General features: G+C 39.3%; 19 protein-coding genes and 4 pseudogenes across 29 annotated transcripts; 6 read left to right on the top strand and 17 right to left on the bottom strand.

Annotated features, from left to right (window-relative positions):
- The first annotated feature begins 22,533 nt into the window (after window positions 1-22,533).
- LOC115755185 (transcription factor RSL2-like) lies at window positions 22,534-24,019 on the top strand. Its single transcript, XM_030694497.1, has 5 exons — window positions 22,534-23,118; window positions 23,247-23,507; window positions 23,602-23,667; window positions 23,777-23,842; window positions 23,927-24,019. The coding sequence occupies exons 1-5, from the start codon at window positions 22,534-22,536 to the stop codon at window positions 24,017-24,019; spliced, it is 1,071 nt and encodes a 356-aa protein (XP_030550357.1).
- A 949-nt stretch (window positions 24,020-24,968) lies between these two features.
- LOC115755181 (vacuolar-sorting receptor 1-like) lies at window positions 24,969-32,860 on the bottom strand. Its single transcript, XM_030694495.2, has 12 exons — window positions 32,178-32,860; window positions 30,289-30,981; window positions 30,111-30,199; window positions 29,921-29,990; window positions 29,758-29,841; window positions 29,600-29,676; window positions 29,441-29,522; window positions 27,613-27,695; window positions 27,434-27,500; window positions 26,694-26,822; window positions 26,456-26,565; window positions 24,969-25,480 (listed from the first exon to the last, which is right to left on the bottom strand). Exons 1-12 carry the CDS (start codon window positions 32,494-32,496, stop codon window positions 25,382-25,384), a joined length of 1,902 nt encoding a protein of 633 aa, XP_030550355.1. The 5' UTR covers window positions 32,497-32,860; the 3' UTR covers window positions 24,969-25,381.
- Window positions 32,861-41,825: 8,965 nt separating this feature from the next.
- On the bottom strand, window positions 41,826-42,864 carry LOC125315224 (antifungal protein ginkbilobin-like protein). Its single transcript, XM_048279664.1, has 2 exons — window positions 42,494-42,864; window positions 41,826-41,889 (listed from the first exon to the last, which is right to left on the bottom strand). Exons 1-2 carry the CDS (start codon window positions 42,862-42,864, stop codon window positions 41,826-41,828), a joined length of 435 nt encoding a protein of 144 aa, XP_048135621.1.
- A 13,161-nt stretch (window positions 42,865-56,025) lies between these two features.
- LOC115755206 lies at window positions 56,026-62,924 on the top strand (annotated as a pseudogene).
- A 1,356-nt stretch (window positions 62,925-64,280) lies between these two features.
- LOC115755182 (putative UPF0481 protein At3g02645) lies at window positions 64,281-66,959 on the top strand. Its single transcript, XM_030694496.2, has 2 exons — window positions 64,281-65,171; window positions 66,044-66,959. Exons 1-2 carry the CDS (start codon window positions 64,340-64,342, stop codon window positions 66,805-66,807), a joined length of 1,596 nt encoding a protein of 531 aa, XP_030550356.1. The 5' UTR covers window positions 64,281-64,339; the 3' UTR covers window positions 66,808-66,959.
- Window positions 66,960-69,121: 2,162 nt separating this feature from the next.
- LOC115755186 (general transcription factor 3C polypeptide 3) lies at window positions 69,122-86,661 on the top strand. 5 transcript variants are annotated; one of them, XM_030694498.1, is made up of 19 exons: window positions 69,122-69,235; window positions 69,525-69,867; window positions 69,975-70,077; window positions 70,647-70,754; window positions 71,403-71,584; window positions 72,326-72,521; window positions 73,708-73,953; window positions 75,322-75,465; window positions 76,805-76,883; window positions 77,397-77,510; window positions 77,597-77,763; window positions 78,078-78,196; window positions 80,065-80,191; window positions 80,274-80,357; window positions 80,550-80,676; window positions 82,583-82,697; window positions 84,547-84,737; window positions 84,847-84,959; window positions 86,112-86,661. In XM_030694498.1, exons 2-19 carry the CDS (start codon window positions 69,530-69,532, stop codon window positions 86,376-86,378), a joined length of 2,820 nt encoding a protein of 939 aa, XP_030550358.1. In that variant the 5' UTR covers window positions 69,122-69,235; window positions 69,525-69,529; the 3' UTR covers window positions 86,379-86,661. The 5 variants fall into 5 exon arrangements, with proteins under 5 accessions (XP_030550358.1, XP_030550359.1, XP_048134805.1 ...); XM_030694499.1 differs by having other exon boundaries at window positions 69,128-69,235; window positions 69,530-69,867; XM_048278847.1 differs by lacking the exon at window positions 69,122-69,235 and having other exon boundaries at window positions 69,248-69,867.
- A 2,931-nt stretch (window positions 86,662-89,592) lies between these two features.
- LOC115755204 lies at window positions 89,593-93,668 on the bottom strand. The gene is made up of 4 exons (XM_030694526.2): window positions 93,514-93,668; window positions 92,271-92,529; window positions 91,244-91,304; window positions 89,593-90,503 (listed from the first exon to the last, which is right to left on the bottom strand). The coding sequence occupies exons 1-4, from the start codon at window positions 93,651-93,653 to the stop codon at window positions 89,914-89,916; spliced, it is 1,050 nt and encodes a 349-aa protein (XP_030550386.1). The 5' UTR covers window positions 93,654-93,668; the 3' UTR covers window positions 89,593-89,913.
- A 1,090-nt stretch (window positions 93,669-94,758) lies between these two features.
- Window positions 94,759-102,616, bottom strand: LOC115755217 (DNA polymerase kappa). Of its 3 annotated transcripts, none has more exons than XM_030694537.2 (14): window positions 102,396-102,616; window positions 101,982-102,154; window positions 101,230-101,419; window positions 100,928-101,051; window positions 100,740-100,840; window positions 100,571-100,657; window positions 99,226-99,321; window positions 98,978-99,098; window positions 98,297-98,425; window positions 97,279-97,370; window positions 96,816-96,927; window positions 96,216-96,544; window positions 95,737-96,068; window positions 94,759-94,980 (listed from the first exon to the last, which is right to left on the bottom strand). In XM_030694537.2, the coding sequence occupies exons 3-14, from the start codon at window positions 101,332-101,334 to the stop codon at window positions 94,866-94,868; spliced, it is 1,743 nt and encodes a 580-aa protein (XP_030550397.1). In that variant the 5' UTR covers window positions 101,335-101,419; window positions 101,982-102,154; window positions 102,396-102,616; the 3' UTR covers window positions 94,759-94,865. The 3 variants fall into 3 exon arrangements, with proteins under 3 accessions (XP_030550397.1, XP_030550395.1, XP_030550396.1); XM_030694535.2 differs by having other exon boundaries at window positions 101,230-101,403; XM_030694536.2 differs by having other exon boundaries at window positions 97,279-97,358; window positions 101,230-101,403.
- Window positions 102,617-103,228: 612 nt separating this feature from the next.
- LOC115755201 (endo-1,4-beta-xylanase 5-like) lies at window positions 103,229-116,643 on the bottom strand. Its single transcript, XM_030694523.2, has 9 exons — window positions 116,578-116,643; window positions 116,244-116,248; window positions 109,901-109,905; window positions 105,801-105,865; window positions 105,424-105,646; window positions 104,994-105,160; window positions 104,740-104,838; window positions 103,873-104,670; window positions 103,229-103,652 (listed from the first exon to the last, which is right to left on the bottom strand). Exons 1-9 carry the CDS (start codon window positions 116,641-116,643, stop codon window positions 103,272-103,274), a joined length of 1,809 nt encoding a protein of 602 aa, XP_030550383.2. The 3' UTR covers window positions 103,229-103,271.
- Window positions 106,987-107,489, bottom strand: LOC115755207. The gene has a single exon (XM_030694528.2). The coding sequence runs from the start codon at window positions 107,455-107,457 to the stop codon at window positions 106,987-106,989; it is 471 nt and encodes a 156-aa protein (XP_030550388.1). The 5' UTR covers window positions 107,458-107,489.
- A 4,635-nt stretch (window positions 116,644-121,278) lies between the features above and the next one.
- On the top strand, window positions 121,279-124,624 carry LOC115755199 (endo-1,4-beta-xylanase 5-like). Of its 2 annotated transcripts, XM_030694521.2 has the most exons (7): window positions 121,279-121,476; window positions 121,646-121,713; window positions 122,036-122,258; window positions 122,468-122,634; window positions 123,001-123,099; window positions 123,170-123,967; window positions 124,188-124,624. In XM_030694521.2, the coding sequence occupies exons 1-7, from the start codon at window positions 121,374-121,376 to the stop codon at window positions 124,530-124,532; spliced, it is 1,803 nt and encodes a 600-aa protein (XP_030550381.1). In that variant the 5' UTR covers window positions 121,279-121,373; the 3' UTR covers window positions 124,533-124,624. The 2 variants fall into 2 exon arrangements, with proteins under 2 accessions (XP_030550381.1, XP_030550382.1); XM_030694522.2 differs by lacking the exon at window positions 121,279-121,476 and having other exon boundaries at window positions 121,500-121,751.
- A 1,374-nt stretch (window positions 124,625-125,998) lies between these two features.
- Window positions 125,999-129,456, top strand: LOC115755200 (annotated as a pseudogene).
- A 409-nt stretch (window positions 129,457-129,865) lies between these two features.
- Window positions 129,866-133,303, bottom strand: LOC115755203 (endo-1,4-beta-xylanase 5-like). The gene is made up of 7 exons (XM_030694525.2): window positions 133,207-133,303; window positions 132,663-132,721; window positions 132,114-132,336; window positions 131,701-131,867; window positions 131,397-131,495; window positions 130,527-131,321; window positions 129,866-130,265 (listed from the first exon to the last, which is right to left on the bottom strand). Exons 1-7 carry the CDS (start codon window positions 133,277-133,279, stop codon window positions 129,921-129,923), a joined length of 1,761 nt encoding a protein of 586 aa, XP_030550385.2. The 5' UTR covers window positions 133,280-133,303; the 3' UTR covers window positions 129,866-129,920.
- Window positions 133,304-133,813: 510 nt separating this feature from the next.
- LOC115755210 (serine carboxypeptidase-like 17) lies at window positions 133,814-172,608 on the bottom strand. The gene is made up of 16 exons (XM_048278869.1): window positions 172,462-172,608; window positions 172,188-172,333; window positions 170,930-171,006; window positions 170,170-170,292; window positions 169,969-170,071; window positions 153,068-153,105; window positions 152,873-152,974; window positions 152,494-152,580; window positions 152,202-152,360; window positions 151,941-152,012; window positions 151,709-151,827; window positions 151,389-151,533; window positions 151,117-151,171; window positions 150,805-150,968; window positions 142,909-142,914; window positions 133,814-133,823 (listed from the first exon to the last, which is right to left on the bottom strand). Exons 1-14 carry the CDS (start codon window positions 172,581-172,583, stop codon window positions 150,913-150,915), a joined length of 1,404 nt encoding a protein of 467 aa, XP_048134826.1. The 5' UTR covers window positions 172,584-172,608; the 3' UTR covers window positions 133,814-133,823; window positions 142,909-142,914; window positions 150,805-150,912.
- Window positions 136,744-138,928, bottom strand: LOC115755219 (cysteine-rich and transmembrane domain-containing protein WIH2-like). Its single transcript, XM_030694538.2, has 3 exons — window positions 138,852-138,928; window positions 138,398-138,584; window positions 136,744-136,947 (listed from the first exon to the last, which is right to left on the bottom strand). The coding sequence occupies exons 1-3, from the start codon at window positions 138,901-138,903 to the stop codon at window positions 136,902-136,904; spliced, it is 285 nt and encodes a 94-aa protein (XP_030550398.1). The 5' UTR covers window positions 138,904-138,928; the 3' UTR covers window positions 136,744-136,901.
- LOC115755205 lies at window positions 144,183-145,115 on the bottom strand. The gene is made up of 3 exons (XM_030694527.2): window positions 144,878-145,115; window positions 144,632-144,678; window positions 144,183-144,440 (listed from the first exon to the last, which is right to left on the bottom strand). The coding sequence occupies exons 1-3, from the start codon at window positions 145,113-145,115 to the stop codon at window positions 144,309-144,311; spliced, it is 417 nt and encodes a 138-aa protein (XP_030550387.2). The 3' UTR covers window positions 144,183-144,308.
- A 3,086-nt stretch (window positions 172,609-175,694) lies between the features above and the next one.
- LOC115755173 (serine carboxypeptidase-like 2) lies at window positions 175,695-181,526 on the bottom strand. 2 transcript variants are annotated; one of them, XM_030694483.2, is made up of 14 exons: window positions 181,364-181,526; window positions 181,090-181,235; window positions 179,227-179,303; window positions 178,963-179,085; window positions 178,760-178,862; window positions 178,571-178,608; window positions 178,378-178,479; window positions 177,987-178,073; window positions 177,683-177,841; window positions 176,664-176,735; window positions 176,431-176,549; window positions 176,162-176,339; window positions 175,998-176,110; window positions 175,695-175,848 (listed from the first exon to the last, which is right to left on the bottom strand). In XM_030694483.2, the coding sequence occupies exons 1-13, from the start codon at window positions 181,483-181,485 to the stop codon at window positions 176,015-176,017; spliced, it is 1,422 nt and encodes a 473-aa protein (XP_030550343.1). In that variant the 5' UTR covers window positions 181,486-181,526; the 3' UTR covers window positions 175,695-175,848; window positions 175,998-176,014. The 2 variants fall into 2 exon arrangements, with proteins under 2 accessions (XP_030550343.1, XP_030550344.1); XM_030694484.2 differs by having other exon boundaries at window positions 175,998-176,052; window positions 176,226-176,339.
- A 10,034-nt stretch (window positions 181,527-191,560) lies between these two features.
- LOC115755176 (serine carboxypeptidase-like 17) lies at window positions 191,561-193,056 on the bottom strand. The gene is made up of 5 exons (XM_030694490.1): window positions 192,515-193,056; window positions 192,271-192,389; window positions 192,073-192,186; window positions 191,866-191,920; window positions 191,561-191,720 (listed from the first exon to the last, which is right to left on the bottom strand). The coding sequence occupies exons 1-5, from the start codon at window positions 192,590-192,592 to the stop codon at window positions 191,637-191,639; spliced, it is 450 nt and encodes a 149-aa protein (XP_030550350.1). The 5' UTR covers window positions 192,593-193,056; the 3' UTR covers window positions 191,561-191,636.
- Window positions 193,057-194,452: 1,396 nt separating this feature from the next.
- Window positions 194,453-235,149, bottom strand: LOC115755177 (annotated as a pseudogene).
- A 3,098-nt stretch (window positions 235,150-238,247) lies between these two features.
- LOC115755178 (putative serine carboxypeptidase-like 52) lies at window positions 238,248-240,480 on the bottom strand. The gene is made up of 7 exons (XM_048279662.1): window positions 240,376-240,480; window positions 239,871-239,942; window positions 239,609-239,727; window positions 239,400-239,513; window positions 239,198-239,250; window positions 238,461-238,563; window positions 238,248-238,396 (listed from the first exon to the last, which is right to left on the bottom strand). Exons 1-6 carry the CDS (start codon window positions 240,478-240,480, stop codon window positions 238,478-238,480), a joined length of 549 nt encoding a protein of 182 aa, XP_048135619.1. The 3' UTR covers window positions 238,248-238,396; window positions 238,461-238,477.
- Window positions 240,481-246,746: 6,266 nt separating this feature from the next.
- On the bottom strand, window positions 246,747-252,090 carry LOC115755172 (annotated as a pseudogene).
- Window positions 252,091-269,122: 17,032 nt separating this feature from the next.
- On the bottom strand, window positions 269,123-275,221 carry LOC115755171 (xylose isomerase-like). Of its 3 annotated transcripts, none has more exons than XM_030694480.2 (21): window positions 275,029-275,221; window positions 274,521-274,604; window positions 274,289-274,396; window positions 273,924-273,998; window positions 273,701-273,830; window positions 273,480-273,571; window positions 273,245-273,295; window positions 272,446-272,522; window positions 272,298-272,352; window positions 272,112-272,213; window positions 271,912-271,963; window positions 271,666-271,711; window positions 271,537-271,592; window positions 271,275-271,326; window positions 271,066-271,145; window positions 270,911-270,981; window positions 270,763-270,803; window positions 270,521-270,620; window positions 270,346-270,417; window positions 270,157-270,234; window positions 269,123-269,348 (listed from the first exon to the last, which is right to left on the bottom strand). In XM_030694480.2, the coding sequence occupies exons 2-21, from the start codon at window positions 274,587-274,589 to the stop codon at window positions 269,313-269,315; spliced, it is 1,443 nt and encodes a 480-aa protein (XP_030550340.1). In that variant the 5' UTR covers window positions 274,590-274,604; window positions 275,029-275,221; the 3' UTR covers window positions 269,123-269,312. The 3 variants fall into 3 exon arrangements, with proteins under 3 accessions (XP_030550340.1, XP_030550341.1, XP_048134822.1); XM_030694481.2 differs by having other exon boundaries at window positions 274,893-275,035; XM_048278865.1 differs by lacking the exon at window positions 275,029-275,221 and adding an exon at window positions 274,875-274,911.
- Window positions 275,222-275,791: 570 nt separating this feature from the next.
- On the bottom strand, window positions 275,792-280,154 carry LOC115755175 (serine carboxypeptidase-like 13). The gene is made up of 14 exons (XM_030694485.2): window positions 279,843-280,154; window positions 279,616-279,752; window positions 278,902-278,978; window positions 278,491-278,613; window positions 278,244-278,346; window positions 278,094-278,131; window positions 277,901-278,002; window positions 277,515-277,607; window positions 277,263-277,415; window positions 276,925-276,996; window positions 276,717-276,835; window positions 276,401-276,514; window positions 276,229-276,283; window positions 275,792-276,114 (listed from the first exon to the last, which is right to left on the bottom strand). Exons 1-14 carry the CDS (start codon window positions 279,965-279,967, stop codon window positions 276,031-276,033), a joined length of 1,395 nt encoding a protein of 464 aa, XP_030550345.1. The 5' UTR covers window positions 279,968-280,154; the 3' UTR covers window positions 275,792-276,030.
- Between the last annotated feature and the right edge of the window lie 6,848 nt (window positions 280,155-287,002).

Here is a 287,002-nt window from a genome sequence, read left to right as displayed (position 1 = left end):
CCGATCGATGACAAACCCGAGCATTTTTGGTTATCGGGTCGTTCGAGTTGACGATGCGCAAGATTTTGATCCCTTACTCCTCGAGGCTACACTGGAAGCTCTAGTTTCCCACCTATGGGCCGCCAAAGGAGATGACGGTGACAAGTGGGGTCATGCTCTCGAAGGCCGTTTCCGGGGAAAAGTACACTAGAAGTGCCATAACTTTTGTACAGCATTTACTTGAGTGCTATAACTTTCAAAATGTTTACTTAAATGCCATAACTTTTAAAAGTCGTTCACTTGAGTGCCATGTTGACGTGGCAGCCGGAAAGTTATTGTAGTCGCCGGAAAAGTTACTATAGCAGGCCGGAAAAGTTACCGTAGACGCCGGAAAGATGACGTGGCATGTCGGAAAGGCGACGCGGCACGCCGAAAAAGTTACTGTAGCATTCAAGTGAACGATTTTACTCCGACGTAGCACTCAAGTGAACAATTTTTGAAAGTTATGTCACTTAAGTGAACGTTTTGAAAGTTATGGCACTCAAGTGAACGTCGTACACAAGTTATGGCACTTCTAGTGTACTTTTCCCCCGTTTTCGCGTTGTACGCGGTGAGCATCACCGGGGCCTCGTCCAGGCTATGGCCGGTGATGATCAGGCTGATCCACTCGTCGCCATAGGACTGCAGGAGCTACGAGATCTCCTCGCACACCATCTCCTGCAGGCTCGGATAATTTGAGGGGCGCGACGTGCACAAGCTTTGGAACCCGCTCTCCACCGTGGGCACGTCCGGGAGAGCGGGGATGTGAGAGAGCCGCCACATCGGAGGCGTGCCCTCCGTAATTCGACGACTTCCGGCGAATGGGCTAGCGATGGTTGTGTTTGAAAAGAGGAGCGAGGTGTAGAATGGATTGACAGAGTGGAGGGATGTCTGAAGGTTCAAGAAAAGAAGAAGACGACGACGGCAACCAGCGGGGAGGAAGAGAAAAAAATAGTAAAAAAAAAAAGAAAAAAATCAGAAAATGTTAGGTCATTTTTTGAAATAAAGAGGGCACTTCAAATTCTTATTTGATAAAATCAAAGCACTTGGAGCCTTTTTTTTAGAATTTTCTCATAAAAATCTGAAGTGGTCACGATAATCTCGAATAAGAGCCTAATCTCATCGATGGACCAAATTTTTTTATCGGTCCAATCTCGCTCGGATTGCGATTGGGGGTCTTGAAAGCGGGGCGGGACAAGATGCCGGGTAATTCCAGGCAAATTTGGGGAGGATGGGATCGTGATCCTAGTTACGTATCTAGAAAGAAATTACAAATATTCAGTGATCGTCAAAACCAACTTTTTATTTTTACTTTAACACTAGAGATCGTCGACACTTAAAAATCAGTCCTTGAATTCTCAATTTTTTTATACAAGGAAAAATTATTCTAATTCAAATGCAAACCAAGATAAATCCCAAACAAAACAAAATAAATTTCAGATAGCAACACGAACCATCATTCCGGATTATGGGCCAAACGCTCAATGAGCACATCCGTAACTTCTTCACACCAAAATTGACGATTGATTATCGAATCTTCAGTAATGAGCACATACCGAGATCTCCACATACTGCTACAGCTTTGCCTTTCTACGGTGCCGGCTATACTTTCACCGAACAGAGTAAAAATATTGAACGAGCACAAATTTGATACATGTGAGAGTGAAACCTTCACGAAACTTTTCTAATCTCCATTGAAACTAGATTTGTTCACCAACGAAATCCGTGGAAAGTGAAACCCCGAAGACATACCGAAGGAGATTTCGAACACAACATCATCCCCGTCAATGAGCTCAAATGCGCAGGCAGACACTTCCTACGCTTGAGTTTCTCTTGCGAATGCAGATCGACCGATAGAGTACAACACATGGGTTTTATGCACACATCTTAAGCTCTTATTAATCACAAAAAATCCAAAACTGGTATATTTATGATAAATTTATCCAAACTAATTTATTGACAACGAAAAATCCCAAACTAATATACCTATGACAAATTTACTGCCCGTTAGTTTTCATTAAATTTTACCGTCAAATTGCTGGGTTAGATGACTAGTTTGGTGAGAGGGAGGGGAGAGGAGGGGAGGGGAGAGGAGGGGAGGGGAGGTTTCTTGTACCATTTTTTTAAGAGTTAATACCATGAAAAACTCCAAACTGATATATCTATGATAAATTTACTCAAACTAATCTATTGCCCATGAAAAATCTCAAACTAGTATACATGTGACAAATTTACTCTCTGATAGTTTCCATCAAATTCTACCATCAAATTGCTGGGTTGGATAACCAGTTTAGTGTTTTTATCCTTTGTTTTTCACCGGCGTACCGGTTTGAGGTACTTCGTGGTATTAACTCAATTTAACAAAAACAAGCGGAAGGTAAACTAATCATAGATGTACCGGTTTGAGATTTTTAGTAGTCAAAAAATTAGTTTGACGTAAATTTTTCCGAGGTATACTTATTTGAAATTTTTTGTGATAAAAAAAAAATAGTTTGGATAAATTTGTCACATCCGTATCACTATAGAGTTTTTCGTGATATTAATTTTTTTTAAAGGGTTTTTTGAGAAATACCGATTTTAGTAATTCTAGTTCAAGAAAATATCATTTAGTATGCCATCGTACCATTTCCATTCACCGGATATATTTCATTTCATTATCTCCCCAATTCAAGATAGGAGTGCTTATGTAAACCTCTAGGATCACAGCCATCACTTTGTGGATAAATCCTTACTCGATGCATCCGCGACGGTTTACACGTATTTATGAAGAAATTACACGAGAAAAGAAAAGTGTGTCTATATACATATACGGTCCGTAGGCGGTAAAGATATGAGACGCGGCTACTTGTGACTTTTTTTTTTTTGGTTATTTTCTATTGACCCATCTTGTATTAGTTATTAATTAACATTTACCATCGCACGTATGTGGGGACCCTAAGCAGACACCAATGAAGGGTAGGTCCAGAAAAGATGCAATTTTCTATTTCCTCCGGTGGTTGGCCCAAAAAGGTTAATTTTTCTCAAGATCCTCCAAAACAAAATTCAGAGTGTCTCCCGCGGGGAGGCCATGAACGTTGTAACCTGCTAAGGGAATAAATTTTTTTTTTTGGTAAGGTAAGTATGTATTGAACTTCCAAAATGCTAGATACAAAGGAAACTGGACACAAAAACCATGAACTCAATATGGCACATAGTGTGACAAGGAGAGTTTAACGGTGAACCGGTCGCAAGATACATCAAAAGAGAAGATAGAAGTAGAGTAGCAAACAGGCAAGCGGAGGGAAACAAAGGCCGAACAAGCGGCCAAACTATTAGTGCTAAAAGTTAACCAAAAGAGAAGGCTGGAAGGAGGAAGAAACCGAAGTGCAACCGCCTCCCGGAAGAGCGAGCGATAGAACAAGAGCATCAGAGAAGGAGAGTCCCCCGAGTGACTTAGGAGCGAACCGCAACAGCAGAGAAATCCACGAAGGTTGCAGCATACGCAAGGAAGGAGCAGCATTGAGGTAGTAGCAGCAAGTCGGCACGAGCAGCATCTAAGGGAATAATTGCTGAATTAAAAACTGAACTTTTAGGGTGCACATGAAATCACTTCGATTTCTCATTTCTCTCGCTACAAGAAGCCCATCCGGCCAAAGAAATGTGTTTGATAAAAACCCGATCGAAGTAGAAATCCGTTTGGTAAAAAAATTGACTTATGGTAGGATTTTTCACTTCTGGCAAGATTTTTTACTTCTGACAAGATTTTCGGCCAATTTTGAGAAGTAAAAAATTTTAACTTCTCGGCTCCAGAATCACTTCTTGGACCATACCCGCCTTCGCCGGCCGCTGCCCACCCACCGCCGGCTGCTGCCCGTCACCGCCGGCCGCCGCCGCCTGCCGCCGCAGCCGCGGCCGCTGTTGCCGCCGCCGCCCGCCACAGCAGCGACCGCCGCCGCCCACCGACCACCACCGCGACCTCCCCCACCGTCACGACCGCCGCCGCCACCGTCGCGACCGCCGCCGCCGGCCGCCCACCACCGCCCAACCGCCGCCCCGCCAGCCACCGACCACTGCCGCCGCCACCGCCAATCGCCGACCATCGCCGCGGCCGCCGACCACCTTCGCCGCCGACCACCGCCGCCACCACCGACCACCGCAGCCATTGACCATCGCCGCCAAAAATTTTGTTAATAATGTTTCAAAAATAGAAATTTTCAACCGTTACCAAACAAATTTTTCTGATCGGAAGTCAATCCGGAGCGTAAGTAGAAAAATCAACTTCTACTTTTAAGGAGAAACAGAGAAATCAATTTCTGATCAGAAGTTGATTTCTTGGACAGAAGTGATTTCATGCGCACCCTTAGATTCCATTCGTGAAATCAAGTTTGAGGACTTTCGGAATGGCCCGATATTCTGCTTATGTACTTGATCGAGATGCTACGATTTGTTTGTTATTGTGCCAAGAGATAGGCGAGTCACCAAAAAATAAAAAAAATGGTGAGGACTCGCGCAATGGGATCTTTAGCCCGGTTTGCGTCGGAATCGACCTCCAAATTGCTTTACCTAGCAGCGACACAAAGAGACCTTTTCAACTCGAGAGAATGGTCCGGTCTCAAATAGCTCCATGAACAGACCTCCGAATTGATTTACCTAGTGGCTCGGGTATGGTCGGAATATTGCAGTTTATTTCTTATATAGCATCTTTTGGCAAAAGAACAATCCCGAGTTATTTCAAGGTAGAGAGTGATCAATTTAGAGTAAAGAAAACTAGCCGACAAGCTAGCAAAGCCACAAGAATGATTTGAAAAGAAAAAAAAGAAGGGGCGGGGTGAAGGACACTACAAGTGACAGTATTTGTGTACGGCGCTTGCTTTGGTGTTAATATTTTTTTTTAATCACTTAACCGTCAATTTTAAAAAAAAAAAATGATTATTTGAGTGCCAACTCCAATTAGTTCAATCGGAAATCTGATGTGGCATCTACATGGCTCACTAGAGGATCCCAATCAACAATAAAAAAAAAAAAGCTAAAAATTAATACAAAATTTCGGGTTTTTTTTCAATTTAATTTTTTTAAATTAAATATTTACGAAAATATTTTTTAAAAATAAATATTTACCGATTTGGGTCTCGCTCGGCGGTGGGTTTGCCGAGCGAGACTCGCTCGGCAACCGGGCCGCCGAGCAAAATCTTGCTCGGCAGCCTGGCCGCCGAGCGGCCGGGAGTGGGCCCAGCCTGCCCGCTCAGCCGGCATGGCTGCCGAGCGGCCGGGCAGGGCCCACGCACCCGCTCGGCAGCCAAACCGCCGAGCGGCGGGCGGGCGGTGGGCCCGCCTGCCCGCTCGGCAGCCCACTGCTGAGCGGCCGCGGCGGGCCCCCGCCCCTGCTGGCTTTTTTTTGTTTTTTGTTTTTCCTTTTTAAGTGTTTTAATTATTTATATTTATAATATTTAGTTTATATCGTATTTTTTTAACATGTTATATTAGTAATAATTAATAGAAAAAATTGTTAAGATCTATAATTCATAAATAATGTTGTAATTATGTAATTAATTGAAAATATTCATAAAAAAAAATTGGTAAGATATATGTTGAAAAAACAAATGCGAAAACGAACACGTAACACAAGGATTTATGTCGTTCGATTAAGGTGATCTACGTCCACGGATGAGGCAAAACGAAATTGCACTATGATCAAGGAGAGTATAGATTACAGAAGTCGATTTTCGACCGAACAAAAGTACACGGCTCACTCGTCTCTCACATAAGGAAAATCTTCAATAGCAAACGAAAAGAAACTCTACCTGCAGTATAAAAAATAGGGCACAAAAAAGAATTTCTCGGGGGCGTTGCCCCCGAACCCGCACGCAAATATGTTCGCACCGCAAAGGAGATTTGTTCGCTTGCTCCGAGTTGAGCCTATCGGCCCAATTCTCCGCATGATGAAGTAAATCTCAATTTTTCCTCCACTTTATGGGCCGCACAAAAATATGTCGAGTCGGGTGATAAACCGGACCGGGTACATAAAATTCAAGACATATTTAACAATATATGAAATTAATTGAAAATATTCATAATATAAAATTGGTAAAATATTCATATAAATAATATTGTAATTATGCAATTCAGTCGGCTAAAAAGATTGAAAGAAGAGGAAAGAGGGAAAAGAGGGTTCATTTGATATCAAGAAGTAGCACCGATGGGAGAAAAATGCAAAATTGACAAGGAAAACAGCCTTTTTCCCACACAAAAAGAAAAGCCAGGCTTTTTCCTAAAAAAACGCCGTTTTTCTTGTAATTATGTAATTAATTTAAAATATTCATAAAATGAAATTGGTAAGATATATGAAAAAAAAAATGAGATTTTCATAATATATTCATATATTGGATAGACATAAATCCAACCGGAAGGTGAAATGGTGATGTGTCAACAACCGGCGGATAGGGTCGACGATATCAGATCGGGCTCAAATTCGGTCGATTGAAGGGAAACGGCGTCTTAATCAATATACATTGCTGTTGGCGGTGATGAACGATGGATTTTTGCGATTGGGGATTGTCTAGATGGGTTTTTCTATTTTTTTAGTATTTTGGGGATTTTTTAATTGCAGCTTTGTAATTTTGGATTTTTAGAAATTATGAAAATCTCAATACTTAATATAAGTATCAATAATTAAAAAAATACGAAATGAAAAAAAGTTGGTAAGATATATAAAAAAAATATGTTGTAATTAATGTTAAAATTTATTAAGATATATAATTAATAAACAATATTGTAATTATGTAATTAATTGAAAGTATTCATAAAATAAAATTGGTAAGATATATGAAAAAAATGAGATTTTCATAATATATAACAATCGTCAGCCGTAATTACATATACTAATGATGTTGTCCTCATCTATGACCTCCCGTTCCGCAAGTAGGTCGTCTCCGTTGTTCGGGAAGTCTAGTATTGTACGGACGTCGAGGACGAGAATCCGGATGACTAGGATGTGTGGATGACGAAGGCATATCTTCTGCAAATATGCCCCGTCCGGATGGTACATATCCTACTGTATGAGGGTATTGAGAAAAAGGAGAGAAATCGGATCCATAAGGCTCGGCAGAAGTAGCTGGAGTCTGCAGCAGTGTATTGTCGGGATATTGAAAATCGGATCCTCCGTGAGATGGGCCTGCAAACCGTGAGAACCCCGGAGTGAAATCTGACCGGCGAAATCCTGGAGTGAACCCCGGAGTGAAATCTGACCGGCCAAACCCCGGAGTGAAATCTGTCGTATGATACTCCAAGGGATAGGGGACGACATGACCACCTGGATGATCTCGAGTAGCCCTCCGCATTGGCTGAACAGTCTCGGGAGGGTCATCATCCTGCGGTCCAACGGGTGCTGCTGTAGTTGCTGGCCGGGGCGGTGGCATCATTGTTAGCCGTCTTTCCTCATTCCGAGCGTATAGCATTGCCCTAGCTATATTCCCCACAGCTGCCCAGGATTGACGAGATGGGTTGACATTATGTATGATATGCAAAATTTGTTCAACGCCATCACCCCGATAATGATATCAAAAGTTATGAAATGATAATAGATCACGTTACTAAAAAATAATTAACGAATCAAATTGAAAGCATTTGCACGAACCGTTACACCCATTGCGGCCCCCGGAATAGAAATCCACCTCCGGGTATGTCTACGGTATCACTCCATATATCCCGAATGATAGTGAAGTGCCTCCGTTGCGGGATCACCATTGACAATGTAATCGACACGACGGTCCCACATATCAATGCACCGTCTGTGTTTACCTACCCAATCCTTGCCAACCGGCCTTAATTCAATATCATGCAACGCGGTATGATCACGCGGACGAGCAGGTATTGGCTGCTGCATACCGAACCGACGAAGTACCCGATCCGGATAATACCACTCAACTATCCAAGAATAGATGAGTGGGACACGAGCCCTCCAACTATCTTGTCCTCGCCGGCAGAATATGGTAGAGCCTCCAGAATGTCATTGGGGTATGGCTCCCAAATAATCCGGTATGGTAATAAAACATATTAAATTAAATCAATAATCAATTTATAAGCTAAAATTATATTAAACTTGTTGGTTGCTATCATTACTTACGTCTTCTGATCCCATTCTATCAAGTTGATAGCGTAAATGTGGCAACGTATGTGTAGGGACCTCCGTTGTCGGTAGGCCTTGACTCCAATGCATAAAAAAAAAATATGAGATTTTCATATATTATACGCACTGGAAAAAATTAATGACTGATGAACTAAAAAAATAATAGATCACTTACCGACTACCGAGAGGTGCATCTTCTAAAGGATCACGATCCGCCAAGGATGGGGCGACACATCTCAAGCGCTCGCATGCCCAAATCTGCAATACATGTAGGGCACCTCCAATTTGATGTTTTGATGGATCGGTTGCACTACATAGCTCCCGATATAACCATGCAAGCGCCGCTGAACCCCAACCTGTACTGCGTAGGGTTGTTGAGGTCCGCCAACAATGGGAAGAAATAGTAAACTAGCTCGTGCCCCCGATTTATCCGAAAAAATGCATCCTCCAATTAAACGGAGAATGAACGCCCTAGCATGTTGTACTATCATAACGTCATCGGCATCCGGAGGGAGATCATCAAAGTGTTCTCTCAGCCAACTTAAGTTTATCTGCGTCCCACGCAAATTAGGCGGGCGAGCACCAAGTAGATCATCACAGAGAGTGCCCCGGTTAAAATCGGTACGGCCAAGAATCGCACGTCCATCTATGGGCAGCCCCGTGATCACCGCTATATCCTCAAGCGTAATCGTACATTCACCTTCCAGCATATGGAAGGTGTGGGTCTCGGGTCTCCACCGCTCGACCAACGCAGTAATCAAATGCCAATCTAACTGAAAATACCCCATCATATAAACTCCATAAAATCCCGAAGCTTGAAGGTACGGGAGTATGCGTTCATCAAGTTCATCTACGTGCAACATGGATCGCCGACATCTAAGGAGTGCATTTTCATCTGCCTGTGAAATGTGATATGAACTGTTAGTAGCAATTTTGATATTGGGGTTACGAATGGCAAATGAACTACTAAATTTCTCAATTACCTAAGCGTTCCATACGGTCTCTGATCTATGTCGGGCCTATCGTGTAAGTAGTGAATCATCCCGAGGTCCCGGCTGAATATGAGTCCTTTGTGCCATATCTACAATTGTCATATTATCTCCATCATTAAATTGACATATCTAATGTACATATGGAACAGAAGCAATGAATAAATATCGTGCAACCGTGATATTATAACATCACAATAAATTAATATATAAAAATCCGAAATTGCGAAATGAAATGCACATGCGTACGCCTAAACAAAACTCGAATGCAACGAAGCAAGATGATCCAGGATATCATAAAAACAAACATCACATAACCGAAAACCAAATTACACAACGAGTTCAACGAAAAGGGATACAACGAAGACGAGGTTCGAAGCTTACAACAAAAAACTACCAAAAGAAATCCCACGAGACGTGTCCAAATACGAACGCAATCCTACGAGGGCATAAAAAGGTAGATAATATAGCTACACAACGAGGTCGGGCCACTATTCTCGGATAAGTCCTCATCGGCTAGCGGGTCGTAATCCGAAAATGCATCTCACTCTTCAGCTTCTTCAGGGTCGGACTCGTGCTCCATCTCGGGCTCGGGCTCGGGCTCTGACTCGGAATCCAGTGGCTCGTTGAACTCGTCCATCAATGCCTCGCTCGGACTCAGGTGGGCTCCTCCGACTCTGCATCGCCATCTACAACCTCTCTTGCTTGGGCCTCCTCTATCGGCTCCGGTCGGACTCCATTGGTTCTTCAGCGTCCTCCTCCTCCATCGATTCGGTGTCCGGGTTCTCGACTTCTCCATTCCAGGGCAAGCACTCGGTAGGGTCCAACTCCATGGGGTCTCCTTGCTCGTCCTCGTCGTAGGGCACGCCGTAAATTTGAAGGGGTCCACCCATTCCTTCTTTTGCTCCCTTAGTCCAGGCCAAAAAGGTAGACTCTTCCCAAGCTCCACCTCCTACGTCTATCCACACGGTGCTAAGGTTCCTATAGTACACCCTACCATCACCTAATACATATTTTGTCACTATGCGATCGATCCGTCTCGGTATCCCAAAAAGCGGCGGCGGCATCTTCGGGGTCGGTGGTCCGAAAAGTGGGTCCCACGAAGGGGTGAGATAAAAATCCCAAGAAGGTGGATCTAAGCCGACCCTAGGGTATAGTACCTCCGAGCTAATCAAACCAAGATATATAACCCAAGACACACAAACAACCCAAATCAATATGAAATCAATTCAAAACCGACGACACACACTCTCTTAATCCCGCAGTCAAACTTCTATACTATGGTACTTTGGACTTCGGGCATTACCGCAATTCGGTCACACGTGGTATCAACATCAAGTAGTCCATTTTCAGGCCCGCGTATCAACGCTTCAGGCTCATAACACATCCTCTCAAACATCTAGCCCGCGTAACCACGCATCAGGCTTAAAATACGCACTTTCATAAGTTCATAATATAAAATGTTAGGATAGTCACGGAGATTCTCAACTCGATGGGCGGGCCCGCGTGTTAACACGACTCGTGTGTACAAGTACTCCTATTATGCCCCGATTTCCCACATATCGAGCAATGGATGCGGGAATTGCTACAACTCGGTGTCCTCCAGTCCATCTCATTACGTATACGTGATGCACGGGGCCTTCCTTTATTCCTAATGCGTCTCGGGTCCGGTACTAATGGTCAAGCGTCGAGGTTCGACCAAGACTCAACATACCCCAACGGATAAAACATATACTGATAGCACTGAAGAGTTTTATCCAGCGTGTAGCACTCATCTACGTATAGCTCGTAATCAATTCCATATGCTTGACATGCTGCAATTACGTGGGAACATGGAATTTTAATCTCTTGAAATTTTCCACATGTGCACGTTCGCAGGTCTAGGCGCACTATCCGTTTATGGCCCCCTGATCCTCTTGATCCGTCACGTCCAGTTTTAACTTCGAAAATCCCTCCATCGTAGTCGAAACATGTAACTTCGTGCCTATTTGCACGTTGACTGTTTTTCCCGAGTGTTTGACCAGCAAAATGTGTAAATACATGTTGTTGGTCCTTCCGCATCTTGTACTTTGTTCTTCTTGTATCAAAATAGTGGACCAACCGATAGAATATCTTCTCCACCATAGCTTTTATTGGCAGACCACGATAACCCTTCAGCATGCCATTGACTGATTCAACTAAATTTGTTGTCATCGCTCCATATCTTCTCCCTTCATCATAAGCCTTCGTCCATTTGTCCCTTGGAATCTGGTCACACCATGCAGCTGTGCGTGCATCCATACCCCTAATTTCGTTCATGATACTCACGAACTTTCGTTGTTGATTCGCGTAAGCTGTATATTACAATAATAATTAGTATTTCCTTCTCAAATATTGTCAATACGTATTTTCATCAAATTTTAAAATTTCAAAATTCACCTGCCGCTTCAATAAGGGCTTTGCCTTCGGCATTTTTGAATTGTCTCTTATAGTTGCTTACAAGATGACGAACGCAATATCTGTGGTAGCCATATGGAGGACGCCACTCTGCTGTCTCCATTGCTCTTTTAATCCCCATATGTCTGTCCGATATTACACAAATATTATCCCTACTAGTAACATATGTCCGCAACAAAGTCATAAACCAACTCCAATTATCAATATCTTCCCGATCGACTACAAAGAAATGCCAACGGGAATATATGGTTGTCGCCATCAAGTGAGGCCGCTACAAGGAGTGTTCCTCGGTATTTCCCGTACAAATGAGTACCATCAACAAATATCACAGGCCGACAACTTGCGAAGCCTTCAATCGTTTGCTTGAAAGTCCAAAACATCCGGTTGAAAACGGTGCAGCTTTGATCTACGTTCATGTGATCATCGATCACAAAATAAGAACCTGGATTCCTTACCATCATTTCGGTCATGAACTTTCTCAACATACCGTACGACTCATCCCATCCTCCAAAAGCTTCGGCAATCGCCATTTGTTTAGCTGCCCAGGTTTTACGATAAGTAGGTTCGAAATGCAGCTTGTCTTGAATCTCCGCCATGAGTGCCTTGATTCTGATATCTGGTTGGGCGGTAACCATTGCTTTTATCCGGCTGCATATGTATCTCCGATCAAGTTGTCGATGATCCCGTGACATTTGAGGATGACTACATGTGTGTGGCCCATTGTACTTAACTATTTTCCAAAATAGGGTACCCGCTTTATTAGACGCGCGGAGCCTCCAATCACATGGTCCATTCAAATTACCGCACCTTATCACATATTGGGACTTATTTGTGACATCGCTGCGAAAGCTTTGATTTCTTATCAGAGAGTACTCTTTCGCAGCCAACCGTAACGCGTCCCGTGATGGAAATAACATGCCAACATCAAATTCTTTTGATGGATCAAATAACATACGTCCCGGCTTGGCTCTTATATCGACTTGCATCATATCAAAGTCGATCTCTGAATATGGCGGCGGATGTACCAACGGCAATATGGGATTACTACAATGGGTGTTGTAGTAAGCCTCCATATTGTCACCTTCGATATCTTCCTCATCATTGTCATCACTGTCTATCCATTCATCATCTTCTTCATCGTTATCATCTCCATCATTATCATCATTATCATCTCCATCATTATCATCATTATGATAAGGGTCCAAGTACTGATTATGCACGCCAACTTCATCTTTATCGATATTACAACCTTCCTCACCTGAATCATTTATCACTTGGTTTTCAGCTATAGTTGCATAAAACCGTAAAAACCCCGTAGCACCGGTCTCAAGTGCAAATTGCTTGATCATCCTAACGGTACCATCATCACGCACCTCCGTGATGTCGTATATGACACAATTCGATGTTAAAATCGGGAATCTATATATCAGCTTATGAATATACTTGGTTGGGTGTTATATTCAACGCGCTCTCTATCGTAGCACGTAACTCATCAAATGTTGATATGTTTGCAAACTCGAACATGATAGATTGTCCGCCTTCGTAATCATGTCCATATTCTGTTTGCACTATTCTACCTCCCCAGTATACAATCGCAACTAATGAAGATGACATTCCGCTAAATAAAAAAATTACAAATTATTTCGCACATACAATTCAGTAAACATTGTCCCGAGCTCATTAACAAATTAATATTATAACAATTAATATATCAAATGAAATGAAATAAATGTATCATATATTCCTAATGATTTGCATGGGGAAATAAAAAAAAAATTCAGAGCCAATTTGTCAAAAAGGGAAAAATCTTCATTTTCAAAAGCACGGACAGTCAAATTACCGAAATAAGGATTTGCCTAGTTAATTGTGGCCGTTTACTATTTTTCAGGATTTCTCGATATTTTACCCTTTTTTTTTTGGAGAAATTTTCCCATAAGAGAAAAATTGTTATTTTATTAAAATCGGCAGCCCAACATCAATAATAGTCCATGGCCGATTGATTTTGCCATTTACTATTTTTCGGGATTTCTCGAAATTTTACCTATTTTTTTGAGACATATTTTCCCAAAATGCCAAAATTGTTATTTTCTTTTAAATCGGGGCCGAATATCAATAATAGTCCATGACCGTAGATTGTGGCCATTTACTCTTTTTCAGGATTTCTCGAAATTTTATTCATTTTTTTGGGAGAGATTTTCCCGAATTGCAAAATTGAGATTTTTTCCTAATTTATTTTTTTAAAAAGTATTTACTAAATTATTTTAAAAAAAATTTGATTGTGGCCATTTACTCTTCCACGGCCGAGCGAGGCCCAAATTTGTAAATATTTTTTTATAAATTAATTTAGTAAATACTTTTTAAAAAAAATTAATTTGGAAAAAAACCTGCAAAATTCTTATTTTTTTTTAAAATCGGGGCCAAATATCCATAATATTCCATGGCCAGTTGATTTTGCCATTTACTATTTTTCGGGATTTCTCGAAATTTTACCTATTTTTTTGGGACATATTTTCCCAAAATGCCAAAATTGTTATTTTCTTTTAAATCGGGAGCCGAATATCAATAATAGTCCATCACCAGTAGATTGTGGCCATTTACTCTTTTTCAGGATTTCTCTAAATTTTATTCATTTTTTTGGGAGAGATTTTCCCAGAATGGCAAAATTGGGGTTTTTTCCTAATTTATTTTTTAAAAAAAGTATATACTAAATTATTTTTAAAAAAATTTGATTGTGGCCATTTACTCTTCCACGGCCGAACGAGGCCCAAATTTGTAAATATTTTTTTTATAAATTGATTTACTAAATACTTTTTTTACAAAAATTAAATTGGAAAGAAACCCGCAAAATTCTTATTTTTTTTTAAAATCGGGGCCAAATATCCATAATATTCCATGGCATTTCATTGTGACCATTGCAGCATTGAATTCTTCAAATTTTCAATGATTTTTTCCTATTGTTTTCTTTTCTATGCTTTTTTATCAATTTTTAATTTTTTTATTTTCTTTTTCCGAATTTTCAAATTATTTTAAAAAATTATTTTTTTGCACTCGGGTCAAATTCGGAATGCAATTCTCGGGTCATCTCGATAACCTAAAAATGAATATGGACATAATTGTGAAAATGAGTCCAAAAAAATTTAACCACATTAGGCGAAACTTTTTATTTTCCCCTGTCTCCAAGTACGGCTCTACCTATTAATTTTTTTTTTAATAGAGCGCTACAAAAAATCATGAAGGAGAACACGATAGCATACTTCGACATAGGGTAAATAAAAAAATTCGCCCTAATCTCGTTGATTTTTTTTAATCGGGTCAAATGCGGTCCATACTTCTCGTATTGGCTATCCGATAACCCTTTTTTTAAGTTATTTTCCTAAAAATTTATTTTAAACTTTTAAAACAAAATTTACATTCACAACAATTTAAAAAAATTTACTAATAACCTATATGTAACATACATGATTCAGATATAAATAACAATCACATAAATAAATCTACACTTACGAAACTGTAAAAAATAATAAAAAGAAATTTACCTCAAATTATCGAGAGAGCGCACGCACCGAATGAGGAGCTCAAACTGTCAAGAAAAAGTACCGAATTAATTTAAATATTAATATAAAAACGTAGTACTAACAACATATAAATAAAAATTCATACTTAACTATAAAGAAATGTGTCTAAGGAAGAGCGTTTGCGGGACGATAAGAGCGTCTAAGAGAGAGACAGGTTTGAAAGAGGGAAGAAATGAGAGAATGTTTTGAGACGGACGAAAAACGTTTGAAAGAGAGGGAGAGCGACAAAGCGTTTCCAAAAAGAGAAGAAATGAGAGAAGGAGAGGAGGAGAGAATTTAAAGAAGTGAAGAGAAGAGCAGCAGAAAAAATCTGGAGTATTTTTGCGTCTTGTAGCGTCTGACGCCGCAAGACGCAAAATGCGGGGGAGAGGAGAGCCCCTACTCTTTCGCGGCACAAACTCACGCGAGGAGACCGCCACACGGAAAACGGGGACAGCGGCACGGAGGAGAGGGGGAGGGGGCAGCACGAAGAGAGGGGAAGGGGGGCGACACGTGGGGGGGGGGGGGCGGGCACCCGCTCGGCAGCAGGGGCTGCCGAGCGGGTGGGGCCCCGCCACCCGCTCGGCAATGGCTGCCGAGCGGGGTGGGCCCCTACCTCCCGCTCGGCAGCCAGTGCCGAGCGGGAGGTAGGGGCCCCCCGCCCGCTCGCCACCTGGCTGGTGGCGAGCCGGCCCGGCGGGGGCCCACCACCGCTCTAGTTCGGCAGCCCACTGCCGAGAGCGATCCTTGCTCGGCCCCAGTTGCCAGGCGGGTCTCGCTCGGCACCCCAACCGCCGAGCGAGACCCAAATCGGTAAATATTTATTTTTAAAAAATATTTTTGTAAATATTTAATTTAAAAAAATTAAATTGGAAAAAAACCCCAAAATTTCACATAATATTAAAAAAAAGTTATAAATAAGCTAAAAACCTAAAAAAATAAGCTAAAAGAAAATACATGTTGCATCGGCTAGGGCACACTCGCCGTTGTGTGAAGCAGTTCTTTTTTTTTTTTTTATATATATAGTTTTTAAGCTTATTTGTTAAAATCAATTTAACTTTTTTTAAAAAAATTAGGTTAATTTGTGAAAAATTTTCTAAAAAAATTACCACATGGACTTATTTTAAAAAAAAATCACTTAATATTAAAAATTAATAAAAAAAAAAGGCCACATGGACTGTTTTACCGGAATCTTTCGCCATTTTCACTTAAGTGATCATTTTTCTCTAATATTAGCACCAAAGTGAGTGCCGTACATAAACATTGTCACATGAGATGTTCCTCTGCCAAAAAAACAATTTGAAAAAATAAAAATTATATTCATAGGTCGATTGGTACCTAATAAATGTGTATGCATAGTTTTATCTTCTTTTTGACCAATATGTTGATGAGAATAATGAAGATTGAAATATATTTTCCTTTTTAGTTTATGTCTTTCTGATTTTGGAAAGACTAAATGTCGCCCCTGCGCAAACTCCCAACATAGGAAGCAGTCCAAACCAAAGATTCAGGCGATTTTCTCTCTTTTCTCGCACGCCTAAAACTAAAAACTTTAGCTTTTTCCCCCCAAAGAAAAATACCAAAATCGAATTCAAACGAAGGTCTCATACATGTTTTGTTTTAATTATTATTAAATTTGCAGAGAGAGATCGCCAGCAATTTTGCGCGTAGGATCATTATTTCTAATGGAAGCAGGAGTAAAATCTTCTCATTCTCAGCCTACATATGTGTTATAATGACTTTTTTCTACCAAACATGGCATGAGGATGGATTCAAGAATCATAACTGTTGTTGACACAAAAAAGAAATGAACAACTCTCAATAGATACCGATGAGTAGCAAACTCGGCCAAGGAGAACAAAGTTTGGTCGAAGTAGAAGCCATCAATGTACAGAACAATCTGCGAGCTCTAAGCTCACCGACGATGCAACGTGTCGATACGACAAGATGAGGAGATTAGTGCAAAAGTTACTGGGGGAATTCTTCATGGCTGAAAATTGTTGATATGGATGTCGGGCATCCTACATGACGCTGTTGACACCGAGAGAGATTATTCTTTTATTTCTCTTTCTCCTTTTTTTTTCCTTCCTTTCCTTCTTCCTTCGTTGATCGCCGACCGTCGACCAACCGGAGGCGAGGGTTGGTGAGCTCGAACTCATCGGCCTCTTGGAAGCTTGCCCCCACCGACCACTTGTGAATTCTTCATGGCTGAAAATTGTTGATATGGATGTCGGGCATCCTACATGACGCTGTTGACACCGAGAGAGATTATTCTTTTATTTCTCTTTCTCCTTTTTTTTTTCTTCCTTTCCTTCTTCCTTCGTCGATCGCTGACCGTCGACCGACCAAAGGCGAGGGTTGGTGAGCTCGAACTCATCGGCCTCTTGGAAGCTTGCCCCTGCCGACCACTTGTGAGGGTGAGCTTCTTTGTCACAAGTCATCTACGACCTCGCCAGAGGCCAATGGCCGACGAGGTCGACCTCACCGACTCTTGTCTCCGGCTGGTCGTCGAGGTCCGGCAACCGGCTGGAGGAAGAAGGAAGGAAAAAAAAAAGAAAGAAAAGAAAAAAATACATAAAAAATTTAATTACTATAAATTATCCAAGTCAGCACCGGCCAAGCCATGTCAGTGTAGGCTGCACCACACCAGCAATTTCCAGTTAAAATTAGTCAGATGAATTGAATTAACACAAATGCAAAAAGTTTAGGACTCAATTGGCTGGAAAAAAAAAAGTTTATGATTGAATTGATACGATTGCAATATGTTTGTAACTTTTTTGGTAATTCTCCTCCCTCAAAGCAATCGTGTATAAAGCGATGGGTGTAAAAAAAATTATACATCCCTATAATATGCTATTATTTTTTCTGGTCGAAAATAATACACGCCTTTCTGTTTCTGTTTCTTTTATTTATTTTTTCTTCATGCTGATTCTAGGCCGGCCTGCACGATCGAGATGTCGAAATGTTCCGACATTAATTTCAATTGAAAGAGCTGGCATTAGTAGTTGACTTAAAGCAAAGGCCTCTTTTGGCCATCAAGAGAAGTCATACAAGCAGCTTTCACTTTCAATATCTTCTGTTGCATTTTCTCTTCCTTTTCCCTTTCTTAAATGCTTAAGGGTCTACGTAGTGTGCTAACTTTTTTTACAAATCTAAGCCTATGATGTTAACTCTGAATGTTTGGGAGAAATACTCTGAAAGTGTCAAACATTTTGTGCGAAATGCAATCAAGCTCTAATCTTTTCAGTGAAATCAATATAGTCCTAAACCTTTGAAAGAAAATGCAATACACAAGTTCTCCGAGGCTAAATAATTTCGGGGAAACTGTTGGGAAAGTGGCAAGGTCCGATAACCTTCGCTTGGATCAAGCTGACAGCCGAAGACGCTCATCTCGCCGCTGACGACGGGCTGCTTTGGCGTGGTGGCTTGCCCATCCTTGCTCAATCTTGTCGACCAAGTTGGGGGCAGCTCCACCTCATTTGTTGAATCTATGTGATCTACTATTTCTATTAAACCCTCAGTTCTATTACAAGGCATCGGGCCCACTCTCCTTAAATTATGCATCTGATTCCTTTTTTTTTTCTAGGGTTTATTTTCTTTTAAATTTTTTAAGGGATTTATAGGATGTGACTGATATGGCACTAAGTCTGCGCCACAGTACCGTGTATCCTAAGAAAATAACTAAAAGAACCACTAGAATTAAAGAAAGGATTAAAAAAAAATCACCCGATTTTTTTGTCCGCTTAAAAGTTATGGAGTTCACGGATGGAGGGAGATCAAATATATATGAAGAGCATATAAACCCCATAGTTAAGCTAATTAAGAATGACACATGGGATTTGATGAATAGTGTGCAAGCTTAAACTAATATGTGTACGAAGAAGCTTTTAAATTTGTAACCCTAAAGTTTTGGAACATGTGATAAGGGAGCAAATAGGGGAGTGAAAGATTTGAATTCGAGATTTCATCCTGTTATATTATGTGAGATTTTGTGAGACTACTATCATATGTTCTAAAAGATTAAGCTGTCGGATGAAAACGTAATTTAATTCTAAATTATTCTGACATGCTTCAATATGCATCTCACATAGTAGGGAAAATTTCAAATAAGAGCTTAAAGGGTACTTTTGGTTCGATTTTAGGGAAAGCCTTTGGGAAAATACAAAGGACTTTAGGTGAACGGGGATTTTCAAAATGCAAAAAATGTTTGATAAAGTGTAACTTAAAAATACATTTTGAAGCAACTTTAATTTAAATGAAATTTGGAAAAAAGCTATACGTATTTTTTTTCTTAAAGAAAATTCCCAAACCTTCCCAATGATACTCGATCGACAGCAAGCTAAACCACCAACCAGCCTCGCTTGAGGTTATGCGACCTCAGATCGGACGTTACCTTAGGTGACCTTAAGAGATGTCGCCGCTTAGGGTTGTGCGACCCCATTCGTTTGGTGACCTCAAACGAGGCTACCAATGGGTTGCCAGCCGCTTGCCAACAGATGAGGCTTCCGCTGGCAACTTTAGGGTTTTCGATGACATTTTCCTAATTATGAAAGTATAAAGAGGGAAAGATTGGAAGGAAAAAAGTCTATTTGTATTTCGAAAATGGTCAAAGCTCAAAGAACTTCCAGACTTCCTTGGGTCAAAGCCCTTTAGAGGCCTTTGGAAAATTGCATTTCCCTACAGCTTTCCAAAAAATTTGCCAATTACCATTTGCATTTGCCGAAGAGACTTTGGAGCTCCAAGGGCTTTGCCAAAGTGTTGCCCACCGCACCTTGGCTCGAAGTAGGGTCCTTTTATGCAAAAGAAAGCCTAGAGTAAAGCTTGTCTCAAATAAGGACCCAAAATAATCAACTTAGTCTCAAATAAGGGTATCTAAGTATCAACTCATAGTCCGGCCTTGCCGGCGAGCATGTGCATCTCACATGCCAAGATTGGGGGCAATATGGTCATTGGAATTATTTTATTCTTTTCCTTTCGTGTTTTTTCCAGTTCTTCTTCTTCATTCTTCGTTTCTGCATCATTTAAAAAGTAATTCATGTTAGAGCTAAGGCTAGGGTATTCTAGATTGGATTTGGGATTTTTGCTTGCCTGATCACTATCTGAGAATCAATTGCTGCAACTACGCGTGCGGTACAAGTAGAAATTTTGAAGTTTAACGACAGGAATAACTTTTACTTGTGGGGTTCTCAAGATGCATGCGCTTTAAAAATCCAAGGTTGGACCAAGCTGATGGCGAGAATAGAATACCCAGAAACGAGATGGCAAAGAAAAGAATTATGGTGAACCTATTAGATGAGGCGGTAATAAGAGTGGCTGAGGAGAAAAATGCATCAGTATTTTGAGCACTTCAAATGATCACTAGGGTCCTAATTTCTTCCAATTATATCAGTGGGCTGCCTCGGAGATGTACGTTTTGTTTATGCTAAGAAATTATTTTGGGACACAAGTTGGTCTACGAGAGCAAAAAATGTTGTCCATGTTACAAGTTAACAAGGATTATGGAACAAAAATAAGCAAGGATTGAATGTTAAATGTTTAAAGATCAGTGGTTTGGTTTGAAAATCGAAACACGAAGCATGAAAAAAGAGATTTACGTGAGATGATGGCTTGGTTATTCTCTTTGTTCTATCTAAATCATCTCCTAGAATGCTCTGTTCTCCAATTGACAAAATCCACATTCCACATAGAAGTGGGATTTCAAGTTAGGAAAAATTTTAAATAAGGAAATGAAGTGCTCTCAATTTCTCAAATAAGGGCTCAAAATGGACTTAGTTTCAAATAAAGGCTTGAAGTACCTCATTATTTCAAAGAAAAGCCTCACCAATAGGCATTTTCATCCTTTGATTTGTTGCAAATTTTTCTTTTTTCCTTTTTCGTTTCCTTTTCTTTTTCTTTTTCCTCTCCCCTCCCTTGACCCTCAGGCAATGGCCATCTTCGCTGGTGCTAGGCGACCCTTGCCTGGGCCGGTGTCGGGCGAAGAAAGCCCTAGCTAGGCGAGGGCAACCCTTGTATATGAGTACCTTGCAAATGGTTCACTCGCTGCTCATTTGTTTCAAAAAAGGTTCCAACACCCTTGATTGAAAACTAGATACCGCATCGCCATCGGGATTGCTAAAGGATTGGAGTACCTCCATGAGAGGTGTCGAGATCGCATCATACACTGCGATGTCAAACCAGAGAATATATTGTTGGATTCAGAACTTGAACGATAGAGTGCAAATTTCGGCCTTGCAAAGATTGTGAGACGGGATGTCGGTTGCGTCATTACCACCGTGAGGGGAACCAGAGGATACCTTACACCACTTGGCTGGGCAGCCCTCACTCGACCTCAACAAGGGCAACCCCGGCCCGATGCCGGCAGGGGCGATTGTTGCTTGAGGGCCGGGGAAGGGAAGAGAAAAAGGAAAACGAAAAAAAAAAAGTAGAAAAAAAAAAAGAAAAAAAATGGCAAAAATTAAAGTACGAAAATGCCTTTCGATCGTGTCCTTCTTTGAAATAATCAAGACATTTTAAGCCCTTATGTGAAACAGAGTTAATTTTGAATCTTTATTTGAGAAATTAAGAGCACTTCAAATCTTTATTTGAAATTTTCTTCAAGTTATGAAAAGAACATTCCCTCCAGTGCCTCATGGATGCAGCTCAAAACCCTAGTTTTTTCATGGTCTAGTTAGAGTTGGAGAACAATGAAGGAGACAAGAATCCATCAAGCTGACAACTTGTCTGGTTCGAGCAGATTAAGACACTTTTTTTTAAGAATGTCAGAACTGAGAAATCGACAAAATCTCCACTATCTCATCCCCACGTCATTCTTCCTATAATTTTCTAAGGACTGGTTACTCAATATCGATCCTGACACAAGAAGACCCCCCACGTCTTTGTGATCATTTGCCAGGTTAGATTCTACCCAACGAATCTCTCTCTCTCTTCAGTTCTGCTTAATCTTGATTTATTGACCAATTCTTGAAACTAACAAATCTAATTAAACTAGATAATTGCAGTTATGTCGTTATCGGTTATCACTGGTTTGCCCATCCAGGACCCTGAAACTCTTAATTCTCCTCCTTAATTCTGGGCCATTTCCAGGGCCTTTTCAGGGCTCTGAGAAGTTGGAACTTGTTTATTTGCAGCCGTTGAACTATTAGACTAAGTCCCCAGCCGAGTTGTATTCTGCTCGGTCGCCTCACGCAACTCGTGTCGATCGGGATCTTGGGCATTACAAAATGTAAGTCGGATCTTGCAAATACCAGACATTCCTCTAAGGCCTAAAGCTGTTGCCTTCAGGTATAAGTATGTATGCTGAAACATGTTCCTGTTCAAGCGTTTCGATAAACTAAGCCCTTCAAGCTTCTTCTTCTCCCTCTCTCCAGTTAATACTAGAGGCCACCAGAATTTCTTTCTTATTTGATAGTTGCAGAGGAAAAGAGAGTTGAGTATGGAGCCCCTAGGGACTGTTTCGGAGGGAGAATGGAGCTCTCTCAGCGGTGTTTACACCTCTGAGGAGGCTGATTTCATGGCCCAATTGCTTAACGATTGGCCTCTCCATGTCGACACCAAGGGCGGCTCCAAGGTCGGTGCACAGCACACACATTGGCTGACTCATGAGTCGAGCATTGATCTTTCAGGGATTGAGGGGAGCTCATTTTGTTCTTCCAATGTCGCTTCTAGCTTGCAATTTTTCCCACAAATGATTAGCTATAACTGCGGCGGCTCTAGCATAGTTTTCCCTCCTTCAGACCATGAGAACTATTACTTGAGTAATCCTAATGAAATTTTGGTGAATAGTACCGAACCGGTGACTCACGGGTCGTTTAGCTTAGGATTGAGTAATGAGTTAAACCAAGAAATGAGTGATTGCAATGTGGAAGATTCAGGAGGAGGAGCTCAGGCAGATAGTTCTCTCAAAACCAGCGTTCAACCAAAAGGAGAATCAGAAACTTCGGAGCGAGAAGTGGCTGAAGAAAAGAAAAATCGCGTCACCATCGAAAATGCTAGGAAAAGATCTCGGACTACCGGCAATGTAAGTTCAGAAAAACAGAAATTGAATTTTGGTTTTCCTATCCAGTTCGCCAACTCTTCAATGCTGAATGTTACATCCTCTTGCAAATAGACAATTTAAAGGTCTGATGATTTCATTGGCTTGTGCAGGTTCAAAAGATGAAGAGGAATGTTAAGTCAAAGAAGACCACGGATCTTGATCTTCCAAGCCAAGATGAGGAAGACGGTAATGCTCAAGGCAACAACCAGAGCTCAAGCACTTGCTGCTCGGAGGAGGAATCCAGCGTTTCTCACGAGCAGAATGCCGCGGGAGCGACCGAGAGCTCCAAGGAGCCGGCTCTGCTCAACCTTAGCAGCAAAACCCGAGCCAGCCGAGGCTCAGCCACTGATCCTCAGAGCCTTTATGCTAGAGTAAGAGCGAAAAGCCGCTTCATTTTTACTGTTCTTTTTAGTCAAAACGTATTCAATTGCTTTGAATGACAGAACTCTTTGTGTTAATCTACAGAAAAGAAGAGAGAGGATTAGCCAACGTCTGAGGATTCTGCAGGAACTCATCCCGAACGGAACCAAGGTAGATAGCTTCATTAATGACCATGCACTCGTCCGTTTTTCGTTAATTAAAATGCGGGCTTGACCAGTGAGAAACTAGTTCTACGAGTGAGTTGTGTTCTGTTTGGTAGGTTGATATCAGCACAATGCTTGAGGAAGCTGTTGACTATGTGAAGTTTCTGCAGCTCCAGATCAAGGTAAGATCTAAGCGACAATCTCTCAAAGTCTAGAACCGAACCACAAAATGAACCTGAACTGAGATTTTTCCTGATCTTGTCTAGCTCTTGAGCTCGGATGAGCTGTGGATGTATGCCCCGATCACTTACAATGGAATGGACATCGGACTCAATCTGAAGCTCAACATTCCGAGGTGATGGTCGCCGAAATAACAAGAAAGTCGATTGGAGAAGGGTGGTTTTGCAATTTCAAATAAAGATGGCCATTTTTCTTTATCGTACATAGACATTTAAATGTTCAATCTCATCTGACATTCCTTGACAGATGAATTCATTGGTCCTCCATTCATTTTAGATCCAAGAAGTGAAGATCTACCTACCTTGTTCATCCTGAATCCAGTGTACCTGGACAAGAGCTTATTTTCCTAATAACATTGTGATAAGAGCAGAAATTGAACTTGCAAAGCGCCATGTATGGTGAGACACAATTCGTGCGCAGATGGGGCAGATTTGTCATGACCCTTGAAAGCCGGTATACTATAAATGACATGATGAATGCGAATTTAAGAACAGTATGAGACCAAAGACAGTAGGATAACTCCATAATGGATGAAAAGGAATGTTTATAGGTCAAACTCATGACATTTGGTTCTAATATCATCTTAGAGTTGAATACTAAACTTCACTTAAAGCTGGTAGATAATAACGTTAATCTTATGAACCATATCCAGGATCTCAGGCTAATGTCATATTGCAAATCCATCTCAAGATCTCAGGTTAACTTGATACATGCACTTCCGTGCTACACCGACCAATTTCACAACTCCTGTTTCGAAAAACATAAGCCAAGTTTGCAGGCGACTTCATTAGACGTTCATGTGCAGACTAATTTTTCATTTATCGCCTATCGCAATCACCGAAAGTTTTCTAACCAGGAAAAATCTCCCACGAACCTATATCACAATTTCTAACCACCATGTTCTCACTAGGAACAATTCATTCAACATTCTTTCCTTGTATCCATTTTAACCAGTGCAAGTTTCTCTACAGCTACACATGATGGAACTAAAATAAGGTCATGTTGAGTACTCCACTCCAAAAGCAAAAATACTAAAAAGCCCTTAATGCAACAAGGAGGAAAAATCCATTTCAGGCAAGAACCAAAACGTTGTCCTAAAACAAAGACGGTATACAAAGCACTTTAAACATAGAATGGGGGAGCTCATTCTCGATGTAAATAAAAAAAAACAATCTAATAAAACTGAGAAAAGAGTCCTAGAAGCTACTGTCTCTAAGTCATATACACCCCATTCCACATGAAACCTTTCCAATCTAGCACAAGATCATGAAGTGGCTCTCTGAAATAATCCAATCGCTAAAAATATGTGACCCGTGACCCATTACTTTGCGCCACATCATAATTTACAGTGACACAATTCACGTTTAAAATATGTGAATGGATAAATTAAGCGCAGTTCACTCAAACCAAATCCTTTCAGTCGCCTAAAACCTTCGAGAGACCAAACCGTGCATAGCCTCTCTCTCTCTCTATCTCTCTCTCTATGCATGATCTTCACTGACATGATTCGGGACTTCAGCTTGGCTATCAAGAGGCATGTACTGTGCCATTATAGCCCTGATCTCTGAATCCATGTATGACTGCAATGAAAACAACAGAAAAAAGGAGTATCAGCACGTTCCTTCAACTAGCACTTATAAAGAGCAGAGGCTGACAATGAATTCCATGTCTACATTATGACAATAGATTATTATGAGAGAACCTAACTATCAAAGTCCGCAATCATACATTAACTTGAGTATACTAAACTGTTGTTATCATGCAACTTTCATATTTTTTCTCATGTTCTTTTTTGTCATGTGCGTCTGCACACACATATTAAGAAATACATGTTTGTACGTATCCTTGCATCTGTTTTAGCGTGTTCTAGTAATTTTGGACAAATGTGGGCTTGTGCAGAACCTGTGCATGTGCACTGGCATGCATGAGCCAGGCGTGCAGGTACATGCATGCACAGATATGTAACTAGTATACTGCAAGGACTGGTATTCTCCCTGTATAAATAGAGCAATTTCTACCAATGGAAATGGTAAAAGTCCGGCTGCAAAATTAAACCCCATTAACATGCAAGATGAGTATGCATTAGCTAATTTCAATTGCAAAACTAGAAGGTCTCTACAGAAAAATATACCACTAAGAAAACTGCTTGATAGATTAGGGAATCAGAACACTCAAAGAAGGCAGCAACACCATTCAGTTCTTAGCTGATCCAATATCTCCCATTGAAGGGAATTAGTCACTAGGTAGTTCATCATAGGCAATCAAAAGCCCATCTTCACCACAAAGTCAAACAACTAGACTATGAAGTCACAAATAACACAACAATATTCCAGTGCTACTTAATTATTTCAAACCTTGAAGACTCCGCTGACAGGAAAGATGAAAAGTCAAACAATGACAGTAATCACATTAATGGGAAAGAGAGAAAGTAAACCTCCATTTTCCTTTTTGTCTTTTGTGGTCTGTCTGTTCTTTTATTTATTTATTTATTTTGTGTGTGTGTGTGTGTTGAGGGGATGAAGAAAGGATACACAATTCAAGAATAAGAAGTATACCCTCAATCTATATTTGTAGACAAGATATGCACCACCAGCAGCCATGGCTAAACCTATCACAATGACCCAAACAGCAGTCCAGGCAGATTTTGTCTCTTTACTGCTCTTACCTGCAAACAACCAATGCGGGCATGTATGCTTAACACACAGCAATATGAATCCACAGAGCATGCACACAAGAACCAAAAAAAAAGGAAAAGCAAACAAAAGGCAGACACATTCGATCAGCTGGGCTTACTTATGCAGGTGTCGTGATCCCTGATGTACAGAAGATCTCCACTACATGTGCAGTCATAACTTCCCCAGGTATTCTTGCAGCTACATTCAGGGCATTGACAGGCTTTCTTCTCTTTGCATTCATCAATATCTGTGAAGAAGAAACATAACAGAAGAGGAAGCCAGTCATAGTTAATTACACAGATTCATGCACGGTAGCCCTTACTCTTGGATTCATCAACTTCTAGGTAAAAGGAAAAGGTATAAAGGACAGAAAACCCATGTAAGAGACATTTATGATAAAAGTCCAAAGTGGCAGAGTACTCACGACCGCCCATTACTAACGCAATTATATGGAGGGAATTTAATTGTCAGCCGAGTGGGCAGTTATCTGATATAAACAAAATGGTAATGTTCCAAGCATCAAGTACGCATTCACCATCACTGCCATTAACTTGAGTAAAAGAGAGAAATATAACCACTGAAATTAGATTGGTACCCGTGCAAGACATTGAGAAATGCACTTTGAAAATAGTTACAAGGAGGTGATACAGAAATTGGCACAGCTGCCATCATTTAACAGGCTTATCTAGAAGGCAAGCATAGTGTTTCCAGAAGGCACCAAAGAAAACTGAGGATGCCCTTACTCATTTTATGGGGTAGTTCAATGGACCGGATTACTTCATTTGAGCAGTCAAAAAATTCCTTATATAAATTCTGGGAATGATAGAGTAAAACATGAGTACATAACATCAGTATTACCTTCACAAGTTTTGACACCGTCCCCTTTAAACCCAGGAGGACACTGGCATTTGCTGTTCCCGAAATCCTATTGTCAGTCAAAAAAGGAATTAAACTTTTATTGCTTTCTTGCTGAAATTAATAAAAGATATCCTGAAAATTTGGAAGAAGGCCCAGGAGAAAGCTTGAAAATCACTCACCAAACAAGCAGAGTAAGAATGCCCATTCTGAGATCCATGCCAACAACCTCCATTGTTTATCTTGCACCTACCAGGTCCACTTGCTGCAAATAAAATATAAGATGCATCAAATGGATATAATGATATTAAAAAATTCACTGAATCAGAAAATTGCAGCCAAAAAGTTAATTATCACGGTAAAACGATGCTGAACAATTTGGCAAAAAGCCATTTTCAGAGCATTTGAATGAAGTTGCTCCATCTCTATATGTCTGAAAAGTGATAAAATATAGCTATTTGCTTAGGGAAGAGTACAGTCCCATTAAGACTGTCCTTGCCATTTGCGTAGTAATATATCCAACCCCTGATTATTCAATTAATCACGGTCTCATCAATTTATTCACAGCACTTGAGAGCACTCATCTTTGTGTTAGTAAAAACTAATGGGCTTTTAATTGTCTCTGGCTGATTCAGATAATTTGGTACATAGAGCAATAATCCCTACGAGGGTGCTGTTACATTCAAGTTCTTGAAATCTTTCAAAACTTGCAGAGCCCTCCTTTTTTCTTTCAAAATCTACACTAGCCCCTTGTACAAAATTTGATTGATCAACAGTTCATTTCCATGTTTGCATAGGTTGCCCACTATGATGAGAAGTCAACAGTAACACAAACAAAGTACTACTTCCACATAAGTAAGTATAGGTTATGCAGGGTTGTTTTCTTATATGAACTAGCACACAATCAGAGGGTTAGTTTACTCCCTCACAAAATTTCCACGCTTCATATTAAAGATCTATGGATCTTAGAAATTCAACATGCACTCAAAAGGTGATTGATCAACCACTCATTTCCATGTTTGTACAGGTTGCCCACAATGATGAGAAGTCAACAGTAACACAAACAAAGTACTACCTCCACATAAGCAAGTATAGGTTATGCAGGGTTGTTTTCTTATATGAACTAGAAAATAATCAGAGGGTTAGTTTACTCCCTCATAAAATTTCCAGGCTTGATATTGAAGATCTATGGATCTTAGAAATTCAACATGCACTCAAAAGGTTTTATTATACCAAGTCAAAAGAAAACCAATCAACAACATAATTATTCAATAAAGACAACAGAGCACCAACCTTGCTATTTGAAAGGAACCAGGTGCAAAACTATCAACGAGAGAACTTAGAAAGCACATTTAGTGTAAAGAGGGAAAGATATTCAAGAATAAAAAGCAACTTAGCACTTGAGACTCCAAGGAGCTAGCACCGCAGATGAATTCTTCAGAATAGTCTTAAGGTGATTATTTTATACATCAGATATTCAACGAAAAACCACCAAGTATTTCTACATGAAAAATCGTTGTGCAATCACATTGGGTGGAATTTATTTTCTCCTTGTGATAGTTCAGAAACCAACTACGATGATTGCATACAAATGCACACGCAGTTCTTATCGTACTCATGCAAACATATGCAAAACTATGAAAATGGAAAGAGAGGTCAAGTAGATATACAGGATTCCTAGTCGTCTCCACATACACTTAATATGAGGTAGAGTCAGTTATGAATACTCTGATACCCATCCTGAAACTCTACTAGGACTGCACAATAACACCCACCATCCATGATACAACCATTTTAGATTAGAAACACATTTCATCAGGACTTCATTACTTAATGCAAGTACATTTAATTTGACAGAATCACATACGGAGTTCGTGAAAGAGAAACTAAAGAAGATCAAGAGCAGGACAAGCTTTTTCTTTATCTCATTCGCCAAACAAAATATTCACAAACTAACACATAGGACATGAACTTTTCAAAAAAGAAAAGAAAATAATGTGCTCTATGTACCTTCACAGGTGGTGTAGCCATCTCCTTTGAATTGCACACCATCAACCAAGGGGCACTCACACACTCTCCCACGAAATGTATCCTGAACAATTATAAGAGCATGGTCAACTGCAATATACACAATCAATGAAATGCATAGGTAGTACATCTTGTACATACCTTGCAGGCAGTGATATTAGCTGTTTTGTCCCACCAGCAGCCACCATGATTATCCAAGCACTCATTTGTCTCCACATCTGCCACAACAGATACCCTACTTAACTACTTAAGATCGTCAAGGAAAATTCAAGAGACAGATGCGTGAAAAGAAAACCTACCACCACTAAGACAGACAGCAGGCTCAGTAGTTTCCTCAAAACCAGCACAGATTGCCTTCAAAACAGCACCTTTCTCCAACTTACCTGGATGATGTTCCAGATAATGTAACTAAACCTTTTTTCTGAGAAGAATTAGGACACATAGGCAAGGAAAAGGATAAACCTCGATATTGTCTACTATTGACAACAAGAGTTGGCAAGATGGTAACATCCCCTCTAGTTCCTTTTCCAACCTACAAATATATGCTCTATGGTCAAACCATTGTACATAATTTGTTTAGAGGATCCTTTCAATGATTTGAAGAAACATGCTGAAGAGTTCCTGTAATTATCAAGAAGCAAGGGACACATACTTGGGCATTTTGCTCTTCCTTCAAAACAGGATTTTCAGAATCAGCATTTGGGTCACCCATGCATTTCTCAATCTTTTTAAGGTCGAGTCCTGTAGAGAGTGAACACTATAGGTTTATTATTGATTGGATAAATAACTAGGTTTGAGACAGAATGTTTGGAATGAATGAATTTCTTTACCAAGAGATCTGATAACGCCATCTGCACATTCCTTGTTGTATTTCTTCTCCTTCATGGGACATCTAATCTGAAAATCAGTGACATAGTCCCACCACACCCATGGCTTTTTAGTTTCATTAGCCACTCGGAACACACATAGTTGCCTTAAGTTTTCAAGCACAACTTCCTTCCCATCATAACCGGAGCTGAAATCCTGCTCTGGATCAGGAGCACAATATCTCCCATGATTTATGCATTGGGATTTACACTGCTTGCTTAAGGTAAATGCTTGAGGGCAATACCAAGTAATATAATGGGGGTTGAACTGAGTGTATCCGCCCTTTTCAAGTATCTGTGCCGCACCCTTAAAATCCTTCACAAACTCCATCAACATGTCACATTTAACTCCACACTCATCATTGCTGTTGGTCCATAACTCATACTCAACACGATCATCAGGGTGGGGAACAGCTTCTCTCCAATCAAGATTCACATTGACCATATCTCCACCACTTATTGCTTTCTTTAATGTTTCACCAAAACTTTTCTCAATAAGTGCAGAAGGTATAGTAATATTTTCAATGTACTTTGCAGTCGAACCATCCTCTTCAGGAGAATCCATCGTAATTAATGCTTCCTCAATGTCATCCGCAACAAGTACTGCAGCAGCACCAGCTTTCTGGGCATTCCAAACCTTTAAAGCAAAGAAACAATCTGGGAAACAGAAAAGACAGCTATCAAGCTCCACAACGGCAGATATCAAGAGAACTTATCTTCACAAGCCATGTAGATTACAAGTTTGTCTGTGTTAAAGATCAAGGAAAACAAGCAACCTCGTTTGCACATAAAACATCAAGATGCAAAAAAACCAAGTCCGACAGTATTCCAACTTCCAGCACAGGATACGGACTTTTCTCAATCTCAGAAAGAAAACACAAAACTCACTGTATTTCAACCGCGATGAGTTCAATATAATCTAGTTAAGCCAAGAACTTGACGTGCCTATCTAATAAGACATATTAGATGCAGTTTGAATCAAAATTACCAAAATGCCCTTCCCTAATAAACAATAAGCATTTATCGAATCTCAAATTCTCTTTCATCGCTCTGAGCTAAAACGAAATAACTACAGCCGAAACGCAATACATTAGACCCCACACAGCCAAGAAAACAAACAAAGTCTCACCATCTACCTAAAAAAATAGTCAACGCACCATAGAACAATCAAGCCCCTCCACCAGAAAACTCGATTTAGGAAAGAACTATTAAGGGAACTTATCTTCCGAAACCAAGTAGATTTACAAGTTCGTCTATGTTATATATCAAGAAAAACAAGCAACCTTCTCGCAACATAAATTGTCAAGATGCTTGCAAACCAAGTCCAACAGTATTCAAACTTCCAACAAAGGATAAGGATTTATGTCAATCTCAGAAAGAAAATGCAAAACTCTCTGTATGTCGACCACAATGAAATCAATAATATAAGGCTAGACGTACCTATCTAATAAGACATAGTAGAAGTATAATGACTCTCTCTTTCATTCACTCTGAGCTAAAAAGAAAAAACAACAGCTGAAATGCACTGCATTAGACCGAAAACAGCCAAGAGAAAAGACAAAGTCTCAACATCTATCTAAGAAAATACTCACACTACCATACAACAATCAAGCCCCTGCCCACAAAAACTTGATTTAGGTAAAGAAAAATAAGACAAGCCTCTCCCCAATGGCAGCGAGCAACAAACCCAATCAGATTAACCCAAATTAACACATGCTCACTCTCCCCAGAGCAACCCAATTAAAACTCAAATCTCACGAATGAACCAACTCGCAGAGCTTGCACTAATCAAGAAACAGCTCAAAATCAAGAAAAGGGCACACCCCAAAACGACCAAGAGACCAAAAGGGTACCTCCGCGATCGACCAAGAGGATCGTGGGAAGCATGCCGGGCTTGGACTTGAACGAAAGGCCGAACTCGCCAAACTCCTTGCAACCCCTCCGGTTCTCCTTCGGGTACGCGACGGCACCGGCCATGCTACCCCCGTACTGGGGGATCCCGAAGTTGCCGATCGCGCTGTCGTACGTGCCCTTGATCTTATCCGGCGACGTCACGGTCAAGCTGTTCTTCTCCACCACAAATCTCGCCGCGGACAGGGGCACCAGCGACAGCAGCAGGAACCCTAGCAAGAACCCGGGCATCGACCTCCTCACTGATCTCGGGAGCTCCATTATTACAGAGGACAAGCAAAAGAAGAGCGAAAAAAGGGGTCAAATGGGCAATCTCTGGGATCAATGGATCGAGGACTGGAAGGGAAGATTTGCCTCCAGTCGAAGGAGCATTGAAGGGGAAGGTTCTTGGTCTGATTCGTTGGTGGGTTTCGTCTCAGTGGGGTAAATGATGGAAAAAGATGTGATTTTTCTCTAAATCTACGGGCAACAAGATCGAGAATGGTCAAGAACGGAGGAGCTAGGACCGGTTACCACCGTGTCGTTGGTTTTTGGTTTCTGGGATATCGAAGGGATTTTGTCGTGCGTGTTGGGTTTTGCTTGTCGTGTGAAGCTGGGTATACATGCGTCGCTTCTTCGAGAGAGAGAGAGATTGAAGTACCCAGTGGCGTTACCGTTTAAACGCAGTTTATAAAATATTTCCTTAAGATAGGTTGTTCTTTTTCTCCATCCTTCGGTTCGTATTTTCATCTTAGCTTTAATTTCGTGGAGGAAAGATCGAAATGGAAGGAGTAAAAGTCCCGTACAATTTAAGCTCGACGATACTAAATTAGTTAAGATTCAGAGCGTTACATAGTGAGGTAATTACACCGTATCCTAAATGAATAAACGTGCCGTAAAAGATAAGTTACTTAAAGACGACATGAGTCGCGAAAATTAAAAATTGATTGTCTCTTTACCGAATAAAAAAAAAGATACCGAGATAGCAGAAGAATCTATTTTATTTTTTTGCCAAGTAAGAAACGTTTTTTTTTTCTTTTATGAACTTTTTTTCACCTCAAAACAAAAGGATTTTGTCGAGAACAAATTTCAGGCACCCTCATGATGATCGAATAAAAAGAAAACGTAAATCTTATCCGTTAATTGTAAGACGTTTCAATTTCCGGGCACTACGATACTTTATACAAGAATCACGAGAAGTTGTAGGAAATTACGGTATTCGGTTATCCGTTCTCCGAGCAAGCATAGCACTTCACGTATTTCAATAATTAATTGGAATTTTAATAAAATAAATTAAAGTAAAATTCTTTATTTGCTTCTTAAAATTTGCTATATATTAATAGGACTAAGAGACCCAACTATCAGCCTAACTTTCCTCACCAAATTAGCGCAGCAATTGAAGGTTGCCCTGTACTGGCCAACGCCCCCATCTGTCAAGTTCGTTACCACATTCCTAGAGACACGTGCGCATCATGCGTTATGCTTTTTTCTCATCCTTTTGATATCCGTGTTATAGAAGTTCCTTCGTCTCATGTCCTTTCCCTCTTTTGTCCAAACGCATTTTTGCCTCCATTGGACCCCAGTTCAATTTCCCTCTTGAAAGATACCTAAGCTACACTAATATGCCAAACCAATATCAAACTACTATGCAACATCCACGTACTCGATTAGCACAGGATGTCGTCATGTTGTACGATACGTTCCGAATACCGTTGAAATGTTCTTTCTAAATAGAATTTCGATGTCTGTCAACTTACATCATAACTCATCTCGAATATAATACTGAAAGTCTCTTCCTACTTTAAGGCTGGTGAGCTCAAATCGGTTAATAAGTAAAGGATGGTGCAGGCCAAGGCCAACAAGCAGGAAAAACATAAAATATTATCAACCAGGTCATAGTTAATAAGTAGTGGTTAGGCAAAATCTAGAGAGAAGTATGTAGCATTGGTGCAAAATCATGGAGTATGAGGTGTTGGTTATTGAACATGCAAAGTTGCTTCTATTTCCAATCACAAGCAAAGTTAATTATGCCAATCATGTCATATTTATCGGGGGTGATCGGCGTGGGAATTGGATCAGAGAGGGTTGATTCTGATATGTGGAATAGTAACCGACCCTGTCCACCACGGTGTCAATCCGATTTTCTAGGTTGTCTCGAAAATCGACATTTTTTTCGATTGTTCTATTTTCTTTTCTCAAAAGTTCCTAAATAAATCAAAAGCTAGTTTAATTTAGGATGCAATTACTAATCAACGGGAAGTTACTAGTAAACAAGAGATTATTCTCACAAATAATATGTACATTTCTTCTTGCTGAATAAAAAAAAAATCATATCAACTCATCTGGTTAGTTCCCATGAATGGGGAACCAGACTGATTCGAGGATGAAGTACCCAAAATTGGTTGACTCGATCCTGTTTCGGATTGGATCACGATTGATGCACACCCTTAATATTTACCGTTCGATCTCCCATTGGCTGTAGTTGTCGGTTGAATTTTAAACTCGACTATTTTCTCTCATTATAAAATTTTCAGGCATGTATGTGCACATGCTTCATCCATAAAGGGCGAATAAATTATTGAGAACCCACACTATTGGAAAGACTTAATGGATAAGATCGAAGTGATTAGCTTCCTTCTCAATGAAATACTTCCGAACTTCCTATAATTTTAATTATTTTTGTCTAACTGATGGTGTGAAAATGGTTTCTTAATCATGGGTACGCATGTAAGCTGCGATTATTAACCTTAAGCAGCGACCTATGATTATCACTTTTAGATATACAAATCACGATTATAAAGTAAATGATTTCATGAACCTGTTTTAGAATACGTTGTTCTTAATGGGGAATATCGACGTTCCAAATACTCAATAGCTTCTCCTCTATAAATCTCTTTAACTACTAGCTTCAATGAGATTACCCCCTCACGTATCTTGTTCTGTAGCGATTCTTTATGTGAGGTGATATAAGCATTAGGATTTATAGGAGGGAATTAAGCTCTACTTATAGAGTTTGTAACCTACCCTCTTATTATGGATAAAGTCTAACTTGGCCTCCACTATCTAGCTCCATATTAGACTAAATAAGAAACTTTATCTCTAAAAAAACCTTATCTCTTAGAGATCTTATCTATTTACTTTATTAAAACAATTAATAATTACAATATTAATTTATTTAGCGCATAATAAAGAAAACTCTTACATTTTTCCACTTGGACTACATTAATTAAAATTGTACTGCATATGTGCATCTTTATATTAGTCTAGAGATAATTCTTAGTAGTCAATTCAATCCCGTAAAATCTCAAACACCGAATCATGGTAGTAATTGCATCACGGACACATAGCCATATATGGTCACAAGTGCTTTTAATTTTACTGATATGGATTCAATATGATAGTGTGGCATACGGATAACACCTCAAATAATAGAGAAACTTTATATGTTATCCTCATTGTCGATCACCATTCTCTTATTTTATGTTTCACGAAACCTGATATGCCACTAGAGAACATTTTTATGTTCTAAAGAATCCACATGTCTTACCTTTATGGTTAACTATACTTTATGTGTGACAAGACCTATGCTTATGGCTAAAAAATTAAATGCCCCCATCACTCAAGATTTACACTATGTCTTGAGATTTTCATCTTATCTATGTCCTCAACATAAACACATTGTGAATACAAAAGAGTCAACATATATCAAAACTATCACTAAACGTGATAGAACATAGATGTAAACTTTATTAGAGCAAAAACGAAAACAGCTCCCACTAAACAACAGTATCCCATGATGCTTCCAAGCCCAGCATATAACATGTCTTAACAGCATCCCATAATGTTTTTAAACTCATGCTTATGACATGTCATTCAAATACACACGGGCAAAAGTCTTTAGTTAGTAGGTATCCTATCATATCATCCGTGAAAATATGCTCTACTTAGTATCACCATTCTCATTTATTATCTTGTAGTAAAACACTTGACCGCCAGATACTTAGATCCCTTGAGATCTCTGTTGTTGCTAATAAATAACATTGTAGAGTTATTGTCACAATACAACCATATGGGTCTTTTCATAAAATAAAATACGATTAACTTCTTAATGAGGTTCAAGAGCCAAATAATCTGAGTAGTAGTTGAAAAGCATGCTATTTACTTCATAGAGGATAACATAGATTTCTATTTCTCACTTTTCAATAATACTGCACCTCCCATTAACATAAAAATACATTTAGTTGTCAGTTTTACGTCATCCTGATAGCTAGCAAAGTCTGACTCGGAATAGACTACTAGCTACAAGCTCCTTCAGTGGATTTCCTAGTGTGCTTCCCGCCTCATTTTTCAGATTTATTTAGAACTGTTGAGTTAGTTAAAACTTCATATGTCTTCACTTGTTTTCATAAGGTAGGGGCACTGGTGCTGAGGCTCATCTACCTGAAAGGTCTGGCCCTTCGACTCAATTAGGACCCGCAAATGTGAGCAAACCACCTCATCCATACATCCAAGATGCCCTCGGTCTATCGTCTATCGTGTGTCCAAGTCGATCAGCTCCACGAATGCCGCAGTCCTACACCCCTCGCACGTCGTGCTGGGACTGTACCACCACTTCCGGCCACAGCTCTACTAGAACAAAAAACCCCAAGCTAGCCAGGGCTCGATGGCACCCGTGCCGCTGAAGCTCCCAGTACTTGATTGAATAGCTGTTTTGCTCAAAGAGCAGGAGGTGAAAATCCGCGCAAGCTACAGGCTGCAACTGGAAGTTGGCACGGACACTCTGAAATGGATCATGACCATCGACAGCTTGTTCTTGCTCGACCTACTTTAGAGTCAAATATACAAGAGAGAGACGACGGACCCAGATAGGTCCGCCAAGATTTGGAGCAAGAAAGACACTACTGGGGACGATGATCGATGGGGGATTGTACTGATGACCCGGGGCTTCATTGTCAAAGACGTGATGCTGGTGGAGAATCAAATACCGATCTTTGTGCTGAAGAAATAATGTTGCTGACCAAATATTCGATGAATGAAGTGACAGAAAATGAAGAAGACGAGTCTATAGATAGGGAGCTCAGGGTGATGTTGATGAGGTTCTGTGAAGCAATATCGCCTCTCGGACTAGAAAGTGTTAGCAATTAAACCAAATTCACGAATGTGTCGATTTAGTGAACGAGATGTTGATAACCATACGGATGACCGTTCGACTCCCCAGATGGATGCATGAATCAAGACCAGTATTCATTGTAATGTTGCTTGTAAGAAGTCTTTACTATGGAGTCATAATTAGGTGAGTGTTTCAAGAGTCGGTTATGTATATAAATCATGACTGTTCATGTTTCTAAGAATCTATTTATGAGTCTTTTAAGGGTCCTTTTGTATCTCAAGAGTCATGTATCAAGCCTATAAATAGGCGTGTCTTGTAATACTATTGATATGAGTGAATCAAGAATGATACAAGTTTACAGAAAAGCTTTCTTCGTCTTCTCCTCCTTCGTGAGTGTTTACTTGAGATGTGAGTGTCTGTTCTTTATCACCTTCGATTTAACCCATCAAATTGGTGTAGGTGGTTGGAATGTTAGGGATTCGAATTCAGGATCGAGAGTCACTTATTCAAATCTAACCAATTACGTGCAAATTATAGTTTAGGTCAAGACCACCTACACAGGTCAAAAGCTTGGACTTTATTGATTCATAGGTTTGCAGGTGTTTTATAACAAAAAGTGAAACAGGATGTTTTAGTTAGCTGACTCTAAATATGATGTACCTGTTTGTTTGGATAGAAATTGAATTCATGAGAAACTAGACAAGTCAAGATCACTTGCATTGGGCATCATAGAGTGAGAAGAACAAAAGATCATGTTGTCCCCCAAGTTATTCCCGCTACAAAACTTCGCAAGAATGCTTCACATGACCATGATAGATTAAGACGAACAACATGTGTGCATAATTCTCACTTTAGGATCATCTTCAACTTAATCTTCGTTGAATTTATACTTCTCATACCTAATTCTACAGTCTTGAAGCTGAAGTTGAGCGCCGATGCTTGAGTGACAAGACTTTTGTATCGGTTGCTTGGCATCACCCAAGCATGCGTTGCAATCCGTTATAGTGAGCAACTCATTGCATGCTCCGTGAGCGTAGCAACTTTCATTCAAGTCATCATCCTTCTCACTATAATAATTGAAGCCGGAGTTCGATGTATGGTCCACTATACCTTGAAGGAGATCATCGATCGCATTATCAAACACCAAGCTTATCTCCGTGGCTCCATTGCAGATTTTGTATACCAATGCTTCATTAGGATTACCTTTTAGGACGTTGCATGAACAAAGGACTGCTATTAGTATTGTTGCAATTTTGTGGAATGAAGCCATGTTTCCCTTACCTCCTTTTCTCGATACTACTACTCATCCTATGTTGCTCCTTATACAAGGGTTACGTTCAAGAAAATTATGCTTCACATAGGTTATTCACTCTTTTACATTGATGCTCCTCTTTGATTCCTTTGGTCGGCAATTTTATTTCTGGGATTTAACGACACTCAAGAATGTAGAACACAGTAAAGTTCCTGTGTTTTAGCCGTAGTTTAAAATCATTGTCTCACAAAATGAGGAAATTGTCACCGTCTTGTTGAACATGAGTATCTTTTATGATGGCCCTCTTATCGCATTTTGTTTGGAGTTGCTGGACTTTTCTTGGTAAGCCTCTCCCAAAGATACACTTGCGTATTCCTCTACTTGATGAGAAGGCTTTTGCACAAGTGACCGAAATTTTTGCTGGTGACAAAGATCGTTTCGCCCTAGTTTGAGGGTTCCATGCATAAGGTGAATTAAACTTTTGAGAGCATACATTACTGGAAGGAATTAAATGTATAGTGTTGGACTGATTAGCCACCTAATCAATAAAATATTTTACAAACTCCTTTTCAATTTGATATTTTTATTTTACCGATAGTGTCAAAATGAGTTTGTTAATAACAGGCATGCATTTCGACCAAAATAATAATAATAATAATAACGAGCACGCATAGGATCCACTAGTCTCGAAATGTGACTTCTTAATTTTGGTAAAATTTATGTTATTTCAACTCTTAAAATGAGGGATTCTATTCGATTTGTAGTTTCTACACATATATGGTCTTTGCCTTGTAAATTTAACAATTTTCAAAAGGAAAAATACGAAGGATAAGTTTATTTCGCGAAACATGAATGATTTAGAAATCATTTCTAAACAATGATCGCTTTTATGACTTACAAAATTGAATGAACGAAAATCTTGAATGAACGAAAAATGTTCATGAAAAGGTTTAGATATAAATTGTTGTTGGTGATGAATATATCTTTCATGGGAAAAGTATATTAAAAGTGCCATAACTTTTGTACGACATTCACTTGAGTGTTATAACTTTCAAAACGTTCACTTAAGTGCCATAACTTTCAAAAATCGTTCACTTGAGTGCCATATTGACGTAGACGCTGGGAAAGCTGATGTGGCATGCCAGAAAGCTGATGTGGCACGCTAGAAAAGTTACCGTAGCACGCTGGAAAACCGACGTGACACTCATGGAAAGTTCTTGTAGCACTCCGGAAAGCTGATGTGGCACGCCGGAAATATTACCGTAGCACTCAAGTGAACGATTTTGCTCCGACGTAGCACTCAAGTGAACAATTTTTGAAAGTTATGACACTAAAGTGAATGTTTTGAAAGTTATGGCACTCAAGTGAACGCCGTACACAAGTTATGACACTTCTAGTGTACTTTTCTCTATCTTTCATTGACTCATTATTTTGAGCGACGCAAGTGAACTATTTGAAGAATTTCAAATTATTAATTTTTCGCAAAATAAACAGAACCCAAATACCATCCACATTTCACTCAATTACCACTTTGCATCCTCTATTTTCACGAACACATCTTTGTATCCTCGCTTTCACGTTGAGTCGCTAGATTTCATCTTACACCGATACTTTATCTGTCAAATCACCATTTTTATCCCCAAGTTGCCGCTACCACTTTTTTTTTTTAATGCCCTACTACTTATCCATGCGCTCCATTCAAGATTTCTGATTTTGGTAGTGCATTCTCACTCCCATTTTGTTCTTCATTCTTAGTTTGAACCCTCTTGTTGGGCATTGGCACGAAAGTAAATTTATCTATCAAAGGCAATGTTCACTTCAGAAAAAAAGTATCAACAAAGTCTTAAATTTATTTGCACTTATACCAATTCAATCATAAATTTTTTAATTTTGCCAATTTAGTTCTAAACTTTTCACCGATTGGCCAATGCAGTACATTCAGCCAATTTTGACCAAAAATTACTGATGTGGACACGAATCATTTACGTGGCACGTTGGCGCCGATGTTGACGGTTTTTTAATGATATGTTGAGATTTTTTTTTGAAATTTTCTATTAATTTCTTTACTTTTTAGTTATTTTTATTTTGCGGGCCGCGAAGGCCCTAGGTGGTCCCCTCAGCAAGGCAATGGTGGCCTTGCTGGCCTCGAGCGAGGTGGCCCTCGCCCAATGGCCATCGTCAGTAGTCAACAACCCTGGTAGGCCAAAATGAAAAGAGAAAAAAAAAAGAATAAAGAAAATATAATACAATTCAATTTTTTTTCTAGCGTAAACAAGTCTCCATATCCATAATATCTCTAGTTCGCAAAATTAAAGTGTTGGGTTTCTAATCAATCCATAATAAGATTAGTGGAGGCTCCTTAAATAAATTCCATGTTTAATTGATTAAATTAAAATCTCAAAGTAGCGATTCGCATGGATTTAGGAGAGTCTGCGCTAAGTGTTTGTTTAATAATTAATTAGTTTTTCCTTGGTGATTCACCTCTCGAAAGGTCGCCACAATTACCTTCTTTGGTGCATTGTCGGAAACTGTGCTTAAACATAAAGGATCTTGTTTTGGCTCATTCTCATGCAGAATATTCTTCCTTGTGTATTTCTAGGATACCATAACCCTTCCTTCCTCTTACTAAATCTTTACTTTCGACTCTCATCTCGTATGAGGATTTTGTGGAAAATCAAGACTACTATGGCACAATGACTGATTTTAGGCATAGTGTTGGTGGATATATATCCATAATATTCTCCAAGTAGAACCAAATGAAAAACCCTTTATCAGCCCAAGCCTAAGATATCATTCTCTGTTCCGTTTGGATTCATTCAACGTGTTTAGTCCAGAGACAATATCTTCTCTTGTCCAAAAACAATTGAATACAAGATCTAACACATTGAGTCAAAAGAAAAGAAAGCATTTTTTCGGCTACAACGATATGCAAATTACATGGTTTTAGCCTATCGTCGGGTTAAAAATTTCCGAAACTGGCCGAGCCAATCGACTTTATTTTTTTAACTGCTCTACGAAGATCAACATCGAGGGCCAAAACTTACATCGAGTTACGATCAACTAACTCCTTCCATAGGAATAAAAAGAAAAACGTAACTTAGAATCAATGAACTTAGTAGATTTTAATTGGAAGGAATTTCCCTTCTTTTACTTTTTAGACTCTCGTTTGCCTTTTCGGATAGATGAAAGAGATTTCATCTTCAGGAAGAGATAGACGCATAGAAGAACACAATACATAGAAAAATGGCATTATCTAATGCACAGCCGCTTTGCACTCTTTTCTACTCTGCGAAAGTTGGAGAGGCTACAAGATCTGTTCACCATGAAAGAACATTGAACAAACTTATTAAACAGAGATACTTAGCTTTTCGACTTTTCATATCTTGTTTGCTTATATGTACTCATTGAATTTTCTCATGTTTCATCCGAAGTGAAATATGACAACTCCCATAGTTGGTGCAATTGTCTGGGATTTCAATGCAAGATTCGGGTGTCACTAATTCAAATCTTATCAATAACGTGCAAACTATAGTTTAGGTCAAGGCCGCTTACATAGGTAGGGTGTTTTATGAAACTCTAGGTAGACGGGCTTGGGCACTTGTGCCCCTACCGTATAACAAAAAGTGAAACAAACCTGTTAAGTAGCGATCTCTAAATATACTGTACTTATTTGTTTGGATAAAAATTGAATTCATGAGAAACCAGACGAGTCAAGACAACTTGCATTTGGCATCATAGAGTGAGAAGAACAAAAGATCATGTTGTAGCTCAAGTTATTCACGATACAAAGCTTCTGAAAAAAGCTTCACATGGCCCTGATAGATAATTGATGTAATTTTGATATACTCAGAAGCATAACATGTATCATTTTATGATCATCTTCAACTTAATCTTCTTTGAATTGATAACCCTCATACCTAATTCTACAGTCTTGAAGCTGAACTTGAGCGCCGACGCTAAAGTGACAATCCTTCTGTATCAGTTCCTTGGCGTCACCTAAGCATTTGTGGCAATCCGGAGGTGTGAGTAACCCATTGCATGCTCCATGACCATAGCAGGAATTAGTCAAGAACTCATCCTTCTCTTTATAATAATTGAAGCCAGAGCCCGGTGTATGGTCCACTAGATCTTGAAGGAGATCATTGACCAAATCATTGTACGACCAGGTTGTCCCCGTGTCTCCATTGCAGATTTTGGATACCACTGTTTCATCTGGATCACCTTTGAGGACGTTGCATGAGCAAAGGACAACTATTATTATAGTTGCAGTCTTGTGGAATGAAGCCATGTGTCTCTTATCTCCTTTTCTTGATACTACTCATCCTATATTGCTCCTTATATAAAGGGCTTTGTCCAAAGAAAGTTACGCATGGTCATAGGTTTTTCCAATCTTTTACATGGATTTTCTTCCTTTAATTCCTTTGCTCGGCAATGTTATTTCTGGAATTTATCAACACTCAAGAATGTAAAAGACGGTAAAGTTCCTACTCTAGCATTAGTTTAAAATCAGTCTCATAAAATGAGGAAGTTGTCACCTTCTTATTGAACACAAGTATCTTTTTTGCCAGCCCTCTTATCACATTTTGTTTGGAGCTGTTGGACTTTTCTTGATCAGCCTCTTTCCGAAGATACACTAGTGTATTCCTATACTTATCGCTTCGCCCTAGTTCGAGTGTTCCATGTACAAGGCTCGACCTCTTTTCCTTGTTCTTTACTTTTTTTTGAAAAATAGATTCATTTTAGAAAGTAATTCCCGAGATGAACAATCTCTTCTCACACTATGTACCCAATAGCCTTCTCGCTGACATCGCTACTGAGGATTGGGTTGAGGAAGAATTGCACGTATACAACTGCTGTTGATTATAAATTTTTTGAACCACATTTTTAACTAATATTGCTCACACAGAATGTAATTAACAACGTAACAATGTATAACTTCAAATATCTGCAGTTCAATTCATTTCCCATGGGCAAGACATGTACATACCGGTCGAACATGAAGTGCTTCTTGTACACCTGGATAATTACCCAGGTAATCGCTAAACTTTGTTGGAAGCATGATAGAGAAGTGACAGGTGATGGCTACGTTTGGTCCGGCTTTAAAAATGGATTTGCGGGAAATGCAACCGCGTTGGGTAAAAAATTCTTTGAAAAATAACTTTGGGTTAAGCAGAGTCCGGCAAAACGTCTGTTGTAAAAGACTTAGGTGGCATTATTTCTTCTTCATAAAAAAAAAAAGTAATAAAAAAAATCAAACCCTTCTCGAGCTTTGGTGAAGAGCTTAGGCTACAAGTGAGCCGGATCTGGAGCCGATAGTAGTCGGTTGAGGTCACACAACCTTGGGCGACCCCCAACAAGAGCCGCTTGAGGTCATGCGACCCTCGACGATGGTTGCTTGGGTCGCACGACCCAAGCAACTGTTGCCTAGCATCACGCGGCCCCAGGAGGCCCTTGTTGGGATTGCACAAACTAAGGCAATGAGGTCTGAGGTCGCAGGACTAGGGGGTCGTCACCTAGGTCACATGACCTAAGGCAACGAGGCTTGAGGTCATGCGACCACGTGGCTGTCCCCCGAGGTCGCGCCACCTTAGGCAACGATTGCTTGGGTTGCATGACCTCACCAACCTCTCAATGGACCTTCGCCAACCAGAGTCTGCCTTTTTCGCCTTCGCTTAAACAGATGAACAATGGACTAGGGTTTTACTTTTTAAAAGGGTAAAAGTGGATTTTTAGTAAGGTTTTGAGTGAAAAATCAGCAACTAAGTAACTTTCATTAATGATGCCTTTAGCATCCCAAAAATAATCAAAGCTTGATGTTGGTCCATACCAGCATTGAGCTTTCAGCATTCTCAAGGTCATCTTTCACCCTCCCCAAAATTCCTTCAAAATGGTTGTCAAACCCTCCGAATTTTTCTCAATAGTCTTTTAAAATACTGAACCAAATGTTTTAGTACAACTTTAAGGTCTCATCAATTACATGAATACTTTACGTCTTCAAATAACACTACAAAAAAACAAGGATTTAGCCATAGATTTTGCCACGAAAAATTGACCAAAATTCGTCGCTAAAGTGATTTGCGACGAAAATTAGCGACGAAAAAATATTCATCGCCAATTCGGTGTCGCAAAATTTAGCGACGAAAAACTAAATTTCGTCGCTAATTAGCGACGAATTTTACGACGACTATTTATCCGTGGCTGATTAGCGATGAATAAGTTTCGTCGCAAATTAGCTACGAATTTTGCGACTAATTGCTCTCCGTGGCAAATTAGCAATGAAACTTATACGTTGCTAATTAGCCACAAAAAAAAATGTCGTCGCTAAATTTAGCGACGAATTTAGTGACGAATTTTCTATTCCTCGCTAAATTTTGCGACGCTAGATTAGCCACGAATTTTTTTTCGTGGCAAAATTCATCGCAAAACCCAATTAGCGACGAATTTTACCGAATTTTTCGTGGAAAAATTTGCTACGAATTTTTATTTGTCGCAAAATTCGTCACAAATTTATTTTATTGCAAAATTCGTCACAAATTTGCTACGAATTTTTATTCGTCACAAATGTTTGTCGCAAAAAGCGTGTTTTTTTTTGTGGTGAATTCCTTTTTGTTCAGTGGCGGAGGGGGTGAGGGAGTCTTGGGTCGCAGCGAGTCGAGGGAGTTCCTGGGCTAAGGTGGATGGCGACGGGGCTGGCGAGCTGGACGGTAGCGGAGGGGGTGGATCTCAGCTGGAGCAGGGGGTGTCGCGGGCAGAGGAGGAGCAGAGCAGGAGGGTAGTTGGGGTGCCGGGACAAAGAGAGGGAGAAAGACTGAGAGATGGAGATGGAGATGGAGGTCGGGGGCTTGGGCTCGGGTTTGGGCTTGAGGCGGACGGCTGGAGGGATGACAATGAGGCCGACAGTTATTGGAGGAGGCGGCAGGTGGTGGCGTCGGTGGTCAGCTAGAAGCTGGTAGAGCAGCAGTGGAACAGAGGAGGAGGGCAAAGCGTTGCGGGTCTAGCGGCTTGTGAGGCTGTCGGGGCGAGCTCGCGGGACGATGGAATGGCACGGCGACGGTGCAACTGGAGGTGGCGGCTGCAGGCTATGGGCGTCGGGGCCTGAGTTGTGGGGAATAGAGAGGCGGTGGGGTGGAGGTCGACGACGGTTACGCAGGGCTGGCGGGCGAGCGGCGACGGTCGCAACGGCAGGGTGACGACAAAGGGGGGTGGTGGTCAGCTGGAGGTTGGTGTCGGCTGGGGGGGCTGCCGAATGAAGAAGAAGAAGAAGAAGAAGATGATGATGATGAACAGGGGGAAGGGGGGTCTGTTCGCACAAAGAGGAGGAAGAGAGAAGGTGAGTGGGGGAAGAGAGAGAAGGATGAAGAGAGAGAAGGTGAGTGGGGTTAGGTGGGGGAAATTGAATGCTGTGGAGAGCGGAATGATAGAAAGGGGGCGGGAGAGTTTATAGAATGGGGTTAGGCGGGAGGAGAGAGTAGGATCGCTAAATTTCAAAAGCTCCCTAAAAGATTTAGCGACGAAATAAAGTTCTTCGTCACTAATTAGCGACGAAACACATAATTTCGTCGCTAATTAGCGATGAAAACATAATTTCGTCGTTAATTTAAAAAAAATTAAATTTGCGATGAAAGATGAAATTCGTCGCAAAATTTGTGACGAATTCTCATTTCGTCACAAATTGCTATTATAAATTAAATAAAAAAGAAAAAAATAATTAGCAACGAAAAAATAATTTCGTCACTAATTTCCAGAATAAATTAAATAAATTTGCGATGAAATGTATTATTTCGTCGCAAATTTAGCGACGAACATTGTTTTTTCGTCGCAAATTAAATAAATTGAACATTTTCTTTTTTTATTTCCTTCATATTAGCAACGAATAATACATTTCGTCGCTAAATTAGCGACGAAAATAATGATTCGTCGCTAAATTAGCGACGAAAATAATGATTCGTCGCTAAATTAGCGACGAAAATAATGATTCGTCACTAATTTTAATATTTTCTTTGTTATTTTTATTTATAGTGCTAATTTTGCAACGAAAACAAAAGTTCGTCGCTAATTAGTGATGAACGTTTATTTTCGTCGCTAATTAGCGACAAACGTCGATTTTCGTCACTAAATTTTAATTAAAGAATTTGTGACGAAAAAATACGTTCGTCGCTAATTGGCAACGAAGCTCATTTTCGTCGCAAAGGAGATAGCGACGAATAATTATTTCATGGCCGTTTTCGTCGCTAATTAGCCACAAAATTTTTTTTGTGGATATTTTCGTCGCTAATTAGCCACGAAAAATATTTCGTGGCTAATTACGTTGCTAATTAGCCACGAAATATTTTTCGTGGCTATTTTCGTCGCTAATTAGCCACGAAAAATTGTTCGTGAGAATTTTCGTCGTAAATTAGCGACGAATTATTTTTCATCGCTATATTCGTCACTAATGAGCAACGAATTTTTTCGTCGCTTATTTCGTCGCAATTAGCGACGAATATTCATTTTGTCACTATTTTCATCGGAAATTAGTGACGAATTTTTTCCGTATCAAATTTTTCGTAGCTAAATCCGTATTTTTTTGTAGTGTAAATGATTCTTTCTTAATATTCGATTCATGGCATTTGCTCCCAATAAATTTTTCAATTTCACCTTCTACAGGGGTGGCAATCCGCACTCAACTGAAGTCCCACTTAGTAATAAAAAGAAAATAAGACTATTAGCAAAGAAGAATGATCAGACCAAGTATGATTTAGTTGGTAATTCTTGATGAAGTAAGGGAACTTACAAGGTAATGTGATTCAAACAATATACGATGATGACTTGACATCATCCTCATCTTCCTCCAGCTTATAATCGGCGGTCTATTCGGGATTTCGGGTTTGGTCCTCGAAGGCCTGTTAGAGCTCTCTTCAATCTGTTCATGGCTAAATCAATCGGTTTCAAGTCAAATAGGTAGAAAAGGGAATCCGTTGCTAAGTTTGCCAGAGAATCCATTTCTTATTCATTTATTAAGACGCTTAAGGGGTCTTGTGAGGTAATGGAAAGAATACAAGTGATATAAAGAAAAATTGTAAAGGGAGGTTTTCAAGTGATATATAATGTTATGTTCATACATATCGTCAAACAAACCATTACTTTGTCTTTCCATATATTTAGGCAAAAGGACATCTCAAATGCCAATATTTATGCACGGCATTCACTTTAGTGCTAATATATTTTTTTTATCACTTAAGTGCCATTTTTTTTTAAAACGACTATTTAAGTACCAACTCCGATGAGATCGCTGGAAATTCTTGCCGATGGCACTAAAGTGATCGATTATTCTCCGATTTGGCACTAAAGTGATCGATTATTCGCCAAACTTGCGCGACGTTGTGTTTGTGCTTCTCCGGGCCTGGGTGACGCTAACAACGTTGAGTCTAGGCTTCGTTGGCTTAGGCAACCTTAGATCCGGCTTCACTAGGCCTAGGTGACTTTGGAACTAGGGTTTCTGACGAGTTCCGATATATTGATCGATGGCTGCCAATTGCTAATGGGAGGTCGACAGTGGGTGGTTGACGGAGGTGGCAACCTAGGTTTAGGGTTTTAAGGCCATGTAGCACCGACACGACACATGACACGACACGCCGACATGTGAGTTTTCAAAAAATAGAAAATTTCGACACGTTACGACACATTATACATAATAAATTATTATTTTTATAATTTTATAAATAAATAAAAAAAACATAGAATGAATTTATACTAAAAGTAATGATCTACTATTTATTAATGTCGCTATTTCGAATTAGAAAATTCGCCACTTCTTTCCTCCCATCAAAATTTGAAAAAGCCAACTAGTCTCTGTAATTTTTTATTTTGCCTTTCAAACTAACGTGACTTTCGGCCAAAAAAAAAATTAACTAGTCTGACATAAAATATGTGAAAACATATGAGAGAGAGAAAGATATGCATTTAATAAGTGATGATGGTCATGTCGCATTGCCACCTACTCGCTGCCATTTCTGTACTTTCCTGTCTACCTTCTATCATGTCATCTCTCTCTTGTTCTTTCTTCTTCCCATAGATACAGAGCTAGGCATGGCTACGGATCGTGAACCAACAGTTCCGATTCATGAACTAGCGGTTCCGGTTCGTGGCCACTATGGAACCAGCGGTTTCGAATCCGGTTCCAGTTCCAGTTCGGAGGTGGGGCCTGGGGGAGGGAGAGAGCCGTTGCTCTCTCCCTATATATATATATATATATATATATATATATATATATATATATATATATATTTGCCGGTTCCGGTTCGGAACAGCCGATAGCGATCAACGGGCCCAAATTGGCCTGTGGCCATGTCTATGCAGAGCACCAGAGTGGGTGTGATTTCTTTTTGCCCCTAAAAAGCTGAAATTTTTCCTAGAATACCTCGGGACACGCGAGTCCCAGCGTGTCCCTTCCATTGACCACATATTGGAAATTCGAACACATTGGAAATTCGAACACAAGTTGACCGCGTGTTCGAACATGTCCAACCGTGTCCAACCGTGTCCAGTGCATGTCGGACACCGACACGCAAAAAACACTTTCGGAGGAGTGTCCGTGCTAAATAGAGAGTCAGAGGTATAGAAATTGTCGACCGAACTACTGAACCAAAAACTGCTCCACCTTCAATAGCATCTCAAGAAATACACATTTGTGCCTTTCCACTTGCCTGACCAGGACAGTAACTAGCACGGCCGGAGAACGCTGGAGCTAAGTTCGCCAGTTTAGGCAGTGTCGAAGGACCCAAGATCCGGACTCACCAGCCTTGCGCGACGTCGTGTTTGGGCTTCTCTAGGCCTGGGCCACGCTGACAACGTCGGATCTAGGCTTCGCTGGCTTAGGCGACCTCAGATCTAGCTTCACTGGGCTTGGGCGACTTCGGACCTAGGGTTTTTGACGAGTTCCGGCGTATTTGTTGATGGCTGCCAGCTGCTGATGGGAGGTTGACGATGGTGGGGGTCGCTGGTGGGTGGTTGACAGAGGTGGCAACCTAGGTTTAGGGGTTTAAGGCTTTGATACCATCAAAGAGAGAATGTCTACTTATTTTATTGTTAAAACTTAATATATATGTACATATTAAACCCTAGATAACCCAAAGACTATTTTACCCTTTTTATATCTCTAACAAGGAAAATTACCAAAAAAATTCTAAACTTATTGCACTTGTACCAATTCAATCATGATCTACGACCTGGAGTCTTTGAGGTTGGGGTGTGCTATTGCAATTCAAATCTTTGGCCTTTTTAGGAGTCAACACCAATCATTTCTCGGTCGATTGGGAATCTAGAATCCCATGTCGCAGGAAATCAACTAATCATCTAGGATTGATTAATCTGTGAAAACCAAATATCTAGCTCTGGAGGTTCAATTATGTGCGAGGGTAGGGTTAGTACACTCAATGTCGCCATTTCCGTACCACATTTCTTGGTTAGGTTCTTTAAAGCAATATCGCATGATTTTCAAGGTTAGATATACATGCGATTTTAGGCATCAAATTATACAAAATATTGAACGTGTTATTTAATCTCTATTGCAATTGACGTTTAAAAATCAAATCTAGTCATATTTGGATAGAGTGCAAAGCATTAAAATTTTACGGTTTTCAATTTAAGTAAAATTTTCAAAGTATGGATGCAGTTCTAAAATGGGGGAGCCGGATTTGGCGAATCAAATTCAAATTTTTATTTCCTGCATTAGATATAATGACTTTCCATTCCGTTCGGCCCATCCCTTTAGTAAGAGAACCTAGGTCGGCCTGCTCTATCGGGTACTTCCATAAGTGCATATGATATTGAAGTTGACCGTGTCATCCGACATTTTCTTGGTAAGTTGATAACATTTGAAAATTGAAATAGTAATTAATTGACCTAGATTTCTGTCGTGTGAAGTATCAATTGGATTGCTAAATTGTGACGTGTGGACAATTTGGAGTAATTATTAATTGATAGGTACATTGCTTATATAGAGTGATGATTAGAAACATATCATTAAAGTAATTATCGGCGGGGACCGATTTGCTCTGAAAAAAAGTATCGAATTATTTTCAAAAGTTAAAATTTACTGAGTTGAGATTTCTCTAGAGTTCGATAGCTTTTGCTAATAATTACATTGTAGGATTGCCAACCCAGTTGATCACACAAGAATTGTCCACCTTGTCCCCAACCAAATCTTCCACCCCTAGAAATACATCCACCCTGAAATTCGTTCTTTCTAAATGAGGAGGTCTGACTGCAAATCGCCGAAGGAAATTGTAGGGCCATTGGTGAGCATTGTGATAAAGGGATGATACTCAAGTGGGAGTCCATTGAGGGCTTAAATCTCCAAGTCCTTATTAGAGATAGATCAATTGATTGCAGTGATAGAATATTTTTCCACACCACTGGAAAGAGTGATTGTATAGAATTGAAGTGATTAGCTACGTACTCAACAAATTATTTACAAACTTATTATAAGTGTAATATTTTTATTTTACGGATAATGACACAAACAGTTCCTAAAATTTGGTCCAATATACAATGTAATCCATAAATTTTAGCGTTGTCCCTAAATTTTTAATTTATTCAATAGGACTCATGCATTTTTTTGTATATATTCAATTTAGTCAATGGACTATATTAAAATGTTTAATAATGTCCTCCAATTAATTCAAGGTCAGGAACAATATTGAAAATTTCATGCAGTCCAGGGACTAAACCGAACATGTACCAGAAGTCTAAGGACAACATTGAACAAATTAAAAATTTAGAGACATTGCTGTACATTGAGGTGGACTTCAAAGACCATATCGCAAATTAGGCCAAAGTTCAAAGATCATTTGTCTAATTTGCCTTCTATTCTAGCAATGTACGACGAGGTTGGAGAAAGTGCATCCTTTATGGATGCATTAGGAGTAGACTGGTTCTGTTTTTCTCTCCCAACTCTTTTTGGGTTTGAGATTTATTGAACATGAAATTTGAGCAGAGATGTTTGGTTCTTTCTGTCTTACTTGCAGCTAATTGAATTGATCAGTGAAACAAATGTTCTTGACCCTGTTTGTGCTTTCATTTCACCAAAACCGAAAGAAGCTTTCAAATTAGCTCTATCAAACAAAGAGAAGCACAGGAGTTCCATTGAAGAGTTCACCAAGGATTATCTTGTGTCACTACTGAGACCTCGCGATCTTTGGTGCAAGGTCTCTCCCTCTCTGACTCTTTTGATGAATGTGACAGTACTTTGATTATCTACTTGTCGATATATGGTGTAATTATCCAGGCGTACAAGAAGCTCTTCATGTTGGACCGGTATGTACATGTCTTGCCAATGAACTTGTCGTTCAAATTTATTCCCCCTTGAGAAAACTAGCAAATAGTTGTATCTTATTGCATCAATTTGTAGGGGACCGTCGGTGAATTCTTCAGGTGTATTATTTGGTTAGCCTACACTGAAGATGGCACCAATCTTCTGGATTATCAGAAGAATCTCACCCGTCTGGGCATGCAAGTTCGAGTTTTCACGTAAAAACTGCTAAAACCAATGACTGCAATAGTCTAGGAACATTTCAGCGACCGTGAAGTTCAACAAAAACACAAAAATCACTTGGTTCGACTAGTCATGAGTAACTCGTACCTCGCAGTGGTGATCATGACATGTTTATACTGCATAACGTTATCGAGGAGTGGGTAAAATGGCTTGATTTGACGGTGGATACAGATTGCAGACCGAGGTTTGTAGATGGCCAAGTTGCCGGGTAAGCTCACAAAGGTTTCAGTTTGGACTTTTCCGTTCTCCGGTTTTTTGTCCTCAGATGATGTAAGAGCTTCCAATTTCACCATGTTTTAATAGGTACACCAGGAAGTATGCGGACGACAGATACCAATTGGCCTACACAACATTAAAGTTGAGAGAATTCAGACTTCAATGTCGCCTCTTCCTTCTGGTCGAGTAGTTTTTGGTGTCATAATACTTTTGTTCCGTGTCTTAACGCCATTGCTACAGGGAGCTGGTCACTCGCCACCAGAACACAAACACAGAGAATGTTACAAGATGTTTCGCAGATGGATTCATTACCATCCTCTGTAGATCGACACGTTTAAGAGTGGGTGCTGGAAATAACATTTTGTTATCTTGTTCATTGCCAAGGTTAATTCCTGTCACGTTATAATTACATGTCATTCCGACTAATCGAAGAGGACCGGCTTTTATTTGCCTATGCAATAAAAGGGTTTTATTTTTTATTTGTGACCATACTTCTATGTCATTGTGATGTTGGAATAGAGATTTCTGTTGGTGCCCAAAAAACAAAACTAACTGTTGAAAACCATCAACATATAGGATCGTACATGTTGTATCATCGCGAACGTAATAAATAGTTTACGGAAGCATACCTCAATCCATAATGCCAAATTGTTCTTCGGAGTTGTGCAGTTGACCTTCCAGATCAGCACGTACGTAATTCTCAGAGAACCCCTTTAAACTTCTCTAAGCACTCTCTCTATTGATGAGATGTAGGAAGAGTAAACGTTACATTTGATCTGGAGACCATAACCACCTTTTATAGATAACTTATCTGTTACCTTTTGGGATTCCTCTTGAAGACAACAGATAAGATAACTTATCTCTTATCCTTCGGTATAAATCCTTTGATATTCCCATTGTAGATAACAGTTATCATCTTTTGGTGTTTCAATGTTATCCCATCATAAAAATTTAAACCACCACTTTAGTCTCTACACATCAAAGGATCACATCCTATCGGATACATTAAAGCCCATAATAACTTTATCCTCAAATATCACTTTTATCAAGGGCTTAACTTTATATGACAGTATGCATCACATAATTATTCACATATTAGCCCAATATTGGATAAATGATCCAACAATTTCTCCATCTAGTTTCTTCAGAAAAAAAAAATGTAAATCCTGCTCAGATTCTTGCCAAGACGAATGTCCGTTGATTCAACACGTATCTCTCGGTTTGATTGGTATAGTTTAAAAGCAGTACTCGATTTCGAGCTGTGTATAATCCATCGGTGAGATGCGATGGGAAGCTAGTAGCGATTACAAGTATGATTAAATAAGATCATGACGCTATGAGTGTATTATTTTGTTCATCTTAATGCTAATCCAAGAACCTATGAAAGCTTCTTTACCAGCAATCAAGCATTGGGTTGCGAAGAAAACATGCAGAAAGGAACAAAATACTGAACACAAGGAAGGCTTTCCAAATCAGGATTCTTTAGCCAAAAAAAAAAAAAAATTAGGATTCTCCACCGTTGATCTGAAAATAATGATTGGTATGGACTTGGGAGAGTCCATGATAAGCCTTCACACTTAGTAATCCATTAGCTTTTCATTTGGTCCTTCGCCTCTAAGATGGTCGCGATAGAAAGCTTTCTAAATCAGGATTCTCTATGGTTTACCTGCAATTTTAAGGCACAGGTTCAACTACAGTCCTTGTTAGGAATCAAGATAGCCCCAAACAAAAAGCAACCATTGTAGGAAAGTTCAAAACCTTGAGGTTTGAATGAACTCCTAAGGCCAACTTGCCCCAATCGAACCCTAATAAAACCAAAGTCTTCTTTGAGTACAATGGCCCTGTTTGGTTCTGCTTTGGGGAAATGCAAAAGCTTTTATCCTAAAAGAGTTTGGTTAGATACAAATACTATTTGGTAAACTCTAATTGAAAAATGCCTTGGAAAGCAACTTTGGAGAAAATGTTGTTTGGTAAACATATATTTCAAATGTTATTTAGCAAGACCAATTTATTTTTTTACTTTTTATTTGTTTAAAATTGAAAAAAATAATAATTATAACTTTTATATTTTTGTATTGAAAGTAATATAAAACGGGGCCATTGTACTCAAAGAAGACTTTGGTTTTATTAGGACAAAAGCTCCTTTCATAGGGTTCACACGATTTAGTTGAATGGAAACACATTAAGAAGTCTTTAGTGGGCAAGTCCTCCCACTTGGTATGAGCTTTAACTTTTAGGTTAATATCACAAAAAACTCTAAATTGGTACTCTTATGACAAATTTATCTCAAAATAATTTCATGACCACCAAAAACTCAAACTAGTACACTTGTGATAATTTGATCCTCTATTAGTTTCCGTTGAATCTTACCGTCATTGACGGGTATATTAGATTGAGGTTTTTACCCTCCGATTGTCACGGGTGTACTAATTTGAGATTTTTGGTGATGTTAACCTAATTTAATGAAAACCAACACGGGGCAAATTTGTCACATGTATACCAATTTAGGATTTTTAGTGGTAAAAAAAATAAATTTGTCACAAGGGTACCGATTTGGGTTACATTGGTTTGTGGTAAATTTATCATAGATATATCAGTTTGGGATATTTCACGGTGCTACCCCTATTTTTTTATTGGAATTCAGTAGAAAATCTTTAAATCTAGCGTTTTGCAAGCGACACTCAGTAATCAAGTTTGATTTATAGCTAAAGGAACAAAACATGGTAACCACTCTCTAATTTTTATAACATGAAATATTCGGCCCTTCGACTCAATTCGGCCCATAAATGTGAGCAAACCCTCCCATCAATACGTGTGGGACAACACTGTGATTCGAATGAGGAATCTTATCGCATCGGATCAAGCTATCGAGTCTTGACCATTCAGCCGACACCTTGATTATTCGAGAGAGTCACTATCCTTCCCAGCAGAACAGCCAAAATATCTACCACTTGCCCCACTTCAACCCTTATACAATTCAAAAGTCACCTTCGTAATCGCCACGAAGCTCAGCCTTTTGTTTTCGTGCGTAATTGCCATGATAGATAAGATGAATGTGTGTACGCGAATAAAAGATATACATGCAATAATCCATGAGCTAAGTTAGCTTTCTAAACCTCGTCAAACCAGCATGTCCTCGTCGACCTCCATCATCAATACCGAAGAGCAATTGATTGCAGTGATAGTATCCGCAATTGACTTATACATTGATTGATCAAGTTTCTTAATGCAATCTGAAAATCAAGTTTTAGTCCAATTTTCTTGGTCTTGCAGCCATCACTAAAGCGTTGTCCTAGAGCGAGCCAAATCTCTCGAGACATCCGAAGGTTGTGAAATTGATGGAAAATTTTTATTGTGAGGGTCGAATTTATCAAAATATGAATGCATTTATCTATCTTGATCCGGATGTAATAGGAGTTATTAACTGCCAAAGTGCCATTTTGATCATTTTGATCATTGATAAGCTTTAACGAGCACGAAAAGGATCCATCCACACAGCTCAACAGGTCGTTACATATTAGAATTGGTTCCAACTCAGATTTCAATTTAAGATAATTGTCTGCATCAAGTTTGATGGAGACGAGACATGTGATGTCGGGAAGAAAAACGGACAGCGACATTGATTGCACGGTTGTAATTTGAGCAGCAGCATAAATCATAACAACAGAGAAGAGGGAAGAAGAAGTGAAAGTAGACATAATGTTGTTGAAAGGTGATGGGAAATTGGGACTAACTGGAAGAGAAAATGATGGAAAAAGAGATGGTGGAGAAGAAGAGAAACTTGGAGATGTATTGGATATAGTTGAGAAAGCAATTGCAGCAAAAGAAGTGTTAATTTGGGGCAAAGAATTTGATGTGTTTTCCTACTTTGATACAATGTTGATGTTTAAAGTAAGAGGGAATAACAACATGAGTGTTTATGGTGGCTTAACTAAATTAGGATTGTATGATATGTATTTATAAGAGTAACTGATTACAGTCGGGGTATAGATATTAACACAATTGTACAATGAACACATAAGACATATGAATCACACATTAATATGCAGTCGGTGCTCAATCATTGGAAAAATCTTACATGTCTAGTCCAACACTATTGCAATTGTGGTGCCTTTGATTATTGAGTTTTTCATTATTCTGTTGGCGAAAAAGGGATTGCGAGCATAAGCACACCAAAAGTGCCAAAGTTTGTGTATAGCGCTCACTTTGGTAGCAAAATTTTTTTGTCAGCTCACTTAAGTACCAAATTGGAGAAAAAAGGGATTACTTAAGTGCTAACAACGAGAGATTCTAGCCAAAAAATATACATGGCATTCATAATGAAAATTTTTTAGTGACATGTCATTTATAATAAAATCAATGCACGTGGTAATTTTTTTAAAAAAATCAGTCTCAAATAAGCTCAAAAAATTTTAAAAAAAGTGACCTTTTTTTTATTTTTTATTTTTATTTTTTTAGCTTATTTGTTAATTTTTAAAAAATTTTAATTTTTAGCTTTTTTTTTATATTATTGACTGGGTTTCTCTAGCGAGCCATGTAGGATTAGGTTATTAATAAATAAATTTTACGTAAGATTTCCGGCAAAGCTTGCCGGAGTTAACACTCAAATAATCTTTTTTTTTTTTTTTGGCACTTAAGTGCTCTAAAAAAATTGGCACTAAGTGAGTGCCGAATATAAACTTTGGCACTTCTAGTATCTTTATGCCGGATTGCATGCTTTGGTTGTCCATTAGCTCCGTGGTGGAGCGGGGATGACAAGGTTGCTGAAAAAGAATAGTGATCGGGGTTCGAATCGAATGTCCTATCATGCCATGAAACTTTTATGGTAAGAGTCTAAGGAGTCGCCGACATTGGTTGCCTCTTTCCACCATTTTATTAATCAACATTGAGAAAGACGAGATAAAAAGATGGAAATCCACGTAAAAGAAGTGTCTAATATAGAAAATAAAATGAGTAGAGACAAGCATGAGAAACACAATAATATATGGCCAATTTTGCGATAAAAATTGGTTCCCAACAATGACCAAGATGGTTTGAATGTTTTGCACCTTGCAATGACACCGCCCGTTCCAAAGGAATATATAATGATAAAATTAACAAGACAGTATAAATCTATTGTACGGATGCCAATTCAATCATAAACCTTTTACTTTGGCCAATTTTATCCTAAACATTTTGATAATTTGTCAATTTAGTCATTCTGACCAATTTAAGTCGGCAATCGTTGATGTCAACACCGGTTGTCATATGGCATGGCTGGTATTGATGTAAACATTTTTTTTCAATTTTTAAATTTTTTTTTGAATTTTCTTGTTAGTTATTGTTTGCAATTTTATTTTTCCTTTCCTTTACCGATCGTTAATCCTGGTGAGGTGGCCCCCTCACCAAAGTTGGGCAAGGCTCGCACTTGCCGGATCCCTTGAGGGTGAGCCTCACCGGCCCTCACCTATGGTCGATCACTACTCATTGTCAAGGCTCGGGGACCGAGAAAGGAAGACGGAAAAAAAAAAAAAAAAACAGAGAGAAAAATATTTGAAAAAATTGTCCATGTCAATACCGACAAGGACAAGTGGAATGGCCGGTGTCCACGTCATTTTGGCCAAAAGAACTAAATTGACAAATTATCAAAAGGTTTAGGGTTAAATTGTTCAAATTATAATATTTAGGACTAAATATGCTTCCATTTAATAAGGTTTAAGAGTTTTTTGGTAAATTTTTTCATTTGTTTAATCACTAGTAGTTTACATAGACATGTGTATGTAAGTACATAATATAGGACATAAGGAATGGTCGTCAGAGGTAGTTAAGTAATCGGGATTTTATTGATGTGGTATTCAAATGATTGATAAAAAAGGTTATGATACCAAAATGAATGCCGCACGAAAATTGAGACACTTATAAGTTCTTTTTCCCTAAAAATATTCTTGATCCAATTAATCCCGAGCACAAGCAGTAATAATTCTTTCGGTTACCTCTCTATTTCCCACTGGCTTTACATGTCGGTCGAACATTGGAAACCTTGCAAGCTTATCTTCGATCGGACTTGTTCATGCGGATTTAATCGATCTGCAAAAATTTATTGTGTTTTGGATGCTCCCAAGGTGAAGAGCACCAAAGGCGAATTAACAATTGAGAGCCCGGAAGAGGAATCTTCTGTTTTTCTTGGTGAACTTGATGATAACAGTACCATCTTTCTTCTTGATAAACTGGAGTTCGGAAGATTGGCCTGGTCTAGTGTTCCGGTGGAAAGAGTCATTGTATAACATTGAAGTGATTAGCTACCTACTCAACAAATTATTTACAGACTTATTATAAGTATAATACTTTAATTTTATGGATGACGAAACAAATAGTTCCTAAACTTTGGCCTCATATGTAATGTAGTTTATAAATTTTAGCGTTGTCCCCGAACTTTTAATTTATTCAATATGACTCTTGATTTTTGGTACATATTCAATTTAGTCCATGAACCATATGAAAATGTTTAATATTATCCTCCAATTAATTTAAGGTCCAGAACATTATTGAAAATTTTCATCTAGTCCAGGCACCAAATTGGACATGTATTAAAAGTCCAAGGATCATATTGAACAAATTAAAATTTGGAAATAGTATTGTACGTTGGGGTAAAATTCAAGAAGCACATTGCATATTAGGCTAAAGTTCATGGACAATTTATCTAATTTGCCTTCTATTTTAGTGATCGGGTTAAAATGATTTTTTTTCCTAATTTTAGTACTTCGTTCAAGATTTCCTTTTTAGGTACGTCATTCTTTCCCTTTTTCGTGTTTCATTCTTAGTTTGAACCCCTGTTTTTCCCTTGATTGGCATGAGAGAGGAAGAGAGTGGCAAGGCAAAAGGCATATGTTGAACTCAGTAAGGCAAGGTATCGAGAAGAAATATTCTGCTTGCGCTAGTGTGTGCCTCAGCTGCTTCATCTCAGCACATAGTGGAGACTCTTCCCGGGTTTCCCGGAAGACTTCCTTTTAAGCTTGAAACCGGCTCAGTTTCGTATTCTGTCATGACATCTGTCTCTTCATGGATCTTTCAATCCCTCGACAATGATTTGAATTAGATTTTCTTCACGACTGCGACGAAAATGAGCTGGTTTACTACGGACCAACCACGACCACAGGGCACAGTGACCCAAGTGGTCCCATTGTCGGAATATGTGAACATGTCTTCGTGTTTAACATTTGGTATGCACGATGGTGCTGAGATTGCAGAACTGTAAACAATGAAGACAGACTAGCTTAAGCGATCTTCGCAGTCAGTCCCTTAAATTTTTTCACGTATCTCAACAGGGTCCTTGATTTTTCTAATTGCATCTATTAAGTCCTTCCGCAGTCCAGACTCCACGCTTTCAGGAAGCTACGCCATTTCAGCACATTCGGCGAATATAAATGCCACAAAGTACGTAATTTCCTTTTCAACAATGACAATTCGATAGATGCGATCGACAGCAATAATGTAGAAGTACTAAAACGCGTAGAAAAACTTCGACGATGTTGGAAACCAGGTAAAGTTTTTGATAGTAAGCGTGCACAAATTGACTATATGACAAGTAAATTGATCCCTTATTGAATCATAACCCATTCTTTCTTCTAGCACACACAGACTCATGTCAGAAATCTTGTGTAATAGTTTTTCCTGCTAGCTAGTGTAATTGTGTTTTGTTAAGGATGATGAAGCCCATCTAGATTCATATTGTGCACAAGCAGATAAATCAACTCATTCTGATGGACTGACCTACTATATATCCTGCACCAAACTTTTCTCTACCCATGATACTTTAGTCATGAGGTTGTCCTAACTTTCCATAGCAGCATTCACACCTACTGTAGAATGACCAACCTTACAAAGAATTTTGCTTAGTAAGGAGTTACCGGGTAATCCCAGTTTGCTTCCGTTCACTCTTGAAATTGGGCAACTGCTAATATGACTGTACTACAAGTAAAATTGGCCTCAGAAGGCAGGGATGGATTTGAATTTTAAAGTGATCTTAAGTTGATATTTTGGTTGATGCAGATATATTAGTGTGGGGGAGGTCGAGTTGTTCTACTACTTCGTGCGGTCCATAAGTAATCCTGGAGCTGACCCTCTTCTGCTTTTCATGAACGGAGGCCCCAGGCATTCGGGTTTGAACGCCTTCTTGTACCAGATCGGTCAGTTCTTCTTCTTCATTATTCCTCCTATATAGTATTGTATCATTATTTCATTATGATGCTGCAAATGTGCTCAAGTAGGTGTTTACATACAGTATCTTGATGTCTGCCATATGCAGGTCCACTGAAATTCAATGTTACCGACTACATTGGGGGTTGCCGACGTTACTCTACGAGTCAAATGCGTGGACAGGTAAACTGTGAAGTAATAAATTTTCCCTCGATTTGGAAATATTTAACCCATTACCGCATCTCTATCGAATTTAAATACTGTCCTCTTATTGAGTTCATACTGACTTTTCCCCCCAAAAATTATCAGACAGCCAACATTATCTCCATAGATGCACCGGTTGGTGCGGGTTTCTCCTATGCAACGACGACGTCAGCGTACAAATCCACAGACGCATTGAATTCTGCACAGATGCAGGCATTCTTAAGAAACGTGAGTAGAATACTTCACAGATCATGGTGGCTGTATCATAATGTATGAAAAAAGTTGGATGTGAAATGAATTCTAATTTATAGATGTGATGCAGTGGTTGGCGGCTCATCCAAGTTTCGAAACCAATCCAGTGTTTGTTGGTAGCGATTCTTACGCTGGTTTATATCCTACCATGGTTGCTACAGCGATTCTACAAGGCAATAAATTCTTCTCTAGCCCTATTGAATGGGATAAACATGGATGTTGTCACCTGTCCACATCTATGGGTGGATTATGAAATATATATTTTTCTCTGTTCTTGTTGCAAACTTGCAGGAATGAAGCTGGACTTAAACCATGTTTCCACCTTAAGGTACGGAAAAAGCTTGCTCCTCATCTTAACTTTTCCTTCTTAAATTTGGGCATACACTGCATCTTATCTTGATGTACTGTCTTCTCTGTTGAATCATTTTCAGGGAATGATACTATCATGTCCCCAAACGTACGCTGCTCTTGAAACGAACTCAAAAGTTCCATTCGCTCATAGGTTGGCCCTCATTTCAGATGCACTTTATGAGGTACTGAACAAAAAATCATGTGAGAACTTCCAGTTGAGCATTTGTGAGTCCTGAGGTATGATCAAATTCATATCTTGATTATCAGGATTTAGAAATACATTGTGGTGGGAATTATGTGGATTCAACGAACGCGAACTGCACAGAGGATCTGGCAGCGTACGACGAGGTTAGAGAATGTGCATCATTTATGGATGCATTAGAAGTAGACTGGTTCTGTTTTTCTCTCCCTAACTCTTTTTGGGTTTGAGATTTATTGAACATGAAATTTGAGCAGAGATGTTTGGTTCTTTCTGTCTTATTTGCAGCTATTTGAATTGATCAGCGAAACAAATGTTCTTGACCCTGTTTGTGCTTTCATTTCACCAAAACCGAAAGAAGCTTTCAAATTAGCACTATCAAGCAAAGAGAAGCACGGAGTTGCATTGAAGAGTTCACCAAGGATTATCTCGTGTCGCTACTGAGACCTCACGATCTTTGGTGCAAGGTCTCTCTCTCTCTGACTCTTTTGATGAATGTGACAGTACTTCAATTATCTATTTGTTGATATATGGGGTAATTATCCAGGCGTACAAGAAGCTCTTCATGTTCGACCGGTATGTCCATGTCTGGCCCATGACCTCATCGTTCAAATTTATTCCCCCTTGAGAAAACTAGCAAATAGGTGTATCTTATTCCATCAATTTGCAGGGGTCCGTCGGTGAATTCTTCAGGTGTAATAATTCATTAGCCTACAATGAAGATGTCACCAATGTTCTCGATTATCATAATAATCTCACCCGTCTGGGCATGCAAGTTCTAGTTTTCAGGTTAAAACTTCTAAAACCAATGACTGCAATAGTCTAGGAACATTTCAACAACTGTGAAATTCAACAAAAATACAGAAATCACTTCGTTTGACTGGTGATGAGTAACTTGTTCTTCACAGTGGTGATCACGACATGCTTATACCACATAACGCTATCGAAGAGTGGATAAAATGGCTTGATTTGGCAGTGGATAGAGATTGGGGACCGTGGTTTGTAGATGACCAAGTTGCGGGGTAAGCTCACAAAGAATTTGGTCTACTGCAAGCTTCCAGTTTTTACTTACTTTTCCATTCTCCCGTTTTCAGTCCTCGGATGATGTAAGAGCTTCCGATTTCACCATGTTTTAATAGGAACACGAGGAAGTATGCAGACTACGGATACCAATTGACCTATGCAACATTAAAGGTAAGAGAACTCAGACTTCGGTGGTGTCATGATACTTGTGTCCGTCTTAACGGCATTGATACAGGGTGCTGGTCACTCGCTACCAGAATACAAACGCAGAGAATGTTACAAGATGTTCCGCAGATGGATTCATTACTACCCTCTGTAGATCCACAAGTTTAAGAGTGGGTAGTGGGAATAACATTTCGTTAGCTTGTTCGTTGCCGTGGTTAATTCCTGTCATGTTTTGATTAATAAAGGAATACAATCTGAACTCTAGTACGTTTTAGTTTGTTCTTACATTTCATTCCAACCAATCCAAGAGGACCGGTTTTTATTTGCCTTATCAATAAAAGGTTTGATTTTTGATCTATGACCATACTTCCATGTCATTGTAATGCTGGTATATAGATTTCTGCATCTAGTAAAAAACTGTAAATCCTACTCAGGTTCTTGCCAAGACGAATGTTCAATGAATCAACATATATCTCTCAGTTTGAATGGTGTTGTTTGCAAGTAATATTGGAGTCGGCTTTATATATAAACCCTCGGTGAGATGTGATGGGAAGCCAGTAGCAATCACTAGTACACTTAGATAAGATCATGAGGGTGTAAGTTCATCAGTTTGTTCATCTTAATGCTAATCCAAGAACATATGAAAGCTTCTTTTTTCAGCAGCCAAGCATCGGGTTGGGAAGAAAAGCTGCAGAAAGAAACAAAATACTGAACACAAGGAAGGCTTTCCAAATCAGGATTCTCTATGGTAGACCCGAAAAATAACGGTTGGTGTAGACTTGGGAGCGTCCGCGCTATGTCTTGAGACTTAGTAATCCATTAGCATTTCTTGCGTCGTTTCACCTCTAGGAAGGTCGCGGCAGAAAGCTTTCCAAATCAGGATTCTCTATGGTTTACGTGCGATTCTGAGGCAGGGTTTCAGCTACAGCCCATGTCAAGAATCAAGATAGCCCGAGACAAAAAGAAGCTGCCGTCGTAGGAAAGTTCAAAACCTTGTGGTTTGAATGAACTCCTAAGTCTTTCTTGCCACACCCCAAACCCTAATAAAACCAAAGTCTTCTTTGAGTGCAATGAATACAAGACAAAAGCTCATTTTGATAGGGTTCATTCACATGATTTAGTTGAATGGAAACAAGACTAAGTAGTCTTCCAAGCGGGCAAATCCTCCCACTTGCTATGCACTTTGTTTTTTTTTTTAATTGAAATTCAGCAGAAATTCCAGCATTTTTCTAATCAAGTTTAATGTATAGCTAAATGAACAAAACATGGTTGGTGGGTAAGGCTCCATTGCAACGTGGCGAGACTAACTTTCGCGTTTATTTTGTGTGGGGGACCGTTGTGATTCGAACAAGGAATCTTATCGCATCGGACCAAGCTCTCGAGTGTTGATCATTCAGCCGACTGCCCTTGATTCTTCAAGATAGTCACTCTCATTCCCAGCAGAACAGCCAAAAAATCTCTGCCACTTGCCCCCACTTCAATCCTAATACAATTCAACGGTCACCTTCGTAATCGCCACGAAGCTCAGCCTTTTGTTTTCTCCCGTCATTGCAATGATAGATAAGATGAATGTGTCCGCGAATAAAAGATACCCATGTAATATTCCATGTACTAAGTTAGCTCTCGAAACCTCGTCGAACAAGCATGTCCTCGTCGTCGACCTCCATCATCAACTCGAGCCTTAGCGAAGAGCAATGGGTGGAACACATCCGAGACGCCCTCGATCATGGGATCGACATCGAGACCCTGGTCTCTGTCCACCGCGTGCCGGAATCGATCAGCTCGGCGAAGCTCGAGGCCTACGTCCCGCACCATGTCGCGCTGGGACCGTACCACCACTTCTGGCCACAGCTCTACCAGACAGAGAACCCCAAGCTGGCCGCAGCCCGACGGGCACGCGCGGTGCTGAAGCTCCCTGCATTTGATTTAATCGCTGGTTTGCTCGAAGAGCAGGAGGGGAAAATCCGCGCGAGCTACCAGATGCACCTGGAAGTCGGCACGGACACTCTGAAGTGGGTCATTACCATCGACAGCTTGTTCTTGCTCGACCTACTGTATGGTTACAAGGACAAGCGAGAGAAAATGGACCGGGATAAGTCGGCCAGTATTCGGAGCAAGGAAGACCCAACTGGGGATGACGATCGAGGGGGGATCGTACCGATGACCCGAGACTCCATTGTCAAAGACGTGATGATGGTGGAGAATCAAATTCCGACCTTTGTGCTGCGGAAAATAATGCTGCAGTCAAAGAATTCGACGAATGAAGTGAGCGAAAATGGAGAAGATGAGTCTATAGATAGGGAGCTCGGGGTGATGTTGATCAGGTTCTGCAAAGCGATATCGCCTCTCGGACTAGAAAGGTGCTCGCCCTCTGAAGCTGTTCGCCATTATAAGCATTTGCTCGATCTCCTTTACAATCTTATCTTGAGGAGAACAGTCCCAGAAGCAGTACAGACGAAGAAGAATGAGCTTGGAGGTTAGTTTTCATTCCCCATGCCATGCAAGAGTTGATGATGTGTCCCTTTTGCTTTTTTGTTAGGATTCGGCATAGAATCGTAACGAAATAGAGCGTAAAAACGATAAATAAGAATTCAGACATAAGATTTATCTTGATTCACCCTTAAATTAGGATTACACCTTATAAAGAATTTCATTATAATTAGCACATTGCACCTTTCTGATCACACCATTACAAGCGAAAAAGAGTATATACATATAGCAGTAATTGTTTATGAACCCAAGTCAAACTACTAATAAAATATAGGCCCAAATTATGAAGACTCTTTGACAACTCTGAGGTGCTGCCCCTAGACCCCCGCTCGATCGCTAGGCAGCAGGATCCGATGTTTCCTATCAATAAGGGGTGTGAACCGTTGAACTTCAAAAGCGTCAAAAAGTTTCAATGACAGTCAATCGTTAGTAACTTTAAACTTAGATCGACAACTTGATCGGTAACTCTCACATAACACTCAATGAAGGAGACCAATGGGCTATTTTATTGTGACTCCTTTGTCGTTGCACTAAATAACTATTACAACACTTGCCTTTATATATGCATAATACATGAATCTTGATTTTACTAATAAATGACTCATTAATTTACCTAGCATTTCAAGGAGATAGAATCTTGGGAATTGACAAAATATCGAGACACAAGCAGTCATATGAATTAGACATTGAAAATATGAATAGTTTTTTTACCAAAAAATGAAAATATGAATAGTCAAGACTAATCAAGAAGGATTTAGAAAGAAGCGAGATAGATGGTGATTTCTTCAAAATAAACAACGTCCCAACACTTTTGTTTTTCCCAAGAAGGGAATAAAAGTAAAAAAAAAATTTCAACAGGTGCAAGATCTGGCCATTTGATCAACAAGGTATCGGTACCAGCACCAAAAGTCACTGAAGCATGGAAAGAGTTATCGAAATTCTCTTTCATGAAGAAGCTGAGGCTGCCGATCGTGCTCATCTACAAGTTAATTCAATCGGTAATGCAACTAATACCCGGATGCTCCGACTGCCTCCGGAACAACCCTTCTCATGAAATCGTTATGATTCCCACGGTGTCGAAGCTCCATGGCGTCGGGATCAAGGTGCGCTCGGCTGAAGGAGGTATCAGAACCATCGAGTTCGATCAGAAAACTGCTACTCTGAAGCTCCCCCGGATCGTTTTGAATCCCACCACTGAGGTCTTGCTGCGAAACCTCGTGGCCTACGAGATGATATCGCAGAGCAGTCCCTTGATTCTGACGCGATACACGGAGTTGATGTACGGCATTATCGGCACCTGCGAGGACGTGAAGCTACTGAGGGGAGCGTCCATCGTCTCGAACCATCTGAACTGCGACGACAAGGTCGTGGAGCTCTTCAACGGAATGATCAAATCCATAGGTTCCAGAAGCAATGCCTCGGAGCTGGACAAGACGATTCAAGACGTCAACAGGTACTACAACAGCACCCGAAAGGTCAAGGCTTATAATCTCATGAGGAAGTACGTCTACTCTTCTTGGAAGTTCCTCACCATGTTCGCCACGGTCGTGCTCATTCTGCTCATGGGTCTGCAGACATTTTGCTCCGTATGCAGTTGTCCTCAGCTATTCAACACAACATGAGCCATTTGTATCGTACGTCACAGAAAATATTGAGAGATTTTGGAAAGGTAGTGCTTTTAATAAACTCGTTTTTCTTCTTTGCCATGTATAACCAAAGATCATTTTAAGTTCAAAAAAACAAATTAATTGATGAACAGAGACTATATGAATATAATTCACATTAAAACACCATAAACAAATTACGTGGTTTGCATATATTAAAATCCACTCTCACGTGCAAACCGAACTTCGAGTGACGGGTGAAATTGAAGGTATGAAAACCGCACATATCGTTTTGTTTAAACCTGTCCAAGTTAGTTATCCGGTCATAACACTTAGGATAGCCGACGACGATTGAACTACCACATCAATAATTTTAGGCAAGATTTGGGTGGGAGGATTTGATTGCCTTTTTACTTCAATTTCTAGAACTATATTGGATAAATTTAAAAATTTAGACTTGAATTTAAATCATACAATGGATGTGGGACTGAAATAACAATTTTTCTCTGTTAAATTTTTTTTCGCATTAATCTTTCATAAAACTAATTAGTGGTAAAGATTCGGCTCTAAGGTTTTGGAAAGATAGTTATTTTGATAAAGTCATTTTTCTTCTTTGCCACAGACACCATAATCCATTTTAAGTCCATTAAAACCCGTGGACAAGTGATCTTGTATATTGCATTATGTGAAATTAACGGACTGAGAAATGCACATGCCAAATAAACTTGGGGTGGAACTAGATTATTATAGCATGGGAAACAAAATAAGCATAAGATTAACATAAATAATGACGTTTTGTCTAAAATTGTCCATGTCAAATCATTTGTCATGACACGTAATATGATTGAGATAACTGGAATGTCATCAATTTCATGTGAAATTTGGGTGGGAGGACTTGATTGCATTTTCACTCAAAGGTCTAGGACTACATATGAGCAATTTAAGGATTGGGGACTCGATAAAAATTTGTACAATAGGTTTAGGATTGAAATTGCAATTTTTTTACTTTTGGAAAATTTTGGTACTAAAGTAAATCTTTCATAAAATTAATTGGTTGTAAACTTTTAAAGTGAAATTAAAAACTTTCCTTAAAAAACCAAAATAAGAAGGAAGTGAGCATAATTTTCTTCACCTCTCATCCTTGGCTTCTGATTTGCTTCTTCTCCGATCTTCCACTATTTTGAGATTAAACGTAAAGGATTGGAGTTTTGTGAAAATTAACCACAATGCTTCTTCTCCGATCTTCCACTATTTTGGGAAGGAGTTTAAGCTCAATTTCTCAGTTGTCGAAAACTAATTATTCAACCATATCATTTGAGACATAAATTTTGCATCACAAAATTTTGAAATAATTAGTACCAAAAACTTATGAAGATCACTTTGTGCTAAAACTTTGTAGAAGCATTCATTCATGTGATTCCATCAATAAAATATGATTAATATCACGAAAAATTTCAAATTGTTATATTTGTCATAAATATACTTCAAATTATTATCTGACAATAAAAAATCTCAAACTGTACATTTAAAATAAATTTACCCAAAATTATTTTTTTGACCACAAAAAATCCTCAAACTTGTATACTTATAACAAATTTACCCTCCGTTAGTTTCAGTTAAATTTTACCATTAAATTGTTAAATTAAATGACATGTAGCGCTTAATGGGTGTACCGATTTGAGATTTTTACCCTATGATGATCACATATATATCAATTTGGGTTTTTTTTTTCGTGATACTAACCCAATTTAAATGAAACTAATGGAGGTTAAATTTATCACATATATACCAATTTGAAATTTTTTATCATTAAAAAAATAGCTTGAGCTAAATTTGTCACATGTGTGCTAGCTTGGAGATTTTGGCCATCATAGAATTAATTTTGGATAAATTTATTGTAGATGTATCGCTTTGGGGTTTATTGTAGTAAAAACATTTTGGGGTAAATTCATAGCTAGTGTATCGATTTAGAAATTTTCGTGGTATTAGCCCATAAAACAATGTCACGCTTAATCTTTGAGAAAAAGGGGCATGGAAATTACATATAGATTTACATGACATTGAAATGTTACCTAAAAGCAAAATTACATGCGTCATGAAATTTAGAAAATAAGATAAAAAGCAAAGAATTAATGAAAAGGAAAATAAAGACAAAAACAAAGGTTGCCATTTCCTGGTTTTTTCCCCTTTTCCCTTGTTCTCTCTCTTCTTCGATTTTCCGCTTCCCTGTTTCCGGCCCTACCGGCTGTAGCTCCGCCTAAACCCCGCTGGCGAACGGCGGCGACGACGGCGGACGACCCAGTGGCGCTCCAGCTGGTCACGAACGACTCAGATTGATCCAAATTTTCTCTCAAGATCTTGACTTTCGCGCGAAACCGACGCTCGTAGCCGCCGTGGGTGTCGAACGAGGGCGAACCCATCCCTCCAAGCTCGGGCGACCTGCAGTGCGAGTCCATCTCCCATCTCTGTGACCATCTGGTAGTGATTATTATGTATTTAGTAGTGAATGCTGGCCACTTACATAAGCAGACTAATCTTCATTGTAAACGGTCGGTGCCACTGGGCTAGAATGTGAACGAATATGATAGTTAAGGAACTTATTTGACAGCTTTCAAAATTGGTGCTGGTATTGAAATTCATAGTAACGATAATTTTTTTTTTTCATGTGTACAATTAGGCCTCGTTTTTGGGATTGTGTGATGTGATTATGTTTCTCTTGGGATTGTTTTATATAGTCTCGATGGAAAGTGAGGGGATTGTGGTAACTTCTATGGAAGACGATGGTGCGCTCCCGGTGGACGTAGAAGGTCATCAGGCCCCAGTAGGAGAACCTGTATTGACAGAAGAAGGAAAACTCGTAGAAGGGGAGGGGTTGCTGGAAGAAGAGGAGGAGGGGGGAGAAGAAGAAGAAGATGATGATGACGTTGGCGAGTATGTTTTCCAATTCGGAAGTGGAATGGACCCCCTAGATTTCACGAAAGACGACGATTCCGGACTCCAACCTTACCAGCAATTCCAGCGCCTTGAGTATGAAGCATTGGCCGAGAAGAAACGAAAAGGCCTGGATAGCTCTCAATTGTATGGAGATTTTCATTTTGTTTGGGCTGGATGTTACTGAGTTTTGTCATGATTTGTGCTTATGTTACTAACTGAATGTTCCCTTTTTTTTTTTTTTTTTTTTGCAGTGAAAGATGCACGAAGAAGGCTCATGTAGAGGAGAATCCCGGAGCGACCTTTGAGGAGATTATGGAAGCAATGAACTACGGTTCTCGTAGAAAATCGAAAAAGGTCGGGTTTGTCTTTGCAATTGCCATTCAATCAGTGAAAATGTAAATCTAAATCATGGAAAAGTGAGTGCACTCTGGAATGGGTAGGAGAATATTCAGTGAATTTTGAGAGTGATGAGATATCAATGCTAGCATCCCATTGGTGCTTAATCTTTGGAGAAGTCCTACATGTTTAGTCTTTTTTCAAGCTACATGTTTAGTCTAACACTGATACAATTGTGGCGCTTCTGATTATTGAGTTTATCATTGTTTTCTCGGCGAAATAGGGATTGTATACTTTGATTTAGTCCGTAATGGAATATATCTTTGTGGAATTGCATCTTGTATCCTATTTTTTTGTGGTAACATGATAGATGGTATGATCATTATTGTATTCAATATTCATATTCTTATGCTGGAATGGTTGCATTCGCCTCCAGTGGCTTCCTCTCATATGGCTGCAACCAAATTCTGTATCTTGCTGAAGCTCTATTAAGAATGTTCAACTACCCAGAGTTGAGGGCTATGCAGGCGATACTACTGTGGAGAACACAATGATTGGTGTATTAATTTGTTTTTATCTTCTTGCAGACTAAGAAGAGGGGTAGGAGAAAAGGGTCAAGAAATAAGCTCAGTCCAGGAATCACACGAATGCTTGGTGATGCAACTCTAAACTATGCCCGTGGTAATTACGATGAGGTAAGTTTTAGTCTTCTAGATAGAATCCTTTTGTTATCTGTTCATAAAAATCTCGTGAAGGTTGGGCTTGTGGTATTTTACTGTTGATTGGAGCAACTATCTTTTGATAGACAATTTGTGGGATTTTCTGTAATAACCTGTTTAGTTAAGGAGATATATCCAACTTTTGATGCCCTGTCTGCACACATGTTGAATTTGTTCAGAAGTTGCTTTAGCTGCCAGGTCTTACAATAATATTGGCAATCTTCCTTTCAATCTTAGTTGACTTCTGTAAGTCTCAAATTACAAAGTACATCCAACTTCTCCAGCTTTACTATAATTTATGTGTTTTATCTTTCTTAAAAGTTTGTGGGGGCGAATTATGTCACGTCTCTGGTGGTTCTCTATAAAGTTGAGTCAATTAGTCTTTTGGTCCATTAACATAGCATACATCATCAGTTAATTTCTTTTTAGATTATGTTCGTATTTTATGTAAGCTACAGTTGTTCACTGCCAGAACTTTTCAACATTCTGTTTTTTCCCTTTTGCATCCACCATGAGGGTGAGGCCATGTTCTATCTTTTGTGGAATGTGCGCAGCATTATGGTTCAGCGGATTGATTTAACTAACATGCTTATCTGGCTTGTTTTTCTTTTATCAAAATTTCAGGCCATATCACTATCAAGTCAAGTAGTCAGGCTAGCACCAAATTTACCTGATCCATATGATACACTAGGAAGGATTTATGATGATCTTGGCATTGACAAAAAAGCAGTGGACTTTTACATGATTGCTGCACATCTTAAGCCAAAAGATTCTTCGATGTGGAAGCGTCTCTTCACCCGGTCCTTGTAAGATTTTGGTCATCACTGTTTTCATTTTAGTGCATAGTAGGGCTTGTACCTGGTCAGTGTCATATTTATATGAGTACATCTGTTCGAAGTTCTTTGCTGATGCGGGGATAGATACTTTTGTTTTTTTGGGTCAAACGGGGATATATACTTAGAATAACTCGTTTTAGACTAATAAGGCCTTATAAGCAAAGCTAATATTTGAGTTTCTCGTCAAAACAAAGATAATATATTGATTTGTAAAATATTATTAACAGTTTGGGGTGACCTTACATGCTCATATTTATAAGCTTTTGAAGATTTTGGGTGTCTAAATAAAAAAGAAAAAGAAAATAAAAAGACACATCTGATGTTAAAAAAAAAATACAATAAATTAAAGTCCAGTAACGACAGAATTAATTATTGGGGTGGCAATCTTTCCAAGCTGGGGGATTCAAAAGATTGATAGGGGAATGCTTTACCTTAATGGTAAGTAATCGGTGGAAGGGGTGGTTAAAGTGAACACAATGGTGTTGGCTTGACTAGCGCTGCAATTGGTGAGAAGTCAACCCGATGAAAATATTGTCGTTCAGAAAGGCTGAATACATTTTGTTTCTTGGCAACAAATTTTGATGTATGTCTTGAAAGTGCTTATGACATGATTTGATTTGATGCCTCATTTACCATTCTGTCATTTAGGGTTTCTGTGATAATTTTTCGCGTTTATTATGGTATTGTGATTTCCTGTCTTCTCTACTACAGAGAACAAGGAAACAATGGTCAGGCAAGGTATTGCCTCTCCAAAGCCATCACAGCAGACCCCCAAGATGTTTCTCTACTGTTTCACCAAGGATCACTTCATTCAAACCTTGGAGATTATCAAAAGGCTGCAGAGTTGTTTGAACAGATACAAAAGATTTGTCCTGAAGATGTTGAAGCACTCCAGAATGGGGCCAAGGTTTCTAACTTGTCTAAGATAAGACATTTCTCATAAGTAAAATTCACGATTCATATGCTTGGAAATAGACTAGTTAATTGAAATGAACCCTTGTCAGTTGTGTTATTAAAATAATAGTTATTTCAGTGTCTATCATTTGGGCTTTGATTTTTTTCGGTTAGTTTGTGGAGTGTTGCTTTCACTTTCTGGTTCTAATTTGATAGTTTATGTACTTAAACAAAGTCAGTCTTCCTGGGTTGTATTTCATGGTGATGGATGGTTTGTGCATTCGTGGGCATATAGGGCATGCATCACTTTTTAATTTAAGGACAATTACTACTTTCTTTGCCAGAGTGAGGATAGGTGGTATGTGTAAGGTGCTTTTCAGAATGTCATGCAGAGGTGCATGAGTTGCACATGAGTTGCGCAGTGTGCAAGTTTGGTGTTTGCAATAGTTGGTCCAGGATCTAAAGTTTCCATGATTTCATTGAGGAGGTTAGTTTGTGGGGGAGAATAAACTCCGAAAAGTTTTTGGTAAAGCCATTTTACAGGGAAACTGTTTCTGGGATATATTTATGGTTTAAAGTAGAGTGGGGATCTAGTTTTCTGTACATTTTGCTTCATATTTGTGCTGATTCTCCTTTACTCACAAACTTAAATATCAGATGTTACAATTGAAGAGGTCTCCTAGCAGTTTTTTCTTGCAATATCTGGATGTATCTTGAAGCTTGGAGTAGCATTTGCAGTAGGTATAGCGACTTGCTAGTGTGTCCTATGTGACAATAGTTTGTTGGTCAATGACTGTCTTGTTCCTTTCCATTGAGAGTCAAATGTCCGTAGAGAGCGTTCTTTTTTCTTTGGACGAATATCTAGACAGTGTTTATGAAAACTCTTGTTTAAGGTTTAAGTTGGTCACTAAATAAGTCTTGACCAATCTTGTTGATTTTTGAGCAATTTTATGGTGGGTAGACAGCCATACATTACAGGATGAAGTAAGCGTCAGCCAGAGATAGTATCACTCCTTGTAGGATTACAATTACGATGAATAATTATTTATCAACTTTTGTTTATTTTATGCCTTCTATAAAATTTGTTATGGAGACAGTGTCCGGCTAATTTTCTGTGAGGTTGTGCTTTTGGGGAACATTTATCTTATGAAGACATATGTTTTATTAGAGATATAACATTTTCTCATTTTACCTTTCAGTTGTATCTTAAATGTGGCCAGCTTGAGCGTGCTATCAGCATTTTGGTTGAATATGTAAACAGTTATTCATCTGAAGCTGATTTGAGCGTGGTTGATCTGCTAGCCACAATATACATGGAAAATAATGCATATGATAAAGCTATTCAGCTTTTTCATTCTCACAGCCAGGAAAAGCCACTCCGTGCAAATTTGGTTGTGAAAGAAGGAATTTGTCATCTTCATCTCGGAAATTCAGAGAAGGCAGAGGTGTGGCTATTGCTTCTTTGTTTGTTTTTGACTAACTTTTTCATCTGCCTTTTGGTAATCCTATTCTGATTAGGGGAGTTGCTTTCTCTACGACAGATGCTCAGTTCTCATTAGTGCCAAAACCATGTTTGCAGATACAGCTGTTTTTTCTTCCTGTGTGATCCTGAGAAATTTGGTTGTTCATGTAATAATTACACGCATGACCTTCATAGAAGGTTTTGCCCATTGTTGCGGCGACATCGCATGTAGAGATAGATTAGTTTGATGACGAATATAGGCTGACAACAACTATGCACTGAGAAAAGCCATTTTCAGATTGTGGGGGGATTACCCTGTGTTGATCAAATGTTATCATTGTGCTCGTATTAATACTATGGCGTCTATGATATTCAAATATTCCAGTTCTCTCAGGATTTTTTTCCATTAGACTGCCTTTTTAACTTGTGCTTCTACCATAAAGTTGAAATCTTGTTGGAACATGTGGAGGCGATTGATTGCAATGTTCAAACATCCTTGGACCTAATGGATTTACATTTGGTCTGATCCAAGCCTGATTAATGGTGCTCAAAGATGATAGAGTGGATGCTGTCATTTTTGTACTTTGGGGAACAAGTTCCAGTGCTTCTTGACCGCATTGATGTTCAAGGTTGCACTTGCTGCGATTTGAAATTTTTTGATCTTATTAGCTTAGTGGGGTGTCATATACGAGTTGATCACATAGGTTTTGGCAAATAGGCTGTAGTAGGTCAAGGCATAGATCTTTCTCCCCTATATCGCAATGCATTAATCGACCAAAGACACATTTTTGTTGCCGTTTTGATGCTAATGGTTTGCTAGTGAGTATTAGTCTAAATCAATACATTGAAAGATCTTCTGAGCATGTTGGTCAGAGTTTTATACTGTATCTCCTTGGTAACGGTTCTGGGTGAGAATGGAAAAGTAGATTCACAGCCCTCTTTGTAGTGTGAAAATTTGCTTTCTATCTGAGCTGTGTGCTTGTTGGTTGCTTCGTAGTACCAGTAGCAATTTAGGGCATACTCCATTTGCGGATTTGTCAGTGATTAATAACTTGTGGACAGGATCAGTGGTATTTCGTGGTGAAGAGTTCTTATATGATCCCTGACTCTTAATCATCAAAAAGAAGAAACAGTTTGTCTCCTCAAGTCTTTCAATTTTGCCCATCTTACCATTTTTTCGTGGCCTTGGTTTTACTTACTTTTCTTCTTTTTTCTTTTAAATTGTTAAATAGTTTCAGCAGGTTGGAGATTAATCCTGCTTCACATCCTATTTTCTTCGTTTGGATTAGACCGGTGGACTTATGAGTATCTTTGTATCACTACTCATTGTTGGTATTTCCATGTTTTGCAGATTCTCTTCAGTTTTTTGCAGAAGGGGAGCTCATGTGACTGTGCAGACCTGATTACTGAAATAGCAGATACCTATATGAGTCTTGAGCATTTTGACTGCGCATTAAAGTTTTATCAGATGCTGGAGGGAAATTTAGAGAATTGCGTAAGGACAACTGGCCTTTTTTTTTTAACTCTCTTTTTGACGAAAGTATCACACGATGTTTTTAGTCCTATGCTTCTTTTTAGTGCAATTTTTAATTTTTCTGTCTCGTGTATATTGTTCTTTTCCCCTCTGTGTAGACTACATCTTTAAGTAACTATGCATATGTGGTTACCTGCCCAATGAACAATGGCTCTGTAGATACTTGGAACCAGAAAAATGTCAGTTCCCACAGTTTGATTACCGTGCCTTGTTTCAAATTTTGTCCGGCAAACTAATTCATAAACCATTATATGTACCATAAAAACCTAACTTAGCAAAAAAGTCCACAAAGAATTGTAAAGGGTGCACTCATGATCTCTCTCACCCCAAGCCCCTAAAGCAGGGGAGAAGGTCACTGCATCCAGCATTTTCGTATAATGGTTAACTTGTAATGCAAGGAAAATTGACAGGAGAATAAGGGAAGAAGCATCAGAAATTCACCAGAGCAACACGTAACTGTTGATGTAGAGAGTGTTTAAGAGAGTCTTTTCAGTTTTTTCATTCATTGCTTTTTGGCATTATAGCAATAAGATTTAGTTGAAAATCTCAGGGAAGTAGTGATTTACATTACGTTTGGTACTGGTATGTTTTATAAGTTATCTTATCTTTGAAGTGACCATGTGTAATGATGTAGAGTAGGTATGGTGGGCAGGATTACCCTCAAAACTATCTTGTACTCACTGCATTTGTTAATTTCGGAGTTAAAGCTTGTGTTCTCTATACCCACTTGGTCCTTCCTATTACGTTGTTTGTGGAGGTTCTTGGTACTCCCTTGGACACCTTAGAAGTGATCTAGACTTTGTTGTGTGTTTTCGATATTGTCATCTCTTTGAAGTGTATAATACTATTTCTTCATGGTTACATGACTGAGTGAACTGCACAAAAGGATGGTGATTAATGATTGTCTTTTGTTGTCTCCATATTATGATATGTTGATAGAATAATTAAAAGTTAAACCATGCCTTCATCTAGCAGCTGAAGCTTTTAGACAATTGACGGTGGTCCTACAAAATCTCAAACATGATATTAGAACAGAAGATCCTGAGTTCCAATCTTTTCTTTCCCCATTTGCCTCCCTAATTAAAGAATTCCACGTTTAGAACTAGGCGAAAAGACCGGACTTAGCGTGAGAGAGAGTGATAGAATAATTAACTAATAAATCGCGCCTTCATATAATAGCTTAAGCTTTTAGAACAGTTGGCAATAGTTTCACAAAATCTCACATGTCTTTAATGCTTATTGATTGCTTATTGCTGTTTGCTTTTTATAGTCGTGATTTTCTCCTCAACCTCTCTCCCAGGGATCTTACCATCTGAAGATTGCCCAGTGTTATCAAGCATTGAAAATGAGAGCACATGCAATTTCATCTTTCTATAGAGGTAAAACATATTTGAATTGGACGCTTTGGACTACAATAAGCATATTGTTGATTTGTAACAGCATAGAAATGGAGGACAAAGAAGTATATACATTTTGGTGGCGCACAATGGAAGTAAAGTTGTTTTGCTTATGAAATAGGTTGTGGGAATATTATTTCTTTTGCAATGTGCAGTTAAACTGGTTTTCATTGAGTGGAAGGGAATTTTTTTACCAGAGATATTAGTTCTCAATAATCCATGATTAGTTACATTTTTTCTAGAGAAATTTTTTGAGGTTTTACAGAGGAGAGAGGACTAAGTTGGATTGGAATTGTGAGTCACATGTTTGTCAATGAAGGTTTTACTGTACATATATGATTAAAAAAGATTTTTTTTTTGAAAAAAAAAAAAAAAGATTTAGTTGATGTGGATTTTGTAATGCAACAGTGCTTAGTTATAACATGCCAGCATCCGCCATGTCTCCATTATTGAAACTAATGTGTTGTTCTGCAACTGATTCATGTGTCAGTTCAGGTTTGCATCTACTTGAGGACAATGTTGGTGCCCGCCTAACATTAGCTTCACTGCTCCTTGAAGATGATAAAGTAGATGAGACCATTTCACTATTATCTCCTCCTGAAAATCCAGGTATCAATCAATTGGTGATTGTTGTGCTCATTGTGGTGGTTTGCTCTTACATTAAATAGTCTTTGGTAATATTTATTCATCTGTAGGCTCTGGGGATGTGGATTCTGATAACCATAGACCATGGTGGGCTAATGGAAAAGTGAGGTTAAAGCTTTGCAGCATATATAGAGCAAAGGGAATGATTAAGGACTTTGTTGATGCAATCTTACCGCTTGTTCGTGAGTCACTTTATATCGAAACTCTTCGGCAGAAGGTAATCTTAGCATATATTGTTGCTGGATAATATCTGTTATTCCATCCTCTCCGTCTTTAAGGATTTGTTAGGGGAGCTTTTCTTCTTGATGTTGAATCCGTAATATTAATAACCACTTTCATAAGAACTATCATCTTTTCTGTATATCTTCTTTACAAATGAAATCTAATATATATTTTGCCTATCTTCACTGACTTGCATTATCCTTTTTTCACATATGTAATTGATGCATGCAAAGCGCTGGTGACCTTTCATGTTAGAGGTGTTGCTTATTGCATTGTCTTTTTCCCTTCAAATAAATGTTGCCAATGAAGGTTAAAACAAAAAAAAGACTCCCGAGAAAGGTTCTCTTTGAAAGAGCCAAAATTCTGGATGATCAGCAGAATGATAATGTATTTTCCGGCTTCCGACCACTTGCTCCCAGCTCAGATCTGTGAGTATAAGACCTATCTCACAAGTATTACTTTAGTAATTATATACAAGTTTCATTTGGACCATCCATCTTGAAAATTGATTTTTTAATATTTCTGATATTGATATCTCTGAGTGCTATATAGCCTTAGACTCTCCAGCTTTTGTCTTAGGGCATATAGTTGTGTTGGCATAGACCTTGCTCCCGGAAGTCTATCATCCTACACATTTAATTTTTTGTTCACGGCACTGGCATGTGACTGTTAAGTCTGGTTAACGGTTTTCATTGTCCTACTCATGGACAGTAGTGGCATGGGAGATGATCAATTGTAAACTAGATAATGAAAGAAAGAAATTTAATGTCAAAATGAAGTTGGGGTTATCCCACATCAGTTGCTGGTGGTCGGTATATATGTGTGAGGGAAAGTCTCATCCTTTGAGTTTGCTTTTGAGATGGAGGGCCCAAGACCCACTCAATACTAGTATTAGAGTCCAGGTTACTAATAAGTCTGGACCTAGCACTCACGCGGGAGAGATACGGGTTGATGCTGCTCCAATCCGGAGACCCAATGTGTGAGAGGGAGATTGTTGGGGTTATCCCACATCAGTTGTGGAAGGGGCTAGTGTTCAGTATATAAGAGTGAGGGAAAATCTAATCTTTTGTGCTATCTTTTAGAATGAGGGAGGCCCAAGATCACCCGACAAATGATGCCCAAAGTACTAGTGATACTTACTGCGTTCTTTATCTGTAATCCGCACTAGATCAGTTCATGAACTTTGGGAATCGCTGACAATTGAAATCAATTGAGGACTGATCTAAGATTGACAAGTGCAGCACTCCAAGGAAAATGGGTAGTCATCCAGAAGAACAATGAAATGCCAAATGGCCCATACTCATGCTGGCTTTTGATCTTGTGTCTGTCTTGGATGCTGGGATTACGGAAATCCTGGGCTAGATATGCTGCACTGTTTCATTATTCTGCTTTGGATTACTTGATTTGCTAGTCTGGGTAATGCCTTCTATTGGAACTCTCAGATACAGAAAAACTGTGAAGTTTATGTGAGGATTTGATTCGGGATATATAGTTTGGAACCCACTGACCTAATGACGGAACCAATTTGATCGCTAACCTGCTTCTTGATCAATAACTTGCCTCCTGAGTTCACTGAAAAGTTGCATGCTTGTTATCTATAGTCCAGCATTTTGTTCAAGCCTGTTGCACTTCGTGTTAAAAATTTGTGGGTTTTGGACAGTTATCCCCTTTCTGGTTGCAACTTTCAGGGGATCCAAACTTTTTACAGAATGGTTTGCCACATTACCATGCTCATTTGGAGTCAAGAATGAATTAAAAAAAATATACTAAATATGGCTACATAATTCGCCATCTGTATGTTGATGGATAGGGCCCATGTAATTTAATACAATTGCTTGATTTGCTCTAATTTGCATAACTCGATCCTTGTAATGGACTATCTCCCATGGCCTAACCACAAAGTTCGGTCACCTACTGGTCCCCACGTGGGGACTGCTCACAAATTGTATCACCCGGTGGTTAATCTTCAAGAGCCACTTGTCAGTATTATGCCGATCCTTTGTGAAGGACCTCTTGGATTTATCTTGGACCTAACAATAATCCTTACGATTTCACTACTATTGACAGATCATCTCTCCCCCTCCCGTCCCACCCCCCCCAAAACCCCTCCCCCAGCCCCTCTCTCTTTCTCTTCCCCCTCTCTTTTTCTGCATGTACTGCTTAACTAGTTCTACTATTGAATCGATTTGCTTGTCACAGTGTGGCAGCTGTCTTTTTCTGTTGTTACTTTCATTACTTGCTTACCATTTGCCAAAATCTCGTGATGCGCCACTTCATGTAAACCACTTTGAATCAGGTCAAAGGCTGCTAGAGCCAGAAGGTTGCTTCAGAAGAGGGCAACACTGAAGGAAGAAAGAAAAGCTGCCGCTGTTGCTTCAGGAGTCGATTGGTGCAGTGATAATTCTGATGATGATCAACTGGTAGCTCGTGTTTGATCAGGTTCTTACATGATGAAAATATGTAGCAGCTTCACTTGCATGAACAATTAATGTGTCATTTTTGCAGGACGATCGCGCGCAAAAAATCGTGAGAGACCCCCCCTTGCAGAATCTTTGGAATGATGAGCAGCATCATCTTCTTATACTAGATGTGACTTTCTTCGTTTTCTAGCTCGTTGCTTATCTTTTATGAAAATTTGACTCCTGAATTGCCTTAAAAAGTTATTTGTGAAAACTAATTATTTCTTTGTTGGGCATATATGGTCATAGAAAATTGCTGTTCAAGCTGCTGTAAATTTCTCTTCTTACACTGTCTGATTTTTCTTAATTCAATATTTGACAGTTGGGTAAGGCCTTGGCATCCTTGAAAAGGTATTGGGAAGCCCTAGAGATTATCGATCTCTTTTTGAGATTGGCCCACAATGTACTTCCTTCGGATAAGGAGGAGGAGCTTCGGTCACTTGGAGCACGTAAATCCTGAACTTAGAACCATGTTTGTTTTCACATGATCACTCTGTTGTAGAGATCACTATTTAGCATTGCCTCATTTTTCCTAGGAAGAGCCTCTGCACAAAACATGCTCATATTCCAACTTGCTCGTACATGTGAGAAGACAAAGTGGCAAGTTTCCTTTTTATTTGAAGCCCAATGTGAGAAAGGAAATAATGGAAATAGCATAAACAAATAATGTATTATAAGGGTTCTGTGTCTGAGTAATATGAACTATATTGCACTGGATGTTGTGACGGAGTAGATTATGTGCAGTAGACATGAAAAGTTAGGAGTGGATGGACTTCAGGCGGTTTTCTATACATACTTCATCTTATGGAAATGGGTAGGTTGGGAGAGATCAAGATTATTGGTGGTGTGAATTGCTTTGGTCATAAAAGGAGACTTGCATGGGGAATGTTAGTAGTCTAATACGTGATACTTGAGGGGTAGACTTCTTTCTTAGTGGGTCATAATATTCTGAAGTGCCAAAATGCAAGATGCTCAGGTAGAAGGCACACCTTTCATACAATGTTATAAATTTTTCTGCCAATTACAATGTAAGATTTATCTGGTTAAAAGGTAGATCATATCTAAGTATATCTATTATTCTATAGCAGAGCATTCTGATGTTGGTTCCGATATATCAAAACATCGGTGTTTATAACACTGAATGTGCTTTCTTAAGCACAGATCACTGATGGATTAGGGTATCATGATCACTAAAGGGTGTTAGAGGTAAAAAGACCGTGAATTGAAGTTCTGAATTATCATAGATTTAAACGAGTTGTGATGTATGTGAAGTATCTAAAGGGTAAAACTATATGGCACCACATTGGCATGTGTTAGTTAAGTAGAATATATCTAAAACATATATGAAGACTTTAAATGATTTCATGAGATATGACCAATGAGGACACTAGCGCTCAATAATGGTGATTGTGTTTATACAAATGGGAAAAAGCTATTGCTACATATTCTTCTCTTCAAATAGTATTGCACTATAAACAAGATGTGTGTGTTTTATTAAATTCAACGTAAGCGAGTTATATGTTGATAAATAGAATCCTACAGTTTATTCAATTTTCCCATATATGTAATGTACAATTTGATATCGTCGCTCTCACCACTTATCAATTTTATGAATGTGTGTTCTTTTTATGTTTAGTAAATCAACAAAAAGGCACAGAATAAGCCTTCCAGAACACTCTTGTGAAACACTTCGTGATCCCTACATTTTGTTCATTTATTGTTCATCAAACAAAGCAACAGCACACAACACATGAAAGCACAGAAGTTACAACTTCAAAATGTAGGGTGGAGTCGGATGGGCTCTTGGGGCTTTATAGATTGACTTTACTGTCTTGAGTCTTTAATTGATCGAAGTGTGGGATTTGAATATTAATCTTTGAAAAATATGTTTAGACATAGGTTGATGTTACTCGGACTTAAGTAAGTGTCCTTGGCTTGTTTCTGACTTGCGAATTTTTCAGTATCACAGGTGCATTGACTCAGCATGTGGATATGTAAAATGTATTATCTGACACATAAGTTTTGTGTGGTATATATGAATTTCTGCTTCTGGGATATTTGGTCATCGTGCTTATATTCTTCAAGGTTTTTGTTGTGAATAATTAGTAGTGGGGGTAGTCTACAACAAGACGAGTGTGGCATGACCAACTCTGAAACAGTGCCGCCACACCCGCATCCTCACCCTTACATCTGTGAATGTTATCGAGACAGGGATAAGTCATTGTTAGGAGAACTGTTAACATTGGACCTGGGTGGCAGCATTGAAAGTCATTTTAGTTGCACAAATATCATGACTGTGCATGACTTTTGTGGTGTTTGGGGAGTTGCTCATGACTATTTTCCTTTTGAATCCAGAAATATCACACAACACCACAGACCCAAAACAGGGGTTTGATTGGGTTAGGCAAGTTGTGCAGCAGCATCCCGACAGTCTGGCTGCCTGGAATTGTTTTTACAAGATAATTTCAAGGTAAATGTTGCTTCTGTCATATCATATTGCTCAATATACGCCTTTATATCTCATTCTCTCTTAATAAGTATCTTTGTGATGTGTTATGTCACATTGAAAACTTTACCCTGTGTGAAGATTTCTGGAGAAGCAGTACAATCACTCTTGTCTGCATCGTAGGTCATTTAATTAGAACATTTGTTGTGGAAAGACAGGAAATTGTCCTAAATGTTATGCTCTTATTGGATTTCTACCTTCTTGTAGCATTGGAGAAGCCTTGAACTTTTCGTACTTCTTTGGTATATCTTATAATGGAAAAAGTTTGATCTGGCATAGTTTTCCTTAATGCCAAATTTTATTGATTGCTTCAAGCATTAGAAGCGATACAGAGGCACCTTGTTGCTTCCTAATGCTTCAGGATCTTCTACATATGTTAAAATTTTACATGAGATTTTCTTTAATATTGTAACTTACTGTGGATTAATAGATTGTTAGCGACCTAATAAGATTTGCATACCAACTTCTGGGCGAACAGTCTCATTAGTTTTCCAAGTGGAAACGACATTTGAGTTATAGGTTAGTGGAAAGCAATTCGTCCTAATTTTCTTTGTGCTTGAGCAAACTTTTCTTACTATGAGCTCCAATCTTTAAAGGTATGGGTTTGCCAGTCCTGTTTGCGCCTAATGAAGCTTTCATGTCATTGCTTAAAAAGCAAAAAATAGATGTTGTGAATGGACCTGTTTTATGCATGCTTCGTTGTCTTCCACAGGCACAAGAAGTATCCACAAATTAAGTTTACTCACTCACCATTGTTGATATCTACAATTAATAAGGAAGCAGTTTTCCCAATTTCTATGTCTTGCGCAGAACTGTTTTTTTTTTTTTTTAAATTGAAGTCCTTGAGGTAAATATTCTTGTCAGAGAAAATTCCCTTAGATTATATTTTATTGGATAAGAGCTTTTACCAAAGAAAGAAAAAGAAGTGGAATGTGGATACATGCACTACTTCACCCCATGATCTCAATTTTGGAACTTGTCTTTAATTTAACTATCCAAATGTGTCTCTGGATATCTACTTTGTGGTAATTTGGACCCCAATGGCTGCTAGGGGGTTTATTTTGGTTCTGTTCTCATTCACAAACTAAGCCAATTTGAAAGATCTAAACAAAAGACATCACAATAATCCAATTTTTTTTGGTCTGAACCATTTAATCAATATTTTTTTTATACGTCTATTTGATTTGAAGAGGCTTACTATATAGGTTATGAGAACTACTGTATCCTTGCTAGTAATCTTTTACCCCCTTCAAAAAGTTTAAAATATTTTTATACTGAAACGTTTTCTTCATTCAAAAGAAAATCTTTTGTCCCCTTAGATTTCTCATGCAAAGAAAAGTAGGAGTCCTTTGTCACATTCCTCGTCTTGCTGCCTCGCTAACCTTTTCCACACCAGCTATTTTTATCTTGCTTCATTTGGTTTCTTGGTGGTTTTCTGTTCCATGAAAATGTTTTCTTTTGTTGCCTACTGATGAGTAAATATGGTATTTCGAAATTCGTGAAGTTTCATACACCCGGAGTATCTCCTCTTGCAGAGGCATCGTTTGCATCGTCAACTCAACCAGTGACTTGACTTCAACCACTTTAGTGTCAATGTCACTGATTTCTTGTACTAGTAGCTAAGAGCTCCTTTGTGATCTCAACATATTACCACACCTTTGCACTATTTGCTTTTAACATATACCATGGGACCATAGATGCATCAAGTCAAAGATGGGCGTTAATCAGTGCTTTTGACAATATTTGTTCTTTTTGGTTTATATTTGGATTAGTGTTCATCAAATTTTTTAACAAAATTGCCACTATCTTGCAGCATGGAGAAAGACTATAAAAAATATTCGAAGTTTTTACGTAACATACGTGTCAAACATACGGATTGTGTACCGCCTATTCTCATTGCTGGGCATCAGTCTACAATTAGTAGCCACCACCAAGATGCAGCAAGGGAATACCTAAAGGCCTATAAACTGCTCCCTGACAGTCCCTTAATCAAGCTCTGTGTTGGTAACTTGTTATTCTGATAGTCTTTCTTTTTATTTTGTAGGTTGTCAATTTTTTTTATCCCTCATTGCTTTTGTCAGTCTTGCAACATTCAATCCTTTTTCTTGTGCAGGAACTTCTCTGATTAACTTGGCGCTTGGTTTCAGACTTCAAAACAAGCATCAGTGTATTACGCAAGGGTTGGCATTTCTATTCAAGAATTTGCAGCAGAGTGAAAATAGCCAGGTTTTCTTTACTATTTCATCTTTAGATTTTTGTTTTTTTTATTTTTCTTTTAATGATCAAGTCCCTTTTTGTTGCTTGGTTCATATAACCTGCATCAAGAGTTTAACAGCAGATTATGTTCAGATTTATATATACATATACATTTTTTTATAGATCAAATGTGAATGAAAATAAAATATGGAGGTCCTTACCAAAAAAATAAAAAATAAAATATGGAGGCGCATTCTGGTTCAGGTCATCGACTCCTTCCAATACGTTAAAACTTTTCGATCAGTTTAACTTGGTAAGAGACAGTAGCTTAACCGTATATCTGATAGGAGTGATTTAAATAGAAAAGAAGGGATGCAGAGAACTGATTAGAAAATTGATTGATTTATAATCGTGTTTGGATCCATAAGATCCTCTTATGTATATATAAACAGATATAAAACAAGGGAAAGGTAAGAAAGAATAAAATGTTTGTTGAACAATTTCTCCTCATCCCTCCAAATCCCTCCATTTTGGGACGGATTTGGAGGGACTTGAGATGTACATAGAGCTGACTTTACGAATCCCTCAAAATCTCTCCTAATCCTTTCTCTCATTCTTTTCCCCTCCATCCAAACCAGATTGTATTTTTAGGATCCTTTCTCTCCCTTCCTAATTCCTCCTACCAAGCTCTCTTTGAGGTACTTTTAAGATTTGTCTCTCCACTGAATATTTCTTGGACGAAAGGATGATGTGTGTCGTTCCAAGTTCCGGTGCTTGTGCTCTTATTTAGCTGAGAATTTGATCGGGCAGTTATCTTGAGCGTGTTTCTGTTAGGTTCAGGAGTTTTTTTTTTTTTTTTTTTGGGTAAAGCTGTTAGGTTCAGGAGTTGATATCACAAGTATAAAAAAATCAGCTTAAATTCTGAAGCAAATACGTAAAGAGGGTTCACAATCAGATGCTGACAAACAGAAGGAAGGACAGTCTTTAAGGCGCACGATGTGGTGGAACCTTTATGAACTTTGCTTCATTACCTGTCTTCTGAGATGACTCGTTTTCTTAAGCTCTCACATGTTTTTGCTAGATAGTCCACTGCAAATTATTTCTCTTTTTATAGACATATTTCTGATTAATCAATTTTTAGTTCAAATGCACTGTTATTATCATCCTTTGCACTTTGTCCAGGAAGCATTGTACAACATTGCTCGGGCATTTCATCACGTCGGGCTAGTAACGCTTGCAGCTTCTTATTATGAGAAGGTGCTCGCCACACAAGAAAAAGACTGTCCTCTCCCGAAACTCCCATACGAGAATCCATTCCACTTGGAAAACGCAAAGCCTGTTCCTTGCGATCTCCGGAGAGAAGCTGCTTACAACTTGCATCTCATCTACAAGCAGAGCGGAGCCTCTGATCTTGCAAGACAGGTCTTGAAAGACTATTGCTCATTTTGACTTACTGTGTACATGTCCTGGATTAGCTGGCTAATCAGGAGATACAGGATGTTAGTATCAGGTTGCTCTTTTGTATAGTCATGCTCTGTAAAGTAGCTTTCGGTAATTACCCAAGAGAGAGAGAGTACAGGATTATAGGGGCCTGTAGCATGTTCGTATCAGGCTGCTGTTACGTATAGTCATGCTTTTTAAAGTAGATTTTTGGTAATTATCTAATGTTTCGGAAATTTCATAAGTTTCTGCACTAGTTATTCGTTGAATGTTCCCGAAATTTCCTGTTTAATTTATTATGTGTCGACGACACTTTCTTATCATATATGATTGAAAAACCGTGATGCGACTTTAGAATTTGATTGTAAGGTAAGTTTACCGTAATTAGTTCATCACCTGACTCAATTTGGCTTTGCCATTTTTTAAAGTTAAAAGCTTGATTTCACGTACACGATATTTATCCAAGACATGATTCCATCAGAAATGGATTTTCCAAGTTTCTACGTTGTTCTCATAATTGATCACGCTGGTTTCACATTTACTTCTAAATCAAGAAAAGTGTCGATTCATCTCCTGAAATCAAGCGGCAAAAAAAGTCAAGGTCTCCACACTGGGTGCGGGAAAATTACCCCATCAGTTATAAACTGATTGTGCGGATGCTAATTATCCAATTTTTGCCAATTGAGATCTTGATTTTTACTTGGAATTCTAACCTAGTTGTTTCGGTTAATTTTTATTAGAAATCGCTGATGCGGCAGTCCAGTTATCCTCTATCGTCCTACATAGCATGCCGTTACATCAGTAGTTTCTGGCAAAAATCGATAGGGAATTGACAAGATTATGACCTGTTGTATTCCAGTTATAATTCGACAAGATTTATAAAACACCATTAAAGTTTCGCTTTCACGAATGGGCGCCCGAACCGTAACGTGCGCAGCCTAAGTGTACCTGCTCTGGTCGGCCACAGATCCGGCGGCTTGGATAAAGAGAAGTCAAATTCAGCGTCGAAACACGCATTCAAATCCGGATGGAAAAGTCAAACTTGGTGACATCTTTGAAAGTCGTCCCCACGTACATAAAACCTTGAAAGCTTGCGACCACAGGAATCATGATTACCAAAAGAGTGCATAACTCGATGACAATTCAATTTTGAAATTTTTAATTTCGTTAATTTAGTTCTAAACATTTTAAAAACTTGTGTCATCCTAGGTGATATGATCAACGCTAATGTGAATTTTTTTTTTTTTTTGCAATTTTTCAAAAAATTTTATAAAAAATGGACAAAAAAACTATGCTCGTTAGCACTTGTTGTGCTAGTGCCCACATTAGTGATTTCCAGTCAAAATTAGACGGAATGACTATATCGGTAAATCATCAAAGGTGTAAGACCAAATTGGCCGAATTAAAAATTTTATAACTAAATTGGCATCCGTATAATAAGTTTTTCATGATTTTTTTTTTCTGTATTTTTCGTCGTGAACAGTCAAAAGAAAAGAAAAAGGAAACTCCTTCTTAGGGGGTGACTTACAGAAAAGCCAACTCATCATTCGGTAGTAATAAGATATAATACAAATGATGCTCCCATGACATGCTGCTCATGTCTATCCACTTTACAGCTAATTAACAAGATTATTCTCCAAGAGACTGCTCAATTGCTGAAAGGGATGATAAGCATAAGGAGACCTTATGACTTTGACCTTATCTCAATCAATCTTTGCCTTTCCTGGATCCACCCATTTGAAATGTCAAGATATGCTCTCTGGTACAATTCAAGTTGTTCTAACCAAAGGTAAAAACCTGACAGGCTTTTCACGTGGTCTAATGTTTCATTTGAACAAGACTTCAAATTTGGCTCCCCATTTTGACAAATTGCTGGCAAAATCCTAAAGAACTAACTTATGGGATAAAGCTGTCATTCAACATTCAATCCCTACTATATAAAATACGTGTCTACCAACACGCTTTCTTGGCCATTCACAAGATCAACACAAGCAACACACCCACTTTCACAAATTCAAGAAAGATCTTTTACAAGAAGAAGAAGAAGAAGAAGAAGAAGAAGATCAGTTATGGAAGGTTTGATCCCATATGTCATACGCTGCATCAGGAAACAGAGGCTCTACAATAGCTATAGGTGCCTGTCTGATGGCTCAACCAGGAGCTACCATCTTCTCGCAGGAGGCGACTCTATCGACAGCCCGACTCACCAGCGAACCCAGTCGGAGTTGCCGCAGCTGCCCGCCGCTGAGTTCATGGATCAGCGAAGCGGGGTAGAGTTGGCCCAGTCTCACAGCATGAATAGAGGTTCCATGGTGGTCTCTACTGCAACAGCTGCTAATGGCTCAAACGTTACCAGTTGGTATTATCCCCAGTTCAACAAGGACGTGAACACCGGTTTCTCAACCCTTCGCCATCGGCAGTGAACAGGGAAGAACCGGGAGAGCTGAGAAATTGAAGAGATTGGGTGATTTCTGTTGTTTCATTCCCCTGTTTTTTTTTTTTTTTTTTTTAGTTAGAGAGGCATGTGGAATAAGGTATGAGTGGCATAAGGACTTGCCATTCGACGATTTATTAAATGCTTTGTCCAGCAACATTTGAAGTTGTCAAAATGTAATTGTAAATGGCAATTTGTTTGTTTTGTATGCAATTTTTCCATGCAAGATCAAGACTTCCCAATCAATAAAAACATGGATCTGTAGAGGGATGCTTGATCTGTATCCAACCAAAAAAGAAAGGAGATGTTGTGCAGCTTGGTGAACCGTGAACCAATTATTGCAGAGAAATGCTTGATCTGTATCCAACCAATTGAAGTGCTCGCGCGCCTCCTGAGTTCAAACTTGCTCATTACTTGCATCATAACATGCACTAGCACTTACAAGCTCTGTCAAAATCAGTAAGTTCTCATGTTTTCTAAGGCATCTGGGTTGCGTAGCAGTCGAGCTTGGCTATAGCACAAATACTTATTCATGACATGGCAGCATAGCGCCACGAGTCCATGGCCAGCAACAGCAGAAACAGGAGCTCAAAATACAAACGTGAACAGGAACTCTAGCAAAAACAGGAAAACAAATATGAGTTTCATCCAAATTTCCCTCCCACAAGCAAGGGAATCTCCAAGACCAAAGAAGAAACTATAAACTTTCCAATAAAATGAGTTTCATCGGCCAGAGATTACTGAGAAAAGCAAATCCGAAGATAAAATATTAAACTTATCAAAATGTGATAGGAATCCCAGTGCTGCAGAGTTTCATCTCTTGCCATAGAAATATAACCAAATTGTGTCTTTTTGGCATCCAAAGAAAACTTGAAACTAAAATTGGTGTTGAAGAGCATTCATAAAATTCTCTCTCAGGTAAGAAAGCAGAAAAGTCGGTCCACCCCAAACAGCATTTCTTTTGCAGCGCTACAATCAAACTTAATGAAGGCATACAGCAGCCAATCAAGACCTAAACGTCATAAACTGAGAGAGATTATGTTGTAAGAAACTGATGGTTCTACCTGAACACCAACAAACAAAAATGCCATACTACACTTGTCCATATGTTTATGAAGCCAAGAGAGCTTCTATCTTGGCCAAGCGATCATCCTCATTCTTTGGGGATGGACTCTTGTTAGCCTCGTTGTATAAATCATGCTTCCACTTCTCTATTCGAGCACCACCAGGGCGGTAAGTTTGTCTACCATTAAAAGATTCTCTTCCTCTATTATACCTGCTGCCACCGCCACCGTATCTCTCTCTTGATATAAACCCACCGCTCCTCTGATCCTCTCTCCTGTAAGGCCGTGCTCTATCACGGAAATAAGTATTTCCAGATCTTTCCGAATTGTGGGGGTAACGTCTTCGTTCCTCATTTCTTTCACCATCTAACGCAGTATGGCTAGGCTTTACAGCCTCATCAGTCACTTTACCGGCATCAGCGTCTGCTGGAAACTTTTGTTCCCTGAATGCAGGTCTCTTACGAGCCACTGACGGAGCTTGGTTAGCCTCCATCTCAAAGTACCCATCGTGGCGCCAAGTGCTGCTGTCGTCTCCTTTACGTGGATTATCCTCTCTTTGCTTCACATCCACTGTTGCTGTCTTGTTGGTTGCCCTTTCAGTACCTTGGTCCTTTGAATCTTTCCACCATCCACGCTCTATTAAGAAAGTTACCACATGAGAGCATAGTCAGCAAAAACAGCCTCAAAATATAATCCACAAGCACAGTCGATCTCAAAAAAACTGACCACGCACAATTTGAGAAAACATCCAGAGAAAGACTCCGCAAAATAGAAACGCACAAATTAAGTACCATACAGATCCACTCTGACTACCCCTTTCTACACCCAACCAACTTCTTCCCTTCCCAAAAGCAAGCAAACCCAAATAAACCAACCCCGCCCCCTCCCCCCCCAAAAAAAAAAAATCCTTGTTAAAGGAAAAAAAAGAAAATAAAAACCAAAACAAGAGAAGGACAAAAGAAATTGCTCTATGCAGCATCAGATGTCAACAGAATTGGTTGACTAAGAGACAAAATACCCTCTCCAGAACAGTTTCAACTTTAAAAAAAGAAGAAGGAAAAACAAACTCCAAAATCTAAACTTCTGAACCGACCAACACCAACCTCCAGACTGGTCCAGAGATCAAGCAACAATGCTACCTTATCCCTAACATCATCTGAGGAAAATCCAGTAACTGATTATCTTGCATGTCTTTTATTATTAGCTGAGGACAGTAACATAATCAAAGAAAATTGAGTTAAACAAGAATATAAGCAAATACAAAACTTTGAAACCAATTCACAGACTAAATCTATTAAAAAAACAAAAATAGGGAGTTCCGTCTTCAGTGAAGATTACTAAACAGAGGAGAGGAGAAAAGAAGCGAGCAGACTTACCTGTAGGGGCTCTTTGACCAAAGCTGCGAGCACCTTGCCCAGCACTACCACGCTCATCGTGCTGTTATAAGACATGCACAGGCAAGCCTAAAATGGTTACACACAGGGAGGCCCTGCAAGGCACAGGCTTTGAACAAAATCCACGGCAACATCACCCTAGACAAAAAGTTTTGGGTACACTGAATAACCAACAACCAAACTCAATAGTCACTGGTAGTTGTAGAGCATCCGTACAACCACGAATGCATGTAGTTTATGATGATGGCAAAGCATCTTGCACCCCCATGTTAGCAAATGTAGAGAGAGAGAGAGAGAGAGAGAGAGAGAGAGAGCGAGAGAGAGAGAGAGAGAGAGAGAGAGAGAGCGAGAGAGCGAGGGAGGGAGGGAGGGACTCCAAATTCAGTTTTCTATGCAACAAATTGCAAAGCTAATCTACTCTGCTTCTATTTTTAGAGTAAAAATGTCTGGAAAGAATTCACTCCACTTTATTTGAAAGGCTCATATACCAAACTAGCAAATATTAACTGTAGAAAAGCATTTAGATATTTAGTTTGCCAATCTTTTAATTGATAATCTTCCATTGCTGCAACTTCAACATTCATCAACAATTTTTGCAACTTCAATTTCCATACTCAAAAAGAATTTGATTATTGCATTGGTATGTTACAAGAAAATCCTTGACAATTGCTTCAGGCATTGCACAGAAAAAACTACAAATTTATGGTTCATATGCCAGAATAAAAAAGCCTTATATAACACATGAACTTTTTACTTTTTCATATGCAGATGTTCCTCTACCTTTGGCTAATGGATATTCAATAAATTACGTAGAACCAAAGAATCTTAAAATTCATTTTCGATAAGACAATCATGAACCAACCAGTTCTCCTTCGACCTGCGGGTATCCTAGACGGTTCCACGTTAACAGTGATCATTTATTCCAACAAGGGTAGTAAAAAGACTGATGTAATTCTGCCCACGGTTCTTCATTATTTGACAGCATTAGATTCAAGTAAACCACAAAAACCTGGAAATAAGATCTTGACCGAGGCACTTCAGTAGGATTAGGAGGGTGCTTCCTTCCATCAGAATTTGTTCCAAAGGCCTTCTTTTCAGAGTCTTTACCCTCAGCTGCAGTCCCAGCTTTAGAGTCAAAACGTGAGGGTGTCTCAAGCAATGATACACCAAGCAGTTGGCGACCATGCTTTCCATCCCGCTCTCCACGATCAGTGTTGCCCGGGACTCTTTCTGCTTCAGGTTTTCCATCCTTTCTAGACCTCTTGGGACTAGGAACCAACAATCATACGTTCGAAATGAAAACAAGAGGCCCCAGTCAAGTTTTAATTAAAAAAAAAAAAAAAAAAACGGTGCAAAAGGAAATAGATGGTCCACCAAGTATAATGCCCCAGTCAGTCTTGCTCAGGGGAAAAAATTGCATTAAGGCATCAAATCACCCCTCAACAAGAATCCAGGGCGCTAAAACAAAAATCAAGGTAATTGCTTGAGGTTGCTGATGATGTTACTGAGTCCAGTTATTTTCGAAGTATTGAGTTCGCCTTTCACAGCTCTCAAGTAAAACCACTTGCCAAACTTCTGATACAGTTGTTTGTGCACCAGTGGATACACATTCTCCCCAGGCAACAAACAAATTAGTTGTCCAAAAAACCAACAAACTATGTACTCTTCTTTTCCAACCCACATCAAGAAACATATGCAACCGTCAAAAGCCCATGAAACTATTCGAGAGGGAAGACACATAATATGAAGAACTCGAGCGAGCCGCTTCATCAGGGACATGACAGAGACCACCTGACACCTCCAGTCACCCGGTTACCTCCTCACACACACCAACCTAGGTTGGAGCTCCTATAATTTCCACCACAACAATATGCGAGGAGTATCATCCGAAGCTGGTCGGGGCCCCCCTTTTTTTTTTTTTTTTTTCTAAAGAGGTGACTGAAACAAGCAGGCAGCTGCACCTTATCGAAGAAGCCGAACCCGAGACCCATGATTATGACCCCATTCCAACTTCAACCCAAGCATAACCATGTCCGAGTGCGTGCACTTGATGCAACAACATAGAGAACTCATCTCAGCTTCGGCAATACTAATCCCATACACACCAAAACACATCATTGTCCGCCAAAAACACAAAAAGCCCTCAACTTTCACACCAAAAAGCAGTCATTCCACCATTCCTCTCCCACATTCGATCACCACCCACAATGTCCCACAAGTGCAAGCGTCGAAGAGAGAGCGAGAGAGGGTACCTGGGCTCTCTGTCGAATCTGGAACGGTGTCGTCTGGACTCGGATTCACGACCCTCCCGTCGAGACATTCTCCTTTTTGCTTTTTTCTGCTGGCTCGCGGTGACCCCAGAGCGGTAGGGGCTTTGAGCTTCCATCCCCATAAGGGGATTATGGAGGAGACGAAAGGGTATTCTTGTAAATAACGGGAAAACGGTGTCTGATTTCAGAATCGAAATGGTAACACAGGAGAGATGTGATTTTGGCCGTCGGATTCTGCTGTTTGTTTTGTTTTGTTTTTTTTCAATGGTAAGTATCATCAATATTGAAATATCTTAAAAATATTAACACATGTCGATTCACAATTAATGAAAGTACTTGTTTTCTAAGGCTCGAATAGACGAAAATAACCTCAAAAGAACTAATTAATTGAAATCACGTATGAAAAATAAATGAAGTTCTTATCTACTAGAAAATTCAAAAATCTCAAGTCGTCATGAAAAATACGGGACTGAATGATGTTATAATTCTTCCCATTATATAATTTTTCTTCCCTTTAATGTGCTCAGGCTAATATCTAGAAAGGATTTTTTTCGTGGTGAGTATGAATTTTGTTGATAATCTTTACCGATTAAATAAAATCATAATCATAAAGAGATTACGGTATTAATCAAAGAATTCTCCTAAAAATACTTAAGCTAAAGAAATGGATATTGCAAGGTGATATTTAAAATCGAACTTTAGAGAGAGATAAAGTTATTTATAACTCTCGTAAAAAAGTAGCAAACGTATAAACTTCTCTTGTTTAAAGACAAAAGAATTTTCGACCAAAAAAAAATTACAAAAGAAGAAGAAGAAACAGCAAATTAAAAAAGTTTGATAGGAGTTATTAGATTCATAGATTTACATTGAAGGTACATTTGTCCTATTTTATCAATCTTACTATCAATGAGCTCGCAATTAAAACTACTTTGGATCGCTCAATTGTCATGCGGTGTTTAAAGCTTAATTTTTTTTTTTGGGTCAAAATGTTTAAAGCTATTTATGGAGTGGAAACAGGAGCTTTTTTAAGATCTGAAGAAATTTTCACAAAAAATATTGAATTAAATCTTATTTACAAGGAAAAAAACATATTGGACTGAATTGTTATTGAAGTAATTATTTGATTTGACAACATCAGTGTATTATTTAATACAAGATGGTTGAGGGGGGAAAGGCCAGTGATCTTGGTACAAGGGAATTCCAAGTTAAAACTTACACACAGCTGTATCCTAGGCGTGTATGGTACATATCTCACTAATCTACAAACAATTGATCTCAGCTTTAGCAAAGAAAACTATACATAGAAGAAAAATCAATTGCAACAAGAATGATCTCTAGGGTTTCTGATTAATCTTCCTGAAGAACACATCTATCGGAAGATGTCCGTCTGAAGGTGACGACTTGCGCTTCTTATGTTTATTTCCGCTGCCAGTCTGCTTCAGTGGCGACCTGAAAAGAGATGAAGTTAACCAGAGACTAAGGTATCTGGTAAACAATGAGTAAGAAAGTTAATAAGTCAACCTTTTGTTAATCATCAAAATTCAGAAGATAGTTCGTGAAATTGCTCAATTTCTCAGACAAGCAGAATGAATGGCCAGGACCCCATGTCAACATCCAATGACTTCATTTTCTTCGCAAAATCTGAAACCAGTTCTATTTCCTCGCTCATTTCATTAGAGGTTTACGGTTCCATACAAAGACGAAAAATATGCAAGGAAAACTCGACAATGCCTTCTCAACCATGTCTGTGACTCTTATCTGGAACATAAGTTGGCTAGGTTTATCAGTTAAATTACTGGTGCAAGCTCTTCTGTGGAAACATTACCACTACGATTCAGGATACCAGGAAATTTCAAATAAGCAGTTAACAGGAAGAATGCGCTGTAAACATTATAGAAAATAATACACCAAAGAGTACTGTCAAGCAAAATCATAATATCACCAAAGAGGACAGAATCCTACATTAAAATTCTTCTACAGCAAACAGGAAGACTTTGGGAAAACGCAGTCATGCAACGAAACTACGAAATCCTAAACAATCCAGCCAGTTTTGCTTGAAGGAAGAATTGTTTGGCTAGTGAAAATATCTTGGATGATAGTTAAAACAGTACCAGCATGCATCAGAAAGAAAGCATAGGCTCTGAAAAATACTTCTTAGAAACTGATCATGCTGCTTGTTGAGTATCTGGCCATATGCCATCATACCTTTCCCTGGCTATGAGTGTTCTTGAATCCATGCCTGATTCCTCTTTCTGAAGTCTCTCTGCAAGATGAAAGTCCGCATGTTCTTGCCTTTCCTCCACGAAAGATGACGGCAATTCAATCCCACAAAGTGAACACTCGTAATCATTCATCCACAGAATCTGCTCTTCTTGTCTGGATGATGTTTCACCTTGGAGCAGATAGTCATTATTATCCTTCTGATTTAGGCAGCTGCTAATCTCAGTCTCGTGAGGTAAAGAAGTATCCGATTCCCTTCCATTAGATTTTTTGAGTTGACTAGATTTTGGGTCACTCTTCTCTATAAGGGCATCTACCTGATAAGGTAGTAAGTATTGAATTAGATGCCAGTAATATACATATCTAGTCTAAAAAAATTCTCATTTGCAACAGAAGCAAATTATTAGGAGCCACTTACTCAAAAATACAAATGGGGCCGATATGAAGTTTAGGCTATTGCATACCTTCTCCACGATAGAGCCATTTATATGTCCATGCATCCCCTCGGTTTTGCCAGCAAATTCAATCAAAGTGCAGCGCTGTTCTGGATCAGATGAGTCATTCCGGTTTAGTGGATCGTCTCTTTCACTGTCAATCATCTCACGAGTCTCCACAGAAATATCGTCTCCGAAATCATTCATGAAGAGATTGTTGCTAGTTTCTGATCCCAATGAGCTCTGTCCCCTAACAAAATTTCCAGAAGCATCTGCCACCATGAAGCTCAGGAGAGTTTTCTGTGTTGGATCAGATGGAGAGCCCATCTTATCATCTTTAAACTGAGACACCCTTAGTCCTGAAAAGGTTGACACCTACTGAATATTACTGGTAACTTCAGCGCTTACAAAGATGAAAATATACAGAGTTCTTACAAAGATGAAAATATACCGAGTTCTGTTTGATTATCAGAAATTATGGTCCTCAATAATTAAATACCGGAATCTATAATTTTCAGTTCGATCGAATAATGCCTTAATCTTATGAAAACAGAGACAGATCCACTAAAACAAACTCATGCTCAGACTTTTGAGTACTTTAAAGGACAACGATCAACATAGTTAACATACCTATCAGTCTTAAAGATATGGGAAGTTCAGCCTTCAGAAGCTTTGATGCATAATTATAGATGTCATCCCTTGAGGATATGTATTTCTGCAGAGTTAAGGCTCTGGTTCGAACCTATAGACATTTTGCAGAGAATAAAGCAGCACAAAGAGAATAAAAGTTAAGCACATTGTGAGCGAAAGAAGGGTTCAATGAGTACGAACATAGACAAAAAATATCACATTCTGAGAAAGTCAACAGCACTGAAATATCATCTATCAGTCATAGTGACTATTCAAGATAGATTTTCTGTCTGGGAAATTCATAGTGTGGTGTTGCAAGTATCCCACGTTACTTGAATAAGGGGTTTACAATGGCTTGTATTCAGAAAAATCTCCCTCCATCTAATAGTTTAAGCTTTTAGGTTGGAGTTCTAACATACATGACCATTGAGAAAAAGAAAAGCCAGTCATGCGCAGAAAGTACCTCAAAAGATGAAGTCTTCAGTTTAAGAGTTAATGTCCGACCATGAAGACCTTCCTTTTGCATATCACTAGAAAGTAGCTCTGCAAGTTCATCTGTAAAAGTGAACCTAATAAGAATTAGCAATTGACAGCACTAATATAATATCCTACTTAACTATTTTAACGCTAGATGTAACAAATCAGATGGCTCCATAAATTTCATTAACAAAAATCCAGAGGCTCAATAGATCGGTTAAGAAAAGAAAATTATCTGGATAAATCTACTTGCTTGCTCCAAGGATTGTCAGAGGATTATCCTTCAGCTCCTCAGAAGGTATTCTTAAGGGGTAGTTAATTTAACAAGCGGTTTGGAGAAGGCCTTGCTCTTTCTGATAGAGGTATGCTCAAATCAATGACAAACACTTATTCAAGTCTAAAAAATTCTGTCTCCAATTCCTATCCCTTAAACCACAAGCAAAAAACTGACATATATTTAACAGATTTTGATAGGAAGATAATGGTGAGTGCAGATAATGTAGCACCAGCTGCTCCAATCCAGGAGGGGTCAAGGGTGGTTGGTTTAGGCATCAGAATCTTCAACCAAGCCCATGTGAGGAGATTGTTGAAAGATGTACAGTTAAAGTATGCCCATGCAGAGCGCCGATCTTAGATTAAGCGTGTTTGAGTGGATTATGAGGCCGTGTTGGCCAAGCTAGAATGAACTTCAAGACGTCATTGAAGGCATGAGCTTTATTTTCCCTTTGCAAGGTAAGTTCAGGAAGAGGAGCAGTAAGGCTCAAACCCAAAGGAGTCGGGCTTTTACTTAATCCGCACAAATCAGTCTATTTTCCATTCTTCTAAATTAGATGAGTGAAAAATGAAGGAAGAGAGTATGAAACAAAAAGGAAGTCGAAAGATAGCTTTAAGATGCTCAGGGTAGCCCATTGGTGAGCACTCTTCATAGAACCATTACTAGCATATTCATTCTCAAATGGAGAAAAGAAAATACAGAAAATAGATAGGTGAAGAAAACACCCAACCTAACTTTTGATACAGCAAAGCCTCACTGTCTGTAGCTGGAAATGTTCGCTCGTTACTGATACTCTTTCGCAGCCTCATTTGTGGAGGATCTGTCTCCCCAAGACCCAGCCCCACAGAGAGAAAAAAGTCTGCAAGACTCGCAAATCGTCGATATCAAAAGGCACATTACAAAATAATCACAGAAATAAGGCATAGCAAATTCATAGAAGGGACACTTAAGTTGAAGAGAAGCAAATCAGAGAGCAACACTCGACGGAAAATACGGAACTAAAGCCATCCTACATCATCAAGAAAAAAAAGAAGGTACTACTGAAAGATGATGGTAATAAATATAAGTGTAGAGGTTTTAGTGTAGAAAGGTGTTATCTAAGTAACAACTGGAATTGACCATTAACAGTGCCAAATTTTAATCATACAGTTCCCCAGCCTAATATCCATAAACCAGAGAGCCGTCTGGCACAAGAAAGACCAACTCCACCACTCCTATAGATTTAACAATTCACACCTGATGCAGTACATAAAACTTGAATATGTCTTACTATCAGAATGCAAACAATCAGAAATCAGCAAAGCTATATGATAAACAAAGATGCAGTAAAACAAAAAGTGTAAATCAGAAAAAAGCATTATTGTATCACAGGTTAGGGAAATAAGAAAAAAGAAAAGCACCAAGATGGTACCAGCTGTGGAGCGGGAAAAAAGAGAACAAAGGTACCCTCCCTTTCGCAGCATCTCCTCACAGGTACTAATACCAAAAACATCTGTTAAGATACGTTCAGTAACCTTTCCAATGCCCCCAATCTGTAAATGGTTAAAAATATCGCATCAAGACTACCACAAACGCAAAGATTGGCACAACGGTGTCTAGCTAAGTTCAGATGTAATAATGGAAATTCCAGTGGCAAACCAGAAAAGAAATAAGGTGCACCTTTCGGATAGGAAGTGAGGAGATAAATGTCATGACAGCCAGCCGGTCATTAGGCAAGACAAACTGTCCATTTGGTTTGTTTATATCAGAGCAAACCTAAGCAGAAATGGTGAAAAAGGTTCCCTTGAATCTTCAATAGCAAGAAAAATGGCCAGAAGGAGAAAGAAAAGGTGAAAACTAAAAATAGATGAGCAAGGATAAGAGATCAGCACATAGTTTGTCAACATAACACCTAAACTTCTATTATCCTTTCCTTCTTTATAATTTTAGACTGCTCAAACTTTGATGCATTGGGAGCCATAACATAATTGGCATAAATATATAGCTTAACAGTCCTTGAAATTGTGGGATCATAATTTCGTAAACTTCATTGTGAATTTAGCAATTAATGAGTAAAACCACTACAACAACAAACTAAGCCAACTCCCAGTAAGTGCGGTCAGCTGTACGAATCACTTATCCCACTGGACTTGATTCTGTATCAACACATCTAAAAGGTCAAAGTGCTCTATATCTTTCTTTTATCATCTCATTCCATGTCTTTTAGGGTCTTCCCCCAACGCTGTTAAGCTAATTCTCTGTCTCAAAAGTGTCCCTTCTTACTGGAGCATCTGATTGCTTAGTTTGTCATTATTTATTTAAGTACCTACAACATTTAACCTAATCAAATCAGTGCATAACTATAAGGCGAGATGATGTATCCCCTATTAAATGATGGCATAAGGGCAAAAAGGGGCAACAGCTACATTATCCTATTTCATTGAATGGAACATATTTCCTGAAAGCTATAGATGTCAAATACCACAATGAAAATAGAAAGACCGCTTAATTCCTCGAGAAATGAAGTCTAGAAGAGTAGTCAACTTCCTGTGGTTTTTCCTTCAAGGTGCTCCTGATTTTTAGAAAGTTGGACACCCATTCTAAAACCAAAGTGGCTATAGTAAATCACTCACTTTCTCCACAAAACCAGAGAGGAGAAGTTCCACACTAATGTAACACACGATCACATCCGGAGGAGCGACTGTCTTTCCTTCTTTCCAGGGAAAAAACACTTCGAAAACTCATAAATATATATTTTGATTGGACCTCCAGCAAACAAAGGTCCAGCCTAATAGGCTAATAATATAGTGACGAAGCTTATATGTTACAACAATTAGTCACATGACATAAATCTTTACCAATATTTTGTAATTTTGTTTGATCAAGTACCTTAATATAACAGGAATAAAATAAATAAATCAAACAATTCTTTCAAACAAGAAACGGTAAAATGTTTATGCTAGGCAACTTAATCATACCTGAGAAGATATTAAAGTTGCAGATACTTCTAGAAAACTTCCCATACCTTAGCAAGCAAGCAGTTTGCAGCAACTCCAGCACTACAAGTAAGGCCAGTCTCCCCAAACACAGCATTTCTAAGTTCTTCAGCAACCTTCAGTATAAAGGTGACAAAATCAGATGACTAAACTAGTAAATGGACAGTCTACAATTCAGTGAATACATGAATGGCCTACTTCTCCACCAGAGACACCTCTTTCCTTGCAGACCTCAGTTATATCAAGGTAAGCTTCATCCAAACTGGAGGCAATAAAGTTGGGATCATACGTCTGGAACACTAGTAGAAGATACATAGGTTCTCGAATTACATACTAAACGATAGACAATCTGCCAATATAAACAGTTATATATGTAAGGGCCTGACCTTTTCGAGTTAGATCACTGTAATAAGTATACTTTTCAAAATCTACTGGAACAAAAATCAACTCCGGACATAGTTTACGTGCAATAAAACCAGGCATTGCTGCACGAACGCCAAATCGCCTTGCCTACAACATTGGGAAGCTTGTATCAATGAATAATAAAGGAAGATATAATTGGACATCGATTCTCTTCAAAATTTATTTCCATCTAAGTATTGAATGTTCAAAATTACAAGAAGATGAGAAGGACCAAACCAATTTAATTGAAGACATCCAACAAACAAATCGGCGAAGTAAACCAAACCTCATAGTTAGCAGTTGAGATCATAGACATGCCGCCAACTGCCATTGGTCTCCCTTTTAAAGAAGAATCGCATAACGTTTCGACAGCTGCATAAAAAGCATCCATATCTACATGCAGCCAAACCTTTGAAAGGTCTCGTGTAGCTTCCAGTTCTAGGATTCTTTTGTCAGCCACCTGAATAATGGTTGGACTGCGGATTAAAACATGAACAAGAGGACACACATTCTTCAAATTTTCTGACACAGCATATTAATGAATGTTACAAACAAAGAACTGATCTGAAAACTTGAGGTTCATTGACTTACAAACTAATTGATGGCCTTGTCCTGCTTGGGCATGAGTCACATTTGATAAAAATGTATTTTCAACGACAATAACTTAGAAAGTGTCATGCTTTTCTTTCAGTGGCTTAGTTTAAGTTATGTAGAGACCCTCACACCAAGAGACCAGTTTGAAGGAAGTAAAAGTAGTAAGTGGCTATTTCGTATGACAGTAAAAAATGGCAGAATTTCAGAATCCCCCATCAATCCTTTCTCGAAAAATGTAACCGTACAGAAGCCACACACAGCGGTTTGAAGTTCCGCAGATTGTTTTTGGGGACTTTAGACTTTGTTTTTCCAGGTGGAATTGTGCAAATCGTCATCTATATAGGAGAGATTGTTGTTGGGTGAATTGTTATAAAGAGTAATATCATCACGGCACACCTCAAAAAACAAATCCACTACTCTGCAAGACTTAAAATTTTGCAATACCGTCTGATATTGAGACAAATGCCCAGCGGTGAGCTTCGCGCTCCGAGCGCGCATCCTCTCTATCTTCTGCCTTATGAATGCCTCCTTGCGCTCCTCGTTCTCGAAATACTTGGACCCTTTGCTCATCTCGTACACAACCCTTTGCACCTTCTCCTTATCCACCCCCTCCATGCCTATAAAAAAAAAAAATCGCAGCATCAAACCGTGTCCAAATTTGCTAAAAGCACCGCTTCGGACGCATCGCGCACAGCAGATATCCGAAAACCGCATCCACTTTCACCGATTCTCTACAGTTGAGTCACGAACGAGTTCCCAAAAAGGAATCACGAGAACCCGTGTTGTCGAATTCAAAAAAAAAAAAAATGCGCGATTTTCACCGAACGGGGACTGAGTTTGAGCGGCGGGCGCACTGACCGGCTTTGGCGTTGGTGAAGACGGTGTGGTAGGACTGCCATGGACGAGCACCGTCGCTCGACGCGCTCTCGCTCTTCTTGTCCGCCATCGGCATCTCTCCGCGACTTCACTCAGCAGAAGCAAAACTGGCCTCCTCCTCCTTCGGAAAACCCTGAGCGACGACGGAGAGAAGGCGTACGAGACAAGCTGCGCAGAAATGGCGCGCCAATTTCGTGCGAGCCGAATCGCGTTAAGTCTTTTTTTTTTTTTTTTTTTTTGTGAGGAAATTCCTATCGAAAATTAAATTAAATTTTTACCTTTACTTAATTTTTTTATTGATTTTAAATGCCAATCAATAGTTTTTTAAGTGGTTAGAGTTTAATAAATATTTAAGAGTAAAAGTACCCAAAAAAAAAAAAGTTTTAACATTTTCTCTGTTTTCGAAATCGAATTTTTACGTGATACCGAGTATTTTCGAAATCTTGCAATCTAAAACGGGCATATTGATCTGGACATCCATTCTCGTGATCAACGGTTAACAATACCTATCTACGCTACCGAGGGCGACAGAGTATCACACGTTATTGTCATCCCAAAGCATAAAGTTTATCGACTGATTAGCTTGTTATATCGATTGGTATCATTAATGGCTGATTGGTATGCACATACGGACGCGATATTCACTGCTGTAGCGCCAAAAAATGACCAAATATTATTAAATTGGTATCGACATGATCTTTTGGGTCATAATTACATGGAATGCATCTCTCATACAAATAATACTTGGCATCTTTGGGGCCTTCGATTTTCATCCTCTTTAATTAATCTTGATTAGCACAGTAAAATAATAATAATAATCTTGATCAGCAAGTATGAATCCACAAATAGACACTATCCTTAGTTCCATAGGAGCTGCCTTGTGGCTTTGACTATTGACTCCACATGAGGAAGGGAAATTATGTTGGAGCCATCTTTGGTCACTTCAAATGTTGAAGTGGAAGAGGAGTTAGTGACCGGATCGGTTATGGTGATCTCGTATTCTCCATGAAGCAATGTAGCACTGAAGAACCCTCCGTCGTCGGCGCAAGCCTCCAGGTCTTCGGATTTCCACTCCTGGATCAGCTTGTCCACAATGTCCCCTGTTGGCGTGTTGTTGAAGTTCATGTCCGCGAGCATGGTGTTATTGAAGCCGGCGTACGCAGGGCCGGCGAACATTATGATCCCTTCCACGCCGGGATGGGAATAAGCCTCCCTGAGCACCTCCTCCAAGTACTGTGCCTGCAATGCCAGGAACCTGTTTAAGTGATGTTTCTGCTCCTCTTGTTGAAAAATTATCGAAATGTGCAGTATGAGATCGATTTTGAATGGGCCAAGGTGAGCGGGCCGGCCGCAGAAAGACAATTGCCCACCCGGCCCTGCCCATTTCGCCTTTTGGGCCTACCGGACCCCGGAGAGCTGCCCAGGGCATGATCACCATTTTCATAAGATACATCGCTACCTGGTTAACTCCTGGATCCACAGACACTTCTGTGAGCCAAATGGGCACACCAGTTGTGGCAAGAATGTCTAGGCTTGATCTCATGTAAGCCAAGTTCGGCTGGCCAGGGCCAAAATGGCCTTGCACTCCTATTCCTGCCGGTATATCTTCGTTCCCCGGGTATGAAAATATCTCCTCTAGCCTCTTCTTGTAGTTCCCCGGGCTCGCCTTCTCGTCCTCGCTGTACTCGATGGTGTTGTACTCGTTCAAGAACATCCTAGGAGTCGGGTCGAGCTTGTATGCCGTTGAGTAATACATCGAGGAAGCGTCTTTCCCGAGGTTGTCCTCGAAGAAGCTGAAGTGCAGGTTCTCATTGACCACATCCCAAGCAATCAGTTCTCCTGCGTATCTAGAGACGACCGAGTTGATCCTCTTCTCTGCTGCTCTTCGCAGATCATCGGGCGAAAGGGTCTTGACCGAATCGGGCTGGTACTTTTGGTTGTCCCAGAACACATTGTGACCACGGATCGAAATGTTGTTGCCTTGCGCGAATCTCACCATCGCGTCGGCTACTGTATAGTTCTCTTGGCCTTGTTCCTCCTCTGTGGTGTACCACTTCATTGCATTGGTGAAAGTGGTGAATCTGAATCGTGATGCAAACCAGTTCTGGTAGTCGGCGCTCTCGAGGATGTGGAAGTTCATGCCGCACCCGAACGGAAAGCCCGGTTTGGTTTGTTTGATGAGAACATTGGCTCCTCCGACTCCAAGTCCTCGTTTGTCGGCATAAGTTATCTGGAACCTCACTCTGCTCTTCCGTACCTGTGAGATCGAAGCTCACATCGGTCCTTTACGTTTTCCAAACTAACTTGGTACAACTTTTCCTGTTACCTTCTCTATGCTTTCTTCTTGGTGATTCCTCCATTGCCCCTTCGAGAACGGCTGCAACGCAACGTTGTCGACCCATATCTCCGTTGAGGTATTCTTGCTCTGCCACAACACAATCAGAATCAACACATGCCTAGAGTAATTACCAATTTTCCAATGATCTGGATGAACAAAAGAAAACACTAGACCAGCATTAACTCAGTTAGAATTCTTGTCTCTCAGAAGTAGATTGTCACCGAAAGTTGAATGCCCGTCACCTCGAAAAGAACATCAGCCGGGCTCGAAGAATTCGCGGCGATGCCTCCTTTTAGCAAAGACCAGCACCCCTGCTCGGCCACCACACTGCCTCCACGGACAAACTCGCCATCTCTAGTTTGAAACACCACCGCTACCGTCTCGCTTCCTTGACTGACTTGTACCCAAGCTGCGAAAAAATTCCCCTCTTCGGCATGAGTATTCTGCTAGTAGAACATGGCTAAAAACAGTAACAAATCATCCTAGCTTCGTCGGCAGTCATGTTTTCGCATTTGTCGATATTGCAATTGGAAACTCTTTGCAAATGAACAAAACTATACAAGTATATCCTGTATACGTGTGAACGGCAAACCCGCATATCACATGGTCGTCGGCTTCACATGAACAACTCTGGCGTAACCACTCTCTAGAAACAGCGGAGTGGGTAATTACCGGAAAATGCATAGAACGTTCCCTCCTCGAGTTGGACTTTCTGAGAGAAACTGTCCGATGGGCGTTTCCTGTTGCGCGCCACCATGAACCTGTTGTTGGTATGCAATACGCGCACTTCGATCGCTCCTTGCCCGAACGCGGTCCATCCGTCAGTGCCATGGACGAACTCTGGGTTTAGTATGACCCCACCTCCATACATAAGACTCCCAGGCTCTGCCAAACACTGCTATAATTCGAGCACGTAAGACGCCGATCACATTATCTCCTTAGTGTAGTTCCTGGAAACTCTCTTTAACTATTTCCTTTCAAGGCAACAAATACTTGTACTGCTTCAACAAATCAGTAGAATTAATTCATTCAACAAAATTCGATCTTGCCTGCGTCGTCGCCGACGGATCGTAATAATCATTGAAGACAGCTTGTGTGATTTGCCCTGAAATGGCTTGAAAGAGAAAGCATTAGCTTAATATTCCACGTTACATCAGTACTGGTAAAACCAATCTCGCAGCCAACTTCATTGAAACAACACATCGGAACAAAGGGATGCTGTGCTAAACTCTAGCAAAAATAATCCTAGCAAAAATAATCAAGTCTGATTCTCAATTTCAGAGAAAACCGAACCGCTCAAACTGGATTGAATTGTTAAATGTAAATTTAAACCTAAAACATTATGTGCCCGCATACCTAACTAAAACATTCTTCGGCTTGTGGTCTCTATAAATGATCCAAAGCATATGCAAACGCAAGTACTCCAAAGCAAGGAGAACTTACGCCACATAAAACCTGTAAAACAGAGGGTTCATGAGTTATGAGCAACTATACTTGGCAAATTATATGATGTTTGTAGAGAGGGAGAAGTAGTAATTCCACAAATTTCATAGGACCGCTCGAGAACCGGATCAGTATGGGCCAATCCAAGACCAACCGGTCCTTCTGGTTGGATTCCCGATTCCTGGTGGGATCAGACCGGATCTGAAACTGATCAGCTCAAATATATTGTTTGGATACTTGGCTCATGTGTGCTATCGTGAGTTGTATCAGCGTATCAAGGCAAGACCACCCCCAGCAGATGTATGGTTCGAGCACCAATTAGATCCACACCCAAGTTAACTATTGATCGAGGATCCATCCCAATTGACATTACATCGTGCGGTTGCTCAGAACGCTCATTTTGGAGAACGAGACACGCGGAACGGATTGCGTCCTTAGAGAAAAATCGTACAACCGCGACGAAAGAATCAATTATTGCACTTCAAAGTCCTAAGCGCGAGCGTCTGCAGATGATTGCAGACGATGGTAATCCACGATGGGTCCAGCGTGAGAGCGATCCATCAGCACTTTAGATGGCTAACACAGCACTCAACACACGTTGGAGCGCAGCAGTACAGCGAGCCATAATTCATCAGTCGATGGTGGGCTTCCCCTCGGATTTCTCTGGAGATATAAAAACAAAACAGAGAGAGTCGAAAAGATTGAGTTGGCCTTCGGCAGGTGCAGAGAGCTAGGAGACAAACGGAGGGAGGCCCAGGAGCGGCGACCAAAAGGAGGCGCAAGGCCTGCCATTCACCAGACGCAGACGGCGGAAAAATAATTCATGAAGAGGAAGACAAACTGCTCTCCATGGCTCCCACCCGTGCGAAGTCGGAAAAACATCGCCATCAGAACCCCGCACTCCAGCCTCACCAGGACCTTAGCCTCTTTCGGGTCTCTCCGCGACCTCAGCAGCGAAAGGCTCGACCTTTCTTTGGCAAACAGCGCCAGGACCCCGAGCGCCAGACCGGACAGCGAGGCGAGGAGGATCGAGACGTGGGTCACGAAACAGAAGCGGGTGAGCTGGGAGAAGAAGCCGGCAAAAGAGGAGACGAGCGACATGGACGAAATCACGAGGAAGGCGAGGCCGAGCGAAGTCGGGGGCGTTCTGAGGAGGATCACCGGGGCGAAAGATGCCGCGGAGAGGATGAAGAGAAGGAAGTTGAAGCAAGAGAGCAGGAGATTCGGGAACGAACAAGAACTTCTCGACTTTGCGGCGGACATTTTCTTTTTTCGAATTTGATGGAGCTGGGATTTTTTTCTTGTTCAAATGGAATGGAGACTTATGAATACATATATACAGCAAGAGGTGAGAATTCGAACGTTAAGGAAAAGGAAAGTTTAAAAGTTCAACGGCTAGGACGGACACAGGTTGGAGAGGGGCCCGCTTTATTAATTTCTCTTTGGTTTGTGCGATAATGCCATGGGTGGGAATTGCTCATTTCGCTCCCTCCCATGCTTTTCAAAAGCCAAAAACACATATCTGTAACCGACTGGTGAAACAAAAAATCCATGACTGAGAAAACATATTCGAAACCCAAAAATTGTATAAAATTTATTACATGTCTACTAGTTTGAAATTTTTTGTGCTCAAAAGATAGTTTAGGGTAAATTTATAATAGATATACCGATTTGGGGTTTTTGTGATAAAAAAGGTAATTTGGATAAATTTGTCACAGGTGTAACATGTTGGGTTTTTTGTGGTCTAAAAAATAGTTTTGGGTAAATTTATCACATGTACATCAGTTTGGAGTTTTTTATTTTATTAACCCGAATACTTTAACATCCTCTTTCACGTGCCAACAAGATTGAGGACGACACAGGAGCCGGACACCCGGAAGAAACCCGGTTCCGATACATGCCAGAATGTCCGATCAAAACCTTGCACAAAGGAGATTACGAGGCTTATCGAAACAATATAGACAAGCAAGCGATGTGCGATACTTCCTTCAAAAGTTTTAATCGAATGTGGGAAGTTGAGTTCCAAATATAAGATGCGATGTAAGCTCAAAGAGCATTAAGAAACGGGGGTAATGCGCACGTATCGTGATCGGTTCACCAAACAAAGTATGCTCAGGGCGACGCGATGAACCGCAAGTCGGCATTGAAATACCTTGTCGACGTCCACGACCCAACAAGAGTCCGACTTATCACTCAGCAAGTCTTATCTCCCAAGGAAATTTAGCCAAAAGAGAAAGGGATTGGTGGAAATTGGAAGCAACCCTTTTCGTCCCTTTTACGGTCGGATTGCTAGTCCTCCTATCTTGAAGGGAATTCTTTCTTGGATGATTATGTTGAGTGCGATTTTCTGACCGTGACACTCTTGTCAATACCTTGCCTATATGGAACATAAACATTCTTTAAAAACACCATTCTCGAGAACTAATTGCACGATGTTGTTAAATTACTGTCTCGAGTTCTTATTATGGAATTTGTTTGGATGATTTTGATTTGTTCAAAATCTGGCATGCCCCTATCCGAATCAGATTTGTTTCTTTTCTTGGGCGGTGAGGTGATTCTTAAGTTTGACCTTGAAAAGTTATGCACCACAAAGACAAAATAAGGAGTCGGATATATGTTTATTTCTAGGAAAATTCCAAATAAGAGCATGAACTGTCTTCATTTTTTTCAAATAAGGGCCGATTGATTTTCTCCGGAAATTGCTTAAGCGACATTGTGTCTTATTGGACAGCCGGCGCTGGCTAGATCGCCACGTCGGTGATTTTGGCAAAAATTGATCGGAAGAACTACATTAGAATTTCGAGCAAAACTTTAGGACAGAATTGACGAAATTGGAGAGTTATGACTGAATTGGCATTGGTACAGAAGATTTAGAACTAAAGTGGGTAATTTTTCCTAGATACACATAAGCATATTAATGATTGAAATGGACTAACCACGACAATTAGGAGGGAGTGAACTGGTCCCCGAGTGAAATATTAAAATACTATCGGAATAAGCGTTGGATGCTGTGCTTGAATGCTATAGAATTTGCGTGCTTGTGCAAAACTATCTTCTTCTATTTATTGAAAATGAAGAGATTAAGGATCCGTTTGCTTCGCGAAAAATAAATAATTTGAAAATCATTATTTCAAAGATAATTATCTATATCGCTTAAAAAATAAATGAACGAAAATTATTCTATTATTCTCGAGAATGTGTTACACATAGATTGTTAACAAGATCGAAGACAATTTCGATTGACTAACTATTTCCATCGATACAAGATATCATGTTTGGGAAAAATATCTTTCAAATCATTCATGTTTTTGCGAAACAAACGGAGAGAAGTAAGTAATCCGAGGAAGTTTGATCTCTCCATTTGGCCTACTCCACTCCCCCAACTCTAATAAAATCAACTGGCCGGGATCCGCCATCAAGTGCTTGGCATGTTGCGATGGAAGATGCTTTCTTGTAATTGTAACATTTTCTTCTACACCGCCTCTCCTTCAACAGAGAACATGGCCAGCGGGGGTCGTCGAGCAGGACATTCTCTAGATAGGTAGGCATGAAACCGAGTCAATTCGCCAACTTGCTTATAGCTCATGCCCAACACTTGATAGATTCGAGACCGGCTCCACTGATTCCAAGTCGAGCTCAAGCTACTTGAATATCTTGTCAGAACGAGCTCGAGCTCGTCGACACTCGGATCAACGGGCTCACAAACCTGATCTAGTTTCTATTATTCTTTCAGAAACGTTGTATAATTCCAAGAGGTGACACACATGCCCTTTCCATTACATGTAGTATCACATATATGCAAATGCCGGGAAAACTTTCCGCGCATATTAAAACTGACCTCGACCTCGAGCTCAAGTTCATACACAACTCCATTATAATCGAGTCGAGGCCAAGTATATGTGTATGTGTTAATGTCCGAGCCGAGCTAGAACCCTAAGTTTCATACGCGATCATGCTTGAGTTTGAGTTTCAAGTACAGAGTATGCAAGTCACGCCGAGCCCGAGCATGGCGCGTATCAACTCGATCACATCTCTACCATCAGGCATTACTAGACAGTTTCAGTAAAAAGAAGCTGTGCGCCGACACTTCTTCTATGCAGCCAAAAAATGGCCAATTGGCAAATCATAAAAAAAAAATTAGTGTTCAACCGGCAAAATTAAAAAGTGTAAAACTGAATTGACATCCGTACATTATGTATATGAATTTTTTGGTAATTTTCTCAAAATATACATTCCTAGATTGTACATTTCGTTCTAGACGACCGCATCTAGAGAAATGTGGTAGAGGTGGAGTGACTTTTTTTTTTTTTTGGTTGAAAAAAGATCTTCATTTCATATCAAAGAAACATACAACATTTCAAAATAAAAAATGAAAATCCCACAAAGCAAGTAAATATGAAAAGTGAATCAACTTGGTACAGATCGCAGAAACTCGCTCATTCCTAAAGGACGGATTTGTCATAGCATCCAAGCATGACCGACGGTTGATCACAGAATCTCGCATCATATCAATGATGAGCACGCACCGAGAAATCTCTCTCCAGTAGCTACGGCTTTGCCAAAAGGCAGTGCGACCCTAGATTCAGTGTCTCAGCACCATCACCATACAGAGACAATAACAATAAAATAGGTTGGAAAAGTATATAAATCGCTTTGTAAATCCCAAATGTATAGCTAAATGGGGATAGAAGAGTACTCAAATCTAGTTTTAACTCTAGATCAGGACGAAATAACTGCAAAAAGGTACCCATTAATCACAAAATCACTTTTAAATAATATGATTGACAGAAAAAAAGTTTCAAAAACTTTCGGAGCGCTCGACAATCTGGAGCAAACACCCGGGCCTGAAGCGAGCGAGTAGATACGGAGAGAGCAGATCCTTTCGAGACACTCGCTCTTCAATCTTCAGAGCTTACTTTCATATATAGTATTGATTGCTCGTTCACAAAATTAAGGGAAAAGTACACTAGAAGTGCCATAACTTTTGTACGGCGTTCACTTGACCGCCATAACTTTCAAAACGTTCACTTAAGTGCCATAACTTTTAAAAATCGTTCACTTGAGTGCCATGTTGACGTGGCAGCCGGAAAAGCCGACGTGGCAATCGGAAAAGTTACTGTAGACGCCGGAAAAGTTATCGTAGACGCCGGAAAGATGACGTGGCACGTCGGAAAGCTGACGTGGCACGCCGGAAAAGTTAATGTAACACTCAAGTGAACGATTTTGCTCCGACGTAGCACTCAAGTGGACGATTTTTGAAAGTTATGGCACTTAAGTGAACGTTTTGAAAGTTATGGCACTCAAGTGAACGCCGTACACAAGTTATGGCACTTCTAGTGTACTTTTCCTCAAAATTAACGAAGAGCAAGATGAGGAGAACCAAAGGAACATGGAGGAGAGGGGGAGGGAGGGGCCGAGAGATGCCCCTCGGCAACGAGGCTGCGGGAGAAAAAAAACCTTGAGGGAGAAGGCGGCGGCTTGGAGGAAAACTTTGGGGTGGTTGGTGGAGTGAGTTTGATGCTTGACATTGTTTAATATAATGGTCGTATGAAGAGGACGTTTACTTTAATAGCACGTGCATGGCGCTGGAACGTTGCTTTAATTTTGGTGCATTTCTCCATCAATTTTGGGTTTTCCTTTAAGAATCCCTCATTAAGATTGTCCGAGGAGTACTCTGCAGAAGAAAGAGACACGGAGAGGGAATCGTGGGATTGTCGAACCGGCTTGAGACAGACCCCAGAGGCATATTCACTTGGATCCGCTAATTTTGGATTTCGGTTTTGCATTTTGTTGGAAAAAACCTTGGAAAATTGTTCAAAAAGTCCTAAATTTATTACACTTTTGCCAGTTCAATTCTAAACCTTTTCAATTTTCTAATTTAGTCGAAGCATTTTGACAATTTGTCAGAGTGAAATTGTTGACCTGGATGCTTGCCCTTTTTCGTGGCACAGCCAATGCGAATATGAAAAAAAATTTTAAAAAAATGGAATTATTTTACTGATTTTTGTGTTCTTTCTTTTCTCTTTCTTTATTGTTGAGGGCCGGTAGGGCACCGACCGAGGCTAGGCAACCCCCGTCGGCTACCGGGCGAGGGCTTATTGCTCTGACACGTGTGCAGCAAGGATCGTGACCCTCGCAGTCGGTGAGGGATTGTAGGCCCTCGCCCAATAGCTGGTGGCAATTAGTTCGCCACTTGCCAGCCCTTAACGATAAAGAAAAGAAACAAAACGAAATGAAACGAAAAATTAATAAAATATTCAAAATTTTTCACTTTAGCATTGGACATGTCACATAGATCGGCTGGCATCCACTTTAGCAATTTTGGGACAAAATTAACCGGATGGACTACTTAGGCAAATTGTTAAAATGTTTAGGACTAAATTGAAAAAATTGAAAGGTTTAAGATTGAATTAGCACTAGGTTTAGGACTTCCAAACTCCTATGCCCATTTTTGAGTCCCCTACACCCGGGCTCTGGCACTAGTGACCAAGGCCTAGCCTCAATGGACTCGGGCGTGGGAGCTAATGTCCCGGGCTTAGCCAAGATTAACTATGTGACACTCGATACGGGGCTCGGCCTTGGCCGACCCAAGCTTGGGTGTAGGGTTCTTGCGCCTAGGTCCTACCGAGGCCCGAGTGCTAGGGACCTAGGCCCGGCCTCTATAGACCGGGATCAAGGCACTAGAGAACCATGCACGAGCATCGAGTTCTCGGGCTTGATTTTAGTGTATCTAAGACTAGTGCTTGTGGTCATGCCCGGGAGTCGTGGATTCGAGCTTCAAACCTCGGTGATGGTGCCAAGTACCTTGGCTATCCATGAACAAGTCACTAGCACCCCAATAGTGTATGTCTATTTAGAAGTGATTTTCCTTACCAATTGATGGAAAAAAAACTGAAATTTTATTTTGAGGTCTTAACCATACGCCGAAAATTATTGTCATTTTCTTGAAAATTGACTTCCTGAAAAAATATTTTTCAGAAATGTCACATTTTTCATGAAACAAGCGAAGTGATTGGATTCATGTAATGGAACCCCCTCAACATATATTTAACCATTTACCATAAAAAAAAATGCATAATTCTGTTGGAGAATTATGAATACGAAAATATGAAAAGTTAGGTGTTTTACTAAAATGCGAATAAACATTAAATATTTGCTTGGATTAGAGGTTGGGTAAAGTGCCTCGTGACAAATAACTACGTAAAGTTCACACGTGAGCATCCCTCGTGACTTGCTTATTGCTAGAATTATATCGGGAGATTGTATATGTAAATAAGTTGGTTGAAGATAGACCCATGGTTAAAGTACACTATAAGTATCAAAATTTGTGTACGGCGCTCACTTTAGTGCTAAAAACTTTTAAAACGATCACTTAAGTGCCAACTTTTTTTAAAAATGATCATTTTAGTGCCAACTCTAATTGAGTCGACGTGGTTCGTCAGAAATCTGATGTGGCCTATATTTTATTAATATTTGAGCTGACGTGACTTGCCGGAGTTAGCACTAAAGTAAGTGTTTTTCAAAAAAATTTGGCACTTAAATGATCGTTTTTAAAAAAAGTAGGCACTTAAGTGATTGTTTTGAAAGTTTTGACACCGATGTGATCGTTTTTCAAAAAAGTTGGCACTTAATTGATCGTTTTGAAAGTTTTGGCACTAAAGTAAACGCCGAATACGAGTTTTAGTACTTGTAGTGTACTTAAGCCATAAACCCATTAATAGGGTCCATTATAAATTGTCCAGCACAAATTTACTTATTTAATCCATTTTGACCAATTTATTTGCACTGTAAATTTCGCGATCTATACCTGACCCGATTCAGAATTTTTTTTTTTTAAACATTTTTTCTCAATTATTTTCTTTGAATTGTGGATGGTTTCATGGACCAGCTCATCGGATTAGTGAGGGAGCTCGAGGGTTGGGCTATGGATGAGGGCGTAAAGGTGGTGGAGAAAGTTCGGCCCGAGCTATCCACAAATCATGAAACAAATTCGGAATTTGGTTTTGGGATAAATATAAATGTGTTCTCCAGACGCTACGCACCTCTCTTAATCACTGTGTCGGTGATGAACCCTCTCTCCGCCCTCCGCGTGTTCATGCGCGGCGACCTAGACAAGATCCTCCGCATTGGCGACCGAGTACCGGTTCGGCTCCGACCACTCCTTCCCCTGCGCCGCTGAGACCGCCTACCGCTCATAGCAGGGCAACCTCTACACTCTCGAGACCCTCCTCCGCTACATCGCCCACTACCACCTCTAGCGGTCCTCCCGCCTCTACCGCCGCACTCGCAAGAGCATTCCCCGTGACTCGCTGCAGCAACGTAGCTCCGTTTACCGTGGCGTCACCAGGTTCGATATACTTCCCGGCTCTTCATATCAAAATGAAAGATTTTCATTTTTTCAGTGTTTTCTTTTGGGATGATCTCTTCATCTTTAGTTAGATGTATGTGCTTTCAATCCCTTGCTTTTTTTTTCCTTCGTAATTTTCTTCTTTGATTTTGCTGAATAAGTTATCTTTTCAAACGAGTTATCGTTGAATGTCTATGGCTATTGATCTGGCGACGACTGTGGCGACGGAATCTCGCCGAAATGCAGTGTAACTAGGTAAGTTCGTTACCTAATATAAGAAGCTCCGGCTTCTTGTTTTCTGATTTATCAATTTCACCATCTTGGTTTTTGATACCTCATTATTTAGAATATGTTATAACATGCAGAAGTTATATAAATAAAAGGAATAACCCCCCTCCCTCTCTAATTTATTTCATTTTCTCGAGTGTTAAGAAAATTCGAATTAAATTAAATTCGTGAGCATAGGAAACTTTCTTGTCGTAATTTAATTATATGGAATGTGATTTTCCATGGTCTTACGACGATGAAGAAGCCTCGGCACATGCGTATGAGTTAGCTGCATCGAAGTACTAGGGACCAGAAAACGTTCTTAATTTTCATGGCTCTCTCTATCTTCGATGTTAAATGGGTCATAAATAAGTTTTTAGAGAACCCATTCATGACCCACTCTTGGTTGGCTTTCAATATTGTAAACCCATTTTCACCCCGGCTCTTCAAATGTCTAGTAGTCCATTTTCAATCGAGCCCCAAATATATAAATCAAAACATAGGTCCATGACGCATTTTGGCAACTCTAGTTGAGAACATGATGAATGGACTTTTTATAATTTTGCATTGAGGAGATATCTTGGGAGAAATTAATGGGACAAGACCTAAATGGGGTCAACTGTGAAGTTTGACAACAACATAAAACTTAAACTACGAGAGTGGTTCCATGCCTTCCTATTGCGACGGTGCCATGCCCTTTAATATCTAGTTTATTACGTGTGCTATATCTACTTTCCAAGAGTATTCCATTCCGTCAACTATGAGAGTATATGCATTTTTTTTATGAAAGAAAATACTGATTATATGATGTTAGCAATATTAGGATATTTATATGATTTTGCACATCTGTAAGGATTATGCATATACCTTCTTTCATGTTGCATACCCTTAATTAATTATTTTTGATTTATGTGTATCTTACTACCTTAGATTGTTACGTAATAAAGCCTATAAATAGGCTTCTTATACTCTTTTCTAGACATGGCCACAGGCCGTGAACCACCGGTTCCGGTTCATGAACCGGTGGTTCCGGTTCGTGGCCATGCTTGAATAGGAACCGGCCCTTGAAGGGGCGGTCCCCGTTCTAGGCCGGTTCAAGGGCCGGTTCGAGTTCGGCCCAATTTTGGGCCGTTGGGGGGGAAAGAGCCGTTTCTCCTTTTGTTTTTTTTTTTGGCGATTCGGAACCGGTTCAGAACATCCGGTTCCGGGCTTTTGCCTAATTTTTTAAACCGTAACTTGTCCATGAGGAGTTGGGTTGGTTTCGATTCGGAATTGGCGGTCCCAATCAACGGGCCTGTTCCGGTTATTCTCCGGGCCGGTTCCGGGCCCAAACCGTCCCGTGGCCATGTCTACTCTTTTCTACTAGTATCAAATTATACAGAAATTCTCCATTTTCCTATTCCGCATTATTCTTATCTTGGTATGAGAGCTAAACCCTAACTAGAAATGTGTGGTTCAGAGACGAATCAAGGGAAAGTCGGTGGGCCAGTAACGACCCGATTAGACGAGGGCAGCGAGTGGTCGCCGGGGCTAGAGGGCCTGGACAAGGAGCAGCTCCTAGAAAGCTCCTAGGATGGTGAAGAGGGTAGGGATGAACCGAACCCCATAACGTCTGGGTGTGATGAGGTGAAGTGCTATATTTGTGTGGCATTTGGTCCTTTAACTTGCGACGAGTCCTTTTCTGGGTGGAAGCCCAAAGACCAAAATTGTGTGGGCTTCGGCCCAAAGTAGACGATATCATTGATAAGTAGAACCTAAGTGTGACATACATTGAGATACAAAATATGAAACTTTTGTAATGTAAGGTTCGCGAACATGGGATTGTTGTCCCGCATCGTAGATTTCCCTCCCTTTAGCATAGTTTATAACCCCCTGTCTTGCAATCTCGAAACAAGTCACCATTTAGGCTCATTTTGGTTTACAAAAAATGCATGATTTGAAAAAAATATTTTTCAAAATAAAATGGCTCATATCACTTGAAATATTAGACAATAAATAAAAACTCTTTGTCGGCAATAATTGATGTCTAGACATTTTCGTGAACGATAAAGAAATAATCTGTTTATTCATTTTTTAAGCGATACAAATAATTATCTTTTCGAAATGGTCTATTAAATTATTTATTCTTTGCAAAACAAACAAAGCCTTGCAGTATATATTTTAAACCTCGGGCTGCGTTTGGTCATTAGGATGAAAATCGGGGTAGGATATGTTTTATCCTATCCTGTGTATTGGTAGATGTCGAGGATATGATAAAGGGGGATATAGCTCGAATAAAAATATCTTGGGAGACGGAGTGGGATAGACATGGATAGGATTTTTCAAGATAGCGAATAGGTGTAAAACCATTTTTTTCAACAATCACCAGCTCTCCTCTACGCTAGGCTGCCACGACAGGTCATCTCTTTGGCGGGGGGTTGCCTCTCTAGTGGTAGCAACGGTCAAGTGTGGCCGCCTCTCCCGGTGCGCCAGTCTGGGTCTTGAGTAGTAAAATCAAGTATCTCCATAACCTTGTTCTTTAATCATTTGTTTGACATGGTATAATATCATACCATTCATTATTTAATCTCTTGACCCTTTCCAACATTCGAAAGGGGTCTCGATATATTATGAAGAACTTGAGGTTGATCATCAACTTTAAAGGCATCTTTATTGGATGACCTACATGAGTGCATCTTGAACTTATAAAAAGAGGCTGAACAATTCAATTGTTCAGCAAGTTTTTACTAAATCGACAAGACAACGAGCAAGGCCAGGTGGTCATTCTCAAAGAATTCGACTCAAAGTCAAGATCCCTAGTTACGCTAGGTCTGCTCGATCGATGTCGTGCATGAATTTAGATGGCACAAACCTATGCTCAACAATAACTCGTCTATCAGAACTCATCGGTGAATAATTTCTAAAGCATTATGATGTTTCAGCAAAACAAAATCGATCTCGATTGCGTCTTCCCTTTACTTATCCGACTTTGTATCCACAGTTCCCCAAACAATATATAGAACATGACAAAATTCTTAAATTTTTTTATCATATTCTATCCAATTCTGTCATAACTAGAAATTTGAATACTATATAATCGGAGTAGAAGGGCTATTCCACAGAATGGCGTAACTATATTTTTGTTTTGTTTCCTAGAGTTATAACGGTAAACAAAGTTAAAATTAATAATAAAAAAATACCCATTCCGCCCTTTGATGGATATAATCAAACCCGAGTATCTTCTACCATTAAATACAAATGAAAAATCTTATGTTGATATTTTCATCCATTTCATTGATGGGTATGGAAACCTAATAGTTTCTTCCATTACCCATTTTACCATCAACTGTGCCTAGACAAAATTATTTAAAAAATTGTCCAAAAAATCATAAACCTATTATGCGGTTGTTAGTTTAGTTTTCAACATTTTAATTTGGCCAATTTGGTTCTAAATCTTTTGACGATTTGCCAATGTAGTTGGTCAAATAAATCAACGACATGGCCGTCCAATCAACTTCGTTGTCCTTCATGGCACTGCTGGCACTATTGTTGATAATTTTTGAATTATTTTGGGAATTTCTCAATTTTTTTTCTTTTTTTTAATCTTTTTGTCATATTTCCCTCTAATCCGGTCCCCAGGATCTTGGTGATGGACGTGACACCTTTGCCAGATCTAGGTGAGACAAGGGTGTTATGGCCTCACCCATATCCAACGAGGAGACACGACGCAATGTGAGAGGCATAGTGAGGGCAAGGTGACGTCGGGCAAGGCAAGGGAAAAGGGTGAGGCAACAACGAGGAGATGTTGCCGATCAGGGCGAGGCCTAGACGGATCGGCCCTCGCCTGTGGCTAACAATTTCCGCCGAACTCAAATATGGCTGGCGAGTGAAATATGAAAAGAAAATAAAAGGGAAAAAGACAAGGATTCTAAAATTTTTAAAAGTTTGTAAAAACTATCAATGTCAGCACCACCTATACCACGGAAAACAGCCGGCGCCCACTCAACTATTTCCAGCCAAAAGTTGGCCGAAGAATTACATCTTCAAAATATTATGATGGATGATCCATGAGGACTAGAACGCATTGCATACTACAGAAGGCTTGAGTCTACTTTCCAATAGCTCAGAAAACATGCCAAGCATGAGTAATGTCACAATTTTCTTGAGAATTGAGAAGTGAAGCGAAGGAGTATTTTTCACACTTTGCCAGTGAAGCGAAAAATCGGAAACCGCTTGCCATGCAAAATGGCACGTAGTATTATTGCGTGTGTGCCTACGCCTTTATAACTTGCGCATTTCGATCTATTTTTTCAGACATCTTATAATTGAACCATGTAGATAATTAGTTTACCTCAATTATGCTCTAATTGATCCATGTAAATATATGATTTCCTTAAAAAAAAAAACACATTGTTTTTGAATAATTGGACTTTATTGGTAATTTCTGGTTAGCTATTGAGAAGTTAGAAGAAAATTATGAACATTTATTTAGATAAGATTGTGATCTTATCGAAAGTACAATATAAAGTGAAAATTGCATATGCGAATGAAGGACTATGTGATTTTTCGTGCCGAAATTTGCATATTATGAAAGTTTTAGGTGTTTTGGTACAATTAAAAGTTAACTTCAGTACTTTCCATTTCATTCAACCATCTCTCTCTCTCCTACTTCTAATAGCGGAATAAGTACATCGTGAGTGCCATAACTTGTATACAGCGTTTACTCGAATGTCATAACTTTCAAAATGTTCACTTGAGTACCATAATTTTCAAAAATTGTTCACTTGAGTGCTACGTTAACTTTTCCGGCGTCTATGTCAGCTTTTCGGCATCCACGTCGGCGATGGCACTCAAGTGAATGATTTTTGAAAGTTATGGCACTTAAGTAAACATTTTGAAAGTTATGGCATGAAAGTCAACGCCGTATAAAAGTTATGGCATTCAAGGCAACGCCGTACAAAAGTTATGGCACCGATAGTGTACTTATCTCCCTAATAGCTCATGTAATCAACTTCGGTGCTTTCCATTTTATGGGAAGCGTCTCCTCAAAATTAACCATCATGACTCGAAGTTTTTTTTTTTTTGGGTCCAATCATGACTCGAAGTTAAGGCTGAGCAAAATGGATCGATTGAAGTAGGGACCACCCGGATTTGACCAAATTGGCCGATTTGATTCGATTCATACGGAATCTGGTCTCGTTCCTAGTTTCATAAAATTGAAATCAATTACGATCGGTCCATTTCCCTATTCCAAGGGGGAATTGGACCTCCTAGATCAGACCAACTAATATTTTTTTGGAAGAAAAAATCATAAATGTAAACCCAAACTTAAGATGCTTAAGATGTTTAGTATGACTTTCAAGTTTAGCGACAAAGCAATGCAATTAACAAAAGCTGATTCGGTAAATATATCGTTAATGAGAAAAATTTAACGACATATTACAAAAAAAAAAAAAGTGCAATCGGTTTAATGATTGGATTACCTAGGAACCGAACCGGACCTATGGTCCCAAGACCTTTCAGTTTAGTTCTCAATCCTTGAAACTAGGAACCCGTCCTCTTGGTCCGGTTTCCGGTTCTACGGTGGGATAGGACCGGATCCAGGACCAATCACCCTTATTCGAAATCTTTTCATCAAAACAGACCCACTCCGAGAAATTTTCTTCCCAAACTCGACTCCCCACTAGTTTCCAATAGATCCAAGCGTCGCAAGAACAAATCCAAAATTGCCAACATAGAATGCACGTACCAAAGCATTTTACAAGCAAACCTAAGATCATGGCAACAACTACTGCAACACCTCGACACAAGAGCATCCGTCACGCATCCTCATCATGCACGCCATTCCTGTGTCCGAAAAGCAATAAAAATCTCCAACGTTTTGCAATGCCACTGTTAAAGATTCCCATTTGTCTCTTCTTGTGTATCTACAAGAACCGTGTACATCACCGCAAGAAATTGAAAAAACCCTCCAAGACACAAGAATCAAGGAAATGGTCCTTGTTATTACACATGGTCCATCGACAGTTGTCGCTTCATCAGGTTCATCCAAAACAGGATTCCTTCAAGACAGCAGGACAGGCAATCCAGACAGTAAAAGGGACGAAAGCGCTTGCTGCATTCCAATTCCCCATCATTTCTTTTAAGCTAGATTCCTTGGAAGAACACAACAACTGAAAAATACTAAGACCGACTCAAGAAATCGTCAATCGAAACGATGTTTGATTTGGGCCGAGTCCACTGGAATCTTGAATATGACCCGCTTGTTCAAATATCCGCGTATGCTCTATAGCATCGTTTAGCGCTCGAGTTTAGTAGCATTGCTCGCTTCTCGATGCTCTCTACCTCCAAATCACATGCTCACTATTGAGTCATAGAACACTAATTTGGACACCGTTGTCACCTACCCATTATGGGCTCCAGACCAGTTATGGGCCAGTCTTTTGTTGGGTTATGTATATAGGGGTTGAGATAAGAGTCACGGGAACATGCAAAAACCGAGATTGATCAGGTTGCTGCACGGTTTCACATCCACAGGGAGTCATTTTGTCTTTTGGCTTGAGTGATTGGTGCTTACACGCCTTCTATGGCTGCTTGTCTTGCAGGACTGGGAGGGACCATAAGCTCTTCTGTATGCACAATGTCATTGTTTCTTTGGCTCACATTTGTGTTCTGCTGCTCAGGATCAGGTACTAGTTCCTCTCACAGTTTATTGCAAAATCATATCCCTCCCACTCGAGGAACATTTTGATACAGTTTAGGATTCGATTTTGACGGTTGGATTGGTTTTAGCTGTTCTTCCAAATGTTTTCTGTAGTGATAAGGTGAATGATTAAGCAAAATGGCTTCTATGTTAAGCCATTTCAGGGCTGATCACACAGGCTGTCTCAAGTGATGTTCAATACGATGCAACAGCAACCCCCCAGGCAAGATCAAAGTCCTGGACACTACTTGCAACTTTTGAGTTATGTTAACATATGAATGCCGATTCAATTTTCATGCCCCTCACTAAGTCGAATGAATTATCTGAACCCAAGATTGCTGCCCCAAAAGAGAAATATGATCGGACGGATCGTTCTGTACACATAATGATCATTTCCTGGAGTACCCATTTTTTTGTTCCTGAAAGTCAATAGCTAAAAGCTTTCAGGAAACAACTTTTGTGCCAAAACTGAGCGAAAATTTTGGTTCATTCCTGGAGTACACATAATTGACTGTAACTCTGATCTCTATGTATTCGATAAGCAGTGTTTGGCAGAGCCTGGGTGTACTATGTATCAAGGCGGGATCATAGTTAACCCGGAGTTTAGTCATGGCACCGCCGGATGGACCGTGTTTGGGAAAGGAGCGATTGAAGAACGCACATCGCGTACCAAGAACAGGTTCATGGTGGCGCACCACAGGAAATGTCCCTTGGACAGTTTCTCTCAGAAAGTTCGACTTGAGAAGGGCAAGTTCTATGCATTCTCAGGTAATTTTCCGATCCACTTTTTCTACAGACATCACTACAAACTCCAAGTACGTGTGCACGTCTTCACAAGTATGCCGGATTTTGCTAATGTGAAGCCAACCAGCATGTGATATTGGGGTTCGCATAAACAGTACACTTGAATGGTTTCTTGTATCTGTGGATGAAGTTTAGGATGACTTATTAGTCGTGTGGATGAGGGATTTTCGCAGCTTGGATACAAGTCAATGAAGGAAGCGAGACAGTATCAGTGGTATTTAGAACTGGACATGGCATGTTCGTCCCTGGAGGCAGCATCGTGGCAGAGCAAGGCTGCTGGTCTCTGCTAAAAGGAGGCATTGCTGCGAATTCCTCAAGCACGGTCGATGTTCTCTTCGAGGTGAAGTGTTGGCCATTGAACTTTTTTAGGCCAATCTATTTCCTAAAGAACACAATTCAACTAGTTAATGCCTTCTTAAGTGATTATTGAAAGATCAGCACAGTTTGGGAAAATGAACTAAATTCAAGACAAGATAAGAGACTAGATGCATGACTGTAACCGGTACACCCCATGTGTACAGTTAACTTCTCGATTGATCGGTACTTTTCAAAATATACCCTTCGATCGGGGGTAACCGGATAGTGCGTTTGCCGTATTTGTCCCAAATTTGGTCGAGATTAAACCTTTGCAGGAATAATTTCACCAAAAAGTCGAAAGCTACGTTAGGTGGAGTGCTAATGTTACTTTGATTCCTGATTGTGGCAGAGCAAGAATACCTCGAAGGAAATATGGGTCGACAATGTTGCATTGCAGCCATTCTCGAAGAAACAATGGAGGTTTCACCAGGATGAAAGCATGGAGAAGGTAAAACCGGAAGTTGTTCCAAGTTAGTTCAAAAAACATCATGAACCATTTTGAATTTTCGATCTCGCAGGTACGAAAGAGCAGAGTGAGGTTCCAGATAACTTATGCTAATAAAAGAGGACTCGCGGTCAGAGGAGCCAAATTCTTTGTCAAACAAACCAAGCCGGGCTTCCCATTCGGGTGCGGTATGAACTTCCACATCCTCGAGAGCACCGACTATCAATACTGGTTCGCTTCGAGGTTCAGGTTCACCACTTTCACCAATGCAATGAAGTGGTACAGCACAGAGGAGAAACAAGGCCGAGAGAACTACACAATAGCCGATGCAATGGTGAAGTTCGCACAAGATAACTGCATTTCGATCCGAGGCCATAATATTTTCTGGGACGATCCCAAGTACCAACCCGACTGGGTCAAGACCCTTTCGCCCAAGGACTTGCGAAAAGCAGCGGAGAAGAGGATCAATTCGGTCGTCTCCAGATACGCAGGAGAACTGATTGCTTGGGACGTGGTCAATGAGAACATGCACTTCAGCTTCTTCGAGGACAACCTGGGGAAAAATGCTTCCTCGATATACTACTCGACGGCATACAAACTCGACCCGACCGCGAGAATGTTCTTGAATGAGTACAACACCATCGAGTACTGTGGGGACGAGAAGGTGAGCCCTGGGAACTACAAGAAGAGGCTCCGGGAGATATTTTCGTACCCCGGAAACGAAGATATACCAGCAGGAATAGGAGTACAAGGCCACTTTGGCCCTGGCCAGCCAAATTTGGCTTACATGAGATCAAGTCTGGAGATTCTGGCCACAACTGGCGTGCCCATTTGGCTCACAGAAGTGTCTGTGGAACCAGGAGATAACCAGGTATTCAATTATGTACGGCCAGGCAACCCGGTAGGCCAGGTCAGGCAGGGTTGGGCCGAGAGGAAAAATTGGGCAGGCTTGGGCAAGCAATTCTCTTCTTGTAACCGGCCCCGGCCGGCCCAACTTCGCCCGCCAACCCTGTCAATGTTAAATTAAATATCTGATTCTCCTTAATAATGGGTATCTAGGAAGGAATTTCAATTTTTTTCTGGTGTTGCAGGCTCAGTACTTGGAGGAGATCCTAAGGGAGGCTCATTGCCATCCTGCTGTGGAAGGGATCATAATGTTTGCAGGCCCCGCGTATGCCGGCTTCAATACCACGGCTCTAGCGGACATGAACTTCAACAACACGCCGGCCGGGGACGTCGTGGACAACCTGATCAAGGAATGGAGAACCCGCGATTTCGAAGGCTGCACCGACGGTGGGGGGTTCTTCAGCACTTCCCTATTCCATGGTGACTATGAGATTACCATAACTAACCCAGCTACAAATTCCACTTCCACTTCAACATTTGAAGTGACCAAAGATAGCTCAGGGAGAACTTTCCATTTTCAGATTGAATAAACAGGCAGCAGGAAGCCCCTATAGATATCTGAGGATAGTGTTTGATGGTTGACTGATAACTGTTGATTAAGATTAAATTAAGGAGGGCAAATTTAAAAAAAAAAAGGGGTCCAATAAAAAATGTCAATTAATTATTTTTATGGATAATAAGTTGCATGTAATTATGACCTAGAAGATCATGCTCATTGATGGCATACAAGTGATTTTTGCACCTTTTTGAGAATGTGAAAGTTGATTTTTTTTCCTTTTCTATTCTTTTTTTTTTTAAATCTCCCCCCACCCTTGGTCGCCGGGATGGTCGCGACGCCACAGCGCTAGGCGAGGCGAGGGTGTTAACTGTTAAGGCCTCACCTAGATCCATCAAAGGCAACCCAATGCAACACGAGAAGCAAACTAAGGGCGAGATTATGCGACCCGACGCAACGCGAGGTGAGGCAAAGGAGAGGGTGAGGCAACAGCAAGGAGATGTCGCCAGATTTGAGTGAGGCCTAGAAGGGTTGGCCCAATTAAATCGCCCAATTAAAAAGTTTGGGACTAAATTGGCTATCGTTAGGTTTTTTCAAACAATTATCTCCAAAATTGCAATTACTATAACTGTCGAAATATATTACACATCACTTGACTATAGAAAATTTATATGCTATTTACACATATATGGTCTCCCTCTCGCATGGGAGCTAAACTTTAACTTTGCTCCCCTTAATCCAAGTATCCTTATGTATCAATATGTCTTCAACTTTATCTCTAGTCTCTTTCTCCAAACTATATCCCAAAGGCTGTCATCGAGACCGCATCGCTACTCCGCAACGCCCACCTTCGTCTCATCATGTCTCTAAACCAAACCATAAGGCTGTAAGTCACTGAGACTGTTCCTTCGAGATATGCACAAGGCGGCCAACATATAATGCCACACTTTTAAGGATTCCCCATTTGTCCCTTCTTGTGTCTCCACAGAAATTGAAAAATCCCTTCAAGACCAGGAGCCCCTCAAGGACAATCACAATGTCCATGACAAAAATCAAGAAAAATGGTCCTTGTTACTACACATGGTCAATCTACGGTTGTCGCTTCGTCTGGTTCGATACAAAATAGGATTCCTTCGAGACTGCAGAACAGGCAATCCAAACAGTAAAAGGGACGAAAGGGCTTGCTTTTTTTACTCCAATTCCCCACAATTTCTTTATGCTAAATCCCTTGGAAGATAATTTTCGTTAACTACCGCTAGATAGGGTCGTATAGTAGCGTCCCGCGCCTAAGGTGAGTCATCGAAGCTCCCGTTCTTGCGTTGTTGGCCTGACAGCATCTGGTGACAGACTTGTCTGCAACGTACCCCTAGTTACCAGATATTATGCGGACACTAATGAAATATATTGAGACCAGTTAACAAAATTGTTAACTGAAGTGACGTTTTGATTTGGCCCGAATCTACTTGAAACTTGAATATCACCCACTTGTTCAAATGTCCGTATACGCTCTATCGCATCGCTAAGCAGTCAAGTTTAATAGCATTACTCGCTTCTCGATGCTCTCTACCTCCAAATCACATGCTTACTATTGAGTGATAGAACACCAATTTGGACGCCATTGTCGCCTACCCATCATGGTCTCCAGACCAGTCATCGGCCAGTCTTTTTGTTGGGTTATTATATATATAGGGGTTGAGTCTCGGGACATGCAGAAAACCGAGATTGATCAGGTTGGTGCACGCTTTCACAGTCACTGGTTGCTGCTTGTGTTGCAGGGCTGAGAAAGACGATAAGCTCCTCCGTATGCACCATGTCATTACTTCTTTGGTTCACATTTGTGTTCTTCTGCTCAGGATCAGGTACTAGGTTTCGTCTTTGACTGTTTGATTGGTTTTAGCTGTTCTTTAGTCATGTTGGTGATGCCATGAATGATTAAGCTAGATGCTTTCCACGTCAAGCCATTTCAGGGCAGATCATACAGGCTGTCTTCAGTGGTGTTCAATATGATGCATGAGCAACTACCCAGGCAAGATCAAAGTCCCGTACACTACTTGCAACTTTTGAGTTATGTTCACGTGTGAATGCCGATTCGATCTTCATGGTCATCACTAAGTCCAACGAATTATTCTGAATCCAAGATGATCGAACGCATCATTCTGTGCACATAATGATCTTTTCTTGCAGTACCCATTTTTTGGTTCCTGAAAGTCAATAGCTAAAAGCTCGCAGGAAACAACTCGTGCCGAAACTAAGCGAAAATTTTGGTTTATTCCCAAATTGTGATTTCGGAAATGGTGAGAATTGACTGTAACTCCGATTTCCATGGATTCGATAAGCAGTGTTCGGCAGAGCCTGGGGGTACTATGTATGGAGGTGGGATCATAGTTAACCCGGAGTTTAGTCATGGCACCACCGGATGGGCCGTGTTTGGAAAAGGAGCAATTGAAGAACGCGTATCGCATACCAAGAACAGGTTCATGGTGGCGCACGACAGGAAACGTCCCTTGGACAGTTTCTCTCAGAAAGTTTGACTCGAGAAGGGCAAGTTCTATACGTTCTCAGGTAATCATCCCATCAATTTTTTCTACATAGATTGCTACAAACTCCAAGTACACATACCCTTCTTCATGCGTATGCCGTAGTTTGTTCATGTGAAGCCAACAGGCATGTGATATGCGCGTTCACATAAACAGGACCCTTGAATGGTTTTCTTTTATGTGCAAAGAATTTCAGGTCTCCAATATCAAGGAATGCATACCGGTATGCGTGGATGAAGTTTAAGATGATTTATTACTCATGTTGATGAGGGAATTTCGCAGCTTGGATACAAGTCAATGAAGGAAGCGAGACAGTATCAGTTGAATTTGGAACTGGAGATGGCGAGTTCGTTCCTGGAGGAAGCATCGTGGCAGAGCAAGGCTGCTGGTCTTTGCTAAAAGGAGGCATCGCCGCGAATTTTTCATGCACGGTCGATGTTCTTTTCGAGGTGAAGTGATGGAAATTGAACTTTTTTAGGCCAATCGATTTCTGCAAGAGCACAATTCAACTAGTTTATGCCTTCTTAGGTGATTACTGAAAGATCAGCACATTGGAAAAATGAACTAGAATTCATGACAAGATCAGACACTTGACGTATGATTGTTATCATTATACTAACTTCTCGAGTGATCAGTACTTCTCGAACTATACCCTTCGATCGGGGCTAACCGGATAGTGCGCTTGCTGTATTCTTCCTGAATTTGGAAGCAATATTAGGTGAAGTGCTGATGTTATTCTGATCCCTGATTGTGGCAGAGCAAGAATACCTCAAAGGAAATATGGGTCGACAATGTTGCGTTGCAGCCATTCTCGAAGAAGCAATGGAGGATTCACCAGGATGAAAGCATGGAGAAGGTAAATCCAAAAGTTGTGCCAAGTTAGTCAGAAAAACATATAGGAACTTTGCAAATTTCGATCTTGCAGGCACGGAAGAGCAGAGTAAAGTTCCAGATAACTTTAACGGACAAAAGTGGAGTCGCAGTCAGAGGAGCCAAATTCCTTGTCAAACAAACCAAACCAGGCTTCCCGTTCGGGTGCGGTATGAACTTCCACATCCTCGAGAGCACCAACTATCAAAACTGGTTCGCTTCGAGGTTCCGGTTCACTGCTTTCACCAACGCAATGAAGTGGTACAGCACAGAGACGAATCAAGGCCAAGAGAACTATACAATAGCCGACGCAATGGTGAAGTTTGCACAAGATAACGACATTTCGATCCGAGGCCATAATGTTTTCTGGGACGATCCCAAGTACCAGCCCTACTGGGTCAATACCCTTTCGCCTGAGGACTTGCAAAAAGCTGCAGAGAAGAGGATCAATTCGGTCGTCTCCAGATACGCCGGACAACTGATTGCTTGGGACGTGGTCAATGAGAACCTGCACTTCAGCTTCTTCGAGGACAACCTTGGGGAAAACGCTTCCTCAATTTATTACTCGACGGCATACAAACTCGACCCGACCGCGAGAATGTTCTTGAATGAGTTCAACACAATCGAGTACTGTGGGGACGAGAAGGTGAGCCCAGGGAACTACAAGAAGAGGCTCCAGGAGATATTTTCGTACCCCGGAAACGAAGGTATCCCAGCAGGAATAGGAGTACAGGGCAACGTTGGCCCTGGCCAGCCAAATTTGGCTTACGTGAGATCAAGTCTGGAGATTCTTGCCACAACCGGTGTGCCCATATGGCTCACAGAAGTGTCTGTGGCACGAGGAGCTAACCAGGTATTCAATTAGGCATGGCCAGGCAACCCGGTGGCCCGGGTCAGGCACGGTTGGGCTGAGAGGTAAAATTGGGCAGGCTTGGGCAAGCAATTCTCTTCTTGTTACCGGCCCCGGCCGGCCCAACGTCCTCCGTCAACCCTGTCAACGTTAAATAATATATCTGATTCTTCTTAATAATGGGCATCTAGGCAAAAAATTCAATTTTTTTCTGGTGTTGCAGGCTCAGTACTTGGAGGAGATCCTACGGGAGGCTTACTCCCATCCTGCAGTGGAAGGGATCATAATGTTTGTGGGCCCTGCGTACGCCGGCTTCAACGCCACGACCCTCGCTGACATGAACTTCAACAACACGCCGGCCGGGGACATTGTGGACAACCTGATCAAGGAATGGAGAACCCATGACTTCGAAGCCTGCACCGACGATGGAGGGTTCTTCAGCACTTCTCTATTCCATGGAGACTATGAGATTACGATAACTGACCCAGCTACAAATTCCTCTTCCACTTCAAGATTCGAAGTGACCAAAGACAGCTCGGGGAGAACTTTCTATTTTCAGATTGAATGAACAGTCAGCTGGAAGCTCCTACGGACATCTGAGGATAGTGTTTGATGGTTGACTGATAACTGATGATTAAGAATAATTAAGGAGGGGAAATGAAAAAAATGGTCCAATAAAAAATGTCGATTAATTATTTGTATGGATAATGAATTGCATGTAATTATGACCTAGAAGATCATTCTTGTTGATGGCATACAAGTGATTTTTGCGCCTTCGAGAGAATGTGAAAATTTCCCTTAAAGCACGTAAATAATGCCGGGTCATCTCGGGCGATGCGGTGGTCATGGTGGTGACGGTGATGGTTGTGTAGCCGATGTTTTTTTTTTTTTTTCTCCGTCCATCAAAAGGCAAAGATGGCGGTTGCTCTGTTTGATAATGCGGCGTACATGTTTTGCATAAGGTAAAATATAAGATCAAACTAGAAAAATTATAACTAGTTAGAAAAAAATCAAGCTTAAAGTTAGCCTAGAAGGTCCAGCTACGGTACGGGAGGACACAACCCTTGGTGCCCTTCAATCGTATTCTACTAAAAAAATGGTAAAATCAGTCAATGATCATAATAACACTATCCTTAGTGCTCACTAGGAGCGTGTAGCAGACTATTTATTCCATCTGAAGATGGAAAATCCTCTCTGAGCTATCTCTGGTCACCTCAAATCTTGAAGTGGAAGAGGAGTTTGTGATCGGATCAATTACTGTGATCTCATATTCTCCGTGGAGTAGCGAAGTGCCGAAGAAGCCTCCGTCGTCTGTGCGAGCTTCCAAGTCCTCGGATTTCCATTCCTTGATCAGCTTGTCCACGACGTCCCCGGCCGGGGTGTTGCTGAAGTTCATGTCCGTGAGAGCGGTGGCGTAAAAGCCTGCGGGCGCAGGGCCGGCAAAGATTATGATCCCTTCCACGGCAGGATGTGCATATGCCTCCCTAAGTACCTCCTCCAAGTACTGAGCCTGTGATGTCAAGAAAAGATTTGTGCATTAGAGCGTGTCAAATTGTGAGTCTTTTAGTACTTCACTTCTATTTTGTCACTGATCACAACTCGAGATCCGCTCAGGACAGCGGATTATAGGATCCTGGAAGGGTCAGGACTAGGATCAGGCCTAAAAGCCAGCCGCAAGAAGAGAATCGCTACCCTAAGCCTGCCCATTTCGCTCTTCGGGTCGAGCGGGCCGCCAGCCCTGATCACCTCTGTCCTAGGATAAGTTCAATACCTGGTTGAGTCCTGGTTCCACAGAGACTTCTGTCAGCCAAATGGGCGCTCCAGCGGTTGCAAGAATGTCCAGGCTTGATCTCATATATGCCAAATTTGGCTGGCCGGGGCCGAAATGGCCTTGCACTCCTATTCCTGGTGGTATATCTTCGTTTCCAGGATAGGAAAGTATCTCCTCGAGCCTCTTCTTGAAGTTCCCAGGGCTAACCTTAACGTCTCCACCGAACTCAATGGTATTGAACTCGTTCAAGAACATTCTCGCGCTCGGATCGAGCTTATATGCCTTCGAAAAGTAAATCGAGGACGCATTTTTCCCGAGATTGTCTTCAAGGAAGCTGAAGTGCAGGTTCTCATTGACCACATCCCAGGCAATCACTTCTCCGGCATATCTTGATACGACGGAATTGATCCTCCTCTCTGCTGCTTCCTGCAGTTCCTCGGGCGAAAGGGTCTTGACCCAGTCAGACTGGTACTTCAGGTCGTCCCAGAAAACGTTGTGGCCTCGAATCGAGATTCTGTTGTCCTGCGCGAACTTCACCATCGTGTCAGCTATCGTGTAGTTCTCCTGGCCTTGCTTCTTCTCCGTGCTGTACCACTTCATTTCGTTGGTGAAAGCGGTGAATCTGAATCTCGATGCGAACCAGTTTTGATAATCAGTGCTTTTGAGAATGTGGGAGTTCATGCCGCACCCGAACGCGAATCCTGGTTTGGTTTGTCTGATGAGGACTGTGGCTCCGCCGACTCCGGCTTTTGAATATGGATAAGTAACATGCAACCTCACTTTGCTCTTCCGGACCTGCAAGTATGGAAATTCGCGGCGGTTGGTTATAGCAGAAGATCCAACTCAACTCGATATAACTCTCCCTCTTACCTTCTCCATATTTTGGTCTTGGTGAAACCGCCATTGCTTCTTCGAGAATGGCTGCAGAGCGACATTGTCGACCCAAATTTCCTTTGAGGTATTCTTGCTCTGCCACAAACAGAATCGGCTTCAATCGGTAAAATGGTACTTGAGCGCAACAATCATACATTAAGCGTCTGATTTCGTATCTTGAATATATAGTTCGTTTTTCGAATGTGCTGATCTTCTAATCTATCACCTCGGAAATCACCAACTAGCAATAACATGTTCTCCATTCAGAAATAGATTGACCAAAAATTCGAATGCCTTTCACCTCGAATAGGACGTCGACGAGTCCTGAAGAGTTTGCAGCGATGCCGCCTTTCAGCAAAGACCAGCAGCCGTGCTCCGCCACGACGCTGCCTCCGGGAACAAACACGCCGTCTCCAGTTCCAAATACCGCCGATACCGTCTCGCTTCCTTCACTTACTTGTACCCAAGCTGCGAAAGTACCTCTTTCAACATAAGTAAGAATCATCTTCATCTCCATCCAGATTCATGTTTTTCCACATCCCTTGTCATTTGAGGATGCAGATTCTTTGCCAATGAATACAACTATTCAAGTACATATCTGATATCACATGCTTGTGTGCTTCGGATGAACAACTCCGACAAGCACGTATAGGCGCATGCGTGTACTGGGAGCATACGACAATCTTCGTAGATATACTGGAGGGAGTAATTTACCTGAAAACATGTAGAACTTGCCCTTCTCGAGTAGAACTTTCTGGGAGAAACTGTCCAACGGATGTTTCCTATCGCTCGCCACCATGAACCCGTTGTTGGTGCGGGATACGCGTTCTTCAATCTGTCCTTGCCCGAACACAGTCCATCCGTATGTGCCATAGCTGAACTCCGGGTTAACTATGATCCCGCCGCCATACATGGTAATCCCCGGCTCTGCCAAACACTGCTTATCGAATACGTACACATTAGAAGCTTCAGTTAATTCTCTCATTATAATTGAATTCACACGACTTCCAACTCAGCAACATTTAATTTGCTCAGTCCAGGATTGCAAGTTGTTTCCTGCAAGCTTTAGCTACGTTACTATCAGGAGAACAAAAATTTGAACTACTCGAAAAATCTGATGCACGGAATAATTGATCGTCCGAGACCAATCTCCAGGTCTTTGTTCTTGAATGCAAATTAGCAATGATCGCAGAAATCGATTAGGCAATTCACATGCCGACATACTCAAAGGTCGCAGAAGAGTGTGTAGGAATTTCATCTTGCCTGTGTCGGTGCCGAAGCATCATAATAAACATCGTTGAAGACAGCCTGCGTGACTTGTCCTGAAATGGCTTAAGACAGAAAACCATTACCTTAATTGCTCAAAGACTACAGCATCAGAAGAGGCGAAACAATCAGACAGTCAACTTTATCCAGACCATCAAGGAACGCAAAGGGTAAATGACACAAATAGCCCATGGACTTTAGCCTAATTTGTAATATGATCCCTTAACTTTAAATTTGTTCAATGTAGTCCCTGGACTTTTGGTACATGTTCAGTTAGGTCCATGGAAGGTATGAAAATTTCTAATGTTGTCCTAGAACGTGAATTAATGGAAGACAACATGAAACTTTTTCATACATTCTAGGGACTAAATTGAACATGTACCAAAAGCTAGGGACCACATTGAACAAATTAAAAGTATAGTGACTATTTATTATTCCGAAAAAAAAAAAGAATCAAATAGTACCAAAGGGTGTTTTGTGGTCTTGGAGGGGAATGTGATTTAGCAAACAGAAGAGGGAAATAGACGAGAGAAACCAGAACCTGATCCTGAGCAGAAGAGCACAAATATGAGACAAAGAAGCAGTGGCATGGTGAATCCTGAGAAACCCTTCATAACTCCTAGTCCTGCACCAGGAGCAGCCATTAGTACTTTGGATTTTGCTGATTGTGATACTTACTTGCGTGGACTGTATAAAAGGAAAGCAGACCGACAAGTAAAAGAAAGGTGCCAAGAGGAGTGTGAAAATATTAGAAATCAATCCTCAATCATGTCAAAAACCATCATGGTTCGTTTGCAATGGTGTCCAAAATTAGCCTTACAAGGTTAAGAACAAGCCCCATTAAACTAATTGCACCCAAAGCCATACAAATTGTACAACTATACATTGAAATATTCAAGAAAGACTCAAACTCCACGATCAAACTTCTCAAAATCTTCTAAACTATAAGTGGTTTTACCTAATTGTGAATTATCAACTTAGATTGTAACGGATTAGACATGTAAAAAAAATTCCAAGTGAATGAACAGTTTTGCACCAAACAATACATTGTACATTCCGCATGCTTCCAACGGTCGAGCCAGATCAAATTGATGTAAAACAAAGAAAAAGAAACCATTTCCCCCCCAAACGAACGCACCCTAGGATTCAAAATCAAATCTTCCGAACCAAAATAATTAATCGGCGCCCATCAAATCGCAATCACTCCATAAAAACGTAATTCGACGCTTACCGCAATCAACTTTGCCAATGGGGAAGAACAAATCCACCATGCAAACAGCATCTGCTGAACCTCAAATCACGTCTCTTCGCAAAGTCTTCCCAAGCTGCTAAAACCCAAAGAAGAACCATCTGTTTAATATATAGTAAGCCGGAGTTAAGAAAATGTTCGCTCCAAAAGACTATCTTACGTTGAATTTAAATTTTAGGAAGAGGATAAAGAGAGAGTAATATAGGGTTATATCCTTTGTCGATTTTAAACTTTGGACAATTGGATAATTTCAAGAAACTACCTTCGAATATACTCCTAACGATATGGCTTATTTCGAAATTAGTTTGGTGAATGTTTTCTTCAACGACATAATTTTTATTTGATTGGTCCAAATTTTTCATTGAGTAAAATCTCTTAAAATGAGAAAGGAATGAAATAAAATTAAAAATAAAAATAAAAATTTAATTCCATTAACAATCCCGAAATGGCATCCCATGACACGTTTACCACAAATTAATTTTCTTCGCAGAAAAAATCCTAATTGTTACCCATGGCACTTGTTGCCTATCAATCTAGTACCCGTAATCCAAATCTACCAGCCGTTCAAGATCAAAGGGGTCAACACACGTAAATTTTCTACATTGGATTGTCATTTTCTGTTGGATGTATTGTTAATATAGTCCAAATAATATGTTCACATGCAAGCCCAATAGATGAAAGCATGGCTATTTGGGTCCATATGGGCTGGAGCTCAATAGCTTGCATATTAACTCTAGGATTTTCCTAAGCTGAAGGTAACACTACTGAGCATTCCAAACTTGATGTCTCTTTGGTATAATACTTCAAGCAACCATAAAATACTCTCTACTCTCTCTAACCCATAACCTTTAACAATCTTGAAGTATTAGATTCGTGTGTCGGATTTGAGCGAGCAAGGTGTCTATTTGAAGATCTCATCAAGATGAGCTCTTAGGTGTATTTTTTTATTCGATTCGACGGTGGGATTGGCCGGGATCCGAGTTTGAAGATTCGAGTGGCTGAAATTTTTGATTGAAAAACCAAGAAATTATAGCCAATTTCGGAGGGTGAAACCACTTGGGTTTTATTCTACTCATTGATACAAACGTTTTGAGTGCTCACTCACGTCAAACGGAGATCGAACGGCGGAGATACAGCCGTAGGAAGTTTCACTGTCGCAAGCAATTTTCCGGCTATTTTTCCGGCCAGTTTCCAGCGAGTTTCCGACGACAAGAGCAGTCCATCTTAAGGTTTTTTTAGGGCTCCAAATTCATTTATGACATAAAAAATCAGTTCATAGCCAATGTGTCGGGGGTACCGGTTTGAGATTTTTAATTATTAACCCAGAATTCTCGAAGAGTTTTAATTTTTGCAATACAACTTTTGTGTTTTCTATCTACAATTCAAAAGTTTGAGTTGAAAACTGAAAAGTATTCATAGAGAAAAAGTATCTTCAAGTACATCTTTGAATGATATATCTCGCTTATAATGTTCTAGGATCCCCTAAATTTTTGGCCAAAAGAATAAAACTGAATGATAAGGACACAACATGGAGACGAAAGCAACATTTTCACGCAAAAGCTAACTTCTTCTTTTTTCCAATTTTTTTTTCTTCCTTTTTTTTGGGTAATTTTTCTTGGATTATTTTTTTCGCACGACAAGTTCAGTTCACACTGATGTGAAACGTAGAAGGAAGACGTCCACGGAATCACCTTTCTTAAATTCCATCTCGAAAGTTCCTGTCGGGCATAATTAGGTGACTCTCCCTACAATTTTCTTGAAAATTAATCAAGATTTAAGGTTAGCTTATTTCGGGTAAAAGAGGAACTTACAAAAACAAGCAAAAAAAAAAAAAACTTTTACCATCCATGAAATTATTTAAACGTAAATTGTTATCCATAGTAAAAAAAATATGTTCGATTGGTAGAATATTCATGCCATAGAGGCGATTAATTTTAGAAAGAAATTTCTCAACCATTCAATTTTTTTGAATGGTCGAGTTTATATCAAGCGATGCGGGCAATTAAAATTCTTCGGAATTATTCATTTTTCACGAAAACAAATAAATCCCGAAGAAAGTTAATTTTATGAACAAATGCAAAAAAGAAATTTCGGTATACCAAAAATGTAAGGTTGAAATCATAGTCAAGTTTATCACGTAAACCCTAATTATAACTAGCTTATATACAAAAATTAATGTATCGAATTGACACGACACTAATTAAAAAACAAAATGGAACCAACCAAAGCCCAAAAAAGGAAAAAACAAGGACATGACGACATGATTTGACTTTTCCTATGATTGTATATGTTCTTCTACACAAACACCATCCAAAAGCGAAGCGAATATTCCTTTCTTCAATCTTCTAATACCAACGCAAGAACAGCACCCAAAAGCAAAGAGAACGATTCCTTCCTTCCTCTAACCATACCCAATAATTTTACCTGGATTAATTGAAACATACTCCAATGAAAATCTCATATTTAATCGTTGTTAAGACAATACGTACGCCGGTGGGTGGTACAACGAAATTGAATTTGGTGGCTCCGGCACCGCACCATCTTATCGAAACCCCGTATTAGAGAAGAGAGAGAGAGAGAGAGGGGTGCGACTGAAAACCGGGTCTATCCAAGAACCATGCAAGGAAGGTTCTTGGGTAGGAACAATCGGATCAAGGCTGATCCCCAAACAAACCTGGTCTCGGTGTGAACCATCCTAGACTCAGACGCATAAGGCAAGTTCGGTTCGGTTCGGTTCCGTTCCCGAATTGAACCGTCCCGATTGAAATATAGATCAATTCATGTGGGACTTTAAGGTGCAATACTATAGAAGAAAACACACCGACCACGTAGATGAAAAATACACTTACAATTGACGAGAAAAGTTTCATATTATTCAAGAAGTCAATATGAGCAACGACATAGACACGGGAAAATATAGCAAGAAGAGCAAATAACAAAAGAGGGCCTTGACATGAAAATCACTTCCAGTCTTGTGTCTATCATCCTCAGAAGCAAGCGTCCAGAAGACAGCAACAGCACAGAGCAGCCAAACTGCATTCATTCCCAAATTAATAAAACCAGATCAGCATAATTTCCAGTATTTACCACCTAAATTTTCCGAAAATATTAGACGGAAAAAAAAGGGCACTTAGAAGATAATAAAGGGGTTAGGCGACTCTTAAGCATAGCGGCTCGACCGAGAAAAAAGAAGAAGATCAAAACATGAAAACACACTAGTTGTCTAATTATATACACGGTCAATCGTCGCGTAAACATCGCATTCTATCGCCTATCGCGTCGCCTGATCAGAGCCCTTTTACCCCCAGCAAACTGCAGAAATGGATTCTCGAGCAACTCTAGGAATGCCGATTTCGAATCATGCCGATCGCCATCGCTTCGCCAAAAGAACACAATAGACAAGTTTTGCAAATTCAAACTCATATGTTCTTGAATAAAGTAACATCTGACTGGGGGGAGATTTGGAGCTGCTGCGAAATGTCTATCTGGGTTCTTGCACGCTCCAACGTGCATTGAAAGTTTGCATCTTTCATCCCCAGTAAAGCACTTGCAATCCCCCAATGGATCATTGACCGGGCAATGGAACTGGCCAACCAACACCAACACTAATCAAGCAAGCCTAGAAGTCAAATGTTTCTAGATGACCCGTTCTCGGCGTCGATGTCGACGGCCCGTTCTCGAAACCTTAGCACCTCCACAGCTCCAGCACCTCGTGAACATTTCGGTCCCCCCCCCCTTCCTACCCACATGTGGACACGCCCAGAATTGATTCTTCCTGGGTCGATGCCCGCTCGATTCCAAAGTATTAATCGCACATAACACGGTGAAATAATTTCTATCCCCATTGGATTTGAGGGTTTTTCAATATGCGAGACACTCGTTAAAAAAATCCTTACTTTACGTGATCATGAAGAACTTGTCGATTGTTTTGTGAAGCAATATAATAAATCAGTGCCCCACCAAATTGTACTAAGCAATCTTCAACTAGCCTAGAACAAAATACTCAGCAGACCCAAATTGACCAGATCAGTCTTCAATCCATAGCCAACCAAGTTGGGACATTTTCCCCATCTAAACCCCAGAATTGACTTGATTTTTCATGGGCCAAGACAAAAAAAAAAAAAAATCAATTATCATCCCGTGAACCCGACCCGCCAATTCTGTCCCCCACTGTGAGTGGCCAAGAGTTCCGGCGACTCTACAGGCGCACGTCAACAACCGCTCGCCCTTTTGCCGAAAGCCCCCTGAAAAACCGGGGTCAAAACAGACCAGGTTCTCTCAACCGTCGGATCGTCCGCGATCCACCGTCCCGGATTGACGCCCGGCGAACCGGACTAGACCCGATCCGTTCGGATCAAACCGTGCAACTAGATGCGTGAAATGGAAACTGAAGAGAGAGCATGTTTGGCTACACGGATACGACCGATCCACGCGCGAGTGCGCTCGGAACCCGTCGAGAACAAGGGGGCGTTAGGAGACGTACCAGCCTTCCATGAAACCGCTGCTCTGGTGCTGCTGCTGGGGCGGCGGCTGGGCGTACTGCGGCGCGTACTGCGGCGCGTACTGCTGCTGAGGATACCCGGGCTGGGGAGGGTACCCGGCGGGATAGCCCTGCTGGGGGTATCCGGCGGGCGGGTACGCGTCCTTGGGATATCCTTCCGGTGGATAACCTAATCCACGCAACCAAACAAAGTCAGATTCCTCGCGGATAAAACCGAAACCCACCAGATCCGTCGCCGTCGCCCGGAGACGCCGTTTGACGCGGATCCGAGGAAGGCCGCCAACCAATCGGGAGGGATAAAAACCGGAACTTTCACGCAGGAAACAACGACCCATCAACCGGGCCGAGAAGAGACTCGGGGAAATCAGAAGCGAACAAGACAAAAGGGGAGAAAGAACAAAAGCGGGTCGATGGCCGGTCGAGAATTGAGGCTGACCTTGCGGCGGAGGGACACCAACGGGATGTTGCTGCTGGTTGTAGTAGCTCATTCTCGTTCTCCTTGATCGGTCTCCGGCGAGCAAAAACCAGAACTTAGAGAGAGAGAGAGAGAGAGAGAAAGAGAGAGAGAGAGAGAGTGTGCGCGTGTGTGTGAACGTGCGAGTGAGAGAGGAAGAGAGGCGGGATGAGCAGGGAGGCTGATTTATTTATTCTTTATATTTTCGTTTTGGGATTTTTTTTTATTTTCTTTTTTAATAAAGATTTTTCCGGCCAATTTAGGCCCCGAAAGATAGCTGACGTGCGGGATGCGGACGATTTTACAAGGCAGGTTTAATGATTTGGTTATCATGCTGGTTAGGTCTTGAAAGAGTGTCGGAGCAGAAACTGAATTTGTCGGAGGCTCAAAATACAAGTATACAGACAGATCCTGTGTTTTTCTGGCAACCAAATAATTAAGGACCTGTTTGATTGATTCAGAATTTGGCCAAAAAATTTTGAAAAAAATGTAAATACTTTTAGGTTAAAAGCCTTTTCCAAAATGCAAATAATGTTTGATAAAATAGATTTTAAAAATACACTAGAGATGTAATTGAATCTCTTCAAAGTAAGCGAAAAAATAAACCAAACACCATTTGCATTTGGCCAATGGACTTTACAACTTAAATGCTCATTTCCAATCTTGAACCAAATAGGGCCTAAACTTGCCTTTTGTACTGAGAACCTTGGGCAAGATTGGAAAAAAAAAACCAGATCGCCCTTCTTTGGAAACCCAATCTACAAATCTCCTAAAGCCTCTTACCCCATTTCACCTTCTTAATACCATGGTGACGACTTGGATTGGGAAAATACCCAAAAAAAGTCCTAAACATATTGTATTTGTGCTAATTTAGTCCTAAGTCTTTTTAATTTGACCAATTTAGTCCAAAGTCTCTTAACAAATTGCCAATGTAAAATCTATACGGCCAATTTTGGGGGTAAATCGCTAGCATGACGTCAACTATCCTGCGTGGAACTGCAGCACTTGGCATGTATACTTTTGTGCAAATTTTAAATTTTTTTGAATTCTTTTTTTTCTTTTTTCTTTATTGCGGCAAGCGAGGGAGGCCCTTGTCAGATTGCCTGAGGTCGACCCTCATTAAGCCCTCATCGGCCATAGCCTGTGGCCAATCTGCAGCCACCGATGAAAAGGAAAGAAAAAACTGAAAAAGGAAAAAAAATACAACAAAGTACGAAAAAGCAAATTGAATTGTCCATGTTAGCGTCGGTCACATCACATAGGATAGCCGACATTGATTGGGCCCCCATATCAACGTTTTCAAATCAAAATTAGCTGAAAGAAATACGTCAACAAATCGTCAAAAGATTTAAGACCGAATTGATATAATTGGATTTTGAAAAAAAAATGATACGATTAGATGATTTAGAATTGAATTGATACGGCGATGTAATTTTATAATATTTAAATAAAAAAAGATTCACGACTTTGACTCTAGGTCGTGATGGATTGCCTCAACCCCGAGGTGATCCATGGCCTCCACGACTCTAATTTTTAATCACATAACTGTGGTACGGGCAATTTAATAAAAGAAAGTGGCGTTTTGGTAACTAATCACAAGATTATTTGGTGCGAGATAAAATCTATTGAAGTAAGAAACCGAAAAGAAAAAAATCAGAATAATTACCGCGCAAAATCTTCTACAAATCATCATAAAGATAACACGTTAAGTAGGTTATCCACAAGTTGATTATTCGGAGATTTTTTCTGATTTATTTTTTTATTCAATTTTCATTTAGATCAAATTATTATTTTCCATCTTTAACTTCCGCTATAATTATAGATTATGACATGTCTATTGATTTGATACTGTACAATTTATCAACAAAAAGCACACTAGTCGACTCAATTCTTTATTTTCTTTAAACCTAATCGCGCGTAAAACTGAGGAGGCAAGCATGTACCTTAATCTCGGGATTTTCTTTTGACTTGTCCCTTTATTTTCTTCGTTACGAAGATATTCTCTTTATTTTTCTAATTACTCTAGTGCTTTCTGGATTGATTTTGAGGTAGTTTGAATACTTCAACTCCCCAAGCGACTCTAGAAGTGCATGGGATCTGAGAGATTTTATTTGACCAATTTAGTCCAAAGTCTCTTAACAAATTGCTAATGAAAAATCCATACGGTCAATTTTGGCGGCAAATCGCTAGCATGATGTCAACTATCCTATGTGGAACTACAGCACTGGTATGTATAATTTTGTGCAAATTTTAAATTTTTTTGAATTCTTTTTTTTTCTTTTTTCTTTATTGTGGCAAGTGAGGGAGGCCCTTGTCGGATCGGCTGAGGTCGACCCTCACTAAGCCCCCATTGGCCATAGCTTGTGGTCGATCTACAGCCATCGATGAAAAGAAAAGAAAAAACTGAAAAAGGAAAAAAAATACGACAAAGTACGAAAATGTAAATTAAATTGTCCATGTCGGCGCCGGTCACGTCACATAGGATAGCCGACTCTGATTGGGCTGCCATATTAGCGTTTTCAAATCAAAATTGGTCGAAAGAACTACGTCGACAAATCGTCAAAAGATTTAAGATTGAATTGATGCAATTGGATTTTGAAAAAAAAATGATACGATTAGATGATTTTAGAACTGAATTGATACGGGTGATGTAATTTTATAATATTTAAAAAAAAAAAAAAAAGATTCACAACTTTGACTCTAGGTCGTGATGGATTGCCTCAACCCCGAGGTGACCCATGGCCTCCACGACTCTAATTTTTAATCACATAACTGTGGTACGGGCAATTTAATAAAAGAAAGTGGCGTTTTGGTAACTAATCACAAGATTATTTGGTGCGAGATAAAATCTATTGAAGTAAGAAACCGAAAAGAAAAAAATCAGAATAATTACCGCGCAAAATCTTCTACAAATCATCATAAAGATAACACGTTAAGTAGGTTATCCACAAGTTGATTATTCGGAGATTTTTTCTGATTTATTTTTTTATTCAATTTTCATTTAGATCAAATTATTATTTTCCATCTTTAACTTCCACTATAATTATAGATTATGACATGTCTATTGATTTGATACTGTACAATTTATCAACAAAAAGCACGCTAGTTGACTCAATTCTTTATTTTCTTTAAACCTAATCGCACATAAAACTGAGAAGGCAAGCATGTACCTTAATCTCGGGATTTTCTTTTGACTTGTCCCTTTATTTTCTTCATATTAGAAGATATTCTCTTTATTTTTCTAATCAGTCTAGTGCTTTCTGGATTGATTTTGAGGTAGTTTGAATACTTCAACTCCCCAAGCGACTCTAGAAGTGCATGGGATCCGAGAGAAAAAGCCACAAAAACCTCAAATTATGCTCGCTGTGACACATTTGTACTAAACCACAAATTTGTACCTATGTGGTACATTTACCTTTTGTCAAAGTTCTGTCAATGAGAATCGTTAAAAATCTGCCTACATGTACATCGGAAACAAACCGTGTTGACATGACGCCCGTGTGATTTAAGCGGAATAAAAACACGTTGTTCGGATTGAAAAATCATTTGAAGGAACCTTGACCAACGATAAATGTGTCACATAAGAATAAGTTTGAGATTTTTTGTGCATAATAAGAAATTTAGGATAAATATGTCACAATGAGCATAGTCCGAGGTTTTTGATGTCACCAAAAAAAAATATGTTCGGGGTAAATGCGTCACATTGAGTATTGTTTGGGATTTTTTTTGTGGTTTTTTTCCTATTTTTAAAGTGAAGATTTTTAGCAATAGGAGTATTTTTTTTTTCGTCATTTTCTATGAAAATTAGGACCTTAAATGAACTTTTTTTTTTTTTTTTGTGGTCGTTCTAGCTACCATTGTACAGCGAAAATATCATGATCCATTAGAACTTTCTTATCATATCAAGTTCTTAAGTCTTCGTCAAGACAGCAGACAGCTTAACCAATCTCTTGAACTTGGGAAGCGACTTTGTGGAGGTCGCAATCAGAAATTAGGGCGGCAAAAAATTACCGACGCAATAAGACCAGAAGTCATTGACGAATAACTAAACTTTATTGCTGAACAATTATCTAAAGATAGCAACTCTTTTAGTTTCTTATTTTCATTCATTATTGCTCTTCGACAAAATTAATGGATTTTAACATAGCATATCCACTTTTTATGCTAAGAATCTATTTGTTTCTCGAAAAATGAATGACTTGGAAAACGTTTCCGTAAAAATGATCTTCCTACTTTCTTAAAAAAATGAATCAACAAAAAAGAAAATACCATCCACAAAATTTTTTGGACATAGTTTTGTCGATACGAATATATTTTTTTGGGTAGCCAATCATTTCAAGCGATATAAGCCATCACTTTCAGGAAAATATTTTTCAAATAATTTATTTTTCACGAAACAAACGAAGCGTAAGGATAACGATATTTTTACTTGTGTTTGGAAATATATTCATTGAATTCAAAAGAAATATCTAGTCCATAATTATTAATTGAAGCTATGATATACTCGACATTGATAAATAATGCCAACATTAGGAGATAATAAGGTTAAGTACAATTTTAGTCCTTAAGATTAAGTTTTTCATGATGTCATCCTCTAACTTTTATTTTTATTCAATCAAGTTCTCTATTTCCTTTTTTTTCTTGTGTGTCGTTAGGTCCTCAAAGTTGTACTTTCGTGCAATTGAGTCTTGCTATTTTCCCGAGTTGTGCTATCAAATCGATCATCAACAATTCTTAGTATAAGGAACTGAGGGCCAAACTGAGTTCCCTTTTTTAATTTTTTTATTAAATTTCATTTTTTCAATTAATTTCTGAATTTTTTTTCCCAATAAGCTATTAAATACACAAAAATAAATAATTTTTTTTTTCATATGTTTGCCCATTTGAGTTTTATCATGGGCCCAATCCATACAATTTTCCATCGGCCTTAGTACCGTTGCCCGTTTATGTGCGCGCTGATGTATTAGTTGAAGGCAACACAAGTAGAAAAATAACAACATGGAATGGTAATTCACTTAACAAACATACCGACTTTATTCTCTATTTGTTTTTGGGATAACCGAGCGATGTCGTTGCACGTGAATTAAGGTTATCCTAATTATTCTCTCGGTTAAAAATATGTTTTAACCTGTCAGTGTGCTTCACATATATAGAACTACATAAATGAGATTACGAGATAACATAATCCCAGATTGGACCTGCCGAGCCGCGGGCCAAGTGACGAAGGAAGGCACGGCTCATTTGCCTCCCACAAGCCCGGCAATATACTCTAGTAGTTATCTCTATTTTGTGATATATAGACACGCAAACAAGTTGGGTGACCATATTTAACATCTAATTAAGAAGTCTTTTTGCCAATTAAAGTTATAATTATGAGAAATTTGCAAAATAAAAAAAAAAAGTGTTTGTACTGAAAACATCCAGCCTCTGATCTGATGATCATTTGTTTCTTTGAAGCCAATCAAGAATGCCCTTCTCTGATTCCGTCAGCTGGTCCTTCTTATTCCTCAATGACCCTTCCTCAAATTGAAAGTAGTCCATGTAGTTCCTCTTGTAGTAGCTCTCCAGCCTCTAGAATAAAAAAAACACAGAAGCAAAAAGGGCAAGGAAGGTCTTTTTGCTGTAATTATGATTATTTTACCCCATAAGATTATAACCATTTATTCCAAGTCAAAAAAAAATTCCAGGTAGAAAATAAATATCTCGGAAATAAAATCGTCAAAAAAAAAAAAAACTGAAAAAGAACGAGAAAATTTTCTTACCTCTTTGTCATTTTTCGCTTTGTTTTCCTCTGATTTCTTCAAATACCCTAAAACGAGTTAAAATAGCATATAATTAGCGATGAATGTGGAAAAAAAAAAATTAAAATGGTCTTTTCGGAATCACCATTTAACAAATATTACAAACGAACCATTAAGGAAAAAAAAAAAATCTTCATCGACGGTCGATGAATGTGCTGAGTACTTTTGCTTATTGAGAAGGCGAAGAGAATGGCATGGAGAGAGTACTCTTGAGAAGCTCGGTCTGCGAACCACCGGCAGCTTGGGAGAGGGCGGCGGCGGCCGTGGACAGCAGGAGGAGAGACCGCCTGGTTCCAATGCCTGATTGTCGGGAGAGCGCGGGAGCAGCTCTTGATTTGCGCTGCCGCCAGCCTTCGCCCCTCGGAACCGCCTGGACGTTGGAGGAGGCGAATTTGTTCACCGTCGCGGTCAGTGCCATCAACACATTCTGAGCGATGGAAGCCATGAAATGTCTCACCGCTCGTCCACACAAGGCCTTGTGCTTGTGGATAACGTCCGAATGGAGGCTTCTTGTACGAAGCACAAGATGACAAAGACGTCATCATCCCCCTTCCCCTAGTCTAATTGCATTTACTAGCGGCGTATCACGGGAGAATTACCAAAAAATACTAAACTTATGATAATTATATCAATTTAATCTTAATTTTTTTCAATTAAGTCAGAAACCTTTCGTATTTGTATTAATTCAGTCCAATCGACCAATCTTAACAGGAAATCGCTGATGTAGATGCCGAACGTCCTACAGGGTGTAGCCGGCACTCACTGAACAATTTTTAACATATTTCGAATGATTTATTTATTTATTTTATTTTTGTTTTCTTTGTCTTTTTTTTCTTCCCTTCTTCCTTTGGTCCGTTATCGTGAAAAAAAGAGAGAAAGAAAACAAAAATAAAAAAGAATAGAAAATAAATAAATAAATAAATAAGTAATACGAAAAGTAGAGAAATATAGTGAATGAATGAGAACAAATGAAATAAGACTTTAAGGCGTGATAACACACTCTTTAAGGAATTATTTTTCCCACAACATTGCTAATGATTATTGACAAAAATTCTCGGTGATACAACAGAGTCTCAATCAAGAATATTAGGGTGCGCATGACAACACTTCTGCTTCTGAAATAACTTCGGAAGTTGATTTTTCAACTTCTACTTCAGAAGCAAAAGTTAATTTTTTTATTTCTGCTTCATAAGTTGATTTCTGATCAAAGAAAGGTGTTTGATAACATGACCAAATTTCTACGAAAAATTATTAATCCTAACCTAAAATGCATTTTATTAAAAAAAAAAAGTTAAATGCAAATACCGACGGGTTTTCATGCAAGTCGGAAGACTAATCCTACCAATCACATTCAATAAAATAAATGTACAATCAAGTGGACAAATAAATCATATCAATACAAATCAAGGCTTCCCTAATATAGCCCTAAAGGCTTAGAGAATGTGTGATTAGAGTTCATGGGTGATTTGGGAGAAATTTGAGACAATTTGCCAAGAAGGGTAAAATCGTCAATTTGGAAAGATCGGGGGTAAAAAAATTCAAAATAGGTCTTGGCCAGTTGATTGTGGCCATTTCCTATTTTTTGGGATTTTTTTGAATTTTCAAAATTTTCAAAATTTTTAATGATTTTTAATATTTTTATGAATTTTTTTATTTTATTATGATTTTTTTAAGAGCTCACGAATTTTTTCTGAATTTTTTATGAATTTTTTTATACTTTTTAATGATTTTTTTTTCAAATTTTCCTTTTTTTTTATATTTATTTAAATTTTTTATTATTAAAATATTTGCATTATTAAAATATTTTTCGAATCGGGTCAACTCGGCCCACACCTCTCGAGAGTGAGTACACAATGATCGAAGAGAGAGAGAGAGAGAGAGAGAGAGTGAGAGCCCCCGTAAACAGAAGAAAATATGAAAAGGAATGAGTGAAAAGGAAAAAAATAGCTTATGATGGTGAAAAGTAAGTTTTTTTTACTTCTTCAAAGTGCTGCAAAAATCACTTCTCAGTAAAACGTTGTTTCAAAAGTAGAAATTTAAAATTGTGAACCAAACGGATTTCTGTTTCAAAAGTTGCGTTACCAAACGGATTTCTACTCCAGAAACACTTCGGAAGCAGAAATTCTACTTCAGAAGTGTTATCATGCGTACCCTTAGCTAATATTTTTTTAAGAACTCTGAAAGAGAAGCAATTAGAAAAGAATGCTGTATCTCTTTGAAAAGAAACGAAAATATGATTAATTAGAATTTACATTAATGCTGGTATCAAATGAAGTACTCATTTATTTGAAACCAAGATATTTGAATTTATTTAACATCTTTCCAATGTTATCACTTTGACTCAAAGAGTAAACTCTACAATGCTTTTTAACTTTAATTCCCAAGATACTATCTTCTTCACTCAAATTTTTCATTTTAAATCTGAAAATCAAATACTTCTTAATCTCAATGATTCCAGTCATATTGGTTTCAAAAATAAGCATATCATTAACGTATAAGTATCATAAAAAATAACCATCTCCACTTTCGATGGGAACATCAACAACTAGGAGCATTTTGATGGCCTGAGACATATGGGACATCATTGTAAAAAAGTTATGTCAATTCGAAGAAAAGTGCAAGTATTCCTGTCGCGACCTAAAAATCGAGTTTTCCAATTTTAGGTTAATAGATTGCCAAATTAATTAATTAGATTAATTAATTTAGCTCGAACTCTTCCAAGTTCTACTAAATCATGACTTATGGTTCAAATGATTATCTTTTAAAAGATTTTTTTAAATTTTTCGGAGCCACCACTAATCATTTCTTGGTAGGTTGTTAGAGACCTAAATAAAATAGTGGGAGAAAACTATTTTATTTTTGCAAACCAGAGATCTTAAGTTCGGGACTTGGTTACATTAATTTTTCAATTAATGCCCTTATGGTATCAATTTCATGAAAAAAGTTTGATTTGACAATTTTGATGAATTATGACTTGCAGTTCAAAGGTGCAATTTTTGGGTTTTCTTTTTATTTTTTCTTTTTTTTTTATTTTTGATGTATTTTCGAAATTAAAAATTAAAGGAAAATGAGAGTGAATTGGTTCAAGATCATCTTAAAGTTTTTCGGATTTAACTTGCATTAATTCCCAAATTTTTTAAGAAAATATCTTAACCCTATGTCCGCATCTTTTAATATCTATCCTAATGGATTCCCAAGATTTTGTTCATTGAATGTAATCCATGAGATAAGATTTCGAGAAAATCCTATCTTTCTAAAAAAGTGATAAGACGTGGTTTTTAAGAAACCATATCTTGCTACATCTTTCTTTTATTTTCTGAGATTTTGTGACATGAAAATTAAACATGAGACATGCACAATTTGTTTCTTTTATTGAATTTTTCTGATTTTTTTTTTGTGATTTTAAGTTTTTATGAATGAATTTAAATTAAAGTTGCAAATCTTTTAATGAAAAAGATAATCACCGCTATTTCTTTCGAATTAAGTTTCGATCTAAAGCCCGATAGATCGACCCTAAAATTCGAAATACCCGCTAGGAAAATAATTCCATTTAAAGCCCGATAGATAGACTTATTTTCATATACACGGTTGCGGATTAGGAAATTTTCCTAATCGATTACATAGTGAAATATTTTGGATATCTTAGAGTATCTTCAGAAAATGTTCAAGTTATCACAAGATTATCACAGAATTCCAAAAAATATTTACAATGAATCATAATCTTTCAAAAAAATTCAATATCCAAATTTAAACGTGCAATCTTTCCAATTAGACAATTTTCGGGCATCTTAATCTTGCGATATAATTTCTTGAAATATGCAAAGTGAATATTCAATCCGCATAGAATAAGCAATCAAATATTCAAATATGCTGAAGTTAGGAAAAATACCTAGATTGCAAGATATGGTTTCCTCTTTTGGACTTGCACGGAAACGTGACAAAGCCTTGAACTTTTGGATCAGCGGCAAAGGGAACACGAGCTGGGACCTCCGGCGCTGATCCGGGATTTGATCACGTGGCTATTCCTAATCTCTAATTCAAATTCTGAAGCGGAACTTGGTCACAAAGCAACTTTAATCGGACGGATCGGCTGCGGTATTCTCGCATGGGCTTGGGACTCTTCAATTCGGTGAGATACTTTGTTAGTGCTGAACGAATTTTACATAATCTGCAAAAGAAAAAGAACGCTGCAAAAATCGTTTGTAGACAATTTCATTGGGCTGGCTTCGGTGGAACTTGTCAGGAGCTCATGTGCATGCTTTGACTTTGCGTTCTAGTGGATTCTTTCTTTTGTCTTCACTTGATTTGTTCTTCACAGCAGCCGCCACTTCGATCGTCCACCTCTCCTCCTCCTCGTGGCCTTTTGTGAATGTATGATCAATTGCTGGATGTTACGCCAAGAGAACTCCTCAAAGACAAAGCTTTGACACCAGCTGGTATTAGAATCGTCCGAGTAGATGTGGCGAAATCTAGTGCCACGTTGATCCAACTAGCTGGTCAGACTAGACGGAGCAGCTGGAAGCACGAAGAAACTTGACACGGAGGAGGGTTTCAACCCTTGAAGGGAAACCTTTGAACTCCTCAAGTTTTCTCTTACTTTTCTCTTGGTATCTCACGTGAAGGCTCAAGTGCGTTTGAGCAGAAATTTTTGCCCTCAAAATTCTGAACGTCGAACAACCCCTCTGAATGTGTCAACCCCCTTCTTTTATAGGCATGAGAAGATTGGGCTCCAAGACAAAAATTGAATCTCCACGCATGATTCCCTTCTCTCCTTGACTGTGCAGTATAATCCCTCTTTTGAAATATAGTCTTGCCTCTTTAAAACAAAAGGAATATACTATTTAAAACAAAAATTTTACAGATTATATTCTCATTTAGCCCCCCAAATTTGATGCAGTCAATCCGCATACATATGCAAATGCAATGCATGAAATAAAAACTGAATTAATTATTCTTAGCATGAACTAAAGTTTAATTCCTATTTTTATGCAAAATAAATGGCTAAAAGGAAAAATCAAAATTTATGTGTCAACAGTTCCAACGAAAAGATGCAAGGGATCGCGGAACAAGGACGACACAAAAGGTATGGGGCATCACCAGAAGAATTTCATGAGAGGCTTGAGATATCACGAAGCATGATCGAAATGTTACGAAATTGGATCAAGGGAAAGTGTTGGAACTAGTGATCCAATTCCTAGAGAGATGGACATTTGCTAGTGAAGTCTAGAAATATCTAGCATGGACCATATATTTGTGGAATAGACATTTTTAGAAAAGTCTAGATGTACCTAGTGTAATTGACTATGGCGGTGGAGTCTCCTATAAATAGGCTCAATGCTCATTCATGGGGGTGAGTGAAGAGTTTAGAATAAACTCCATATACTTGTGCTCCTCCACCAACATCACCAACTCCTCCATCAACTATATCTGTACTACCATTTCCATAAACTAGAGAAACTATCCTTGTCCCATGAACCTTACCTATATTCCTCAACGTATCCTACCCTTATCCATTTCTCTACATCAACTAGACACATACACTTGCGCAAATTCAAACCACAAACTATCATCCATAACAAAATCATTCTCTGGTATAATATCAAATTTTTTAACATGTTATCAGAGCTGTGAATTTCCACATTTAAAGTGCCAAATTTCTTTGGGATATCAACGGCCATAATGGGGCGACCGAGCTCGACGGTAGATGGTGAATGGTGGATGTGAGAAATGGGTGGCGGCTGTGGTGGCGATTGCTGGAGGAGAGAGTGAGCAGTGGGCGGTGGGGTTAGGGTTTACCATAATTGGATGGATTTCAATGATGGGGTTTGCAAAATTTGAAGGAAAATGACAATTTCGTTGATAGAACCCAATGTAACATGCAAATTGAAATGGAGTGGGTGATCTGAGAATGGTAATTGTTGGTTTTCAAACTTGAGAATGCAAATTGATATAGGGATGAAGAGCGGAGATTATTTTTGAAAATGTCTCCAAAACTTACTTATATGTTATTAGCAGTGGCACTATTGAGTTTTAGAATGATATTACACAAAACAAGCAAATTAACTAATCTAATGGCACCTATGCATTTAATTGATGACATATAGTCAACCATGCATACAAGTCATTTGATAAACACCGCTTCCACAAAAATTTATTACATCAACTATGTTTACTTTTTAAAATTTGAGAATTAAAAGGGAGCTACAACTGCAAATTAAATGTAATAATAATCGAACCACCTATTAATCATCGGAAAACATTCCTTGGGCTTGAATTCTGGAGCCGTGTGTCCCGCTCCCTGCACGAAGCAGTTCATATGACACCTTCAACTTACGACTCACACATTATAAGGAGCCAATTTTGAATGAAATTTGAACATGGGAATGGGGAAAAGTTAAGAAAAACGAGTTTTTAAAGAAGAAATTCTTCTATATGAATCTCCTTGCCTTGACGGTTGCATATGTGAAAAGGGTTACTCCGTAAGAATATAGCGTAGTATACCTACAAGAAAAAATAAAAAGAAAACTTAAGTAAGCACAAACAACTGAGATACCAAATAAGAGACATAATAACAATTAAAAAGTATTAATTGTCCAGACATTGTAAAGGAGAGACTTTCCCTTTAACCAATTATGAAAAATAAAGGAGCCACATTCGATCAAATCGACTTTAAGCAGAGGCGGTGTCGGGACAATTTGTCAAAAAAACTGAATTGTACAATAGTTATAAGGTTGTTATCGAAACCAAACCCGGCAACTTGTTCATCGACGAACCACGCTTCCCAATCTCGAGAAATTGTCTGATTCAGTCTTTCAATCCAGGCCAGCGTTCCCACATACGGGACGATCATGTCATGATCTCCACTACATGTTAAGAAAGTACACTAAGTGAAGTAAGTAATTCGTTTGATTGGTTACGGCATAAAAACCAAGAAAAGTAATTAAGTAAACAATCGTTAGGCAGGTCACCACTATAAATAAAAAAAAAAAAAAAGAGTTGTATAGACCATATTGCGAAAAAAAAAAATGCTCAAATTACCTATAAATAAGTGCTCTATATCCCCTTTTTATGAGCTCTTTGTGTATGTCAATGACTTCTGTGACAGTGTATGCGTAAGATAAACTCCTGTTGCACCGCACCCACTTCTCAAATGTCCCCTGGCTTATCATTGAAGACAGCACAAGACATAGGAAAAACAAAAATACATAACCAAGAAAGCAAAAAGAATAAAAAGTGATTTCCATGCAGTTAATATGACGTATCGACATACCTCTCGGACATGAAGAACATCTTGAACCGCTCTCTCGCTAGCCCAAATATAGCAGCACAAATAATTATAATCCTACATTGAAAAAAATGATTACAGAATTATACTGTGAGCTTCGCAATTTGGTAATGGTTCTTCACTGAAAAAAAAATTAAAAAAAGTAAAAAAGTAAAAAGTAAAATTTAATTCAGAAATTGATTCGTTCCTTTTACTGAAAAAAAAAAAATGCGGCCCAAAGTGAAAAAGAAAAAGTCTAATACTTACCCGGCACCAAGCCCGGGGAGCTTCCATGGTCGGCAGAAGGAGAAGTGAACGGTCTTGATTAATCAAGCTGGGGTCCCACGTATCAACCACCGTCGATTTTGGAGCCTGAGGCATGCAGTTCGGTTCCAGTATGTTTGCAGTATATATGTTCTCCAGGCACTAAAGTTAGCAAAAGTCAAGGTTCAATACATGAAATTTCCAAAATAAGAAAAAAAGAAGATAAAAAAGGGGAAAATACAAAAGAAATTTAATTAGAGAGGAGAAAAGAAAACAGATTGAATGTCTCACCAACCTCGGTCACAACTTTAAGGTCATCGACACAACCAACATTGCTTTCATTAATGTTTATGTAATCGCGGTTACAATTAATGCCAGCGGACTGAAATGCGCCAGAAAGGTAGACATTAATTAGTGGAAGGAATGTTAAATGAAAATAAGATATTAGTGGAGAAATTATCCATGCGGGAAAGAAATTATTAGAACTCACATTTTTACCTTTTGCTTTCTCGCTTTTGCACGATATTGATCTTTGGGACTTAAAAGAATTTTCTGAATTCGTACCGCATCTTAAAAAGAACGATATGCAGTCTATATCCAATCCATTCGCATACATCGGAATCGATCCTTTCACACGTTGTGAGGTGCCGGAGGCACGACGGGAAGTCAATTACCTCATATAGCTCATCAGATATAAGACCCTTCAAATGAGCAAACGCGACTCTTGAATTGATGTCGCTATCGTCATTCGTGAAAGGGTTTCCGAACAAGTAGCCCTGGGTTGAATTCGACCGACGGGTTCCTTCATTTCGAAAAGGAAATGCAAATTCAAGGAATAGTATGCTAACGTGATGATAGCGAAAAGTTACCTCAAGATTCATTTTAGGCTTCAAACCGGCTTCATTTCCTGGTAGAAATCAAGAAAAGATAAAGAATCGTCATTTATTATGGAAACCTAATGCAGTGTCGACACTCGATTGACTATGTTGCATGCTTCTTTGGCTTTCCTTTCCCATCTTAAAATGCATAACTTGAGAAAGAAAGCATTAATAAGTTATTCTATTACTTTAATTACTGAAAATCATCTGGGGATGTAGTATGTTCCAAGGTTGCGGCGAAAAAAAAAAAAACTATTCTACGAGACTCTAAAGATGGGCACATTTGGTTCAGCTTTTCCAAGAAGCTTTGGGCCTTTAAAGCCCCTTGGAGAAACACTGGGATGTTTAGCAAGCATTTTCAAGTGGCATTGAGCCAAATGCCAGCCCTAAGAGTACTAAAGGCCCTATTAAAGAAAATTAATTAGTTGTTTATTTTTCCCTCAAAACTATACTGAAATTGTTTGCCCCTCACCCTAGATTGCTGCTATTCATCTTCTTCTTCAGGGTGGGTCGATGAGGGCCGGTGAAGGCCACATGGGGTTGTACGACCCCCAGCAGCGATCACCTGGGTGGCCCGACCACAGCGACGAGGCCTAAGTTTTTCTGCGGGTGGTTTTATTTTTTCTCTTAAGTGATCGAAGTTATAAAAACTTAGCACTAAAGTGATCAATTTGAAAGTTTTGACACTAAAGTGAGCGTCGTACACAACTTATGGTACTTGTGGTATACTTCAGCCCAATCCAAGGTCTCAAATAAAGAATAATCTTCACCTATTTCGCTCTTTCTCGGAAAGTCATTCTCTAAGAATGTGACATCTTGTGCTTTAAATTCAGTCATACTTATGCTTTCTTGCTCGCTATGAACATATACCCTTTTGAGTGTTCCGAGTATCTTATGAAGATACTCTTTTTGCCTCTTTGACCAAAATTTTCTTATCTATGAGATGACTCATGGGTATAGGCAAGACAACTCTAAGGTCTAAGAAAACTTAAATCTGATTTTCGATATGTCCATAACTCATATGGGGTGGAAGAAATTGACTTTGAAGGCACACGATTAAGTACATAAACTGCAATCAACAAAGCATCATCCTTAAAGATGATAGGGAAATTAGCCTGTATTATCATATACCTAATCATTTTCATTAGGATTTTGTTTCTTCTCTCTGCAATACCATTTTGTTGCGAAGTATATGGGATAGACAATTGTTTTTCTATTCCCTTTTCACCACACAAATTTCTGAACTCACCATGTAAGTAGTCTTAACCTCAATCGAATCTCAATACTTTTATTTTCTCATCTAATTGATTTTCCACCAAAGTTAGAAATTCTTAAAGCAACTTAATGCTTCAGATTTATGAGAAATCAAATAAACATATCCGAATATAGTGTAATCATATATAAAAGTGATGAAATAAATATCTCCATGTCTTCCTCTTGCATTCATTAGACCACGGATGTCCGTATGGATTAATTACAATAGAAATTCAGATCTTGTTCTTTTTTCAAATGGTTTTCATGCTGTTTTTCCCGCCAGGCAATGCTCACAAATAGACAAATCTACTTTTTCAATATTGCTCATTAACCCCCTTTGGCTAATCTATTAATACATTGCTAGCAAATATGACCAAGTTTAGCTTGCCACACATTCACATCATTATCACTAGAGTTGAAAGATATAAATAGGGAATAACAAACATTTACATTATTATTTTCAACATTCAGTACTATAAAACCATTCACAAAATAACCTAAACCATAGAAAGTTGTACCTAACAACAAATCCACATCATTGTCATGAAAATTCATACAAAATAAAGTTTGACTAAAACCAATACAGAAACAAGATTCCAACGAATTTCTGGAGCATACAATACATCGTGTAGGAATAAGGTGCGACCATTGCGCATGATTAGTTGGTAGGTGTCAATTTCTTTAGCTTCCACTCTGGAGTTGTTCCTCACATAAATCCACCTCGCTCCATGTGAAAGTGGGTTGCTTAGAAGCTCAGGATGTAGCTTAAGCCACTAAATCACAGTTCAAGCAGCAAACCCAAAAGATTAACTTTTAATTATTTGAGTAGGAGAATCCAGCAAATTATTCTAATTATTTTGTCATTTTACCATCCTCAGAAATTCATATGTTTCTGCAACCGAAATGTTGTCGATTATGTTGTAGCTTTCGCAACTATTTGGGTAGGAGAATCCAGTTCCAACCGACTCATCTAGAAAAATAATCCTTGAGTAGAGTTGATCATGAGTAATGGCTTGATAGACCTTTTTTGGATCGGAAAATTACCAAAAAAGTCCTAAACATATTGCAATTATGCCAATTATGTCCTAAGACTTTTGCATTCATATTAATTTACTCCGTTTAGCCAATTTTGACTGAAAATTGTTGACATGGAAGCTAGCCGTCTTATGTGACGCGGTCGGAGAGCAAATTTTGACTGGATCACTAATATGGACATCGACCATTTTACATTGCATTGCCATCGCTAACTTGAATAAATTTTAGTAGTATTTTAATAATATTTTGGATTATTTTATAATTTTTTTAACCTTTTTCCTTTGGATTTAGGGCCAATGAGGGCATCAGCACCAAATCAAGCCAGGTGAGGGCACTTTGACCCTTGTTGGCACTGGAGGATGGTGCCACGGCTCTCGTTGGATCTAGGCAATGGCTACGATAGCCTCGCCTGATTTGGGTGAGTGAGGGTGGCGACGCCCTCGCCCAATGTTGGCGAGGATCGGTCGCCGACCCTAAGTTTGGAAGGAAAAAAAAAAGCAAAGAAAAGAAAAATAAAAAATTATAAAATTTTCAAAATTTGTTAAAAGTTGTCCACGTTAGCGATTTTCAGCCAAAACTAGCTAGATAGATGTAAAAGGTTTAGGACTAAATGTGCAAAAAAAAAAAGTTTATGACTGAATTTGTACAATTGTAAAAAGTTTGTGACTTTTTTTTGGTAATTTTCTCGGTACAGATAAGTCAAATTTGCAACAAGACCAGAAAAAAATAATTTAGAAAAATGATTTTTGGGTTTGGTACTCGTCCTGCCCCGCTCATTGATTATGTCTATACAGCGATCGTCGAATCAAATCAACTCTTGTTACCTTTGTCCATGAATATTCGTGCAATTGAACGTAAATGGACCTACCTTCAATGTAATGAAAATGTCATGTTTCACGAATTAGATTACATAAATTTTAAACTGCAATGACATAAACATTAGGAAAAATTACACGATCTTTGCTTAATTCATTCATAGCACAACTCACGATCAATTTGTAGTTATCGTCAAACAATTTTTTAATTCTATTTCTAGCACCATGGTTCTACCCGTGAAAAGAAAGTAGTAAATTGTGTGCACGAGCATGATCGGCTAAATCCTAGACAAATATCATATTGGTTACTACGTTGAGACTCCCTACTTCCATCTTTTTGAACTATCAGCTCTATTTATAATGTTAGGGGATTTTCCTAGGCTGCTGTACTACATCTGCTCTATAACACTTATATTTTAAACTCACAAAAAAAGCAAAGGTTTTGAAAGGGAACATACCGATCTCATACAAGACCGTGGAGAGAGCAGAGCAACCCGGGCCGCCAGTGAGCCACAGCACCAAAGGGTCATCTTTTGGGCTCCCCTCTGACTCGGCGAATTAATAAAACAGCTGAACAACTTCCAACTCCCCCACACCGATGTACCTAAAACGAAAAGGAAAAGAATCAGGTAACAACATGCGAAGATCCAAGCACACATGATCTGCACATCCTGGTCGAAACACAGACCCGGTTTCGAGATAAAAAGGGAGGTCACCAGGCAATCCGGGAAGAGACTTGACCTCCGTTTGGGCGAGTCCAGATTGGAAGAGAAGACACAGAGCAAGAAGATGAAGCGCCCACACCTTCATACATTTTGGAGAATGGAGGGAGATTTCCTTAGGTGATAATGGAGCTGTGTTTCGTTCAAGCTCCTTTCTGGGACTCTTGCAAAGATTGTGCTCATCGTTCATGTCCATAACATACAAAGAACACTCCGGTCTGTGCCATGCCTACGGTGATTAATATCTAATTGGGGTTAGATCGCATAAAATATGGAGGGGCATTTTATTTTATTTTTTTCGAAATAAAAATCCTAGTGGGATCTAATTGCGTGTTTTCCATTTTGTAACTGGGTTTTGCGGAAAACCCCTTTAACCCACGGACTTTCTCTTAAAGCTGAACCAAACGGTATACTGAGCCCACGCAACAACGCCTCGTAGAATACGAAGTCATCGGGGTGGCTCGGTTCATGTACCGCCTAATGGATGCATGTCATATCGAGATGAAGTTTGTCCATTTAAAATGGCGTCTCGCGTGATTCGATGACAATCGAGATTTGTGCAATGATTTTGGTCACCCGAGGAGGGTCATGAGCTAGGAAGCGCCCGTTGCATCGGCGCCTTCAATTTCTTTCCTTACCATTAAGTCTGAGAATTGTAGGATCGATCATAGAATTAGCTGCAAAAACGTGGAGGGGTCCATTGCCCCTTCCCACCGTTGAAGGGGAGGTACAGCAAGCGGGGTGTGAATAAGGGAAAATTAGGATTAAAGCTTTGACATTAATTCCATAGAAGAAGATGTTAAGTAGCATCAAAGCAAGATCAGATATTATTTATTTGGACTTCCAAAATTTCAATCGCACGAGACGCACTAATGCATTGAAAATTGTAAAGTATACTCGTCAAGTGCCCTCTAACCAGTCATTGGTAAAATTCATGTAGTAAAAGCACTTTAAAGTGTTATAAGATTAAGGCTCCATTTATTTCACGAAAAATAATTAATGTAAAAACTATTTTTCTAAATATAGTTGCATGTATTGCTTGAAATAATTAATCAACAAAAAATATGATCATTATTGACAGCAATTTACATCTAAACATTTTCATAGACAACGAAAATATTTTTCATTCATTCATTTTTGGAAGTGATATAAGAGATTATATTTTCAAAAATATTTTTCAAATCACTCATTTTTTGCAAAACAAACTGAGCCTAAATATCAAATGAACTCAATCTAATACGGAATTTGTAGAGATGAGAGTGGATATCTATTTTAGCATCATTGCCGAATAGTAAAGCCGGAAAATAAACAAGTATCCTATAAAGAGCGGCGCTATTTCCACCCCATATATGACTAAATCCATCCCATTTTTACTAGAAAGACAAAACTACCCTAGATCCTTTAATTGCATTATGTAGTGGTGGGCTCCATCCCTTTCTTTCTTTCTTTATATCTATTTCTAATTGGGATCTAGTTGCCATATTGAAATGCAACATTTGACATGTCTTAATTTTTTATATTGTTGGCATCCCATGTATATTAAAGGCATTATGTTTCTCACACCAATATATATATAGGCACTCTACGTTTTATTTTTCTTTTTGGATTTTACCTCTATAGAAATAAGTCTTGTCAAAAAGAGGAATTTCCAAGAAAATCTACATCAACTCTCTTAATTTTCTACATCAAATAATTTATCCTTTTTCATTACTATTTCTCGAATATTTTTATGCAGAGCATATAGGACGTTATGAGAGTATCATGGAATACAATTTAAAAAAATTCGATTTTAAAAATCCATGCATAATGAAGCATTGTAAAAATTTATTGGATGATATTAATTTTTGTCTATCCAAAATGACGAGATTTCACTCGCATTTAAAAAAGAATTCTTATTTTACAGACATTTTGAATTAATTAAATTTTGTCTTCTAAAATTTTACATTGGAGAATTAACAAAAAGGTTTGTATTTTTGTTTCATCCTATCATCCCATTATATATGTATGTGTATAAAAGACAACTTATAAGAAAATACTTAATGGTAATATGCACAACAAAAGCGAAAGTTGATAAAAAATTGATTGTGTCATAAAAAGGTAAAAAAAAATTTAGATGGTACAAGACAGTTAATCTATTAATTTGCTCAATAGCATAGAAAAAATTAGATGTTTTAAAAATTCTTCTTTTCGATGAAATTAATTAATACGAGAATAAACTCTTAACATTAAAAAGAAAACATAATGCCCACAATAGACAAAACCTGAATATCTAAAAATTCTTAATCATGACAACTAAATCATACATAGAAAATGGAAAAACTAAAAAAAAAAAGGGTAAACAAATTTAGGACTACAACATTAAAATACGATTGAATGATTAAGGGTGATTTTTTTTTTTTGGTGAAAATTGGGTGGATTTAGTCATATATGGAGTGAAAATAGCGCCGCCCTTCTATAAATTCATCATAAAGTATTTTGTCATATAGTTTATTTCTTGTACTTATATTCAAAATACTATTGAATAAGATACATGAAAAATAAGAAACTTTGGCTTCGCCGATGGAAAAGTTCATGTCCCCCAGAATTTAAGTCATCACTAAGATGCTATTATAAAAATTTATTACATCGGCGATGTTTATTACATAAATCCGCAGATTAAATGTAATAATAATCGAACCACCTGTTAATCATCTCGAAACATTCCTTGGGCTTGTATTCTGGGGCTGTGTGTCCCCCTCCCTGTACAAAAGTAGTTCATATTACACAGTCAACCTACGGCTCACAGATTCCAAGGAGCCAAATTGAATGAAATTAAAATATTGAAATTGAAAAAAAAGTCAAGAAAAGAAAAAAGAGATTGTAAATAAGAGACAAATGGATAAGAATCTGCTTGCCTTGATGGTTACATATGTTAAAAGGGATGGTAAATAAGAATATAGCGTAGTATACCTACAGGAAAGAAAGAGACCAAAGTAAGCACAAACAACTGAGATACCAAATAAAAGATTTAACATAAATGAAAAGAATTAATTATTAGGCACTATAGCTCCCGTTTGTTTCATGAAAATAAATGATTTGAAAAATATTTTTCTGTAGCTTATAACACTTGAAACATCTAGTCAATGAAAAATGTTCTTATTATTGACGACAATTTATGTGTAGACATTTTAGCGTACGATGAAAATATTCTACGTCTATTCATTTTTATAAGTGATACGGATGATCATTATTAGGAAAATATTTTTCAAATCATTCATTTTTCGCGAAATAAACGCATCATATATTTACTTTCTTTATTGCCCTTAGAAAACTCAGATGGAGATACTTATATTTTCACAGTTTATCGAAAATACAGGAGCCTCATTCGATAAAATCGACATAACTAGATGGGCGCCGAGATAATTTGTTAGAAATTTGAACTGCAAAGCAGTTAGGAGGTTGTGATAAGAAAACGAACCCGGCAACTTGCCCATCGATGAACCACGCTTCCCAATCTCGAGAAATAGTCATATTTAGTGTTCCAATCCAGGCCAACGTTCCCACATACGGGATGACCATGTAATGATCGCCACTAATTCGGTTATGGCACAAAAAAGAATACACAAAATTAATTAAGTAATTAACCTTTACACACATCACATTATCAGAAAATCAGTTGAATAAATCGTGCTGCCAAAATATGCTTAAATACCTATAAATAAGCACCCGAACTCCCCTTTTTATGAGCTCTTTGTGTATGTCAACGACTTCTTTGACAGTGTATGTGTATGACAAACTCTCGTTGCACCTTACCCACATCTCAATTGTCCCCTGGCTTATCATTAAAAACATAAAAAAAAAACAACATAGACTAAAATAGATAATAAAAAAAGATTAAAAATTAATTTTACCAATTTACGTACCTCTCGGATATGAAGAGCATCTTGAACTGCTCTACCGCTAGCCCAAATATAGGAGTACAGATAGTTATAATTCTACATTGAAAAAACACGATTATGAAATTGAACATTGAACTTTTTCATTACTAATTTCCAACATAATAACTTTAATTTGATAGTAACAACCGAATTTTAATGTTAATGAATACCAATTAAAGCATAACATAGTTGTGGAGCACATATTTTCTGTGATGTTACTACTCATCGATGACGTGAGCACTACTTATTGTTTTCCCGTCTCTCTTGGACGTAAATTCTTTACGTGTATCTGTTTGCTTGACGGGAGAATGGGTGATGACAATCTGAGAATCTTAAATTGACCAATGAAGAGGATGATCCAACAAAGTTATAAGTAATCAACTCATGTTTGTTTTCACTAAGCAAAAAGCGATTTTTTGAGCTCCTATCAAAATAAAAAATATCAATCGAATTCTTAAAGAATATGACAGAACCATTTGCAAATTTACTTGTCAACATTTTTATGTTATGAAAGTTTTAGGGAAAATTACAAAAAGAATCCTAAACCTATCGTACTATTGTCAATTCAGTCATAAACATTTTAATTTGATCAATTTTTTCCTAAACCTTTTAACCATTGGTCAATGTTGTCCTCCCGGCCAATTTTGGCTAGAATTCGTTGGCGTGAATGTTGGCCATGTTACGTGGCAAGGCCAACGCTGACGTAGAGAATACTAGTAATTTGAAAAAAAATCTAAATTCTTTTATATCAATACTAATTTTTTTCATAACTTTTTTAGTTTCCTTCTTTTTTTTTTTTGCCAGCTGATAGACGAGGACCTAGAAGCCCTCGCTGGTTGCTGGAGATGGTCGCAGCCTTACCCCAATCCCTCGTCGGTCGCTAGTGAACAAAAAATGGGTTCATGACCCATTTTGTAATTCAGTTTTAGGCGGCCAATTGGTTATGGGTAACTAGTTCGTTTCTAAAACAAGTAGGTTAAAAAAAATTAAAGGCCAAGAAATCAGGTCACCATGGGTTTTCTTATAACTCATTTTTGAACCCATTTAATCCAGCAGAATAGGTCTCTCTCCGTCTTTCTCTTTCATCTCTCACAATGGTCTCGCTCTCTCCGGAGACTAAGATCTTCACTTCTGGACCCAAGGACGGTGGCGCCATGGTCGTGGGGGGGTCGTCCTATTCGTGAGGTAATGTTACTGGAGGAACGGGATGGGGTGAATGCTGTTGACGGAGATGGCAAGGCAGGCAATGAGAATGGAGTATGAGCAGGTTGAGTGGGAGGTGCTAAATTAGAATGTGAACAGAATTATGTTTTGGAAATTTTTTAAATAAGGTTTTGAAGTGTCCTTATTTTCTTAAATAAGGGCTTCAAGTGGACATTATTTCAAATAAGAGTCTGAAATAGACAAATTAATCTAAAAAAGGGGGTCTAACTTTTAAATTTAAAAGTTTAAAAAAAACCTAAAAGTTAAAAAAATGTAAAAGAAACGCATCCCTCCTAGTTGTGGCCGTTGCTACTAGCGGTGAGACGACAACTACGGCTGTTGAGGTTGTTGGCACCTCCGTGGGGTCGTCGGACCCCGTCGACCGCAGGCAAGGGCTAAAACCGGGAGAGGGTTGAGATGGGAAAGGGTCGCCAATCATCGCCCGCTACGGTGGCGATGGGGTGGCGGCCATAGGCGGGAAGGCCCGGGTGGTAGCAGTGATGGTTGGGAGGGCCTCCCGCCTGTATCCCCCCCCCCTCCCCCTCTTTTTGTTTTAACTTGTGGGGCAGCGGCAATGACAGGAGGGCTGCCCTCTCGCATGTATTTTCTTTTTTTAAGAAAAAAACTTTTAATGTTTTTTTTAATTCTGATATTATTTAATGAAAAATTAGTTTAAATTGTCATTTTGATGAAAAATACCCTTAATTGGCCAGAATATTTAGCTGGCCGGCCAGCTAGGTCATGCCCCGATTTGAAACAACCATGGCTGTTTCAAGTCCTTATTTGAAACTGTCATACCACTTGAGGCTCTTATTTGAAATAATGATCACTTCAATCCCTTATCTGAGAAAATTGAGGGTGCTTCAAGCACTTATTTGAAATTTTCCCTTAATTTTTTTATGAGGAGATGGGAGTGGAGATCCTACACAATGGAGGATTTGCAAGCTAACCAGAGAGGCTCTCTTTGCTTAGCTAACATTATTTACTAAAGAAGGTGACCAAATTCACATTTTTAATTTGGTGAAATGAAATGAATTTTCTGATTGCAGTTTTGTGTTTGTTGTTAGGTCTGATCCATTTCGTTGGGTAATCTTGAAAATTTTGACAAAGTGAATAGTTCAAAGATTTTTGTTTATGTTGATTTTTGGAAACAAACTTTGGTAAAGTGTGAAGTAGCTAGCAACTCGGGTTATGAGCAAGCTAGCGATAGCCGTGGTGGTGAAGCTATAGGTTGGCTGCTCTGCTGGTGCATGACTTTGCCGAGGCTGTGGCCCGGTGCTCACTTAGGTGCATCACTCCGGCGTCTCTTGCTTCTTCTTGCCTCATCTTGCAGGTGTCCACAATTTTCCTTGCATCTCCATCTCATTCAAATCATCTTTTAACTTGAGAGGGTTACGTTAGGGGTGAGCGGTTCTTAATCTTGTCTGGGCTCTCTCAAGAACCGAGAACTAGACCGCACTGGTTCGATTCCTTGGATCCGATAAAAAGCATATTAAAGGACATCTTGAATAGAGAAAGCAACGTCAAAAGCATATTTCCCCCTATTCAGTTAGATACAACAAGATTGCAATTACTTTGAGACATCAATTCAAGCTATATCTTTCCAACCCAAAAACTCCATAATTTTCATTTTGTTCCTTTGACTCGCAAACTTTAGTAGGTTGGACGATGGAGTCTAAGGGAAGGTTTGTTACTTTACTGATTGATTGATTGATGATTTTGTTGCTCAGTTGTGTTGTGCTTGTCAATCCCTGTTGAGTTGAGTGTCATCTCTCTCGTGTTCTTTCTCCTTGACAATGGTACATACACTATAGCGTCAAAAACTTGTGAAGGTTTTAGTATGATTTCACAGGTAAGTGTTCTAGCTAGGGGTGTGCATGGTCCGGGCCGGTCCGGTCTTGGTATATAACCGAGGACCGGACCAGTAGTCCCGGTCCCCAAATTTTCAGGACCAAGGACTGGACCGGGACTGGCGGTCCGATCCAGTCTTAGTCCCGGCCCAATGGGACCGCTAATACCATATGTTTATAGAAATTTAACCCTTGAAATACAACATGCTTCAATTGCATGTTAATTTGCAATTTATATCCCCGATTGAATAAAAAAACATGTTGGTCCGGTTTGCTCACCTTCATGATGAAGGCGTGTCTTGAGAAAATGGTAGGTTTAACAATGACATTGTTCTAACCGCTGACACGATAGAGATATATAAAGGACATAATCGAAAAAACCTCGCTGGCGAAGACATAATAATAGTGATGTTGTTCACTAAATGGATTTCATATCCAAGCAGTGTGCAGAAGCAAAATATAGGACTACTCATTGAAATGAACAAATGAAACGTATAAACAGTAAGAATTTGCTACTACTATATTAAATCAACCGATTGAATCATTTATTTCGGGAAAGAACACGCAAGTGTACACTTACCACACAATGCACTAGAAAAGACCATAATAAATAGGATAGACTGTATTTATAACATTGAGAGGCTGTTCGAGTTTTAAAGAGAAATTGATATAGACCATTCTTGTAAAGTGGTTTCACTAGCATTCAACTCGGACATGCTTTCATGGTTCCAACTCAATTGCCACTCAATTCTTTCATGATTCCTATCATTGTTGACAAGCAAAGGACATGTCATATATGCGAAACGTTCTGGAGATACCTTGTCAAGAATGTACAGCCTAATAATGGAAATGGCTCGAGAAATGGATATTGTAAATAAATGAAAGCTTCATTTTTTTAATTGTATATATCTATATATATAAATAATTATATATATTATGGGCGGTGCTGTCTAAGCGGTTCGGGCTTGTCCCATCCACATGAAATCGAGGACCGGACCGCCCGGTCATCGGTCCCATTTATTGGGACCAGGGACCAAACCGCCCCCTAAAGGACTGGACCAACCCGCCCGATCCGGTCCGGTCCCGGGTTGGTGCAATTCAATTTGCTCACCCCTAGTTCTAGCATGAAAAACTAAGCCTGAGAGACACATAAGCTTCAAATGAATCAGATTGGAATACGCACCATTCCTTCCCTAAAGCAAATAAGAAGGCCAGGAAGAAATTTTGGGAAAGAAAGAAGGGAACATTAGATTAGATTTAAGGTTACGTTCAAAAAAATTTAAAAAAATTTAAAATTGACCGGTGCTATTACCTTTGAAACCGGGAATCGGACCGTCCGACCACCGGTTCTATTTTTTAGTGTTGACACCTAAATTTTGATTTTGAGTAAATCATTCATTTAAGTATAAAATGAGAATTATCATAGTTCTCGCAAAAATTAATTTCTCATGCACTGCATATTTACTTTTTGTCAGTCATGCATATCATTGCATTCGAGCCGGAGGTACAACAATTGAGCTCAATTTGACAGAGGACTGGACTAGGCTTAGTTTGGATTTTTTGGCAATCAAGAAGGGGTGTGTGTCGAAAATTAACAAGGCTATTGGAATAATTTTGAGCTTAAATCAGCCCATTTACTGTTTAATTTGGAAAAATCCTTTTAATTAAAAAAAATGTCCATTAATTGAAAAAAAAGGGGCTTCATGGATGAATATTTTGTCTCTGGATCAAATTGCGATTATCACAGGTTGAGGGACAATTTTGCAAATAATGAAAATAAAACGTAAACCCTAGCTCACCATTATAAATACACACGTAGGGTTTACATTCGGGGGCGAATTGATTGAATACACGGCATAATCGAGAGAGGCCGAGTTCTTCAACTCCTCTTGGAGGTTCTGAAGCAGACGGCCACAAGAGGTGAAGAGAGAGAGTTTGTCTTCATCCCAAAGAAGAATGCACGTGATCAGGAGGAGAAAAAATCCAAGAAAAGGTACTATCTCTCTCTTGATCTCTGACTAACTTTCTCTCTCTAGTTGTCTTCGTAGACATCGCCCACTCGAAGAAGAAAGGAAGGTCTGCACACAAAAGGAGTCAAAAGGTTTTTCCTTTCAACGCCACCACATCCCTAAACTATGTCGCCGAATTGTCCCTGAACTAAGTGCTCCAAGTCCGCGATCCCACGAGAAACTGTGAACCTCAACGTTGCTATTTTGGTGCCAGCGGATTCGCTCTCACCTCGAAAACGTGATGGCTCTTCTCGGCCGAAGTCGTCCCCCGAGCATGACAAACAGGCAAAGCTTCGACTTGCTCTTGTTGAGCAGGCTGGCAATACGAACATGATCAAACCCAAGCGGCGCACTCTTATTTCCTTGAAGTCCACGGTCAATAGAATTGAGAGACTTCTGGTTAATTAAGTTGAAATCGTGGATTTGTCTTCTGTTGCTTTTATTTGCCCAGATTTGATATTGACTTTGTGGTCTTCTTATTCCATGCAAACAAAGTAATAGCTTTTGACAAGATACACAGTGATGTACGATGATTGCAGATGTTTGTCAAGGTTTAAAGCGTGAATTGTCCACACGTGAAGCTTTCATCATCCGCGAGCCATATCATGAGCTGCAATTGTCATTTTTGCCATTCTCGTAGCTAATGATGAATCCCCAACGTAGGCAGTTGCAGCATCCTCGGGCCGTCGAGCAATCACCATTGCCTTGTTGAGTCTCGATCTGAAATGCCAATTGACTCGAGGAGTCGTTGCTGGTCAAATTCTTGTTCGGTCCTAGTGGGTTCCCGATTTTCTTTTGGTGAATTTCAGGCATGTGCAGTTATACACGTTGCTAGATCCATGGTGACGATGACAATGGCGCCCTCCAAGTGAACGTTCAACAAATTAGGCTCACTATTGATCACAGATTTTCTTTTTACTTTACTTGGATTTATTCCTGCAGGTTCTCTAAGATCAGTGAGTGAACTCCAAAGACGTCTAGCTCTTCTTTTGCTCATCATGGGTGTCCTTCGTCATGAACAATAGCCCCACCAAGAGTTGCCATCCACAATCCACGAGCCCATTGTCACCTGTCATCGTTTTGAACTTGGCAACATGATCTTGGGATTAGGTAACGATCTTGATTTCAAATATTCTGAGAATTGCTTGCTTAATTTGAATGTCGAGTGAATATTGGGTGAATATGAATTGATCTTCTAATATCTAGGTGATAATTGCTTAACTTGAATTTTGAGCAAATCTTCTGGATATTATGCCTATCTCTAGAATATTTGACATCTTTTGTTGCTATATTTAAAATTTCTGAATCCTAAGCATATCGGATATGATCTGTATCTCGGTTGGGAATTCTGAATATATCTTTAAAATTCGAGGAATTATCTAAAAGATTTCAGATCTCGAGAGATAACTTTTTTTGAATAAAAAGATATCAATCCTTTGTGGATAGGAGCTTATCTACTTGAAAATTCCGGAATCCCCTAAGGATTTTTGAAAATTTAATAAATATTTGAGCATTTTTAAACGAAATTGCCTATAATATATGCTCCCTTGTGCTCGACCCTTGAGAATATTAAATTGCAAGCCTTAACCATGATCTTATGGGGTGGGACGGCAATTTAGTATAAGATTTCGTATTTTGCCATTTGGCGAGAAAGGTACGTTGATATCTCATACCACTATCCGCATACTAGCTCGAATCCCCGAGAATGTAACGAATAAAATCTTGCTCTAGCCCGGATCTTTGGGAATGAGAAGATTTATCAAACAATCAGATTTAAAGGTATATTATGGGCATTTTTGTTTAATTTTGTTCAAATTCATCTGTTTCAATTCAAAAATTCAAAAAAATAAAAAAAATGGAAAATCCAAAAGATAAAAAAATGAAAAAATCCGAAAATAAAAAAAATGGAAATCAAAATCACAAATCATCAATCGGGAAAAGACATTTTCATGAAATTTGGTACCGAAAGGGTGTTAATTAAAAATTAACATAATCAAGTCCCCGAACCCTAAATCTCTAGTTGGCGAAAAATAAAGTATTCTCCCGTACTTTATTTAGGTATCTAATCTACCTACCAAAAAAGATTAGTGGTGGCTCCTAAATTAAAAATTAAACCTAAGTTGCGAATTGGTAGGGCTTGTGAGAGTCCGTATTAGGTTAGTTAATTCATCTAATTAACCTAATAATCCATTAACCTAAATTAATTTTTAGGTCGCGACATTTAGGACCAGGAATCGGACCACCACCTCCACCACCACCCTTTGGAACCAGGAACCATACCATGTCCGATCTAGTCCGGGCAATTCCTAATTCGATCGGTCCGATTTGCTCACCCCTAGTTTATGTAGGGAGGCTTGAGTTGGGTTGGGCATAGGCTGCCTAAACTGTTTAGCAAAAAGATGGGCCAATGTGAAGTAAGCAAGTGGATTTGGGTTGACCCATTTATGAGTCACCCATTTGCTACATTCTTGTTGCGGCCCTCGTCTAGGGCCTGGGCGAGGGCTACAACCCTTGCTGGCCACATCGAAAGTGAAATAAAAAGTATAAAAAATAGTAAAGATTATTCATATTAGCGCTAGCCATGTTACTAAGATGGTTGATGTCTACGTCAACGATTTTCTTGTTAAAATTGATCAAAAGAACTACATTGATAAAATGTGAAAGATTTTATGATTAAATTGATACAAATTAACAGATTTACGATCAAATTAGGATCCGTACGGTAAATTTATGACTTCTTTTGATAAGTTTTTCGAGATTTACGGATACTTCGAGAGTATAAAACGTCAAAGTGGGCTGATAGAAAGGTGATAGTCAATTCAGAAGTTGATGGGTATTTTATACTGAAAAAAAAAAATGGCCAAAATGTAAAAAGACAAAAGGAGAAGTCAGACACTTACCCGGCACCAAACGCGAGGAGATTCCACCGTGGGAAGATGGGGAATCGAACGGTCTTCATTTATTAAGCTGGGGTCCCACGCCTGACGCACCGTCGATTTCGGAGTCATAGAAGCACATGTAGGTTCCAGGATGTTGGTTATATAAATGTTCTCGAGGCACTAAAGTAGCAAAAATCAAGGCTTAATACATGAAATTTCGAATAAGAAAAAAGAATTTCGATGAAAAAAGAGAAAAAAAAATAAGAGAGGACAAAATAAAACAGAATAAACGACCACTAACCTTGTTGACAACTTTAAGATCATCGACGCAATCGGCATTGCTTTCGTCAACGTTTACGTAGTCACCATTACAATTAATGTAAGCGGACTGAAAATGCACCAAAAAAACAGGTCAATATTATTTCGTTGGTCGGATATTTCATAAAAAATAAGTGGCTGATGGAGAAAATAATCAACATGGAAAGAAAAAATAATCCCGAAATACATAACGATGCCCGTTCGACGTCCAAGGGTGGGTTAATTTCTTGAAAAATGAATGATTTAAAAAATATTTTCTTAAAAATCATCGGCTGTGCTGTTTACGAGAATGAATGATATTAAAATATCTTCATCGTTTGCAAAAATGCTTGGATAAAATTTGTGCCGATAGAGAAATTTCTTTATATTTATTAATTATTTCAAGCGACGCATGCCATCTTTTCCAGAAAAAAATGTTTTCCAGATTATTCGTTTTTCGTAAAATGGGCGGAGCGTAATGCAATGGGTGCACATCTATCTCGTATAGCTCATCGGATATGAGAGCCTTCAGTTGAGCAAACGTGACTCTCGAATTAACATCGCTGTCTGGATTCGTCATGGGGTTTCCGAGCAAGTAGCCCCGAATCAAATTCGGCCGATTAAGCCCCATTATATAAAAATGGAAATTCAAATTAAGGAGCAACCCATTAATATGATGTACCTGAAGATTCGATTTTGGCCTCAATCCGGCTTCGTTTCCTGGTAGAATCCCATAATGGATCAAAGATTAAAATCAGTTTTTTTGGACTAAAAGGAAAACTCTTTCCACAGTCATTTTAAACATACAGAAGCTTAGGCTCCGTTTATTTCTCAAAAAATAAATGACTGAAAAATATATTTTTTTAAATGATGAGCAAATAGAATGGAAAAAAGTGAATAAATAACCATACCTTTGGCAACTTGCAGAGTGACCATTGGAACAATGACGCCCGAATAAGAATCCCCAGCGATGTAGAGTGGGTTGCTCAGAAACTCAGGATGGAGCTTAAGCCACTAGATCAAAGCTCAAACGACAAAGACAAAATATTAAGAATAGATCATTAGTTTTAATAGGCTCTCTTTTGTACGAAGATTCTTTTTTTTCAGTTTACCTTCCTCAGAAATTCATAAGAATCAGAGGCCGAAACGCTATCGTTTAGATTGTAGCTTTCCCAACTGTTTGCATAGGAGAATCCAGTTCCAACGGGCTGATCTAGGAATATAATATTTGCCACCTGTGTGAACATAAACTTATCATGAGCCCAATGACTTGCTAGTTGGGGTGTGCATCAGTCCCGGTCCAACCCGTGAATTGAACTAGGCTGATCCGAACTAGCTGATTCTAGGTGGTTCTCGGGGGGACTAGTCTGGGTCCCAGTAAGACATAAGGAATTGGACTGATCGGACCACAAACTAACCAAGATTTCTTAATTTTTTTAATCTTTTGTTTTGAAACAAATTCTAATTAGTAAATTATTTTCTGCCTTCAATGTTGGGAAACTCCCACTCGTAGGGAGTAGAAGAAAAAAAAAATTTTCACCGATTCCGAAGCCGGCCCTGGAACCGGATGGGACTGGTTAGTCTGCTTCCAGGATTGGGTGGACCATTTCCCAATTCCACAAACTAGGAATCGATCATACCTAGCTCGGTTTCAGGTTCCAAGGTGGGAACCGAGCCGCCCTCGAACTGATCACTTTTACTTATTAGCCCTCATTTGTATCGGCAGCATTAGCCAATTTACGGGACCAGAAGATATCATTTCCTTTCTATTATTAGCGGTTCATTGATTCGAAATACTCAACGATTGCCCAATCAAATAATGAGGGTCATGTAGCAAACCTGTGGGAAGGGAGAAAAATCAATTCTTGTTACCTTTGTCCATGAATATTGATTCAATTTTAGAATTGGTCTGTCTCTAGTAGATTTCTCGTAATCAAACGTAAATGGACCTGCATTCAAAGTAATGAATATCCCACGTTTCACGTATTAGAATTGCACAAATTTCAAGATCTAATGTGGATTTTCAGGAATCAAAAACTAGTTAATTGAAAAAGCAATTCGAATTATTTGATATTTTTATTAGGACTTTAATTTTAATGAATTTTTTTCTTTTTCATCAATTCATAAAAGAATGAATTGAGGAATACCTACGAATGTAACAACTACAGGAAAAGACCTCATGATAGTCAATATGGGACCTCACCACCCATTAATGCATGGTGTTCTTCGGCTCTATACAATTCTTTTAACAATGATTAGGCATCCTAATCGGCTTACCGCACAATGTGATTGTGATAATTGACATAAAGTACTTCTTCGCGTACATGTCGCATTTTTGTGACTAGGGGCTTGTTTGATAGTTCCATTGAATGTTGAAAATTAAAACTTGAGCACTTAATGAGATTAAGATTGTTTGAAAAATTTAAAGAGAATTGATGTAATGATTCAATTAAGTAGAAAAACCTCTTATTCTAGTCAGCAAGAGAGTGATTACTCAATTCATTCGGCAGAAAGATAATTGACTGACATTCAAATCTTCCCATATATATTGATAAAATACGCCAATATTGGATAGATGAACTCAATTGACAAAACGTGAAAATACTTAGGATCAATTAACAAAATTAAAAAGTTTCGGACTGAATTGATAAAATTGCAATAGATTTAGGGTTAATTAGATAATTTTCCCATCAAGATCGAGATCGAGAGTGAGAGAGCGAGAGCGCTATCCTCATTTTGGTAAGGATCTGCCAAGGAAGATTGAAAGAAAGCAATGGAAGGAGAGATCCATACTTTGAAAGCAAAACCCAACATGAGATCTTGCACTGAAGCCACGAGGCATCGAACCCTTATCTTGTTAATGAGCTCACAAGATAAGAGTCCACCTATTTGGTTCAAGGGAGCGATATAGGACACGATTGACGAGACTTTCGGTTCAGTAGATAAAGGTAGGATGGTAAAATTTCGAAAAACCAGAGAATCTTTCTGTCTATTTGTATTCCTAGTCAGAACTATCAAAACTAGAACTTTAACCACTCCAATCTGCGGTCCCATCAGATGTGACGGGCTAGGCTCGATTTCGATTCGCCCCATGTTGGGTGAGAGCGAAGGTTTTGAAAGGGGTACTTACCGATCTCGTACAACAGTCCAGAGAGGGCGGAGCAACCGGGGCCGCCGGTGAGCCACAGCACCAAAGGGTCATCTTTCGGACTCCTCTCTGACTTGACGAAGTAATAAAACAGCTGAACATCTTCCAACTCCCCTACTCCGATGTACCTAAGACGAAAAGGAAAAGAATCAGCAACAACACGCCAAGATTCGAACGCACATGATCTACACATCCTGATCGAAACACTGGCCCAGTGTGTCGACTGACCTCATAGAAGGCGAGAGGTTTGACTGACCCGGATTCGAGATAAAACGGGAGGTCGCCGGGCAATCCGGGAAGAGACTTGACCACTGTTTGGGAGAGTCCAGATTGGAAGAGAAGATACAGAGCAAGGAGATGAAGCGTCCACAGCTTCATACTTTTTGGAGAATGAAGGAACTGTGTTTCATTCACCCTCCTTTCCGTGACTCTTGCAAAGATTATGCTCATCATTCATGTCCATAATATATGATGAGACTCTGGTTTGTGCCATGCGAATGGTGATTATTATCTATTTGGTGTTAGATCGAATAAAATATAGGGGAAATGTTGATTAGTACCTAATGTATAAGATATTCAAATATTAAGTCACGCTTCCATCTAATTATTTATACCTTTAGAGTGGTTTGTTGTGGTGTCCCGTTGCATTGTTTTTGTTAGATGAAATATAGACGAAGCATAAGGCAGGACCAAGGTGGATCACATTGCATTGTTCTTGTTATGTGATTGCTCGGTCTAATGGCCGACGCAACAATTTCTCGTGCAACAAAGCATCGTGCCGTTGGCTCGGCTCGTGTACCGCTTAATAGACTCATGTCATGTCGAGACGAGTTTTGTCCATTTAAAATAGGCAGTTCACGTCATATTACAACGACCAAGATTGGTGCAATAATTTTGGTCACTCGTGAGGTGTCAATGAGTTAGAAAGTGCAAGTTGTTTCGATGCCTTCAACTGTTTTTCCTAGTGTAAGTTTTTGAAATGGAGGTTCGACTGTATAATTGGGCTGCAAAGCGTGGAGGGGTTTCATCGTCCCTTCTCACATTTGAAGGGGAGGTACACCAAACACAAGTGCGAATGAGGGAAACCTAGGCTTGGAGATTCGACATTAACTCCAGAATAAGAAATTAAGTAGCAAACAAAGCGACACAAGATATTAGGTGGACAATAACTTTTGGTACAATGCTGGTGTTTTGAAAAAGTTGTAAGGTTTATTTGATTAATTACTTATCAAATGCCCTCTAACCATTCATTAACAAGATTTATGCAATAAATACACAAAAGGGGTGAACCGAAAGTTTCCGACATCCTTCGACTTTTTCTTTTGCTTGCTACTTTGATTTTTGTCTTTTAAGTTTGAATCAAGCAAGTACCACCTCATGGTAAAGAGTCTAAGTTGAGATATAGCACAAGTGGGATGCGTTTCGTACGTTTAATATAGCTTCTGAAAGTCAATCATTTCACACACCATGCTATAAATAAAAAAAAATACAGGAAATTACCCAATCAATCATAAACCAATTATTTGGATGCTAATTCGGTCCTAAATTTTCCAACAACGATTTCCATTCGAAAGACTATGTTGAAATTTCACGCAAATATTTCCATTCGTACGTTTAATATAGCTTCTGAAAGTCAATCATTTCACACACCATGCTATAAAAAAAAAATACAGGAAATTACCCAATCAATCATAAACCAATTATTTGGATACTAATTCGGTCCTAAATTTTCCAACAACGATTTCCATTCGAAAGACTATGTTGAAATTTCACACAAATATTTAGAATCGAATTGGCTAAATTAAAAAGTTCAGGATTAAATTTACATCCTTACAATGGGGTTAACACTGATTGAATATATATATATATACACACACACCATAGTGGGGTTTCCAAGCAAGTAACCCTGGATCGAATTCGACCGATAAATATCAGCATTTTGGACGGAAAATGCATATAAGAAACATAGTATTTAGTAAGTTGATGATATTTAACCGAAGATTCATTAGTGATTTAAAGATCGCTTCATTTTCCGGAAAAAAATTATAATACTGGACAAGCATCATAGATTGTTGTTTTCGAGGAAAATAATTTATGGGACTGTTGTTTGTTAGGGAGAAGGTTAGGTAAAGGAAAGAACAATGTTTTCTCTTGGAAATGATAATTAATTGGACGGAAGCCGAGTGTTTGGGTCAAGCCTAACGTGCTAATTTGTTCCCTAGCTTAAAAAAAACATAAGAGTTTATGGAACCACCACGCGATTGTTCAGTTTTTTTGTACTTGTTTTTATGTGAACTTTCCAACTTAAGATATTTTTAATTTGAGTTGAAGAAAACTAATGATTTGTTTAATTCTATGGTCCCAAAAAAAAAAAAAAAACATTAAGACAACTATGATAACATGTGGAGATGATATGAGGGGTTGATGCGGAGGATCGTATGCAACTTTCATCGGAGATACGTTGCCAAAGTTATCACTCAAGTGATCGTTTTTTCAAATGTTAAGGCACTTAAATGATCGATAGAAAAGTTATGATACTAAAATGAGCGTCATATAAAAGTTTTGACACTACTAATGCTCTTTTTAGGTCTTACATTGCAGAATCAAATGCGTTTTGTTGCAGTATTGCCAATTACGCCCTCAAGCCTCATGGGACTTATTGTGCTTAGAGGCCTATTTATTGTGGCGGGAGGATGAGGAATTATCGTGGTCTTATAAGATATGTCAGGTTGTTCAAGAGGTGTCGTGGTCTTATAAGATATGTTAGGTTGTTCAAGAGGTACATGGTTCCAGTGGATCCACTTCATAGCTAGAATAAGCTCATATCATATAGAATCAGAAAAAAAGTTGCATTGTAGGACCTAATTCACTCCAACGGGTTTCAAAACCTACCCTAGAACAGTTAGAGTTGGTCTGTTCTTGACTAGAACATTGAATGACAGAATGTGGCGAGGGAGAAGATGGCACGGCGAGGTGGTGGCTTGGCTCAGGGTGGTGGGCGGCGTTGGTGGTGTCGGAAGGAGAAGTGCTGAGCAATGGGTGGGAAGGGATTAGGGTTTAGGACAAGAAGGTAGATTTTAAATGATGGGAGCGCCAAAATTGAAAGTAAATTGTAGAACCTAATGGTGGGAAAAGTACCAAAAATGTTCTAAACCTGTTACATTTTAAACATTTTAATTGAATTAATTTAGTTCTAAACCTTTTATATTTGCGCCAATTAAGTCTATATGGCCAATTTTAGCCATAAAGCGCGTGTTTTCCATAAAGCGCTCATTGATTGGGAGATTGTGTTGTCAGAAATAACTGACTGTAGTGTCAAACTATAAGGCTAGTAGCTTCCTCAATAAAATTGCATAAACGAGAAAATCACATAAGGACGCTTATACCGAATGTTGTCGTTCCAAAAAATAAAATTGGACAAGTCGCCCTTATTTAATGGCACCTATGCATTTATATGATGATAAATAGTTACCATGCACACGCTGCTTCCGCAAAAGTTTATTACATCGATAATGTTTGTTATATAATTTGCTAATTAAAAGGGAGCGACAACTGCAAATTAAATGTAATAATAATCGAACCACCTGTTAATCATCGCAAAACATTCCTTGGGCTTGTATTCTGGAGCTGTGTGTCCCCCTCCCTGCAAAAAGGAGTTCATATTACACTTCCAACTTACGACTCGCAAATTCGAAGGAGCCAATTTCATTGAAATTACGATATGAAGATGCGAAAAAGCTACGGAAAAAGGGCTCTGTACAGAAGAATTATAGGATATGAAAATCTCCTTACCTTGACGGTTGCGAATGTTAAAAGGGATGGAAAGTAAGCATATAGCGTAGCGTACCTACAAGAGAGAAAACAGAGGAAAGTAAGCACAAACAATTGAGATACCCAATGAACGATATAAGAAAAATAAGGGTTAAATGCGGTGAAAGTCCTAAAACTTGTCACGAAAGTTTTAGGACTCGATTGCACTTTCGTTGCACGATAGTTAGGAGGCTATTATCGAAACCAAACCCGGCAACTTGTCCGTCGACAAACCACGCGTGCCAATCTTGAGAGATCGTCAGATTCAATGTATTAATCCAAGCTTGAGTTCCGATGTACGGGATGACCATGTCATGATCACCGCTGCATGTTAAGGAAGTACATTAATTGAAATAAGTAGCTTGACTATGAGCCATAACGCCATAAATCATATTGCAAAGGGGTGCTTAATTACCTATAAATAAGAGCCCGAAATCCCCTTTTCATGAGCTCTTTGTGTATGTCAATGACGTCTGTGACAGTGTATGTGTAAGATAAAGTCTTATTGCACCTTACCCACTTCTCAATTGTCCCCTGGCTTACCATTCAAAACATCAAAACACATAGACAAAAAATAGATAAAAAGAAAAGGAGAAGAAAAAAGATTAAAAAGCGATTTTATTTAATTTACATTGCCAATTGACATACCTCGCGAATATGAAGAGCACCTTGAACCGCTCTATCGCTAGCCCAGATATAGGAGTAGAGATAGTTATAACTCTACATTACAAAACAAAGATCACAAAATTGAGCCGTGAACTTTGCAATTTGACAACGATTCTTCTTTTTTTAAGTTGAAAATGACTAATTCCACACAAATTTCCCATCAAATTATTTTTTTTTTTGCTCAAAAATTTCCGGTCAGATTGCTTGAGGGTGTAATTAGCCACCTAATAATTAAGAAAATGAATCGCCATCTATTTGATTAGAGAGCTTAAGGGAATCATCCTTAAGCCGATTGCATCGGTCATAAAGTTTCAAACACGGATGGATCAGGAATATTGCTCAAAACATCATTTGCAACTACTCACCAAAAAAATCAATTTTTTCTTTAGGATCAAGAAACTAGGTACGTCATCATATTTCTAGATTTTCCAATTCTAATACTTGACCTTGTTCTTTCATTTGATATAGCAATCATTAAACTTCGATAAAAATGAATGCTAATTAGAGCGTAACAAGGTTGTATTGTACATAGTACTATGATTTGACTACTAATCAATGATGCGAACATTACTTCTTCTTTTTTCCCTTTTCTCTTGCACGTAAATGTTAATGGGTATTTGATATTCTTGATTGGAGAATGGATGATGAAGTAGAGAATCAAATTAATCCGAAAATTATAAATCAACCAATGAAGATGATGATCCACCAAAGATCTGATTACATCTATTTTCATGAAACAATAAAAGACATCTTCCTTCCTCGTAAGAAAAAGATTTTTTTTTTCAAAATTTTGATATAATGTGAATGTCTGACGCAAATTTACATGTTAGCATTTATATATTATGGAAGTTTCAGGTGTTACGAATATAAAAGAGTAGAAGTGCATAATTGGCTAAATTTAAGCTAATTAAAAGGTAAAAAGTATAATTTAATTAAGAAGTTGATTGGCATTTTTTACTTGAAAAAATCTGGCTGAAAAAAAAAACAAAACTGATACTTACCCGGCACCAAACCCGGGGAGATCTCAGCATGGGCAAAGGGAGAAGTGAACGGTCGTGATTTATTAAGCTGGGGTCCCACGTATAGCCCACCGTCGATTTGGGAGTGTCTAGCAGGCAGTTCGGTTCCAGTATGTTTGCTGTATATAAATTCCCCAGGCACTGCACTTAGTAAAAATCAAGGTTCAATAGATTAAATTTGCAATAAGAGAAAATAAAATTGATAAAAAATTTTAAAAAGGAAAAAATAAATAAATAAAGAGTAAAAAAAAAGAAGAAAACAGAATGAATGCCATTGCCAACCAACCTCGCTCACAGTTTTAAGATCATCGACGCAATCAGCATTACTTTCGTTCACGTTTATGTAATCGCCATCACAATCAGCCTTAGCCGACTGAAATACATAGAAAAAAAAAAGGAGATTAATTTTTCCTGATCAAACATTAAATGAAAGTTTGTGAATAAATGGAATGAATCAATGTGGGGAAAATCCTAGAACACATATTTTCAACCTTTTTGTTTCTCGCTTTATATAATATCAGTCTCGATAAATTAAGAATTTTCTAAATTTGTACCACATTCTAAAAATACATTTAGTATGCAATTCAATCAATCTTTTCACACACTATGCAATTCAAAAAAGACATGGACATCTTTTTTTCACATGATATACTCTTGAGTTGAGTGGAAGCTTTTACCTTGTATAGCTCCTCAGATATAAGACCCTTCAGATGAGCAAATGGGACTCTTGAGTTGAGGTCACTATTCTCATTTGTGACAGGGTTTCCGAGCAAGTAGCCCTGATTCGAACTCGAGCGATAAGTCTTATTATTTCGAAAAGCAAACTCGAAATAATGAATACTGTATCGACGCGATGATTTAAATAGTTACCTCAAGGTTCATTTTAGGCTCCAAACTGGCTTCATTTCCTGTTAGAAATCGTCTTTTAGGACATGTCTGAATTGGTTGTTTTAAATTTTGGGAGTACAAACATTGACTTTTTTACTCAGAATTTATTGGAATATAAACAATTGAGGCGTGGAATTGCATTTATAAAAAAAAATGAACAAATAATCATACCTTTATCAACTTCTAGAGTGACGATTGGAACAATGATGCCCGAGTAGGAATCCCCAGCAATGTAGAGTGGGTTGCTCAGAAACTCCGGATGGAGCTTAAGCCACTAAATCACAGCTCAAGCAACAAAGCCAAATGATTAAAAGGAGATTACAACTTTTAATTATGCAGAGGCTGTCCTTTACATCAATTTTTTTTGTTTTTACCTTCCTCAGAAATTCATAAGATTCGGCTGCCGAAATGTTGTCGTTTATGTCGTAGCTCTCCCAGCTATTTGCGTAGGAGAATCCAGTTCCGACAGGCTGATCTAGGAATATAATATTCGCCACCTGGGTGAATATTAATTTGCCAATCCTTCAGCATAACCGATCATGAATGGCTTGCTATATACAAGACTAGAAAATTCAACTAATTTATGATTTATTATGAGTGATTCTGGAGAAGGATTGTTCATCTTGGTACTTTGTTACCTTGGTCCATGAATAATCATTCAATTTTAGGGTTGGTCTGTATCTAGTAGAATTCTCGTAATTGAACGTAAATGGACCTGCATTACATTTGATGAACATACGTATTAGAATACAGAAAATTTCAAAATGTAAGGACGGGTGCATTTTCTGTTTACGATGATGCACCATCTTTATCATGCCGTAATCACCTTATTGCACAATTACGTAGAGTACTTCTTGCATACCCCTTACATTGTTCTGGCTAAGGGCCTAAAAATACAGGTGCCATGTGCACTTTTTGAACCAAGAAGAAGTGTCACTCTCTTTTAGGTTCTTTTTGTTTGGCAGAAATTGTATTCCAATATACTATTTTTCAAGAAAAAAACAACATTTTTCGATTTTTGGTTGAGATCTGAAAATGCACTAGAAAATATCTTTACCGTTTGAGTAGAAATTGTTGATGCAAACGCCAACTGTCCTATATGGTACGGTCAGCGTTAACGTGGACAATTCTTACAAATTTAAAATAAAAACTTCTAATTTTTTAATAATTTCTTGTTATATTTCTTTTTGTTTATCCTTCTTCCTCCACAAGGGCTGGCCCGCGGTGGCTACAAAATGAGCTCGAGCTTGCCAACCTGCGTCTGTGGCCGATCGCCAACCATCACCGTGGTCAACGAGTGGCTTAGGAAGAAGGAAAAAAGAAAAAGAAAAAAAGGAAAAAAAATTTGAAAATGAAAGCAATGTGAAAGGGGAAAGAAAAGATGGGCTCTTTCATTGAAAAGTCAATCCCTCTCTATAACCGACACTAGTTTTAGGCGGCGTGTAGGGTAGAAAGAGCGGGAACATTATTATTATTATTATTTTTTGGTAAGGAGCGGGAACATTATTTCCTCTTTTCATAAAAATGGAAATCATGTTCCTAATATTCGAAGATTTTTTTTCCATTGGTGAAGAATTCTTTCCTCGACTAATTTAAAATCTTTGAACCAAATACTGGAAAATTCGTAAATATTTTCCTGGAAGTTATTTTCCGTGAAACAAATAGAGGCTTAAGTAGTATTTGTTTGCCTCATAAAGTAGTTGGTTTCTAATGCTCTATTGTCACCTACAACCGCATTCGGCATGAAGCCTCGAAATCAACCTTGCCTGAGCATGGAGATAAAATGGTATTCGTCAATTAAGATAGCCGGACGGTGGCCATGAAAGTCCAAATCGTCGCTAATGAATCTCCGGCATATTTTCATATGCTTAGTTTGTTCCACGAAAAATGAGTATTTTGGAAAATATTTTCCACAAAACGATCTCATCTATTGGTTGAAATTATTAATCAATAACAAATTTTATTGAAAAGTTTAAGACTAAATTTCCATAGTTGAAAGACCTTAGATTGAATTGACCGCCGTACAAAAGGTTTAGGACTTTTTGGATGATAACCTGTAAATACTGATTGAGTTCAACTACCTCCAAGCCTTAAAAGAAGAACCGGACATGAGATCATGGAGTGAAGCAAAAAGCCGTCGAACCCTTATCTTTTAAATGAGTTTACAAGATAAGAGGGTGCCAATTTGGATCGAATGAGCGATATAAGACGTGGTTGATGGCTGAAGAATTCCCTAAAACCATGTGAGCTAGGCTTTTGACGAGGCTTTTCAGTTCAGCAGACAAAAGTACGACGCGAGTGAGTCGTGGAAGGTCTAAGTTAGATGGGAAATTGAAGAAGAAAAACCAGAAAATGTTTCTGTCTCTACTTATTCCCAGTGAGAACTATCAAGACGAGAACTTAACTACTCGAATCTGCGATCCCACTAGATGTGATGGGCTCAGCTCGATTTCGATTCGCCCCTTGTTTGGCTGAAGCGAAGGTTTCGAAAGGGAACTTACCAATCTCGTACAACAGTCCAGAGAGCGCGGAGCAACCAGGGCCACCGGTGAGCCACAGCACCAAAGGGTCGTCCTTTGGACTCCTCTCCGACTCCACGAAGTAGTAAAACAGCTGAACATCTTCCAACTCCCCCACTCCGATGTATCTAAGATGAAAAGGAAAAGAATCAGCAACGACACGCGAAGATTCAAATGCACATGATCTTCACATCCTGGTCGAAACAACAGCCCGGTGTGTCCACTGATATCATAGATTGAGAGAGGTTTCACTGACCCGGTTTCGAGATAAAAAGGGAGGTCATCGGGCAATCCGGGAAGAGACCTGACCACTGTTTGGGAGAGTCCAGATTGGAAGAGAAGACACAGGGCAAGAAGATGAAGTGCTCCCAGCTTCATACTTTTTTGGAGAATGGAGGGAGATTTACTTAGGTGATGATGGAGCTCTGTTTCACTGACGCTCCTTTTATAGGCCCAATACTCAAAAAAATCTCCAACTAAAGTATTTCTAACAATTCTACCCAAATTTTTTTTTTTGTCTTATAAAAAACCTTCGACTTGTACATTTGTCCCAATTTTACCCAAAACTTTTGCTTTTGTCCCAATTATACCGGCCTAGTACCACAAAAATCCTCAATTTTAGCATATATATCCCAATTATATCCAAAAATCTTTTTTTGTCTCATAAAAAACCTCAAACTGCTACTTTTGTTCTAATTCTACCATCGTTAGCTTTCCGTCCATAATCACCATTAGTTAATCCTATGTGGCATTTCTCGTTATTAATGAATTACACCTCAGTAAAACCGACATGAAAACACTCATGAACTTCTTTTACGTAGCTTGCTTCTCCTATATATTGCCGATATCTATAGAGTCACTCAAGATGGCACGTTTCGTATTCTTCTTAGCACTCAGCAGCCCAAAAAATGGCCAGACATGGAGATATTTAGACCGACGATCTAAAGCCTCGTCGTCCCCGAAACCTACTATTTCTAAATTTCAAAGATTTATTGGTAAGTTCGATGAGAAAACTCAAGCCACGTAGAATTAACTAATGGTTATTATGGACGGAAGACCGACAATGGTAAAATTGGGATAAAAGTAAAAGTTGAGGTTTTTCATGAGTCAATATTTTTTTTTTATATAATTGGGACATATGCTAAAGTTGAGGGTTTATTTTTTGATATTAGACTGGTAGAATTAGGACAAAAGTAAAAGTTGAGAGTTTTTTATGAGACAAAAAAAAATTAAAATATAATTGTCACAAATGCTAAAGTTGGATGTTCTTTTGGGTATTATGCCCTATATATAAGGACTCCTTTTAATTATATATTAATATTTTTTTCTCTCTCTTTTTTTTTCTATTTTTATTGTGGTTGGGATGAGTCGTGGAGCTTATTGGCTATTGGGCTAGGGCTGCGAAGCCCTTGCTAGCCGCGGGCAAAGGCAGCCTCGCTCGCGGCTATCAAGGCCATGGCCGCCTTCACCCGCAATAGCAACTTGCGAGGCGTGAACGGGGGCCGAGAAGCCCTTGTCGACCATAGTAAGAGTAGGAAGAAAAAAAAATGAAAAAAAATGAAAAACAAAGGAAAAATAAATGAAAAACTAAATGAAATTGAAATATTATTAAAAATTATTCACGTCAACGTCGATCGGCAAAGTGGAATGAAGTGGCATGATTGCAAAAGGGTTAGGTCTAAATTGGCAAAAAAAAAGGGAGTTTAGGATTTAATTAGCATAATTACAATAAGTTTAACACTTTTTTGAGTTAGAGATACAACTGTAGAATTGGCTGCAAAACGTGAAGGGATTTCATCGCCCCTTCTCACCTTTGAAGGGAAGGTACACCAAACCAATTGTGAATAAGGTGTGTATAGAGAAGTTGTAAAATATATTTGCTTGCTCCTATGATTTTTTTTTTTTTAGTATCTTAATGATATTTAACCGAACATTCATTATTGATTTAAAGCCCGCTTCATCTTCCGGAACAAATTATAATGCCGGACAAGAATCGTAGATCCTTTTTTTGAGGAATATAATTTAGGGTGAAGGAAAGAAGAATGTTTTCTCTTGGAAATGGTTATTAATTGGACGGAAGACGATTGTTTGGGTCAAGCCTAACGATTGCTCAGTTTTTTTTTTAATTGTTTTTATGTGAACTCTATAACCTAACATATTTTTAAGTTGAGTTGAAGAAAAATAATGATTTGTTTAATTCTATTGTCCAAAAAAAGACTAAGACATTGATGATAAGAAGTGGAGATGATACAAGGGGTTGATACGGAGGATCCTTATGCGGAGGTCAGCAAGGCGAGCCTCGACCTTGTCCGAGGCCGAGTGTCGCCGGATCGGGCGAGGTGAGGTTTGGCATCTCTCGAGCACCTTGGCCTCACCGGCGGCAGGCCGAAAAAGGAGGGAAAAGAAAAAAATTAACAAAAAACAAAAATGAATGAGAAAAATAATTAAGAATTCAAATTTTTCTACAAATAGAAAAATAAAATGAAGAATAGAAAATTAGTAAAAGAGTACGCGGAGGAAATTGATTTTTCTTACCGAACAGCGGAAACATTTTCCATTTCATTTTCGAGTTTGAGCCGAACACCGGAAAATAGTGTTATTTCCCTGGAAAATAACTTTCTGAAAAATATTTTCCAAAAAATTTCAGGAAAATATTTTCCAGAAACACTTCATTCTCGCAAAACGAATGGAGCCTAAAAAGGGGTAAAAAAAGAAAAAAAGGGAGCTAGTGTTTCAAAATATTCCTCGAGATAGTGTCTGGTGATGAACCACACTTCCCTAATTCGAGAAACTGTCAAATTCAATATTTTGGTCCAGGCCAGCTTTCCCACGTACGGGATGGCCCTGTCATGATCACCACCGACTAGATTGATTGGTTATGGTACAAAAAGAAAGTAATTAAGTAAATAAGCTCTAGACACATTACATTATAAACAAATTAGTTGCATAAATCACATTGCAAATTAATGCTTAAATACCTATAAATAAGAAACAGAGCTCCCCTTTTTATGAGCTCTTTGTGTATGTCAATGACTTCTTCGATAGTGTACGAGTATGATGAACTCTCGTTGCACCTTACCCACATCTCAATTATCCCCTGGCTCATCATTAAAAACATAAAAGAAAAAAGCATAGAGAAAAATAGGTAATAAAAAAGATTAAAAGGTGATATTATGTAGTTAATTTTATCAAAATTACGTACCTATAGCTAGCCCATACGTAGGATAACAAATAGTTTTAACTTCATATGGAAAGACAGGATTATAAAATTGAACTTTAAACTATGTCGTTTCTATTTCCTAACGTCATACCTTAATTTGAGGAACCCGCTAGTAGCTTTAATCAATGACATGGCACTGCTTATTGTTTTTCCCGTCTCTCTTGGACGCTAATGTTTGCGTGTATTTGTTGTCTTAACTGGACTATTGGTGATAATGATTTAAAAATCTTAAGTGACCAATGAAGATAATGATCCAGCAAATATCTGATCAATTAAGTCATATTTGTTTTCACTGAGCCAAAAAAAAAAAAAAAAGAATGGTTTGGACAGCGTACGTTTCTCTAAAAACTGTCTCTTCTATGGCTTGCAAAAATGAAAAAACGGAGTCTTACAACCTTTTTTTAATTAGTTACTTCAAGTGAAAGAAGCAATTATTTTCAGAAAAATATTTTCTAAATTATTGCGAAACAAATGGAGTCTTACAACCGTTTGAAAGAGTCGGGATTGGAAGAGAAGACACAAAGTATAAAACTGAAGCACCCACAGCTTTATACTTTCGAGAATTGAGGGGGATTTCTTAGGGAATAATGGAGCTGTACTTCATTCACCCTCCTTTTGCGACTCTTGGAAAGATCGTTCTCATCATGCATGTGAATGAATAGCGACTGAGAGCCCTAGAGCTTTCTCGACCTCCAACATTTTTCTTGTGCCGTCTATGTATAATCTCTTTCTTTTGTAACGAAAAGTTGCAATAGAGAAATAAAATATGCTAATTGTAGTGTCCAGTCTTAATTTATTTCTTTGTGTTTCACGCCTAATCCCAACAAGATGCGACTCATGTAAAGGAACCAACCTTCTTTTCCCCGCAGTCTCATGGACTCTTCCAAGATCTTCCAGACGTACACATTGGTGGGGCTCTCCTAACTTTCGTCGGGCAAACGTTCATTCTCAGGTCCCTTTTTCTGTGTCATCTAATCTCGTATGCTTTTTCATTGTGTTGGTAATGGCGGGCTAATTCTAGAAAGGTCTGGCTTGTGCCGGCACCTTCAGTCTTTTTCCTAGTACAAATTTGTGAATGAGGGGATAGGTCATAAGGTTAGCTGCAAAACGTTGAAGGAGAGGCACACCAAACCATGTTCGACCAAGGGGAAAATTAGGATTGAAGCTTTGTCATTAACTTCAGAGAAAGAACTTATGTAGCAAACAAAGCAACACCAGATATTAGGTAGGTATTTCGACTTGTGAGCTAAACAGGACAACGACAAAATTCCAATAATGTTCATTAATTTTTGGTACAATGCTGTATAGTAGACTAAAATTAGATGGAATTAACATAAGTAACGTGCTCCCAAAGCTTTGCTCTGGTCCCTGCTATCGCCGGCCTAATATGGGTCGTCTTGAATCCTATGGAATGCCCGAGGAGCTCAATCTGATACATATTTTTAATTTGAGTTGAAGAAAACTATTGATTTGTTTAATTCTATTGTCCCAAAAGCACTAAGTCAATGTTAGGGCACGTGAACTTTTTGTGGGGTTGTTGCCGGGGTTATCACTCAAGCGAATGTCTTTTAGATGTTAGGACACGTGATCGGTAGAAAAGAGTTATAATATTAAAGTGAACTCCATATAAAAGTTACTGTTCTTTTTCCAATATTATTTTGCATAGTCAAATGTGTTTTGTTGTAGTATTGCGAATTAAGTACCTATTGGACGTGGAGAGCCTCTTGAACAGTGAACTTTGCAATTTATAACAAATCTAAGCGGTTAAAATTCCGTCCTAATTTTACGGCACCTATGCATTTAAACGATGATAAATAGTTACCATGCATACACCGCTTCCCTTCCGAAAAATTTATTACATCGACGATGTTTATTAAAAGAATTTGTGAATTAATGGGAGCTACAACTGCAAATTAAACGTAATTATAATCGAATCACCTATTAATCATCTTCAAACATTCCTTGAGCTTGTATTTCGGAGCTGTGTCCCACTCCATGCACAAAGGAGTTTATATAACACTCTCAACCTACGACTCACACATTCCAAGGAGCCAATTTTTGTGACCACAATATGGCAATGGGAAAAAGCTAAGCCTCCGTTCGTTTCACGATAAATAATTTTCAGAAAAATATATTTTTTGATTTTCTGACATTTGGTTCAAGGAAAATAAATTAGTTAAGAAAAATATTTTCCACTCATGAAAAAAAAAACACATTCATAAGTGGAGAAAATTATTTCCTCTTTTTGAGAAGAGAAGAGCATGTGCGGACTGATAGCAGCATGGAGTTTTGCTCGAAGCTGTTAAATGAATTTTGCATGAAGAAAGGTATACTGAGACACCTCACTAGTGCTAATGAACTATAACATGTTGCAGAGTTGATGAGCAAAATGTTCCTAGAAAATGGCCCTTAAAATGCTCTTTAGTGTTAGTATGGCTAAGAGATTTCTAGCGGATGCCCTTAGTATGATGAGCTACCCGGTGAATATATATGCCCATCGATTTCGATTGAATGTCGAACTCTCCGAAGAAGTGTGTTCAGATAACGTTGCTGATTATTCTGTTCATAGAATATTTGGTTGTTCGTGTTATGTTTGAGTTAGTGATGATAAGCTCCATCAAAGTGCAAGAAAATACATGTTCCTAGGCTATGCACAAGGTGAGCAAGGTTATCGTTTGTGGTGCCCAGAATTAAATTCACCCGTTATCAATAGAGAAGTTACATTTAACGAGTCTCTAATGCTTCTAACTTGGAGTGATTATAGTAGTGTTCATATGGATCTAAATGGTGTTCAACTTGATATGGAGTTGCAACAAAAAACTCCTAAGGTATCAAGTGCATGCGAGGTAATCAACACAAATGGTGCTTGTAGCGAGGTGGAGCCTGTAGAGCCAACTGTTACTATAATGGCTGATATTGACAAGGTATGTATTTAATCTCCTGAAAGATATAGATGCAATAATGATTTTTCTGTATCTATGATTATGAAGCTTGTGTCGGAAAGTCCTTGTTGAGCAATTAAAGGTGCATGTGTAGTTACTGTTCTGATGAGATTCTCGGCTATAGCGAAGTTCAAGTGGGGCTTGGACTAAGAAGGCGTCTATGACAGTTGAGCCCACTAGGGCTTTGGAAGACTAGGAGGTGAAGTTCGAATTATGAACGAAGCGATTGTGACTTGCCTCAAACACCGAGCAAAGGTGAAAATTGTTGAAAATATGTCTCGAGTTTGAGCCCGTGAATTGGATTCGAAATGAGATAGTAGTTTTGGATCGTCTCAACTTGAAAAGCAAGAAAGGAAAATAGAAAGAAACGATATACTGATTAAAGTCGCCAAGGAGAACAAAAGGGAATTTTGGACTTTCTGGAGGTTGACAGAATTTGGTCTCTGCACTTGCAATATACCTTTTTGGGCAATTGGGTTACTCTATTTTGGGTGACAATATATTATAATATACTCTTTAGACTCCGTATATGTCGCGAGAAATGAGAGATTTTCGAAAAATATTTTTTGGAAAGTTATTTTTTAGGAAAATGATAATGTTTTTCAGTAGTTGGGAAAATTATGAAAAAGACAGAAAATGTTTTTCACGTTTGGCATGGAAAATCAGATTTGATTTTCTTCCATGGCCTCCTTTTAATAGTATTTGGTTTTTCTATTTTTTTATTTTCATTTTTTTAATTTTTCTTAAAAAAATTCAAAATTTTAGTCATTTATCTTTATCTTTTATCTTTTTTTTTTATTTTTTTTTTCCTTTTTTTCGGTCGATCGCCAGCTGCAGGCGAACAAGAGTATCGGCCGGTCCCCGCGATCTCGTGCTCGCCAGATGCAGTTAAAGAGTAACCGTCGTCTCATGACAGAATTTTGCACAAATCTGATAAAAGAATCCGACTCTCCCTTCATTGAAGATGGACGCTGCAACAATCTGACTCAGTCAATAACGAGAACTCACGGTCAATCTCCCCATCTTCTTCGGTCCTCCCAAAAAATAAGAAAAGAAGAAGAAAAAGAAGCAAGAACACCCACCTCACCAACGCATTCGCTGATGAGCTGTGTTCTCCATCTCTGCACTTTTCATCAGCTCCTCTCGGGCTCGTTCAATACGGCCCCTAGTTCTTTTCCATGTATATACATGAACTTCGAATGCAGACAAGCTCACGTCACAAGCATCACCATGATCTCTCACCAAGTTTTAAGAGTGGGGGAAGAAAAGAGAGAGTGTGAATCATTCATTCAAGAGATTGCTCGTTGAATAATGTCTACTTCATCGGTTGTTCTCGTCCTCCTTTTGCTGGCTTCGGCAGGCTTTGCCCTGGCGGAGGCGGCACGAGGTGGGGCCATGCTATTGAGCGTGCCGAGCACAATGAACCCCCTGTTCCTGGACTCGCGAGAGCACGCGACGATGAGGCGCCCGTTCCGGCACTCGTTCGCCCCGAGCCAGTTCGTGAACTACATGCTCTAGGGCGAGCCTAAGATTGCCGGGATTGGCTGATCCTCGTGCTCTCCTATCAGCTCATGGCCGATTGTAGGGCGGTCGGCCATCTGCGTCACGCTGAGATCTGCGGCAGGAGGAGGAAACAGGAGAAAAGGAAAAAATATATATATAAAAATATAAAACAAAATATAAATTTTTCAATTTTTTTAAAAATAAATAAATAATGAAAAGAAAGTAAAAAGATAATTACAAAAGAGGAAGGAAAGATGAGGAAAATATTTTTCTCTTCTCAGAAAGTGGAAAATATTTTCCTCACTTTTGAGGGGGTATTTTTCTTAGGTGGAAAATATTTTCCTAGACTAGTTTATTTTTCGCGAACCAAACGCTGAAAAGTCCAGAAAACATTTTTCAGGAAGTTGTTTTTCGCGAAACAAATGAAACATTATTCGTGGGTGTTTGTCTATTGATGTGAGCAGCATGTTCTTATACCGTATGTATATTTATCTAGAAAAAGAAGTCTTGAAGTACCGTTTCTTTTGCGAGTGTTTGTTGTGAGTCTTTCTTCGTGTAATTACATCAATAATTTTAGTGTCGAAGCCAAATGTAATCTTGTGTTTAATCTTATATAATTCCTTTGTGAGATTGAAAGATTATTTCATGAGGAATTATAGGGCTAAACATTGCATGCGTTATTGAATGTAATTGGGTGTTAAAAAACATTGAGAGTATTTGAGTGACTCGAATGTGATTTATAATCTTCGTGTATTGCTTAATCTATAGTGAAATTCGTTATTGCTCTCCCCATGGACGTAGGTTTGTACGATCAAATCACATATATCCGATGTCCGATTTATTTTCTTGTTTTGTCTATTTTATTATTCGATCGTTTGTTTCGCACAACAATTATGTCATATTTGTTTTCACTAAGCAAAAGCTTCACTTGTTTCTTGAAAATGAATGATTTGAAAAATATTTATCTAAAAACAATCGCTTCTATGGCTTACGAAAATGAATAAATGGAAAATATTTTTATTTTCCTCAAAAATGTTAAGACATAAATAATTTTCGGGTGACTTTTGTCGGTATATTATGCATGTCCATGATATATAATGGAGACTCTGCTTATGCGTCTGATGATTAGTACCTAATCGGAGTAGCTCTAATCAAGTGCAGAGAAAAAAATCATGCAGGCTCAGCTTGCGAAAGACGTGGTAGACGGGAAAAAATGAAAAACCAAAAAAGTCCTAAACATGTTATCTTTCTGCGAATTCAATCCTAAACTTTTCAATTGTGTCAATTAGTCCTAAACATTTTGACGATTTGTTAATGAGGTTCTTTCGATCAATTTTGATAAAAACACGCTGACATGACGACCGCCTCAGCGCCGGTAGTCCTACGTGGCGTGGATATGCTGATGTGGATAATTTTCTTTTATTTTCTTAATTTTTTTTCCTTTTTATTTTTTCTTTTCTTTTTGCCCATGATCAGTCTCAGGCAATGGTTGGTGAGGGTGTCCTCCCCCTCTTTGGCGAGGGCCGCCCTCACTTGGGCCAGGTCACCCTTGCTCACTTCTGGCTAGGCCTTCCTTGCTGGCCAAAGGTGACGGCCTAGACGAGGCGGCCATGGGTTACCGCTTATCGGACTCATGTCATGTGGAGACGAGATTTTGTGAATTTAAAGTGGAGTTTCATGTCATTCGGTAGCGACCCAGATTTGTCCAAGAATTTTGGCCACTCGTGAAGTGCAAATGTGCAATGAGCCAGAAAGGGCAGGCTTGTGTCCGCGCCTTCCATTCTTTGCCTAGTAGGGCCCATTTCGTTCGATTTTGAGAAAATGCCTTTGGGAAAATGCAAAGGTCTTTGGACTAAAAAGTTTCCGAAATGTAACAGTATCTGGTAAAGTGTATTATAAAAACACATAGGAATACAACTTTAGTTAAAATGGTATTTGGAAAAATCACCGCTTTGCAAAGCCCTTTTGCTTTTATTTTTAAAAAAAATGCAAAATTGGCCAAGGATTGGCGACCGACAGGTGATCAGCAAGACTCCAGCGAGGTCAAATCTGCTGCCACCGGCTGGCCTCGCGTAAGGTCGAGCCACTTGGTGGCTGCATTCTAGCCGCTCGTCGGTGGGTCGCCGGCAGCCTGCCGGTGGCTAAGGCTTTCGTTGGAAATGTTAGGATTTTAAGGACATTTATGTAATTATGAAAGTATAGCGAAGATAAAATACGAACAAAAAGAAGTCTATTTGCATTCCGAAAATACAGTATTCCCAAGTATTTCCGGATCCGCTTTGGGCTAAAGGCCTTTAGAGGTCTTGAAAATGCAATTGCATTTCCACTAAGCTATTCAAAATAATTACCAAATACCATTTGTATTTTGTCAAGGGGCTTTGGGGCCCCAAATCCCCTTACAAATGCCGAATCAAATGGGGCCTAAATTTTGTGGATGAGAGGATAGAACATGCTATTAGCTGCAAAACGTTGAAGGGAAGGTACACCAAACCATGTATGGTGCGTGTCTCGATCTGTCGTTCAAAGATTGATGATGCACATAGGAAAGCGATGCTTCCAAGTACGTAATACCGATCGGGTACACGAGGAGTGTCCTTGCGGCTCTTGTCGAATGTGCTCTGCTTGGACCGCTTCGACTTTTAGGGCATTGATTTATACATAATATGAGACGGGAAGTTGTATTGAAAGAACATTCATTTCAGCATTGGAAAACGAACGATTATATCCATATAGCTCATCTTAAAGGGTAACACAGAATAAAATTTGCATAAATATACATGCAAATCCGTCTCGACCAGAGGTCATAATCTAATGTCACCTTATTATAAGAATCCTCAAAATTAGAGTGGGCTTACGACTCTTGATTAGAGGTAGTAATAAGCAAACCACCTATCAATCATGGCCAAACATTCTTTAGGCTTGTACTCGGGAGCCGTGTGCCCTCCTCCCTGCGCAAAACGAGTTGACAGTTTGGTGCTGCTTTCGCAAAATAATAATTAGCCACTTAGAAATTCAGAAACTATATCCCTAAATAATCGTGAGGGAAAGAAACCAAATAATCCCAGAAAGAAATGATTGGATAAAGGTCCTCGCCTTGACGGTTGCATATGTAAGATAGGCTTGTCCGTAAGAGTATAGCGTAGTGTATCTAAAAAAAAAAGACCAATGTAAACACGAAAATGAGATATTATGATTGACCATTTTCATCGACTTATAAAACATAATTCGAGCATCGGGTAGAATCTCATCCAAAAAAAAAAAAGAAGGTCGAGACTAAAACGGAATGTTATCGAAACCAACCCGGCAATTTGTCCATCGACGAACCACGCTTCCCAATCTTGAGAGATCGTTAAATTCAGTGTGTAGATCCAGGCGAGTGTTCCCACGTACGGAATGGCCATGTCATGGTCGCCGCTGCACGTTGCGAAAGATCTAGTAAATTGGGCAATAGCAAAAAAAAAAACATAATAAAAGTAAGTAATTAGTTAATTTAATTACCTATAAATAAGTGCTCGATATACCCTTTTTAAGAGCTCTTTGTGATAGTCAATCACTTCTCTGACAGAGTATTTGTAAGATAAACTCTCGTTGCACCTTGCCCACTTCCTAATTGTTCCCTGGCATATCATTTTTTACCCCCAAACAAAATGAGAATAAAAAGATAATTAACAATTTAAATAGAGAAAATTATATTACTTTGCAGAGTTAAATGTGTTTCTTTGCAGCATTGCCCATTACATACCGGTCGGACGTGAAGAGCCTCTTGAACGGTTCTATCGTCAGCCCAACTATAGGAGAGTATGTAGTTATAAACCTTCATGGGAAAAGAAAAACATATAGTAAATTTTGAAAGGCGAATCTAGTATATATACTATACTGAATCTCGTTGAAAAGAAAGTAAGTACTAATAGGTTTGTCGCCTAGACAGGGGCCACCGGTCATTGGATCCCAGATTTCGGGACTAGCAGTTATTTTTTATTCAATTGCCCTATGTTTAAACTCGTTTCATGAACTTTTGATATTTAAATGTCATTATTACTAAGAGCGGGATATTATTTAAATTAGATGACATCACAGAAAATGAACCGCGATGTAGTAATATCACGACAAAATAAAAAATTTACACTAATGTCAATGGGATGTAAATTAATTTATACACGAGATTTGAATGTCAATGTCTCAATTACCAGGCGCATTAGTCTAAGTTTCTTTTTTTTATTTTGCTTTAGTTAGATCATGATATAAGTGTTATTACTATTCACATGCAAAAAGAAGAGGAAAAAACAAAACCTGCTTGTATGGGCTTTTTTTCAAATTGCGCAAAATTTGTTTTTACCAAATTAGGTACAAAAAAAAATATTTACCGATTTGGGGTCCGCTCGGCAACCCAACCGCCGAGCAGGCCCCCCGCTCCGCCCCCCACTGGCCCGTGAGCCAACCCCAAACCTGCCCCTGCCTTTTGTTCCGCTTGGCCTTTTTTGAAAAAAAAATCATAATTTTTTTTTACGTTTTTTATAATAATTATTTTATTTATAATTTTTAAGCTTATTTTATTAATGTAATTAATTAAGAATATTCATAAAATGAAAGTGCTGAGATATATGAAGAACATGTAATTTTTATAATAGATAACAATCGTTAATCGCAATTACATCTACTAACGATGTCGTCTTCCTACATGACCTCATACTCCGTAATCGGGTTCTCTTCGGTGCTCGGCAAGTCTAATATTGTACCGACGAGGACGAGGCCGAGGAGAAGGATCCGGCCGAGGAGGATGTGTAGATGATGAAGGCATATCTTGTGAAAATATGCCCTGCCCTGACGATACATATCCTATCGAAGAGAAGCCTGGATAAAAAGGAGGGAAATCGGATCCATACGAAGCGGGAGAAGGAGCTAGAGTCTACAGGTCGGGAAATGCAAAAGTAGATCCCACGGGATATGGGGCGGCAAAATGGGCAAATCCCGCATCGAAACCCGTCTGTCCTAATCCCGGAGCGAAACCCGGAGCGAAATCCGTCGTATGATACTCAAAGGTGTAAGGGACGGCATCGCCAACTACATGAGCTCGAGAAGTCTTTCAAGTCGATCGAACAGGCTTAGGTGGATCGTCATCATGAGGGTCAACGGATGCCGCTGTAATTGCTGGTTGGGTGGTGGCATCATTGCTAGTCGTCTCTCCTCATTATGGGCGTATAGTATTGCCCTAGCTATCCTCTCTACATTTGTCCAAGTCCGACGAAATGAACGTGAATTTGCTATATGTAAGATTTGTTCCACGCCATCACCCCGGTAATGATATCACAAGTAACAAATGTTATCAAATGACAATAACTTATATTACTAAAATATAATTAATGAATTAAATTGAAAGTATTTGCACAAACCATTGAATCTATTGCAGCTCCCGTAATAGAAATCCACTTCCTTGTATGTCTACGGAACCACTCCATATATTCCGAATGAAAGTGAAGTTCCTCCGTTGCGGGATCAGCATGGACTATATATTCGGTACGTCTGTCCCACATAGCGATCCATCGTCCGTGTTTAACTACCCAATCCTTCCCGGGTGGCCTATTGTCAATATCATGCAAAGCTTTGTGATCGCCGGGAGGAGTAGGTATTGGCCGCTGCATATCAAACCTGGGAAGTACTTGGTCCGGGTAATGCTACTTGACTATCTAGAAACAGATGAGTGGGACACGAGCCCTCCAAATATCTTGTTCCTACATGCAGTAATACGGTAGAGTCTCCAGAATGTCGCCGCCGTAAGACTTCCAAGTAATCTGTTATAGTAATAAAACATATCAAATTAAACGAAAAATTAATTTAAAAGCTAATATTATATTAAACTCATTCGTTGCTATCATTACTTACATCTTTGGATACCAATCTATCAAGTTGGTAGCGCAGATATACCAACGTATGCGTGGAGACCTCCGTTGTGTTTCAACCTTGACTCCAACCGTATAAACAAAAAACATTCAATTTTCATATATTATACATATTGGAAAGAATTAATGACGTACGAATTGAAAATGCAATAGATTATTTACTGACTACCGAAAGTGCATGTACTAAAGGAATATCAACTATTAGGGATGGAGAGATACATCTCAAGCGCTCCCACGCCCAAATCTGCAAGATATGTAAGGCACCGTCCATTTGCTTCGCTTCCGGGTCGGTTGCACGACATAACTCCCGAAACAACCATGCAAGTGCTGCTGAACCCCAACTATACTACGTAGGGACGTTGAGATTCGCTAGTAATGGAAGAAACAGCAAACTAACTCGGGCACCTGATTTGTCCTCGAAAATAGATCCTTCTAACAGACGGAGAATGAAAGCCCGTGCATGCTGCACTATGGTGACGTTATCGTCTTCTGCCGGAAGATCTTCAAAGCGTTGTCTCAACCAGCTCAAATTTATTTGTGTGCCACGCAACCGGGCTGGGTGAGCACTAAGTAAATCATTATATACAGTGGCCCAATTCATAATACCGGGGCTCGTGAATGCACGTCTATCTATAGGAAGTCTTGTAAGCACTGCAATATCTCGTAGTGTGATAGTGCATTCACCTTCGGGCATATGGAAGGTGTGGGTCTCGGGCCTCCATTGCTCGACCAATGCATTAATTAAATGCCAATCAAGCTGCACAAATCCCATCAAATAAACGCCATAAAATCCCAAAGCTTGCAGATACGGGACTATGCACGGATCAAGTTTACCTATATGTAGCATCGCTCTCCGACATCTAAGGGCTTCTATCGGATTTATCCGTGAAATGTAACATGAATAGTTGGTTGCAATTTTCATAATGCTATTATAAAGGACAGATCAACTGAAAATTCTTCAATTACCTTAGTATCCCATATAGCCTGAGATCTATGTCGGGCTTGTCCATAAGTAGTGAACTATCCTTTATACCCGGCTGAATGTAAGCACTCCGTGCCATATCTACACATTTGTGATATTATAACATTACAACAAATTCCCATATGTATGGATAATATGGAACAGATGAACTAAATAAATATCGTGCAATTTTGATATTATAACATTACAAAAAATTCATTTATGTAACGTAAAAACTCAGGAAAAATGAACTTCATAAATATCAATCCAATAATAATATTATGACATTACAAAAAATTCATGAAACTAATTTACATAATTAACACAAGTATGATCTACTCTCGGGCCGATCTGTGTGCACAAGTTTTCCTATTGTGCCCTGATTTTTCACAGTATATACAATGATTTCACGAAGTGCTATTGCTCGGGCTTCTCCAGTTCATCTTATTTCGGATCCGTGATGTACGGGGCCTTCCTTTCTTCCGAATACGACTCGGGTCTGGCACTAATAGCAGCTCGTCGGGTTCAAGCCGATAATCAAGATGCCCCAACGGATTAAACATATACCGATAGCACTGAAGGGTTTTATCTAATGTGTATCATTCATCTACATACGGTTCGTAATCAATGTCATACGCTTGACATGCTGTAATTATATGTGAATATGGAATTTTCAACCCTTGAAATTTTTCACATGTGCACGATCGCAAGTCTATGCACATTATGTGTTTGTGGCCCCCTGAATCCCTAGATCCGTCACGTGCATTTTTCACTTCGAAAACCCCGCTATCAAAATTGAAACATGTGATTGCATGCCTATTTGCTTTTTAACCGTTGTGCTCAAGTGTGACACCCGAAAATTGCGTATATTTCCACCGATTTTCTTTCTACACCCCGTACATTGTTCTTCTCGTATCAAAATAGTGCACCGACCGATAGAATATCTTGTCGACCATGGCTACTATTGGCATACCACGAAAACCCTTCAGCATCTAGTTGATCGATTCAACTAAATTTGTCGTCATCGATCTATATCTGCTCCCTTCATCATAAGCTTTTATCCATTTTTCTCTTGGAATCTGATCGCACCATGCGGCTGTGGCTGGATCAAACCCCCCAATTTGGTTCATGATTTGGTCGAACTTCTGCTATTGGTTCGCGTAAACCGTATATTACAACATTAATTAGTACTTCTTACTCAAATTTTTGCACACGTATTTTCCTAAAATTTACAAATTCGAGAATTTACCCGCCATCCGAACAAGTCTTTTGCCTTTGGCATTTTTGAATTGTTTATTGTAGCCGCCGGCAACGTGTCGAATGCAATATCTATGGTGGCCATGTGAAGGACGCCACCGTACTATCTCCATTGCTCATTGAATCCCGATATGTCTATCCGATAGTACACAAATATCATCTCTTTTAGTGACATATCTCCGCAATAGATTCATAAACCAAGTCCAATTGTCAACATTTTGCCGATAGACTACAGCAAATGCCAACGGGATATTATAATTATTGCTATCAAGTGAGGCCACATAAAAGAGGGTTCATCGGTATTTTCCATACAAAAATGTACCATCAACAAATATCACAGGACGACAACTCGCAAAGCCTTCAATAGTCCGCTTGAAAGTCCAAAACATCCGATTGAAAACCATGCAGCCTTGATCTAAGTTGATATGATCATCAATTACAAAATGTGAACCTGGATTCCGGCTCTCCATTTTGATCATCCACGTCCTCAACCTACCGTATGACTCATCCCAATTTCCAAATTGTCTAGCAATTGCCATTTGTTTGGCCTTCCAGGTTTTACGGTAAGTAGGTTCAAAGTGTAGCTTGTTTTGAATATTCGCCATCGGTGGCTTGATATCTGGTTGGGCGGCGACCATTGCTTATATCTAGCTGCAGAGGTACTTTTGGTCAATGTACCGATGATCCCGTGACATTTGCGGAAAACTGCATGTATGTGGCCCATTATGCTTACTTATTTTTCAAAACATGCCACCCGATTTAGCAATCGCGCGGAGCCTCCAACCACATGGTCCATTTAGATTGCCACACTTTATCATATATTCTGCTTTCTTTGTCAAATAACTGCGAAAATTTTGATTTCTCCTAAGGGAGTACTCTTTTGCAGCCAACTGCACCGCGTCCCGTGATGAAAATAATATGCCAACATCAAATTCTTTTGATGGATCAAATAACATACGGCCCGACTTGGCTCTTGTATCGTCTTACATCATGTTAAAGTCGATATTTGAATAAGGCGGTGGATGTACCAACGGCAAAATGGGATTACTACACTGGGTATTGTAGTAAGCCTCCATATTGTCACATCCGACATCTTCTTCATCATTGTCATCGGTATCCATCCAAGGATCATCTTCTTCATCACCACCACCACCACCATCATCATCATCATCATTATCAGCATTATCATTATTACCATCATTATCATCATTATCATCAGATCGCACGTGCTGATTATACGGACTATCGTCGGCTTCACCAATATTCGAACCTTTCTCCGTGAAATCATCTCTCATTTGATGCTCAGCTACGGTTGCATAACACCGTAAAAATCCCATAGCACCAGCCTGAAGTGCAAATTGCTGGATCATCGTAATCGTAGCATCATCATGCACCTCCGTAATGTCATATGTAACACAATTGCGTCTCACAACCGGATATCTATACACCACTGTTTGAATATATTGGTTTCATGTTATATTCAACGCGCTCTCGATCGAAACACGTAACTCATCAAATGTCCATATGTTTGCAATCCCGAACATGGTAGATTTTCCGTCTTCATAATCAATTCCATATTCGGTTCGTACTATTGTACCTCCCCAGTGTACAATTGTAAAAGATGTAGACGACATTTTGCTAAATAAATAAATTATAAATTATATCTAAACTACAATTTGGTAAATATCATCCCATATACGTTATCAAAATAACATTATCACTATCAATATATTAAATGAAATAAATGTCCTAGTATAGCCCTAAGAGCTTAAACGATTATTTGCCAAAAGGGCAAAATCATCATTTTTTAAAAGTCATAGGCCAAAATATCTTGAATCGTCCATGGCCAGTTGATTGTGGCCATTTCCTAATTTTTGAAATTTTTTAGAATTTTTTTGGGAGACAATTTGTTGAAAGGGCAAAATTGTCATTTTTTAAAAGTCGTCGACCAAAATACCTTGAATCGTCCATGGCCAGTTGATTGTGGCTATTTCCTTATTTTTGAGATTTTTTACAATTTTTTTGGGAGACAATCGTTGGCCAAAATACCCCGAATCGTCCATGGCCAGTTCATGTTGGCCATTTTCTAATTTTTCGGATTTTTTATAATTTTTTTGGGAGACAATTTGCAAGAAGGGAAAAATCGTCATTTTTTTAAGTCACCGACCAAAATAGCCAAAATATTCTATGGCCAGTTGATTGTGGCTATTTCCTTTTCTTTTTTTTTTGAATTTTTTAAATATTTTTCCTTCATTTTTTTGAAAGTTTGTATGATTTTTCTATATTTTTAATTAGTTTTGCATTTTCTAATTTTCTATTATTCAAAATTTGAAATTATTAGAAACATATTTTTCGGACCGGGTCAAACCCCGCCGTCGCTTCTCGGGCCATCTGATCAACTTTTTTTTATTTTCCAAAAAATTCATTTTACACTCATAAATTTCTTTTTCATTTTTTCAAAATCGTCAAAATGAATATGGACATAGTGGCAAAAACGAGTCCCAAAAAATTATTTTTATGATATTATGGTAATTTTTTTATTTACCTAAATTCGTAAACATTGTAACTATTCAGGGTACAAATAATAATCAAATAAATAAAATAATACTTACGAAACCGCAAAAAATGACTATAACAAGGTTTATCTCAAATTATTGAGGGTAATAACATGCCGAATGTAGAGCTCAAACTATCAAGAGGAAGCACCAAGTAAGAAGGTCAGCTTTACTTTTGTCTTAACTTCTGCAAAAATAAAAAAAGTCCCAATTTAATTTAAACATGACGAAATATTAGCAGTAAAATAAAAACACTAACATCAATAAAGGCACCATAGGAGAGGGGGATCCGAGAAAATCTTCGTGAGTTGTTGTGAGGGAGAGAGCAAGAGGAGAGGGGGCTCTGAGAGTGTGAAAAGATGAAGAGTTTCTATGGAGGAGGGAAAAGCAACGTGAATAGAGGAAGAGCTTCAGTAGAGGAGGGAAGAGAAGTGTGAAAAGAGGAAGAGCTTCTGTGGAGGATGGATGAGCTTCACGGGAAGAGGGATGAGCTTCAGCGGAGAGGAGAGATTTTACAAAAATGAGCTTCTACGGAGAGGAGCGCCTTCAGCTTTGCTTTAAGCAGAGCCGAAGGCTTTATAGTGCTAGTGAAAGGTGCTACAACTTACAGCACCTTTCACGTCGCCGATGCCAGCACCTGATTAAAGGCGCTTACGCTGGTAGGGGCCCCCGCTTGCTCGCCAGTTTAACCGCCGAACGGGTAGGGTCGTACCCCCGCTTGGCACTTATAGTGCGGAGCAGGTGGGGCCCCAACACAAAGCAGAGCAAGCACAACTACTTGCTCGGCACCGATAGTGCTGAGTGAGTAAGCCGCTCGGCATTCTCGGTGCCGAGTAAGTACCCGCTCGGCACTTAGATTGCCAAGCGGACCCTAAATTGGTAAATATGTTTTTTTTTAAAACCTAATTTAGTAAATTTTTTTTTTTGCGCAATTTGAAAAAAAGCACGAACTATGTAGGGTAAGTACAAGCGGGGCTTTTTTTTTCAAATTGCGCAAAAAAAAATATTTACCAAATTAGATTTTAAAAAACTTATTTACCAATTTAGGATCCGCTTGGCAGTCTTACTGCCGAGCGGGTACTTACTTGGCACCGAGAATGCCGAACGGCTTACTTGTTCGGCACTATCAATGCCGAGCAAGTGGTTGTGCTCGCTCTGCTTGGTGTTGGGGCCCCACCCGCTCGACACTGTAAGTGCCGAGCGGGCAAGGGCCCCCACTAGAGCCAGCCCCTTTAATTAGGCGCTAGCGCCGGCACTGGCGTCGTGAAAGGTGCTGCAGGCTGCAGCACCTTTCATGAGCACTACAAAGCCTTCCGCTCCGTTTGAAGCAAAGCCGAAGGCTCTCCTCTCCGCAGAAACTCATCCTCTCCATAGAAGCTCATTTTTGTAAAATCTCTCCTCTCCGCAGAAGCTCATCCCTCCTCCACAGAAGCTCTTCCTCTTTTCACACTGCTCTTCTCTTCTCTCGCGAAGCTCTTCCGCTGTTCGCACTACTCTTCTCCCCTCCACAGAAGCTCTTCATCTTTTCGCACTCTCAGAGCCCCCTCTCCTCTTGCACTCTCCCTCACACAACTTACGAAGATTTTCTCGGATCCCTCTCTCCTCAGATGCCTTTATTGATGTTAGTGTTTTTATTTTACTGCTAATATTTCGTCTTGTTTAAATTAAATTGGGACTTTTTTATTTTTGTAGAAGTTGAGACAAAAACAAAACCGGCCTTCTTACATGGTGCTTCCTTTTGATGGTTTGAGCTCCACATTCGGCGCATGATTACCCTTAATAATTTGAGGTAAACCTCGTTATAGTTATTTTTTGCAGTTTTGTAATTATTGTTTCATTTATCTGATTATTATTTGTATCCTGAATAGTTATAATGTTTACGAATTTAGGTAAATAAAAAAAATTACCATAATCTCGTAAAAATTATTTTTGGGACTCATTTTTGCAACTATGTCCATACTCGTTTGACGATTTTCAAAAAATAAAAAAGAAGTTTAGGAGTGCAAAATAAATTTTTGGGAAAATAAAAAAAAGTTGATCAAATGGCCCGAGAAGCGAGGGCGGGGTTTGACCCTGTCCAAAAAATATGTTTTAAATAATTTCAAAATTCGAATAATAGAAAATTAGAAAATACAAAATTGATTAAAATTATTAAAAAAAAATCATACAAACTTTCAAAAAAAAATGAAGGAAAAATATTAAAAAATTAAAAAAAAAAGAAGAAGAAGAAATAGTCACAATCAACTGGCCATAGACTATTTTGGCTATTTTGGTCGGCGACTTAAAAAAATGATGATTTTTCCCTACTTACAAATTGTCTCCCAAAAAAATTATAAAAAATCTCAAGAATTAGGAAATGGCCACAATGAACTGGTCACGGACGATTCAGGGTATTTTGGCCAACGACTTTTAAAAAATGACGATTTTGCCGTTCTGACAAATTGTCTCCCAAAAAAATTATAAAAAGTTCTAAAAATTAAGAAATTGCCACAATCAACTCGGCCATAGACGATTCGGGTATTTTGGCCGACGATTGTCTCTCAAAAAAATTGTAAAAAATCTCAAAAATTAGGACATGGCCACAATCAACGGGCCATGGACGATTCAGGGTATTTTGGCCGACGACTTTTAAAAAATGACGATTTTGCCCTTATAGCAAATTGTCTCTAAAAAAATTGTAAAAAATCCCAAAAATTAGGAAATAGCCACAATCAACTGGCCATGGACGATTCAAGGTATTTTGGCCTACGACTTTTAAAAAATGACAATTTTTCCCTTTTGGCAAATAGTCGTCTAAGCCCTTAGGGCTATACTAGGACATTTATTTCATTTGATATATTAATAGTGATAATGTTAATTTGATAACGTATACGGGACAATATTTATCAAATTGAAGTTTAAAAATAATTTATAATTTATTTATTTAGCAGAATGTCGTCTACATCTTTTGCGATTGTGCACTGGGAAGGTACAATAGTACGAACCGAATATGAAATTGACTATGAATGCGGACAATCTACCATGTTCGGGATTGCAAACATATCGACATTTGATGAGTTACGTGTTTCGATCGAGGGCGCGTTGAATATAACGGGAAACTAATATATTCAAACAGTGGTGTATAGATATCCGATTGTGACACGCAATTGTGTTACATATGACATTACGGAGGTGCATGATTATGCTACGATTACGATGATCCAGCAATTTGCAATTTAGACCGGTGCTACGGGGTTTTTACAATTTTATGCAATTGTAGCAGAACACCAAATGAGAGATGATTTCACGGAGAAAGGTTCGAATGTTGGTGAAGATGATGATAGTTTGCATAATCGGTATGTGCGATTCGATAATAATGATAATAATGATCGTAATGATGATAATGCTGCTACCGATGATGATGATGGTGATTAAGAAGATGAACCTTGGATGACACCGATGACAATGATGATGAAGATGTCGGATGTGACAATATGGAGGCTTACTACAAAACCCAGGTCAGTAATCCCATTTTGCCGTTGGTACATCCACCGCCTTATTCGGATATCGACTTTGACATGATGCAAGACGATACAAGAGCCAAGTCAGGCCGTATGTTATTTGATCCATCAAAAGAATTTGATGTTGGCATGTTGTTTCCATCATGGAACGCTGTGCGCTTGGCTGGAAAAGAGTATTCCCTTAGGATAAATCAAAATTTTCACGCTTATTTGACAAAGAAAGCAGAATATGTGATAAAGTGTGGCAATCCAAATGGACCATGTGATTGGAGGCTCCGCGCGATTGCTAAATCGGGTGGCATGTTTTGAAAAATAAGTAAGTATAATGGGCCACATACATGCAGTTCTCCGCAAATGTCACGGGATCATCGGCACCTTGACCAAAAGTACCTCTCGCAATCGATAGAAGCAATGGTCGCCGCCTAACTAGATATCAAAATCAAGCTACTAATGATGGAGATTCAAGACAAGCTGCACTTCAAACCTACTTATCGTAAAACCCGGAAGGCCAAACAAATGGCGATTGCCAAACAATTTGGAAATTGGGATGAGTCATACGGTAGGTTGAGGACATGGACGATCGAAATGGAGAGCCAGAATCCAGGTTCGCATTTTGTGATCGATGATCATATCAACTTAGATTAGGGCTGCACGGTTTTCAACCGGATGTTTTGGACTTTCAAGAAGACCATTGAAGGCTTCACAAGTTGTCATCCTTTGATATTTGTTGATGGTACATTTTTGTACTGAAAATACCAAGGAACCCTCCTTTGTGCGGCCTCACTTGATGGCAATAATCATAATATCCCGTTGACATTTGCTGTAGTCCATCGGGAAAATGTTGACAATTGGACTTGGTTTATGAATCAGTTGCGGAGATATGTCACTAGAAGAGATGATATTTATGTAATATTAGATAGACATATCGGGATTCAACGAGTAATGGAAACAAGACGATGACGTTCTCTACATGGCCACCATAGATATTGCATTTTGCACGTTGCCAGCAACTACAATAAACAATTCAAAAATGCCGAAGGCAAAAGACTTGTTCATATGGCGGGTAAATTCTCAAATTTGTAAATTTCAGGAAAATACGTGTGCAAAAATTTGAGTAAGAAGTACTAATTAATGTTGTAATATACAGCTTACGCGAACCAACGGCGGAAGTTCGACCAAATCATGAGCCAAATTAGGGTGTTTGATCCAGCCACATGTGCATGGTGCGATCAGATTCCAAGACAAAAATTGACAAAGGCTTATGATGAAGGGATGAGATATGGATCGATGACGATAAATTTAGTTGAATCGGTCAACGGGATGCTGAAGGGTTTTCGTGGTTTGCCAATAACAGCCATGGTTGACAAGATATTCTATCGGTTGGTGCACTATTTTGATACGAGAAGAACGATATACGTGGTGCAGAAAGAGAATCGGTGGAAATATACGCAATTTACGAGTGCCACGCTCGAGCACAACAATCAAAAAGAAAATAGGCATGCAATCATATGTTTCGACTCTGATAGCGGAGCTTTCGAAGTGAAAACCGTACGTGACGCATCCCGGGGTTTAGGGGGCCACAAACACGTAGTGTGCCTAGACTTGCGAACGTGCACTTGTGGGAAATTTCAATGGCTGAAAATCCCATGTTCACATGTAATTGCAGCATGTCAAGCGTATGGCATTGATTACGAACCGTATGTAGATGAATGGTATATGTTAGATAAAACCCTTCACCGCTATTAGTATATGTTTAATCCATTGGGGCATCTTGATCACCAGCTTGAACCCGACGAGCTGCTATTAATGCCAAACCCGAGTCGTATTATGAAGAAAGGAAGGCCCCGTACATCACGGATCCGGAATGAGATGAATTGGAGAAGCCTGAGCAGTGGCACTTCGCAAAATCATTGCACACTATGGAAAATCGGGGCACAACAGGAAAACTTGTGCACATAGATCGGCCCGAGAGTAGATCATACTTGTGTTAATTGTGTAAATTAGTTTCATGAATTTATTGTAATGTTATAATATTATTATTGGATTGATATTTATGAAGTTCATTTTTCCCCGGTTTTTGCATTACATTTATGAATTTTTTGTAATATTATAATATCACAATTGCACGATATTTATCCAGTTCATCTACTCCATGTTATCCATACATATGGAAATTTGTTGTAATGTTATAATATCACAATTGTGTAGATATGGCACATAGTGCTTCCATTCAGCCGGGCCCAAAGGATGGTTCACTACTTACTGGGCAAGCCCGATATAGATCTCAAGCTATATGGAACACTAAGGTAATCGAAGAATTTTCAGTTGATCTGTCCTTTATAACAACATCATCAAAATTGCAACTAACTATTCATGCTACATTTCACAGATGAATCCAACATAAGCCCTTAGATGTCAGAGAGCGATGCTATACATAGGTGAATTTGATCCGCGCATAGTCCCGTATCTGCAAGCTTCAAGATTTTATGGCATTTATTTTATGGGATTTGTGCAGCTTGATTGGCATTTAATTACTGCATTGGTCGAGCAGTGGAGGCCCGAGACCTACACATTCTATATGCCAGAAGGTGAATGCACTATCACGCTGCAGGATATTACAATGCTTGCGGGGCTTCTTATAGATGGACGTGCAATTACTAGCTCCAAGATTGTGAATTGGGCCACCGTCTGTGATGATTTACTTGGTACTCACCCAGCCTAGTTGCGTGGCACACGTATAAATTTGAGCTGGTTGAGACAATGCTTTGAAGATCATCCGGCAGAAGCCGATGACATCACCATAGTTCAGCATGCACGGGCTTTCATTCTCCATCTGCTAGGAGGATCTATTTTCACGAATAAATTAGGTGCCCGAGTTAGTTTGTTGTTTCTTCAATTATTGACGAACCTCAACGTCCTTACGCAGTATAGTTGGAGTTTAGCAGCACTTGCATGGTTGTATCGGAAGTTATGCCGTGCAATCGACCCAGAAGCGAAGCAAATGGGCGGTGCCTTATATATACCGTAGATTTGGGAGTGGGAGCGCTTCAGATGTATCTCCCATTCCCGATCGTTGATATTCCTTCGGTACATGCACCTTTCGGTAGTCGGTATGTGATATATTGCATTTTCAATTCATGCGTCGTTAATTCTTTTCGGTGCGTATAATATATGAAAATTGAATGTTTTTTGTTTATGCAGTTGGAGCCAAGGTCGAAACACAACAGAGGTCCCCACTCATATGTTAGTACATCTACTCTACCAATTTGATAGATTGACATCCGAAGATGTAAGTAATGATAACAACGAATGAGTTTAATATAATGTTAGCTTTTACATTAATTCTTCATTTAATTTGATATGTTTTATTACGATAACAAATTAATTGGGAGCCTTACGATGGCGACATTCCGGAGACTCTACCGTATTACTGTCTGCAGGGACAAGATATTTGGAGGGCTCATGTACCACTCATCCGTTTCTGGATAGTTGAGTGGCATTATCCGCACCAAGTATTTCGTCAGTTTGGTATGCAGCAGCCAATACCTACTCCTCCTGGCGATTACAAAGCCTTACATAATATTGACAATATGCCACCCGGAAAAGATTGAGCAGCTAAGCACGGACGATGGATCGCTAAGTGAGACAGATGTACCGAATATATAGTCCATGATGATCCTATAACGGAGGAACTTCACTTTCATTCAGAATATATGGAGTGGTTCCGTAGACATACACGGATGTGGATTTCTATTACGGGAGCTGCAATAGGTTCAACGGTTCGTGCGGATACTTTTAATTTAATTCATTAATTATATTTTAGTACCATAAGTTATTGGCATTTGATAACATTTGTTACTTGTGATATCATTACCAGGATGATGGCGTGGAAAAATCTTACATATAACAAATTCACATCCATCTCGTCGGGCTCGGAAAGATGTGGAGAGGATAGCTAGGGCAATGCTATACGCGCAAAATGAGGAGAGACGGCTAACAATGATGCCACCATCTCAACCAGCAACTATAGCAGCACCCGTTGACCCTCACAATAACGATCCACCCGAGCCTGTTCAGCAGATTCGGAGGGCTCTTCGAGCTCATGTAGTTGGCGATGCCGTTATCCAGAGAAACCAATTTTTTTGAGAAAGACCAATAAAAATTCCAAACATCCTTTGACTATTTCTTTCGCTCTCTACTTTGATTTGACGTGGCGACTAAAAATCAATCATTTGACAAAACATGTGAAAAAAAAAATCAAATACCATATAAACATGTTAGAAATTGTTACCTCATACAGCTCTTCGGATATAAGAGACTTCAAATAAGCGAATCGGACTCTTGAATTCAAGTCACCTTGTAAATCCGTTACCGGGTTTCCGATCAAGTACCCCTAAATCAAATTCGGCTATTAAATTTCGGCATTTTTGGTGGAAAATGCATATAAGAAGCATGGTATTAATATGGTTGATAATGTTTACCTGAAGATTCATTATTGGTTTAAGGCCCGCTTCATTTCCTGGAACAAAATATATTATTTGACTAAACTCATGTGGATTGTTGTTTTACGGGAAACAAAATTTGTAAGATTAGGTAAAGGAAAGAAGGATATTTGCTCTTGCGATAATTAATTGGATGGCAGCCCATTTTTCAGGTCAAGCCTAACTTGTTAATTAATTCATCAACATTAAATAAATAGAAGGAAGTGTTATGCGCTTGCTTAGTTGTTTTGTACCTATTTTTATGCGATCTTTATAAACTAACCTATCTTTATTCTGGATTGAGCAAACCTAACTTTTATTAAATTCAAATGTCCAATAAAATACTAAGACAATTTGTTAATTAAATTAGTAGTATGGAAAAATAAGATTAACTGCTTAATATTAAGAAAAAATATTCTCAAATTGATCCTTTGGTACCCCCAATTCAATGTCGTAGACTGCAGCTTAGTTTTGGGAAAATATACAACAAGTGCTATAACTTTTTTTCTACAATCATATGAATGTGATAACTTATCTATTGTGCTCACTTGAATGTTACGAATTATTTTTTTTTATCACTTCAGTGTGATAACTTTATAAAAACATTCACCACAAAATACGATGTCAAGCATAATTTTGGGCACTTGGGTGAATAGTAAAAGTTATGGCACTGAAGTGAATATTTTTTTAAAAGTCATAGCATTCAAATAGTTGAAAAAAAATTATAGCGTTCAAGTGATTATCATATCAAAGTTATGGCACTTTTGACCTCCTAGGTCGATGTACACAGGATGATAATTCTCAACACAAACTTGCTATAAAAAAAAATTTCGAAACCGTGTTGATAGGACACTGTTTAATTGGAAACTGACAAGAAAGGACACACTTTCTTCCATTTTTAATAATAACATCACGTAATCACGTCGTAACATTTTTGTAATGAACTGAATTGTCGAGGCACAAACACAAATTGTCAATCGTATGTCGAGGGTATTGAAAAAAAGAAAAAAAAAATTCAGTGGATGGTATTTAATTTAAAATTAATTGAAGAAAAAGCATACCTTCAGCAACTTTCAAAGTGACCATTGGATTGATAAAGCCGCCATAGGAATCGCCACCAATGTAGAGTTGGGTTGCTCAGAAACTCAGGGTGCAAAGTGAGCCACTGAATCACAGCCCAAGCAACAGAGTAAAATCAGATATATTCTGATGGCTTGGGCCTAATATAGTCACAGTGCAATGTAAGTATCTCGAATAGAGAAAATTTCTCAAAATTTTTTTTACTTGGAATGTTTTTTTTACTTACCTTCCTAAGAAATTCGTAAGTATCGGTGGCCGAAATATTGTCATTCACATTGTAGCTTTCCCAATTATTCACATATGAAAACCCGGTCCCGACGGGCTCGTCGACGAATATAATGTTTGCGACCTGTTGATCAACCGATCAAATGATCGGGGTTGATGCAGCCAAAGTCCCAGCCTGGGAGGGAAGAAGAAACTTCCTGTTACCTCTGTCCATGAATATTCATGCACTTTCAGAGTTGGTCTGCTTGGAGTTGAGTTCTTGTAGTTGAACGTGAATGGACCTGAATGCAAGTAGAAAACAAGTTAGCATCTTCCAAACTTAGCTATTTCAACATTCTAAAGTTAGATTTCCTTATCCATCTTGACACAAAATCACTTCGTTACATATAATTTTCACACAAAATAGTCTCTTGCACGCAGCGCCGATTTAAATAAGGTCCTTGTTAGCATAATGGTCCTTGAATGACTGTAAGAGTAATATTATATTGTGGGCCATAACTTTTTGAATGAGTGAGCCCCACAATAATTTTTAGTTATTTATTATTTATTTTTTTGGAGCCCAGTAGATAAAATATTATTACATAATCATTTCTCTTTAATAAATAAAAGTAGGTAGTTTCTAAAACAAAACTGATTAAGTTTTGATTAATTTTTGCTCTTACATTGACCGTTAAGTACTTAACCCACAAACGAAAACCTTATATGAAAACCTAGATAGATTGTTAGAGTTGAAATGTCCATCCGACAAGCAGGCTGTCACATAAGATTTCCGAGGGAAGATTGTTCGAAGAACTTCGAAGGTGAGCGAAGCTAATGCAACTGGGGACAGTAATTGAAAGTTCAATAACCAAATGGATGTCAGAATAAAGTTACTACAGCGGCAATGTTACTCTTGCGAGGTTCGGTTTGTTTCGCAGAAAATGAACATTAGAGGATGGACATGTTTGGCGCATATTTTAGACTTACCAATCTCGTACAAGATTGTGGAGAGAGTGGAGCAACCGGGGCCGCCGGTGATCCAAAGCACCAGAGGATCATCTTCTGGGCTCCTCTCCGACTTGATAAAGTAGTAGAACATCTGCACATCTTCCAACTCTCCAACCCCAACATACCTAATCCCCACCAAGAACAAACCAACAGTCAAGAACAATGAAATCTCAGTAAGAAGAGAGAGAGAGAGAGAGAGAGAGAGAGAGAGAGAGAGAGTTGATGTTTCGCCGCACCCAGTTTCAAGATAGAAAGGAAGTTCACCGGGGAATCCTGGTAGAGCCTTGATCACTGTCTGTGAGAATGCAGAGCGAGAGAGAAGACTTAGAGCGAGACCAAGAAACACCAACCACTTCATGTTTTGCTCAGAATTTAGGAAGATCTCTCTGTCGGTTCTAAATGCTCAATCGCAATGCCCACGTTTCCTCATTGCGGTATTATGATGCTTGGCTCGGCCTTAAATCCCCATGTTCGCATCATAGCGTCTCCCATGTAGGGTAGGAAGGAGTTTTATCATGCGAAAACGGCAATTAGTTCGAATTATTACAGTCAAAAGGTTTGAACATACCGAGTTATAGTAAAGAAAAAATTGCGACGAGCATTAGAAAACACCATCTTCTTTTGTAGGGAGGATAGTTCAAAATGTGACATGAAAACTGTTAGAATATGTCGCGAGTTTGAGCCCCATTAAATAAATACGGTCCAAATTAAATTGAGCAAGTGTGGCCGAATTAATAAAGTCCAAGCTTTGCCTTTGATTTTGTTAGGTGCAAGAGAGAAGCCGAAGAAGATAAAAGGAATGCGGGCGTTGTTTGTCTCCTTCTATTTGCACATTAATTAAAGGAGCCCCCAAGCAAAGATGCGGCAAGGGACCATTTGAACCTCTCTACCTTTCTATTAGATGCCGGACATTTCTTGTTGTAACTACATTTGCAGTAATTTAGCCAGTTAAATTCTCATGATATAAAAAACTACGTAATTTTGTAAGTGAGATTTCACTGGAAATTATGAGGGGTCAAGCACTGAGTGAGTTACTGGGTCTGATCAAGGGCTGAAAAGCACCAACAGAGTGTTCGAGTACCTCCAGCCATCGAATTCCGTGCTGCTCTTCTACGTGAAAGTAGGCATCGACATTCGCACCGAATCAAATAAATCTAGTGCCAGATTCCATTTTCTTTCTTTTATCAACTATCCGATTAGGTTCTCCTATATTTTCACTTCATGAACATGACCCGAGCACGGAAGGATTCGTTCGGAAAAATCTTAACACGACACGACTTTACTCCGGATCGACTCGTTTCTCTACCCATTTTCAACGAGGAACGCTTTCTCGATCGGATCGGGAAGGTTTGGTAACGGCAAGGCATGAGGAGAGTAGTGGACAGGAACCAGCGATTGGTACACAACTGAGCTACGACAGAGTGCTGTGATTGGTACGACATTGGAGTAATGAGACAAGACAGTACATTATCGTGATCGACCCTTCTCACCGTTGAAAGTAAGATGTAAACTATACCAACCAAAGTGAACGATAAGGAACACGCTAGAAGCCCTAATGTCCTCTTGTTTCGCGAAGCCTCAGAGGTGCAATGTGAGCCACCGAATTAAAGGTCGAGCAACAAAATATCGGGTAAATCTAAAGGATGCGTTTGTTTGACACACAAAAAAGTAACATTTTGAAAAATATATATTTTAAAAAATGATTGTTTATATCATACAAAAAAATTAGTGAATTAAAATATTTTTCAATATCAACAAGAGTTTATGCCTCGACATTTTTATCCGTTGTACATTAATTCCAATGAGTTGGGCTAAACTATTAAATTGGGGGTCCTTATGTATCACCCATCGTCAATTTCAGAGTTGTATACACACAATTGGATTCCAGTAAAGGTGGCAAAATGAGTCTAGAATCCATATATTAACCCATATTTGATTGTGTGGGTTATAAATGAATTGCCTTAAGTGTTAAAAACATATTTAATATGACTATAAATTAGTTACCTAACAACTTAATGGCTCTTAAATGCTTTATTACTAACCCATTGCAAAGACCGTATAAAAATAAAAATAAAAAAACTTTTCACTCGTTTTCTAGTACTAAATAAAGCACCCAATGCATCATGTGGAATTGGAAATATTAGGACAGTTTTTATAATTCCATAATTGTTATTCTTGAATTTCTATTTTTATGATTTTATTTTATTTTTTTCATTTGTTTGCTTCTTTCTTTTATTTTATTTTTCTACGAAGTCTTGTGAGGGTCTTAAAGCACTCGTAGGTCGCGAGAGAGGGGCCCTCACCCGGATCTGACGATGGCTGCGAAGGCCTCCGCCCTTGCTCAGAAAGCCACGAGGCTAGGGGAGCGATCGACGAGCTAAGAAGCACCAACACCGATACGGGACACGCGGCACAACACAACACGACATGTTATTTTAAAAAAAAATAAAAATTTTTGACATGTTGAATACTCTCGTAATTTGATCTCAACCAGCTTACAAAATAAATAAATAATAAAAAAAATCTTGTAATCTGCGGTCTGCTCGCTTCCCCTCCTCTCTCACGTCTCCTCCCCTTCTCTCTTTACTTTTTAAAAAATCTCTGACGCACGCCTCACCTCTCTCCTCCTCTCCTGTCTCTCTCTCTCTCTCTTCGCTGTCTCCCCCTCTTCTCTCTCTTTACTTTCCGAAAACATCACCGAAAACATCTCACGCTTTTCATCTCTCTGTCTCTCTCCTCTCTGCGTGAAAAAATCTCACTCCCTTTCCCCTCTGTCACTCCTCTCTGTCTTGCTAAACCAACCACGACGTCGACCGCTATGATTTTTGCTGCTCGTCCCTCCTCCGGCGCTCTCTCCCTCTGTCCTCCGACTCGTTCGCTCTCTCTGCGCCGACGCGCACGAAGGCCGTTCCCTGCTCAACCACCGGCTGCGCCTCGCGGGCTTCGTCCCTCATCTCTCTCATCGCCGGAGACGCTCTTCCTCCCCCTCCCCCACCGTTCTCTGCCCTTCGGATCTGCTTTTCCCCGCCCTCACTCCTCACCGACTCGCGTTGCGTCGGACCTTCGACACGCGTTGACCGCGTGTCGAACGCGCGTCGGACATCGACACCGACACGCTTATTATAAGAATCCTCAAAATTCGAGCGGGCTTACGACTCTTGATTAGAGGTAGTAATAAGCAAACCACCTAATCAATCATGGCGAAACATTCTTTAGGCTTGTACTCGGGAGCCGTGTGTCCTCCTCCCCGCGCAAAACGAGTTGACAGTTTAGTATCGCTTTCGCAAAATAATAAGGGAAAAGTTCAAAAAAGGGCCTAAAGTGGCTTCATTATCTCAAAAAAGGGCCCATAGTGAATCTTGTTTCAAAGAAGGGCCTGAAGTGTCCAACCTTGTTTCAATGAAGGGCTCGAAGTGCCCAACCTTGTTTCAATGAAGGACCTGAGGTCGCCGGCCGGCCATCGGGAACTATTTCCGGCAATTGAACAAGGTTATTTTTGTCCAAAAAAATTAAAATAAAAAAAGACCCAAAACTCTATAATTAAAAATCGCAGGCGGAAAAGGGAAGGTTTCTGGCGTTCTCTTCTTCTCCTCCGACCCACGCTCATCAACGTCCGTGGAGCCGGGGGCGTGCAACCAGGCGGTGGCATGCGAAGAGGCGGCGACGACGCTAGAGGCTTGGGACTGGGAGGCAGCGGCGACCTCCAAAGGTGAGGATTTAGAAAATTCCTCCCTCTAGGGGTCACAAAGAACCTTCGTCCCCAATTCAAAAATCGATTCGATTATGTCGGGCGTTTTACCTCCGGGACTAGACCGACGTCCGGTGGTGCTGTCGATGTGCAACCACTAGCACAACGATTGTCTGTCTCAGCTCATCTACACCAGTAATAGCTGCCTTAGTTGCTGTTCCTTTAAAATTTTTATTTTTTGGTCAAAAATGCTCCTTTAAGATCACTTGTGATATTTGTATATCTATCACCAGCTACTTCTTCCATCCGATTCATGTTAGAGCTTGACTTAATCTTTGGTGGGAGCATTAACTATTGCATCATAAGCTCCTATGATAGCATGTCCACTGTGTTGAGCTTGACTTAATTTTCTAATCTTGCTGCTTTTTTTATTTATACACAAAGGGCATCCGCAACAAGAAACTTCTGTCTGCCCCTTTTTGTGCTTTGTTTCTTTGGAAACTAGGCTTTGCTCTGCCTGCATGATTTAACTCGCAGAATTTCGATGAGTGAGTTAAAATATATTGATATTGGCTGCTTTGAATATCCTGCTTTGGCTTTGTTTTATGCAGTTGCTAGTTAGTTTATCGACCGGTAGAGATATTGCAAAATTACGATGCATCTACACATTTTGACAACACGGCGACTAATGAGCTTGCGATGTACAACAGAAAATGTGGAAATGTAACTCGATTTTATGCTTTTCTCACTTGTAGGAAAAAGCTATAAGAATGAAGAAACGGTAATACAAGATTCTCCCTATTAGATGTTTGGTATATGTTCTCTAATTTTGTAATCATCCAGCTAAACATTTGTTTCAGCCTAATATTGATATTCTTCTCTGGGCTCTCTTTTCATCTCCTTCATTCGCTATTCTATTTTACTGTTGTGTATAAAGGTTGGAGTCTCCCATCATTAAGCTCTTGGGGTATAATCACCATTATCTCCGTTAGAATCTTATTGACAGGTATGTTATGGATTTTTATTTTGCTTGTTCTATTTAGTTATGGGTTAGGCCTTGCCAATAGTTTACTTAAAAAACTCAGATGCAGTAATCTTTTTAGGAGAAATCCATATGTGCTTTCCTTTGTCATAAAAATTTTCGTGCTCGTACTTTGTCTTGTTTTGACTAATGATTTATTTTGCAGTTCAATCGTAGGCAAAGAGGAGGATGTAAGGACCTCAACATGAAAGAGTTGAAGACAAGCAACTTTTTTGAGATACTCAAGACCAACAACATAAACTCTTTTTATTTTACTGTTAGTTGATATATATGGGTATGGTTTGGAAGCATCTTAAAGTATGAATAGGCCTAAAGTGTTGAGAAGATTTCTTGTGTTGGGAGGTTTCTCTTTTTCATCATACAATGTGGATCATTTCAAATTTATCTAATGCTCTTTAGTATGTTGAGAATGCTCTCTCGGAAGAATGCTCAACATTGCAGAATGCTTGCTTTCTGTCATTGGCAATAGATCCACCACCATCATCATCAAGCAGTCATCATCTATGATCATCAACAACTCAACTTTAAATAATTGAATTTACTGAAACATAACATTTGCATTACAAAAAGATATAACGCCATACAAGTTCACAACTTCAATATGTGGGCACTGCGCAACACTCAATATAAAGCTCCAAAAGACACCTACAAAGAACAATAATCACGGCCCTCCAACATCTTTCTAAGGGTCGTACATTATCAAAACTTCTAATAAAATCTTCTTTCTTTTTGCCACATCCATCGGGGTATGTGAAATGCAATTGTTGAGCAATAGTTGGCCATTGAGCCGTGCTATAAGCGTCGGGGAGGCAAACATGACTCGGCATTCCCTCGATGCCACCATCGCGAGGTTTTGAAGGTTCGATTGCTGGCATCCGAGTAATCATAAGAAGATTGGATAAAAAACTTCAGATGGAATTATAAGTTAAAGCTATAAAAGAAAAAAAGGCGGATCATTAGCGAAAAAAAGGCAGATCACGAGCGTAATGTACCAATCAGCCAAGACGCACTATGAATTGAGCGAGGGGTGGTTCTTGTTTAGAAATCCTCATACATATAGCGATTTCTCTCCGCCAATAGGCGTCTGCCCAAAAAAAAAAAATAGAAGATCCGAAGCTATCGATCCTCCTAGCATGTCGCACAACATCTCCACCTTCGAATCAACCATGGTTGGCTTGGAGGTCGAAGCTTTCTTCCCACCAGAATCGCAGATGCGAGGATATCTTTTCCAAAGTCTCAGATTCCATCAACAAGTTAGTAAACAAGGGAGAAAGCAATCCGAGAAGCACTTTAGATTCTATTTATTCCTCGGTGGAAACCGCTATCAAAGGAGCTAATGGTGCAATAGTTATTGCTCCCACCAAATTGTTCTCTAAAGTGAATCGATGGAAGAAGCAGCAGGTGATGGATACACAATATCACAAGTGATCTTAAAGGAGCATTTTTTACCCAAAAAAAAAATTCTTAAAGGAGCAGCAACTACGGCAGCCATTCCCGGTGTTGATGTGCTGAGAGAGACAATCATTGTGCCGGCAATCGCACATTGCCAGCGCCACCGGACCTCGGCCGAGCCTCGGAGGTAAAACGCCGCACACAATCGAATCGATTTTTGAATTGGGGACGAAGGTTCTGTGTAAACCCTAGGAGGAGGAATTTTCTAATTTCTTTCAAAATCCTCACCTTTGGAGGTCGCCGCCGCCGCCCGGCCGCAAGCCTCCAAGACTGCCGCCGCCTCTTCGCATGCCGCCGCTTGGTAGCACGCCCCCAGCTCCCTGGCCGTTGATGAGCGTGGGTCAGAGAAGAGAAGAAGAGAATGCCAGAAACCTTCCCTTGTTCCACCTGCGATTTTTAATTTTAGATTTTTCGGTCTTTTTTTATTTTAATTTTTTTGGACAAAAATAACCTTGTTCAATCGCCGGAAATAGTTGCTGATAGCCAGACGATGACCTCGGGCCCTTCATTGAAATAAGATCGGGCACTTTAGGCCCTTTTTTGAAACAAGATCCACCATGGGCCCTTTTTTGAGAAAATGAAGCCACTTTGGGCCCTTTTTTGAATTTTTCCCAAATAATAATTAGCCACTTAGAAATTCAGAAACTATATCCCTAAATAATTGTGAGAGAACGAAACGAAATAATCCCAGAAAGAAATGATGGGATAAAGGTCCTCGCCTCGACGGCTGCATACGTGAGATAGGCTTCTCCGTAAGAGTAGAACGTAGTGTATCTAAGAAAAAGGTCAATGTAAACACGAAAATGAGATATTAAGATTGACCATTTTCATCGACTTATAAAACATAATTCGGGCATCGGGTAGAATCTCATCCAAAACAAAAAAAAAAAAAAAAAGAATGCCGAGACCAAAAGGGAATGTTATCGAAACCGACCCGGCAACTTGTCCATCGACGAACCACGCTTCCCAATCTTGAGATATCGTTAAATTCAGCGTGTAGATCCAGGCGAGTGTTCCCACATACGGAATGGTCATGTCATGGTCGCCGCTGCACGTCGAGAAAGTTTAAGTAAATTAGGTAATAGCCAAAAAACATAATAAAAGTAAGTAATTGGTTAATTTAATTACCTATAAATAAGTGCTCGATATCCCCTTTTTAAGAGCTCTTTGTGATCGTCAATCACTTCTCTGACAGAGTATTTGTAAGATAAACTCTCGTTGCACCTTGCCCACTTCCTAATTGTTCCCTGGCATATCATTTTTTACCCCCAAACAAAATGAGAATAAAAAGATAATTAACAATTTAAATAGAGAAAACTATATTACTTTGCAGAGTTAAATGTGTTTCTTTGCAGCATTGCCCATTACATACCGGTCGGACGTGAAGAGCCTCTTGAACGGTTCTATCGTTAGCCCAACTATAGGAGAGTATGTAGTTATAAACCTTCATGGGAAAAGAAAAATATATAGTAAATTTTGAAAGGCAAATCTAGTATATATCTACTATACTGAATCTTGTTGAAAAGAAAGTAAGTACTAATAGGTTTGTCGCCTAGACAGGGGCCACCGGTCATTGGATCCCAAATTTCGGGACTAGCAGTTATTTTTTATTCAATTGCCCTATGTTTAAACTCGTTTCATGAACTTTTGATATTTAAATGTCATTATTACTAAGAGCGGGATATTATTTAAATTAGATGACATGACAGAAAATGAACCGAGATGTAGTAATATCACGACAAAATAAAAAATTTACACTAATGTCAATGGGATGTAAATTAATTTATACACGAGATTTGAATGTCAATGTCTCAATTACTAGGCGCATTAGTCTAAGTTTCTTTTTTTTTTTTTTTGCTTTAGTTAGATCATGATATAAGTGTTATTACTATTCACATGCAAAAAGAAGAGGAAAAAACAAAACCTGCTTGTATGGGCTTTTTTTCAAATTGCGCAAATTTTTTTTACCAAATTAGGTACAAAAAAAAAATATTTACCGATTTGGGGTCCGCTCGGCAACCCAACCGCCGAGGGGGCCCCCCGCTCCGCCCCCAACCGGCTCGTGAGCCAACCCAAACATACGCCTGCCTTTTGTTCCTCTCGGCCTTTTTTGAAAAAAAAAATCATAATTTTTTTTACGTTTTTAATAATTATTATTTTATTTATAATTTTTTAAGCTTATTTTATTAATGTAATTAATTAAGAATATTCATAAAATGAAAGTGCTGAGATATATGAAGAACATGTAATTTTTATAATAGATAACAATCGTTAATCGCAATTACATCTACTAACAATGTCGTCTTTCTACATGACCTCATACTCCGTAATCGAGTTCTCTTCTGTGCTCGGCAGGTCTAATATTGTACCAACGAGGACGAGGCTAAAGAGGAGGATCCGGCTAAGGAGGATGTGTAGATGATGAAGGCATATCTTGTGAAAATATGCCCTGCCCAGACAATACATATCCTACCGAAGAAAAACTTGGATAAAAAGGAGGGAAATCGGATCCATACGAAGCGGGAGAAGGAGCTAGAGTCTACAGGTTAGGAAATGCAAAAGTAGATTCCTCGGGAAATGGGGCAGCAAAATGGGCAAATCCTGCAACGAAACTTGTCCGGCCTAATCCTAGAGCGAAACCCGGAGTGAAATCCGTCGTATGATACTCGAAAGTGTAAGGGACGGCATCGCCAACTACATGAGCTCGAGGAGTCCTCCGAGTCGACCGAACAAGCTTAGGTGGATCATCATCATGAGGGTCAACAAGCTTAGGTGGATCATCATCATGAGGGTCAACGGATGCTACCGTAGTTGTTGGTTGAGGTGGTGGCATCATTGTTAGTTGCCCCTCCTCATTATAGGCGTATAGTATTGCCCTAGCTATCCTCTCCACATCTGCCCAAGTCCGACGAGATAGATGTGAATTTGTTATATGTAAGATTTGTTCCACGCCATCACCTTGGTAATGATATCACAAGTAACAAATGTTATCAAATGACAATAACTTATGTTACTAAAATATAATTAATAAATTAAATTGAAAGTATTTGCACGAACCGTTGAACCCATTGTAGTTCCCGTAATAGAAATCTACTTCCTTGTATGTCTACGGAACCACTCCATATATTCTGAATGAAAGTGAAGTTCCTCCGTTGCGGGATCAGCATGGACTATATATTCGATACGTCCGTCCCACATAGTGATCCATCGTTCGTGTCTAGCTACCCAATCCTTCCGGGGTGGCCTATTGTCAATATCATGCAAGGCTTTGTGATCGCCGGGAGGAGTAGGTATTGGCTGCTGCATATCAAATTGGCGAAGTACTCGGTCTAGATAATGCTACTCGACTATCTAGAAACAGATGAGTGGGACACAAACCCTCCAAATATCTTGTCCTTACATGCAGTAATACGGTAGAGTCTCCAGAATGTCGCCGCCGTAAGACTTCCAAGTAATCTGTTATCGTAATAAAACATATCAAATTAAACGAAAAATTAATTTAAAAGATAATATTATATTAAACTCATTCGTTGCTATCATTACTTACATATTTGGATGCCAATCTATCAAGTTGGTAGCGCAGATATACCAACGTATGCGTGGAGACCTCCGTTGTGTTTCAACCTTGACTCCAACCGTATAAACAAAAAACATTCAATTTTCATATATTATACATACTGGAAAGAATTAATGACGCACGAATTGAAAATACAATAGATCATATACCGACTACTAAAAGGTGCATGTACTAAAGGAATATCAACTGTCGGGGATGGGGAGATACATCAGAAGCGCTCCCACACCCAAATCTGCAGTATATGTAAGGCACCGTCCATTTGCTTCGCTTCCGGGTCGGTTGCACGACATAACTCCCGAAACAACCATGCAAGTGCTGCTAAACCCCAACTATACTACGTAGGGACGTTGAGGTTCGCCAAGAATGGAAGAAACAGCAAACTAACTCGGGCACCTGATTTGATCGCGAAAATAGATCCTCCTAGCAGACGGAGAATGAAAGTTCGTGCATGCTGCACTATGATGAAGTCATCGGCTTCGGCCGTAAGATCTTCAAAGCATTGTCTCAACCAGCTCAAACTTATTTGTGTGCCACGTAATCAGGCTGGGTGAGCACCAAGTAAATCATTATATACAGTGGCCCAATTCACAATATCGGGGTTAGTAATCGCACCTCTATCTATAGGAAGTCCTATAAGCACCGCAATATCCTACAGTGTGATAGTGCATTATTCACCTTCCGGCATATGGAAGGTGTGGGTCTCGGGCCTCCACCGCTCGACCAATGCATTAATTAAATGCCAATCAAGCTGCACAAATCCATCAAATAAACGCCATAAAATCCCAAAGCTTGCAGATACGGGACTATGCATAGATCAAGTTCACCTATATGTAGCATCGCTCTCCGACATCTAAGGGCTTTTGTCGGATTTATCCGTGAAATGTAACATGAATAGTTTGTTGCAATTTTCATAATGCTATTACAAAGGACAGATCAACTGAAAATTCTTCAATATACTTAGTATCCCATATAGCATGAGATCTATGTTGGGTTTGTCCATAAGTAGTGAACTATCCTCTAGGCCCGGTTGAATGTAAGCACTCCGTGCCATATCTACACAATTGTGATATTATAACATTACAACAAATTCCTATATGTATGGATAATATGGAACAGATAAACCGAATAAATATTGTGCAAGTTTGATATTAGAACATTACAAAAAATTCATATATGTAATGTAAAAACTCAAGAAAAATGAATTTCATAAATATCAATCCAATAATAATAATATGATATTACAAAAAATTCATGAAACTAATTTACATAATTAACACAAGTATGATCTACTCTCAAGCCGATCCGTGTGCACAAGTTTTCCTATTGTGCCCCGATTTTCCACAAGATGTGCAATAATTTCACGAATTGCTACTGCTCGGGCTTCTCTAGTTCATCTCATTCCGGATCCGTGATGCACAGAGCCTTCCTTTCTTCCAAATACGACTCGGGTCCGGCACTCATGGCAGCCCGCCAGGTTCAAGCCGGTAATAATGATGCCCCAACGGATTAAACATATACCGATAGCACTTAAGGGTTTTATCTAATGTATATCATTCATCTACGTACGGTTCGTAAACAATGTCATACGCTTAATATGCTGCAATTATGTGTGAACATGGAATTTTCAACCCTTGAAATTTTTCACAAGTGCACATTCGCAAGTCTAGGCGCATTACGTGTTTGTGGCCCCTTGAACCCCCGGATCCGTCACGTGCATTTTTCACTTCGAAAACCCCGCTATCAGAATCGAAACATGTGATTGCATGCCTATTTGCTTTTTGACCGTTGTGCTCAAGCACCTCACCCGAAAATTGTGTATATTTCCACCGATTTTCTTTCTGCACCATGTATATTGTTCTTCTCATATCAAAATAGTGCACCGAATGATAGAATATCTTGTCGATCATGGCTGCTATTGGCGGACCACGAAAACCCTTTAGCATCCCGTTGATCGATTCAACTAAATTTGTCGTCATCGATCTATATCTGCTCCCTTCATCATAAGCCTTTATCCATTTTTCTCTTGGAATCTAATCGCACCATGCGGCCGTGGCCGGATCAAACCCCCTAATTTGGCTCATGATTTGGTCGACCTTCCGCCGTTGGTTCGCGTAAACTGTATATTACAACATTAATTAATACTTCTTACTCAAATTTTTGCACACGTATTTTCCTAAAATTTACAAATTTGAGAATTTATCCGCTATCCGAACAAGACTTTTGCCTTCGACATTTTTGAATTGTTTATTGTAGCTGCTGGCAACGTGTCGAATGTAATATCTATGGTGGCCATGTAAAAGACGCCACCGTCATGTCTCCATTGCTCATTGAATCCCGATATGTCTATCCGATAGTACACAAATATCATATCTTTTAGTGACATATCTCTGCAACATATTCATAAACCAACTCCAATTGTCAACATTTTCCCGATGGACTACAGCAAATGCCAACGGGATATTATGATTATTGCCATCAAGTGAGGCCACATAAAAGAGGGTTCCTCGGTATTTTCCGCACAAAAATGTACCATCAACAAATATCACAGGACGACAACTCGCAAAGCCTTCAATAGTCTACTTGAAAGTCCAAAACATCCGGTTGAAAACCGTGCGGCCTTAATCTAGGTTGATATGATCATCAATCACAAAATGTGAACCTGGATTCCGGCTCTCCATTTCGATCATCCACATTCTCAACCTACCGTATGACTCATCCCAATTTCCAAATTGTCCGACAATCGCCATTTGTTTGGCCTTCCAAGTTTTACAGTAAGTAGGTTTGAAGTACAGCTTGTCTTGAATCTCCGCCATCGGTAGCTTGATTTTGATATCCGGTTGGGCGGCGACTATTGCATCTATCTAGCTGCAGAGGTACTTTTGGTCAAGGTGTCAATGATCCCGTGACATTTGCGGAGAACCGCATGTATGTGGCCCATTATGCTTACTTATTTTCAGAAACATGCCACCCGATTTAGCAATCGCGCGGAGCCTCCAACCACATGGTCCATTTGGATTGCCACACTTTATCACATATTCTGCTTTCTTTGTCAAATAACTACGAAAATTTTGATTTCTCCTAGGGAGTACTCTTTTGCAGCCAATCGCACCGCGTCCCATGATGGAAACAACATGCCAACATCAAATTCTTTTGATGGATCAACTAACATAAGGTCCGGCTTGGCTCTTGTATCGTCTTGCATCATGTCAAAGTCGATATCTGAATAAGGCGGTGGATGTACCAACGGCAAAATGGGATTACTGCACCGGGTATTGTAGTAAGCCTCCATATTATCACATCCGACATCTTCTTCATCATTGTCATCGGTATCTATCCAAGGATCATCTTCTTCATCACCACCACCACCACCACCACCACCATCATCATCATCATCATCATCATCATTACCATCATTATCATCATTATCATCGGATCGCACGCATCGATTATGCGGACTATCATCGCCTTCACCAACATTCGAACCTTTCTCCGTGAAAGCATCTCTCATTTGGTGCTCTGCTACGCTTGCATAACACTATAAAAATCCCGTAGCACCAGCCTGAAGTGCAAATTGCTGGATCATCGTAATCGTAGCATCATCATGCACCTCCGTAAAGTCATATGTAACACAATTGCGTCTCACAATTGGATATCTATACATCACTATTTGAATATATTGGTTTCATGTTATATTCAACGCACTCTCGATCGAAACATGTAACTCATCAAATGTCCATATGTTTGCAATCCCGAACATGGTAGATTTACCGTCTTCGTAATCAATTTCATATTCAGTTCGTACTATTGTACCTCCCCAGTGCACAATTGTAAAAGATGTAGACGACATTCTACTAAATAAATAAATTATAAATTATTTCTAAACTACAATTTGGTAAATATCGTCCCATATACGTTATCAAAATAACATTATCACTATCTACGTATCAAATGAAATAAATGTCTTAGTATAGCCGTAAGAGCTTAAACGATTATTTGCCAGAAGGGCAAAATCATCATTTTTTAAAAGTCATAAGCCAAAATATCCTGAATCGTCCATGGCCAGTTGATTGTGGCCATTTCCTAATTTTTAAAATTTTTTACAATTTTTTTGGGAGACAATTTGTTGAAAGGGCAAAATCGTCATTTTTTAAAAATCGTCGGCCAAAATACCTTGAATCGTCCATGGCCAAATGATTGTGGTTATTTCCTTGTTTTTGAGATTTTTTACAATTTTTTTGGGAGACAATTGTTGGCCAAAATACCTCAAATCGTCCATGGCCGGTTCATGGTGGCCATTTTCTAATTTTTCAGATTTTTTATAATTTTTTTGGGAAACAATTTGTAAGAATGGCAAAATCATCATTTTTTTTAAGTCGCCGACCAAAATAGCCAAAATATTCTATGGCTAGTTGATTGTGGCTATTTCCTATTTTTTTTTAATTTTTTTAATATTTTTCCTTCATTTTTTTGAAAGTTTGTATGATTTTTCTATATTTTTAATCAGTTTTGTATTTTCTAATTTTCTATTATTCAAAATTTGAAATTATTGAAAGCATATCTTTCGGACCGAGTCAAACCCCGCCGTCGCTTCTCGGGCCATCTGATCAACTTTTTTTTATTTTCCAAAAAATTCATTTTACACTCATAAATTTCTTTTTCATTTTTTGAAAATCGTCAAAATGAATATGGACATAGTGGCAAAAATGAGTCCCAAAAAATTATTTTTATGAGATTATGGTAATTTTTTTATTTACCTAAATTCGTAAACATTGTAACTATTCAGGGTACAAATAATAATCAAATAAATAAAATAATACTTACGAAACTGCAAAAAATAACTATAACGAGGTTTATCTCAAATTATTGAGGGTAATAACACGCCGAATGTAGAGCTCAAACTATTAAGAGGAAGCACCAAGTAAGAAGGCCAGCTTTGCTTTTGTCTCAACTTCTGTAAAAATAAAAAAGTCCCAATTTAATTTAAACATAACGAAATATTAGCAAGAAAATAAAAACACTAACATCAATAAAGGCAACAGAGGAGAGGGAGATTTGAGAAAATCTTCGTGAGTTGTTGTGAGGGAGAGTGCAAGAGGAGAGGGGGCTCTAAGAGTGTGAAAAGATGAAGAGTTTCTATGGAGGAGGGAAGAGCAAGGTGAATAGAGGAAGAGCTTCTGTAGAGGAGGGAAGAGCAGTGTGAAAAGAGGAAGAGCTTCTATGGAGGATGGATGAGCTTCAGCGGAGGAGGGATGAGCTTCTGCAGAGAGGAGAGATTTTACAAAAATGAGCTTCTGCGAAGAGGAGAGCCTTCAGCTTTGCTTTAAGCAGAGCCGAAGGCTCTATAGTGTTAGTGAAAGGTGCTGCAGCTTATAGCACCTTTCACGTCACCAAGGCTAGCTCCCGATTAAAGGCGCTTGCGCTGGTAGGGGCCCCCGCTTGCTCGCCAGTTTAACCGCCGAACGGGTAGGGTTGTACCCCCGCTCGGCACTTATAGTGCTGAGTAGGTGGGGCCCCAACACAAAGCGTAGCGAGCACAACTACTTGCTCGGCACCGATAGTGCCGAGTGAGTAAGCCGCTCGGCATTCTCAGGTCCGAGTAAGTACCCGATCGGCACTTAGGATGCCGAGCAAACCCTAAATTGGTAAATATGTTTTTTTTTAAACCTAACTTAGTAAAAAAAATGTTTTTGCGTAATTTGAAAAAAAGCCCGAACCGTGTAGGGTAAGTGCAAGCAGAGCTTTTTTTCAAATTGCGCAAAAAAAAAAAATTACCAAATTAGATTTAAAAAAAACTTATTTACCAATTTAGAATCCGCTTGGCAATCTTATCGCCGAGCGGGTACTTACTCGGCATTGAGAATGCCGAACGGCTTACTCGTTCGGCACTATCAGTGCCAGATCACGCCCACTTGCTCGCTCCGCTTGGTGTTGGGGCCCCACTCGCTCGGCACTGTAAGTGCCGAGCGGGCAGGGGCCCCTACTAGATCCAGCGCCTTTAATTAGGCGTTGGCATTGGCACCGGCGACGTGAAAGGTGCTGCAGTCTGCAAGATCGGCACCGGGCGACGTGAAAGGTGCTGCAGCCTGCAGCACCTTTTACGAGCACTACGCAGGCTTCTGCCCTGTTTGAAGCAAAGCTAAAGGCTCTCCTCTCCGCAGAAGCTCATCCTCTCCATAAAAGCTCATTTTTGTAAAATCTCTCCTCTCCGCGTAAGCTCATCCCTCCTCCACGTAAGCTCTTCCTCTTTTCACACTGCTCTTCCCTTATCTCGCGAAGCTCTTCCTCTGTTCGCACTACTCTTCCCCCCTCCACAGAAGCTCTTCATATTTTCGCACTCTCAGAGCCCCCTCTCCTCTTGTACTCTCCCTCACACAGCTCACGAAGATTTTCTCAGATCCCCCTCTCCTCAAGTGCCTTTACTAATGTTAGTGTTTTTATTTTACTGCTAATATTTCGTCATGTTTAAATTAAATTGGGATTTTTTTATTTTTGTAGAAGTTGAGACAAAAGCAAAGCTGGCCTTCTTACTTGGTGTTTCCTTTTGATGGTTTGAGCTCTACATTCGATGCGTGATTACCCTCAATAATTTGAGGTAAACCTCATTATAGTTATTTTTTTCAGTTTTATAAGTATTGTTTCATTTATCTGATTATTATTTGTATCCCGAATAGTTATAATGTTTATGAATTTAGGCAAATAAAAAAAATTACCATAATCTCGTAAAAATTATTTTTTGGGACTCATTTTTGCAACTATGTCCATATTCATTTGACGATTTTCAAAAAATAAAAAAGAAGTTTAGGAGTGCAAAATGAATTTTTGGGAAAATAAAAAAAAAGTTCATCAAATAGCCCGAGAAGCGAGGGCAGGGTTTGACCATGTCCGAAAAATATGTTTTAAATAATTTCAAAATTCGAATAATAGAAAATTAGAAAATACAAAATTGATTAAAAATATAAAAAAAAATCATACAAACTTTCAAAAAAATGGAGGAAAAATATTAAAAAATTAAAAAAAAAAAAAAAAAGAAATAGCCACAATCTCTAGCCATAGACTATTTTGGCTATTTTGGTCGGTGACTTAAAAAAATGATGATTTTGCCCTTCTTACAAATTGTCTCCCAAAAAAATTATAAAAAATCTCAAGAATTAGGAAATGGCCACAATGAACTGGCCACGGACGATTCAGGGTATTTTGGCCGACGACTTTTAAAAAATGACGATTTTGCCGTTCTGACAAATTGTCTCCCAAAAAAATTATAAAAAGTTCTAAAAATTAGGAAATGGTCACAATCAACTGACCAAAGACGATTCGGGGTATTTTGGCCGACGATTGTCTCCCAAAAAAATTGTAAAAATCTCAAAAATTAGGAAATGGCCACAATCAATGGGCCATGGACGATTCAGGGTATTTTGGCCGACGACTTTTAAAAAATGACGATTTTGCCCTCATAGCAAATTATCTCTCAAAAAATTGTAAAAAATCCCAAAAATTAGGAAATAACCACAATCAACTGGCCATGGACGATTCAAGGTATTTTGGCCTACGACTTTTAAAAAATGAAAATTTTTCCATTTTAGCAAATAGTCGTATAAGCCCTTAGGGCTATACTAGGACATTTATTTCATTTGATATATTAATAGTGATAATGTTATTTTGATAACGTATACGGGACAATATTTATCAAATTGTAGTTTAAAAATAATTTATAATTTATTTATTTAGCAGAATGTCGTCTACATCTTTTGCGATTGTGCACTGGGGAGATACAATAGTACGAACTGAATATGAAATTGATTACGAAGGCGGACAATCTACCATGTTCGAGATTGCAAACATATCGACATTTGATGAGTTACGTGTTTCGATCGAGAGCGCGTTGAATATAACAGGAAACTAATATATTCAAACAATGGTGTATAGATATCCTGTTGTGACACGCAATTGTGTTACATATGACATTACGGAGGTGCATGATTATGTTACAATTACGATAATCCAGCAATTTGCAATTCAGCCTGATGCTACGGAGTTTTTACGCTTTTATGCAACAGAAGCAGAACACCAAATGAGAGATGATTTCGCGGAGAAATGTTCGAATATTGGTGAAGATGATGATAGTTTGCATAATCGGTATGTGTAGTTCGACGATAATGATGATAATGATCATAATGACGATAATATCGCTGCCGATGATGATGGTGGTGATTAAGAAGATGAACCTTGGATGGACACCGATGACAATGATATTGAAGATGTCGGATGTGACAATATGGAGGTTTACTACAATACCCAGTGCAAGAATCTCATTTTGCCGTTGGTACATCCACCGCCTTATTCAGTTATCGACTTTGATATGATGCAAGACGATACAAGAGCCAAGTCAGGCTGTATGTTATTTGATCTATCAAAAGAATTTGATGTTGGCATGTTGTTTCCATCACGGGACGCCGTGCAGTTGGCTGGAAAAGAGTACACCCTTAGGAGAAATCAAAATTTTCACGCTTATTTGACAAAGAAAGTAGAATATGTGATAAAGTGTGGCAATCCAAATGGACCATGTGGTTGGAGGCTCCGTGATTGCTAAATCGGGTGGCCTGTTTTGAAAAATAAGTAAGTATAATGGACCACATACATGCAGTTCTCCGTAAATGTCACGGGATCATCGACACCTTGACCAAAAGTATCTATGCAGCCAGATAGAAGCAATGGTCGCCGCCCAACTAGATATCAAAATCAAGCTACTAATGACGGAGATTCAAGACAAGCCGCACTTCGAACCTACTTATCGTAAAACCTGGAAGGCCAAACAAATGGCGATCGCGAAACAATTTGGAAATTGGGATGAGTCATACGATAGGTTGAGGACGTGGACGATCGAAATGGAGAGCCGGAATCCAGGTTCGCATTTTGTGATCGACGATCATATCAATCTAGATTAGGGCTGCACGATTTTCAACCGGATGTTTTGGACTTTCAAGAAGACCATTGAAGGCTTCGCAAGTTGTCATCCTATGATATTTGTTGATGATACATTTTTGTACGGAAAATACCAAAGAGCCCTCCTTTGTGCGACCTCACTTGATGGCAATAATCATAATATCCCGTTGACATTTGCTGTAGCCATCGGGAAAATGTTGACAATTGGACTTGGTTTATGAATCTGCATTGGAGATATGTCACTAGGAGAGATGATATTTGTGTAATATCATATAGACATATCGGGATTCAACGAGCAATGGAGACAAGACGCTGGCGTTCTCCACATGGCCACCATAGATATTACATTTGGCACGTTGCCAGCAACTACAATAAACAATTCAAAAATGCCGAAGGCAAAAGACTTGTTCGGATGGCGGTAAAATTCTCAAATTTGTAAATTTCAGGAAAATACGTGTGCAAAAATTTGAGTAAGAAGTACTAATTAATATTGTAATATACAGCTTACGCGAACCAACGGCGGAAGTTCGACCAAATCATGAACCAAATTAGAGGGTTTGATCCAGCCACAGGTGCATGGTGCGATCAGATTCCAAGAGAAAAATTGACAAAGGCTTATGATGAAGGAATGAGATATGGAACGATGACGATAAATTTAGTTGAATTGGTCAACGGGATGCTAAAGGGTTTTCATGGTTTGCCAATAGCAGCCATGGTCGACAAGATATTCTATCGCTTGGTGCACTATTTTGATACGAGAAGAACGATATACGTGGTGCAAAAAGAGAATCAGTGGAAATATACGCAATTTACGGGTGCCACTCTCAAGCATAACAGTAAAAAAGAAAATAGGTATGCAATCACATGTTTCGACTCTGATAGCGGAGCTTTCGAAGTGAAAACCGCACGGGACAGATCCAAGGGTTCAGGGGGCCATAAACATGTAATGCGCCTAGACTTGCGAACGTGCACTTGTGGGAAATTTCAATGGTTGAAAATCCCATGTTCACATGTAACTGCAGTATGTCAAGCGTATGACATTGATTACAAACCATATGTAGATTAATGGTATATGTTAGATAAAACCCTTTAGTGCTATTAGTATATGTTTAATCCATTGGGGCATCTTGATTACTAGCTTGAACCCGACGAGCTGCCATTAATGTCAAACTCGAGTCATATTCTCAAGAAAGGAAGGCCCCGTGTATCACGAATCCGAAATGAGATGAATTGGAGAAGCCTGAGCAGTGGCACTTCGCAAAATCATTGCACACTATGGAAAATCAAGGCACCACAGGAAAACTTGTGCACATAGATCGGCCCGAGAGTAGATCATACTTGTGTTAATTGTGTAAATTAGTTTCATGAATTTTTTGTAATGTTATAATATTATTATTGGATTGATATTTATGAAGTTCATTTTTCCCCGGTTTTTGCATTACATATATGAATTTTTTGTAATGTTATAATATCACAATTGCACGATATTTATTCAGTTCATCCGTTTCATGTTATCCATACATATAGAAATTTGTCGTGATGTTATAATATCACAATTGTGTAGATATGACACATAGTACTTACATTCAGTCGGGCCCGGAGGATGGTTCACTACTTATCGGGCAAGCCCGATATAGATCTCAAGCTATATGGGACACTAAGGTAACTCAAGAATTTTCAGTTGATCTGTCCTTTATAACAACATTATCAAAATTGCAACTAACTATTCATGTTACATTTCACGGATAAATCCGACATAAGCCCTTAGATATCGTAGAGCAATGCTATACATAGGTGAACTTGATTCGCGCATAGTCCCGTATCCGCAAGCTTCGTGATTTTATGGCGTTTATTTAATGGGATTTGTGTAGCTTGATTGGCATTTAATTACTGCATTGGTCGAGCGGTGGAGGTCCGAGACCTACACATTATATATGCCGGAAGGTGAATGCACTATCACGCCGCAGGATATTGCAGTGCTTACGGGGCTTCTTATAGATGGACATGCAGTTACTAGCCCCAGTATTGTGAATTGGGCCACTGTCTATGATGATTTACTTGGTGCTCACCCAGCCTAGTTGCGTGGCACACAGATAAATTTGAGCTGGTTGAGACAACGCTTTGAAGATCTTCCGGCAGAAGTCGATGACATCACCATAATCCAGCATGCACGGGCTTTCATTCTCCGTTTGCTAGGAGGATATATTTTCACGGATAAATTAGGTGCCCAAGTTAGTTTGTTGTTTCTTCAATTACCGACGAACCTCAACGTCCCTACGCAGTATAGTTGGGATTCAGCAGCACTTGCATGGTTGTATCGGAAATTATGCCGTGCAATCGACCCGGAAGCGAAGCAAATGGGCGATACCTTACATATACTGCAAATTTGGGAGTGAGAGTGCTTCGGATGTATCTCCCATTCCCGACGATTGATATTCTTTTAGTACATGCACCTTTCGGTAGTCGGTATGTGATCTATTGCATTTTTAATTCATGCGTCATTAATTCTTTTCAGTGCGTATAATATATAAAAATTGAATGTTTTTTGTTTATGCAGTTGGAGTCAAGGTCGAAACACAATGAAGGTCCCTACGCATATGTTAGTACATATGCGCTACCAACTTGATAGATTGACATCCGAAGATGTAAATAATGATAACAACGAATGAGTTTAATATAATGTTAGCTTTTAAATTAATTCTTCATTTAATTTGATATGTTTTATTACGATAACATATTACTTGGGAGCCTTACGATGGCGTCATTCCGGAGACTCTACCGTATTACTGCCTCATAGGACAAGATATTTAGAGGGCTCGTGTACCACTCATCCGTTTCTGGATAGTTGAGTGGCATTATCCAGACTAAGTATTTCGTCGGTTTGGTATGCAGCAACCAATATCTACTCCTCCTAGCGATCACAAAGCCTTGCATGATATTGACAATATGCCACCCGGAAAGGATTGGGCAGCTAAGCACCGACGATGGATCGCTAAGTGAGACAGATGTACCGAATATATAGTCTATGCTGATCCTATAACGGAGGAACTTCACTTTCATTCAGAATATATGGAGTGGTTCCGTAGACATACACGGAAGTGGATTTCTATTATGGGAGCTGCAATAGGTTCAATGGTTCGTGCAGATACTTTTAATTTAATTCATTAATTATATTTTAGTAACATAAGTTATTGGCATTTGATAACATTTGTTACTTATGATATCATTACTAGGATGATGGCATGGAAAAAATCTTACATATAACAAATTCATGTCCATCTCATCGGGCTCGGATAGATGTGGAGAGAATAACTAGGGCAATGTTATACGCGCAAAATGAGGAGAAGCGGCTAACAATGATACCACCACTCCAACTAGCAACTACAGCAGCACCCATTGACCCTCACGATAACGATCCACTTGAGCCTCTTTAGCGGACCCGGAGGGTTCTTGAGCTCATGTAGTTGGCAATGCCGTTATCCAGAGAAACCAATTTTTTTGAGAAAAACCAATAAAAATTCCAAACATCCTTTGACCATTTCTTTCGCTCTCTACTTTGATTTGACGTGGCGACTAAAAATCAATCATTTGACAAAACATGTGAAAAAAAAAAATCAAATACCATATAAACATGTCGGAAATTGTTACCTCATACAGCTCTTCGGATATAAGAGACTTCAAATAAGCGAATCGGACTCTTGAATTCAAGTCACTTTGTAAATCAGTTACCGGGTTTCTGATCAAGTACCCCTAAATCGAATTCGGCTATTAAATTTCGGCATTTTTGGTGGAAAATGCATATAAGAAGCATGGTATTAGTATGGTTGATAATGTTTACCTGAAGATTCATTATTGGTTTAAGGCCCGCTTCATTTCCTGGAACAAAATATATTATTCGACTAAACTCATGTGGATTGTTGTTTTACGGGAAACAAAATTTGTAAGATTAGGTAAAGGAAAGAAGGATATTTGCTCTTGCGATAATTAATTGGATGGCAGCCCATTTTTCAGGTCAAGCCTAACTTGTTAATTAATTCATCAAACATTAAATAAATAGAAGGAAGTGTTATGCGCTTGCTTAGTTGTTTTGTACCTATTTTTATGCGATCTTTATAAACTAACCTATCTTTATTCTGGATTGAGCAAACCTAACTTTTATTAAATTCAAATGTCCAATAAAATACTAAGACAATTTGTTAATTAAATTGGTAGTATGGAAAAATAAGATTAACTGCTTAATATTAAGAAAAAATATTCTCAAACTGATCCTTTGGTACCCCCAATTCAATGTCGTAGACTGCAGCTTAGTTTTGGGAAAATATACAACAAGTGCTATAACTTTTTTTCTACAATCATATGAATGTGATAACTTATCTATTGTGCTCACTTGAATGCTACGAATTATTTTTTTTTTATCACTTCAATGTGATAACTTTATAAAAACATTCACCACAAAATACGATGTCAAGCATAATTTTGGGCACTTGGATGAACAGTAAAAGTTATGGCACTGAAGTGAATATTTTTTTAAAAGTCATAGCATTCAAATAGTTGAAAAAAAATTATAGCGTTCAAGTGATTATCATATCAAAGTTATGGCACTTTTGACCTCCTAGGTCGATGTACACCCGATGATAATTCTCAACACAAACTTGCTATAAAAAAAAATTTCGAAACCGTATTGATAGGACACTGTTTAATTGGAAACTGACAAGAAAGGACACAGTTTCTTCCATTTTTAATAATAACATCACATAATCACGTCGTAACATTTTTGTAATGAACTGAATTGTCGAGGCACAAACACTAATTGTCAATCGTATGTCGAGGGTATTGAAAGAAAGAAAAAAAAAAAATTCAGTGTATGGTATTTTATTTAAAATTAATTGAAGAAAAAGCATACCTTCAGCAACTTTCAAAGTGACCATTGGATTGATAAAGCCGCCATAGGAATCGCCACCAATGTAGAGTGGGTTGCTCAGAAACTCAGGGTGCAAAGTGAGCCACTGAATCACAGCCCAAGCAACAGAGTATAATCAGATATATTCTGATGGCTTGGGCCTAATATAGTCACAGTGCAATATAAGTATCTCGAATAGAGAAAATTTCTCAATTTTTTTTTCTACTTGGAATGTTTTTTTTGCTTACCTTCCTAAGAAATTCGTAAGTATCGGTGGCCGAAATATTGTCATTCACATTGTAGCTTTCCCAATTATTCACGTATGAAAACCTGGTCCCGACGGGCTCGTCGACGAATATAATGTTTGCGACCTGTTGATCAACCGATCAAATGATCGGGGTTGATGCAGCCAAAGTCCCAGCCTGGGAGGGAAGAAGAAACTTCCTGTTACCTTTGTCCATGAATATTCATGCACTTTCAGAGTTGGTCTGCTTGGAGTTGAGTTCTTGTAGTTGAACGTGAATGGACCTGAATGCAAGTAGAAAACAAGTTAGCATCTTCCAAACTTAGCTATTTCAACATTCTAAAGTTATATTTCCTTATCCATCTTGACACAAAATCACTTCGTTACATATAATTTTCACACAAAATAGTCTCTTGCACGCAGCACCGATTTAAATAAGGTCCTTGTTAGCATAATGGTCCTTGAATGACTGTAAGAGTAATATTATATTGTGGGCCATAACTTTTTGAATGAGTGAGCACCACAATAATTTTTAGTTATTTATTATTTATTTTTTTGGAGCCCAGTAGATTAAATATTATTACATAATCATTTTTCTTTAATAAATAAAAGTAGGTAGTTTCTAAAACAAAACTGATTAAGTTTTGATTAATTTTTGCTCTTACATTGACCGTTAAGTACTTAACCCACGAACGAAAACCTTATATGAAAACCTAGATAGATTGTCAGAGTTGAAATGTCCATCCGACAAGCAGGCTGTCACATAAGATTTCCGAGGGAAGATTGTTAGAAGAACTTCGAAGGTGAGCGAAGCTAATGCAACTGGGGACAGTAATTGAAAGTTCAATAACCAAATGGATGTCAGAATAAAGTTACTACAGCGGCAATGTTACTCTAACGAGGTTCGGTTTGTTTCGCAGAAAATGAACAGAGGATGGATATGTTTGCCGCATGTTTTAGACTTACCGATCTAGTACAAGATTGTGGAGAGAGTGGAGCAACCGGGGCCTCCGGTGATCCAAAGCACCAGAGGATCATCTTATGGGCTCCTCTCCGACTTGATGTAGTAGAACATCTGCACATCTTCCAACTCTCCCACCCCAACATACCTAATCCCCACCAAGAACAAACCAACAGTCATGAACAATGAAATCTCAGTAAGAAGAGAGAGAGAGAGAGAGAGAGAGAGAGAGAGAGTTGATGTTTCGCCGCACCCAGTTTCAAGATAGAAAGGAAGTTCACTGGGGAATCCTGGTAGAGTCTTCATCACAGTCTGTGAGAGTGCAGAGCGAGAGAGAAGACTTAGAGCGAGACCAAGAAACACCAACCACTCCATGTTTTGCTCAGAATTTAGGAAGATCTCTCTGTCGGTTCTAAATGCTCAATCGCAACGCCCACGTTTTACTCATCGCGGTATTATGATGCTTGGCTCGGTCTTAAATCCCCGTGTTTGCATCACAGCGTCTCCCATGCGGGGTAGGAAGGAGTCTCATCATGCGAAAACGGCAATTAGCGCGAATTAATACAGTCAAAAGGTTTGAACATACCGTGCTATAGTAAAGAAAAAATTACAACGAGCGTTAGAAAACACCATCTCCTTTTGTAGGGAGGACTGTCCAAAATATGACATGAAAACTGTTAGAATATGTCGCGAGTTTCAGCCCGTTAAATAAATACGGTCCAAATTAATTTGAGCAAGTGTGGCCGAATTAATAAGTCCAAGCTTTGCCTTTGATTTTGTTAGGTGCAAGAGAGAAGCCGAAGAAGATAAAAGGAATGCGGCCGTTGTTTGTCTCCTTCTATTTGCACATTATTAAAGAAGCCCCCAAGCTAAGATAAGGCAAGGGACCATTTGAACCTCTCTACCTTCCTATTAGATGCCGGACATTTCTTGTTGTAACTACACCTGTAGTAATTTAGCCAGTTAAATTCTTGTGATATAAAATTTACTTAATTCCGTAAGTGAGATTTCACTGGAAATTGTGAGTGGCCAAACACCGAGTGAGTTACCGGATGTGATTAGGGGCTGGAAAGCATCGAGAGAGTGTTCGAGTAACTTCAGCGATCGAATTCCATGCTCTTTTCCGTGAAAGTAAGTATCGACATTTGCACCGAATCAAATAAATCTAGTGCCGGATTCCATTTTCTTCCTTTTATCTACTATCCAATTCGGTTCTCCTGTATTTTTAGTACAGAAACATGATCCGAGTGCGGAAGGATTCGTTCGGAAAAATCTTAACACGACACGACTTAACTCCGGATCGACTCGTTTCTCTACCCATTTTCAACGAGGAACGCTTTCTCGATCGGATCGGGAAGGTTTGGTAACGGCAAGGCATGAGGAGAATAGTGGACAGGAACCAGCGATTGGTACACAACCGAGCTACGACGGAGTGCGGTGATTGGTACGACATTGGAGTAATGAGACAAGACAGTACATTGTCGTGATCGACGCTTCTCACCGTTGAAAGTAAGATGCATACTACACCGACCAAAGTGAACGAAGAGGAACAGGCTGGAAGCCCTAATGTCCTCTTGTTTCGCGAAGCCTCGGAGGTGCAATGTGAGCCACCGAATTAAAGGTCGAGAAACAAAATATCGGGTAAATCTAAAGGATGCGTTTGTTTGACACACAAAAAAGTAACATTTCGAAATATATACACACAAAAAAGTAACATTTTGAAATATATATATATATATATATATATATTAAAAAAATGATTGTTTATATCATATGAAAAAAATTAGTGAATTAAAATCTTTTTCAATATCAACAAGAGTTTATGCCTCGACATTTTTATCCGTCGTATATTAATTCCAATGAGTTGGGCTAAACTATTAAATTGGGGGTCCTTATGTATCACCCATCGTCAATTTCGAAGTTGCATACACGCAATTGGATTTCAGTAAAGGTGGCAAAATGAGTCTAGAATCCATATATTAACCCATATTTGATTGTGTGGGTTATAAATGAATTGCCTTAAGTGTTAAAAACATATTTAATATGACTATAAATTAGTTACCTAATAGCTTAATGGCTCTAAGATGCTTTATTACTAACTCATTGCAAAGACCGTATAAAAATAAAAAAAACTTTTCACTCGTTTTCTAGTACTAAATAAAGCACCCAATGCATTGTGAGGAACTGGAAATGTTAGGACAGTTTTTATAATTACATAATTGTTATTCTTGAATTTCTATTTTTATGATTTTATTTTATTTTATTTTTCATTTTTTTCATTTTTTCTTTTATTTTATTTTTCTACGAAGCTTGGTGAGGGCGTTGAACCACTCGTAGGTCACGGGGAGAGGGGCCCTCACCCGGATATGGCGATGGCTGCGAAGACCTCAGCCCTTGCTCAAAAAGCCACGAGGCTAGGGGAGCGATCGGCGAGCTAAGTAGCACCGACATCGATACGGGACACGCGACACGACACGACATGTCATTTCTAAAAAAATAGATATTTTTGACACGTTGGGGATACGTTGTGTATTAAATATATCTTTATATATGCATGATATATTATTATTTCTATAATTTTTTATAAAATGAAAATTTTAAATAAATTGTTCTTATAATAAAAAGAAAGCTCTTACCATGAATACTCTCGTAATTTGATCTCAACCAGCCTAGAAAATAAATAAATAAACAATAAAAAAAATCCTGTAATCTACAGTCTGCACGCTTTCCCTCCTCTCTCACGTCTCCTCCCCTCCTTTCTTTACTTTTTAAAAAATCTCTGACACTCGCCTCACCTCTCTCTCTCTCTCTCTCTCTCTCTCTCTCTCTTCTCTGTCTCCCCCTCTTCTCTCTCTTTACTTTTCGAAAACATCATCAATCGGCGAGGGCTGCTAGCCTTTAGAAGAGAAAAAAAGAGAAGAAAAAAAAATCAGATTTCTCTTTTTAAATTTTTAAAAGTTGTCCACATCAAAGCATCCATAGTCTTATATGTACGACAGGATAATTTATTTTTTACTTCTAATTTGATAAAAAAAAAAAATCTATTCAAGTAACATATTCTTATGAAGAGCTTAAAGCAAGTTAAATATTTTGATGTATATACGGATGTGTTTGACTAATATGGGTAGAGTCGGGGTTGGATTGCTCAAGTTGTATTACATAAAAATGGATCAATACTAGTTAAAATAGTCGATTTAGATTGGATCATATTAGGCCCGATACAACCTTGACCGCATTTACTCATTTGACGGGCCTAGGTTCCAATATGACTTGAAATGGGAAAAAGAAGAAAAAGCAAAAATATATGGGAGAAAAGAAAACAGAATGAATGCTCACAAACATCGGTCACAACTTCAAGGTGATCGTCGCAATCGATATTAGCTTCGTCGATGTTTATGTTATCGCCCAAATAAGCGACTAACAGGAAAAGAATTGATGCCGAAAAGAATTCCCAAAACACGTATTCTTACATTAGTGATACACATTATGCGTGAGTAATACGGATCATCTCAACAATCGTTAATCGCGCATTAATCGGGGGCTCCCGTCAAACATATCCCGTATGGAGCACTTCAACTTTCAAAGCATTAATCGCGTATAATACGAGAGATCGTCGCGACCTATTTTCAAAATTAGGTATCAACAGAAATGTCAGTTTGTTACTCATCGAGTGCCAGCCTACCCCTCATTCACAAAGTTTATGCAATAAAAGCACATTAAGGGGGTCGCAAACTCCCCGAGGAGCTCGACGGAACTCGGGATTTGCAGAGATGAGAGAGGATTTTTATTCGAACATCGATGCTGAATAGGAACACCATAACACAGTTTCGAATCACCAAATGTTCATGCAAATTAAGGACCTTGTCGCTTTGGCAATTGAAATATTCATCTCCAGCAGATGCTATTACACTGATGATGTTATTAATTCCTTAAATTAGAGGGGCCTCACGACTCTTGGTTAGAGGTAAAAATAAGCAAACCACCTATCAACCATGGCGAAGCATTCTTTAGGCTTGTACGATGGAGCTGTGTGTCCTCCTGCCTGCGCAAAACGAGTTGACACTTGACAGTTTTAGTGCTGCTTTCACAAATAATAGGTAGCGACTTGGCTCGAATAATAACCATTCTATTTTCGGGAGCTATTTTTGGTCAGTAATAGAAAAATATACTTCTATTCTCTAGATGAGTTTCTGAACAGAGAAACTCGTCCGATAACGACACAAAATGTATGTTCCCGAAAAAAGAAATTCGGTTGATAACATAATACAATTTTTATAGTTGCCGGCTGCCAAGCATCGGCTAGCAAAAGGCGACCTGCCGGCCCTTGGACGACTGGCGGCAGGCGGCCATCGACAAGGACATAAGAGAGAGGGAGTGAGCGATGAGAAAAAAAAAACCTTATTTTTGTTTCTGAAATATACTAGTAGATAATTTCAACTTCTCATTCAGTTGCAAATCTATTTTGGAGTTAAAAATTTATTCCGAAAACAGAAAAGTAAAATTGTTTTACCAAGATTTATGTTCCAAACCTGCTTTTGGGTACCAAAAAAAAAAATTAGAGAAATAAAATGGTTATCATTCACGCCTTTAGAAATCTAAGAAACTATGCTTCCAAATAATTATAAGGGAAAAAATTACAATATCTTGAAAAAAAGTTGTTGGATAATTGTCCTTAACTTGACGGTTGCATATGTAAGATAGGCTTCTCCGTAAGAATACAACGTGGTGTATCTAAGAAAAAGATCAATGGAAGCACGAACACGAGCTATGAAGATAGATCGTTTTGCATTAACGTATAAAATAGATAGAGGGTCGGCTAAAATTTTCTATCCGAAATGAAAATTGCAAAGGCTAGAAAAGGGTTATTATCGAAAGCTAACCCGGCAACTTGTCCATCGATGACCCACGCTTCCCAATCGTGAGATATCGTCAGATTTAGCGTGTCGATCCAGGCGAGCGTTCCCACATAGGGGATGACCATGTCGTGATCGCCGCTGCACAGCAGAGAAAGTTAGGAATCGAAGTGGCGAGTGAATTTGGTAATAGCAAATGAAGAAAAGAACAAGGAAGTAATGGATTGATCGATTACCTATAAATAAGCGCTCGATATCCCCTCTTCAAGAGCTCTTCGTGATAGTCAACGACATCCGTGACCGTGTATGTGTAAGACAAGCTCTCATTGCACCTCGCCCACGTTCTAATTGTTCCCTGGCTCATCATGGATCACCCCGAACAAAAACCGAAGATAAACAGATCAAAATCACGGCTTAATCAGAAGGAGATTATGTTAATTTGTTGGCGTCAAATGCGTTCCGTAAATGCCTTTCGCCGCGGTATTGCCAATTGCGTACCGGCCGAATGTGGAGAGCCTCTTGAACAGTTCTATCGTTAGCCCAAGTGTAGGAGTATAGATGGTCATAGAACTGCACGGGGCAAAACGTACGTTAGTATTTAATAACGTGCCACGCAAAGTTACAATTGTTAGCGATTTAATGACAATTCGCTTTGCAAATTCCTAACGCCACACAAAACTCGGTCGCTCTAGTCACATTGCTTGAGGCATACGGTAGGAGTGAGCGATTTTAGATTTCGTACAGGTCCCATGCAACCTTGTATAAGCGAATGCAATACATCGATTAATTTGAATCTCGAAAAGAAAATAGATGCTAACTGCGATATGCTGAAAGCCGTAGTGAATTCTTGACAATAAAGATCACAATTACTAGGTGCGTTAGTCTGAATTTTCTTCTTCTTCTTCTTTTTATTTCGTTTAGTCATATGATGATATGAATTAAAATAATTTACAGGGAAAATGAGAGGGAAAAGAAATACAAAGCAAAACATTCTTTCACTTACCCGGCACCAGGGACCAGGAATTTCCAACGGGGGAAGAAGAAATGTAGGGTCTCGATTGACTAAGCTCGGGTCCCACGCATCGCCCACCGTTGATTTCGGAGCCATTTGGAAGCAAGTGGTTTCTAATATGTTTGCTGTTTGTAATTTCTCCAGGCACTAAAGCAAATGGGATAACGGTACAAATAATCTTTGGATTTTGGCTAAATGTGTGTTTCTTAAATTTTTAATATGTTCAATCTGATCCATGAATTTTAGCCCAAATATATAATGTTGTCCTTGAAATTTTAATTTGTGCATTATGATCCCTAGACTTTTGGTACATGTTCAATTTGATCCGTAAACTATATGAAATGCTCAATATCGTCCTTCCATCAATTTAAGATTAGGAACAACATTGAATATTTTCATATAGTCTAGGAACTAGATTGGACATGTACCAAAAATTTAGGGACCATATTGAACATATTAAAAGTTCAAGGATGACATTTGGTATTGGGCTAAAGTTAATGGATCGCATTGAACAAATTAAAAGTTTAAATACCACGTGCCATATTGTGCCAAAGTTCAAAGATCATTTGTGTCGTTTTCTCAATGTTAATCTACACAAATAGGAAGATTCAAATAAACAAACTTTTCAACAAGAAAAAGAGATGGTAGGACCAAAAAAAAAACAAGAAAAAGAGATGATCCAAAAATGCAAGAAGACAAATCTAAATAAGAAAAAGAAACAACGAAGGCCCGCTAACCTTATTCACGACTTGGAGGTCATCGATCTAAGCAGCATTGCTTTCATTCACGTTTATAAAATCGCCGTTACAATCTGTTTCAGCTGACTGAAATCCAAAAAAATTTAAATATTAATCGTGTTGTGAACGATACGAAAAAAAGCAAAGTTACCATAGATGTTGTGAAAATCGTTACCTTATATAGCTCATCGGATATAAGAGCCTTCAAATGAGCAAACTTAACTCTCGAATTCAAGTCACTCGTTGTATTCGTCACGGGGTTTCCGAGCAAGTACCCCTGAATAGAATTCGACGGAAAAATTAATTTATCAAATTCAATCCATAGTTTTTGTTTAATTTTTTTCCTATCTTTTTTTTTTTTTTTCATTTTTTTATTAGGATTGGCATGAGGCCACTGGCCACCAGCTATGGGGCAAGGCTTGCAAGCCCTCACTCAAATTTGTGGGAGGGTCGAGAGGCCTCGCCAACAGTGGCAATGGTCGCGGCCCTCACCCAGCTACGAGGGAGGGCTCGCAACCATCGGCCGGTGGTCAACGAGGGCTGAGAGTCCTCACTAGCCACCAGCCGCGACCCTTGCCAGCGGCCGGCGAGGGCTCATAGGCCCTCCCCCATAGGTCAATGAGGGCCGAGAGTCCTCACTAGCGGCCGGCAAGGGCTCATAGGCCCTTACTAGTGGTCAGTGGAAGTCGTCGGCCCTAACAAAAATATTTATAAATTATTGGTATTATTCACGTCGGTACTAACTGGCCAAATAGACTGAAATGTCACAAATATATCACTAACATAATCAAATTTGAAAAATGCACCATTCTAGATAAACTGTTTTGTTCTGTTTCTAGAAAGTGATTTTTTTTTCCAGCAGAAGAAGTCATATTTTTTACATTAGAGTATAGTTTTTGTTTAACTATAAAAGAAGTTTTGTTAACTTATTTAAAATAAATAAATAAATAAACAAACTCATTTTTAAAGCATGGAATCTGAGCATAAATTCTCGTAATTTAGGCTTAACAATCTCGCACAGGATGGCAGAGAGATCGGAGCAACCAGGGCCTCCGGTGAGCCACAGCACCAAAGGATCATCCTTTGGGCTCCTCTCCGATTTGATGAAGTAGGAGAACAGCTGAACATCTTCCAACTCCCCCACTCCGACGTATCTGGAAAAGGAAGAAGGGAAAGAATCAGTAGCAACATGCTAAGATTCAAACAAGTGCACAGAGAGAGAGAGAGAGAGAGAGAGAGACGATGAACGCAAAATCTACTAACAGGCACCGCCAGTCGGTAGAAACACCGGCCCGGCATGTCGACCAATCTCATGACTGCATTTATAGAAAAAGAGAGAGGTCTCACTGACCCGGTTTCGAGATAAAAAGGGAGTCACCGGGCAGTCCGGGAAGAGACTTGACCACCGTTTGGGAGAGCCCAGACTGGAAGAGAAGACACAGAGCAAGAAGATGAAGCGCCCATAGCTCCATACTTTTTGGGGAAATGGAGGGAGGTTTACTCAAGTGATAACAGAGCTGTGTTTCGTTCACAACTCCTCCTTTGCTCCTCTTGGCAAGACTAATGTCTCGTCGTGCATGCGCCCGATCAGTAGTGGGGACTCTGGTGCGTGCCGTGTTGATGGTGATTGCTACCTAATCGGGGCAGGAATGTCACGCAGGCTCAGCGTTCGGATGATGCGGGTAGATGGAGCCAAGCTGAATCCAAAACTCGAGCTTTGCCGCTGGAGTAATGGGTTTCTAGTCCGGTCCAATCCCATCCTAGAAACCGGATCGTATAGTCTGGGGACCGAACCACAATTCAGTCGCGTTCCTAGGTGGTCCAATCATTGGAATGGTCGTGGTTTTTTTTTTTTTTTCATCGTTAAATTTTTCTAGTTAACAACGTATTTATTATACCGCATTGTCACTAAACCTGAAAATCATATTAAGCATCCTATGTATCTTAGGTTTAGGAGCAGGATCACGTTTAGGATTTTTTTTTAAAAGAAAAATTATTTGGTCAGGTTCCCCCTTCCGAAACCGGGAACCGAACTAACCGTAACCGGTTTCAATTTTATGAAACTAGGAACCGGACCCAACAGGACGGCTCTGTCCCGTTCGAGCGGTTCCTAATTCAATCGGTCCATTATGCTTAGCCTAGTTTTCCGTGGGATCCGGCGTGGATCCCATGGCGATTTTCTCGTTATGCGATTGGCTAAGTCTAGTGGGGGCTTTTTTCCAAACCAAGATTAAAAAAAAAATAATAATTACCAAATCAAGTGTAAAAAAAATTTATTTACCAAATTAGGTGCCGCTCGGCGATCTTAGTGCTAAACGGTCGAGCCAAAAAAGAAAAAAAATTTCCCGCTCGGCGGTCTAATTGCCGAGCGGGTGGGCACATATTTTTTTTTTAAATTTTTTATGCTTGCTCGGCGGTCATATCGCCACGCAAGCACTCAACCTTTTTTTTAAATTTTTTTATTGTTTTCTTTTTAATTTTTTTTCTTATTTTCTTTTAATTATTTTTTTATTATTCAATTTGTTCTCTGGAATTGACCAAATATTAACGAAATTCCTATATGATACAATGGTCTGCATTAATGAAGGAGCAAATGAACGATCGAGGCCACGGAGCAAATGCTCGTTCATTTGCTTGCTCGGTCCGTGGGGTTGAGTCTCGGTCATTCGTTTGCTCCGCGGCCTCAATTATTCATTCGCTTGCTCGCTCGTTCGTTCGCTCACTCCGCAAGGTTGAGGCTCGCTCGCTCGCTCTTTTGCTCGCTCATTCGTTTGCTCCGGGTCCTCGATCGTTCACTTGCTCATCCTCAATTTTCAATTCGTGGCAAACTCTCCCCATCAAAGACCTTTTGGATTCAGTTGGAAGGAGAGATCCCACAAGAAATCCATCTGTAGCTCATCCTCATCGTCCAACATGGTCGCATCGGTTCCTTCGCCCAAACTCATTCCTACAAATAATTCCAATTTACGGAAAGATGCGTTCATGAGTGAGTCCACTCCATTGAGCACTAGGCACGGCTAGGAAACCACGACACGCAACGTAAACATGAGCGTTAAATTCATAAACATGGTGCATACACTCTATTCCGATAGTCCCTTTCCTCACCCTATAATGAGACTAGGATGGCTTGGTTTACTCTGACACGGAATGTAAACATGAGTGAGCGAACGAATGATCGAGGCCGCAGAGCGAACGAACGAGCAAGCGAACGAACGATCTAGGTCGCGGAACAAACGAGCAAGCCTCGACCCCGCAGACCGAGCGAGCGAACGAATGAGCGGCCTCGATTGTTCACTCGCTCGCTCATTAACACGTAACATTGTATTATATAGGAATTTCATTAATATTTTGTCCATTCCAGAGAACAAATTAAATAATAAAAAAATGATTAAAAGATAATAAGAAAAAGAAATTTAAAAAATGATTAAAAAAGAAAACAAAAAAAAATTTTAAAAGTTGAGTCTTGCTTGGCAGTCATACTGCCGAGCAAGCATAAAAAATTTTAAAAAAAATATGTCCGCACCCACTCGGCAATCAGACTGCCGAGCTGGAAATTTTTTTGCTTTTTTGGCCTGCTCAGCAGTCACACTGTCGAGCGGCACCTGATTTGGTAAATAAAATTTTTTTACACTTGATTTGATAATTATTATTTTTTTTTATCTTAGTTTGGAAAAAAGCCCGTCTAGCGGACTGATCCACTGAAAGGTCGGCTCGGCTCGTGTGCCGCTTGATGGACTCTCCCGGCATGTCGGGGACCGAGATTTGTTCGTTTGTCATCCGATCACGACCCCAGATTTGTTCGTTTGGGATGCAGAGGGCGTTCAACGCCCTTTCTCACCGTTGACGGGGAGGTACGCCATACCAGGTGTTGAATGAGGGTTAGAATTTTTTCAGCTTTGACATATAAACTCCAGACAAAGAGATAAAAGTGGCATAAAGAGGTACAACAAAGACAACCGCGCGCTTCCAAGGGCTTTTTTCAAAAATATGGTAAAAAAATTTTTTTTTACCAATTTAAGTGTTTTTGTAAAAATTTTACAGATTTATTACAGGCACACATGTCCTGTCGTGCTACTGAGGACCGTAAAATGTGACTGTGCATGATAGGCCACGGGACAGGGAACGGTATCACCAGTTGGATGAGCTCGAGTGGTTCTCTAGGTCGACTGACCATAAAATATGGCTGTGTTTTATTTTATCTATACCTATTAATTGTTCACATACTAAACAAATTAATTACATAAATATTAAATTATTTATTAATTATATTTCTTAATAAATTTTAAATTAATTATTAATAATTACGTTATAAAAAGAAGGTTTAAAAAGAAAAAAAATGTTATATTTATGAAGCTATATAAATATATACATTATAAATAAACGTTATTATAAACAAATAAAATGTGCGGCTACAAAAAGAAAAAGAAAGTAAAAAAAATTATGGCGTGTCCGCCTCTTCTGTAAAATTTTTACAAAAAAACTTAAATTGGTAATTTTTTTTACCTTATTTTTTTAAAAAGCCTCGCTTCCAATGATCTTCAATTAATTTTTCGGTACAGTGCTGCATATCAATCTAGAATTAGACCAGGAAAATCTCAGAAACATCAACTAGGTGCTCCCGAAGCAATCGATCCCTCCTACCGGCGGCCTGAAATGTACTGTAGCTGAATCGCCGGGCGAATGTTTCGAAGCCGTGTTCAATGATTGACGAGGTGCGAGGGACGCGATGCTCGCGAGAGACCGAATCAGAAAATTAAGAAAGTTGTAGTCTCTCTCCCTCTCTCGGCTTCATTCTCTCGCCAGCGCATGTTTAGACTTACTGATCTCGTACAAGGTTGCGGAGAGAGTGGACCGACCGGGGCATCCGGTGATCTAAGTAGCACTAGAGGATCATCTTTTAGACGCCTCTCGGACTTCACGAAGTTATAGAACATCTGAACATCTTCCCGGGAGAGTCTCGATCACCATCCGGGAGAGTCCAGAGCGAGAGAAAAGACAGAGCAAGACCGGGAAAAACCAACCACTTCCATGATTTTGAGAAATTAGGGAGATATCTCTGTAGGTTCTAATGTTCATTGTGCATGCCCACGATTCATAACAAACACGGTTTCATCATCGACGCGGTAAAACACTTGGATCGGACTCACATCCCATGTTCCAGACGATTACGTGACCAACGCGGCACTCATTGCCAGGGTCCGAGTTCCGTCTTCCTCAAGCGAAGGATTGGTTCTTTCAGGACCCATGTGAGTTACGAGAGTATGCAGCGATGAGGTGCGGGATTTACTAGAAGAGGCCAACATGAAGATCGAACTAAAAGAGGTCAATATCAGCAAGCACACTTGTTTCTCAGATATGATCGAGGAGGATATGATCAAGGCCTCCTCCTCTCTAGCAGTTCCTCACGGTTAGGTTTTTGGATGAGCTTTTTGATGGACTCAATGCATAAACTAAACCACCTTTGAACTCCATCACCATGCCCTAAAAATTCATAAACCCAGAAGCAAAAAGAGACATAGCTACCTCCTGAGGATCAGAAGAGGGTTAGAGAAAAACCACAGGCAAGTGCAAAATTAAGTATAGCCGCGATGATAATGCTCCAAGAACACTATGGTTGATTTTGATGAGTTTAAGGTTACGAAAGTGTGCTGTCATAACTAGCCACATATCCAAGTGAACCATACAACTTTTCACAGGAAAAAAAAAAAAAAAACTTGCTTTATCTACAATGCAGACTGGAAAATCATCTCCGTGAGTTCCTGAGAAAATTAAAAATAGGTACATCATCAGGTCAAGCCACACCAACATCTGGAAAAAGGATAATGATGTGTCTAGTCATCAACTTATCAGATAGTGATGCGGGTTTATTCTGAGGCTACAGTAAGGGGACACACGAGGTTTCAACTACTAGGTGTGGAAAGCACCAGACAAAATCAAGAGTAGATCAGCACAAAATCGTAGCCGAGAAATGGGAAAGCATACTAACAAGAGGCAAGAGGAAATAACTTAGCATCAAAGAGGCAGTACTAGAGAAGTTCATATTTGTGATTGATAAAGAACAACGTAGCTTCAAATCTTTTGACGTTTCCAGACACTACTTATAAAAATTGGACGATTATATCTCCTATATCTCTTCTAGTGAGACACACACACAAAGAAAACACATTACTTGAAAGCACTTTTGGTCCATTGCCATAGCTAATTTGTTAATTCCTTTGCTACGTGAAACATGTGATATTGTTTGGTCAGGACTAAATCTTCATTTAGACTTGTTTGCTAAAGGACAACATGTCGCATTGTTTGGTTAAATGTTGAGCACGCATAGGACCTACAACTTAAGATCAAGCAACCGCTAGTGGCAACAAGTTCAAAAGGTTGCCTAGTATTTATAGCACAAGGAAGCTTAAAAACATAAGCCAAGCACAGAATCTCAGAACAGAATCTTAAAAGTGAAGGATGTAAGGCCCTCATTAAGTATTTAGTAAGAAGCCTTCTGTGTTACCTGCTTGGCCGAAGGAACCTTCGGCTCACCCCATTCCATGGCCTTCTTTTCAAGCGTTTCAAAATCCGCCTTACCAGCCTGACAAAGAAAGTTTAGGATCAATCATAGAAAGAGAACAAAAGATGGCGACGAATCAATGCATATTTGAAAGGGAATAGTAAGAGGAGACGCTTGCTATGAGAAAGTACCTCAATTTGAGCCCCAAATTCAGAATCAAAGCTCTCATATCGCTTCCTAACCAGGTCGTTCAGAGAACCATCCGATGTTTGAAAAGTGAACATAATAATTCAAGTTGATTGAGAGGGAGCATCTAAACTGTCGGACTAGAACATCAATGAGTTGAACAGAAGTAATTAGTTCACCTCAATCAACCTGGCAACATTTCGGAGCCCACGAGCCAAGGTGTCCATTCCACCAATATGAGCAATGAACAAGTCTTCAACGTCCGTGCTCTCTCTTCGCCTACAATAACATGCAAACAACAGTTATTCTACAGCGCAGGACATATGAAAATGAAGCACCGAAAACAATATTAGGCAGAATCCATATTATGCCTCCTAGCCTCTATAATCAGTACTAATCATCAAAAAGAGAAAACAGAAAAGCATGCTTACAGTTTGGCATCAAAATTGAAGCCCCCTGGTGCCAATCCTCCCAATAAAAAATGAGGATGAGGAGCACAATTATAAAGTTGCATATACATAAGCTTGTCCCAACATGACTTTTAACTATGCAAAAGAAAAATTAATTGTTCACATACATTTCTAACCACACTGAGCATGACCATTGTCGCCTCTCCAATATCAGTGAGGAACTGATCAGTGTCCCATCCTGTCAATGATCGCATTTATGTGAGTACTAATACTGTTCAGACATTTTAATTGAACATATTCCGGGTTCCGATATAGGCAAGTACCGATCTGTGGATCGCCAGTGTTGGCATCTATGTTTCCGAGTAGATCATGAAGTCTAGCGGTTTCTAGCTCGTGATGACAACTGCAAAATGGAGAAAAAAAAAAACGTAAAGTTGCACCGAAGCAATGTGATCTTCAGGTACACAATCCAAATTCAAGAATTTAGTTGCAACAAATTAGCATTCAGTTTTAGCACCAAATAGCATGAAGTACCTGTGCCCGGATTAAGTTGCATGGTTACACTCGACATTAATTTTGAATTCTCCTGCAAGAGAAGGGACAGAGCAACATCAAGACACGGTTTTTAAATAGGCAGAGTACATCGATGAAGAAGATCTCAAAGTTCACAAACTATCTCGGAATTGCAGGTGTACCAACAGCGGACACCATACATGATAAGGTAAAGGAAAAGAACAAGACAGTAAATCATTAATTCGACATTCCTGCATGGACTGGCAAGTCATTTGATCCTCACCAAAAAGGCCATACTTCTGCAAAAATTGGCAGTTGTAGCAACATCCCAGTCATACCTGTAACACAATTCCCATAAGTAAAGGCGATTGATGGAAGCTGCTTTACCAATTCAAAGCACAAATATCGTACTGATGCTTCGTTGGTTCTTGAGGCTTAGGTTCAATCAATAGAGTCCCTGGTAAGACACATGAAGAAAGGAAAATCAAACAAAGTTGACATTGCAGGCAAAACAATCACTTAGGGAAAGAATTTCAGAGGCAGGGCTAACTGATGCTAAATATAAAACAGTCTGAATAAGAATCCAAATAAACCCTAATCTAATAAATAAGTAATTCTATTAGAACTGCTCCATTTAAATGTCAAGAAAGACAGTACCGTTGAATCCAATTTTCTTCTTATAGACAACAGCTGCTTCAAGGAACCTTGCCTGTCAGTTATATAAACAGGTATTTTAAGGGTAGGATGGTCAGCTGAGTAGAAGGATAATATAAAAAACTAGATGATTTAGGCCATGCAGCCGGTTTTCAAGCAAGCTTAAGAGGCAGAAGTTTAAGAGTAACATAAGGGCATGCTTTCAAACACACCAAGTGATCCAGCTCTCGTCCCATGTCTGTGTTCAGTAAAGTCTGATATCCTTCACGACCACCCCAGAAGACATAGTTTTCTCCTCCTAAATAATGAGTGACCAGTCCATGTAAAGCCATAAGATGTACTATTAACCAGAAGCCACAACAGACAAAAGATGCAACAGCTACCAAAAAATGTTTACCTCCATGGCTTTCTTGACTTGAGCAGCCGCATATGCATATACCCCAACTTCAGGGTTGTCGAGAAACACATGGAATATATAGTTATATACACACTAAGTTAATAATACCACCTTTGTATGGATAAGCATGCACATTCATATAGATTACCTGGTGGCAGCTCCATGCATGTATCGGGGATGCACGAACAATTGAGCTGTACCCCACAAAGGGCGGATTTCGGTTCCCTGCATGCATAACAGAACTCAACTGAGAGGCCAGAGTATTCATGGACCGAAAGGGAACTTAATTCACTCGTGTCGTGGGAGACATTTAAACTATTTAAATTTAATGCATGCCTGTTCAAGCCACCAGAAAAAGCGAGAGAAGCTAATGTGGTATAGCATATTGACTAACAAGGGCTGACGCTTAATGAGATAACATGGGCATCCAACAAAATTAATGGCAAACTATTGCTAGATCTCATCTTAGTCGAGATCATAAAATACAGTGTAGAGCAGAAATAGAAAGAACTTCTTTAAAATGATTGAAATGACTAACCGTGAAACTATACAAATTGAGAGACTTCTCTCTGAAAATCTATTGCATGCAACAAATTAAGCTCAGAATATCGAGAAAATGGGAACATGAATTAGAAACCTGCTTTCATGTCCCGACATCAAGTTTGATCATATTTTACAAAATAGAGGCAAAAGAACGTCACAGGTTAGGCATATGCTTTATGAATGATGATACCCTCAGCAATAATATGGAATCATCATCCATCCAAACACTCCATCAATCAATACTGAACCAAAGCTTCTAATAGAGAAAATTCTGAGTAGGATTTTCATGTGTTCAAGCAATACTTCACAAATTGAGTAAATAAGACATCATAGGGGAATCACATCCTAAAAGTATGCTACAGCTGTAACAAAAACAATCATTGTCATATTTGTCCAGGAGGCTACCTGCAGCTCCTTAGCAAGGGCCACTACTTCATCCAAGTTTGCATTAGATTCCTGCGACAGTAACGACAAAGAGACAACTTAAGCTTGACTTGCTGTATTAAGAATTTTCATGGGCAGCTGTATCCACATAAGTAAAGAACAGGTGATTCAAACTTTCTTCTAAGATCATAAGCAGTGACAAATATTATGTTCCAACATTGTCCTGTGCAGCCTCTATATATGAACTTGTAATTCACCTCCAATGTCTTGCCATCAGGAGCTATATCCCTGTCATGGAAGCACCATCTATCAACTCCAAGTTTCTTTAAGAACTCAAAGTTCGCCCTCACTGTTTTGTTCACCAAATGCAGGATGAAATAAAAAGGTGTCAGCACTGATTCCGATATACGGTCCAAACTGAAGTACTTTTGGAACTGAAACACAGTTACTGAGCAATTCCTAGACAAACAAGCCTTACTTCTCCTTTTGGCCATAGCCAAAGAATTTGTGCCATCCTCCCAGGGCCAAAACTTCGTGGCACCACCAAATGGGTCACCTCCTGTTCCCCTGAACGTGTGCCAAAAGGCGACACTGAATCTTAGCCAATCCTGCAAGCATCGGCTAGTCATCAAAATTCCTAACCTGCCCAACTGATCTGCAAAAAGAAAAAAAAAAATCACCAAGGAAAAGAAAAAGAACCCACCTTCATTTTCTTGCCTAGTATCTCCTCTTCGGCATTATACCACTTATATGCCAGTGGGTTCTTGCTTGAAGGACCCTAAATGGGAAGCAGGTCATATAAATTGAGTGCAAAAATCTTAACCAGCAGGCACTTCAGACAGTAAATAACAAAGTTCAAAATTAGACTTTGAATTCTCAAGCAAAATTGCTGAATGTTCTTTCATTAGATAAGACAGCATAATCGTCTTTACTACTTTAATCCGCATGTAGTAGCTAAAAAAAACACGATCTCCTGCGAACTTTTGCGAGCCCCAACACGAAGTTGGAGAAGTAAAATTGCAATGAAATCGAAGCCAAGCAGACCCTTTCTCCGAAAAGCCTCACCTCATACTTGATGTTAGGGATGCCCGGGAAAAATTCTCCTTTCCAATCATCAGCATTACCACATTCACCACCAAGGTCAGTGGCGGGCATGTCGGCGGAGCGCCAACCTGTTTGCATAATCCACCCCGAATCGCAAACATAAAATCAGACATCACTTCATTTTCAAATGGGTCGAATTTAAAATATCAAGAAAACACAAGACTAAGGGAAAAAGGAGGGAACTTTGCTTCACCACTCCAGCTACAGTCAGACTAGCACAGACGAGAAGAAACAAAATCTTTCCCTGCTCCATTATTTTCATGCGCGCGACCTATCTCTGTAACACATACAGAGGTACCAATTATTAATTGCATTCACAATCAATCCAAATAGAAACAAGAGACAGAAAGCTGATGAGTCATTATTATTTACACTAAGTTGGCATTCCCAAATTTAAATTGAGGGGTACAATGCGGATAAGAACTTGAGGGGATATAAGGAAAAAAAAAACATAGGATTAGGCAGATATTATCAAATTTGGAAGATTTCGATCCACTATACTGATTAGGATTATTCATTTCTTAAACAAAACGTGCCTTTTTGAGTTACGTTTGGTCGGTGGAAGTCTAATGACTGCGTTTGATAATCCGGATTTCTAGCTAGGATAAAACTGAATAAGATATGATAAGATATCCAAGAATTTTGTCATATTTTATTTATTGTTTGGTGAATTGTGAACTAAAAGTCGGATAAACAGAGTCAAGACGCGGTTGAGATCTACTCTATTTTGCTGAAATATCATGATGCTTCGGAAATTATTTCAATGATAAGTTCTAATAAGCAAGTTATTGTTGAGCGGAGGTTTGTGCCATCCGAATTTGGACACAATATCGATGGAGCAAACTTCGTAGAATTAGGGTCTTGATTTGAAATCGAATCCTTTGAGAATAATCCATTGGCCTTACTCGTTCTCTTGTCAAGTGCTTAACAAGCCTCAAATAATCTATTATTGGGCCTCTTTTCACATGTTGAAGATGCACTAATGCATGTTGGAAAGGTTCAAGTGGTCTAAGAACGAGGAACATGATCTTATATCTCGCTGAATGATCAATTAAAGAACAAGAAGTCCCAGCATGGCGCCGCCGAAAAAGTAGCCACACTTGACAATCACCGCCACCAGAGAGGTCGGCCTCCGCTAGAGAAGTAGCCTAGTCCGATGGAGAGGCAGCCCAACGAGGAGAAGTGGCAATGGTTGTGGGAAAAATCTGATTCTCTTCGTGTTTGTTCTTTTGAGAAATCTTATCTTGATCTATCCCACCTCCTTCCTAGGATATTTTTATTCAGGCTATATCCCATTTATCTTATCCTGGATAACTACCAAACATAGGATAGGATAACCTGGCTTATATCCCGACGATCAAACACAGCCAATGTGGATAAAAACTTCATGCGGGGTATGATTGTAGAGTAGTACTTACATGTAAGGAAAAAACATGAAATTAGGAAGATATTATCAAATTTAGAAGATTTCGATCCACTATCCTAATTAGGACTCTTCAAAATGCCTTTTGAGCTCGTTTGGTCAGTGGAAGTTCAATGTGGATAAGAACTCCACAAGGGTCCATTTGTAGAGCAGTACTTACATATAAGGAAAAATACATAGGATTAGGTATATATTATCTAATTTAGAAGATTTTGATCCCCTATCCTAATTAGGATTATCCATTTGTTAAAAATATATACCTTTTAAGCTTTGTTTGGTCAGTGGAAGTCCATTGTGGATAAGAACTCCATGAGGGGTGTGATTATAAAGCAGGACTTACATATAAGGAAAAAAAAAGTAGGATTACGAAGACATTATGAAATTTAGAAGACTTCGATCCACTATCCTATTAGGATTATCCATTTGTCAAAGAAAGTATGCCTTTTGAACTTCGTTTGGTCATTGGAAGTCCAATGTGGATAAGAACTCCACGAGGGTGTGATTGTAGAGCAGGACTTACATAAAAGAAAAAAAAAACATAGGATTTGGAAGATGTTATCAAATTTAGAAGATTTCGATCCACTATCTTGATTAGGATTATCCATTTGTTAAAAAAATATGCCTTGTGAGCTTCGTTTGGTCAGTGGAAGTCCAATGAGGTTAAGAACTCCACGACGCGTATGATCGTACAGCAGGACTCACACATGGCAAAAATGATAGGATTAGGAAGATATTGTCAAATTTAGAAGATTTCGATCCACTTTCTTGATTAGGATTATCCATTTGTTAAGAAAAATATGCCTATTTCGCCGGATAGATCCGCTACCAAAGATCTTTCACCGAAAAGAATAGAGCTTTCGGGATTATTGTTTAACGGGTTCTTGTGATGATTTCGGATAGGAAGTAAAGTTAATGGCAAAAGATAAATAGGATGATAAAAGGAAAGCGCAACAAAGGGTAAATACAAGTAAGATAAATTGCAGAGCAAAAGATAAATGTTTTTCATTGATGACTAACTGGTCTTCAACAAAGAGTCGTCTTCGATCATTTATAGCCGAATACAAGATATAACCGTCACTTGCGGTTACTTTCGTGCACCTTATCTCTAAATTCTCATATTGGCTTTTATAACTGCTCTCCTTATCCTCTAAACGGTTCAAAGCATTTACTTAACTGTTCCACATAATCATCGATATGATATACCAATTCCATGGTGTCCCCAGCATTTACGTTTAATTGAGAGTCGATTTTCCGTACTCTCGGCTACCAACATATCTTCTTGTGGGCCTCGCAACTTCCCTATGGGCTCTATTACCATTTAAGGCCCAAGCCGATTTTTAGTGTCAACATATGCCCCTTTCAAAAGAATCAATATAATTAATCCTTTTGAACCTTTATAACGAATCGGCTCATTTGAAACCTGTACGACCTCTATTACCTCCTATTCGCAATGGACTTTTTGTCTTCTTATCTGACATGTGCCTCGTTCACCTTGATTCCATCATTACAAACTCCCGATGATTCGATGCACTCCTTGGGATCTCCTTTTAAACTCCTAATCGTCTTCCAAGATACGATTTTTATTCTGATCTGCAATCCCTCTGTACTCTGACTTTGAAACCCTAACCTTATGACCATGGCAGCAAAAGATCAACCAATTCCTCCGCTCGACGACTATATATCCCGATACGAGGCTTTGATCAATGATGAGGGTAAAGACGTCGTAATTGGCTCTCTGCTCACCTTTTATAAATCTGGTCCGCGGAGTGCCATGTTAGGTCCTTGTCTCACTAAACCTCACATTCCTCTATTCGTTCGAGGTTGCTTTCCTTGATGCAAGAATGAGAAGTTACCTTGTTAACAAGATACGCTCAATGAACCAGGGTGGTCTTCGTCGCCATGCTTCAGGTCTTTTCCTTCATTTGATCCTAATTTCTTCCAATGGTACAGTACAATTAGGACATAGAAAGTGTCTATTTGGCATGATGCTGGAATTGAAAAGGTACTTGAGTTCTGCTGGGTTGATTGGAGGCTTCACCATTGCCTATTAGGGGCTTTTCCTAGCTTTTCGTCACCATCCACAAATTGTTTCTTCTTCCACTCGAGTCCCATATGTCACTCTCCTTGATGTGTTCGCTATCACCGGACTTAGCCCTTCCGATGAAGACCCCCCCGTCAAAGCAACCTTTCTGAATGCCCTTTCGTATCCCCCTTCAAGGATTCCTCCCATGGAACTTTTATCACTCAGCATAGTAAGGAATCAGGCGAAGTTTCTCCTGAGAACATAAGGCATTCCTCTTGGTTTGTCTTGCCAAGTTCGTCCTTCTTCATCCAACTCTGCAAATATGCAAAGATCTTGCACATTTGGCTTATCATCTAACTCGGGGAAGGGATTTTGCCCTGGGAAAATTGGCCATAGCCGCACTCCGCAGAGGTCTCAACTTCGCCACTTTGTCTATGTGTGTGGATACTATCGACAATTTCTATGGTCCTTTATGTATTCTTTAAGCCTGGATAAAGGTTTACTTTCCATTTCTATTCACTAAAGATAGAGTCCCCTTTCCCGTTGGGGACAAGGCCGACTCTTTCTATGCCGATTCTCGATGGGGTCAAGCTCTTCATGTTCAAACTCAAATCTACTCCTCGTGAGACTTCGAGTTTCAAGTATTTCTTCGGCATTCTCTACAATCATCTGATCTCTACCCTCTCCGAAGTTCGGAATTTGCCAACTTATTTATCTTTTGAGAAGCCATTGAGAGGTTTTGGCTTTCTGTCTTGACACCTGTTGATCTCCCCATCAGACTTTCTATTAAAGGCAGCGAGCTCGAGCTAGGTTTAGAGATTTACTCTCCCCAGTATTGCGCTCGGCAATTTGGGCTCGTCGAGGGTTTCCATTTACCTGTGTTGTTTTAAATGGAATATCCCTTCAATGCGAAGAACAAATACACCGTCACAGAGAAATTCGATCCATTAATGTTGCTATCTGATCTAGACAAGGATTCTCCGCAACCACCCCTTGATCTTCATTTGTTCCTTCACCTGGGGTCGTGGGCCAAGCATCAAGCTATCAAGTTCCAAGAGGACTTCTCCTTCATCTTGAACAAGATTCCAATCGAGAGCCCTTTTTCTCCCAGGGCCAAGAATTCTGATTTAGCCTTTCCAGCTAAATCCCGCCGGGCAACGAAAAGGAAAACACCACCAGGTTTTCTGTCTTGGTGTTATGTTCTTCCTTGACCTTTAACAGATCTGTTCACATTTAATTGCAGAAATAGCCCATGCCAACACCACTCCGGCAGAAAATGAAGGCTCTAGCCGAGGAAGCTAAAAGATGCATATCTTAGCCCAATGGAAAAGCAGACCGAACCTGTTGAAGAAACATCTCATGAAATATTTTGATGATTTCCAAACTATACTTTGGTATTTATTTTACCTTTAATACGCAGATATTTTATCCATGGCTAAGATTCATGTTATGACCATCGGGTAAAAATCGGGTGAAGTCTTAGGCGCTTTTATGAAAACATCCACACCCCAAAGATTTGGTCACTAGTAATTTCTTACTAGAGCTTGAAAGATCCGGTCCGTGAAGTTGTTTAAAGTCCAAACAAGTGGATATTTGTGAAAGGAAGGCTAAAGTAGCCATTACTTGATGGGAAGGCACGAAGGGAAAAAATCTAATCTCTATCGGGAATAGTTTCTTGGTCCTCTCAGAGTCTAGCAAAAATTGTCAGCGTGGAATAGAAGCTATGCACCTATTTTTGGAAAGTCCGGTCTATCACTCGAAAACAGCTATATGGGTAACTCTCGTTCGAAGACAACACATCCTATCAACTTTCAAAGGCTTTTTTGCTTCTCCAAAGACACTCCAACAGTCATGTTGTTGAAGTCTATAAGAAGAGAATATCATGAAGGCTGAGGAGTAATCATTCATTTAAGAAATCCAAAAATAAGTCTAACTGTTCGTTCTTGTTGGTTAGCTTAAGCCATTGGAAGATGTTATGATCATTTATAGCCCTATAATCATATAAAATCAAGTATACATCTCTAAGTAGTGAGGTTGGATCAAGATAGTGTGAACTCTCCTTTGAAAGAACGGGTCACTTACTGTTTGTAACTTGTGAGGCGGTTTACTAGTACATTTCAGCCCGAGTTGTGCCCGTTAGTCGTGTAAAATCAACGTAGGCATGGTATATAAGCCAAACTACCATATGTCCGGCATGCTTGTCTTTTACTCAATCTTTGATCAGCATTGCATATACATAGATATCATCTTGATAAACATTTGCTCATACGATCTCTTTCAAATCACCTTCGGTTTTTTTGCACAAATTGAAAAAGTTTCGAATCAACATATCTATCCCCTCTAAGTTACATTGTTAGCCCCGACAATAGGTATCAGAACTCAGTTACTTGTTATTTGAAGTGTATTTTTCTTAAGAGCACAAAGATCCTTATTATGGCCGACTTTGGTGGTTTTCCGAGCAATGAATCCGCAACACCTAACAAGCCTCCATACTTCGATAGGAGCAACTAAGACTATTGGAAAAATAGCATGTTCGCTTATTATGATGCCGATGATCAAGACATGTGGGACGTATTTCAAAGCGGCGTAGAAGTTCCAGCAGTTACTACGGCGGTTGCAAACCAAAATGTTGTTGGACAACCAGCCGCTGAAAGTGTTGATCCCATTGCTGTCGCAGCTACTCATTTTGAAAAGACTCGGAAAAGAGCTACTCTCAACTCTAAAGCTAAACATTTTCTCTACTATACTTTCTCTCCATCTAGGTATATCAAATATCTTATTATGTTTCAAGAAAACAAATATGAGATTGCCTCCAAGTGGTCTACGAAGGCACCGATCAAGTGAAAGAAACCAAGATGAACATCGTACTTGGCAATTACGAAATGTTCAAGATGAAAGTCCGATGAAACAATAAGAGAGATGTACACGAGATTTACAAAGATTGTGAATGGCTAAGCAAATCAAGGAAAATCTTCACATATGCTTAAAAAGGTGAGCAAGCCACTCGGAGCACTTCCAAAGGAATGGATCACCACAAAGACCTCAGTCCGAGAGTCTATGAGGATCCAAGCTATCTCCCCCGATAAACTCACAGCAACATTGACGTCTTACGAAGCTGAGAACTTGAATGAACAAAACATCTCCAAAGGTAAGAAAATTATTGCCTTTAATGCTAACGATGAACATGCAGGAGGTGAAACATATGGTGAAGAAGATGATAACGGTGAAATGACCCTTTTTACTAGAAGGTTCAAAACCCTTATGAAGAAAGGAAGAAACTTCAAAGGAAGGAAGAATCCAAGATTCTCAAAAGAAAAGAGACCTCTCAAAGGAAAAGAAGAAAGCAAAGGTAAGGATATTGTTTGCTATGAGTGCACGAAACCAGGACACTTAAAACCCGACTGTCCACTCTTAAAGAAAAAGAGAGAAAGATTCGAAAAGAAGAAAATAACCCTCAAAGCTGAAACATGGAGTAACACGGAGTGCGAATCAAGTGATGATGACGAAGTAAATCTCTGTCTCATGGCAAATTCTGAAAAAGAATAAGAAGATGACATAAATGATTATGAACTATCATGTGAAGAAATGTAAGGGTTTTCTAAGAAAATGTTTGCTGAACACAAAAATGCCCAAAAAGAATTTCTGATTTGAAAAAGAAAGATTCAAAACTCAATGACCAAAACCTTCTCAAAAAGATAAGCTTGAGAAACTACAAAAATATTTGGTCACCACTCAAGATGACGAGTTGTTTCTCGGAAAGAAAGCAAGTCTCTTAAGAAAGATATTTCAAAAATTAGCACAAACTTCTCTTTTAGTTCAAAAACCTTGCAACACATTCTTTCTATTCAGGTTCCTCATAACGATAAGTCTAAACTTGGACGTGAAAGGAAACATGAAGAGAAAAATGCTTTTTCAAATGCCAAAACTAGATTGATACAAAAACCTCCTCTTCAGTCTTACAAAGATCATTTCACACAACAGTTCACTAGATCTACTGACAAGCAATACAATTGTTCAACTTGCAATGAACCTAGTCATAACAAGGAAAGATGCCCAGTAGAGCAAATGAAGCCCAAAAAGAAGTTAAGGAGATTTGACATCATAACAAAGACTAACACGAAAAGACCCAAATTTGTGTGTGCACCAAAGAAAGCTTGAAAATCCTCTTGATTGTAGATAATACTAAAGAAGAACAAATGGTACCTAGATAGTGGATGCTCACGGCACATGACGGGTAAAAAAAAACATGTTCATAAGTCTAAAACAGGTGGATGGTGGAAATGTCACCTTGTGAGGAAAATGAAAAGGAAAGATCATTGGAATAGGAAACTTCAGGTTGGGAAATCTAGTCTTTGAAAATGTTTCACTAGTCCAAGGATTGGGATACAACCTTCTCGGTATAAGTCAATCTTGCGACAAAGGCTACAAGATCAACTTCGAATAGAACATATGCATTGTAATCAACCGAGACCTGACCCAATCTTTCACATGTAAAGACATGGTAACATATATCCGTTGAATGTTGAACTTGATGAAATACAGTGCTTAGTCTCTATCAAAGAAGAATGCAATCTATGGCACAAGAAATTAGACCATATCAACATGAAGCATATTTCCATGTTTGCATCAAAAGATTTGTTGTGCAATCTACTAAACATCAACTACGGTAAAAGTAACTCTTGTGACATATGTTCTTTGGGAAAAAAAAAGTCAGATTTACCTTCAAGTCAATAAAAAATATTGCCATTGATAAACCTTTACAAATGTTGCATATGGAATTGTTTGGACCAATTAGAACAACAAGTCTAGGTGGTAGAAAATAATATCTAGTGGTTGTTGATTATTATTCATGTTTCTTATGGGTAATGTTTCTAACAAATAAGCACGATGCTTTTCACTCTTCCGAGAAACATGCTAGAAAATTACATAACGAGAAAGGATATATGATCACAACAATCATAATCGACAATGGAGGAGAATTTCAAAATTAATACTTTGCATATCTTTGTGATGAGAACGGACTAGAGTACAACTTCTCTACTCTTTACATTCCTCAACAGAATGGAGTAGCAAAAAGGAAAAATCGATCTTTGCAAGAGATGGCCGGATGATCGAAAGTGGAGTTCCTACATATTTTTTAGCAAAGGTTGTTGCTACTGCTTGTTACATCATGAATAGGGTTCTCCTAAGGCCAATGATGGATAAGACAGCTTACGAGATCTTTAAAGAAAGGAAGCCTATCCTGTCCTATTTCCACATCTTAGGATGCAAATGCTACATACTCAAAAATGCAAATGACAATGTTGGAAAAGTTTGATACAAGATCAAGTAAATATATCTTTCTTGGCTATTCCCCTAGTAGCAAAGTTTATCGTGCGTTCAATAAAGATTTGAAGATTGCTGAAGAATCCATCAACGTCAAATTCAAAGATGAGCAGTCATATGTGCATACATTTTGTTCATGCAAAACATCAGCTAATTGACATCTTCACAAATCCTCTTGATAAGCTCGTATTTGAATTTATCAAAGGAGAATTAGGAATTTCAAATACTCCTGAATGATCAAAGATCCGTAAGATGACAAACGATCAGGTTACCAGATCTCTGCACTACTCAAAATATCAGGTACAATCTTATCCTTGGCTGCCATTTGATCTTTGCGTTTAATTGATTTAGTTTTATTGATTGTTTTCAAATTGTTATAGTTATTTCCGTTAGAGATCATGTGTGCTTGTGTGTGCCTATTTATACGGATCACGTTGCCCTTCCGGTTACATTATGTAACCGCTCCTTCTACTCTCTCTTTTTAAAACAACTCAAAACATGTTCTTTCTTCATCTCTTTTTCAAACATTCTTCCATGGCACCCAAAACTCGCTATGCTCGTGCCAAGGCCAAGGGACCCAAGGTTGCTTCTGGTCCCTTAAACATCGATCTCACCAGCATCCTCGAAGAATCGAGTCAAAATCTTCAGACTGCTGAAGAGCATGGTGGCTCTGTCTCTGCTAGCACGGTGTCTGAAACTGCTCACTTGTCTCCAAGTGCAAGCACGCCTCGGTCCTTTGTAGGGAAAAAGGCAGTACCTCTGATTACCTCCTTTCAGTTTTCTGTGTCTTTTAAGGAACATGATGTTCTAGAAATGATGCTCCAAGCAGGGGAAAAATTTAATGCCTGGTATGGAAATCTAATGGAACATCCTCAAGGGAAGAGAGATCCTATGAAAGTAAGTCAGACACCAACTCCACTCGCTCTTCCTGCTCTTGAAACCATCGCTGCTGCATCATTTGCTGATGCACCAGCTGCTCCAGTAGAAAGATCTCCTCGCATGTCCACGACTGAGAAGAAAGCTGATCTCCCAAAAGGAAACCGAATAAGTTAGTCCTCTCAGGGAAACACTGGTGACGTCTCTTCTCCTCCTGCTCCAGGATAGACTGCTTTGGTCCAAGAATCTCAGCAATCCCAGGAGTAACCTAAAGGAACGACTGAGCACAGCGAAGGACTCGCTGAAACTGACGAGGGATCAAGCGACAAATGTCGTGAGAACGACGATGATGGGGTATTTCAAAACTTTAAACTTATTGTCGGATTTGAACTTGACCCTTCGTTTGAAAAACCTCTACTTTTAAGTCAAGAACATGAAATCGCTTTTTTGCCTTTTTCTTGTCGCAGTTTGGTTCATCCTCGTGTTGCGGATTTCCCGTACTAAGATTCTCATGGGATTTTCCTCTCTGAAACTCTTGAAAAACACAAGCTTTTGACAATGTGCACGTTGGAGGATAATGCTTTTCCGTTTCTTAAGGCCCTGTTCTACCCAAACCTCTGCTTTCCAAATCCTGACTCTTTTGTGTTCACTTTTGAGAAGAAAAATTGTACTGTGACAGCAGAAGAATTAGCTGAAACCCTCCACACTGATTTTGGCGCCTAAAAAAAATTCGAAATCTCATCTGATGAGGTTTACAATGTGATTTTGGAAACTCCAAACTATACCCGGGCTTTTCGAAAGATCGTCCCAACAAATATTTTTCCCCTTAAAGTGAATTTTCTCCAAAAGATTATCACACTCATCATCCGTCCAAGTCCTCCTCGTATGATGTCTCCAGGTTTGCAGCGAAGCTGATGCGGCCTGTTCATACTGGTTTTCCTCTTCCAATCCGGCACCTGATTATTCTGCACATGTATTGGATGGCAAAGAGAAAAACAGGAGATCTGCCGTATGGGTCTCTCATCACACGAATCTTCAAGCACATTGATTTCTCTCACATCACAAAGGGACACTTCCCTCTGATAGCAATCGGCAAGAAAACCTTGAAAAGATTATGCTGAGCATCTCTCCTGATGGCTGACTGAATGCTAAAGATGAAGTGGTCTCCATTGGCAAGGAGACGATGAGCGAGCAACGGCACTGCTCAAGGAAAGGTTTGCTGAACAGGCCGCACCTCCAAGAAGACAGAAAAGCAAGACTCCGGCACCCAAGAAAGCATCGCTTCCCCCTCGACCTTTAAGAACTTTATCTTCGGTGGACCTCTCTGCTTCTTCTTCAGATGTCCTGTTTGAAATCTAGCTAGATGTTTAGGATCTAAAGCTATCCATAGCCAACATTTCTAAATATCTACTCAAGCTTGAAAGAACCATCATCAATATGAACTGCTACAACCCTCTCCAATCTGCTCCTGAGCCTACCTAATCTTCTCCTCCCACATAGAAACGCAGGCGCACAAGCCCCAAAAGATTGCGCTTCTTGTTTGCTCTTATGACTGCATGTTTCTATTTTCATATGCTTTTTTATGTACGCCCTATGTTGCGGACGGATGAAACTTGATGTTATTCATGTCATGTTCTTCTTCGTATGCTTGTGACTTCTATTGATGACAAAAAGGGGAGAATTTTTATAGGGATAACGCGAAGATGTGCTAAATGAGCAGAATCTAAGGAAAGCATAGAAACAGGGAAGCCTGAGCAAGAGAACAAAAAATACTCTTTACCTGATGGTCATCATTATGAACTATGACTCTGGAACTTGATCTAAATTCTTTTCAAATTCAAAAGATCAACTAGTCAGTTCTCCTCCAGATACATTGATTAAATTCTTCGGAGAATCACATAACTGCGATTATGGCTTATTACTAAAAAATCCTCTATGCATATCTTTACTTTATTGTACTCGTAAACTCTATCTCACTTCACATCTGCGAGGTAGTTTTGTCATCATCAAAAGAGGAAAATTGTTGGAGAAACATCTCATGAAATATCTTAATAGTTTTCAAACTATCGTTTGGTATTCATTTTATTGATGTGCAGATGTTTTATCCATGGCCAAGATTCATGTGATGACCATCAAGTAATGATCGTGTGACGTTTGAACCATTTTTATGAAAACATCCGCTAAGGACCACAAAGATCTGGTCTTTGGTAATTTCTTATGAGCACCATTTATACAATTAATTCAACATTTTACTTCTACAAGTGAAGGAATTGAAACTCAAGCTTTAAACAAAAAAAGTTATCTTCAAATTTATCACAAAACCACAAACGAGGAATTTAAATATTTTACAAGAACATTCACTTGCAGAAATTAATTGCCTTATCGAAGATAAAGAAAATCAGCTCCAATATCTAAAAGAAGATATAGAATTCAAAAGAATATAACAAAGTCTTCTTGAACCTAAAACTAAGAATAAGATCATTTCTCTTCAAAAACATATAGAGCAAACTGTATGTTCTACCTTACCAAATGCGTTTTGGGAAAGAAGGAAACATAATGTCAGCTTACCATATGAACCAAATTTTTTCAGAAAAACAAATCCTTACCAAAAACTATACAGACACAAATGAATCAAGAAGTTTTGAAATTTTTTCAAAAAAAAATTCAAGATCTTTTAGATAAGAAACTTATTAGAAAAAGTCAGTCACCATGGAGTTGTTCTGCTTTTTATGTGAATAAAAATAGAGAACTAGAGAGAGGAGTACCTAGGTTAGTTATTAATTACAAGCCATTAACTAAAGCCTTGAAGTGGATAAGGTACCCAATTCCTAGTCCATAGTTCCAAAATTTGACATGAAATTGGGATTTTGGCGAACACAAGTAGCAGAGGAAGATAAATATAAAACAGCATTTACAGTCAATATGAATGGAATGTTACGCCTTTTGGACTTAAAAATTGTGACGCCCGGGAAATTCCGACTTTGTAAATTTGCCCGAATTCAATAAAAAGGGAGAGATTGAATTTTAGTCGGTGCAAATTTTTGGATCGCAAGGACGTAAGCGACAAATTTGGACGAGTCCCGAAATGTCGTTCGGTTTCGATTGGGTCTCGAAACCGTGGTCGCCGCGACTTAGGATTTTTAATCCTCGCGCCTAGACCTTTTCCCGGACCGAACCTAGCCGTGAAAATCCAAATTTCCGCCCCAATCGGTTGAGCCAAAAATCCGATCAGTCCCGATTTGTCAAATTACAGAACCGCCCTTAGATATTATTCATGTAAGCCAAAAATAATTAATTTTGGAATGACCCGTGGGACCCACTACCAGTCAAACCAGCCCTAGTCAAAAGCCACGTGACCTTTTCTCTCTCTCTCTCTCTCTCTCTTCTCACGACAGACTCTGCCTCCCCCTCCCTTTTCTTCGTTTTTCTTCTTCTTTCTTCTTGGGTCTTCACTTTTGTGCGACCACAGCCACCGCCATCACTTCTAGCCATCAACCACCATTTGATCTGTCGCCCAAGACCATCACCACCACCGTCGTCGTCGCCGCAACAGCCCAGAAAAGCCACGAGATAGCCTGATAGCCGGAGTCCCCTGTTTTTGTGTCTACTGCGGTTCTGTTCGGATTTCTGCTGCTGCAGCGGTTCGCGATCAACAACACCACTTTAGCCACTACCTCAGGCCTCCTCCGACTTCTAGCCGCCACCCCACTTCCCTCCGGCCGCCACAGACCCGCCGGAAAACCCACAACACCCTCAAAACCGGCCCTGCTCTGTTTCGGGTCTCTGTTACACCCGATTCTGTGCTCAGCCGCCAACCGCCGCAACAAAGCCTTTCTCCGCCCACCTTCGGCCACTGCACACTCCCCAAAACCCCCTCAAATCGTCGCCATCAGCCCCACCAAGCCCCGTCGCCTCCGGAGCCCCAGAACAGCCCCCGACCCCCTGCCCTGTTTCAGTCGCCCTTGCCCTGTTTCGCCACTGCAGCTTCTGTTAGCTGCTGCCGGTGCCACCTCCGGCCACCACAAGCCACCGCCGACCACCTCCAGCTACCTCACGGTCCCCTCAAGCTTCCTGTCACCCTCCACCGCCTCAACGCCTGCTGGAAAAGTCGCCACAGCCGTGAACAGCCACCCCCTCAGCCTGCTCTGTTCTGCTGTGCCCTGTTTTCTGGGCTGGGCCGGGTCTGTTGGGCCTGTTTGTTGGGCCTGCGAGTTGGGCCTTGGCCCAATCTGCTGTGGGCTGTTAAATTGGGCCTTATATTAGGCCCGTGGACCATTTTAGCCGGAAGTTGGAAGCCCAAAGTTGATCGGGCCGCGAGTCGCCATTAATCGTCGCCGTGGGCCGGGCCGAGTTCGCGTTGCCGCCGCTCGAGTTGAGTCCGCCCGAGCTATTAATTTGGTGAGTTAGCCCCTAACTCTTGGTTAGGACGCTAATTGCGTTCGGATTAGATTAATTAGATTATTAGGTATTTAGGTAGCTCGATTAGGGCCGGTATAGGTTAGAAACTTGGTTTAGGTTCAATGGCCCTAATTGGTTAAGTTAGTCTAATTAGTTAGGATTTTATGCCTAATTATGTTTGATTGATTGATTGATTTGACTGATTGAATTGTTTGATCGCGAGCGAGCGATAGGTCAGAGACGAGTGCGCAATTGGAAATCGAAATTGGAATTAATAATTGACCGGCTGCAATTGGCTAATTGACTTATGAGTTGTTGGCTGAGAACGCCGGAATTGAGTGCCGATTGCCTTTGGGGGTCCGATTAGAGGTTAATCGCCCCAAATTGTTTGATGCGTCGATCAATTTAAATTGCGCATTCATGTAACCACGTATGAGATAAAATTGCATGTTTTTGCACGAAAACGGCCTTTGGCCAAGTATTTGAACATGCGAGTATGAGCATTCGACCTAAATCCAAGAAATGAACTGGCCGGTTGTCGAAGTGCCTGAGTGGTCACATAATGGGATAATTCCGACGATCATTGTCTTCTGGTCGTTCGGTCCTGGCAATCATTGTCTTCAGGTTGCTGGATGCGCGTCGATCATTGTCTTCCTGTCGTACGTTTGCCGGTCGCGACTTGTGATGGGCCGAAACCTTTTTAGGATTCCTGTTAGCTCCGTGCCGTGTCGACAATCATTGTCTTACGGTTGGTCGAGCGGAGTCACATGGACTATCAGACGCCGTCGCCGGAAGTAAGGGACGATGCCCGGTCCCGCCAGGAGAGCACCAACCGACTAGTGTGCTAGACCTACCAGTCGGATCTGTTAATAAATGGACTACGTGTGGTGTCCTGTGCATGCAAGTGCTGTGATGCTTTGCGGTGGTGAATTGATTTGGTTGGTTGATTGTTGAGTCGAGTCCGCATTGCATTACGTGTGGCCTGGAGGGTAAGTTTGCCTGTGATTGAAATATCAGTTCTTTGCCGATGTGATTGCTTTTTAGGGTGTACGAGCGAATCAACGTCCTAACCGGGCTTAGGCGTTGGCTCACCGAGATTAATTTCTCACCCCGTCGTGGTTAACAATTTTCAGGCGGTGATGGAGGCCGTGGACGCCGATCTTGGAGGAGTGTGGTAGGATTTTTGGGAGTAGACGAGGGATTAACCTTACCCGACCCCGTGTCTTTTGAGGTCCTAGTGAGCCGCCCCGAAGTATGGGGTTGTACATATTTTTCCGTAGCTCGGTAGGGTTAAGATTCGTCTACTTTGGCTTTTGAATGAAGTTATGTTTTGATGAATTGACCGCGTTGATTTTCCTGCTATACTATCCCCGCCGATCTTGTTGTCCGGGAGAATTGCACGTTCCGCATGCGCCGTAATTTCGTAGGTCGATAGCTACCCGGGACGCTATCCTTCATGACCCGTGGCGAGTAAGGTAGGGATGTCGCGAGCTCGAGAGTCGGGGCGTGACAAAAATGCTCCTTCTAAATTCCAAAGAATAATGGATGATATGAACGATATTTTTACCCATATTAATATATATGTATATAACTTTCATATCGAAATATCTCCAATTAATTTATAAAAAAAAAATGCGCTTTACCTTCCTAAGGAATTCGTAAGAATCAGCAGCCGAAATATTGTCATTCACATCGTAGGTTTCCCAATTATTGACATAAGAGAATCCGGTGCCAACAGGCTGGTCTAGGAATATGGTATTTGCAACCTGCAACTTAGCCAATTAAATGATGGGGCTGATTTCCTCTCCGACTTGATGAAGCAGTAGAACCTCTGAACATCTTCCGACTCTCCCATTCTGACATTTCTGGAAAGGAAGAAGGGAAAGATTCCGTAGCAACAGGCAAAGATTCAAACAAGTGTAGAGAGAGAGAGAGGATAATAGCGTAATCTATTAACGGGCATCGCCAGTCCAAATAGACTGATCTTAGGACTGCATTTGTAGAAAGAGAGAGAGGTCTCACGGTCCAGGCAGTTCCAATTCGGTCGATCTATTATGCTCATGCCGTGGGATCCAGTGGTTTTCTCATTACACGATTGGCTAAATCTAGCAGACTGATACATGGGAAGGTCGGCTCCGCTCAGGTACCGCTTAATGGACTCTCGCGGCACGTCAGGACCGAGATTTGTTCGTTTACAATGGCATTTCGCGTCATCTGATCTCGACCAGAGATTTGTTCGTTTTGCATGGAGGGGGTTCAGAGCCCATTCTCGCCGTTGGTGGGGAGGTACGCTAAACCAGGTGTCGAATGAGGGGTTAGGATTGGAAGCTTTGACATTAAACTCCGTACAAAGAGATAAAGTGGCATAAAAAGCAACAAGAAGACATAGAGGTACGTTCATTGGAACTTCGGAACTACCCAGCACAACCACCCGCTTCCAATGATCTTCATTAATTTTTTGGTACAATGCTGCATATCAATCTAGAATTAGGCATGAAAATCTCAGAAACATTAACTAGGTGCTCTCGAAGCATTCTCTCCCTGCTAATGTGCCGTTGCTGAATCGTACAGCACGCGCTTTGATCTGTCGTTCCACGATTTTTTTTTTTTTTTTTTTGGTGGAACATTCAACGATTGATGAGGTGCAAGGGAAGCGATGCTCCCGAAAGACCGAATCAGAAAATTAAGAAAGTTGTAGTCTCTCTGTCGGCTTCATTCTCTTGCCAGCATATGTTTAGCCTTACCGATCTCGTACGAGATTGCGGGGAGAGTGGCGTGACTGGGGCTGCCGGTGATCCAAAAAGCACTAGAGAATCATCTTTTAGCCGCATTTTGGACTTCATGAAGTCATTGAACATCTGAACATCTTCCTATAAACTTATGAGAGAGAGGGGGCCAACACCTACGCTCTAGAAACTTCTGAGCAGAAGTGGATTTTTTTATACTTCGTTACGCAGCACTCATTGCCACGGTCCCAATTCCGTCATCCTCGAGCGAAGGATTGTTTCTTTCAGGACCCATGTGAGTGACAAGAGCGTGCAGTGATCAGGTGCAGGATTTACAGAACGAGGCCAACATCAAGATCGAACTAAAAGAGGTTAATATCAGCAAGTACACTTTTTTCACAGTTAGATTCTTGGATGAGCTTGTTGATGGATTCAATGCATAAAATAAGCCACATTTGAACTTCACTACTATGCCCTAAAAATTCATAAAACCAGAAGCAAAAAGATATAGCTACCCCCTGAGGATCAGAAAGAGGGTTAAGAGAAAAACCACATGCAAGTGCAGAATTAAGAAAACGCAGCGATGATGATGCTCCAAGAACATAAGGGTTGATTTTGATTGCCAAAACCATCCGAGTTTAAGGTTACGAAGTGTGCTGTCAAAGCTAGCATTATATCTAAGTGAACCATACAACTTTTCACAGTAAACATAAAAAACCCCTCGCTTTATCTACAATGCAGACTGGAATATCATCTCCGCGAGTTCCTGAAAAAATCGCAAACAGGTACATAATCAGGTCAAGCCACACCAACATCAGGAAAAAGGATGATGCTTGCCAGGGGAGGAAAAACTCCAGAGATCGAGAATGTGTCAATATACTATGATCTAGAAGTAGATGTGGCTAGTCATCTACTTATCAGATGGTGATGTGGGTTCATTCTGAGGTTAAAGCAAGGGGACATATGAGGTTCCGAGTACTAGGTGTGGAAAGCACCAAACAAAATCAAGAGTAGCTCAGTGCAAAATCGTAGTCGACAAATGGAAAGCATCCTAGAAAGAGGCAAGAGGAAATAACTTAGCATCAAAGAGACAGTACTAGAGAGGTTCATACTTGTGATTGATAACGAACATTGTAGCTTGAGATCTTTTAATGTCCCAGACACTACTCAACAAAATTGGACAATTATATCTGCTACATCTCTTCTAGTAACACACAAAACAAAACGCATTACTTGAAAGAACTTTGGTCCATTGCCATAGCTAGCTAGTTAATTCTTTGCTACACGAAACATGTGGCACTATTTGGTTAGGACTAAATCTTCATTTAGACTTGTTTACTAAAGGACAACATGTCACATTATTTGATTAAGTGTTTAGCACACTTAGGACCTACGACGTAGGATCAAGCAACTGCTAGCCACGTCATGTGGCAACACGTTCAAAAGGTTCCCTAGTATTTATAGCATAAGGAAGCCTAAAAACATAAGTGAAGCACAGAATCTCAGAACAGAATTTTAAAAGTGAAGGATGTAATGCCCTCCTTAAGTACTTAGTAAGAAGCCTTCTGTAGTACCTGCTTGGCTGAAGGAACCTTGGGCTCACCCCATGCCATAGCCTTCTTTTCAAGCGATTCAAAATCCACCTTACCAGCCTGATGAAGAAAGTTCAGGATCAATCATAAAAAAATGAAAAAAAGATGGTGAAGAATCGAGGCATATTTGAAAGGGAATTGTTAGACGGGATGCTTGCTATGAGAAAGTACCTCAATTTGAGCCCCGAATTCGGTATCAAAGCTCTCATATCGCTTCTTGACCAGGTCATTCAGAGAACCATCCTATGTTTGAAAAGTGAACATAATAAGTCATGTTGATTGAGAGGGGTGTACCTAAGCTGTCGGACTAGAACATCAATGAGTTGAATGGAAGTAATTAGTTCACCTCAATCAGCTTGGCGACATTTCGGAGCCCACGGGCCAAGGTGTCCATTCCGCCAATATGAGCAATGAACAAGTCTTCAACGTCCGTGCTCTCTCTTCGTCTACAATATCAAACAACATTTATACTACAGCAAAGGACATATGAAGATGAAGCACTGAAACCAATATTAGGCAGAATCCATCTCATGCCTCCTACCCTCTATAATCAGTATTAACAAAAAAATAATAAAGAAGGACGCTTACAGTTTAGCATCAAAATTGAAGCCCCCTGGTGCCAGTCCTCCCTAGAAAAAGTGAGGATGAGGAACATAATTATGAAGTATTGCATATACATAAGCTGATCCCAACATGACTTTTAACTGTGCAAAAGCAAAATTGAGTTTTGACATACATTTCTAACCACACTGATCATGACCATTGTCGCCTCTCCAATATCAGTGAGGAACTGATCAGTGTCCCATCCTGTCAATAATTGCATTATGTTAGTACTAATACTGTTCAGATGTTTTAATTGTACATATTCCACGTTTTGATATAGGAAAGTACCGATCTGTGGATCGCCAGTGTTGGCATCTATGTTTCCAAGTAGACCATGAAGTCTAGCGGTTTCTAGCTCGTGATGACAACTACAAAAATGGAAAAAACAAATGTTAAGTTGCACCGTAGCAATGGGATCTTCAGGTACGCAATCCAAATTCAAGAATTTAGTCACAACAAATTAGCATTCAGTTTTAGCACCAAATTGCATGAAGTACCTATGCCCGGATAAAGTTGCATGGTTACACTCGACATTAATTTTGAATTCTCCTGCAAGAGAATGGACAGAGCAACATCAAGACACGGTTTTTAAATAGGCAGAGTACATCAATGAAGAAGATCTCAAAGTTTACAAACTATCTCGGAATTGCAGGTATATCAACACAGGACATCGTACATGACAAGGTAAAGGAAAAGAACAAGGCGGTTAATCATTAATACAACATTCCTGGATGGACTGGCAAGTCATTCGATACTCACCAAAAAGGCCATACTTCTGCAGAAAATTGGCAGTTGTAGCAACATCCCAGTCATACCTGTAACAAGATTCCCATAAGTAAAGGTGAATGATGGAAGCTGTTTTACCAATTCAAAGCACAAATATCTTACTGATGCTTCGTTGGTTCTTGAGGCTTAGGTTCAATCAATAAAGTCCCTGGCAAGACACATGAAGAAAGGACAATCAGACAAAACTGATATTGCAGGCAAAACAATCACTTAGTGAAAGAATTTCAGAGGCAGAGCTAACTGATGCTAAATATAAAACAGTCTGAACAAGAATCCAAATAAACCCTAATCTAACATATAACTAATTCTATTAGAACTACTCCATTTAAATGTCAAGGAGGACGGTACCATTGAATCCAATCTTCTTCTTATAAGCAACAGCTGCTTCAAGGAACCTTGCCTGTCATTTATGAGAAAAGGTATTAGGATGGTCAGCCCAGTAGAAGGAAATTATAAAAAACTAGATGATTCAGGCCATGCAGCGGGTTTTCAAGCAAGCTTCAAGGCAAAAGTTTAAGAGCAACGTAAGGGCATGCTTTCAAACACACCAAGTGATCCAGCTCTCGTCCCATGTCCGTGTTCAGTAAAGTCTGATATCCTTCACGACCACCCCAGAAGACATAGTTTTCTCCTCCTAAATAGTGAGTGACCTGTCCAGGTAAAGCCATAAGATATAGTATTAACCAGAAGCCACGACAGATAAAAGATGCAACAACTACCAAAAAAATGTTTACCTCCATGGCTTTCTTGACTTGAGCAGCCGCATATGCATATACTGCAACCTCAGGGCTGTCAAGAAACACATGGAATATATAGTAATATACACATTAAGTTTATAATACCGTCTTTGTATGGATAAGCATGCACATTCATATATATTACCTGGTGGCAGCTCCATGCATGTATCGGGGATGCACGAACAATTGAGCTGTACCCCACAAAGGGCGGATTTCAGTTCCCTGCATGCATAATAACAGAACTCAATTGAGAAGCCAGAGTATTCGTGGACCTAAAGGGAACTTAATTCACTCGTGTCGTTGGCGACATTTAAACTATTTAAATTTAATGCATGCCTGTTCAAGCCACCAAAAGAAGGGAGAAGCTAGTGTAGTATAGCATATTGCCTAACAAGGGCTGACGCTTAATGAGATAACATGGGCATCCAATAAAATTCATGGCAAACTATTGCTAGATCTCATCTTCGCCGAAATCATAAAAGACAGTGTAGAGCAGAAATAGAAAGAACTTTAAAATGATTGAAATGCCTAACCGTGAAACTATACAAATTGAGAGACTTCTCCATGAAAATCTATTGCATGCAACAAATTAAGCTCAGAATATTGAGAAAATGGAAAAATGAATTAGAAACCACGCTTTCATGTCCCGACATCAAGTTTGATCATATTTTACAAAATAGAGGCAAAAGATCATCACAGGTTAGGCATATGCTTTATGAATGATGATCCTCTCAGCAATAATATGGAATCATCATCCATCCAAACACTCCATCAATCAAAACCGAGCCAAAGCTTCTAGGATAGAAAATTCTGAGTAGGATTTTCAAGTGTTCAAGCAATACTTCATAAATTGAGTAAAGAAGGCCTCATTGGCGAATCACATCCTAAAAGTATGCTACAGCTGTAACAAAAACAATCATTATCATATTTGTCCAGGAGTCTACCTGCAGTTCCTTAGCAAGGGCCACTACTTCATCCAAGTTTGCATTAGATTCCTGTGACAGTGACGACAAAGAGCAAACTTAAGCTTGACTGCTGGATTAAGAATTTTCATGGGCAGCTGTATCCGCACAAGTAAAGAACAGGTGTTTCAAACTTTTTTCTAAGATCATAAGCAGTGACAAATATTATCTTCTAACATTGTCCTGTGCAGCCTCTATATATGAACTTGTAATTCACCTCCAATGTCTTGCCATCAGGAGCTATATCCCTGTCATGGAAGCACCATCGATCAACTCCAAGTTTCTTTAAGAACTCAAAGTTCGCCCTCACTGTTTTGTTCATCAAATGCAGAATGAAATAAAAAGGCGTCAGCACTGATTCCGATATACGGTCCAAACTGAAGTACTTTTGGAAATGAAACACAGTTACTGAGCAATTCCTAGATAAACAAGCCTTACTTCTCCTTTTGGCCATAGCCAAAGAATTCGTGCCATCCTCCCAGGGCCAAAACTTTGTGGCACCACCAAATGGGTCACCTCCAGTTCCCCTGAACGTGTGCCAAAAGGCAACGCTGAATCTTAGCCAATCCTGCAAGCATCAGCCAGCCATCAAAATTCATAACCTGCCCAACTGATCTGCATAAAGAAAAAAAAATTACCAAGGAAAAGAAAAAGAACCCACCTTCATTTTCTTGCCTAGTATCTCCTCTTGGGCATTATACCACTTATATGCCAGTGGATTCTTGCTTGAAGGACCCTAAATGGGAAGCAGGTCATATAAATTGAGTGCAAAAATCTTAACCAGCAGGCACTTCAGACAGTAAATAACAAAGTTCAAAATTAGACTTTGAATTCTCAAGCAAAATTGCTGAATGTTCTTTCATTATGTAAGACAACATAACCGTCTTTACTACTTTAATCTGCATGTAGTAGCTAAAAAAAAAAACACGATCTCCTGCGAACTTTTGCGAGCACTAACATGAAGTTGGAGAAGTAAAATTGCAATGAAATCGAAGCTAAGCAGACCCTTTCTCCGAGAAGCCTCACCTCATACTTAATGTTAGGGATGCCCGGGAAAAATTCTCCTTTCCAATCATCAGCATCACCACACTCACCACCAACGTCAGTGGCAGGGCATGTCGGCGGAGCACCAACCTGTTTGCATAATCCACCGCGAACAGCAAACATTTAGTCGGACATCACTTCAGTTTCAAACGGGTCAAATTTAATATATCAAAGAACACAAGACTACGGCAAAAAAAGGGGAACTTTGCTTTACCGCTCCAGCTATAGTCAGACTAGAACAGATAAGAAGAAACAAAATCTTGCCCAGCTCCATTCTTTTCATGCCCGCGATCTATCTCTGTAACACAAACAGCAGTACCAATCGCACTCACAATCAATCCAAAGCGAAACAAACAAACCAAGAAAAGAAAAAAATCGAAATCACCCATCGGCCGAAATTCCAAAAAACAGCAAGAAGCAATTGTGTTTTACTGCATCAGTAACACATACAAGCAGCAGCAATTCCACTGATCACTCGAGAAACTCAGCATCTAAAACTTCATGCATGCAAATTGCACAGGAAAGGAAAATAACAGAGAAGTAGAAAAATCAAGCCAAGAACGTTTACAGGAAACTAAAGCTTCACCCAAAACAGCCGCGGCTTGCGAAACTACAGAATCAATCAATGCCTCTCGGAAAAAAAAAAAAGAGCGCTGCTTATGCGGCAGTGGAAAAGATGACGTATTTATACGAAAACAGCATAAACCCAGGAAAATTCGTACCAGAAAAATCGAATTGGATCGAGGGATTTTCGAAAAGTTGGAGATTGATGCGTGGACCTTATCAGAAAGTTAGTTTCAGACCAAATCTGTCGCGCTTTTTTCTAGGTGATGACGACGACGATGTTTCATGGACAGATAACATCGGATCCAATGACTTATCATCGAAAACCGCGAATATAATGGATTTTATAAATAAATAAATAAAAAATAGACATATATAGGAATTTTCAAATGTGGATAAGAACTCCAGGGGGGATGCGATTGTAAAGCAAGAAACATAGGATTAAGCATATTTATGAATTTTATCGAATTTGGAAGATCGGACTATCCCGATTTGGATTATTTATCTGTTAACAATTCGATGTGTCCATCACCGAAAAAAATTTTATATTATTCGGGTGGAATAATCTTATCCTACCAATACGGCCCCGAATAACTTATTCAATATCTAATCGAGACATATTTAGATTTATGCTGTACAAGTTTTAAGGATAGGACCCATCTTTTTACTGAATATACCCTTAAGTTATGGCCGCATCTCACTTGTTCACAGATTTTATATGCCATTTATATCGGATTAAATCTTTTCGCCTTTCGAGTTTGAAAATTCCCACAGCACCATATTCACACCCATTGACAATCAGAATCATTCATCAAGTCTCACCGCCAGGCCTTCACCCGTTGGTTTTGGAACGTTCAGTACGAAGGGGTCGCTCTATGATCAGCTCCGAAAGGAAGAAGAAATGACAAATCAATCATGATCTGCAGAAGGCTCATGCACATTCATCTCTGTGTAAATGATTCAACAAAAGATATTCGGCGTGAGCGATCCGTCAATCCATCTACGACCATCGGCATCAACACCGTGGTTCCGAATCCCCAATTCAAAACTTTCGTTATTTGACTGATTACACTGGTTTATGGATACAAAATTTACGCGGGCAAGAAGAAAGAATCTGAAGCTGGAAATCGAGCTAGGTCCTCAAATTTTCTGGTGGCGACTTAGATCGGATAGTAGTGGATGAACCTTCGGAACATCTCATAACACTCTCGTCGCTTGTACTCTTGAGGCGAATGACCAGCCCCCTGCAGTACATGCACAAAAAACGCGCGCACATGCGCAGACGATTGATTTAGCTTCTGAGAAGAAAGCAAGTGATTCGCGAAAACAAAAGATTAAGAGGAAAGTATCGATCTTGCCTTGATACTAGCATAGGTCAATCTGTAACCGTTTTCCGAATACTTGATGGTATAACTGCGAATATCAATAATTCAGAAAGGATTAAGGGCTTAATAATCACAAAAACGAAAAAGAAAGAATTGAACCAGAAAGGATTAAGGAGATTGAGAACGTCAGCTCCAGAATACTGACCCGGCGACCTGGCCATCGACAATCCACGGTCGCCAATTATTCACAATCGTCAGATCAAGCACCTTGACCCACTGTTGGGTCCCCGTGCTCGGAATGGTAAGGTCGTGATCACCACTGCAAGAACAAGAAAGTTTCACAGGTAGCTCAGAAAGAGAGCTAAACCACTTCAATTAAGAGCGAGAGAGTAATAATCCAGCAGAAAAGCACAGGATTTTTCTCAACTTGACTGTGAGAGTTCGACTAACCCCTCAATCAGTGCCAATTTGGATTGAGGAACTACGAAGTGGAACATGGAGCAAAGTGTGTTTGAATTTACTTGTATACGAGAACTTGCAATCCTTTGGAGCTGAGGTTCTTGTGAACGTCAAGGACACTGTCCACATCCATTGTGTACTGCAGTGACTTGTTGCATCTTACCCAGTTGTCAACTGTTCCCTGGTAATAGAAATCGAGGCAATGAAATTAAGCAAGAACTTTGAGACTTATTAGCTTCTTCGAGAATGACGCGAGCGCTGGGAGCATACCAGCCGCACGCCGAGAGCTTCCTGAACGCCTTGATCATTCGCCCACCAGTAGGACATGGCATAGTTGAAGTTCTGCAAATCAAGTCAATGCATGATTAGTACCCTTTATACACCATCAAGCCAATCAAGAGCAATGCCAGACATCGATATTATACTAAAATTTCTCAACAAATTGGAGATTTGTATGTGGGACTTGAAGCAACATGGTTGGTCGTGATTAAATGAATGATGGTGGCATACTAGGTCGCTCGATCTAGAAGTCTTTAAGTGTAATTTCCTTCCAGATTTAGTACTTACTGTGGAGACAAAACAAGTCTGCAGAGAGGGAAGAGACTCACGTGGCACCAAAATTCAGGGATCTTGGGAGGAGAGAGAATGAAGTTATCGGGGCTCTCTTCAAGAGATCTATAACTGAGCTCTCCACCGGATTGAGGGGATGCCCAGGTGCATTTAGGCTCCAAAATGTCGTTTTTGTTTATGTCTTTGATAAGCTGCACAGAAAATTCAAATTCAATAGCAAAAATCTCCACAATGATGTAATGTCATGTAAAGAGTGTAACATGCATAAGAACAAGGTCTAAGTCGCTTACCCGAGAATAAAATTCATATGCCTCATAGCATTCAGGGGAGGATGTGCTTACATCAATGTCAGTGTAACTAGCGTTGCAACTCTCCTTCATAGTCTGCAGAAGGAACATTCCATGATCAGCATCAAATTCAGCAATCCCAGGAAAGCAACCTTGCTCGAGAGTGCGAGAAAAGCGACTAAAGCTGAAACTTCATGATGGACTCGTATAATTTTGACATAAAAGATTTTCTATTAGGTAAAACATGTAACCCTGGCAGCATGCTCGTGGATTCAAATTAGAACATTCAGTGGAAGAAGCGTTGGCCAACTGTAATTTATTTCTTGCTTGAAATAAGATTTTCCCAACGATTCAATACATCAAGTCGGCTAATTCACAAAGCAAAATACCTCATAGAGCTCATCATTTATGAGGCCAATGCGATGGGAAAATATAACTTTCGAGTTGTCGTTAATGTCTGCATCAATGCGTGGGCATCCAAGAATGTAACCCTGCAACAGTGCAAAAAACACACATTGGGGATTGCAATTATTAAGCAAGTCTGAATACTTACTTGAAACCAAGCTTAGATTTCCCTTGTACCTTGAGATTCAAGCGTGGGACAACACCGGCTTCATTGCCTGAAAAGTGCAATCAGCAAATTTTGAGCATTTCAAGCCATTTTCAGAATGTTCAACAACAGAAAGCGGAAACGAAAAATGTAACTCGGTATCGAATCTCAAGGCTACTTACCATCCACAATATGTTTGACTACCAGACTGCCAGAAATGCCCGAATAAGAATCAACACCAACAAATAATTGGTTTTTCAAATACTGAGGGTGCTGACTCAACCACTGCATTTCAAACAAAGAACAAAATCTCATCAAATAAGCAGATCAACCTTCCAATTGATGCTTCTTAAGAAAAAACAATTTACTCAATAGCGTTCTCAGAAGTGAAGACCAAAATATAACATCACTTTGATTAATTTTACTCACTTTTCTCAAGAACTTATAGGTTTGCCAGCCGGCTTGCGTGTCTGAGGTGTACCAACCAGAGGCAGTTGTGGAATAAGAGAATCCAGTGCCGACCGGTGCATCAACGAACAAAATGCTCGATGTCTGAAATTTATCACACTCATTACGCAAAAGCACCAGAAGGACAAAGGAAAAAAACAACAAAAAAGAGAGATAAAAAAACATGTAATTTTGGGGCTATAAGTACATAAAAGATCACAGAATTAGGCGGTCAATTGGCATGCTTAAAAATGAAAGGAGGACAAAGAATTTACACATTTAATAGATGCATCAAATTTCAGGTGAAAACAAAGCTTATCAAGAATAAGAAAAACAACTTACATGTTTAATTGGAAAAGAAAGATACAAAGAAATTAATCTGAAACAGAATACCTTTGTCCAAGTGTATGGATAGTACTCTAGCTGTGGCACGCCTCCTTCATACTCGGTGATGTTGAATTGTAACGGACCTAAAAGAAACTTATAAGTCAGTGCAATAATATTCCAATGAAAACCAAGCCAGATCAATTTTCAATCACCGAGGGAAGATGAAAAACATAAAATGTCCCAGAATTTGCAAGAATAATATGCATCAATTTAACCAAGATGGGTTGGGTTGGGTAATATGCATCAATTTAACAAAGCTTATCAGTTGTACCACCAAATCTCAAACGGTATCAAAATAGGAGACCTGAGTTCGAATCTTTCCAGACTCCTATTCGCCTCTCCAATTACATACTTTCAATCTTAGTAGTTAGGCAAAAAGAACAAACTAAGTGTGACGGGCAGTGATAAAATAATTAAATATTAAATCGCCCCTTCGTTTAAGGGCTTAACAGTTGGCAATGGTCCCACCAAATATCCTATTTTACTTTCCACCATGAACACAACTGCCTACCATAAAACCCAAGAACTCAATTTTATGGGCAGGTAGAATACAGAATTTCCAATCCTAGCAGGAGAAGGCCATCACAATTGAATCTCGGAATAGAGGATACAGTCATGCCGACTGGGTAAATGAGTCCATAACGACTGGGGCGGACTCTCATTCAAAAACGCCCTCTGGCACAACAGAATCATGAAATGACAATTGAGAAAAAGGCTAACCATTTTCAAAAATGAGGCCATTGAATGCAGAGCAACCAGGGCCTCCACTGTACCAGAGCAACAGAGGGTCTTCTTTAGGGTTCCCCTCCGTCTCAATGAAGTAGTAGAACATCTCCACGTCCTCAACAGAGACGTACCTAAACAATCAAGACAAAACACCCACATCACAATCTTCTCCATTCACCCCTGAAGGAAAGCGAAAAAGGAACGAGAAAGATAACACCTACCCTGTTTCGAGCTTAAAGGGGAGTTCACCATCGTAACCGGGCAAAGTCTTGACGATTGTGCCTCCCAATGCTGCGGTGGCCGAGAAGGCCACAAGAAGCAGCAAATGCAAGAAAATCTTAGTCATTTTCTTGGCGCCGCTTCACACACCTGCTGCTACAGCAGCAGCTTCTATGCAGTTTCTTCCCCTCCCCCCCTTCTCCTTTCCCTTTTTCTGGGGCCTCTCAAATCTTTGCGCAAGCTCTCTATGGTGCTTGTGTGCGCAGGAAAAGATGGAATCGTAGTGGGGTGGCGAGCTTGTCGTGAAAGACGTCATTTTTATTGAAATCTGAGGGGAGGGAATTCGGATGGCGGGATGGAAATTTTGGTAGGGACCAGAGAGTGAAGGGGGAAGAGGACTTTGAACTTTGGTTGAGCAGTGTGTCGAATCTGAGATGAAGATTTAGAAAGGAGGGTGTGAAATACAGTTGGTCAAAATGGAGTTCTGGAGGCCGGGATCATGGCAGAATCACCTGCGGATGTGGGGGTCCCTCGGACTAATTTTGACCGGGATTAATATCGCAAAAAATCTTAAATTATAATATTTATAATAAATTTATTTTAAATTATTTTTTAGTTATAAAAAATTCTAAATAGATATATTATGATAAATTTACATCAAATTATTTTTTGAATCACCAAAAATCTCAAATTGATACACTGTGATAAATTTACCCCATATTAATTATTTTAACAACTAAAAATCCTAAACCGATACATATGTGATAAATTTGATATTCATTAATTTCTTTTAAATTGGATTAATATCACAAAAAATTTCTAATTGATACAATAGAGGGTAAAAATCTCAAACATGTACATCCAACAATTGCCACGTGTCATTTAACTCAACAATTTAAAGATAAAATTTAATGAAAAGTACCCTTAATGAGATTGTGGTCTTCAATCACCAATTCTTGTGATGGGATATGGAAAAATACAAGATGATGGTTTCGTGGTTGAGCTAAGTTCGATGATACAGGTTGTTACCATTTGTTCATGTGGGTTAATTTCAGGATGTCAGATTGAGCAAAGTTCATGATAGTCGACATCCTTGAAAGAATCAAGCATTTTGCTAATCAAACTAGTCGAGGCGCGACGAGATAGATGTGAGCTCGCTTCTAGCTGAAATCTAGAATCAAAAGGCAAAAGGAGGCGTTTGAAGGAGGAGATTGCACACAAGTGAAAAATGATAAGGTGCATCAATTGGTCTGTGTTTCATGCATGTGTTCTTTCATTTTGCTGGTTCTGTGCAATGTTAGACTTGGTGGGAAGTCTTTTGAAGTCTGCCATAGTTCTCTAGTTGGGTTGTGGTGATCTGTGGAGTAGGATTGACATATTGGTCGAATTGAAAGGTATAATTGACTTAGTGATACTTTGATGTGACCGTTTGAGATCAAATCAATGAAGCTACAGTGTTTTAATTGTGAACATATAATGGCCAGTTCTTTATGCATGCAGTTTTCCATTTCAGCATCAATGGGAAATCAACAATCAACTACGGATAAGTTTACCTTTCATCTAATTCTATTAAAAGCTTAATTTTCTGGCAATTAAAGCTTAACTCATAATCACGAGTCTTATTTTATAGATAGCTGAAATATCTAAATATGATCACTATATCATGTTACATTACTATATTTTTAGTAAAAGTTAATTAAATATGACACTTTATTATTTATGTAATAAAAAAAAGTGGTATTTAGTATATTCTGAATCTTAACTACAAATGACAAATCTAGATAAGCAATAATACCATTTAACAGTGATATGGCTTTTAGAATTCTGATTAAAGACATAGCAAACTACGCATATTACTGTAAAATATATATTATGCTTATCTGTAAATCATAATTATTTCTAGTTCACAATATTGGCCTTTTTCTATTATTTCTAACTTAATACCAATGTGATTCTTGTAAACCATAAAAACAAATAGTCCAAGATTAGCTATTCTATCATGCCAACCAAACTACGGAGTAACTATTCCGTTCCCCACACTTGGTCTATCATATTCCTGTCAAATAGTTATGGAAAATTGTCCAATTAGGCCTAAACTTAATCTGCAAATGGTAGTTTTTTTTTTTTTTTGGTAAGGTAAGAATGTATTGAACTTTCCAAAAGGACTAGGTACAAGAAGAGAACCGGACACACAAAAACCATGAACCATAAATGGCGCCGTCGGTGCCAGAGATGGTTCAACGGTGATCCGGTTGCAAGATACATGCGAATGTATTGGACGCAATACCCGTCGGCAAGCGGACCGCAAGGGAGAGGGCAGCGGAATACAAGATTACAAAAAGGCGACACAAATAAAGAGAAAAGAACAGCAACAAAAGGCGTGGAAATACCGAAAGCGAGGAAAAACCAAACGCCCCAATACACCCGAACTAGCAAGATCCTGGAACCGAGGATGAGTAGCTCCAAAACCAAACTCCAAAAACTTGCTATAGCCGCAGCAAGACAAAAGTGGACCAGCTGCACCGAGGCATTCAGCACCAGGGGTACGTGGAGGAAGGGCTGTGAGTTGACACGGCATAAAGGCGGTGATCCACAGCACCCATAAGCTTCATTTGGAACAAACCTCCGAGAAGACCAGCCCTAGCGGGAGGGATATGCGCATTCTGCACCGTATACCCACGGATATATGAGTCGGTGGGAAGAAAAAGCAACAAACGAGCTGGAGAATGCAGCCTAGCCTTGGTCCATGGAGGTGTAAATGCAAGCTCGGCTTTACTGCGAAAATGGTGGGAGAAAGGGTCCAATTCCTCTCGTATGCTTCTATTTCGAGGGTCATCACAGATGGGGGCCATAGACACAGCTTTGTCCTTCACCATTTTAGTGAGATGCAACATCATGGCCGGTATAAAGAGGCCTTTGTTTCGGAAAATAATGTTATTTCTCTCAGCCTAAATGATATGGCATAATGCTCCAAAGGAGAATCTAGCAATGCGGTGCCAAAAGGATCGGGTACCTGTCTGCTGTTTGATCCACCGTATATGGCCCATCCACGATCGATTGCACCAGGTGAGGTTGCATTTAAGTGCCCACTCCTCTGCAAGGCCGCGAGTGATGGGACACCGAAAGTACAAGTGGTTGACTGAGTCCGGTGTGTTCCGGCAAAAAGCACATACCCCATCATCAATCCCGCGATCTTGGAGTAGTAGTACCTGCGTGGGAAGTCGGTTGTGGCAAGCAAGCCACATAAGGAATGCATGCCGCGGCACCAATGTTTTGTCCCATATCGGCGAGTGCCGGTGGGCACGTTGCCCTTGAATTCGGACGAAGTCCCAAGCCAAAGAGACTCGTAAAGTTCCCGAGGTGTGAGGTATCCACGAAAATTTATCTTCCTTATGATCTACAAGAGTAGGTGATGGGCCCAACCACCGTAGTAAGCCATCAAGTGTGGTGGATGGAGTCCAATCCAAATGGTAGAACTCCCGAACCGTGACCTCACGAGGAATTCTCGAACGATAAATGTCACCGACCGTAAACTGTTTGAAGAGGGGGCCCCTGTAGTGCCAATGATCAAACCAGAAAGATGTGGAGTGGCCATTGCCTATTTTCCATTTGAATTGCAAGTAGAAGTCGTACCGGAGATCTAGGATTTTCTTCCATGCCCAAGAACAGATGGTGGGTCTGCTGCAAGTCCAAAAGTTGGAGTTTTTCAAGAACGTAGAATGTATCCACTTGCACCATAACGATTCTTTGTCGGTAAAAAGAATCCGGATATGCTTTAGAGTAAGTGATGTATTGCAATCCAATAGCCTTCGAATACCGAGGCCCCCCTCATCCTTGGGGAAGCAAATGTTCTTCCAAGACACCTTAGCACCCCCCACCCCCAAGTCCGGGCCTTTCCATAAGAATTGCCTCAAGATAGTCTCAATGTTACCGAGGGTTGATTTTGGGAGGGTAAACACCGAGGCCCAATACACGTGGATAGAATGCAGCACCGATTTTACCAATTGCAGCCGCCCAGCATAAGACAAATACCTTTGGGTCCAAGCCCATACTCTGCGCGTCACAGCATTGACTAGTGCATGGCAATCAGTTTTAGAGATCCTTGATGCAATAACTGGAACTCCTAAGTACCGAAATGGTAGCTTGCCTTCTTGAAAGTGGAGGCAATCCCGAATCTATTCCCGAAGGGTGTTGCTGCCTCCAGAAAGGTAGATTTCACTCTTGGAGTGATTCGGTTGCGAGCCGGACCAGCTGGAAAAGAGCTCAAGTCCATCTTTTAGAAGTTTGATGGTGCCGAGATTACCTTCGGCAAACAGAAGGACATCGTCGGCAAAGAAAAGGTGTGTCACCCTAGAAGATTTGCACCGCCAATAATATTTGAAGTCCGGTAAGGTAGTCTTGGCGTGGATGATGCCGGAAAAAACTTCCATGATCAATGTGAATAAATATGGAGATAAAGGATCACCTTGTCGGATACCACGCTTGCTTGGGAAAAATCCATGTAGCTCTCCATTGATGGCAACCGAAAACTTAGGTGTGGTGACGCATGCCATGATGAGCTTGATTATATAATCCGGGAACCGGAAAGCTTGAAGGACCAATTCAAGAAAGCCCCAATCCACCGTGTCGTACGCTGCGCAAAGTTCCAATGTAGTCATTCCGGCCAATTTTGGCAGGAAATTGCCAACCTAACAATTTGCCACGTAAGATGGCTGATGAAAATTAGATCGCCACATTAGCAATATTCGGCAAAAATTGACCGGAACAGCTACATTGGAACTTCACGCAAAAGTTTAGGGCTAAATTAACATCTATGCAATGAGTTTAGGATTCATTGAATAATTTTTCTGAAATAGTGATCAAGTTCCTTCTTTATTTATTTAGTGAATCAAACGTTGCGTTGTTACACAAAACAATTTCACAAAAACCAGCATTGTTTAATTTGTTGCGTGGTTTTGCTTCAATTTAGGCTTACACTTGTTCTAAGACTCAATCAAATTAGTGTCATGCTAATCAAACTATTCTAGAGAAAATTTCACTCCATTGAGCTTAGAGATTTGCCATCATGAAACTTTAGAACTTTGAAATATTTAACCTATGTGATGTCACCTTGCAGGGAAAATTATCAAAACAATCATAAACCTATTGCAATTATGTTAGAGAGTCACGGTCTTCATTAGCCTGGGCAAGGGCACTACGGCCTTTGTTGGCACTAGGCATGGCGTCCCGACCCAAGGGTTGGGGAAAAACAAAACCAAAGAAAAAAAATCATATTTTTTTTTAAAAAATTATTATAATATTATTTTAAAAAGGTCCACGTCACCGCGGGCTAGCCAAATGGACTGAATCGGCACAAATACAAAAGGTTCAAGACTTAATTGGCAAAAAAATAAAAAAAAATTGAGGACTGAATTGACACAATTACAATAGGTTAAAGATTTTTTTGGTAATTATCCCTGCCTTGGAGATAACAGGCAAGTGATCATAACAATTCTTGTAGTAAATTTCTGTGGGCCAGAAACGATTTTCAAATTCTTATCAAATCAAGGGAAATTTCACTGCTCTAGACAAAAATTTCACTCCATTGGCGATTGAGGCTTGAGATAGAGGGGGACAACAGACTTGTGAATTCGGTTGGGCCAACTAGATTTCCAATTTGTCAATAACCAGCCGGTCTTTATAGTTAGGTTAGAGCTTCTTCTTCCTTCTTTCTAGAGCTTCTTCTTCCTTCTTTCCTCGTCAATATTTCATTATTTTCAACCAACATCCATGCTTAATTCTTACATTTGTTAAGGAATATATATATAGTTTTGTATTGTCATGTTCAGCACGTGGGGAGCGTGGTCTCGATTTAGGAACAATGATACATCTAGCTTGTGGACTATTTTTTCTTTTCTAAATTAGATATTTAGGATTTTTCTTCGAAAGTTTATATTTCATCAATATCTCAAGATCACAGGATGACGAGTCGAAACAAGGCAAATCTCAAACACTAAAGTAGAACAATAAAGCACAAACTGTTGTAATAAGCACATTATCATTCTAGAAGAGCGGATTTATCTTAACATCAATAAAACGAACAGCGGTGGAGCACCTAATATCGCATCATTATGAGTGATGAACACACATAGTAGTCTCTTTCTCTAATAGATACAGCTTGTGGTGATGCACACCTAGCGTCCTCAACATCATAACTCTACGAAAACACAAAAAACAGAGACACTAAAAATAGGCTAAATAGGCTCTCAAATCTAGATCAAGAGAAGTTGGAGGTGTACATAAATTGTTGGGATAAACTTGAGTACATGATAAAGTTAGAGAAGTAGAAACAGATCTTTGATACTTTGATGCGTTATAACGATCACTATTCTTAAGGTATTATTTGCCCCCACTATTGTTGCTACCGGGCTTAGAATAAATATACCTCTAGGATATATACACCAAAGCCACAGAGAAAATGAGCGTAGCAATTACTCAATCTCTTTATTAAAATTTCACAATTTTACGTGAATGTATTGTCATAGTTGTGTGTATGAAAAGAGAAGATGAAGAAGAGAGTTATATATCTATGAAGTTGTCAACAATTGTGATCATACTCAACAACGTACGATTTGGTCTCCATTCAAAGATACCGAATCAATACAACTCTTGAGAATAGTTACTTTATCCCCAACGATTACCACTCTTCACATTTAAAATAATTTCCTTTCACATAACGAAGAGTCATCTCTTTTCATTCAAAAGTCACATCTTCTCTTAATCAAGAGTCACATTTTTATGATGACAAAATATTTCAACATAAATGCCTTTAAGGAACTCACGGATCTAAATCTAGACCAGGAGAGAATAGCTCCCAGATCTAAATCTAGCAATTAAAGCTTCCAAAATTTGGAGAAGTCATGTAACCGCTTTTAAAGCTCAGAAATCCTAATCAATCCTAACGGACTTCTTGGATCGGGGGATCTAAAGTAGCGGGTTGATTCCTAACTATGGGAGTGAAAAATATAAAATACTCTCAGATCATATGCGGAGTGAAAATCTCGTTTCGAGTTGAGATGAAGGAGCCTCTCTCGACTTAAGAGTTATTTCTCAGTCGAGAAAGCTTAGAGTGAAAGAGAAAAAAAGTAGAAGCGAAGAGAAAGCGGCTAGGGTTTCATAGAGA

The sequence above is a fragment of the Rhodamnia argentea genome, chromosome 5 (assembly GCF_020921035.1).
Source record: "Rhodamnia argentea isolate NSW1041297 chromosome 5, ASM2092103v1, whole genome shotgun sequence".
Taxonomy (NCBI): domain Eukaryota; kingdom Viridiplantae; phylum Streptophyta; class Magnoliopsida; order Myrtales; family Myrtaceae; genus Rhodamnia; species Rhodamnia argentea.
The sequence above is the reverse complement of the archived record's forward strand: the minus strand, read 5'-3'. Positions and strand labels throughout refer to the sequence as shown.

Bases quoted from the DNA above. Each gene is read 5' to 3' on its own strand.
- LOC115755185 (XM_030694497.1), top strand. From the start codon at position 22,534: ATGGAGCCCCTAGGGACTGTTTCGGAGGGAGAATGGAGCTCTCTCAGC. The intron at 23,119-23,246 runs GTAAGTTCAGAA...TGGCTTGTGCAG, and splicing joins GATCTCGGACTACCGGCAAT to GTTCAAAAGATGAAGAGGAA. The intron at 23,508-23,601 runs GTAAGAGCGAAA...GTTAATCTACAG, and splicing joins CTCAGAGCCTTTATGCTAGA to AAAAGAAGAGAGAGGATTAG.
- LOC115755181 (XM_030694495.2), bottom strand. From the start codon at position 32,496: ATGGAGCTCCCGAGATCAGTGAGGAGGTCGATGCCCGGGTTCTTGCTA. The intron at 30,982-32,177 runs GTACCCTTTTGG...TCTGTTTCCCAG, and splicing joins CCTCTTGGTCGATCGCGGAG to ATTGTTTCTTTGCTTTAAAG. The intron at 29,523-29,599 runs GTATGTACAAGA...ATAATTGTTCAG, and splicing joins CTAATATCACTGCCTGCAAG to GATACATTTCGTGGGAGAGT.
- LOC125315224 (XM_048279664.1), bottom strand. From the start codon at position 42,864: ATGGCTTCATTCCACAAGACTGCAACTATAATAATAGTTGTCCTTTGC. The intron at 41,890-42,493 runs GTATGAGGGTTA...CATGGTGAACAG, and splicing joins CTTCAAGACTGTAGAATTAG to ATCTTGTAGCCTCTCCAACT.
- LOC115755182 (XM_030694496.2), top strand. From the start codon at position 64,340: ATGTCCTCGTCGTCGACCTCCATCATCAACTCGAGCCTTAGCGAAGAG. The intron at 65,172-66,043 runs GTTAGTTTTCAT...AAATTTCAACAG, and splicing joins GAAGAAGAATGAGCTTGGAG to GTGCAAGATCTGGCCATTTG.
- LOC115755186 (XM_048278847.1), top strand. From the start codon at position 69,497: ATGTTTCTCTTGGGATTGTTTTATATAGTCTCGATGGAAAGTGAGGGG. The intron at 69,868-69,974 runs GTATGGAGATTT...TTTTTTTTGCAG, and splicing joins GGCCTGGATAGCTCTCAATT to TGAAAGATGCACGAAGAAGG. The intron at 78,197-80,064 runs GTGAGTATAAGA...ACTTTGAATCAG, and splicing joins CTTGCTCCCAGCTCAGATCT to GTCAAAGGCTGCTAGAGCCA.
- LOC115755204 (XM_030694526.2), bottom strand. From the start codon at position 93,653: ATGGGGATGGAAGCTCAAAGCCCCTACCGCTCTGGGGTCACCGCGAGC. The intron at 92,530-93,513 runs GTACCCTCTCTC...GTTGGTTCCTAG, and splicing joins AGATTCGACAGAGAGCCCAG to TCCCAAGAGGTCTAGAAAGG. The intron at 90,504-91,243 runs GTAAGTCTGCTC...CTTTCTTAATAG, and splicing joins TGGTCAAAGAGCCCCTACAG to AGCGTGGATGGTGGAAAGAT.
- LOC115755217 (XM_030694535.2), bottom strand. From the start codon at position 102,489: ATGCCGATGGCGGACAAGAAGAGCGAGAGCGCGTCGAGCGACGGTGCT. The intron at 97,371-98,296 runs GTTGGGTGTTTT...TCACTTTTACAG, and splicing joins TTTGCTGTATCAAAAGTTAG to ATGAACTTGCAGAGCTACTT. The intron at 96,545-96,815 runs GTATGTTAACTA...CAACCTTTTCAG, and splicing joins CATATCTTTAAGACTGATAG to GACTAAGGGTGTCTCAGTTT.
- LOC115755207 (XM_030694528.2), bottom strand. From the start codon at position 107,457: ATGTCCGCCGCAAAGTCGAGAAGTTCTTGTTCGTTCCCGAATCTCCTG.
- LOC115755201 (XM_030694523.2), bottom strand. From the start codon at position 116,643: ATGCGGGACAACAATCCCATGTTCGCGAACCTTACATTACAAAAGTTT. The intron at 105,161-105,423 runs GTAATTACCCAC...ATTTTTTCGCAG, and splicing joins AACGTTCTATGCATTTTCCG to CTTGGGTACAAGTCAGTCAA. The intron at 103,653-103,872 runs GTAGCGATGTAT...CTGGCATTGCAG, and splicing joins TGGATCCAGGAGTTAACCAG to GCACAGTACTTGGAGGAGGT.
- LOC115755199 (XM_030694521.2), top strand. From the start codon at position 121,374: ATGGCTGCTTGTCTTGCAGGACTGGGAGGGACCATAAGCTCTTCTGTA. The intron at 123,100-123,169 runs GTAAAACCGGAA...TCGATCTCGCAG, and splicing joins AGGATGAAAGCATGGAGAAG to GTACGAAAGAGCAGAGTGAG. The intron at 123,968-124,187 runs GTATTCAATTAT...CTGGTGTTGCAG, and splicing joins TGGAACCAGGAGATAACCAG to GCTCAGTACTTGGAGGAGAT.
- LOC115755203 (XM_030694525.2), bottom strand. From the start codon at position 133,279: ATGAAGGGTTTCTCAGGATTCACCATGCCACTGCTTCTTTGTCTCATA. The intron at 132,337-132,662 runs GCAAGATGAAAT...TTCGATAAGCAG, and splicing joins ATGCTTCGGCACCGACACAG to TGTTTGGCAGAGCCGGGGAT. The intron at 131,322-131,396 runs GTAAGAGGGAGA...CCATACTTGCAG, and splicing joins AAGACCAAAATATGGAGAAG to GTCCGGAAGAGCAAAGTGAG.
- LOC115755219 (XM_030694538.2), bottom strand. From the start codon at position 138,903: ATGAGCTACTACAACCAGCAGCAACATCCCGTTGGTGTCCCTCCGCCG. The intron at 138,585-138,851 runs GTCAGCCTCAAT...TGCGTGGATTAG, and splicing joins TGGTGTCCCTCCGCCGCAAG to GTTATCCACCGGAAGGATAT. The intron at 136,948-138,397 runs GTACGTCTCCTA...GAATGAATGCAG, and splicing joins AGCGGTTTCATGGAAGGCTG to TTTGGCTGCTCTGTGCTGTT.
- LOC115755205 (XM_030694527.2), bottom strand. From the start codon at position 145,115: ATGGCTTCCATCGCTCAGAATGTGTTGATGGCACTGACCGCGACGGTG. The intron at 144,679-144,877 runs GTACTCTCTCCA...AACTCGTTTTAG, and splicing joins GCAGACCGAGCTTCTCAAGA to GGTATTTGAAGAAATCAGAG. The intron at 144,441-144,631 runs GTAAGAAAATTT...TTTTTATTCTAG, and splicing joins AAGCGAAAAATGACAAAGAG to AGGCTGGAGAGCTACTACAA.
- LOC115755210 (XM_048278869.1), bottom strand. From the start codon at position 172,583: ATGAAGCTGTGGACGCTTCATCTCCTTGCTCTGTATCTTCTCTTCCAA. The intron at 152,975-153,067 runs GTAACTTTTCGC...AATTCAACCCAG, and splicing joins AGCCTAAAATGAATCTTGAG to GGCTACTTGTTCGGAAACCC. The intron at 152,361-152,493 runs GTTGGTGAGACA...TGCTAACTTTAG, and splicing joins ACCTTAAAGTTGTGACCGAG to TGCCTGGAGAACATATATAC.
- LOC115755173 (XM_030694483.2), bottom strand. From the start codon at position 181,485: ATGAAGCTGGGAGCACTTCATCTTCTTGCCCTGTGTCTTCTCTTCCAA. The intron at 181,236-181,363 runs GTCAGTGAAACC...TTTTCATCTTAG, and splicing joins CCTTTTTATCTCGAAACCGG to ATACATCGGAGTGGGGGAGT. The intron at 178,074-178,377 runs GTAAAAGCTTCC...TATGTATTTCAG, and splicing joins TATCTGAGGAGCTATACAAG to TCGGCTAAGGCTGATTGTGA.
- LOC115755176 (XM_030694490.1), bottom strand. From the start codon at position 192,592: ATGAAGGTTTATAACTACATACTCTCCTATAGTTGGGCTGACGATAGA. The intron at 191,921-192,072 runs GTTGGTTTCGAT...TTTTTTTTTTAG, and splicing joins GTCGATGGACAAATTGCCGG to ATACACTACGCTATACTCTT. The intron at 191,721-191,865 runs GCGAGGACCTTT...CGTTTTGCGCAG, and splicing joins TTACATATGCAACCGTCAAG to GGAGGAGGGCACACGGCTCC.
- LOC115755178 (XM_048279662.1), bottom strand. From the start codon at position 240,480: ATGGCTCCGAAATCAACGGTGGGCGATGCGTGGGACCCGAGCTTAGTC. The intron at 239,943-240,375 runs GTAAGTGAAAGA...TGCCCCGTGCAG, and splicing joins TTCCTGGTCCCTGGTGCCGG to TTCTATGACCATCTATACTC. The intron at 239,514-239,608 runs GTAATCGATCAA...TCTGCTGTGCAG, and splicing joins TATCGAGCGCTTATTTATAG to CGGCGATCACGACATGGTCA.
- LOC115755171 (XM_030694480.2), bottom strand. From the start codon at position 274,589: ATGAAAAGAATGGAGCTGGGCAAGATTTTGTTTCTTCTTATCTGTTCT. The intron at 273,296-273,479 runs GTGAATTACAAG...TCACTGTCACAG, and splicing joins CTGATGGCAAGACATTGGAG to GAATCTAATGCAAACTTGGA. The intron at 271,593-271,665 runs GTAAGATATTTG...ATCTTGTTACAG, and splicing joins CAAGAACCAACGAAGCATCA to GTATGACTGGGATGTTGCTA.
- LOC115755175 (XM_030694485.2), bottom strand. From the start codon at position 279,967: ATGACTAAGATTTTCTTGCATTTGCTGCTTCTTGTGGCCTTCTCGGCC. The intron at 278,614-278,901 runs GTATTCTGTTTC...GATAAATTTCAG, and splicing joins ATCCATACACTTGGACAAAG to ACATCGAGCATTTTGTTCGT. The intron at 276,515-276,716 runs GTAAATTCAAAC...TTGTTCTTGCAG, and splicing joins TTGCAAGTTCTCGTATACAA to TGGTGATCACGACCTTACCA.